The following is a 288,358-nucleotide window of genomic DNA, read 5'->3' on the forward strand; positions in this document are numbered from 1 at the left end:
AGAATTCTTTTCTTATACATACTGAATACAGTAACTTCCCTAAAAGCGAATGGATTAAAACCAAATTTGGTCAGTTCATTCAAATTACCAATACTGAATCTGATCCGTCATGCTGTTCCAAACTGGCGGACGTTTGAAAATTTTAAAACTTCATAACTCCCTTAATTTCGGGTGATATGACAAAATATAAAGTAATTTCTAGTTTTGGTTAAAAGGAACTTCAGTTATTTTAAAAACGTTATTGAGTATTTTACTTTGAGTTACATCATACTGTTTTGAATTTGATACATGGTTGAGGATATGTTCAGTATCAGCAAAAACTGTTAAAAGTAAGTTTTTTTTCATGGTAAGCATCAAAACAAAGACAAGAATCGCTTATCAGTTGAAAAAGACTTGATAATGGGTGTCACGAAGACTGAACCAGACATTGCAGCACTAGTGAAATCACACCATGCTCACTTATTTCATTAGCTTTCTATTTTATTTGTATTTCAATATGCAATTCTAATTAGTTTCATATCGTGCCTCTTTCATTAAAATTAATTTTTAAACAACTCTGAACCTGTTGAAAATGTCGAGTAAAAGAATAAAAGAAGTATTGAAAGAGAGTTTATAATATCTACGTTCCTTCCTCTGTTCATTCAAATATAACAATTTTCCTTTCATTATGACCTCAACTATTATAAAAAGCACATACTCACTATTATAAAAAGTACATATTCAATAACGTCTTGCAAAGTATTTTGCAATATCTGCGTTCCTTTCTCTGCTGAATCAAATGTTAACAGAACTTTCTTTCCACATAACTTTTTTGTTTTCATTATTCCGTCAACTACTGTCTGATCCAAATGACAGGTTAAAGGAGCAATGGAAAAATATTTCTGAAATAACATGTTTTATACTGCAGAGAAGCAATGACGAATTATGATCAGAAATGTCCACGCTGTTACATAACGGCACTACGCTTTCGAAAGCTTGAAATGTCCCTGATTAGTAGCAGAAATTCTGAAACTTATGTCATTTTTCTATAAACTTCCAATTCCCTAACTTCTCCAGGATATCCCGCTCATTGGCCACCATGTATTGCAAGTAATACAATACTCATCATAAGATAGAGTAACCAAAAGATTGCTCTATCTTTTTTTATTTTTAACGCTGATTCTTCTTTTTCTTGTTTCTTTTTGTTTCATCCTTCCTTAATTTTTTCCATTCCTGGTTTCTAGAGGGGTCCGGACCCCCTCCCTTGGCTGCGTGCCTGCCATACAGAAATCCCATTTTTAATATTTCCTACAGTTTTTTTTTAAATATTAGTATAATTAGTTGAAAATGTCATATAGTAATAATATTTATTCAATCTTTACAAGTTTTCTTTTATTCCTTTAGTTATTGGTGTTGTAATTTGAGTAGTTTATGCGTAGGCGTAGGGATACTAACGACCAATTTTTTTACCCATTGAAAGGCATATATTTAGGATTTTTCCTACATCATGTAATTTTTTATCATTTTAGTATTATAGTATTCTAAATATTCGAATTCTTTAACTGAGATAAAAAAATCAAAATTATTTAATCAGTAAATTCGATCTATATAAATTAAAATGCTAAGTTTATATGTTTGTGGTCAAGAAAAGTTTATATGTTTGTGGTCAATGCTTTTGACAATGTATCTCGGAATCCACAAGGTCTAGAAAAATGCCGTTTTCTCTGATCGATTGCAAATTTTGTGTAGATTGTTCAGTTCTAATTGAATATTTAAAAGATGACTGTTATTTCTCCATTATATTTTTATGGGTTTGCTAAAAATATTGACATTTTAAAAAGTAAATTGTCACATCCTACGAGTTCTACATTTGAACACCACACATCTGTATACGAGGTTAGTATATCTATCCGGGGTTTGTTTCATGGCCAAATGATAATGAGAAACGTATGATAACAATTTCTCCGTCTAAGGTGAATCTTTATTGTTTTTAGTGTTTTGCTCAATGAATACCATATATCACTGACATTATAATTAATTGTATGTGTAATGTATTTGCTTATAACATACTGCATGCTAGAAGTAAGAAAACACTGATCATACATGAATTAGAAACTCCAACCGGAAGTAGCCTCAAATCTTGCAAACGGTGCGAGATATTGAAAAACAAATCTCCCCTTTATGACACCCTTTGCCAATTTTTATCAAGACGTCCTTTACTTGTGTCTGTAAAGGGACATGTACAGATGTGAGGAATGACAAATACATTAATGCTCTTATGTGAATGATGCACTGTGTAGAGAGCGCAGGTTCAGCTAGTGATTATTATAAATATTATAACAATAGTCTTGTATGTGTTTACGCTTGTATATTGTTTAATGTAATCCTTCCCATGGAGACGTGTGAACTCCTGATTTGTGGAACGTTTTGGATTTAGGTTAGATAGTTGAGAGTGGTTACAAATTGAAGCCTGCTGTGCTTAATTTTTGTTCCAGTAGACCTTCAACGATTTTACTAATTTAATCAGAAATAAGATATATATTTGACAACTGAAGTGCAATTAATAAAGCTCAAAAAGATATATTGAAATATATTTACTGAAGAATACGTATTAATAAGAGAATTTGGAAAAAATTCTGAAGTGTTAAAAAGTACCTCTTATTTCATCAGTGACGTAACTTGTTTATTCTGCTCGTTGGTCGGTAAATCCTCACAAGGGACCATTCCTTTTTGGTGAATTAAATTGTTGGAAATGACTGGTAGCACTGGATACAGCACCAAAACAAACGAAGAAAAAGAGGGTGTTTAGTGGCAGACCGTATACGGGGTGGGAGATAAGTGAGAACAAAGTGCGAAAATAGAAAGTAGAAAATGTCTAAAAATGCTATGTTAATTTTGAAGCGAGTAGAGGGATTGAGATCAAATGTTGCATATGCGGAATACATTCAAAGTTTCACTGAATAGGCGTTATGTGAATCATGGAGGACATCTGAAAAACCGGCAAGTTGTAATTACAGCACGAAGAACATACGAGAAAGGGACCATGTGATATATGGCTCCTGGCGCACACCGCCTATTGAAATCAATAGTGGCCAATCGAGTTTGATACCTCTGTTAACAGGAGGTGTTCCACGCGAACGCAATGTAGCAATACTGTCGTAAAGGTGACTTGAATCACGAACAACCACAAACTTGAATGGGGCCACTTTTCAGCCTACAAACGTCCCGATCCACGCAATATTTGTTCAGATGCTGATAAAAGTGCAAATATGACCAAGGGTAATCTGAAAGATTTAACGACTGACGTTTTTTTGGCCTTCTATAGAGCAGATAAAAAAGCTGCTCCTCCTTGATTCATGGAGAAGCAATAAACATGAAGAGTTGATGTAGAAACCGGATAATATTGAACTTACCGACTCCTTATCCCTGATGGTTGCACGTCAATAATACAACCGTTGGATGTGTTCTTCCACCCGTATAAGAACTTCGTAAAATGTATAATAGATACCATTATTCTGTCATCTGACTGCAAAATATGACAACTGGGAAACTTAATTAACTTGCAATCATTCACTCACTTTCAGTTTACAGCACCAAAGTTCCAAGTTATGATTAAATATGCTTTCTACAAAACTGGATATTTGCAAACAGCACCTTGCGCATTCATGACACCTTTCGACTACTGCTTCAATTTCAATACCGGAGACAGCTGTGACGAGCCCAATTGCCACGAGCCAATACGAGCAAAATACTCACTGTTGTCTACATTTTTGTATCAACCACACAATCTTCTTAAGGTCCATAATAGTTGCAAATCAACAGAGGTGTCAAACCATATTGGTCACTATTAATTTCAATAGCCAGTGTGCGTCAAAGGCATATGTCACATGACCCCTTTCCCGTATATTCTTTGTGTGGTAATTACAATTTGGTGGATTTTCAGATGTCCCCCATGATTCACATTACGCCTATTCGGTGCAGCTCTGCATGCATTCCTCATATTCAACATCTGACCTCAATCCCTCCACTCGTTTCAAAATTAACCTAGCATTTCTAGACATTCTCTATGTTCTATCTTCGTACTTTGCTCTTACTCATCTCGCAGACTGTATGCGATCTACTACTAAACACTCTCTTTTCCTGTGTTTCTTTTGGTACTAAATCCAGTGCTAGCGATCATTTTCAGCAATTGAATTCACCAAATTGGAATGTTCTCTTGTGAGTTTCAACGTAAGCTGAATTCTTATTTTCTCTTAGAGGATTCTTCGACATTGAGTTAGAACTAAACATTATGTTTGATCAGTGGTAACATTATAGAGCAAACTACTTTTACTAGCAGAGGAAGTTGAAATTTTGAAAGTAGGAAAAGGAAACTAACATAATTGGTAGCTAGTTTCGTTTTACGTAGTTGCTCCTTCCACAGAGTAAAATGAGCATGTATTTCCGAGCACAGTACAATATTTTACTAGATATTTAAATTATTAATGTTTTACCTCAATGAAAGAATCTTAATGAACAAAAATGTGATTTGTTCTCTTCCAATTCAATTACCTCAAAATTACACTATTGATTTCTTCAAACCAGTTTTGTTTCGTAAATTGTTATGTATTATTGCACATATAGTCACAGCCCGAGAAAGCCCATGCTAATTTTACCCTTAAAAGGCCCAAGGGGTGCCTCTGAGGCTCCCTGCTGCATATGCAAGCTACCTGAACCCACCGCGACCATTTCTATTTTCCGTCATTAATAGGAAAGGCTAGTCACTACTTTGCTATAAAATCATTTGTCAATGGTAATAAAAACTGAACAGTATCAAATAATTAGAAAAGTACATACTTCAATAGGAGCCTCAGAGGCATCCCTTGGGTCTTTACGTTAGTATAAAATATAACCCTATTTTTCTGAGGTAAAGTAAAAAAAGAGAGCTTAGGAAATGCAGTCAGAGGATGTATTGCAAAGAGATAGAAGAGTTCTAGAGGGCAGGACACGGCATGAAACATCTATTAAGAATAATGGCATTAAAGGTTGACCAGGGTGCCTCCGAGGCACCCCTTGGGCTGTCTCGGATTAATGGAACAACTTCAGTTTAATATGAATGGCATGTAGTTTTTTTATTTATGTATGGACCACTATTAGTGTAACTTAGTGATGTATATTATAAAATGTGTAGAAACGATGCAAGACTATTATCATAATTTGGATTTGATAAGTATATTGATATTGCATGTATGGAAAATAACGATCTAGTATTTCATAAACTATACATCTTACCACATGATCACAAACTTGTAAAAAAAAATGTGAAATGTATTTTCTTTAACCCTACAATGCATAGTGACACAGATATGTGTCATAGTGGTAAATGATCTGTGCTTTCCTACATAACGGTATGTAGTTGTTAATGCATGTTGAACGAGAAGGGAAACGTTCGAAGCTAGTTGTAATTCCAGAGTTTCCATATAGATGGTCCTATTAAGCGTACCGGTTCTTCCGTTACTCATTTTTGCTTGCACTTGCAAAACTAATTTTTCACAGAAAATAAAAGAAAAATCATGCACTGTGGGGTTAAAATGTGAGAATTTCATATTTATTGAATATTGTTTAAAGCGACAGCTATTAACAAAATTGAGAGTTGAATCAGATCAGCTGTTACGAGGTGTTCATTACAGAACTTTTCTTTTCCTTTCTAAATATTCCTATACACTTTACTGTGAATATAGATTAACCTAATCAATACACAATTTTATTTCAGAATTTAGCTAGATAAATCTTTGAATTTTGAAAGTTATTTCTTAAGAATTTGTCAGTGTACTTCCAATTATGAGACGTTATTTTTATATTAGAAACAGAAATTCCGTTCTCAAACATTCAAAGAAGAACGTTGAGATCTATAATTTTGACAGAATTATGAAAAGTCTGATTTGCATCGCCAAAGAATAATAAATATTATTTTTTATTTTAACTAAAATTTCATATTTAGCGTCTGTAGGGATATAGGAGATGATAAAAGAACAACAGAAAGAAATGCAGAGGTCTTATTAAACGCTTGTAAAGATATGGGTTTAGAAATAAATGCAGAGAAAACTAAATACACAGAAATCTGTCGCGATCATAATACGGCAAATTATGGATGCGTCAAAATATCAAATAATACTTTTGACAAAGTGGACACTTTCAGATATCTAGCATCAGTATTAACAGACCAAAACTATATTTCTGAAGAAATTATATATCAACTAAAAGCAGGGAATTCGTGTTATTATTCAGTTTAAAATCTATTGTCGCCATGAATTCTGTCGAGGAATTTGAAGCTTAAAATATACAAAACGATAAACATGCCTGTTGTACTGTATGGTTACGAAACACGGTCGCTTACTCTGAAGGAAGAACGTAGACTGAAAGTATTTGAGAATAAGATCCTGAGATGAATACTCGGACCCAAGAGGAACGGGAATGGGGAATGGCGGAGACTTCATAACGAGGAACTACATAATTTATACCGCTTACCAAATATTGTTAGAATATTCAAGTCTAGGAGGCTCAGGTGGACAGATCATGTAACTAGGATGGAAGAAAGTAGAAACGCTTTCCAATTCTTAACTGAAGACCAATCGGAAAACTGCCATTAGGAAGACCTAGGCGCAGATGGGAAGACAATATTAAGATGGATCGCGCAGAAATAGAAACACAAAGTAGAAACTGGATCCAATTGGCTAAGGATAGAAGTCAGTGGAGAGCTTTCGTGAACGTGACATTGAACCTCCAGGTTCCATAGGCCATAGAGTTAGTTAGCTAGTTAGGGATACACCTGATAGTTGCTAAAATGGTAGAACAATTTATTACACTTCATTTTTATGATCAATAAACTGTAAAAAATGGAGGTGTTGAAACAACACAAATTGACTACCACTTGCAACGTACCCCGTCCCATATAATATGGAATAGCAGTGACGTTGGGTGGAAGTGAGCCGGAACAATGAAAACTGCCCTACAAAACTCACTACACTGAAATTACAATTAATTTAAATTGTTTTAGAATAATGATTATATGACTTAATAAAATATAACAAGCTACGAATCTAATTAACTCAATACCTATCGGGTTCATAGGTCAAATGAATATTTTAATTTTAATATTATTGCAAAGAAAAAGCTGTATATGATCGAAAATATTTATATGACAACTTGAATAGATAGATAGATATATATTACAAACGCTATTCATACAACAGAATTTAAACTATATGTATTATCAAAGCATATAATTGAGTCACTTACCAATGAGTAAAACTGCTTGTCCCTTTTACAATACATATATGGGTGTTTCAATATTCCTCTGTAAATATTATATTTTTACACTTCTTCATAGAATCAAATGTTCTTGCGAGAAATAGAGACAAAATTCTTTTCTGTACGTCGTGGAATTTCAATTCAACGAACAAATAAATAAGACAAACTGGCCAACCATTAATCACATCACTCGAAAAGAACCAATTTCTTCAATACGGAATGTAACTTCACCCACAAAATGTCTTATGACGAAACCTTGTAGGAGGAACATAACACAATAATATTTTAACGTAGATTATAATATAAATCACACTCAAAAGTAAGGTTTCTTTTCACGGTGTTAATCCACTTTACGTTAATGTCCCTTCGAACCATGCCTATACGTATTCTATTTAACAAGGCAAAGCTTCAAAATTCGATGTGTTTCACTTGATACTTTAAGTACCTATATTAACCCGAATCCGAATCCGCTACCAGCAGACAGCGTAGTTCCATTTTCTGGCACCACGGAGCTGCGAAACTGAAATAATATCATAAGTCTCGAGTTTTGCTCTTTCTTTTTTTCTTTCTATCTTATTCTCTCTTCCAAATATCGTTACACACTTTAGCGTGTTACTTGTGTGTCAATGCAGCACCAAGATATTTTTATCATGCAAAACCCGTAGAAGGGAACACCTTCTCTTGGGACTGAAGTTAATTATACAGGGAAACTAAGGATAAAGTGGAAGGACAAAGAGGTTTTATTTCATTTATTTGATATCTTTATTCTTCCATTATATGGGAATCTTTATTCATCAATTGATTAATAATCGTCATTCAACGTATGTTCATTAATTGTCATTGTATATAAGTGATGGGATGAAAGATGCAGTTCAAGTCAGACGCCACAACACAGTGATATTGGTTAGTTAGACAGATGAAGGGTTATCTTTTTGTGCCCGGGCAACTCGACACATAATGAGAGACAATATGAAGCCCTTGTTAGTGCGAATTAAGGTACAAACGATGGATAGAGTTGAGTGATAAATCTTGTTGTTGATATGCTAGTAGACAATCGTATATGTATTCGTCAGGATATGTAAGATCATACATTGTAATTAAGTGGTGAAGTGGCGTAGATTGTAGACGAGGTGGAACGTCTTGTTCAGCATCGATACCTATACTACTGCGAAGGATAAGATGGCCTTGCCTCCAACGAGTAGTGATGTACCTGGTACGCAGTTTTTCTAAATGAAGAAGGAGATGTGGAAATGGACTACGAACATAGAGTAGCCGGGTAGGACTAGGCAGTTTGATGCGATATGCCAGTCGTAATGCATGTCTTTCAATTATCTGGAGGCAGATGTAGAAATTGTTATTGGCATTAACCATGCGATGTGTCCATGAAGTATAGATAGTCGTAAGGAGACTTTGTACGTGTTTAACACCGTATCTTGATGAAGGCCCCATGAAGTGCCAAGTAAACTCTTCAGAAGGTTTAGTTTATTTTGCGCCAGAGTTATGAGATGCTTAAGGTGTTCACGCCATCGAAGATGGTCATCAAAGATAACACCCAAATATCTCGCTGTACGTCTGACAGAAATGTGTGTGCCAGCTATAATTAGATGTGAAAGAGACCTATTTCGTCGAACCCAACTGGTATGGCCAGATAGTATGATGACAAGTGCCTGTGTTTTAGTGGAGTTGATTCGGAGTCGCCAAGTATTACACCAGTCACAGAAATTATTTATTGCCTCTTGAAATATAGTATTGATATGCTGAATAGATTTCCTACAGGTAAGGTAAGCAATTTAGTGTAAGTTCGATTATTCCTTCTGGTCCATGGCCATAACGCATAAATGTATTCTCAATGGACACATCTGACCATATAGCATTCCAGATACCTGGTTTGTGGTATGTTCGCCTTTCATAAATCGTTCTAGTATTTCACTTGGAAGTCGATCCATTGACCGCAGATAAAGAAGACCATATCTAGCATAATTAACGTGACCAGCAGAAAAAAATATGGTAACATCAACCTTACAGCAACTAAATGTAACGAAAAATCACCTTCTCTCTCTGCACATACGTAAAGCATTATAATGAAAACAGGTTTAATGACAACATCCAACCAAAGTTTGCAGGTTCAGCTGGTCTTTGCTCTTTCTTCCAGAAATGCCATCATATCATCAAAAATATGTTTCAGAAATGACAATATAAACTTTTTTTGCAGCCGCCATATTGGGTGCCATATTGAATATCTCGATTTGTATCATTTTTATTACATTTTTGACATTATTATTGGAATCTCCAACCCCCAAAACATATAATTTGATACCAATCTTGATAAAATATGCAAAAATATTCCTATCACTTTTGAAGCCGCCATATTTAATTACTCAAAATGCTCAAGGTGTACATTTGTGCACCCGGCAGATTCAGATTCAGCACTCTCAAATGAGGTAAAAACCGTTGAAAAACATTTGACATAATGAAATTTTTGGTTTGGTCCAAAAGTAGCGTTTTTCCTTCAGACTTCATTCCCTTCATTTTTATACCTTCATTCTCAACGCCGTGATTAGTCCGACTTGGTAGAAAAGCGTGATTAAGTAAGCAAATTCATCACAATCAAGACCTCGAACACGTGTTTCAGACTTCCGAACCATTTTTGATTTTGAAAATGCTGGTGCGTACACAATAAGTGATTACCCGGCACATTGTATATCACATCACCAGAAACAAATCGTATATAAAAACTCTCTTTAAGTATTAAGTAAAACTTGTTGTAAGTCTTATTGGAACGTTTGGGTTCCGAGCGAAGAGAGCAAGAAAATTTTTATCAAATCTATTTCTTTGCAAACCGGCAACAATATTGATTTAAAAGGCCGTCAATATCTTGTCGGGGCGACATATCGTTAAATTTCCAACACTTTTTTCTTTTCTTCTTGCTCGTTCAGTGCTCTCTTCCTATCAAAGTCCGGGGCTACCGCCCTGCTTGCCCACCCTCCTAGCTACAGCTCTGTTCCATCAACACTAAGTTTAATGAACACTCTTGACTATCACAGTAAAAACACATTTATGTACAGAGTATTTGTATTGATTGCAGAAAACACAAAACTGAAAAAAAAAAATGAATTGAGATTACATTTAGACACCGAATGAATTACAGTACTGTATTCTATTATTGTTAAATGTATATTTATTAGTGTTGTAAATCAGAGAGAACGGGTGATTAGGAAAATTACAGTTCTTGGAAGAAGAGCTGTTAAAAACAGGTCAGTTTGTAACGTGTCCACTCTACTTGGAGGTTTAGCGCAATCAAATGTCTTGACAGTGTTGTAAATAGAGGCAAAGCGTAGGTTTTTCCAGTTAACCTGTTGGTACGATGAATATTTATTTACGTTAATTAAATTGCTGAGTATGGACATTAGGGTGGACCGAATTTCAACTTTTTTCGAAAATCGGTTCGGCGAAGCAGTTAAAGGATGTCCTTTAGTGAGCAAAGTGCACCAGAATATTTTCAGAATTTGTAGTCAACGCCTTCATGTGCAGCATCGAGGTTTTATGAAAAAGGTATGCAACACACACTACACGGTCTATATTTCAGATTTTTGGCAGTGTAAAATGCACATATTCTCGTGTTTTTATGGGTGCAATCTTAGGAAGAGCTTGAAATATACGCAATTCATCTTCCCAAAGCCAACTTATGTGAAGTTCTTTGCTTAAATGGACCAAATTTCAACGCTTAAGGCAAGAAGATTGCATTTTTATATGTATGTATAAAAATGGATTTATTTTTTAGCCTAAGAGTAGAGTTTATTTTAATTTAATTTAATTTATTTATTTATTTATTTTTGCTGTAATGCAAATCATTGTCAACATTGAGTTCATCAGAACTCACCACGAGGAGGTGACTGCACTTCGAGTTCTGCCCTATTTAATTTTCTGCCATGCCCTTGTTGTGTCCTATGTGACTTGCTTTACTTTTGTAGATGACAGAGTCTTTTTTCGATCCAGATGTTGGTATTTCCTGCGAGAATGCAAGGCACAGCGTATGAATCCGTCGTGATTTTCCTGCTTACACACGGATTCAGAAGCTTGCACCACCAAAAGCCCCATTTTCTCTACTACTGGGGTATGGCACGGAAACCCAGTTATTTTTTCTCCGGGCACTTGCACTAATTGCTAGTGCAGCACTTGAAGATGCAGAAGTCATTTCAACGTAGCGCAAAGACCTTGTTATTGGTAAAAATAAGGTCAGGAGGGAGGAGAGAAAATTCAGCGCAGCTGTTCAAGAAAATGTGTTAGAGGAAAATCTGTTAGAGGAGTCTTTTTTCATGGAAGGAAAAAAGATTACCTAACGCAAGGGAAAAAATGAAATCATTGGCATCAACGGCAAATCATAGAACACTTAACAATAGTGGAAGAATCAGGTTCAACATGCATTGTGTGCCGAAGTCTGGTAGTGGAGAGGACACCGCCGCTTCCGTGTACGAATTTCTGGATGAAAACGGAATTAATCTGTCAACGTTGGTAGTAGCTGGCTGTGATAGTACACTAATAAACACGGGAAGATTTAACGGGGCTCTGCCTTGTTTGAAAGAAAAATTAAATCGAGAATTTCAATGGATCGTTTCTCTTCCTCACCTAATAAGACATCTAGGCCGGAGAACATCGAGTTCAAAATCTTTCGGAACCCGTAGGACGGAAGATCGATAAGTGCAAGGAAGCGCCCTTGGTAAAATACCAAGTAATTGATCTTTACTGGTTGGATGAATTCGCAAAAATTGAACACCTCAGTGCTGACCTACAATATTTACTAGCAATGTGTAGAGAAATTCACTCAGTATACTGTTCTTCAAACGGGACGAACAAGAAATCCTGTCCAGTGGTCCAGTCACGTTGGCTCACCACGATATGTCGCATTCTTTGTTTTATACATTAGCACAGCGAGACCTTGCGAAGCATTGATGTGTCTTATACAATACATAGTCAAGGTGTACTCCCAGATCTGGTTTGCCATCAAACAAAAGCCATCGTGCTGTGTAGGACCGCGGCATTTATGGAATTTGGGACGACTAGCCCAATTTCTACCCATGGAACCTAAGCAGATGGTATTCTCTGTATTGCAGATGGATGTTTTCCTCCCTACCCGGAGATCTTGCTTCTTGCAATCATCACGGATGCTAGTCCGAGAACTCGTACACTTGGATGGAGGAAGATTAAGAAGGCCTGCCACATAATAAAGAAAAATCAATCCGAGAATTCACAGTCCATAAAATAAATTTTCACGTGGACGATTACTTCAACACGATGGAATGGGTGACCTTCTCCTCAACAGAACCTTCATTCACAAAGGTGCTCTCTGACTACGAGAAAATATTATGTCAGCTGCAATGCCCGGAGAAGAATTGACTTCGTTTCCGTGCTATACCCAAATAATAGAGAGAATGGTGCGTTTGGTGACGCAAGCTTCTCAATCCGTGTGTGGGCAGGATAGTCGCGGATTCATACGCTGTGCCTTACTTTTTCGTAAGGAAATAGCGCATTTGGATCGGAAAAAGACTATGTCATCTATAAAAGTGAAGGAGGTAAGTGAGGACTCAAGGCCATGGCAGAAAATTAAGCAGGGCGGGAGGGTGGAACTCGAAGTGCAGTCACCTTCTCGTGGTGTGTTTTGGGTTATTTTGGCCAAAGAATAAATGATCAAGAATGTTGATAATGAATGGCATTACAGCAAAAACTAAACTCTACTCTTAGGCTAAAGAAATAAATCTATTTTCAGCACATAAATTGATTTTGAGAAGATGAATTACGTATATTTCAAGCTGCCCCTAACATTGAATATATATATATATATATATATATATATATATATATATATATATAAGAATATATGCATTTTACGCAGCCAAAAACGTGGAACATGGAGCCGCGGAGTGCGTGTTGCATACCTTTTTCATAAAACCTCGATGTTGCACATGAAGGCGTTGACTAAAAATTCTGAAAAAAATCTGGTTCACTTTGCCCACTAAAAGACAACCCTTAACCGCTTCGCCAAACCGATTTTCGGAAAAAGTTGAAATTTGGCCCACCTTAGTGGATATATTTGTTATATTTAAAAATACAACGTCAGAGCTCATTACTCTAATACAGTAAACATGTTCAAATTATCTTATTTCGGGATACAAATGTTGGGTGTGGATACGTTCAAAAAGAACTTATAAACATGAACAAATGTACTGCAAAATCAATTATATATCTTGTTCTCAACTGAAGGCGTCCTTTGGGGTCAATTCAAACAACTACTTCAACCAGCCTCTTCTTAGCTAAATGCTCTTTTGATAATAATGGTGGAGTATGGTATTGAGTGAGTGTGAACACAAAGACGTAATAAGTTCCTTTATCATTTCAATCAACATTACGTAATTCAAATATAACAGACTCCAACTTGGTTTTCAATATTTAATATCAGAAAGTAGTAAGCAACTCATTCTCATGAGTGAGGAGACCCAAGTAGCAAGAAAGCTTTCGGGAAGTTGGCGAGTAGTTGGCTTTTGGCTTTCTAACCTTGCACTTGAAATGCATGCTTTCATACAAGCTGCCCTTTGTTGTATTTGCAAGCGATGCTTTAGTAACTTCGCAAACCGTCATAGTATCACTGGCCGTTCATTGGCTATTGACTTGACTTGACTTGTACAACGCTTGCGTGAAGCTTCAATAGAACACTGAATGCAAGATTGCAACTATGTAACTTCGTTACTGGAATCCAGCAAGCGGCATGCTTGCATGTTTTCCAACCGAGCTGAATGCAAGCTTAGCCGACTTGCAATTCAAGGTTACAGCAAACCATTTGCAAGTTGTCTCTGCTAGTAGGAGAGGTTCATTAGATACTAAACTACAAAATATTTTTCGGATAATATGCAGAACTCTAAACGAGGTTGACACAATAACAACACGCAAATGACGATAATATCATTGTATTTATATTTCGAATTAAAATTATTTCCCATACAATAAACTCAGACATATGATGGAAGATATGGAAGGTAATATCTATGCATTGCATTTTAAGGACAAACATGTTTCATGCCATGGTTGCTGGCATTGCTATAGTTTATGCTGACGTTTTTTGGTTCGGTATACATTAAAACCCACCAGTTAGTAGTACCCAGCTGATAAGAATGCTTTCTTATAGTTTATATCTAAAATCTATTATTGTTTCTATCCTGTTCGCCTGAAAAATCGAAGCCTGAAAAAGCTAGTGGACATGACATCATTTCTCCTTACATTTTGAAGGGTTTGTGTAAATGTTATATTTTACTCTATGCTTTATATATTTATTCTTTGTTATGGAAAATGAGTAAAGTGACGCTAATACCTAAGTCTGTTAATCCAGATCTAATTTTAAATCACCATCCCATATTTCTTATTTGTACTTTTGCAAAACATTTTAAAACAAATTTTACATAAATGAATCTTTTTACGTCAGACAGTTTTATCTTGTTATCAACATTGTCTTATTCCGTTTAGAACTACAGTTACGAACTTATTAACATTTTCACAAAGAATTGCCAATTTATTCAATGCCAAATACTCTGTTAATATTGTTTATATATATTTTAATGAGACATTTGATAAATTAGATCGTACTACTGTCATTAAAAACCATCATTTTTTTTATTATGTCATCTAATAACTTTGTTCAACTTATTTAAATAGTAGAAACTGTTTATTTTCAATAAGCAATCATCTTTGTATACTTTTACAGCTATTTCTGGTGTTCTTCAAGGTTCCAATTTGGAACCTCTTTTGTTTCTTGTGATTATAAATATTTATCTGAATGTGGTCATATATTCGAATTTCCTAATATTTGCTGATGCCCTGAAAGTTTCCAAACTTATTAAAAGTCTTCTGCAAACTCTATTGTTACCGGAAGACATATATAACTGTTATTTATGGACTGTATGAGAAACACTTCCGTTTAATCTTGATAAATGCTCGGTTGCTACTTTTTCAGTGTTGATTTGTCCATTTTCGTATCATTTACAATAAGTGAAAAAAGGCTTTCCAGATGAAATATTGATAAAGATCTAGGAGCGATATTTGACGAAAAGTTAAAATTTAAATTTCATATTGAGCCAAAAGTATTCAAACACAGAAGAATTTTGGATTTATTGTTAGAAATACAAATGAACTCTCATGTTACGATTCAATGACAACATTCTTTAATGATTGAAATAAAAGCTAGTTAGAATATACATATGTTACTTCATGACCTTATGTTCAATCAGAAATCCGTTTTATTGATAATATACTATGTAAGCTTTTCGATACATGTACTTTAAAAAGTTTTACAGTGTTTCAAGATATGTCTTAAGAAACTGTTACCAATTAAGATAAAATAAGTACCACGTTTCGTTTGTAAATTTATATACAGTAAGTAGGCTATCAATTTGTGTACATATTTTTTATAAATGTGTGTGTGTGTGTATTGTATATATAAGTCAATGTATTATTTTGTATAAGATCTACTTTTTCGTTCAGATGTGTGCATTTGTTTTAAATGTGATATGTCTGTGCATTATATATCAATAAACTTCTTTTCGCTTGTATCTATATTTTATAATTGAACTATTTAAATATATATATTTAAATGTATGTACTTAAAAATTATGTGGCATACAAAATAATCGGAGCTTCTTAGCTCTCATATTATGGGGAGAACGTTTGCTCGATATTCGATTACAAAACATTCCAAATAATGCACAGCTCTGAATAAAGTAGACACACTGAAAACACGCAATTGATTTGCTTTATAATGATATTACATTTTCAAATAAAGTCCGTTCATATGGTATAAACACATGCATATTATGAAAGATATCAATGTTATGGATTTATGGATCAATGTCTTTTAAGGTCAAATATGTCAAGGGCATTGATTTACATTCAGATATCTATCTATCTATATATATATATATATATATATATATATATATATATATATATATATAGGCTGTTCATTTGAAACGAAATGAAATCTTTGAGTTTTACGTCCCGTGGTTATGCCGGTTAGGCTAAAGGAGACGGTGATTATGAGAAATGAATGAAATGGTGGAATGAAGAAAGTGGGAGGAAATCGAAGTACCCCGAGAAAACCCACGCACACGGTGTTTGTCCGCTACAAAGTTCACTTGGCGGGGGCTGGGATCGAACCCGGGACCCCAAGTACCAGAGATGAACGCTCTACCACTGAGCCATCGCGGCCCCAGAATGTTCATTTGTTATGTAGCCCAAAGCACTGGTAAATTCCCCTCACCTAAACAAATAAGAAATAGCCCATATGGGGGCAATAACTTCCACGTTCAAAGCGCGAAAACCGCGTTGTTTTCGCAGTGCAGAAAACGTGAAAGTGTAACTTTAGGCTGCCTATCTCGAAAAATATATGCGGCAGTGGAAGAAATTTCACAGGAACCAGTACACTCTCCATCTAAATATCCATGTTTCAGAGATAGGTCGAACTAGCGCAACGAATTATGTAGAGGAAGCTGGGGTATCGGAACTCTGATTTAATCCTTTCGTGGGTGAATTTTTCTACAAGGTATGGGACGATACCTTCTCTATGCTCCTAAGCACACACTCAAAACAAACAAACAAAATCATTTCACGAGTGTAATTCCCATTTTCCATACTGAAAAACTTATGACTAATGGGAATATCTCTTCCCAGTGGAGCAAATAAAAGCATACCTAGGCCTCCTTTGGTGGGAAGTATGCTTCTCATTGCTCACAAAAGGGTTAAGCACGGATAGGAAAAAAATATGATATGTGTTGATGAAAAATGTTTACTTATCGGTTTATTAAGCTGTAGTGTCATGTGTATGGGTATTATCATTTGTAAATTTTACATTATAACTAATTTTAATATCTGCAATTATGCAAACACACACAGCACAGTTTAACATCAAACTAAAGTGGTTGATAACACTTGCAAACAAAGTTCTAACAGTTAATAACATTTGATAACGGTGATCTCAGCAAGATAAATGTCATATAAATGAAATATGATAAACAAATAATTGGAGATACACAGAAATCCGAAATGATGTGAGAACGAACATCAGGGCAAAGGACTCGAAAAACTATTTACCGAAGAGCAGGTGTAGCATTTCACCTTCACTAACATTTCACCTTTCCTATCGACAGCAGATACAGTAGATAGTGCGAGTAAATGAAGATGAAAGAAATGATAGAGTAAAAAGTTGGAAGAAACGTGAGATCTCGAGTAAACTCATTAACACGATGTCACCCATCACGAATTTATGTACTATGAGGTATTAATACAGTGTACATCTATTATGTTCTGTGTCCTTGCTGAACAAGAATTTAAATGACAATAATAACTATAACAGATGCTAGATGTGTCTTCCTTAGGCATCACCAGAATACTCTGCACGAGTTAACAGTGATTCATGTAAATGATTGAAAAGTATAGGCGTATTACGAATCATTGCAAATCTAACACGAAATCTTTGATCCGATTCGTGTATTTCGTTTATTTGTGTTTTGTACAATACTTTTGAGTTGTCCCCACATTTAAAAATATAGAGGATTTAGGTCAAGGGTGAAAGCAGGCCACTGTATGGGTCTTCCGCGCCCTATTCATCTGTTTTGAAAGTGTTGATGAAGAAATACACGAACGTGTCGCAGAAAATATTGTGGAGCACTATCGTGCTCACACCAAAGTTGAGGAGTTCTCGAGAAAGAACATTTTCCAACCATTCCGGAAGATTTTGTTGAAGGAATTGCAGATATGATGCACCTGTGAGATATTGTGATAAAATTTGTGGCCGTAGAAGGTCGTTCTCTAATATATTTGCCCACATTAATCTAGATTTGATGTTGGTGTCAGGTAGATACAATTGCGTTAGGGTTTTCATCTGCGCATTGGTACGTTCTGCTTAGAACGTATAATTAATACATGTGTGCATTTGTGTGTGTGTGTGAGACAGAGAGACAGAGAAAGAGAGACAGAGAGATTGAATGAGTGTGTGTGTGAGAGAGCTAACAATATTGGTCTGTCATTATTGGATAGTTGTAGTGGTCTCCCGAAAAGTTTTAGTTACAATATGATCCATAGTTCAAGTGTATTTTAATAACTATTTTAAAGTGAAGAAATAATTAACATTTTAAGTTGAAACAGTAATTATTCATATGCTGCGGAATGTCAGTTCAAGGTACATTAAAATTTCTAGTAGTCAATCAGTTGTCGCTGCATAGGGTTACAAGACAAAGTTGAGGGTATTAAAGGTACACAAAAACGTGAAAATGAAAACGTTAAGGACTACTCAGAAAATGTAGCCACGATTGGATAAATTTCTAATTATATTTTTATACTGACTTTTGACCACTGAATAAAATAGAACTATTTCTATACTTAGTCATCTATCATATCACAAGAAAAATTACCTGAAAGTTCGAGGCTTTGAAGTACCGGTTATATCCAAGCAGCACTATACGTAACATCTCAATATTTCTAACCTACTTTTGCTCATAACCTTTATAAAATCAACCTCCAAAAAAGGTTAAAATAATAAATAGTACGGTATATGACCATCTTTTGGGGTAACAACAATTTCATCGTACGAGGAATGAACTCAAAATGGACGTGAATCGTTATTAGTGAGATTGTGTCACATTCTTCCTGCGAAACAAGCTTCAGTTACTTCAGAGATGATGGAGAAGAAAAAGGGGATCGTGTATATTTTTCTAAATGAGAACACAATAGGTCAATAATTGTGAGATCCGGAAATTGTCCAATCCAGATAAAGTATGATGTTTCTGTTGAGAATCTTCTATGTATGAAGGGAAGTCAAATCCTTTTGATAAATTGTTTGAAGCCATAAGGAGGAAATGGTTGTCGAAAAATTTCTTGAAGATATTTGGTTTTGATGATATTCATCACATGTACACAAGCCCTGTGTCGAAAGTAAAATGAATGCCGATTTATCGAGCCTGATTGCATACTGTAGTCTATATTATGTAGCGTTGTACCACTGGACTTTTGGAAAAGCTCTGTGATATTACAAGGCCCTTGGGTATAGAATCTCTGCATTGAATATTCCATTATGGAATTCTGTGTGCAATTGTCTTGAAAATTGAGGCATCGTAGTGATGATTGAATTCTTCCGTAACTTTTTCTGACAGTCGTCAACTTATTTCTTGCCACAAGCCGTTTTAATGCCTTTCTGTTGCTACCTGAGAGTTCTGTTTTCCATTCAGTGTTATGTATCATAAACGATATTTTTCCTGTAATTCTGTGTGTCTGAATAAAACTACGCTCAATAATTTTCGATACCTTAACAACATTAGTGTCACTTTCGTCACAGATGCTCTCATTAACCGGGCACAACTATCTCCTCTTATTAAAAGTCTGTCAGGTCTCTAATATTTGATCATACCAGCGTCACATCACTACACTCATGGATGAAGTAAATACAAATTAGAACCGCAGAAGATTCACACGATACATGGGCAACAAATGGCCATCTTCAAACGCAACATGTGTTATAGATAATACTTAGAAACGGACATATTCTCAACTAGTGTTCATGCTATTCTCTTCACCATAAATATTATCCTATTATCATGACCCGGAGGGAAATTTTGACAGTTTATAAATTTTCACACATTGCTTCAATCATTCATTACTGTTTGATTAAAATAAGCGTTTTCGATGCAAGAGATTGGAGTTTCACTCTTTGTTATAGCTCATGTAGTTCATAAACCACGTTAGTCCGTTGTTTCACAACTCATATAAGTTCTACGATGAAAAGCAGGCTAAACTTCAATGCAAATATAATGGCTGCAAGGTGTAATGTAGTAGAAATGTCAAAACGAAATACCTAACATAATTATAATAAGACCACGAGGTTGCAAACAGTTTATAATAGAAAGGTGTTGGTTTCGTATTGTAGGTAGAATGGAAAAAGTGTTGAATCATCGAGTTTTTCTATTCCGATTGACAGCAAGGATGTACTTATAAGTTGTTTCACTCACAAATTCAAAACATGCATGTTATTTTAAAAATGAGTGCCGTAGTGGCTAAGTGGTAAAGCTTTCACCTTAAGTCTGTGAGGTCCTTAGCTTTGATCCTCGCTCGCACCTATTGGTCTTTGTGTTGGAAGTACACCGTCATGTGTGGGTTTTGCTTCGGTTTTTATATACAGCTTTCTTCATTCCACCATTTCATTCATTCTCAGCATCACGGCCTCCCTCAGCCTGTAAGGTATAAGTGTGTTATATAAAACTGAAAGATTTAAATATTTTTTACTGATATAAAGAAATGACGTTTTTGTTGTTTTTTTCTTTAATGTTCTATTACAACATTGAAGCTAATAAACAGGTGGTTACAGTTGAACGTAAAGTTTATAACACTGCTATTTACCAGAACCGCCGAAGGCTTGTACACTAACCGTATACCTGGAATGCACCGCAATTAAGAATCGCCTTCTGCAATAATTATATGCAAATTACATTTAGTTTTTTTAGCTAAACGTCATGAGGTACATATACTTAATTTTAATTTTTAGAAGTGAGATTGAAAAGAAATGAAATTTCTATTCAACGTTCTACGTATGTATATTTCCCAAGGATAATGGGGCGATGATGAACCTAATAAATGAAATGATGGGAAAATGATCATATCTGGCAGATTCATTTACTAAGTAGAAAATTAATAGTAACATAGTTTCCAGAAAACATTAAAAAATTGCAAATACAAATTAGAAGTGGTTCTCGTTCTCTTTAAACGAAAAGAAATTCCATGTCGTAGTAACTTATTCGCGAATACCTCTGCTATGAAAACAATGACAGTGGCAAAAAAAAGCAAAAGAAAAAAATGACTATGATTGTGTGTCAAACAAACCAAAAACAACCATACAAAATGCACTAAATAAGTCCAAAACACCAAATACTCGAAATCGATATTTTGTGTTCCTTCTTGGTGCGTTGACAGCAACTAAATATATAATAACTTGATGCCACTTTTGAATAAGACCAGCAGAGTTGCAAACTTTAATTATAGTTTCAAATACATCAATAAATGGAGATCTTCGAATGCGGTAAAAAAAAAAAAAAAAAAAAACATGTTAATAAGGAACAAACTCTAAAACTATATGAATCATTGAAATTCCGATAAAATCAGTAAATGAATCCGTTTCCATTATATATTCTGAAACAGCTTTATTCCAAAAGAAACCATAGTTCTTTGTTTTAATTACCCTTATTATACCCCTCTATCACAGAATATGCTTCTATATAGTTATCATATATTGCTGTGATAATCGGGTTTGAAGAAACTTTAAAATAATCAAAATTTCGAGGTAATTCACCAATCATAATTGCAGACTTCACCATTTGCTCCAAAGTGTCAATTTCAGTCAATCTCTATTTATATATTTTTCTTCAATGATTTGGCAGAGACTAAAATGCTAAGCAGGAACAATGGAAAACTCAAAGTCATCATTTTCATGAAGCAAAACATCCTGTAAAGAAATTAATAGTAATAAACATTATAGAATTCATAAGTAAGTAATAAAAGACTGCCTGATTTTCTGTTTAATACCTTAATTATTTAACATACAGTATTAAAACATTCCTAATACTACTTAAAGAGAAATGAAACTGATAGATTTTCTTAATGTGCTCAGTTTCCAAAGTCAATTTCTGTCATATCTTTCAGTAAATAGAGAGCTGTGCATAATCACTGGTTCCTTTCCCTCTGTCAGTGTAATTCAAACTATATATTGGAAACTTGTAATTGAAAAAATATAGTGACAATGTGTATTTACAACATACGACTAACCATTCCATGTGTGAAATATTCACTCATACAACCTAATTAGTAATTTATGAAAGAGATTCTGATACAGTGTAATAGTAACAAGGAGTTTCAATTAGAAATTGTTAGACATTGTTAGAGGTCACAATATAGTTACCTCTAATATTATACAATTGCTAATTTAAAAAAAAATCATTAATCTTTTATACAAAATCAACCTCAATTTGTTTTAATACATTCGGGGAAACAGTGAACCGATTGTTATTATTTTTTGATATGTTATCATCTACCGCAAACTAGGCTTTTATCATGTTGTTTTGACTAAAATGCGAATATAAAAGAGGAGCGAGAATTCGATTCAATTTTTGGTTTAGTGTCCCATTCAGCAGCGAAGCTATATAAGACGTGGACTGGTAGCTTAACATGAGATCCAAATCATATGAGATCCAATCGGGAATCGAAGCCGTGTCACCCACTTGAAAGATACGGACGCTAAACGCTTAATCACAAGCTGGATCAGGGAATCATAATTTATTTCAGCAATAATGTGTACGAAGTAAAGAAAAACGTTCTTACCATTCTAGAGTAGTGATAAACAAAGAACAAAACAGTAAACGATATGCACCTTTAGGTTTCGAACTAACGTTTATCGGCATCCAACGCCTTTCTCCAACTTTCGTGCAGCAGTACAATACTCTGGTGATTGAAATTCCATGGTCTTGAATGAAAAGAAGTTCGTGATTGCGTTCTTCACTTTCGAAGGATCTCCCACGGAAGTGAGAATGAAACAGATGGTATTCTGTTGGTGGAAGGTCAGGTGAATATGGTACATAGCACGGTACCTGTTGCTGATGGTTCTCCATGGTCCTCTTTGTCACAAGTGGATTGGCGTTGTCGTGCTGGAACAACACACCATTGCCCAATTGATGGCCCTATAAAATTCGTTGATACCCTTATACTGTATATATCACGAAAATTTTAAGTTCGATGATCTTAGCTTTCTAAAAATCGTTTTAGTGTTCTAGAAGTTTCTAAAGTTTCCTCGCTGCTGTTAATGACATTTTGTTGCAGTATCATTCGATTTTGGTAGGCAATGCAGTTTTCCCTGTTTTCACTTTTGCTGAAGTGCAAATTATATCCTTAATTTTAACCCAGTATCCTCAACACTAGTGAATTTCAAAAATTCTATAACCGATACATACATACATCTCTCTTACCTTAGAATTCTTTATTTTATTTAAACAATATATCTCTTATAATTAAATTCAGTAATCTATCTCTTATAATCTCTGCTACTAACACTTCCAAAATGTAACACTCCGACTTTAATAAAATTTGGCAGGTAGATACTACACATAAAATAAACGAAACGTGTTTTTAATTTTCTGCGGAAAAACGGTTTTAGGGGGCAAAAGCCCCCACCCGAAATTTTGAAAGTTGACGCCCGAAAGGCAAAAACAAGTGGACCGAAGTGAACGAAATTGTGCACAGATATTGTAGAGGTAAAATGAAGGAATACACGTTTCATATTTTCCTGGAAAAAACTATTAGGATACCTTCCAAACCTTTGATCATGAAATATCAAAAGTGCTAGTAACAGTATGTCAGAAGTGCCTAAAGGACATGTAGAATTGGAACGACACATTTTGTAGGAACAATACGCAAAAAATAAACGTTTCCGAATGTTTGTAGTACCATTTACATCTGCAATACAGTTTGTGTACTACTGTAGATGTTTCATTTGAAAACATTCTATATACAGATTGTCGTATTAACCCTTTTCTTCATTTTATCTAAACATCAATAGAGCTTTTAGTATAATGAAAGCATTAAAACTTTTGATGGTACCATTGATAAGTATTATCTCCTCGGTACTTATAAATAATTTCAGCAAAATAGATTAGAAAAGGAAATGGAGTAATTGTGAGAAGTTATTATTTGTCCTCGATTAGCGAGGTTGCGGTATTCTGTGTGGCATACTAAACGCACATAACAATTTATAATGACCTTCCTATTCTGAGTGATTAGTACCATACAAATAGTAATATGAATATATCATTCGGTGGAGAAAGGCTCACAATGACAACGTACTACTAAATTCAGAAAGTAATATATGTTCTTAGTAATTACTTTGCAACTGCAGTTACCAGTAGTCCAGTATCATCATCATCATCATCATAGGTGTTCTGCCTTTATTGGCAGGTCACTTGCTGCAACTGAGAAGCTTCCATGCTCCACAGTCTTCCGCCAACCTTTTCGTCTTCATGTAAAACTTTTCTGTTTCGATATCGTCCATTAATTGTAGTCTCCTCCGCCCTCTCCCTCTCTTTCCTGCCATCATAAAGTACATCCCACATGGTAGGATTCCTTCTTACCTAATGTCCCAACCAGTTTCTTTTCCTCTTCTCAATAATATATAAAAGTTTTCTTTTCTCCCGTACCATTTCTAACACCCTCTCATTCGTTTTCAGATCGGCCTAACTAATTCTCTTCGGACTTCTCCACACGCACAATTCGATAGCTTCCAGTCGTTTCTCATCACTTTTGCGTAATGACCATGTTTCTGATCCATACAGTACAATGCTCCACACGAAGCATTTTATGAGTCTTTTTCTCAGCTCTTTATTCAAGGTCCCGCAAAACAGTATTTTCTTCCTCCTAAAGGATTTTTTAGCCATTACTATCCTTTCTTTTATTTTACGTTCATATTTCATATCATGACTAATAATAGTATCCAGGTATCGAAAACTAGTCACCTGCTCTATTTTCTCTCCACCTATTTCTATATTTCACACCGACCCTTCGTTCCAATCATCATACTTTTTCTCTTTCTAACATTTATTTTCAACCCATATCCTTCACAGCGCTTCCATAAGTTTTCTAGCATCTTATTGGTTTTCTCATCAGATTCTGCAACAAGCATCATATCATCAGCAAACCGTATACACCTAATCATTGTACCTCCTAATAAAATATCGTGTTCATTTTGTAGGCTCGTTTTCCCTATCTCTTCTAAAGAGATATTAAATAATGTTTGCGAGTGACGGCATCCCTGTCAAACTCCACTTCCAATTGCATTCTCCTCTGGCATTTCCTTCTCTGTTCTAACACTTACTTGTTGGTTCATATATAAGTTTCTTATAAATCTTCGAACTTTCCATTCCAACCTAACCTCCTTTAGAACTTCCAACAAGTGGAGTATGTTTTCATAAACCGGAAAATTTTCCAGAAAATTTTCCGTTTCAAAGTTTCCGGAAAATTTTCATCACTGTTTAAAACACACTCATATATAATAATTTATTTGTTCATATTCACTTATTTATTTATTTATATAATAGAGGTGCTTCCTCGGGACACCAAAAACTTTGCAATGCCCAGGACTGTTTCAGGCATCCACATCGTATTCATTTATATATGCCACTATAAGTGAGTATTCACTATCCAAAGCTAATTCTCATAATATGTATTCGCCGACCCTACAAAGGATAGTCGAATAGAGATTATAAACTCAGGTAAAAAGTTGTCAAACACTAGCCACCGCAACGAAATATTCAATACTACTCGATATTTTCTCTTACTAACATTGACATTACAACATTTATACCTTGTCATATCATATGTACGAACAAAAGTTTAGCTTTTTGCAATTTGCTTACATTGATAAATAAAAGTTATTCCATAGGCAAAACTTCTGCATTGTCTCACGAACTGAAAATTCCTACTCTTAATGTTAATCAACACCGGTAGGTAACCTATCTTGCGAACATTTATTCATATTTGAACTTCTACTAAAACTAATGCAGTATTTACATGACTACAAGGAACAAATACATCTCGACACGGTAATCACATTATCATATATATTCCAAAGATTAAACAGTATCATATACGCATGCAATAGCTTGAGTTTACGAACCGTCAATAATTATTGATATTTAACTATTAAGATTACTTCCTAACAACTGATTCCTGTTAAGAGGTAAAGCGAAGTTTAATTTTTTAGTATTATTCAGTTACCTCGCGTCAAAACAGAATGAAATTTTTGATATATCTGCTTAAAAGTGTATTCTCAAGAATTAACATAGCTGTAGCAGTTGTCAAAATTGAAAGATATTAAAGAAAATGCAGTTTTGAACTTCACTGTAATCACTAACATGCAGGTAATAACAAATGACCTACAAAACGGAACCATAGTCTCGTGTTAGGTGTCGCTGTTGTGCGAGAATAAAACTTGTACTCTTCAAAACTAAACATAGACTAAATTTCACAATTATGACTTTATATTATTAACTAAACGTATTGGATATATTTTACTATATAAGAAAAACAAAGATACTGTACGAATTCGGGCACTAATTTGATCCTACACAGACATGAAATATTATTGTCACTAAATACATTGGCATCATATCAATAATAGAAATACATGTATTCGCACTCACACTCCACACTCAGTAACTAAACATCACATGCTCCCAACTACACATATATATATATTAGTACACAAGACAAAAACCTACGTATCTACACTAAAAATGTATTGAAAATCGGAAAATGTTTCATCACTTTTGCTGGCTCTGATGTGAGAGGAGAGAGTAGAAACTAATCAATTCTAGCTCTTAATTTTTTTTTTTAATTTTGGAAATAAATTTAAGTAGAAAAGGTGTTGGGGAAGGCGTTGGCTTGAAATAATAATGTATGCTTTATAACTGCACAAATGAGATGCCCATATGTAATGGCCCCGTTTGTATCCATTACAGTTTCTTTTTATGTTATATTTTGTAAGTCCATATTTCCTGTGTTTGCCTGTAATAATTCTATTATTATTTGTTTTATTATTTCACTAGTTCATCTGTTAACAATAACTTGCTGTTTAGTTAGAATGGGCACATTCTGAATCTTCGCCCCACAGTGTACGGGCGCTAATGGCTCGGAATTCACAGTCGGTTTTCTTCGTTTTCTTCGACACGCTATAATGTATATGACGATTTTAGATGAAGATAAAAAACGTGTTTCAATATGTAATATCTACAAATAAATAATATGAAAATTAATTATTATTATTATTCGATGTAAAAGTCAACATGTAACTTTAATATGTCATAATTTGGTGAAACATTAGAGGTATAAATATAGGGTGGCCCAAATGCACCTTATATCATTTCTTATTGTTATCCATCAGATAGACTTAGTTTCTTTATTATTTGATCTTAATGTATTTTTACTTACATCTTAAGCTCGGAACAGAAGAAGCAAATAAACCCGTAAATTAGAATTTTATACTTGATCAATGCAGAGGTGTATATCTACCCCTGGGCCACTCTTTTTTGGTTTTCTGTGTGGGAAATGTAATTGTAGGCATGGTGTACTAAATATTACATTCCAGGATCCAATCCAATTTTGCGACTGGATGTATATTCTTTCTACCATTAGATCCGTAATAAATACATCAGGATCAGATGGCTTAATATATTACGAACAGAAGCAATACCTTTTATAATTATTCTGCGCCTATAAGAAGTTAACTACATATTCTTGTAAAAATATTCTTGTAAAAACATGATAAGTACTTTGGATTATAATACGGTTTTAAATTGGTTAATTGTTGAAAAAAAATACGAAAATAAAGCTGTACTTGTAAATGTGTATCAGTCGAGGACGTAGCTACTGACAGTGTTGCAGGCACGTAGCCAGGATTTCGCGAAGGGGCGGTCGTGACATGAAATACTGTGGTCATCACAAGGGCTCGATCACTCTAAACTATTTTACTGGAACATATATTGGTTCGTTTAGCCAAGATTTCGTAACGGTGGGGCGGAGTGACATGAAATTCTGAAGACCCAGTACCTCGATCAATCTAAACTATTTTACTATCAACACATATTGGTTTGTTAAGACAATAAAATGAGGATATGTTGGCAAGTATTTTAATAAACTATGAAGAAATTTCGAGCAAAATAATAAAAAAAAGGAATGAAAAAGATTTTGCAATATTTACGTTCTTCTCCTGTTTATCCAAATATAACAATTTTCCTTTCGTTATGACCTCAATTATTATAAAAGTACATACTGAATACTGTCTTGTAAACTATCTTCTAATATAAATAAAATAAGGGTTTGTTTGTGTGTTTGTCTCTGTCTGTCTCTGTGCGGCCTGGGGACCAGACGAGTGGACCGAGAGTTACCAAATTTTGGTCAGGGGTACCTTGGCTCTGGCCCCAGATCAAGACGCAGCGAGTTTTTCAAATTTCGAAGCAGTGGGGTCTCAGGGGTCTTTTACCGATACCGGCTTGGGAACCAGACAAATTGACCGAGCGTTACCAAATTTTAATCACGAATACCTTGGTCAAGGCTCCAGACCAGAGTAAACGTTTTTGTCGAAATTCGAACCAGGGGGTCTCAGGGGGGCGTTTACCGGGACATGTAAAAGTAGTAGAAAATGACCGATATTTTACTATTTATTTATTTAACAATCAGCAGATACAGCTCAGAGGCCATTTTGCATTGAATATTCAACAACATTAACAACGGAAAGGATTCGGAAAAGTATCGCCCAGGGCCAGCTTAGTAGGTGCCATCCCTGCATTTGCCTTGTAGGACTGAGAGAAACCCTGGAAAACTTCAGTCTGGATAGTAGGCAGCGGGATTCGAAGCCACGACCTCCCGAATTCGAAGAAAACGCTCTACCACTTGAGCTATTAGTGTCGAATTCATATTTTCGCGGTCGCTGAAATCAGTGGTGACACTTCCATTAGCGATGACTTGCAAGTATGCGTGCCGGGAGTCAGCGGGGTGTGGATACCGAGGCATGTAAAAAATATCCCAAAATGACCGATATTAGTATCAAATCCATAGTTTTCGCGGTCGCTGAGATCAATGGTGATACTCCCACAGGCGTTGACTTCCAAATACAGCCCCTGTGCGAAGCATGTGTATATTCAACTAGTTTTACAATATATGCGTTCCTTTCTCTGTTGAATCAAATACCAACAGAACTTTCTTTCAACATATTTTTTTGTTTTTATTATTCCGTCAACTACTGTCGGTTCCAAATGACAGGTTAAAGGAGCAACAGAAAATTGTCCTTGAAGTGGCATATTTGATACTGCAAGGATGCGATGACGAAAAGTTATGATTAAAAATGTCCACGCTGTTACACAACGGCACTTACGTTTCTGAAAGCTTGAAATCTCCCTGACTAGTAGCAGGAATTCTGAGAATTCCTTAACTTTTCTTGAGTTTTCAAATTCTCTGACTCTTCCAGAATACCTCGCTTACCTCGCCACCATATTGCAAGTAATACAAATCTCCTCATAAGAAAGAGTAAGCAAAAGCTTCCTTTAATTTCCTCTTTAATTTTTAACTCTGATCCTTCTTTTTGTCATTTCATTTTGTTTTATCCTTCCTTATTTTTTTCATTTCTGGCCTCGAAGGGGGGTCCGGACCCCCCCCCCCTTGGCTACGTGCCTAAGTGTTGATTACAGATTTTCTCGTGGAAGAATTTAATTACACCATAGGTGAAAAGCAGTACTACAAAAATACATGTAATTCATATTGAGCACGATAGGAGACAATGTTCATTTCAGATTTTCCAGTGCGGGGGGGGGATTGAATAAACGATGAGTGAATATAGTACTGTGAAAATTCTAGTAACTCAGATTGAGCACGCTCCCTAGAGCCCCTAGAGGGAATTTCGAAGCTCTAGGCCCAAGAACCACCTCTGTAATCATCACTGACTGCCATTTCAATAATGTGTTTTATGGTCTTATGTCCGTGTTCCCATCCTTTCCCTCCACCTCCAACTGGATACTTGATACTTTTTCGATTCCAAAGTTTTGTGCTAGTTTTCTGCCGAAACCTTGAGTTTTGAACTCTCATCGGTTTCGAGTTAGTTAATTATTTAAGTTTAGGATTCGATTTCTGCATCGACATTTTATGAGACGTAGACTCAAAGATTATGATGAAACTCAAACACAGTAATCGTCCAAATTTTGTAAGAGACTCCCACTGGGAATCGAACGTGCAACTACGTACACGAAAGGCGCACGTGCTAGCTACTAGAACACCGGAAATGGCGTCACCATTTTTTAGTCTCTTCAAAATTAAGTTGTATTGACATCTTACAAGTTGTATGTACTTGCATTATAAGAAACAATCATAAATTAAAATTATAAGAAAATCTAAATAAAATCTTTATAAACGTTTAAGAATATGTTGAAAAGACCAGAAATTTCTCACTCTCTTTCCCTCCCATGTCGTGGTGCTACTTAAAAGTATACTTTAAAAATAATAATAAAAAAACTCTACAGTCGCACCTACAACATTGGATTGCAAATAGTCTAGTTTTTCTTAATGCCTAAGTTTACATTAATTAAATTCAAAAGTTGCATTCTAACTTCTTTTTAAATTGTATCAAAAGTACCACTATTCGTCTTAGCACTAATGAGAACTATGGATTCGCTTTTAATATCCGTCATTTTCGATTACTTTTAAAATGTCACTCTTCCCGATTCTTCAGGAATGAACTTGAACGGATTGGAAACAGTCATTGTCCATATCAGCGACTCACCCGAGAACTATGGATTCAACACGAATATCGATCATTACAATTATTTTAAAATGTCAGCTCTCCCATCTCCACTCCTTGGGATGCTAGGGGTTCCTTACCCTCCCGCGTATTTCTTTCCAGATTGTAAGATATACATGTATCAAGTTTAGTTGGAATTAAACCAAGTGTTACATAATTATGTAGGAAAAAATGTTTTAAAATTAATGGATGTGACTCTTGAACTGGAAGTGGCAGAAATCAACGACTTCCGGTTTAAGATTGATCACTGTAGAGCAAAAGACGTTAGTAGAAAACTAGGAGCTGTTTCTGAAAATCGATTAAGCGTCCTAAGAATGCATATTATCTCTGTTCTTAACCTACAAGTAAAACAGGAAGTGGTAGCGATTAACTATTTCCTGTTTTTAACGTTGATTGCTATGGAAGAAAAACTGTAATAGATAACAAAACGCTGTTTTCCATAATCGATTAACCATCCATTCTCATCTCCATCCTTAACCCTATACTAAAACCGGAGGTGGTAGACATCAACCCTTTCCGGTTTTAACGTTGATCACTGCAGAGCAGAAACCATAACCCGGTTTTCTACAATCGACTAAGAATACACTTCATCTTCATCCTTTACCCTCTACTAAAACTGGAACTGGTAGATATCAACCTCTATACGGAAGTAGGTAGCAAGACGCAGTTTTCTGCAATCAATTAAGCACCCCAAGAATATAATTGTGTCACCAATCCAATCCCTCTACTAACACCGGGAGTGGTATAAATCTACTATCACTTCCTATTTCATTATTAATTAAGAAAATATTGTGTGAGCCTCCTTAGTGTCTTCATCAGAGTTTATTTAATACAATCCTTCGTCTTGCTGAAGACTTTGTCCTCAGACTCGCAAATTTGTTCGGTCTAACGCTTTGCATCTCAAACCTGCAATCATCAGTGTTTGCTAGGCTTACGGCCTCGCACCTCACATACCTGCAAGTATACTGAATTTCAGTTGAAATACCTGGGGGCTTCGCTCTCAGGCCACTATGTTTGTCCGGCCTATGGTCTTGCACTTTATATATCAGGAAGCATACCAATTTCAGTTCAAATACCACGTTTCATGTCTTCTACTTTACGGGATCCCGGGATATAAACATCTTAGTATAATAACAATTGTAATATCCACCTCTATTCTCTTCCAAACCCTTTTCCTCCCTTCTAGATCAAATCAAAAACGCTGAAATATGTATCTAATTATTGGGATTACAGAGTAAGATTTATAATAATATTATACAGTTAGTACTTTGGTCCAACCCGTCCGTTACTCCGCACGAAACTCTTGGACAACACTGAATTTGACTTCTGTTTTCTGCAATTGATAGCTAAAGTAATTATCTCGAAAGAGTTCGTTAGTAGAGGATCATAAAGCAGGAGGTTGTGGATCAGAAACCAGGAGTGGTAGAAATCAACCATTTTTGCTTTTAACGTTGATCCTGTAAACCAAAAAGGGTAATAGATAGCAAGAAACGGTTTCCGGCAGTCGATTTAGCATCCCAAGAATACCTTCCACCTCCATCCTTAATACTGTATTGAAATAGAAATTGGCAGAAATAAACAAGTTCCCGATTTAACATTGAATGGGGAAAAACGGTAATATATAGCGAGAAGCAGTTTTGGGAAATCGACTAAAAGATTCCAAGAACACCTCTCATTTTTATCCTTAACACTTTGATAAAACTAGAAGCGGTAGAAATCAACAATTTTAGGTTTATTTTTCATTACTGTGGAGCAAAAGCTGTAATAGATAGCGAGAAGCTGTTTTCGACCATCCTCGGAGCATCCCAAGAATACATTTTGTCTTTCCATAACACTCTAATAAAATCAGAAATGACAGGTTGTCTACTAAAATTCCAAAATGAAATTTCATGACCTTTTCTTTAACAAACAATTACATTTAGTAACATTCTCAAAAGCGAATTTGAGTGTGACTTGGGCCAATTTTCACGCACGTGATAGAAGCTTGCTTTGCTTGTGATTTGGTAGCGTCTAAAACCATATGCGTTTTTGGTGGTGAAGTTTGACATTTTATATAACAACATTTACAAGTATGTACTTACATTTGTTCAGATAAAATGAATCGTGAACCAAAAGCAAAATTTCTTGACTTTCATTACCATTTTCTGATTTCGTGACTTTCTTTAATCCTTTTCGTGACCGATAGACACCCTGGTAATCAAGTATGACTTCCAGGTTCAATGTAATATACATAGAACATGACCTATAAGAGACAGCGAGAAGAGTTTTTTTTTCTTAAATGAGTTATCGTTCTTAAAATAGGTACCATCTCTTCTTTTGCCCTGTAATCAAACGTAATTATTAGAAATCAACCACTTCCGGTTTTAACTTTCATCGTTGTACAGTCTTGTTCAAGAAATCTTGACCACTCACCCTGCTATGAAAGATGATATTCTTGCAACCGCAAAAGGAAATTATAATGCTGTGGCTCTAAATAAACTTCTTAATCGACCAAACAAAATTCACATTTATTTGATTTAATTCTAACTATAGGTAAGACCACAGGCCTTTTCAAAGAGAGGTGAGTGGCAAAGTTTTCTTGAACAAGACTGTATATGACAAACGGCAATAGATACGCACGGTTTTTGTATTCGATTAAGCGTCCCTAGAATATATTCCATCTCCACTCTAATCACTAGTAAATAACACTAAGTGGTAGATATCTACTACAACTTCTGGTTTCAATTTTAATGGAAAAATATTGGGTGGTTCTGTTTACTGTCTTTGTTTACTTTCTTTAAGTGATTTTGTTTTAAATGAGAACTCCTAATGCCAAATTTCATGTTTCTAACTTTCAGACTTTCTGAGATACCGATATGCTATTATATCAGTAATATTTCCTATTCTCACCTTGTCCTTCTCCTTTATTACTAAGATATAAAAGAAATGGTGAAACATGTGTTAAATTATTTTAAAGTGGAAATCCAAATACCAAATTTTAAGTTCCCAGTTCTGTACGTTTCGGAGATGAGGGTATCTTATTAAAATAACTCTCACCCCAATTCCTCCTTTTTCGTAAATTTTTAAAAAAATTTCTTAGTGGTACCCCACGTCACAATGTAGGTGTAAATTCAAAGTTTCTAGGTAGTCCCTAGAGCAGTGGCTCCTAATCTAGGGGTGCGAGTCTCTGACAGAACTAAATTCAAAATTACAAATATTACGAATGTTGTAACAAACATTAAATTAAATATTTAAACACGAAATAACTATTCTGTAAGAACTGTGGTTTCATTGACAAAACTGGTAAAATATAATATTCCACTGCACTGCAATACTATGCAGGAATCTTGCTGGAAATAAATATAAATTTGTGAGAATGTGTCTATTATTATTTACTATTATTATATGCAAGCCCGTTCTTCGTACGGGTAGAATAGGTTTATGGGAAACATTTGAAAGTTATATTTGATCACTCTTTCCCCAATACGTAACTTATTTGAACAAAAGTGAAATAAAACTCCTAGCTCGAACATGTTCAAAAATGTGTTTCATAAAATGCAGTATTTATTCTTTGCAAGAAATCTAAATTCTCTTCTGCTTTTACGATTCTTTTATTTCGAAGTGAGTTGATAAAATAGAAATGTCCCACATGCTAAATATGTTTAAAAATTCATTTCAGACGTCTCAAACACTTTGCCACATTGTAACCTCTTTTGGAAGCAGAATTTTCGAAAACGCTGGGGCATGTCCACATGATGACCTCATTTAGTAAAAAGTTATACAGAAGGGCGATCCGCGTATATTAGCCCAATTTTACACCCGTACCCCTGACCACAGAAGCGACCGAACCAAGTGCTTAAACGCGTGTGCAATACCTGGAGGTCCATTCTATCGTCTGCCAAGCGAAACTGTGTATCGTGTGCATCATGGCTCCAAAGGTGAACCGTTTTTGGAAAGGTTACTTAATTAGACTTTTCCACGCCAAATATTCGGTTTCTAAAATTCAAAAGCAGTGCAAAGAAAATGGTTGTGCATTGGGTTCGACGACTATCAAGAACATAATCAAGCAGTATAAAAGAAGACATACCAGGTAAGTATTTACCCACTAAGGGGTCGAGGAAGCGAGCGTGTACCACAGTGACTCCACAAGTAGCTCAGAAGTTGCGGCGAATGGCCTTACAAGAAAATCCCCCTCCGCAACGTGTGATGGCAGCTCGACTCCACATACCACAGTCACCTGTTAACCACGCCCTGAGTGGGAAATTAAACCTCCGGAGGGTCTTTAAAAGTCATGGACATTACCTAAGTGCGGCCCATCGCCGTGAGAGAAAGACCAACAGCAGGCGCCTCTATGAACACCATCATTTTCTGGCGAAAAGTGGAAGTTTGTGGCCATACTAGGTGAAGCATGAGTGTATGTATCAGATTGTGTCAAACTTCACTCGATAACTTACACTTCGCGAGATGCAAAAAGCCTTCCTGCGTTCATCCGTCAGAGCAAAGCAACTTTCTCGAAAGGATTTATGGTTGTCGCCGGTTACTCTTATCAGGGCAAGTTAACAATTCGTGAGGTCCCTAAAAACTGTAAAATCAACTCTGCATTCTTTCAGCAACATATACTGACCCCAATTTATACAGAAGATTTGCCTCGTTTGTATGGGCATGCCATAAAGCAAACATATAGATATGCATAAGGCCTCCTCACATACATCTCGTTCTACCCAGAACTTTCTGAAGCAGATGGAGACAGACACCGGTATTCGTGCTATTCCATTTCATGATATACCAGTGAAATCACCAGATGCCGGTCCCATGGATTTCTGCGGGTTTGGTCTACTGAAAAGGACACTTTCTTCTCGTCCTGTCACTACTCTCGGAGGCCTGTGGAAAGCCTGCCGGGAGGAATGGGAGGAGATTCCACTTCCTGTACTTCGTCGTAGTCTTCTACAGTGGAAGTTATGATGCAGGGCTATTGCCAGAACACATGGCCATCACATTGAGGCCAATCGATGGTGGTCCCATGGATTTTCATAAGGTTAATGCTATTTCAAAATTGGACACATATACGCGGATCGGCCTTCTGTATACCTAGTTTCATCTCCTTGGCTTGGAAGATATTTAATTTTCGCGGTATATATTAACTCCTCCACCCTCTTAGGATACGAATTTTAATGAAACTGACATGGCTAAGAAACGGCTTCAGCCAAGTGCTAACTATGTTCTAAAATTCTCAATCATTTTTCATGAGATGAGACGGAAGTGGAATTTCCTAGAACGCTGGGTTGCGTGTCTACTTGGTTTTTTACATTAAATTTCATCTTCATACATGAGAGATTTGTAAGATACTGTATTTTTAACAAATATTTGAGACCTTGAACCCTCCCCTTAGGATACGCATTTCAGTGAAAGTGATATAATGAAACCATGCTCTAGAATAGTTCTAAATATGTTCAGTAGTTCTCCTCGAACAGTCTATGATGATGAGACAGCGAACGCCGATTTGAATGTCGAGAAATAAGTAAATTAATTCCTCCCTCCTTCTGCTTTAAAGGAGAATTTCGAAAACTCTTAAATACGTATTCCATTCTTTTTAGTTCAGAGTTGGTATACGAAATTTCACATTTCGAATTTAAGCGAATTTCACATTTCATGACATTTTCTGAATAAATAGTAGTAAATTTTAATATTATAGAAACCTCTCTTTTCTACATCTTTAAGAGGGGAATTTCCGGAAACATACGTTCAATTGTTTTTAGCTAAGAAATCAAACCTCAAACGTAAGCAAATGCAGAAATTTTAATAGGTAGACACTATCCTCCATTCTCATCTTAGGACAGAATTTTCGGAAAAGCTAAACATGTATTGGTTTGTTTCTAATTGAGTTTAATTTTGAAATTTCACGTCTCCAATATAAAGAATTCTTACATTTATCATTTTCTAAAAATAAATGAAATAAAATACAGTTGAAAAATTAATGTTATACGAATTACTCCTTTCTTTTTTAGGTGCGGAATTTTCAGAAACTGAGAAACATGTTCAGTTATTTTTAATGGTTAGTTTATATGCCTTGTTTCATCTTCCTTACCTCAGGGATTAGCAAGATACACTATCCTATTTACGCCCCTAAGGATACATATTTCCAAAAATCCTTCTTTATCCCTTGTTTTCGTCAAAAAGAGTATTTTTGCTAATTATAGCATTATGGCTTGGTCGATAATGAGTAACTCACTTATATTGTCTTATATACAGTATAGATTATTAATATTACTGCTATTATTTTTGTTGCTATTACCGATGATTTGAGAATACAATGCTGCAATTAAAATTGCAGAAACGGTCAAAGACATGCGCGAATGATGTAGACGTGAAGTATGTAAGGTTTAAGAATGTGGGCGCTTGTTAAAAATGTTGGAGCAATTGCCCTAGAGGATCCCAAAACTTTAATTTAGAAAACACAGCGTTTTGTATCATTTCCTACTTTATAACACTACAACGAATAATTTATAAGAACATTGTACGTCTGTTAAATCATCTCGCTCAACAGTACTAAATGATCACCGAAGGCTAACATGAAAAGGAGGATTCATACAACTAGATCCGCTTCTTCTTGAGTTAACTACACATTAAGTATAATACCGAAGTACCATCATAGATAGAGTGAGACTGTAGAAAAAATGAACCTTTCCTCTAACAGTTAAAGGAATAACAGAACATGGACGCGATAATAATAATAATAATAATAATAATAATAATAATAATAATAATAATAATAATAATAATAATAATAATAATAATAATAATAATAATAATAATAATAATAATTCGATTTCTTAAAAATAGTATTCAAAAATAGATAGAGGAAACTGCAGTCTGGTAATAATTATAAGGAACCAGATTAAAACGTATTAGCCACTTCTCAACCCACTGAGGAAGAGAAAAATTGAAAGTAAGAGATGAAAGGTAAGAAAGGAATAGTAAGAAGAAGAATGCAGTTGGTCGATGATTTGAAAAATGGAATCAAATATTGGGAATTAGAGGAGGAAGCTGAAGATCGAGAAAGGTGAAACAAGAATTTCCAGACCAGAACCTAAGAAAACACACAATCATACTCACATCTCCCATTAGTCGAGTACCTGCCAACAGGTAGAATACTTAATAATAATAATAATAATAATAATAATAATAATAATAATAATAATAATAATAATAATAATAATAAATATAATAATAATAATAATAATAATAATAATAATAATAGACCACGATAGCTACTGCAACTAAGTTACTGCGCACGATAGCTCTTGAAAGAAAGCAAATTTTTATTTTATTTTATTTATTTATTTATATATTTCTTTTTTTTTTTTTTTTTTTTTTTTTTTTTTTTTTTTTTTGCAAACTATGGGTAGAGTAATTATTTCGGAGGAGCTAGTTAATTGAAGTGATCCATAAACCGAAAGTGGTACAAATCAACCATTTCCAAGTTTTAACGTTGACCACTATAAAACAAAAACGGTTTTCGGCAATCGATTAAGCATTCCAAGAATACTTTTCATCTGCTTTCCTTGCCAACCGAAAGTGGTAGAAATAAACCATTTCCGGTTTTACGTTGAACACTATAAAGCAAAATCGATAAATAGGGACGAGCGGCTTTCTGTAATGGCAAATCCTTTAGATTGCATCTGGCAAGAGATTACCGAGAAATAAATTACCACACGCAAATCTAGCCCAAAACTTGGCCAAGCTTGGCCAGCAAATGTAGAGATCTTAACTAGGTTGAGAGCTGCCCACCACCGAATTTTGTTCCGATTCGGCCAATAGTTATCAAGAAAATGCTGCTGGCTAATTAAGTAGTTATCGAGAAATAATGTATTAAATGCAAGCCGCGTCCACCCTGTTCTTGGCCGAGTTTGACCACATAATATATCAGTACTTATTCCTTAGGGAATGGGCTAGTAGCTCACAAAATTTAGTAAACATCCGGCTAGTATTTAATTCCGGTAACTCTAGTAAAAACCGTAAAGAGGATGACGTAATATGTTCTCAATTAATACGGATACCGAAATTTGTATCATATTTCTTTCACTTCTGGTATTAATAGAGAGATTACTGTTGAGATGGAATACAATCTTGCGGTACTTAATGAATTACATAAAATAACTTCTAGCTCTCCAATTTATAACACTCAATTTATAACCGGAAGTGATTGATATATTTCACTTCTGCTTTTAGTATAAAGGTTAGAGTCGAGATAGAACATATTCTTGGGACACTAAATGATTATAGAAAACCGCTTCTCCTTATCTGTTTTCTTTTCTAATCTATTGCGATCAACACTAAAACCGGAAGTAGTTGGATTTTGCGACTTCCGGTTTGGAGTTTAAGAGAGATAATAACTTACCTGTTCCCACAACGTTAAATTGATTCCATAAAACTGCTTCCCCATATATCTTATACTTTATGCTCTATGTAAATTAAATTGAAACCGGAAGTTAGAGATGATTTCTACACTTCCTTTTTACTAGGGTGTTAAGCACGAAGATGAAAGTTACTCCTGGAACGCTTTATCGATTGCCGAAAACTGCTTCTTACTATCTATTATCGTTTTCGCTCTATAGTGATCAACGTTGAAACAGGAAATGGCTCAAATTAGTTACTTTCAGAATTTACTATCTTGTTAAATGTGAAGAAGGTTATCCTTGAAAAATTTAATTGATCACCAAAACATCTCGTTATTTATTATCGTTTTTGCTCTATAGTAATGAAAATTAAAACCGGAAATGACTCATTTCTACCATTTCCAGTTCTACTATAATGTTAAGAATAAGATGATAGATTCCCTTGAAACGTATAATCGATTGCCGACAAACGCTTTTCGCTATCTATTATCGTTTTTGTTTTATATTGATCAACGTTAAAACCTGAAATAACTTATTTCTACCCTTTTTTTTGTTTTTCGAATCACTTCTATTAATGAACTCTCTCGAGAAAATCACTCTATCTACTTATTGCAAAATAAATAAATAAATAAATAAAATAAAAATATTTAAAAAAATAGAAAATTTGCATCCTTTTAAATGTTATCGTTCGAAGTAACGGATGTATATATGTACGTACGTATTAACATTACGATATTACAAGTTCCACTAAGTGATCCTAATAATAATAAAATATTAAAGAGAATCATGTTATTTTTTGTGTAGTGGTTTGGGAATATTTATTTCACTTCCGATTTCAGTACAGGGATCACTGCCGAGATGGAAAATACTCTTGGAGCACTTAATGAATTACCTAAAAAAGCCTTCTCGCTATCCATTCTATAACGCTCAATGTTATAACGGTAGAAGCGATTGATTTCTACCACTTCGAGTTTTACTAGAAATATTAGAGTCGAGATAGAACATAGTCTTGGGACACTTAACAGATTTCAGAAAACCTCTTCTTGCTATTTAGTATCGTTTTAATCTGTTCTAATCAACACTAAAATGGAAAGTACTTGAGTTTTGCTACTTCCGACTTGATCAGAAGTTTAAGAGAGAAGACGATATTTATTCCCACGACGCTATATTAATTCCTAAAACAGCTTCATCCTATTCCACTATGTAGATTAATTTGAAGCCAGAAGTCGGATTAGGTTAATTTCTATCTCTTCCGGTTTTACCAGGATGTTAATGGTGAAGCTGAAAGTTATCCTTGCTACCCTTTATCGATTGCCGAAAATTGCTTCTTACTATTGATTACCATTTACGCTCTATACTGATCAACGTTAAAATCGGAAAAGACCCATTTCTACCACTTCCAGTTGGCGAATCACCTCCATTAAGGAACTCCCTCGAGAGGAATCACTCTACTTATTTATTGCAAAAAGCAGAATAAAAAAATTCGCATTCGTCCAAAGTTATCGTGTGAAGTAACGGCCGCACGTATATACGTACTAATATCGATAAATTCCACTACGCGATCCCAATTAATACTTCATATACCCCCACCACACACACACACACACACACACACACACACACACACACACACACACACACACACAGAGAGAGAGAGAGAGAGAGAGAGAGAGAGAGAAAATCTTGTTGTATTTTTATACTGAATGCACCATTACTCACAAAATCAATTAAAAAAGAAAAAAGAAAAAAGTTGTAAATGAAACTTTCAAAGATTGGTACCACTGCTGCGTGTAACACAGGAAATTGTTCCATAATGATTGATTCGTAATATGATGTATATGGGTTTCTTAATGGTAGTATAACTAAATGCCTTCAAATTGACTACAAAATAAAAAGGGAAATTTATTTCTCAAATTTTGAAAATCGAAGTCGGTGGGCATTATGGGAACAGTCTACTTTAACAATATATGCAAATAAATATTAATATACTTCACATTTTCCAGTGGGTACAAGAAAGCTTCGAATAGTGTTTGGTGTCATAATCATTAGCGTATATATATATATATATATATATATATATATATATATATATACACAACAGGTTCATGGACATACTTGACCTGAAAATGCATAGATCAATAAATTAGACATATTTCATAATATGCGTGAGCTCTTGCATAGCAACGAATTTTGTTTGAGACGGCAATTATATCATGAGACCAACCATTCGCGTGCAACTATTGCGACAATTCCTTCATAGCCCGTATATTATTTGGAAAAATTCTTTGTAGTCGAGTATTGCATAAAACATTCATTAGCAATTATTAGTTCCCTGCTGATATGAATATTCAACACTAGGAACGTAACTTCAATTGGAGTTACTCACACAAACACCATTTCCAACAACATGCTTCTTGATTAGTACTTTACGAACATTTAGTTGAAGAAAAGCAAGTTTGGAATTTGGTCTCCCTGTGGTCTCAAGGAATGTTTTAAGCAGAAAACAAGATGTCATATTAGTTCAATAATATTTTTAAAAAAATCTATTAGGACTCATCATTATTCAACGTTTGAGATTCGAACTGAGGTAAATTGTACCTTTTCAGTATATTTAATCTCTAGCAAATATATCCCTAATCTGTAATTAAACAAGGTGTTTAGGAATGATCCAAAAATGCATCAAAAAGTTGCGATCTTGGCCAATAATTTGTTTTTGGATCAGGGGCCACAAAATTTTTGAAATTCCTCTAAATGCACTTTTTTTTACGGAATAAGCACATCATATTGAGTTAAGTGATAGTTTGTGTTTGGCTACACTATATGTAGTTCTCCAAATACAACGCGTACAAGAAAATTTTTGGTTGAAATATGTTGGATCTTTTCATGCATTTTTGGATCAGGGCTGACAAAATTTTTGAACGATCCATAAATCGAGTTTTCGTTTTTTTTTTTTTTTTTTAACGAAATAAGCACATCATGCTGAGTTACGTGATAGTTTGGGTTTGGCTACACCATTTGTAGTTCTCCAGATATAAAGCCTACAAGAAAATTTTTGCCTGATATATATTGAATCTTTTGATTCAAAAAGCGTAAATTAATTACTCTTCTTGTCAATTGGCTAACTCGAGTAAAACCTATGGATTGTCACTATTTTCAACATTCTCTGGATACTTAAATGTGATCAGTGTTGCCACACTTGGTACAATTGTACCAGATTCAGCCCTTTTTGTCATTCACCGGCCCGTTGGTACCACGCTGGTATTTTCAGCCCCTTTTGTGAAAAAGTTGGTACAATTCTACGTAATTCAGCACCATTTAACAAATATTGTCACATTTTCAAAAGTTCACGTTACTCGTACTGTGTTGAACTCTTAAGAAATGCTGGTGAACATTCATTCTGTGACGTACCGCATAACGGTACAAACTTCGTGTGGAAAATTCGTAATTCGAACTATACCGGGAAACAAATGACGCCATATGGGCGTATCCGCGCCGCGCAGGAAGGAGACGAGAAATAAGCAGTGTGGTGGAAATTTTAGCTTGAAATCCCCCCCCCCTTTTTTTTTAAGTGTACATGTTGAATCAAGTGTTGCATATTCTGAAGATGACCAATGGGTGCTGAAGTAAATCTATAATTTATGTGTCGTTGAGAAGATTCTACATCAAAACAATAATAGCAACAGGGCCGTACATTTGAAAATCAGCGCCTGGGCGAGCATATACAACGATACCCCCGTACAAATGACTGAAGTCGATAGACTATGGTTTGCGTGAAGCGTAATAATTTTTTAAAAAAATAAATCCTGGTTTTCCTTGATTTTGAGCACTTTTCTTACTTTTCCTTCAATATATATATATATATATATATATATATATATATATATATATATATTCTTTTTCTTCCTTCCGAAGTTTGCGACCCCTTACTTCGGCGCCCGTGACAGTTCCCCCCAACAGCATGGTATAATACGAAAAAATACATTGACGTAGTAGCCGGCCTACCGGGCTAAGTTCTTTACTAGTGACGCCATATTGATAAATATAAAAATACCAAACATTTCTGCATTTTAGCGATCTATATCGACGCATTCTAACAAACTTTATGTATAGGCCTAAGTTAGATCAGGGATGATCATACGTGGGCAAAAATATTTTACTTTTTGACAAAAATGAATTCAGCCCTTTTTGTTTCAATTTGGTACTATTTTTCAGCCCACTCCAGAGCTAGGACTGTGGCAACACTGAATGTGACACAAGTTTACGATTTAGTTAGAATCATACTTCAAACTCGAGGTTATGTCTTACATATCAACAGTTCTGAAAAACAAAAGTTTTACTCCCATCAATGATTAAAGGCAGTGCTACTCAATACTCCCATTTATGATTAAAGGCAGAAGTACTCAATACTCTCTCCAATGATTAAAGCCAGAGGTACTCAATATTCCCATTAATGATTAAAGGCAGAGGTACTCTGGAATTAATTAAGTCCGTAAGTATAAAAAGTATGCAAATTTAATATTGGCAATTGAAATACCATTGCGAAAATTAAATTTTAACGTTTGTCGTTCGGAGTTTTGTGAGAGAACAGTGTTTCATGTATTGTTTAGCCCAGTAGAATATAATTGTACAAACATAAATTTGGGATAATTTTTCTAGCTACAAAATATACTTGGTTTCGATTATGATCATTTACTCACGGACTTTTTTTTAAATCTATGGACAGTTTATGTAGATATTGAAAAAGTTAGTAATATACTATAATTACAGTTTTCACGTTTATAATTTTGGTTGTTAATATAAAGCCGGAAATTCAAGAGAAGGAAGTATATCTTCTGCCTCTTATGATGTGAATTTATAACTTTTCACAATACTGTGTTTTGACTTCTTTTCGTTGCCGAAAATCGTCTTTTGCGCAAGGTTGATCAAAAATATACAATTTTATCTTTTTCCTCTTACAAAATTACAGCAAGATAGGTTAAAAGCGAGGAGACTCATCATTACACTGAGTATTTATTTGGAACGACTTCTGGAGTTATTTTGTTCAATATGCATTTCTAGGAATCTTATAGATGTTGGATTGCTATACACCTAGAATAATACTATTCGATTTGATTATTTAGGGATTTGTAAACTTCAGGATTTTATTGAATGACGTTAAATCTGTGGTCTAATTGTTTTTTTTTTTTTTTAACTAAGAGTATCATTGTGAATGTGGGTAACTTCCAATGTCCGTGAACCTGGCCCCATCCACATCAGCACTAATTTTAAAACATATGCCAAAAATTAGTGCTGACGATCTGTGGTGTTAAAAAATTATGCTATTACACAAATGTCCAAAAAAAATTCTAGGTGGGGCTAGGTTTACGCTAGTCCCACTCACTCAACCAATTGAGATTAAAACCATATATGAAGTTAGTGTTGAACTAGTTTTTCTAGTTTAGTGTTCTTTTCCTCAGCAAGGCTATATGAGATGTGGACCTACTTATTAAAGTGGAATCCAAACCACATGAGCTCCTACCGGGAATCGAACCCGAGTCTCTCACGCCAAAGTGTTGAATTAGTGCCGACAACGTCGTATAGAAAGAATATTATTGATATCTATCTTATCATAACAATGAGGGATCGATAGTTCTCTTTTATGATGCCGCCATTAAAGATTTTTGTCTATCTTTCGGCTTTCTGATAAGAGCACTAATTTTCTTTCTATGCTGTATGCACTAATTTTCTTTCGTCAGCACTAATTCAACGGATACATTGTGTGGGGGTTTCATCTCAATCGGTTCATGGGTGGGGCTGGATAGTACCTAGCCTCACCCAGAATATTTTCTGCTTTTTGACGTATGTGTAACAGAAATTTTTTAAGACAACAGGTCGTCAGCACTAATTGAGCACTATAGTGGCATATGTTTTAAAAGTATGCGGGCATGGGCGGAGCCAGGTTCACGGACATGAACTTCCATGTCTTGGGCTCCTAGCAGTTGTACCAAGTTATTGTTAAATAAGTATCGCTGTTCTGAGAACTCTCGAGACGTAACCACTTGAGAGAATGCAACCAAACCTGATAGGTGTACATTTGGGAACATGCAGAAGCGATGCTGAAAATAAAATTAGTTCCAATTTTCGCCACCAGAGGTAATAGTGGCGCTGTACAACACCAAAGAAGTGCAGCGTGCAACAAAAACGACAATGGTGATGCTAAATGATAAGAAAGAATGTAATTACCTCTCTTGTGGGTCTCGTGGTATTGATTACCAATACTATTAATACCCCGTGGTCAGTGGCGGATTTACGGAGAGTGACCTTTTGGGCTGAAGCGTTCCTTTAAAATTCTTGGATATCCTATTAAAAGGAAGTTAAATTTTGCCTTTCCTGTGCTCATAAAATGCAAGCTCCCTCCAAAATTCCAGGAAAAGATTAGTTTCAAATCTCGCCTGCAGAGATTATTGTGTTTCTGTTCAGTGCTAAGTACGATGAGTGTGGTATGGAAGACAAATGATATTATTGATATTCAATGAAAGAAAGGCCGTAATTATGCCCCCCGTCTGACATATAAACCTGTAGTGCAGTGATGTGTTATGGGCGATGGTAATGCTGTGGAGTTCTGCCCAAAGACAGATTTTTCACGTGAAGGTCCCTGAATAGTCAAAACGCATAGGGACTAGTACCGTATAAGATGATGATGAGATGACGTTCTAAGGACGGACGGGACCTACAGGTTAACATGGGATCCGACTCACGTGTGTCTTCACCGGAAATCGAACCCGGGCCCCCTTGAACACAAGGCAAAGAGTGTGCGAAGAGAAACAAACATCGGATCACCATCAATTCACTTCTGGCACATAGTGGCGCTCAAACCCCTATCACTAAAACACATGCAGACGTGAGTAAGCACCTGGAGAGGTAACTACAGCCTTATCATTTAGCACCACTAGTGTCGCTTTTCTTTCATACTGCATTTACATGACGTTGTACAGGGCCACAATTACCTCTGGTGGCGAAATTTGGAACTAATTTTGTTTTCTACACCAATCGCTTCTGCATGTTCCCAAATTTGCTCCTACCAAGTTTGGCTGCATTCTGCCGAGTGATTATGTCTTCAGAGTTCTCTGAACAGCGATACTTATATATGGTAACCTGATATGAAGGACGCTTCTGGTAACCAGAATTAACTTAACTACTAGTATAGTACTTGAATAAAAGAAAACTACTTTTCACATTTACAATGTATTGTCTTTTCTCTTGGTTATTTTAATGTTAATATCATTATGCAGTTCTATTCTTGTATTTATACATTAACTACAATGCAAATAAGTATAATAAAACTCTAGGTTGACGTCGGAGGTAACTACGATGACAAAATCATTTCAAACTTGTAGCTGTTCTCAGGATGACAAAAATTAATGCTTTGACACTAATCTCAGTAATTTAAATATTTTATTTTTCAACCCTTTTCACCAAAATGCCGATTGGTGCTAAAATTAGACTCAAACGGAGGCTACGATGACTCACTGGTTAAAGCGTTTATCTCTGGTGTGTTTATCCCTGATCTCAACTTGCATTTCGTGGCGAGTGAACACCATTTATACCCGTTTTCTTCATTCCACCATTTCATTCATTCTCACCACCATCGTCTCGATTATGCTACATAGCATAACCATAGGATGTAAAACTTAAAGAATTTATTACTTTTTCAGACTTAAATGACATCGTGAGTGTCACTGACCATCTCAATAACCCGAAAACTATAAATATTACACTAATATCCATCGTGTCAAATATCCTAAATGTTATCCCCATTAACTCCAACACTAGAAGAGCTAGGGATATTTTATTCTCACTAAAGCCTGAAGAGTTACTTAAACTATATCGAGAGTGTCACATTTAATTTTAGCAACAATAAAAACTAACAATTAGGCACTAATATCAGTTGTATATGATTAATTCACATGTAAATCCTTTCCAACCACTAAATGTTCTTACCCATAGTTTATATTTTCAGATTGAAAGTGGTACCTGTCCCAAGTTTTATTAGCATGCTCCAGGTGTTTCGCACTTACGTTGATAAATACCCTCATGTATACAATTTTATATGTATAGAGGTATGAACAACGCCTTATGTAATGCAAAATAAAGAACTCAACAGAGTATGTAATGACGTGCAATGACTTTGGCGTTTCCTCTGTCTTTCTCCAGGCCAGCTGACGTGGCCGTTCTTGCTTGAGCTTATATGTATCGGGACACTTGACAATCAGCTTAGCAATCCCAGAAATTGTGGATCCCACAACAACTTCGGTCAGTTGGGACATTATAATTCTCACTCTTCATTCCGATTGGAGACTGAACTTAAACTCATCGTTAGTGACATTGTTCACCTAAACAATCTCGAAAATTGTGGATTCCAAACTAAGTATAGGTAGTTTTCGATTATTTTTATATTACCCTCTCCGAAACCCCTTGTCTATTTAACCCCTGCAATACTTGTTTCTAGATTATAAATACTTCTACTCACACCCTCATGTATACCATTTTATATAGAGCTCGGTATGAGCAACGCCTTTCGCATTGTCCCTGTCACAAGATAAAGAATTAGACACAGTAAATAGCGACGTGTAATGACTTCTGCGATTCCTCTGTCATTGTCCAGGCCAGTTGAAGTGACCATTCCTTTTTCGGCTTATACGTCATTGGCGAATTCGACAATCAGCTTAGCGATCTCAGAAACAGTGGATCCCACACTAATCTCGGTCAGTTCAGACATTTTCATTCTCAAAATTCATGCCCATAGGAGACTGAACTTACACTCATGGTTGGTGACATTGTTCACTTAAACGACAAAGAAAACTATGGATTCGATACTAATGATCGGTAGTTTTCGATCATTTTTACATATCACCTTCTCCCAAAGCCTTGGCTATCAAACCCCTGCACTAATTGTCTCTAGATTGTAAAACATAGGTGTTCTAAGTTGGGAAATTGCTCGCTGCATTCCAGAGTTATGGGGAAACATATATAGAGACATTTACATATAATATAGATATAAAATTGTTATTTTGTTTCTACCCCTAGCGAAAATACACTGATAATATCAAACAAATATGCGGATCCAACTAAAGCAGTAGAAGAATTCTATAAACATTCTTTAAATTAATTTATGACATTCAAGAAGTGCCTTTCCATGAAAAAGGCGACGCCATAAGCTTCAATTGCTGGTTTACTAAAGGTATAATATAAAACATAAAACTTAAATAGCAAAATGCTATGAAGTAGTTTAAGGGGAAGGGAGAGACTAATCACCAATATTACTATAACGAGTACTGCAAACTACATAGCGAAATAAAGTGTGATACAGTAACAGCACATAATTTCTTTATCTCTAATGCTAAAAAAAATAATGTAACGGAAGACCCACAACACCTTTCAGCGTCATTAAAAACAATTGTGACATTTTTCTTCTCAGTCCATGATCTATGGCAGATAGAATCTGACTAAGAATGATGACACTGCTAAACTTTTTGCTCAATACTTCCAATCTATTTACAACGAATCTACCTCCTTAACAAATACATATATAGTATTAACTTACATGACGAAAAATACCTACATGGGGAGTATCAATCAAAACTGATTTCCTATCATGGAGATTAGTAAAATAGGCATTGAAAAAGCGTTACATAAACTGAAATAGAATAAAGCAATCGGGTCTGAAAATATACGAATCACATTACATCGTAAATGGTTGTAGTAATATTGTGAAACATTCGCTATATACCTTATTTAACCTTGTGTTAAGAAAAATGTGTTATTTAAATTTAATATTCTATTTTCAAATATTGGTATTTTTTTAATTTAATATTTTGCATTCACGTATTAGCATCATTATAATTGTAAAAAGATTCAAATATCATATAGTTACTGTAATTGGGCAGTAATATCTGTTGTGTCGATAAGTAAATAAATAAATATTTAAAGAAAAACAAAACAAAACACTGGATATGTATCCATTTATTTTAATAAACAGTTTATATTACGTGGCCATGTTATTCGACACTCCGATTGGATCACTGCGCTGATAGAGGGAAGGGCAGAAGAAAAACCAGAAAGTGGAAGACCAAAGATAGAAAATCTAGATGCAGTTACCAAGAAGAGGCCTTATCAAAATATAAAGCAGCTCTCCCAAGCGAGAGAAAAGTTTTAAAATTTCCATATTGCCCACTAACCTATGGTTGAGGTGAACAAGATTACCAAGGTTCATATTCCTAGTTTGAAGAGTTCGTTATACTCATTATTTCTTGAATAACTGTGTTTTCCTGATCTCCCTTTGTGCTTAACCAGTTAGCAACCGTGCCTTTAGAGTGGGAGAACCAGGTTCGATTCTCGGTGAGAGCTCATATGTTTCGATTTCTATGTTAAGCTGCAGTTCCACATCTCATGTAACTTCAGTGCTGAAAGGGACGCTAATCCCAAAATCGAATCAAATTCCTTCACCTCTTAGGACATACATATTAATGGAAACAACATGATATAAGCCTAGTTTGCTGTAAATGATGACATATCGAAAAATACGAAGTTCTGCACACTGAAAGATATTATGAAAGTAAATAATTTGTTGTACAAAAAAAATTACAGACCTTCAATATAATATTCATTCTTGGTTATGACAGCTTCTCAACGTTTTGGTAAATTTTGTATTCCGGATACGGCACCTTCATTGTTGAGCTGTCTGATCACTCGGGTCAACTCACTGGCATTTTTCCATTGTGACGACTGAGACTTCAATTCTGGTTCAAAATCTCGTAACAAGGTTTTGTCAATTACAACAAACTTTTGTAGAAACTGATCTCCTTCTGTACGGTAACGCTGAAGCAATTCTTCTACGATTCTCCTGCGACATGCTTTCTGTTCTTCACTCAGAAGATGCGGAACCCATTTGGCAGCGATTTTTCTCCTCTTTAACTTTTCAATAATGATTCTGTAAACTGAAGTGACATACATTCTTGCCTCATATGTAATTTCCTCACATGTTTCACGTCGATCCTATCTTAAAATGCCATTCACAACAACTTCAGAGGTGTAGTCTGCTGCAGTTGGTCTTCTACTTCTTGGGTTATTCGTAGTGCTTACACGACTTTCACGGAAAGGAGCTGAACATCGTGATAAAATTCTACGATCCACTATACTATTTTCACAAACCTTCCGCAAAGCATTGTAAATTTCAGTTGGATTCTTTGCCCGCAGAATTTTGATTTAGATATAGGAATGCTGGTTACTGTGTGTAATCTGACCTGAGTCAGGTTCGCCTTCCATTGAAACACTGAATTTCTCACGACACAGCTACACAACACAGACACACAGCCACACAGACCCTCGTAATATAAATCGATTTAAGTATTTTCCTGGAATCAATTACCAACAAGACGAGGTTGATTTTTTTCTGTAATGGATTAAAGATCTTCTAAATCGACACTTGTATTTTTAATATCTGTCTAACTTGTGACTTCTTGTTACTATTACATTGTATCAGAATATCTTTCATAAACTGTTAATTAGATTGTGTGAGTCAATATCTCTAGTTAATATTTTCACGCATGTAATGATTAATTATATATTTAAATATACATTTTCACTATATATTCTTAATTACGAGGTTTCAATATATAATTTGTATTACAACTGACAAAGAAAAGGAACCAGCAATTATACACCTATTTCTGTTAAAAGGGAGTTACGGTGGCCCCATATTTTATAACGTTTTGGATTCAAAAGGTAGACTTCGATGAGCTGTGGTCAATGGCATCACTTTTGATTTCTGTAACCGACCGCTTCAAGGTCAAATTAGGGATCAAAAATAAAATTAGAGGTCAGTGGGCAATGTGGCCCAGGAACCGACTAAGACAAAATGGGTATTATTCGAGTCGTATTCACACTCATATGACTAATTCATATGTCATTTCCCCGAAAATGTAATTTTGATCCGGAAAACTAACGAAAAGCCAAGATCCAAAATTCCAGATTTTCATTAATGTTTGGGTTCAAAATAGATTTTTCGGAAAAATGAAATATCAGTTATTCATGTATGTGTGAATACGAGTCAAATAACACCCTTTCGTTCCACTCAGTCAGTGGTCCGCACTGCGGAAAATCCCAGATTTTCGGGGTCAAAATAGAATTTACAGCAAAATGGCATATCGATAATTCATGTACGTCTGAGTACAAATCGAGTCACACCAATTTAGTCGCAGTCAGTCACTGATCCGCACTGCCCAGATGGTCCTTTTTTATTTTTGATACCTAATTTGACTTTAAAGCGGTTGGTTCCACAAATCAAAAGTGATGCCATTGGAGACAGCTCCTCGAAATCTACACTTTAAACCGAAAAAGTTGAACAATACTGGACCACGGTAACTCCCTATTAACCTCATTTTCCCTATATCTTCTTAACAACGAGGTTTCAATATACTGTTTTAGTTATAACACAAAGGGTAAGGAACCAGCAATTAGAATACACCTGTTTCATTACCATACTGACTTCCTCTATTTCCTGCAAGATAAGACAGTATTTGACTTTGGCTGCAAAGTTGATCAAAACATTCTATCAGTCACACGTTTTCTTCAGTAGTATTAAGAATGATGAAATACTATAGTAAACAAAAAATCAGACAGCTTTTTATTACTTATTTATGAGCTCTATAATGTTTATTATTATTAATTTCTTTGCAGGATGGTTTGCTTCAAGAAAATGATGATTTTGTGTTTTCAATGGTTCCTGTTTATCATTGTGGCCTCTCACAAATCATTGGAGAAAAATATACAAATAGAGATTGACGAAGTAGAGAAAATGAATGCTATCAATGGCTACGTGACACGAATTGTAAAAGACTATTTTTCTAGCGCTAGAATACTCATGACATCAGCGGATGAGATCATGCCAATTAGTGACTTATTTGTAAGCAAATATGGAGAACCTGTAATAAGTATTAAAGAGAATGCATCCCAAGAAATACGTGTAAAGTATTTTGGCCAATTAAAAAGTGAGAGAAATTCTATGAAGTACGTATTTCTATTGCGAGAAATATCTTCGTTCCTGCATTCACTGTAAAAACTGTATAGTTGGAATAACCCAGAATTCTGGGTTGAAAAAGTGACAACCACGCCGTATTGTCTTAGAAATCAGAAAATATGGTTATAATAACAATACGAGAAGTCAAAACTAGTAAAAAATAAAAATCTCTGGCATGACCTGGATTCGAACTGACACCGCGCGGTTGTTAAGCGCGTGCGTTATCCACCAGACCAACCGGAATCTTAGTTTAGGTTGTGTGATAACAAGAATTACAGCATACTTTGGAAGCAATTGTTTAGTCACTGAATTTAAAACAAGTCAATTAAAAAAACTAAACCAAACCAAACATCACCCGGAATATTGAATCAATGCCATTAAAAGCTAGTTTAGTACAGCAGCTATTTATCAATGTTAACGTATGTTTTCAGAGAAATTTTCTTCACTCTTGGCGAAGTGCACTGCAGTTCACTCAGTACACTTCGCCAAGAGTGAAGACAATTTCTCTGAAAACATACGTTAACATTGATAAATAGCTGCTGTACTAAACTAGCATTTAATGGCATTGATTCAATATTCCGGGTGATGTTTGGTTTGGTTTAGTTTTTTTAATTGACTTGTTTTAAATTCAGTGACTAAACAATTGCTTCCAAAGTATGCTGTAATTCTTGTTATCACACTGCCTAAACTAAGATTCCGGTTGGTCTGGTGGATAACGCACGCGCTTAACAGCCGCGCGGTGTGAGTTCGAATCCAGGTCATGCCAGAGATTTTTATTTTTTACTAGTTTTGACTTCTCGTATTGTTATTATAACCATATTTTCTGATTTCTAAGACAATACGGCGTGGTTGTCACTTTTTCAACTCAGAATTCTGGGTTATTCCAACTATACAGTTTTTACAGTGTTTAATTGAACGAGTTCAAACACTGTCGTTTTGGAATCCACGATCTCAATTTATTATTGTGTTGATGACTCAAAATTACAGTGAAAATGATATCGATAACATGTTCAAAATATCATATCAGAAAGATATATTAAATATTATTCTCATCGTTTATCACTCAGAAGTATCTAACCATACTCTTTCCACTTACACTTATTTTCCGTTTGTTGATACTTGTGGTCCTGAAGTGAAGAATACTCTTCTGTGTGTATCAGAGCCTAATATGAGCAATGTTACTGTCAACCTATTCCCAGAGAAAGTGAAGAACCTCCATGGATGTCCTTTGGCACTTGCAAGCGTGAATATGCCACCTCATCAGATCCTTGAGATAAATTCCAATGGAACACTTCACTTGAGAGGTATTGGTGGGAAAGTCATGCAGACATTCTCTGAGAAACTCAATTTCTCTTTACAGTTAAAACGTGCTAATAGTATAAAGGAGTTGTATCAACAGTTGCCTAATGGTACAGAAACAGGCACGTACATAGACATTATTAATGGAGTATATGAAGGAGATATATCGCTTGCATATTCTCCTGCAGCTTACTTTGATATATATGAACTATTATATGCTAGACGCTTCCTCTATGGATCATTCGTTGTCCCCGTTCAGGGTTTTTATCCTCAATGGTTGAACATTTATTTCCCATTTGAATCCGTTACTTGGGCAGCAACTTTGGTTTCATATGTAGCGTGTAGTCTTACCATATATATAACAAGAAGAGTTATTTTGCGTTGGAAAGGATCAGTTATCGAAACTTTCCTACACAATCTGAGTGTACTGTTGGGAATTTCAATTAGAGACCCAGAAAATATTCCAATAATACGCGCTGTATTTTTAGCATGGTTGTTCCCAGCTTTTGTTCTCTTTAATTGTTACCTGGCTGCCTTGTTTGGGTTCCTGACATTTCCTAAGAAATATCCTGAAATTGACACTTTGGAGCAAATGGTGAAGTCTGGAATTATGATTGGTGGAATACGTGGAGGTCGTGATTATTTTAAAGATTCTTCAAACCCGGTTATCAAGGCCATATATGATAACTATGTAGAGGCCAATTCTGTGATAGAAGGACATGAAAAAGTAATTAAAACAAAGAACTATGGTTTCTTTTGGGATAAAGCTGTTTCAGAATATATCATACAAACGGATTCATTTACTGATTATACCGGAAACTCATTGATCCATATAGTTTCAGAGCACGTTTCAGATTATCAAGCTTTCTACCGCATTCGAAGAGGATCTCCATTTGTTGATGTATTTGAACGCATTATTCAAGTTTGCGATTATTCTGGTCTTATGCAAAAGTGGCACCAAGACATTATATATTTAGTCGCTGTGAACACAGCCAGGAGAAAAATTAAATATCAATCTCGAGTGTTTGGTACTTCAGACTTATTAGGTGCATTTTGTATACTTGCTTTTGGTTTGTTTGTCACTGTCATTGTTTTTATAACAGAGTTACTCATGAATAAGTTACTAAAACATGGAAGTTCTTTTCGTTTAAAGAGAAGGAGAACCTGAAGTTTACTTCTAAGTTGTATTTGGAATTTCTCAATGTTTTCTCGGAAACTAAATTACTATTAGTTTTCTATTTAGTAGATGAATCTGCCAGATGTAATAATTTACCCCATCATTTCATTCGTTATAATCATCATTGCCCTCATTATCCTTGGGAAATTTACATACGTAAGATGCTGAATAGAAATACCATTTCTTTTCAATTTCGTTTCTAAAAATTAAAATAAAGAATATGCACCTCATGAAGTTTAGCTAGAAAAATTAAATTTAATATGTATATAATTATTGCAAAAGACGATTCTCTATTGCGGTCTATTCCAGCTAGGGCTGGATTAGTCCATCTGGAGACCAGTGGCTAGAAAAAGTATGTTGTCCCTGCTGACTTCACCTAATACATTTCTGCGAAACTTCAATAGGAGAGTTAAGGGAGTGTGTTATATATTTTTGGGCATGTTTTATTTTATGATGATTGTATCTTCATGATTCTTTTTAGAGAGCCAGTTGAGATTCTGATCCGAGTGGAGGTCCCTGTCCACCTGGAGCTTTATCCTCCCTAAGCCCCCTTTAATCCGACCCTGATTCCAGCTGTGTGGTTAGTGTACAAGCTTTCGATAGTTCTGGTAGGAGTCAGTGTTATGAACTTGGGTACATGTGTATTAGTTCCTATGCTGTAATGAAACATTAAAGACAAAATCAACAAAAACGTCATTTCTTTACATCTGCACCGAGGGGAAAAAACGTAAAGACGTAGGTTACATGTGTAAATCCTGTAGCTTTTGGACCTAACGTACAGCAAACCAATAACTGAAAAAACTACACGGTCTTATTTTGTACATGGTCTTATTAAAATTATATTAAGTATTTAGTTTTGAGATCTCTACTACATAACACCTTGCAACCATGATATTTGCATTGACATTTAACCTGATTTAATCTTAGAACTTATTTGTGACATGAAACAACGAACTTACGTGGTTTATGAGCCACATGAGCTACCACAAAGAGTGAAACTCCAATCTCTTACATCAGAAACAGTTACTTAAATCAAACAGTAATGAATGATTAAAGCAAACATTAATATGTGAGAATATTTATAAACTGACAAAATTTCCTTAAAGGATAATACAGAGTTCAAGTTAATAGACTCACGCTCGAAAAATGCAAAATTCGAGTCCTAATTTCAGAGTTCTAGAACATTTCAGTTAATGGTTAAACCACCAATATAGGATCCTTCATTTGTTTACTGTATAGTTGAAGTGGTGATGTCACAGTTGAACAGCAGATGGTATTAGTGAGGGAAGGAAATTCTGAAAGTGGTGTTTCAGTTGTAGATAGTTATTGTGGTTCCTATCAACAAGTTACAGTCTGAAGTGTTGTGGTTGCTGTCGTAAGAAGTTAAAGACATTCAAAGCATTCAACAGTTCGAATGGGCCAGTTTAAAATGATCGTGACGTGTTTCGTGTATCAATCTTTTATTCTGTGTAGTCCTGTAATTGCAGCATAATGGGAAAAGCAAAAGAGCTTTCCCCGCGTAAAATGGAAGTTAACAAAATACTTCTGGTGGAAATAAGATATACATGACGATACATTGCTAGTAGAGTTAGGATAGCACAAAAATCTGTGACTAGAATCTCTGTTGAAATGAACAAGAGCCAAACTAGGGTTGGGAAGTGTAGGCGAAATTCAAAGCTATCGCTAAGAGTTATCCGCTAAGTATGGCGCAGACATTTGGCTTAAAAGTATTCGAAGGATTCTTTGTGCCGAGGGAATAAAAGCACACGCTCAAGAAAGAAAACAAAAATTAGAGTCTACTCTAATCATGGCAAAAAGCGCCTCGAATGGGCACGAGACCTAGAATATTGGACTGCTGACGATTGGAGAATAGTGTGTTTTAGTGACGAAACATGTATCTTTGTGTCTGCTGAGTGTTCACAATATGTGCGACGTTGTCCTGGAAGGAATTCAAGTTGGAATGTCTTTAATAAACTGTAAAGCATCCTACTTCAGTTACGGTCTAGGGTGTGATCTCTGTCTTCGGGCCTGGAAGACTGTATATAGTAGAGAGGACAATGAAGCACGACCAATTCCCAGACTGCACTCTGGTTTGATGACGTACAATTCACCTTTATGCTTGATGGAGCCCCATGTCACCAGGCCAAAGCTGTGACAAAATTCTTCGAGGACAACGAAATTAGTGGGCTGGCACTAGTCCTGGTATGAACCCGATTGAAAACTTTTGGAGCTTCAAGTAAGAAAGGCTAGAGAAGAAGCACATTAGAACCAAACTTCAATTGATCAAGGAGATCTACAATTTGTGGTATCACGAGACTGAATTGAAGGTAAAATGTGCTAAACTTGTACATAGAGTGCCACAAATGATATAAAACTTAATAAAGAATAAGGGATTTCATAAGGAATATTAATCTTTCTGTGAGAGAATAGTTTTCTTGTAAGTATTCCATTTCATGTTTTGTTTCCAATTTTGATATACACATTTTATAGTAATTTATTTAAATGTTACGTACGCATTTGTTTTATTGATATTGAAGAGCATATGCCACACCCACTAGAAATTAGGACAGATTTACAAAGTAGTAATTTGAACTAAGTTCTAACGTATTTTCTCACGTAATATTGTACGAACAGTAAAATATTCAGAAACTGAATGTTGAGTCTAGTAATTTGAACACGTTTGTAGAATAATATTTAGGGTGAACAATATATCATTAAGAGTCGTTGATACTATGTACGTTTCTAAGTATTATCTATAACATGTGTTACAATTTAAGATCGTCTTTTGTTGCCCATGCATGGTGTGAAACTTCTGCAGTTCTTATTAATACTCACTTTATCCATGAGTGTAGTGATCTGACTATGATATGTTCAAATATTAGAGACCTGCACAGTCTTTTAATAAGAGTAGCTTGTTTTACCCTGTTAGAGAGAGCATGTGTGACAAAACTGACAAATATTGTAAATGTATTGACAATTATTGTGCCTAATTTTGTGCAAGCACCCAGAGTTACAGGGATATCTCCGTCTGTGAAACGCAACACTGATCAAAAATATAGAACCGCCAGACACCAAGAGAATTGCATAAAAAGGAATTATTGCACGGAACAAGTTTACAACTGCCAGAAAAATTTACTGAAAAATTCAATCATCAGTACGTTGCCTCGATTTTTTCAAGGAAACTGCAAGGAGAATTCCATAAAGGGATATTCAATGTAGGGATGCGCTAGCCAAGCACCTTATATGATCACAGAATTTTCCCAAACAATTTCAATGGTACTAATCTGCATAATGTAGACTACAGTGTCATAGAAGTTCGTAATGAGGTCCGATAAATCGATACTATTTTCTTTTAACACAAGACGTGTATACATGTGACGAATATAATAATAAAGAAACAATACAATTTGCGAATCGTGAAGTATTGTGGTATTCTGTGTCAGTGTGTGCGGTGATACAATGATTTTCTGCAGATGATATTGGCTGCTGTTCGTTTAGAGCAGTCGTTCTCAACCTAATACCTATCACGACCCCCATTTTATCTTATTCTTTTTCCATAGACCTCTTATAATTTCTGGTTTGTAATAAGCTTGTGTGGAATTTTTATTATACCCATTGTGATGATCTCACGATATCCATATATTTCTATAATAGCAGAATTATTTTCTTATGCATAGTGAATACAGTAACTTCCCTAAAAGCGAATGGATTAAAACCAAATTTGGACAGTTCATTCATATTACCAATATTGAATCGGGTCCGTCATGCTGTTTCAAAATGGAAGCCGTTTGAAAATTTTAAAACTTCATAACTCCCTTAATTTTGGGTGATATGATAAAATATAAAGTAATTTCTAATTTTGGTTAAAAAGAACTTCAGTTGTTTAAAAACGTTATTGAGTATTTTAATTTTTAAGGGGCCGCCACTTTGAATTACCTCATACTGTTGTTAATTTGATACATGGTTGTGGATGTGTTCATTATCATCAAAAACTGTTAAAAGCATCAAAAACTGCAAACTGTTAAAGGAAATGTTCAATATTACAGGAACAATACTATCCAATGGAATTATGCCTGTGCAAATACTTACACTAACATAGAAAATGAAACTAATCAGCATTTGCGTCATTGGGTTGTCAGTGGTGCCAACCTGGTACAAAGTGTTCTATTTTCAAACAGCACTAAAGGTCGACACGTTAGCATGTGAGTGCTGAGATCAAAAAGTTTCTAAACATAGGCAGATTCCGCTTCATTTTGGAAAGACAACGCATCCATGTGTGAAGTCAATTAACAGCTCCCAACGGTTCATAAATCACAACTACTGCATGTTTCCAAAGATAAATAATTGAGAAAGGTATTCGATGGATGATGCAGCGTTCATTTATGCCACACATAAACCTAGAAAGAAAATGCCCCATATTTAGGAAGGTTTTGATGTCAACAATCGTTTGCTAAAATGTAGACGTCTATTGCTATTTGAAAACATAACACTTTGTACCAGGTTGGCAGCATTGTTAACCCAATAAGGTCAAATGTTGATTAGTTTCATATTCTATGTTAGTGTCAATGTATTTGCACAGGCTCCCCCTTGCTGTAAACGTCGCCAACACTTAGTGGCCCACTTCCCGGTAAATGTCGATCGTTGCTATAGCGAAGCATCGAAGGACTCCTGCTAGTGTGCCACTGGCGGCAGAGTTTCGTCCAGTCGTAACAGATATCTAGAGTTGGAGTATTGACGTTACCACCGAGTAGCAGCGAGGATTTCATTTGGTCCGTGCTTCTTCGATTCATTCCGGAGAATCGCGAAGGGACCAACACGAACTATCGCCAGTCACGTGCATGCGGTTATTGTTATATATTATTTTTCCTGACGAATTGTTACTAAAGTGAGGTACGGGGACCAGGAGTAAATCCTGCCTCTACATCATGAAGTGAAAAATCTTGAGACGAGTGCGTATAATTGTATGAATTTTCATGACCACTGTAGCCGATCATTTGAAAGTGAATATGGGAGAACCATGAAATAAAGTAAATAGACGAGCGTCATTTTGTTATAAAATTACATGGATGACGGATTTTTATCTAATCAAAAACGGTTATCGTAGAATATACACGGTTACAGGAGCAAAATTAGCTAAATTAGAAATACCTCAACGATTTATGCCTCTACAAGCGACGTTTTCTCCATCTCCTCCATGGCCAAGTCGGAAAAGAACGCGCCTAGTATTCCAAAGGTTGCTGGTTCGCGCCTACCCTGTGGTATGTATTTTGTTTTTACTTTCTTGAAAAGTGTTTTCTAGACTCTCCTTAATGTAACAAACTTCGCATATAAGCGATTTAACATATTTGGTGGGAGGAATGTTGTACATTCGCGTTTCGTTGCGTCTCTACCGCTGGTGGTATAATTTTCAAAACGGAAATCGACGCGTCGCTGCGGGGCCGTTAATTTTTGGCGAAATATCACTAGTTGCCCATTGCGGTCCTCCGACGCCTACGGCATGGTAATAATTCCACTTGGTTGCATTATTCCTGTAATATTGAACATTTCCATTTACTTTCCCATAGTGAGCCATTCTAGGGACTCGACATGTGAACACTCTGTATCTCGGAAACGAAGCGGCATCAGACTCATGTTTATAGGAACATTTTTACTTATTTGGATGTCCTCAATCACCTCTTCACTTTTGGGCATGCATTTGTTACACACTATATATATATATATATATATATATATATATATATATATATATAGATAGATAGATAGATAGATAGATAGATAGATATAGATATATAATTCGTATATTCCAAATATATCTTTGTAGCAGAACGTAATCAGAATGTAACTGCTTCATATTTTATAAGATCATAGCCAGTAAAAATAAGTAAATAATATACATAAAGTGTGAGAGATGTAACACGGCAAAAAAGATACCTCAAATTGATATAGTTGCTTGTGGGCAACCTATCATATTTCATTTATTGTAAACAATAAATTCATTTTCACCCTAAATTTTGGATTTAGTACCTAAAATATGCAAATCACCCAAATTTGAATTTTTAACAAAACTCGTTCATGTTTTGCCAACTAAATGGATAATATACGAGCCGTATTTGGTTCAAAATAAAGGAGTTTTGTATTTTGTTCTTAGAAAATCTGTAATGTAGATAATTTAGTGAATACACTGACATAATGCCCTGCGAGTCCTCAATTACATATTCCTGTGTTTTGCCAATCAATTTGGCTCTAAACAAGCTACTTTTTTCAGCAAACAGAAAAGGTTCTTTATTTAGGCAAGCTAGACTATGTAACGCTTTAGGTGAATGGTTAGCGTTGTAGTTTTCTAAATTCCCGACCCGCATTCGATTCTCCCCCTCTCCCTTTACACTTTTTAAATGTTTCATTTACAAGGCTTAGCTCCAGTTGGATGCTGCTAAACAAAATAATCTCCGGTGGAGAAATTCAGTGATAATGTAATCCTGAAAATAAAGGAAGAAAAATGAATGGAGAAAACGAATTACAGAGTTAATTCTGCTAATGGTTCTACATTTGATATTATCCGTTAGTTTCGTGCATTTTTAAATTGTTGTTAATTGACACTATATTTTTCCCTTTTCTCCTTGTGACTCAATGTGTAAAATCAGGAACCTTCAGTTATATTTGAAACCTAAGGGGAAATACGCTTTGTACGGATAAGTTCTCCAATTCATTTGAGTGTTATCGAATTTTGCATTTTTAATATTTACAAATAAACTATTGCATACCAATATTTAGCATTTTCTAAAGTCACTTAACGAATAATGAAACCGGATAAGGTCTTCTTTCGAAGTAGTACTACGTATCAATCAGTGGCGCCTGAACCTAGGAGCTCAGACCCTGTTAGACCCCCAAAATTTTCATTGGAGGCTGGATTCTTCTCCCGAATGATTGATCGATATTATAATTGATTTGCAGGTAGGACTACTGTTAATACTTTCATAACTCAGCGCAAGGCTTTGTGTTTGCTTTAAAAAATAAGCTCATACATATACCGCATAATCTATCCTTATATTATTTGATACGCATATATGTATAGTCATTTGAAATAAGTTAACTTGTTTATAATCCCTCATTTGAGTTAATTATAAGATTATTTAAGTCCCCTGACTGTTATTTTCTCATCGGCGATTCTGGTATCCGTATATTTTTTCTGGTATAATGCTGTTTACTGTGAGTACAAATATCCAACGACTCCTTCTTGTCATTTCGTCAGCCAATATTCGGTCAACTTCCGTACAAAAACACTCTTTACAATTTGTGCTTTTAACAGTTGGGGTCAACTTCATGCTGCTGTGCCAGCTGCTACCAGGAATAATTAATCTTGGAACAGGCGTTAGTTGGGTTGCCTATCTCACGGATTTTGTACCTCAAGAATTTCTGTGGCTCACTGTACATATTATTTCATACAAACAGTACAGCCAATAGGAAGTACTAGGTTATTTTTAGACATAATCTCCATATTGGTTGATGCATTTATCGCATCGGAGATGAATTTGAAGATTCCCTCCTGATAAAATTCCTATACTTGCGTGTTCAGTCCCGTTGTCACGAAGCGGTTCAATTCCTTGTAAGAAGCGAAGTGATAGCCTCGTAGGTGCTTCTTTAAGTGCGGAAACATGTGAAAGTCGCTTGGAGCGAGTTCCGGGCTGTAGGAAGGGTGGTCGATGATGTACCAGCGATACTGCTTCAACAGAGGGTGGTCTTCTGGATTCCATGTGGGCGCGCGTTGTCGTGAAGGAAGATGACATTCTCAGTGAGAAGTCCGGGTCGTTTCTTCCTGATACATTAACTCAATCGAGTCAAGGTCTTACAGTGACGCTCGGTGCTCACGCTTTCTTTTCAAAAACTACAAGCATGACACCGGCGCTGTCCCGAAACACTGTGGCCATTTCCGTCAGATGTCGTCATATTAAACTTCTTTGTATTTGGAGGAGAGGGTATTTCCACTCCTTTATGACCGTTTACTGCTCGGGTTGTAATGGCGGATCCATGCTTTGCCACAAGTGACAATGAGGTGAAGAAAACAGTCCCCTTCTTGGACAACTGTTCCAAAAGTTCCAGACTTGTCCCATATTAAACAAAAGTGTGAAACCCATCGGGAACAAATTTTCCTGTACTGGAGAATATCGTGCACAATGTGTTGTCCCAATTCTGCCATCAGATACCGTAACATGATCCTCCTGTTCTTCTCCCAGCTCCTCCGCACTAGGTGTGTTCAAATATATTGATGCCATGCTGGATCGGCCACTGTATTCCTCGTCTGTGACGTTTTCTCTACCAGCAGTATTTCGACACCATTCTGCAACATGATGACGACATACTACAGTCTCTCCGTAAATCGTCGGTGAGTTTCAGCCACGGTTACATTTTTCGCCCGCAGAAATCATATAACTGAGCGGACTTCTTCGCGAAATCAGTTGCTCCAAACGAGTCGCCATTTGTGTTTACCTACAACTATCGCTGTAGGTGGAGGGAAGCTGGAACTCTGCACAGTTGCCAACCCCATGTATTAAAATTACTGCACACTCATCATTCCTCTATGACACACAAAACACCAGAAATATCGGCCATGTAGCCTTAGTTCCTGATCCTCTATCGCAGTGGTTCTCAAACTTTTCGATAACACGGACCCCCTGTTCATTCGGAAAGTAATCTGCGGACCCCCTTGCAATGTTATCTGAAATTTCATGTAGTATAAAAAATATACTAATTAGAATTATCACTGCCAGGAAAAAGATCATGAAAAATAATGAAATAAGTAATTTATTCTAAAGATAAGATTGTAATTGAAAATACAGGAACTTTCAAGACCGACTCAAAAATCAATGTCTTTTTTTTTTAAGTAAATCCACATGATAAACACTATTCTCAAATGTGGGTTCACTAATGTGAGAAATAAAATTATTTATATTCTTCCATACTTACACTGAAATCTGGAATAAGTTTTGTCATCACCAATCTTGGATCAGATTTCACATTAAGACGATTTCACTTTAAAGTTTTAACACTACAAAGAGCAGAAAAAGTCTGCTTACATAAGTAAGTGGTAGAGAAAGGCATCAATGTTGCAATGACTTTTTAGACACCTCTTCATGCAGGGCAGAAATTTAGTAAAGTAGGAAAATATTTAAATTTACAAACGTAGGTATAATTTCTAATTGTTTTATTTTTAGTAACTAAATAAATACTCCTTGCATCACAGCTGTGAGTTTCCATTTTATTACAGCACATTTCAACTCTCAGACCTCACGGACCCCCAGGGGTCCGTGGACCCCACTTTGAGAACTACTGCTCTATCGTATTAAAAAAAAGAGTTTAACAAACAGTATATTGATATTTAAAAAATCTCTTTTCACTAACCAATAAAAGTGCTTAACTTAACAATATAATTTTAGATATAATTATGAATAAAACATAAGGCATTCAGAACAAAGAAAACAATATCAAATTTGAACCTTAGAATACTGTACTTACTATGATTAATATTATGTGTTTGCTTTTCTTTCCCCGTTAATTAGCTCTGCATTGTTATCTGCGTAAAACACATACTTGTTTCTGTTTACTATGCGAAAAGTTGGTCCAAATTTTGCGATGTATTTCAATTCATTTTAAAATGTGTTAAAAAAAAAGGATTGTCTCGTAATTATGGGTAAACTCAATGTATCAAATTACTTACTCAAGAAAGAAAATGAACTGATTGCAACTCAGAATGTATGTTTATTTATTGTGTCTTACAAATAATCTTACAAATAAAATAAATACCTATTTTAAGAACAATAAGAAACTTTATTTGCTATATTTTGTCAATTCAGAGTTTCAAGACAGTTGTTCAAGATTTTAATATTAACTGAAACACGGTCTAAGTTTTGATATGACGTTATTGTCATTAAAGAAAAATAAATAATTTTAGCCTGAAAAGGAGGTAAATATCATTTATGAGGCACAAAAACACAATAAGAGTGAAAATGTTAACATCAATCATAGTGGACACATGAGGTTTAAATTTCATCTACATTTTCTTTACGATCGTATTTGAAATTAACAGTGTAATTTTCTCCCATTACAAACACGAAAGCACTCGGTAATTAAGAGATTTATTTTCAAACGAGAAAATTTTCACCCTGGTTTTCTACTTAATTGATTTTTCCTGTGGCATATTTACGATCTTGTTTCGGGAAGGATTTGCTAACTTTATACCTGGAAATGTAAAAATTCTTCAAGATATTGCATTTACTTTAAAATTGAAAATATAATTTCCGGGGGCATAAGCACGGAAGCTCCTCCTTAAATACAGCACTGACGGTTTCTAAAACTAGGGGATTAACTCTGTTCAAATAGAAATAATGTTTATGCAAACAGGGATTTTTCTAATAGAATTCACAACATAAAATTAATCGTGTCTATAAGGAAGAAATATAAGGATAACCAAGAAAGTTCTGTCACTTTTTGTGAAGACCTGTGTTCCATTGGCCCTCACACCGTGAGTTGAATGCGAATGGAGATAAGGCGAAGGCAGTTGTTGGTGAGGGTATATCCAACATACTGCCTGGTTTTTGCAGTTCAGTTACATCGTAAACTTGCGTGAGGACAGAATGAAGTTGGTACCTCCACACAGTGCCATAAGGGCGTGTATCTTGTACGAGTTCAAACTGGGATCAAATGCTGCTGCAGCGGGGCGAAAAATATGCCAGCTTTTGGTGAGGATGTCGTGACTACGCGGACAGTACACCGGTGATCTAACAAGTTTAAGGACGGTGACGAAACACTCGAAGACGCCCCACGTGCCGGACGGCCAACGTGTACAAAATGAAGATCTTCAGGCAACAATTGAGGCGAACAATGGCAAGATATGTGAAGTACAAGAAGTACAATTCCGTGTGAGTAGAGAAACCATTCGGTAGCACCTCCATCAACTTGGAAAGCACTACAAATTGGGTCTATGGGTCCCACATAATTTGACTCCGGGCCTGAAGGCAAAAAAAGAAGACTTTTTTTTTTTTTTTTTTTTTTTTTGCTCTCTCGTCTGAAGAAGGAGCCCTTTCTGGACAAGGTATTAACATGTGATGAGAAGTTGGTCCTGTACAAATCTGCACGGCGCCGTCATCATTGCTTAGCATCCCATGAACAAGTTCCAAAACAGAGGAAACTAACCAGAAGAAGGTCCTCATGTGTGTTTGTCAGGCTGCTCGCGGCATCGTACATCGTAACTGCTACTAGCTGGTCAGAGCATCAATGCAACTGCGTACTGTCAGTAGTTGAGCCGTGTTCAAAAAAAAAAAAAAAAAAAACTCAAACCTCTGGAGCCAGCACTTCTGAATCGCAAAGTGGTCCTCCTGTTACAAGACAACGCTAAGCTTCACATGGCTAGGATGATCCGGGACATCATTCTGCGGCTTGGATGGGAAACACTATTGCATCCGCTATACTTCCCGGACATTGCACTGACTATCCCCTGTTCCATTCCTTGGACAATCACCTTAGAGAATGATAGTTCAAATCCCTACTAGAGGTGCAAAATGCACTTGATACCTTCTTCGCTTCACGGCCCAAAATGTTCTACTGCGATGGAATCCATGGTCTTTCAGAACATTGGCAAAAGGTCATCGATGCTGATGGGGAGTATTTTTGATCTTCCAGGTACGTCTTAGGTGACGTATCGATGATAGAAAGTGGTGGGAGAAAAAGCGACAGAACTTTCTTGGTCACCTTTAAAGTTCAAATAATTTTTTTCGATATTATCGAGACAAGATGGAGACTTGACTCTCCAGAGAGAGACCGAAATCAAAACATTTGTTGATCGAGACGAGAATGTGGTGTGTAATATATTTGCCCTCTTATGGTGTTGTCACATTGCATAGCACACTATTGGTCGTCCTTAGTATCTTCATATTTATATCATTCCCTTGCAGACATCTATTTCTTAAGGGGCACAAGGTTTATTGTCAGTAATTTCGTAATACAACCTGAGATATCATGTAGGCTCGTATCTTTATATCACCTGGGTAAATTCCTTCAAGTTGGTGAAGTACAATAATAATAAGTTTCCTGCTAAATTGTCAGAGTTCTAACTGTTTGGGTGATGCGTAAACTACTCCCTGTAGTGGTAACCATCACGCACATGTAGGGTGCCGGTACACCAACACATATGTTATCCTGCTTAAATGCTATTCGTTTGTATGCTATACTCTGCAGCACAACTAGTGTGAGCTTTAGCTAGCGTTATTAGCGTTCTTACTGTTAGCTTTATGTATAATGACTCAAGTTCTGTGTTAAAGTGCTTGAATGGCATGACATATTTCAAAATTATGAAAGAAAATTAAGGTGTTTATGTGGGACAGTAGCTACGGCTTAAAATAGACTCGGCTGATACATCTATTAGGAATAGAGACCAAGCAGTGTACGAAAAGTATGTGTTTGCTAATTTGACCAAAAATAGAGTTATTAACATACAAAAAACATAGAAAGGGTTCTAAGTATTGCACCGAACGACCGACGTATGACCAAATCCAGATGAAGTCAGACTATTCCCCCTCACTTGAGACAGTTTGGGGGTTTTGCGGGGGCAGTTTTATGGGCAGATTTCTTTCTATCACGTCTACGTTTATTCAAAAATTCTATTTGAATTCAAAAACTTATTTCGACCTGCCTCTATGCTCATTTGACCCCATGTAACCAGTTTGAAACGCTCCTTCGTATTCCAAACCGAATTTGGACTGACATATGAGAACTAGATAATAAATCCCCTCTCCACTAGGAATGGAACGCGGTCCATCCTCTTCGTAGCTAAACTCATTATGGACTATACCGCTGGTGTTATAACTGCATAAAAGATACTCTCAGTTTTGAACAACAGAAATAGGCAATGTTGAAGAGAGAAAAAATAAAATTTACTATACCGTACAGTGAAAATAATACTTGTAACCTATTTTGTCGTGCGCTTTTAAAATGAACCATAGAAATGGAATGAAGACACTTCTTGACAATGTTGCCATCAATCATTGTATGATTTATTATCTTGTATAAGTATGTGCATTGTTCTACTCAAATGTTTACGTTGTGTGATTTTTCTTGTCGCTGGAGACCCGGGTTCGATTCCCGGCGGGAGCTCATGTGGTTCGGATTCCACATTATTCAGTAGGTCTCGTCTCATATAGCCTCGCTGCTGAAAAGGATGTTAAACTCAAAATCAACTCAACTCAACCGAATGTCATATGTAGAAGAAAATTATATGTGTTACCACTTCATCAAAAAGAAAACTAATTATTATGGGTTTTACACGCAGCACTACATTTCAGTATGACATTAAGAGTATATATGTTTTATACCTCATTATTCAAAAAATGTTTAATCTATTCTCTCCCTTTTAAGCAACACACTAGAGAAGTAACTTGTTCTGGAAGTGTTGTTAACATGTATGTTGCATTACAAAATAATTCTTTGTAATTTGGAGTAAAATACTGGCATCTGTAGTCGAGATGGCAGTCAAAACTAATAAAGAAGATACAAACAGACAAGGGCGCCGATCCTGGGAAGAGCCCAGGGGGTTCCGGGCCCGCCCACCCAAAGCACATGTGGGCCCGCATTGTATTTATGAACAATATTTGGCATAATTTGAATGCAATTTGTCTTAAAATTCTAATATATATGCCTTCTGTATCTGAATGGACTTCCTCAAATTTACAGAGAAATCGGCGCACTTGCAAACAGATAGACGATGAATGAATAGAGGAGAGGGTGCAAATGTGGAAACGGGAGGGTAATGTGGAAACGTAACGTATGTTGACTGCAGAGAGCTTTACCCTTGCGGCGATTGCCGTAAACAATCACCCTCGTCCCCATTCGTCACAACACAACGCTATGAAGCGGTCAGCCAGTTTAGTTAATGCTGGTGCGTCGATTATTGTTTACACATTTTCGTGAAGTTTTTGGAGGTAAGTGTGTAGTATTATTAAGTCTAACGTATCATAGATGTAGTGTAATATATCTACATATCAGAGTATTGTGAAAGGGAGTTATTGGGAAGGTCATTCAATCAATCACAAGCATACATGTTTTTAACTGAACTCATACAATCCAGTTTGACTACATTGCGGGTAACTTGGACACTTGTGGATGAGGGAAATGTGGAAACGTTTCCATATTTTCCTCACCCTAAAGTCCATTGTATTGTTTTATTATTAGTAAATAATTTATTGAAGGTAACACACATTTGAATCATACAAGTATATGTTAGATACTTTATATTCATAGCCTAAGTGAGGGGTAGGACATTTTTTTTTTTTTTTTTTTTTTTTTTTTAATCATTGCTCAGACGCGCCTCTTCGGTTTCGGCACCTGAAGATTTGAACCGAAACGGGCTATCATCATTGCAATATCATTCTTCAACCTTTATTTCATCATTCATATTTATTTGAGGAACGGGGACAAGGACAAGAACAAGGACAAGGGCAAGGTTAGATTTAACAAATCACAACTTTGAACAAGAAAACAAGAGAACAAACAAAACAAAACAAACAATAAAATTTGAAAAAAAAGAAAAAAAAAGAAAAAAAACGATCCTAACTACTAATTATTATCTAATAATGAGTAATCTTCCTTTATATAATCTAGCTAATCTACTTTGATTCTGACTCGAGTTAAACTTGACGTCAGTCCTATCATTTTCATCATTCATTGCTTGTTATCTATACTTAGCCTTTTCTGTACTATTTCCTCTTCTTTTTTCCGTTTTGTTCAAGTTTTTCCCTGTATGATTTGTTTTGGTTTCACCTGTATGTGTAATTTGACTCTCTCCTGTGCGAGAATTTACCACATTCTCCAATTATATCACTAATCACCCACATCGCTTAGCACTATTTAGCCCTATCCACACTGAATTTTTGTAGTTTGGACACTAGCACACTATCTCACTCCTGTGTGAGAAACACAACTTAACACTATTTCACTACACTCATTTCACTCACTACATTCCCCTGTCGTGTATTCTTCTCTAATGCCTTGTTTATCTTATGTTTGATGATTTTGTTTCTAATTTATGTTCCTCTGTTGTTTTGTACGTCCTCGATCCCTCAAGCAACGGCTTGGGGCCCAGGACCCACTCAGAGCACTTAGTGTGGGCCCTGGTCAGTGGTGTCCCACCGCCGTTGCACCGGAAACGGAAATGGCGCCTACGCAGCTTAGTCACGGTCACGTTATTTTTCGTATCGATTCGTATTGTTATATAGTTCCATGATATCTTATATATTTGTATATTGAAGAACACGACGTCCCGCCACCGAAACTCAAAATTCACTCCGGCCCGACGCATCCGGAGTTCCATTCCGGTTTGTGCCGGGGATGTGTCGAGCCCACATTCACTCACGCGTTTCCTTCCGGGGCACGCGGAATACCAGCGTTCCAGGAGATAATCTCCGGTCCGAAAAGAAAGACACAAACACACAATTCACACACTCCGTTTCTTTTTCTTTCAAATCTGTTGATTCCTTATTGGTTCCTATTTGCTAAATTCCTTTCCTCATATTGTTTTTTACTCCGTTGGGAAAAATCAGTAGTTATTTTATTTACTACTTGGAAGTCTCTTTCATCGGAGATAACATCTTCCATTCTTCTTGTTCTTATGATATTCCTGTCGTTTATTCGATCCTCAAGTAGAGGGCACCACAATATGTAATGTTCCGGTGTGCCAAATTCGCCACAATCACAGTTTCCGTCTTCTTTTAGTCCAAATCTTTGAAGGTATTGGCCATAGGGGCCATGTCCCGTGAGAAAGTGGACAAGGCCAGCAGATGGATCAAAGTGGTGCCATTTAAGTCTTTCCCTTATGTTTGGGATTAAGCTATATGTTCTTCTTGCCTTTTCTGAATTATTCCAATCTCTTTGCCACTTGTCTAATATTCCTTTTTCTATATCTTGTATGTTATCCACTTCTATCCCAATTAAGTCCTTTACTCTATTTTTATCCCCTTTTTTGAGCCAGTATATTGCCGCCCGTTGGATCATTAGTAAATGCATCGGTTTTAACCCCATCAGTACAGCTAACGCATTGTGAGGAGTGGTACCAAAAGCCCCGCTTAATCTGATCATTATATTTCTTTGAGGTCTTTCTACTTTCTGTTTTAACGTGTTATTTTCTAACAATCTGTGGGCCCACACGCTAGCAGCATAGTTCATGGTTGCCCCTAGAATTGAGTCATGATAAATTTTTATTACTTTACGTGGGAGCTTGTATTTGTTACTTGCAATATTTATAAGTTTGTTAGTAACCTTATGACCTTTATCAATAATATAGTTTATGTGTTGTCCAAAATTTAATTTATCATCAATTTGAATGCCAAGGTATTTGAATTCATTAACTTTTTCTATTTTTTCTTCTCCAATTTTGATAATTGGATCCCTTACCAATTTTGAGGGGTAGGACAGAGGGGTAAGGCTTAGGAGTAAAGCAAAGTGGAAACTGACAAAGAGGCGGAGAAAAGGCAAATAATTGTCTCCACCATTTTTATTACAGGGTCCCAGCGTACCAGGTACCTCTTCAGAGGATCCCAGCGTACCAATCATTTCTTCAGAGGATCCCAGCGCACCGAGCAACACTTCAAAAGATCCCAGCGTACCGAGCATCTCTTCAAAAGTTTGTGTGTCACCATATGAAATAATGAAATTACCCTTTTTGAAGAGGAAGACTCCGAATAGAGATCGTAAGCCGAGTTCTTGCGCTGTTTTGACATCGTCTCCGTACAAAAAACAGCTCGAAGAATCCTTATCTAACCGTAAAAGTACAACTAGACCTAAACAGAAGCCGCCTGCAGGCGGTAACAAAACTAGGAAAATGCCAAAAGTTCCTCCTGCAATTAAAAAATAGAAACTCTGCAGTCTCTTTTCCAGTTGGAGTAGAAGAGCCCACCGAAAAAGACACCTTGTGCATATTTTATGGGAATCCATTTTCGAAAGATATGCGTAGTGAACTATGAATTCAATGTCAATTATGTGAGGAATGGAGTCACTCTTAGTGTGTTGGTTTGGAAACAACCATTTCTGTATTTACACATTGATTTACTGTAATTTTAGGGTGTTTCCACATTACCCTCAGTTTTTTAAAAATTGAAATATGCTAGTACATGTGCCAAATATATATATTTTTTTTTATTTTTTACGTATATGGTTTTTGCACTTGTAAATTATGGTCCCATATTTCTAAAATTCTAAGGCATTTTGAGGCAATTTTCCAGGTTAAATTAACGATTCACTGCTTTTTTACAAATGAAATACAAACTAGATTTCCACATTTGCACCCTCTCCTCTAGTAACTCTCTCAAATGAACCCTTCTCCTCGTTGAGTGTCCGCAGTTTGAGAGCCAGACTATAATACTAACTAGCAATATGTATGGTTTTCATTCGTTCGAAGAATGAAAATGGCAAATATAATTCCCGAAAGCCAGGCCTGTAGCCAACCCAAAAATGTACGGGGGGCGGAGGAAGTTAGGGGGTCCGATCCAACTATACTTTAGTTCATCACCATATTATAGTTCAATTGCAAGCATACCGTGAAAATTTTAGGGGCGCAGAAAACTTTAGGCCGGCGGGCTCCACCTAGAACCCCCGTGGATATGGGATTACCGAAAGCTCAATAGTAATGCAAATTATTTAAAACTTTTATTACGAATTTTTTAAGCATCTCACACATAAAAGTTTCCTCTCCGAAAGCAAACATTTAAATGCTAAGTATACTGCTGAGTGGAAATACGATTAGAGACATAATCATATCGATCCCTCTGGTTCATATTGCGGTGCTATCATTTTGGTCTGAAGAACGTAATTGCCTTCGAACCTAGATTATTCTGTCAACAATTTTGACTGAAAACGATTTTCAATTTCTTGCTCCTTCTGGATAGACCAAATATTTCTCAGTCGTCCCTTTTACCAATAAATACTTTTACCTTAGCTTCAAACTCTCTTAATTTCTCGTTTGTTCTGTCGCCCAAAATAATTCTTAATCTTATATTTGAAATTGTAACTGTATATTTCTCCAAAATATAATTGTCCGTCTGAATTTTTAGCTCCCTTAAAATTATAGATTTGACAATAAAGCATTCGAAGTGATAGGGCGGGAATTCATAGAGAAAAATAATAATACAGCCTACAGTTCACTGTTTGGAAAAATCAGCTTGTCGTTTGTTACCTAATGTAATGATAGCTTTAGAACAAAGTAGTACCTTTGGAAATGCAGAAAACTTGATTGTGGGTAAAGCACACGCGCTTTTCCACCACAACATTTGTTAAACGCAGAGTTCTTAAGAATTTCATTATCCATCCATACACCTGCAGTAAATCTTCGTAGTTGTTTAAATAGCCATTCATGTTAATTTTTTTTTTTTTTTTTTTTTTTTTGCGAGGATTCAATACTTTTGAACCTAGTTTCAATCCCACTGAGTGATTTTATTTACTTTTAACTTGTAACTTTTCAGTAATTTTTGCCGTACATTTTTATACTATACTGTATATATTACATGTTGATGATTGGAAAGTTCCTGAGAGTTCAAGATTTCGGATGGGTTCCACGTTAAGCTGTAGGTCTACGTCTCATACAGCCTTGCTGCTGGAAGGGAAGCTAAATTTCAATTCAAATAACGGGAATTGAACTCAAAGCCTAGTTCACCGAGAATATGCGCATTAGCCCATTTCTTTATTGTTTCATTTTTCAGCAAACGCCTTTCACTAAATGTTCCAGTCTTTCCTTTTTTTGTCGCTTCATTTTGATATACTTTTAATATTTTCTTTTACTATATTGACTTTGTTCACTTTCGTTCTATTTTTTCATATTATGCAGACGACCGGGACATCACACAGAAACAGCAAGACAATAAAATATGCACATGCTTATCAGTGGAACTCGAACCCAGGAACGCTATAGGCCAGTCAACTATGAATACCAGCGACAAGACCAACCAATATTTTTCAAACTTTTGCTATTAAAAGTTGAATATTATCGATGGATTTGGAACTTTCTTGAATTTAAAGTTTTCTGGCATATTACATATCCCGATAATATTGTTTCGATCTACAAGTAATAATAATAAAACAAGCATTTATAATCAGTTTGTACTTACTGAACCTTCTTTCCCATAACTAATAAAACAACATAAAGAACAACACCACGTTACTATCTCATGTTGAATCTTAGGGTATTTTTTTTCTTTACAAGTATTTTAAAGATATCAAGTAACACCAACGTTTCATTTGCAAATGTAACTGACAAATTTGTAGTACTACAGTAACCTATAATATACAGGTAAATATTGTAAACTTCTCCCTGTATACGGTAGGTAGAGCTTGGTGGAGTAGAATTAAACGTCCGAAATCTTTTCCCACTACTTGTTTATTACAAAAATCCACTATAAATAATATTTTACAGATCTATTATAATGATGTTAATCCTCTAATGCAAAGAAATAGGTGTTCTTTTTTCTCGATCATTTACAGTCATTTTTGAAAGGAGAGGTGAAATTGTTATAACAATTAGAGAAATAGTAATAGTTAGTAGGGCGCAGCTCACGGTCTTGTGAAAGATTCTTCAGTAGAGAACTATGTGAGGAGGTGCAGGACACTCGCTGCTTCACGGCAAGCAGACCTACTCCTGAGGCACAAAAAGGCTCCATTGCAAACCAGGCCGGGTTGTGATTAGTGTTCGTTCGCTGCTCCAGTGCAAGCAGAATAGAGGTAAAGTCTCCCCCAAGGCTCCACGGCAAGCCAGAAGGAGAAGGAACCGTTAGCTCCACTGCAAGCTAAGGCTTTGAATTAGGGTAGGTACTTCCGAGACCCCACTGCAAGTCCAGAAAGTTGATTTCGTCAGTCGAATTTGATGGCTCTCCATGGGAATATCTTGCTTATATAGCGCTCCAGGTGAATCGGTGGCGCTTCTCTTCCCGTCGTCATGTGATCCATGCTGTCATTCTAGTCTCTGTCGTCTGCTATTTGTAGTACTCCGACGTAATGTGTAGTACTCCATGTGCAGGAGGTTGTGCTTCCTAAACAGGAGCACGTGTACAATGATTATAAACACAATAGCATGGTACATTACAATATAATATAGTGACCACCAGCCGAACTAATTAAGAATATAGGAGACAAGTGCAAGAAAGAATTGTTCCGACTCTGAAATAAATATATGAACAGCAGAGAAAACAAACAAGCATAAAACTGATGGCTAAGAAATCGAACCCACAGAGATGTGAGGATTATAGAACTATTAGTCTCATATTTCATGCAGCAAAAACATTGCTTAGAAACCAGAACATAAGTAGTATGGAAGAACAAATGAAAACGTTTAGGAGGAACAGTTCGGGTTCAGGAAAGATAAGGGCACAAGAGATGCAATTGGTTTATTAAGGGTAATCGGTGAAAGATTTATAGAAGAAATGAAAGAAGTGCGTTTTGTACTTTCTGTTCTAGAAAAGGCTTTCGGCCTCGTGAATTTGGAATTGTTGTTGGGAGTTCTGAAGAAAATTGGATTGGGATAGAAAGATAGAATAATCATAAGAAATGTATATGTGAACCAACAAGTAACTGTTGAAATAGGGTAAGAAATGGCAGAGGAGAGTGCAATATTGGAAGGGGAGTTCGACAGGAATGCTGACTCTGGCCAAAATTATCTAGATAAGATGGTGAAAAAGAGCTTACACAATGAAGACGACATCTCAGTAGCAGGTAGAATGATGAGATGTATATGGTTTGCGGATAATATAGCACTCGTTGCGCAAGCAGGAAATGAAATTAATAAGATATTGGAAAACTTGTGAAAGGGCTGTGAAGAATATGAGATGAAAATAAGTGTTACAAAGACAAAAAACTATGGTGATTGGAACGAAGCGGTCGCGTCGGTGCCAAATATAGAAGTAGGAGAGGCGAAAATAGAACAATGACTAGTTTTCGATACCTGCATAGTTTAAATAGTGATGATATGAAGTGCGAACGTGAAATAAAAAATGATAGGAATGGCAAAAGAAGCCTTTAGGAAGAAGAAAAGTCCATTTTGTTGGACCTTGAAAAAAAGAGTTGAGAAAAATACATAAAATGCTTCAAAACTTTTTGAAATGTTGGTGCAAAGACGGCAGTGGCGAAGGGTGGTAAGAGGCTCTGAGGCCCGGCCTACCCATTTAGTTTTAGAAATTATGATTTATAATTAATTCATTTTCCTTGCACAGATAATTTTCGAAGTTGAGAATATATTTTTTGTCCGATAAAGAAATTATAGTTAGCACCACTGCTTGGAGGCTCAGCGAGCAGTGTCTCAATCCAATGTCACGTGGACAGATGGCATTGCGCAAGCGACAGTAGAACGACTGCCAAGCTACTCAGAAAATCCCGCAACAGATCGTGTTGCTAAAGCTGCGAAAGAGACCGGCCTCAGCGCTTATCGACATTCGTTTCTACATAAAGCATTTCTCTCGAGACCTTCGATTTCGACTCGATATGTCAAACAAATAAAGAGCAAGAGAATGTGGGCCCCATTCCGTACCAACTTTGCTTAAGTTTGCGGACTCTAACGCAACGCAAAAGCTGTTACAAGCGATTGTAAAGATGCTACGCCTATTATCACAAACTAATTCTCCTTTATTCCGTTACGTTGACGCATACCCATATGATACCAAACTCGTTGTATTTATTAGAATTGACTAGAGAGTATGTGTTTCTGAGATGTTGTAAGTGACATACAAAATGACTTGATTGAATATTTGTCATGTGTTTTAAACAATATAATTAAAGACGAAATTTTACAAGCAGAGTACGTTTCAGTACAAGTATACGAAACAGCACATGTTTCTTGTGAAACTCAGGTAATGTGATAGTCCATCTTCCCCACTCGATCACACCAAATTGAGACAATTAAATTGCATTACGATCAGCTATGAGTCACATACGTGAATTTCACACGAAAATTGAGATCCGGATCGAATAGGTGCTGTCGATTGTCCACAATTATGTTAAATTCATGTGAATTTGTCTTGTATTTGTCTGTAGTAAAATATTTTCGCCTTATGCAGAGTCGTTTTGAAGTTTGATTAGCGTCATAATAAAGGCCTGACTACCGCAGGAAACATATGTTAGTCGAACTCTTTAATATGGTACTAATCACGCGTCAAAACGACTCTGCATAAGGCCCTTTATGTCTATCGATAATCTGTTTCATATATTGCAAAAGAAAATATACTTCCAGTATGTCACGCTTAGCTACAAAGGAGTGATGCAAACATTGAGTGCGTTCACAAGAAACTGTACATGATTTGGTAAAATATTAGTTCGTTGCAGTTCGGTGATAAGGAAAAGCAAAGCTTAAAAACTACTTTCCTACGAAATTTTGGATATACTTGAAGTTCGGGTGGATGTGATTTATTCTCTTTGGAATCTTCAGAACTACTTGACTGTGAACAGTTTCAGGATTACAATAGTGATTTTGCTAGGACGAAACTAGAGATCTTCTTAAACTATGTCCCACTTTCGACGGTAATCAGCTGCGGAATGAACTGACAGTCATCTTTTACGACGGAAAGCACTATCTTCGACCTGTTAACTTAGTTTAATACACCTCATCAAACGGCCTGCAAGAAGTGTACCTATAATGACTGTGTTACATGTGTACTCAAGCATTCCAGTTACTACAATACCATGTAAGACAAGCGCATAGGTGCCCCGAAGAAAATCAAAACATTCCAGAGGAATATAATGAGTAACAACAGACTTAGTGTGTTATCTTCAGCGCTACAGAAATGAACTCCGAAGGATATTAGTCAACGATACAGCTGATACAGCTTTCAAGAAGAAAGTAATTGATATAGCTATTTGATGAGAAGAAAACTGACTTTGGAATTAATTTACAAGATGATATAAGTAATGCAGATATTATTATTATTATTATTATTATTATTATTATTATTATTATTAATATTATTATTATTATTATTATTATTATTATTATTATTATTATTATTATTATAGTAATAGTTTGGTTTGGTTTGGTTTATTATTATTATTTGGAATAGTATAGGTATAACATTGGCAAACAAAATTGAGTGAATACAAAAATGTTTTATTAGGTCACTCTGCCATAAAATGAATAGAGATTACTACTCACGTAGTTATGAATACTGGTGTCAATTTTGAGGATTACAGGCATTGAGCGACAGGAGAAAACTTATTGAAAGAGATTTTATTAAGCAACTTGAAAGAGATTTTATTAAGCAACTACTAGACAATAGCTATCATAGTGAATATTGCTTGCATAATATAGGTATAAGGGTACCAATGTATAATACAAGAAATAGATCAACATTAGCTCCTTTGAATCCGAAATTTGTAATTTTATGAAGATTGACTAATTCTTTGAATTTAGTTTAATTTATTTTTTATCAGTATAAAAGCATGAATTTTAGAGGTTGACAAATTTTATTTTTAGTATTTATGACGACTATTTTGAGACTAAAAAAAAATTGGTGTTAATTTGACAAGGAATCATTAATCCCATATTATTTTACTTTATTTTATCATTATGTTTTATTGTTTTAGTATGTAGCTTACATTGTATGTAATATGTGTTTATCTTGTCTGATAAAGTGCTGTATTTTTGCGGTTAGGCTGTTCATTGCACAGAAATAAATATTATTATTATTATTATTATTATTATTATTATTATTATTATTATTATTATTATTATTATTATTATTACATTGGGCCTACCTTGTTGAAACTATCACCCTTCGCCACTGAAAGACGGGTGGAGATAATTAGCTGGACCGAGTGGAAAACGAGTCACAGAGTGTTAGAAATAGTGGGGGAGAAAATAAGTACTTCAGATATTATTGAAAAAAGGAAGAGAAACTGGTTGGGACATGGGCTTCGAAGGAACTGTATCATGGGTGACGTAATATAGGGTATTGTGATACAAAAGAAAGAGAAGGGACAAAGTAGACTATAATAGAGGGACCATATGATAACTCAAAAATTGTACGTGAAGTACAAAAAGTTAATTAAAGACTTCGGATCATATTAGAGGTGAAAAAAATAATAATAAGAGAAAGGAAGACATGAAATTTGTTAGCTCAACGCCCACGGTTAGGCTCTTTAGACTAAAAGAGATGGATTTCTAATGAAATTAACTTATTGTAAAATTATTTTTTTGTTTCTCCCACGGAGAATCGAACCAGGGGCCACGTGCACATTAGAGACAAAAGGGTTTGTGATTTGGTTTAATTTCCTATATTATGTAGCTGTAATGTAATTTTATAATTTTCTTGCATCCATACATGAAACATAAAACTTAAATGTTCGATGGAATAAAATCCAGACTATTTACTGTAAAAAGGAATTCTGTATGATTCGAACACATGCTTGATAAGGAAGCATGATTGAGTATTGTCATTGGTTCAATTTCTTAGTTAGACATAATGGTATAGATATATTGGATAAGGTCTTTTACACCGATGAGGCGTGGTTTCATTTGAGTGGTTACATACATAGCGTGTTACATGAAATTCTTCTTCATCATCAGAAGGACAGTGTGTGGTGTGTAATAACACGGCGACATATTGTAGGACCTCTTTTTCTCATTACAGCTTGCATGGCATTGTCTATCGAGATTTAATTATACTATTTATTTCTTTATTAAAAGATGATGAGTGAGACTGCTGGTTCCACCAAGACGGAGCAACGTGTCATACCTCTCAGGAAACTATAGAAATGTTACCAGACTTTCTTGGTGATTGCATAGTTTTCAAAAATGTATGGCCTGTCCACTCTCCAGATTTAACATCGCCTGGCTTTTTTCTGTGGGATTTCATAAACGTAATGAGGTACGAAAATAAAACCAGAAAATTGCCTAACATTTGTGGGGATGAGTTACACTGGCAGTAATATTTTTGCTGGAACATTATTACCACAATGCGCTATTTTTATTTAAAAAATGTGTTTTTTCTCTGAATACCTAAAACTTAATCTTTACAACTCTTAAAACAACATGGATTTTTTGTCCCATCCGATAAATATTGATCCATATTAAATATTTACATTAAGAATTACCACGATTAATTCTATTTTCTGTTCCCCGCAACTGCTTATAATCAATTTGATTTTTTTAATTACAGTTATGGTCATTTAAACAAATTACTAAAATTCAACGTTACAATTTGTGTCATTGGTTTTATTCTCAAAACATCTCTATAGATAACGCTGACTTTTGTCACAAAAATCATGTCTCCATCATTCTTACTTCAAAAAATATACTCGATCAACATTTGGGTTTTATTTTTTTTATGACACAATGTAGTATTGTAAATATTACATTAAAAAAACAATAGTAAGACTATTCATGGCTTTGGATTAATTGTTTTAACAAAAGAGACACTGACCAAAGCTTAAAACTTTACTTTATTTTAAATTATAATTTGTAACTGTTTCGGATATCTAGCATATCCTTCTTCAGACACGATCGAAATTAATGAAAATACAGACATATATATAAATGTTGTTATAACAGAGTTTAAATTCTTTAACCGTCATATATATATTCATTGTTATAAAAAAAATTAAATTCTTTTAACAGTCATATATAGAGTCATTGTTGTACTTTTTTATTTTTATTTATTTATTTATTTTTCTTATTTACCGAGGCCTTCAGCCCATCCTATAAGTCTTCGTGTTCACTTTCCAATTAATCACTTCCTTTATTTTTGGTTCTTATAAGGGCCTTTTATTTTTTTTTATTTATTTATTTATTTATTTATTTTTTCTCTATGTTATTCAAACTTCATTGCCATGATTCATTAATTGGTAAGCCCCCTGTCCAGTTCATCAGTTTATCTCTTCCTACCTTCTTTATCCAATCCGCTTCTTTGCACTTCCTTATTATCATTCTTTTCTCCATCTCCAGTACTTCCGTCTTATCCCAATTAATTGCGTGATTCGTCTCCTTAACATGTCTGTTATAACAACATTTATATATATGTCTGTATTTTCATTAATTTCGATCGTGTCTGAAGAAGGATATGCTAGATATCCAAAACAGTTACAAATTATAATTTAAAATAAAGTAGAGTTTCAAGCTTTGGTCAGTGTCTCTTTTGTTAAAAAAACAACTAGCAAGAATATCTAAGAATATCTACTAGATTTTTTCGAGTTTGAGTTGAGTTGAGTTTCTGTAGCGAGGATATATGAGACGTGCACCTACTTATTAACGTGGAATCCGAACCACATGAGCTTCTGTCCGGACCCGAATCTCGCACGCCATAATCGAACCCGACTCGCTAACCGATTAGCTACGAAGGAGCTCAGTAAGAATATCTAATTCTTGGATCATAAGATAAGGTTCAGCTGCAGTAATTATGACGTCATCAATAAAAAAATAATAAATGATGTTTAAATATCAATGAAAAGTTATGCGTATTTCACTTGTAACATAATTATCTATGTGTTACCTTTTAAGTTTATATATAAAGCAAACACTCTAAGGTTAAGAAATCGTTGTGACAAGATTTTGTACTGACGAGACTCTTCCCTAGGTGAGAGGAACTGGTCAGGCGAAATCTGACCCGTGAAATTTTAAACGGAGAGGTTTAGTCCAGGCGAAAGTTTTGCACCCAAGGCTTTGGGTGACAGGGTTTTGGCCAGATGAGATTTTGTTCCCAAAACTGGTCAAACGATTTTGTTTGTATTTCATAAATCAAAACAACGTTAACAGTGCAACGGTTGAGTAAACGTCTTGCTCAACAGCTCCGTGGAGGTCCCCTTCCCTTATGACGCTCTATGGAGGTCCCATCTTCACTCTGTTCTTACGCAAGTTCACAGTGTAACTGAACTGCCACAACCATTTAGTATGTTGGATATATCCACACCAATAATTGACCTTCGCCTTATCTCATTCGCATTCAACTCACGGTGTTAGAGCCAATGGAACACAGACCTCCACAGAAAGTGACAGAACTTTCTTGATTACCTTTGTAGTAATATTCCTAAAATTACTAAATTTGAACTTATGTACCATTCTAAAGTAAGAGTTCAGAGTTGACCAAAGTGTCCTCTTAACATTTTAGGTGGATCTACATACATTCCATTTATCCATAATTGATTAACTTTCAAATACACAAGAGTACACCACAAAACTTTATATAAGACGTTTGAAACACACAAGAACACCAATGAAGCTCATATTATACAAAGTTTGCTCCTACATTTTGTGTAGGAACTGATGAATATAAAAGAACTAGATTAAACTAAACTTGTTGTACCTCTCAATAGTAATTTACAAATTTTCATCTACGACAAATTTAACCATGAAAAGTGCCTATCTCACTTTTATACACCAAATTAGTTTCTGAAATCTTCAGATTGATAGAATGGACCACAAGACGTGAGTGACATAATTACATTCTTGAATTTATATCTTTTGATCACTGAAGATACAACGAACCATATTGTTTCAAGACAATGTTATTGTTTCTTTGTATGTACAGTATTATGAAAACATACTGGTAACGTATGATTACAGGTGCAAAAAGGTTGAGAAAATAATCTTTAGTTTGATCCATGGAAGTACCTTCGAAAAGGTAAGTCATGTAACTTAATCTGAAAGGATTTCAAAGGCATATTCAACATATTCGGTTTTGAACTTTTAGGAAGGGTACCTTCAACCAGATAAGACCTCTCTTTCATTATTAAATATCCAAGGACCTATACATAAAAGCCATTCCATTATAATGAACTATGATAAAGTCTCCAAACTAAATGATGAATCATCACGTTTTCAAAATATTATTTTGATTGTCTTGAAATCTTTGATTTTAATGATCCACGATTATGCCCTTTAGGTTAAGAAAGATTTTGACTGTTTTATAACTATCAACAGGTAAAAGGTGTTCAAACTCAAGCTCAAGTAGTCCTGTTCTTAATGTTTAGTATACTTAAAAGTAACATTTTACATAGGATTAAGTTGACTCTTTTTACAGTAATCAAAGATATAAAGTAACCAAGTGATGTGTATTTTTTATGATACACTCAAGTTTAATTGTAGACGTTGTTAGACTTCAGCACTTAACTATGCATGAAAGTCGTTTTGCAGTCAACAAATGTATAGGTGACTTTCAAGTGAACATTTTAACTGGTCTTCTTATCGTTTCCTTTTCAAACGAAAGGAAAGACGATTTTGTAGTAACGTATTCGTCAATCGCTCTGCTACTAAGACAATAGCACTTACCAACAAACCAAACATAAGTAAACAAAATGCCCCAAGTAGCTCTGAAATACCAAATACCCGAACTTCGTATCTGGAACCTTTCTTTGCTACACGGAGAGCAAGCAAATTCATAACGTCCTGGTGCCATTTTTGAATAAAACCAGCAGAATTGCAATATTCAATAATCCTCTCAAACACATCAACAAATGGAGAGCCTCTTCGCATACGATAGAAACCTGGTAAATAAAACAGGGGCTCTGGGATCATATGCATCATAGAACTTCCTTTAAAATCTGTAAATGGATCCGTTTGCATCATGTATTCTAAAATACCTTTTCCCTGAAAGAAACCATAGTTCTTCGTTTTAATTACTTTTTCAAGTCCTCTCAATATAGAATCAACTCCTACATAGTTATTATATATAGCCATCATGACCTGATTTGAAGGAAGTTTAAAGTAATGACGATTTCTAGGTAATCCACCAATCATAATGCCAGACGTCACCATTTGTTCCAAAGAATCAATTGGAGGGTACTTCTTAGGGAATGTCAAGAATCCAAACAAAGCACCCTGAAAACAATTGAAGAGAACAAAAGCTGGAAAAACCCAAACTAAAAACACTGATCGGATTATTGGAATATTTTCAGGGTCTTTCGTTGAAATTCCCAACAGAACGGATATATATTGTAGGAAAGTCTGTTGAATACATTGCTTTCTACGGGTCTAGGTCAAAACCCCCACAGCCAAAACCCCCACACTCAAGAAATGTCAAAACACCCACACAAACGGTCATAACCCCCACACAAATGGACAAATCTCCCAAACGCACGAACGGTCAAAACCCCCACAGCCAAAACCCCCACACTCAAGAAATGTCAAAACGCCCACACAATCGGTCATAACCCCCACACAAATGGACAAAACAACCACACATAGCAACGGGCATAATCCCCACATAAATGGACAAAACTCCCACACAAATGGTCAAAACTCCCACATGGAGAAATTGTCACAACTGCCACACAAATGGACAAAACCCCAAAAAATAGGACAAATCCACCACACTCTGAAATGATCGTCATTCCACGTCTTTGTTGCGGCTCTTTATGACGCCCAAGAAGAATAGTTGCAACATCAGTTTAATTGGAATAAAAAATGTTATTAAAAGTACAAGGGCAATACATGCAACCAGGATCATTTCAGAGTGTGGGAGATTTGTCCGATTGTGTGGGGGTTTTGTCCGTTTGTGTGGCAGTTGTGACTATTTCTGCATGTGGGAGTTTTGTCCATTTGTGTGGGGGTTTTGTCCATTTATGTGGGGATTGTGACCGTTGCTATGTGTGGCTGTTTTGTCCATTTGTGTGGGCGTTATGACCGTTGGAGGTTATGACCGACTACCAGTGTGGGGGTTTTGGCTGTGGGGGTTTTGGCTGTGGGGGTTATGACCGTTCGTGTATTTGGGAGATTTGTCCATTTGTGTGGGGGTTATGACCGATCGTGTGGGCGTTTTGACATTCCTTGAGTGTGGGGGTTTTGGCTGTGGGGGTTTTGACCGTTCGTGCGTTTGGGAGATTTGTCCATTTGTGTGGGGGTTATGACCGTTTGTGTGGGCGTTTTGACATTTCTTGAGTGTGGGGGTTTTGGCTGTGGGGGGTTTTGACCAGTTCCCCTTTCTACGCAAAGCAATTCGTCTTGTGAGGATCATGGCAACAGAACACACTACATAAGCAACTAAGGTTGCTGCCCAAGTCGCTGGTTGAAATGGGAAATAAATATTCAACCACTGAGGATATAAACCAGGTGCAGGAACAACGAATGATCCATAAATAAAACATCTAGCAAATATTAGTTCAAAGATTTCATGAAAGTCTGATGTCGTGAAAGTTATGTCTCCTTTATATACTCCATTGAAAACATCTATCACCGCACCACCTTCTGTACCATTCGGAAATGCATAATACCATTCCTTCACACTATTCACATATTTTAAATGTAAAGAAAAATTGAGTTTCTCAGACAATATTTCCACGAGTTTCCCACTCATACCTCTTAAGTGATATGAACCATCAGAACTTTCTTCAACGATCGTATAAGGTGGTATATTCACACTTGTAAGTTGTAAGGTACATCCATGGAGATTCTTTACTTTCTCTGGGAATAGGTTCACAGAAATGTTGTTTACATAGGGGTCAGATACATACATGAGAGTATTCTTTACGTTGAGACCACAAGTGTCAACAAACGGAAAATAAGTATAAATGCAGAGAGTGCAGTTGACTGATTTTGATCGAGTAGGAATAAGAATAACATTTAATATGTCTTCTTCATACGAGAGCTTGAAAACTTTATCGATATCGTTTTCACTGTAATTTTGTGTAATTAGCACAATAATAATTTGAGATCATGGATTCCAAAACTTCAGATTTTGAAAAGTTTCGATTATCTGTTGGAATGATAATATGTCATTTAACAAAAATAAGTAATTCGTAGATTTCCTTTCGTTCTGTAATTGGTCAAATAGCTTGATTTCTCCGCCTTGTATTGCATTTGTTTGCACACTTATTACACATTTTCCGTATTTCCTTACTAAGAAGTCAGTAATTTGCGTGTTCGCATCAGACAAGAGCATTAATATTCTGATATTAGCAAAATTGTCTCTTAAAATTTGTGTAACATAGTCACTGACAGCGTCCACTGTCTCTATATCATAAATATCTATTTCTATATTCTTCTTTAATGTTATTGTAGAGTTCACAATAATTAGCAGGAAAAGTAGGAAAAACAAAATCTTCATTTTCTTCAACTAAGACGTCCTGCAATTAAAAGAACATTGACATAAATTAGCAAAATAATAAAATTGCGTAATGTGAGAAAGTGTTATTTTCTTTCTTTACCCTGATAATTATTTTACTGACAGAAATTTTGATACAAATTAATCGGAACTGCTTTTGTGCCATTTTCCTTCCAATTGTACCATGAAAGTACATTCGAGTATGACACTTCAGATTTTGTTAGAGCATGAGACAACACTCTAAGATATTAATAGATTTATACAATTTTGATGGGTATATCTTTATAGAAACTAATTCTATGGTCTATGGCCAATAAATACCGCTATTACAAAAGCTCCCCATTGACTTTTGTCAATAGTCATCTGGATCCAGATTCCAGGTACTTTGTATTCCTATTTATGCGAGATCCATCTTAATATTGTCCTCTCATCTGCACCTAGGTCTTCAGAATGGTCGCTTCCCGATTGATCTTCCAGTTAAAACGTTGAAAGCGTCCCTACTTTCTTCCATTCTGTCTATATGGCCTGTCCACTTGAGCCTTCTAGACTTAATAACCCTAACAATGCTGTGTAAACGGTATAATTTATGCAGTTTCGTATTGTGAACTTTAAGCCATTACTCATTGTCGTCAGTAGTACGAATTGGCTTAGAGACAAATCGATGTGATTGACTGAAAAAGGCGGGGAATCGTAACGTGGTATCGATTATACACTGTGGTTACGTGGGATAATGTCATGACCTTCAGGTCATTGATTCAAGGTGCTTCGTATTACAGCACAAGATTTTGGGACTCCATAATTTTGGAGAGATCTATAAGTACTAAATATACAATTTATACGAGTTTCATTAAACATGGCAGGTTGTTCATGAAACGAAACAGCAACTAAATACAGTTTACATTACAAAAAAAAAAATCAAAACAAACAAATTAAATTGATAAATATGGTACACAATATATCTTAAACAAAACGCGTCTTTTGTTATACAATAATCATTCAAATAATTGCAGGTCCCTATATAATAACAAGATACGTAGAGTTACTTCGATTCCTGGTAAAACATAGAATATATAATGCGTACCTTGCTTTTTCGCTGCCTCTAATGCATATTTGAAACGTCAGTACTGGGAAAACAGTATTCATCGGTAGGGAGTCGCCGTTTCCCGATGCGGATAACAGGGAGCGCCACTGTGTGTAGCCAGTGAAACAAGCGCTGGTAGGGATATGGGAAGGCGACGCAAGGTGTGTATAACTTTGTTGTGCAAGAGTCGGTTGAAGTGAAAGCACTGTTGCGGAGACATATTTGGCATTTCTGTTCCGAAATGGATACAATCGAAGCAGTCGAAGAACGACAGAAACAGAAGGAACGCAAGAGAGAGTAAAATCGTGAACTCTGGCGAAGAAATGTTTGAAGTTTGACTTTGAGGGCTCTAAAACGGTGGGAAAACTGTGCGAAAAACACGTTTGTTTTCAGTTTTATTATCTTTTCTGACGATGTTGCCATCACTTTCGGGCCCCGCAAAAAAATGTATGTTGTACCTAAGGGTATTATTTTTTAACCAAGAAATTAGCGACATGCCCCTCTCCAATTTTTTCTACATTTTTTTTTTTAATTTTCGACACGCAAAACAAAGAATATACACATCGATGGTTTTGAAGAAAATTGCACACTTACACATAGTATCTATAACCTGTAAAACTTTCAAAATATCTCGACCACCCCCACCAAAATTTTAAAATATTCAATTTTGAGCATGTATGATACGATAATTCGGTAAGGGGAGAAGGTATGGAGTCAAAAACTTTTTAGAAGTAGTTTTAGGTGAAAGGTAACATTTTGGATCTGTAATGAACCAATTTGGATCAAAGTGCCGATTTTACTATCTTACTAGGAAAGGCCCTTTCCAATTTTATGCGTTTTTTTTAAGGTTTATGTGTTTTCTGTTCAAATAAGATTATAGACCAAAAATGACCATTTTACATCAATTGAAGGGATTGTACAATATTTGTACAATGGTGTAGAAAGTTCGGAATATTCGTCTTAAATATTTACCGATTTCCCCATTTACTAATTCATTGATTCAATCTTCAATAATCCTGAATTTGAACTAACTAAACGCCTCATTAAATTTCCAGTTTTTTTTTATTTAGTATCGCAGTGAAGTAAAATTTAAAGAAGTAATTTTGTATGAAGTTCGATTGAGACTATGGTCTCCCACATACTTCTCAATGATGAGTCTTAATGCTGAGTCAATGCTAGAAAACTGTATGCTCATTTGGAGCGTAGAAACAATATTTTAGGGGTAGCCATTACATGCAACACTACAGATTTAGAACATCTAGGAGGTTACAATTATTCATAACTTCAAATATGGCATATGCAAAAATTTACAAATACCCTTAGAATGTGAACTACCTTTCAAAATATACATTTCTATATGTGCATTATGTATTTTTGAGAAATTTTCTTGCCCCTAGCAATTACATATGTACAGAGTTAAGATAAATTATTTTAAAAAAAATGTATATTACAGCATTACAATTAGAGATCCGTGCTTTTGTTTTGCGTGTTCGGTGTTGTGCTGTCTGTAGAGGGTTGAGGAGTGTCTGAATTAAAGTATATAATAGATTCAAATAGAAGGTGGGACTCGAACGCTCCGGAAAGCAATGATTAGGAGTCTAATTCAACACTAATTCATTACGTTAATAAATAAACAATAAGATTACAAATCAAAATAATTACATTATTCTTAATCATTATTAAGGAATAGCTTCCAGTAGAACTATGCTTACGCACTTAAATACCTATGAAAAATAGTTTCTTTTTTAAAAAATAAATGGAACAAAGTCTCTACTGAAACAGCTTTCTGGTCTATAAGTACGGTATTATTTTATAACTGAAAACTCTTTTTCTCTATAGAAGTTCTCGTGTGCCCTTATCATTAAGGACAATATACATCAATGTTCAAAGCTATTTAATTTTGAATGAGCCTGCACATATTACTTTTCTTTTGTAATACAGATTATAATGTGCCTTATTGAAATACGAATACATACAAATTCATATTTTATAGTCTATCAGATAGCGTACTATGTAATTTTCTCGTGTCGAACTATGTCGAATTATGTCTATTATTGCTGCGTTTACATTGTTAGTGTGTATGTAGAATATCTCTCATAGTCGACGTTCTTTATACTGTGCATATTATATTGCCTATTACTTCTTTATTTAATGGCTTATACATATACAGTATATATTGATAGATAGATACAGATTTTAGAACTGTGTGTGTGTTTCCTGACTTGATCAGGGGGAACGCCGGGCGAAACCGTCGCCCCACTTCCAAAAGATATCTATGGCATCCCTTCACTTCCTAAAAGAAATTACAATTGGCAAAGATAGGCGATTCTCCTACCTTTTCAGATCCACCTTTACCCTTGGACTTAGATTAAACAACTACCTGAAATACAGGGTAATTAAAAATGATTGACCCGATTTCAATGTAGTTTTGTTATTAGACATATTGTCATGAAACTTAGCAGACGTATTGAAAAACTAAAAACAATTGATGGTGCAGGTTTGCTTCTGATTTTTGCCACGAGAACGCAGCAGTGACCATGTATTCAAGTAACCATTTATTCATTTATTCAAAACAGGCACAGAGAAAGCTTATCTTGTAATTGAGTTTGATTGACATCAGTCTCTCCTAATAGTGCAATGACACTTCCAAACAACGTTCAAAAAAGATCCACCAATTGCCAGGCCCGTATCCAGGGGGGTCGAAGGGGGGTCGCCCCCCCCCTAAATTTTTGCTGCCGTCCCTAAAATTTTAACGGTAGGCTTGCAAATGAACTATAATATGGTGATGAACTATGGTTGGATTGCCCCCCTCTACATTTTTGGGATGGTTACCCGCCTGCCAACTGCTAAGTCCATTCAGTAATTTAATACACAATTTGCAGCTTCAAAATGCGGCTGTATTTACTTACAAGCTCACTCTTTACAGAATTCTCAAATAAGTTTACGAATAATAATGGAATTATTGTGGAAGCTTTATATTAGGATACCATGATAAGAGCTAATGAATTATGACAAATGAAGCGTTGGGTGGCAAAATGGTGTAACTCATTTAAAAAAAAAAAAAAAAAAAAAAAAACGAGATTAAGTAATTTCTGTGAACTTGAAACCGTAACCTGTTGAATGGCAAAGTTGCGTATCTCGGAGTTAAAAGAAGTATGCCATAGCCACAAATAACGTCGTAAATTAGAATTGACGATGACCCTGCATGGCAAAGTGGCGTAAATCACACAACATTCGACAAGAACTACATTACAAAGGCGCCCGAGTGATCATCAAGCTAAAGAAGAAGGACATAATTGACTTGTTGCCATTTATACCTCATTTCCATCATCACTACTTGTCTTTAAACGACAGTAACCAGCATCAAGATGATGATGATGACGTGTTCTGTAACCGTAATGATGATGCATAATGTTCCTTCCTTATTCATCTTTCTGTTTACATTCATGTTGTCACTTTGTTTTTTAACTGCTGTGCATTCTTTTTGTCAACATATTGTTCTGTTACTCAAGTGGTTGGATGGCAAAGTGGCGTAAGTCAATATTAGGGATGGCAACAAAGTTCCGGTTCCGGCGGACCGGTTCTCGAAGATCCGTTTTTCAGAACCGGTTCCGGAACCGGTTCCAGACCTGAATCCGAAAACCCGGTTCCAGAACCGGATCTTACGATCGGTTCCAGACATGGGTCCGAAATCCCGGTTCCAGAACCGGATCTTAGGAACCGATTCCAGACCTGGATCCGAAAACCCGGTTCCGGGATCGGATCTTCTAGAACAGGATCCGTTCAGACCCGAAAACCGGTACCACCGGAAACCGGTTCTGGCCATCCCTAGTCAATATTACTCATCATTTTAGATACTGATGTGTTTATTAGAGTAAATACAGGTAATTCTACAAACTTATGAACTTATACCTACATAACGAGTCTTCACAGATAAACGCCTAGTTATATACGGATAAAAATCTGTAATACTTGTAGAATTTTCTGTATTTATTTTAATAGGTATGTCAATATCTAGAAATGACCAGCATCATTTTTTCTTTCAGCTCCTCAATTATGTGCTATTTCACTGAAGAACTCTGTGTATATATTCTGACACTCTGCACTTTCCGAGTTGGCAACATACCTTAGCAACATAAAAGATTCACAACAGAACTTTGTACATTTTGTCCGATTTTTCTATATCGATTCTAATAAAAGTCGCAATAGCTCAAAATCTCTCAAAAGGGAATTATGCTACTTTGCCATCCAATGCCTCAAATGTGATACAAAGTTAATCGAAAATATGTTAGAGTAATGATGTTATGATGATTATGTATGAAGCGATTCAATAATACATAAGATTCGAGACAGGAAGATCGTCCACTTGTTTATTGTGATAATTATAGCAATTATAACATAGTACAGAATGCAATAATTATATGCTTTTTTCGTTATAATCGGGAATGAAAGGTGAAGGATATTTGTTATTTGTTCATTAAAGTTGAAATGATAAAAAAAAGGGTCTTGTTATCTCTTCATTAAATTTGAAATGATAAAAAAGCGTATTGTTATCTCTTCATTAAAGTTGAAATGGTGAAAATGCGGATTGTTATCTCTTCATTCAAGTTGAAATGGTGAAAATGCGAATTGTTATCTCTTCATTAAAGTTGAAATGATGAAAAACGGTAATGCTATCTTTTCATTAAAGCTGAAATGGTAAGAAAGTTAAAAATTTTCTTATAATGTTAATTATTAATATTTAAATTAAAGTCCTAATTTCAAAAAGGTGTAGAAAAAGATCCATTGGTCATAATGACTTCAAATTTGAAGCGAATATACTTGAAAAAAAAAGAGAAAGGGTATGGCATTAGAAAATAGTTCCAAACTGTATCAATAGACTTTACCGTGGTGGATGTGCTTTCCGATAACAGTGTCACAAATGCTTAATGTCTTGCGAAGTCATTTTTTCCGTCAGAAAACCGAAACAATCATGCACATTGAACAGTAGACTGGGTTTAATGTGTAACTCATGCCAAAGTCGTCGTATTTCGATTCAAAATGTCTCTTGTAGCTGAATCTACTTCCATTATACCGTTTACACTGCCATCTATTGGTACACTTTGGAACTTTTTTCTTCTGTCATACCGTTTCTCCTTTCTCCAAGTATATTCAGTCAAAATTTGAAGTCATTCTGAAGAGAGTTTTTTTACACTATTTTCAAAGTGGGACTTTAATTATAATCACCCTATATATATCAGTTATAAGAAGTAATAACTTCCATTTATGAACTACAACACACGATTTCGTGAATTAGTAAGTCTGCTTGGGTATTTCTTAATGTTGAAGAGATTTCACAGCAAATGTTGTTATAAAGGTTGCGTGTGTAGAGAAGATAATTCGAGAAACAAGACTACCTGTGTACTTATTACATAAAAGTTGTAATATTTCATACAAGGCTTCTCACACTCAAAAATTAACCAGACTATTATGTGATCTCAGATATCGTGATAGGTACACTAGATCAATCAGTATTGGTTTTGACAATGCACTATATATATGTACAATACACAGTATATTGTCAAAACCAGTACTGGTTGATCTAGTGTAACTATCACGATATCTGATATCACATAATAGTCTGGTTAATTTTTAAGTGTGAGAAGTCTTGTATGAAATATTACAACTTTTATGTAATAAGTACACAGGTAATCTTCTTTTTCGAATTAGTATATATACAGTACAACCCCTCTTGCCCACCCTCGGCTGATTCACCACTCTGGTTGATCCGACCGTGCTAGAACCGGACTTGTCCCGACTTCTCGCTGACTCACGAAGCCCATTATCGTTTACTGCCGTCGCGGCATTGTTATTTACTTGCTGTTACCGTATATCCGCTTTAGTGCTCCGTCATCTCTTGTATAGTTTCTTTGATTGTGCATGCTTTCTGTAGTGTGTTGTGTAGTTTTTAGTGCTTACTGTACGTCTGCTTTCACTGTAGAGAACAATACAGTCATTTTTGTGTTTAGAGATTGTTTATTTTACTTTAAATCCGTACTTTTTTGTATTTTCTGATAATCCGATCATTTTTGCGTTCCCCCAGTCCCAAGGGTGACGGATTAAAGGGGTTCTACTGTAAATAATACGACTAAGTTTTACTAGGGAGTAATATTGCTAGGCCTTAATTACAATACAGGAAACGAGATAAATGATTTCAGTTGAAGCACAGTGCGAATGGATATGAGTACGTAGTACGGTAATGTGGTTAAAGTGGCGTATGGATACATATCATGTAACAGTGGCGAGGATCAGCATACTATATCAGCTTTTGAACATAAGTTTTGGTGAATTGTAAACATACCCAAATATTACTTTTACACTCTTTTTTGAAACTGTTCTATGTTATTGTTGTTATTGTTGTCTTGTTTTCTTTTTCTTTCTTTTGTTAACATTTTCCTGTGTAAAATGGCAAACTTATGCTGTATCTGGGAATTTGTTCAATAAATAAATAAATAAATGAATACTACCATAGACTAAAATATATTGTAATACATTCTTTAGGCTGTAGAACGCTGACCCCTCCCCTTATATAGGTTATATAGGCTATAGTAGTCAAGGTGGCTCTTTTATGTACCAAAGCTCAATACTCAATGCAAATAATAACGAGTGCAGTAATAACAAGTGAAGGTGTGTTAAAGCCCCGTAAAGCACATACTTTTCTATATTACAATAAAACAGGGAGGTATGTCAACGTTTTATACCCTTTGCCATTCGTTATAAGATGCAAAATAGCTTATGTATGGAAACAAAAGAACATATAAGTCATCTGTGTAGTTAGAAACAGCGTAAGAAAAGTTATTTATTATTATAGAATTGTAATGCAGAAGTACTTCGTACTCATCACCTAACATAGATTGGCGCCTCCTTTTTTCATCACCAGTAACCGTTTTAATGTTACACGTTTGCAGGTTATTTGTGGCACAGTACTCTACACATTTGTTCCTAATTTATCGTAGGTGCCGCGGTAGCTCAGTGGTAGAGTGTTCTCCCCTATTGCTTGAGGTCCTTGGTTGGATCCCAGCTCTCGGCAAGTGGGCTTTGTGGTGGATAAACACAGCGTGTTTAGGTTTTCTTTTGATTTTCCCGTTTCTTTCCATTTGTTCATTTCACCATTTCTCGTCATCATCGTCTCCTTTAGTCTCTCGGCAAGTGGGACGTAAAACTCAAAGATTTTATTTCATTTTTGTTTAATTTAACATCCCAAGATCGTGCTCGAAGGCTAAGGGAGACAGTGAAAGAGATGGATATTAATGGTGTAATGAAAATGTGGATGTATATTTCTTGACAGCTTTTGTGTTCTTGTTTCCAATCTGAATTGTCCTTAGCAGTGGAGTTTCAGCATATTTATGAAGGGCAGAAACTGTCGCATGCTCCTGCCGTAATGAGGAGGGTGGAAGGAGAGTGCGAGTCCTGTGTCTCCGGACCTTTCCCGAAATCGGTATTTTTATGTAAATTTGCTCTAATTTTAGGGGGAATTTTACAAATTTTAATACAACTTGTCCTCGTATTGAACTTTAACCCCTTCCGAAATAAATTCCTGTGTACGTCCCTTCTAGGAGGAAACTGGAGAATCCTGAAAAAGCCCCCCCAAACACTGTGTTTTCTCATGTAGGCAACTTGTTTACGGCAGACAAGTAAGCACATTGGACCGCGATGACTCAGTGGTAGAACCACCTCCAATGAAAGGGGTCCCTGGTTTGATTCCAGCTCCGCCAAGTGGGCTGTGTGAGTAAACACTGTACGTGTGTTTTCTCGGGATTCCCTCATTTTCTTCATTACACCATTATCGCTCATTACCGTCATAACGTCTCCCTAAGCTTCGTAACGTTACACTCCAGCAAAAATTGTTACCGTTAGGCTGAAGTAGACGGGTAATTCTTGAATCTGAATTATCAAGAAGTTGGTATAATGTTGGAGGAAACGGGAGAATCTTGAGTAAACCCACGTCGATGAAAAATAAAAGTCTTGAGAAAGTAGACAGTGATAAAAAGGAAATTGTTCAACTGTCTGATGCAGTAGGAATAAGTAACGCACTTAAAATACGACTTCATGGTCTTCGTGGAAATGAAGGTTTAAATGTGTTATATTTTACACAATATAACGGTACATGCATATTTAATATAAATTGTGTTTGTACTAATAGTTTGATTATTATTATTATTATTATTATTATTATTATTATTATTATTATTATTATTATTATTATTATTATTATTATTATTATTATTATTATTATTATTATTGCATGTTTATATTTTGTTTATGCCTTTGCCCTTCTCCTTCTCGTATTTGAGAACCCCGTTTCTATGCACCGTTTCTTCCTCGCTTTTGGGTGACATTTCTCTCTCTCCCTCTTTTTTTTTTTTTTATAAGAAATGTGGTCCTCAAAATTGGGGTTATATATTCTCATTTCCTCAAATATTACTTTCTCATTTTAAGAAAAAACACATTTTTTTCTCAAATTTGAGAAAGCATTTGCACCCTCAGAAATGAGACATAATGAGACACATTGAGAAAGCATTTGAGTAATTATTTCTCAAAATGATTTGAGAAAATCGAAATCTCACTTTTAAAAATGCTTTACTCGATGCACAGGTAAGAAACTGATGTTCTCAAATACGAGAACTTTTTTCTCGAATTTAAGAAACCATTTTTAACAGTGTAGCCCAATCGGCACATTCGTTGGGCGTAAAACTTGTGGGGTAATTATCATGTTCTCTGGATCCATCCACGAAGCCTCCTCTCGTGTTATATCTAACTTTGTAATATATTTTACTATTATCAAGACATTTTGAATAAATAATAACTTAGTATATTACGAATTGAACATGAATATGTTTCTACAGAGCTGATTACAATGAATTACTTTTAATATATAAATAATTATATTTATTAATATAATTACTTTTAATATCTCTATCAAATTCACTATATCACTGATGTTCCTTGTAGATTTCTCATATTCATTTGCATTAGAAGATTCTTAGAGACTTGAAGATAGTTTTTAGAAACAAATAAACATATTTTGAATTGACCTTCTTCAAGACTGGTTATGCCGTAATGTCCACTTTTTTTTGCTATTACACTGTTAAAAATGATTTATTCAAAAATGAATACATTTTACTACTCAAAAAAAATTGAGTAAATTAGTCTCAATTTTGAGGAGAAAATAACTCAAAAAATGAGAATGAGGAAATTTAGTTGCATATTTGAGTCAGAGACTGGTTCTCAAAAACGAGTAATAATGTAGTCTTAAAAAATATTGTTTTATGATATAGATATATCATGGAATATCGTGAGATATAAAAGACAATTTGCAAATGCAAGATTATGGAAAACAAGTACGAACAAGCTAACATAAGAGCACAAAAGTCCTTTATAATCCTGAACTATATGTTCTCATTCTGGCTGATGGAGGAACTACTTAGCGGATGGATAAAGAGAAAGTTAACATGGACGACTTGTTTGTTTCCAAATCATAGAGGATTTCGCAGGTAAGTACTGCTAGCAACATGAAGTTTTAAGTGTGAATGCAACATTGCTTGTGTGCGATCATTGTAATCGATTGACGGTTAATCACGACAATCCATTATTTTCCTTCGAAAATCATGAGTAATGCTTCTAGGTACTGGTTCCCAGATAGAATGCCCGGAAGCCTCACTCTATGCTTCTGGGCATTCTATATCTTTAGACAAAGTTGTTGTTTTAATGATATGCGACTTTCCAATATATTCAGTAAATGGTTTACTTCTTCTTTTTCTTTTTTTTTTTTTTTTTTTTTTTTTGTGGTGAATTGGGGCGTGCAGGTTTACTTTTGGCGCTGCACTCTAAATAACTGTTGTTAAAATACAATTCTTTTAATAATTTCCTTCTTATTGTCCCCTAAAAGATTTGTGGCGGGTGACATGAAAAAACTCCCTTGCGGGAAGGTTCTAGATTACTGGTCCCCCATGTAGGTTAGTAGCTGGGTTGGTTTCTTTCTCTACTAATGTTTATACATTTAATCTACACAGTATTGCCGAGCGAGCGTTAGCGAGTGAAGGCGGTTTAGAGCCCCGCAGGGCACGTTGTTTTCTGTCTTTATTATTGCTCAATGGGAAGGGGGACCAGTAATCTAGAACCTTGTCCTCACTTGCAGGCCCGTATCCACGCGGGGGTCTAGGGGGTCGGGCTCCTAAATTTTTACTGCCTGCCTAAAATGTTCACGGTAGGCTTGCAAATGAACTATAATAAGGTTGGATCCCCCCCCTACATTTTTGGGCTGGCTACCGGTCTGCTCACTTGCACAGATAAAGTTTCAAGGGACCACCAGAAGTATTAGTTGAAAAATTGCAATTCCTTTACGATTGCCATATAAATACGGATTCCGTATCTGTTGCATAAAAGCTACAATGTAAAAAAAAAAAAAAACACACACACACACAGGCATTACTCGAGCAGACTGTTTTATCAGTTTTGACACATTTCTTACATTCTCAGGTTGGGTTAAAGGTTTTTTTTTTTTTTTTTTAGCAGCACTAAATAACAAGCTCCAGTACTACATACAGATTAACTTCAGAAGGGCTCGATGTAAATACAGTGTGGACGTATGGCATAAACACGAACAAACTTGTGCTAGGTGACAATAAAAGCATGAATGCTATCTAACAGAGTCAGTGCAGGACGAACCTGGTGGCACTGTTCGTAGGTTTCTTTAAGAAAATTTCCCTCGAGTGACACAAACTTTTCACTTTATCAAATTTTCCGTTGTTTGTTGAGTGTCCAATACTTATGACAGAAGTTATGTAATAATTTTAATTTAGCTATATTAAGGGAACTACCACCAGTGGCGTGATTTAGGGGGCAGGGAGGGGTAATTGCACCCCCTGAGATTGAGATTTATATAGATTTTTTGAGTAGAATAGTAGTCAGTGAAAAACGCAAAATTTTCTTATATCAAGGGGTCTTGCCCTCCCACAAGCAAAATCTGAAATGACGCTTCTGGTACCAACCACATTTGTTTTATTCATTTACTTTTTCCTCTTTTTGCAAAAGTATACACACAGCCAACAAAATGAAATATAGTGAAATCTTTCAGTTTAACATCCCATGACTATGCCTTTAGGTTAAGGGAGACGATGATTAAAGCAAGTGAATGATGATGGAAGAATGAGAAAGTGGGAGGAAACGGGAGTACCTCGACAAAATTCACGAACACAATGTTGTTTATCACAAGCTTGCTTGGGTGAAAATCGTACCAAGGAAACCATGCACCTGAGGTAAGCGCTCCCCACTGAGCCACCGTGCACCCCACTAGCTAACAATGGGAGCAAATTATGCTACTTGCAGCACACACAAACTATTGCAATTGTATTGGTTTATTTCTGAATAACAAAGAACAATTTAAGTAGTGATGTTCGTTAACAAGAGTCTAATTACTACTTCACATTATTCATGTATGCGCATTTCTAACTTTGCAGTAAAACATTATGACAATGAACTACTTTGGAACTTCATGACTAGAAAAAGGTAAAATATATTATTTAATAGAATATATTTGTATAACAATTAAATCTTTATATTTCAGATGGATGCCGAATTTAAAAATTTGTTCGGCGCGACAGAGTCTGTTTTCAATGTCATCTGTTTGGCAGTGATAATTTTCTTTAAGGTTTCGCTAGAGAAAGTTCTTGGTGAGTAAGATCAAGTTTTCGTGTATATTTATCATATTTCAGGTTGCATGTATAAATATGTACACAAGAGTCTTATTTGTCATCAACACAACCCTACTTCTGGCAAAGCACCCATTTGTTTTTTTTCTTTCTTTCTTTACATTATCTTTTTATAGTGTCTATTCACAAACATTGTTATAATACAATCGCAGCAAATAGTAGCTTTTATATGCTTTACTTTGAAAAGTAAAAATAAGTCAGTATTTTGAAACACGTAATACCTTTTAAATAAACGTACATGAACTCAAAATTGCACATCTTTACAGAGTTAATACATTTACTTTCCAGGTTATACGTTTTGGAAATATCTTAATAGAAGGATGGTTTTATAAATAATTTGATTTGCATACTAATGGATGGTTCTAACGTCATCTGTATATGTAGCAGGGTTGGCAAAAACCATGGCTTTTATTGAAAAAACAAAAAAAACGGGTTTTTTGGTTTAAACCAGGTTTTTTTGGTTTAAACCAGGTTTATTTGGTTTAAATAATTTGCTCTATATATTCATATCATATATGGACAGAAATAAGTTTGTTTCGCCTTGATGTTATTATGCAACAGCCGGGTTATGCTGGAAGGGGTCACATAAGCTTAAAGCGGAATAAAAACTGCTTCTCGAGTTACATCCGAGAAAAATTGTCCTCCATTTGAACTCGGAACCAGGACTAATTGGCCACAAATGCGATACGTCTGCCGACTCACTCACGAAGGAATCCTGATAAAAATACGTTGTACTGATCTTTACATGCTTCTTAATATAGCTCTCAAGAGTCATTTCAGAAGGACAAAAAGATAAACAGTGCACAAGTGAAACCATTATACTGAATTACATATGGACAATTTCAAAGTACTACGGAGTACAGACGAACTAATTTAATTCAAGTTAGTTAACAACGACTTTTATTGGTCCAAATTAAAGAAATACAACGACTTAATTTCCATATAACAAAGATACGAATTATTTGAGTCCACTTTGGCTCAGACTCATTTATACATAAATAGATATCGAAGATACTTCTCATTTCACTAAATGCCTCTCGTAAGGTCTGTATGACCCTCCTTCCCCCCCCCCCCCACACACACACAAAGTACGGCATTTCGATGTATTTTATCAATAGTAAACAAAACAATTTTTAGAATGTTTCTTTGATTGCAATTACATAACAATAATAACTACAAAAAAAATAATCACAAAACAAACATTTATAAACTTACATAAAAAAAAAAGTTGCTTTTGTAGTATAATCTTTTTGAGTAATGAATGGGGAATTTAGGTCTGAATATAATACGAATAATATACGGGAGTGAAACGTGATAACCCACAAATGTGTGTTCATCAAGATTTTATTACACTTTTACGAACATTTTCGTTATTTGGTTTAAACCAGTTGGTTTTTTTGAAAAAAAAAAAAAACAGCTGCTTTAAACATTGGTTTGAACCAGCCAACCCTGATATGTAGTCATTAAGTTTCCTTTCTATGAATAAAGAATCTGTATTCTCAAGCAGTGGCGTAACTAACAGGCTCCCGGTATTTAAGTTTCGGAGTATAACTTTATAATGTTTGGATGTTAAAAGCACTATGCAGAGTTCCTCCGTGGCTAAGCGGTTAGCGTACGCGCTCTTGGCGCGGGAGACCCGGGTTCGATTCCCGGCGGGAGCTCATGTGGTTCGGATTCCACGTTAATCAGTAGGTCCACGTCTCACATAGCCTCGCTGCTGAAAGGGACGCTAAACTGAAGTTCAACTCCATTCAAAAGCACTTTGCAGGTTTCATATTACTGCAAGAGTACTCTACTTAGAGGAAAAAGAAATCACGGAACCAGCTATAATAGATTTAGTGAATTCTACTCGGAAAATGTATCGCCTTTTGTTGCAACAACTAACAAGTTTCCGATGAGTAGTGAAGAAACAATTTAGTGAAATTTTAACTTGGAATTAATTAGCCAATTATTTAGTCGTAGATAACTTCCCATGTTAGTAGTGTTCTGGATTTGTGTACTTCTTTGCAACTGTATCTCACTGTGCCTCTGACGAAGCCAATCCTGAGCGATCATTCAGTACATTAAAAGCCATCAAACTTTATATTCGTAGAACAAGGTCGAAGATGAAATTGAGCTCATCCCCGTAACTTGGGCTTTTTCTTGGAAGACCAAACATTAATTAGACCTCCTAAAATATGTCAAGTTGAGGCCCCCTAGAATAATGATGGCATTCGAAGTGAAATCCTTACTAAACGTGTTCGATATTTCTTGGGGCGCCAGTTGATGGTTTACTAAAGTAAGATCCAGATTACATATATGCTACATCTTAAAGGAATGTATTTCGTTCAGATAGTGGGGCAGCAGAAACATCTTAAACTATTTGCAATGCTTTTGAAAATAGTACGGTGCTTCACAAGTTAACTAAATGAGACAATATGTTGAAAGTCTTACTAAATATATATTTTGTCTGGGGCTCTAATAGGACACATTTTACTGAATGAGGCTCGGAACACATTTTCGTTTCATTTTTTTTCCCTGTTATGTGGTAAACCTATTCCAAGCTTTATTTATAAGTTCCTGTTCATATCACATCATACAAAGCAATAAAGTTTTAACTCAAATGAATCCTATCAAACAACTGGAAGCTTCATTGGGGGGGGGGGCAGTTTCCCCATTCCCCCGCAAAAGTTACGGCATTGGTTGAGCCCTTTGCCAATCCTGAGCACTGAAAGCGAAGAATGGCACCACGTTGATATTGAGAAAGTAGTCAGCGAATTACTCTCCGAAAAAAAAAAAATACGCCGGTTTAGAAATATGTGAGCAAGTTCCACAAGTTTTGACGAGTTTTCATATGTTAGTTGTAATGTGAACGTTAGGAAAAAAATTATTTCTGCTCTTGCCCTTGAGGTGAGCGATCCCAGGTTCGACTCCTGGTGGGGACGCTCGGCCGAAAGTGGCGTGGGAGACCCGGGTTCGATTCCCGGCGGGAGCTCATGTGGTTCGGATTCCACGTTAATCAGTAGGTCCACGTCTCATATAGCCTCGCTGCTAAACGGGACGCTAAACTAAAATCAACTCAACTCGGCCGAAAGAGTGTAATAGCTTTTTCAGACCTGCCATCTTGAGTGAAGTCTTTCTTGGGTTTCGTTCATTCATACCATTCAAATGCCGGGATGGAGGTACCTAATATAATGGTCCCAGGCTGCTTCCTTCCTTTCCCAATCCTTTCTTCCTTCCCTTTCATCATACAGTGGGCTCGTTGAGGGACGTCATCCTTTATACGGGATGGGCTAACGTGACCTTAGATGCCGACAGCCCAGAAATCTAATTCCTAATTCCTAGAAATTATTTCTTTTAAGAAACTTTTTAGTCCCATGGAATTGCTTAATAATAATAATAATAATAATAATAATAATAATAATAATAATAATAATAATAATAATAATAATAATAATAATAATAATAATGTGCAATTTTTGTATATTAGCAAGTAGTGTCTGACTAGATGGAAAAATAACTCTACTACTGTATAAATTGTACGTGTGCCATGAACGTAGAAACAGGAAGAGCCCTTTTGACATTTTCGCGGTTGGAGGGGGGCATGCATTCTTAGTTACGCTACTGTTCTCAAAGCATTCTAGTAATTTGTTTAACAATTGCTAAAAAAGTAGAAATCGAATAACGGTGAAATTTTATATAACTTAGAATTTGTGGTGTGATTCATTGTTTCTTTCTTTCTTTCTTTTTTTTTTTCGTCACACATAAGCAGAAATGACTAATTTTCAGGTTTATTGTTTCCTTGTCTTGCATAGATGAAACAGATCGAAATGTTTTTGGTTACCTTTCAATTTCCTTATTTTTATAATCTTATTTCAATTGATATTAATCCTTCCAGAACGTGACAACCCTACTATTATTATAAAGATCGCCATAGACGAGTCATTCATTTGATGTTTATTAGGATCACGCAAGGGGGATATATATAATATTGTAATGTTAGTACCATAGGTGTTCATTTTACTCCGACCTCACTCACCTTCATTCTCACAGTGAATTGGCCCTCGCCCTCACCTTCGAAGAGAGTTGACCTTCGCTCTCGCCTTCGTGTTGGGAATTTGTCCTCGCTCTAGCCCTGACAGTGACAGTTGGCCCTCGCCCTCGCTGTCCAAGCTTGTCATCGCCCTCGCGTCATTATGGTTGAGAGAGAATTTGAGGGTGAGGATGCCCTCGAGAGGGCCATCCTCGCAAGGGTAAACACCTCTGGCTTAGTACGTCCGTTACACCGCTCAATAACTCTTCAACAAAAGATAATTTTAAAATTGTTTTCTGCAATCAACAGCTAGATAATTATCTCGGAGGAGTTCGTTAATGGATGTGATCCACCTACTTGTAGTGCTAGAAATAAACCATTTCCGGTTAACGTTGATCACTATAGAGCATAGACAGTAATCTCACATTGTATATTTTTTAATCGATTAAGCGTCCCTAGAATATATTCCATTTCCACTCTAATCACTCTGCTAAAACACTAAATGGTAGATCTACTACAACTTCTGGTTTCAATATTAATTGAAGAAATATTGCGTAATTCTCTTTACTGTCTTTACCAGAGTCTATATTATCGTATTTCAATTGATACTAATTCAAATTAGAACGTAGCAACACTAATATTATTCGAGATATCGCCATACACGAATAAGATTTATAAGTATTTCATTTTATTTTTATTTCTATTGTCATTAATTACACAATCTCTTTGTTTCCAGGGAGATGAAGGCATAGACACATTTATAGCAAATGAAAAACTTCTGGGAGGATCTCGAACATAGCTGTTGTTTATCTTGTCCATTGGCAGTCGTCACAGACTATTTTCCAACGAATGCATACATCTATCATAGTACTTTGTAGGCATATTCAGAGGGTTCATGTATCCTCATTGTCTTATCTAAGTTGTTATAAAAATTGTGCTCATGTATAGACTTAGTTTATTATTTGACAAATAAAAAATACAATGTACAAACATATTTTCCTTTAATCAAAATGAAACTAATATATATACATTTAAGTTTGTGTGTGTGAATATATATATATATATATATATATATATATATATATATATATATATATATATATATGTGTGTGTGTGTGTGTGTGTGTGTGTGTGTGTGTGTGTGTGTGTGTGTGTAACGTCGCATGATTATGTTTCAAGGCTAAAGGAGAAGGCAATGATAATGAAGTGATGCAATGAAGAAAGTAGGAGGAAACGAGAATACATCCAGAAAACCAGTGCACATAAAATTTGTCCACCATATCAGGCTTACTTGTTTAAAACTACGCAAACCGACATCACGAACAGTTTAAGTTACAAGAAGCTTGTGTGTTGATTAAATTAAAATTCTCATCTATGCTATTTATGGAAACAACAGGTATCAGCATAAAAATGTAACCTTGCAGATTCAAAATTGAGTAAAAAAGTACTTTAACAATTAGATTATATTAGTATTCAAAAATAGGAAAGGGAGTATTTATTCTGCTGCCTTGTTGGCACAGGGAAACTTCCCCAAAATTACAAAGGTAGATGAATTTCACACTGCACTAAAAAAATTATAGTAAGTACGCCTTCTACACATTAATATTGATGTTAGACATTTTCATCTTCAAAGCTGGGAAATAGAAGTAATTTTTGAAGTACTCGTATTTTTTCAAAAACTGATTTCTATTTTCCAACTTTTAAGAGGAAAATGTTTTAACTTCAATATTAATGTGTAGAAGGCGTACTTACTATAAATTGCCCAGTGCAGTGTAAGAGTAATCTACCTTTCTAGTTCCAGGAAACTTTCCCTGTACCAGCAAAGCAGCAGAATAAGTACTTTTTTCTCATTTTTGAATACTAATAAAATCTCATTTTTGAGTACTTTTTTACTCATTTTTTAAAAAATACCCTTCTCATTTTTGAGTAGAGTTTTTCTTAAATTTGAGAGGAAATATTCTCAATTTTTGAGAACGTGTGTTTCTCATTTTTGCGGCTATCTGAGCATTTCGAATACTTTTCTACTCACTTTTGAGTATACATGTTCTCAATTGTGAGGAGAGCATTACTAGTTTTTGAACAAAGAGTTTCTCAATGTTGATTACATTCATCTCATTTTACGGTTAACTTTCTCATTTTTGAGAAAATATGTTCTCGTTATTTTTGAGAAATAGCAGTTTCTCATTTTATTTAAGAATATTTTATCTCGCTTTTAAGAGAATTTTTACTCAAAAGTGAGTAAAATTTACTCAAATTTGAGTACATATTGTTCTTATATTTTGAACACCCACACATTCTCACTTTTGAGAACAATGTATTCGGAGCTATTCTGAGAACACAATGTTCTCAAATTTGAGTCAATTTTACTCATTTTTAAGTAAGTATTTTTAACAGTGTAGCAGCGATAACTCTGATACATGTCACACATTTAAGGGATCTATCAAGTCCGTATCTCAGAATTTTCCTTCCGTTTTAAGAGATTGAAAACATTTCTTGTAAGCTGCGTAAGCGAACATGTTTTTTATCACTTGTACCTATAGATATGACTGAAATAGAAAATTTCAATGAAAAATATTTGAAATTAATGGTATGGACAGAAAAGCAAGAAAAACATGTTAGAGAAAAATAAATAACATATATGATTTTATTTGAAGCTCGTTCTTCAGGGTCTGATAAACTTTGTAAATCTTGTGGTTTTTTACAGAGTTAGATTTGCTATCTCATTTTAGAAGATTACGCTTTTCCCCTTTAGATTTTAGTATGTTGAAATTTTCATATTTGATTTCTCTACACGTCATTCTTTTTTTAAAAATAAATTTCTGTAGAAACAAAAATTTCCATTTATACAATTTACTGCACACAAGTAATACATTAAAATACATACTCACATATTACATAACACTGTTAAATTGATATCTCTTCAACATATTGAATTATATATATACATACATACATATATATATATATATATATATATATATATATATATATATATATATATATATATATATATATATATATATATATATATATATATATATATATATATATATATATATACAGTGGCGTATTTAGGGGGGTGGCTTCCGGGCTTAAGCCCCCCCCACGAAATCTTACTTACTATTGTAAAGTAAATGAAATATATTGAAGAATTTTCACATTTCCAGGCAAAGCCCCCCCGAAAGTTAGCAAAGCCCCTCCCAAAACAAAATCGTAAATACGCCACTGTATATATATATATATATATATATATATATATATATATATATATATATATATATATATATATATATATATATATATATATTCATTTGAAGGTCAACAGTTTTATTTACTCTATATTTACAGCATTCATTGTCTACAAATATTACATAGGTCTAAATAGTGGTTTTGTTTTACGTATCACAATATATCGGATCTCTTTCTTTCTGTTACATATGCCACTTTTATGATAAAACAATTGTAAAATACAGCACTAGAATGCTTGATTCATATTAACGAATTACAACCTTTACAATCCATGTTTTGTTAATGATATAACTGCCAAATGATGGGACAAGCCCTTCATACATTTGTTTAATTGAAAATAATCGTAAAGGAGATTTTCAAATACTCTTCTCTTTCTTCACAAAAATAACACTGTAATTGAATTAAGCGTTACTAAGTTTCTGTTGTTCAACTTAACATACATTAGTGTCTCTATGCATTTGCCCATTCAAAGACACCTATCGTAAAATGTGCACGTTTTTAATTATTGTGTCACCTTAAATTGAATGAAAAGGGGTTAAGAGGCTGACATACTAAAGAATAATACAAAATTTCCCATTTTCCTTTGCTTGTGTTTCATAAGTGAAAAGAGATAATGAAATGCAACTTACCACAATCATAGATAATGTTATTCTACAACAGAAAATATAAACCTGAAGAATTTTCAGTGTTGCCATCCATAGAAATTACAGTGTTGCCAGAATAACATTTCCCCTAAAATCTCGGAACTACTTTTAAAATAACACTATTATTTAATTTTAATAACTGTATGTTAAAACTATTTTGTTAATTACAAACTAAATACAACTATTATTTAAGAAGTAGTTCAGAGAATACCAAAATAACATGATATGTAATCAAATGCAGTTCAGTTCGTTCCTCTGGTCGCAGTCTTGACTTAGATTTTGGTGGAAATGTTATTCTGGGAACACTGTGATTTCTATGGATGGCAACACTGAAAATTCTTCAGATTTATATTTTCTGTTGTTGAATAACATAATCTATGATTGTGGTAAGTTGCATTTCATTATCTCCTTTCACTTATGAAAAATAAGCAACATAAAAATAGTAAATTTAGTTTTATTTTTAGTATATCAGGCTCTTAAGTAAAAAGACTAACATTTAGCACGTGAAATCTAAAAGGCCAAAAGGCGAACACAATCAAACTGAAATCGAAAAAAAATGATTTACTTCTCCAGGCTATGCCGTTTACACTAAAAGAGATTAATTAGCAATCAAAGTAAATGGTTATGATCTGATTATTAAAGTGAAAATGAAGGGAGAAAAGGAAAAATCCCAAGAATACCCACAAACACGGCGTTGCCCATTACAAAATTCAGTTTGCTGATATCAAACTAGAGACCTACCACCGAGCCACCATGCACCCACGTCAAATTGGAAGTTTTCACAAATATTTTCCACTATAAGTTTGGCAAAAGTTGTACAGTTTTGATGCAATATAAGGTACATTGACTTTTAGAACCTTCTCAATATTCTCCATTACTTGTAATCAAACTCCGGCAAAGAAAAAAGGAACAAATTCACTTCCGGAAAGCTTTTGGTTTTGATTCAACACAGAGCAATTCTTATCACGGGAATATTCTCAATTCTTATTTATTAGAACCTAATGTTCTGAGACCATGCATCTTTCTCTAATGCGTGGCCTCAAAATCAGCTATTGCTTCCCATCTCTTCAGCCTGTAATGTCATGGCCTGGTATTATCTGTTGTAAAATTTCCAGGGTCAAATCGTAAACAGAATTTGTTTAATACAGCATGGAAACTTGTACAGATCCCGACAAAAATTGTCCATATACTCTATACAGATAAAATTCTATATTCTGTGTTAAACGTAATTAAATATCACAATTTTAAAACATATTTCCCTAGGATTGCCGCATATTCTGCTGTAATTTCTTTACCAAAGCTCTCCAGCATTGGTGGTTCCCTGCAATACAGGATATCCTTCAAGATCCCCGAACAATAAAAGTGCAGAGGTGTTAAACCTAGTGAAACCTGAAATATCGCTTTCCAGTGAATTTTCGTTCTTCAAATTTCAATAATACACTGACCATTCTGTTTGGCTATTATACCTCATACGTTACATGTGACTGTAATGACAGTAGAGACACCCATTGAGGAAACATCGTGCTACAGTGGGACAGTTCTTTTTTTTACCACTGGTCCGAAACCATTCAAGATATGAATATGAAATTTCCACACAAACTCTACCCAAAGACTGTACATCGGAATAATATATAACAATTTTTTATCATTAAATTTGTTTTAACAAAAGAGACACTGACCAACGCTTAAAACCCACTTTATTTTAAATTATAATTTGTAACTAAGGTGGGTTTTAAGCTTTGGTCAGTGTCTCTTTTGTTAAAACAATCAATCCAAAGCCATGAATAGTCTTACTATTAAATGTGTCTTTATACTTAAGTCTAATTAAGTTAATGAAAATCGAATTCAGTTTCAAAAACAACATATACATTGATTCCATCTATTAAATTGTCTATACATTTGCTTGTCGAACTGTGTACATATTAGCGATGGACAAAATCGGTTGTAATAAAAACTGAAAGCGGTTTCTAGCAAAATGGAAAAACCAACAGTTTAATTTCTTTAAAAACTAGTTCGGTTTTCACCAAAATCATTTTATCCCCAAAATTTTTTTTTTATTTCTACTGAAACCAGCGTAGCTTTCGTTGAAGCTATATTTAGTCTTAGTCTTGTAGTACTCATTCCCAAATAAGTTAACAAATAACCAAAAAGCTTATGATAGAAAGCTGAACTCGTATTAAAATCAAAACCTGTTTGATAGAGAACTGAAACTGTGTGACAGAAACCGAATCGATTTTTTGATAAAAAAACAGAACCCGTTTTACAATCAGAACCTGTTCGATACATAACTGAAACTATATGATAAAAACCGAATTGATTTTTGACAGAAAACTGAACAGGTTTTAAAATCAAAACCTGTTCGATAGAAAACTGAAACTATATAGTAAAAACCGAATTGATTTTTGACAGAAAACCGAACCCGTTTTAAAATCAAAACCTGTTCGATAGAAAACTGAAACTATATGATAAAAACCCAATTGATTTTTGACAGAAAACTGAACCCGTTTTAAAATCAAAACCTGTTCGATAGAAAACTGAAACTATATGATAAAAAACCGAATTGATTTTTGATAGAAAACAAACCAGTTATAAAGCCTAAACCAGTTTACGATAGAAAACGGATTTGTTTTCGCAAACTATTGTGCTAAATTTTGAAAAACAGATTACAATTTTCTAGAAACCGAATAACCTGTATCTATGCCCACCACTAATAAATATAATAATGATACAAGCAAGGCAAAGTACCATGACAAAAAAAAATAAACAAATTTATCTCCACGAGAGTTTGAACTGTATTACTGTATTGTTTTTATCATAACCCAACATTCTGGTTTTCGCCTTAGTGTAATTTGTTACACAAAGTATTACAACATTATGATGCGAACAGTTTAATTACAAATACATTCATACATACAGTATGTACATACATAATTTTAACAGTTCTTTCACACAAATGTACACCACGCACATACGTATATATGTACAATAAAAATATACACAGAAATCGGATGGAATTTCTTCGTTTAACTGTTTCTACACCCGTTCTTCCTCAAACGTTCATTTTTGACTACAGACACATGCACACGCAAACACATTATTCCTTTTCACTTAAATACACTGATATATACTTCTTGGAAGTTCTAATAGCAGTCTTAGTAATTACAATAAAAATTCTTTAATTTTTCACTATTCCATGATTGATAACTTTCTTAATTTTACACAGTCCCAAGAGTGCCCATCAGGGGGTGCAAGGTGGGGCGCTTGCCTCCCCTAGAGGAAATTGTACTTCAGAATATCGAAAATGCAATAGAATTTTTACATTAGTTACTGAAAAATTTGAAACTATTTTTGAAATGTCGCTTATACTTGCCCCCCTTGGAAACCACAACATGGGCGCCCTTGCATAGTCCCCTTCTTATGTCTGATTGGGTACGGTGCTTGCAGTTTAAGTCAAGACCATACATGTTGTTAAGCTTCTTTACTGTAACAACATGCTCCATTAGCTTTGTAAATCTTGGTTTTTGAGAAGATTTATAACTTTCTAATACTAATCAATAATTGTTGAGAATAAAGAAAACCTCATAATACGATTGTAGATAAGAAGAGAACGCTTTTCAAAAGAACAGATCTACGTATGATGTGTAATAATAATATCGGTCGAATGAGTATCGCATTCCTGCTGACATGATTCTACTCTTCAGCGAGAATTTAGGGGAGACGGTAGCTTACTGGCAGAGTGCTTATCCCCTGTGTGTGGGATCTGTGGTTCTATCCCCGTTCAAGTAAGTTTGTGGTGGACAACATCGTGTCAATGAGTATCCTCAGATTACTCTCGTTTCCTACCACATTCGCATTCCACTAATTCTCCCACCATTATTCACTTCCCTTAATCATCGTCTTCCTTGGCCTAAAGGGTCTAATTGTGGGATGTTAAACTAAAAGAGTTTGAGTTACGATTGTCTTATTCTAGGAGCACGATTCTATTAAGCGTTTTGGACAGTGTCTTCTTGTTACTATAGTAATGAAAAGTTTAATTATCTTATTAATAGGTGGTTTGACAATCTTACAGCTTCAATTCTTAGGTTTTTAAAAAAATTGAATTGAATATGGGTTTAGCGTCTCTTTCAGCAGCGATGCTATATAAGACCTGTACCTCCTAATTAATTTTGAATCTAAAATTTATGAGCTCCCACTGGGAATCGAACCTGGGTCTCCCACACTAAAGTCTAACCACTTAGCTACGCACGAACTCTTAGGTTTAGAAATAAATTTGCTTTGATCATTTTTTCTCGGAAACTACACATGAGGCTTTTCACTAATCCCAATAATTTTATTTAGCTGAAACAGATCTAAAGTATGATGTTTTTCATCTTCGGAGTTTTTACGTTAAGCGATCATATTATCTTAGAATTTCCTGAACCGAAATATCTACAGAAAAAAAGACCGGAAAAAATTGATTACAAATTTGTATTTTTGAAACATTCCCCGAATACCAACTGTTCTAAGAGTTTGTGAAATTTCCGTTGGCGCTCTATGCTGGCCAGTTTGAGTTAAACTTGTGCTACCATCTACCGGTGTAGCCAGTTACTAATACAATGTGATTTCAAAACAACATAGTTTTAGGCATGTAATAAGAAAGATCTACTGCTATTGCAAAAATTAAGAAGAATTGGAAATGCACTAATATGTATTCAGGGAGTTTTGTTCCGTAGAATTAATGTATATATTCAGTGGCGGCTTTAGCGGGTAGGCCAGGTAGGCATGGGCCTACCCAAAAATTTTGAAAAATATAGAAACGTTGAAAGATACAATAGAGAGTAAATATATTTTCCAATATTTACATTAATGGTAGATAATTATTTAACAAATAGCATCAACCACTACTGTAAATGTAATATCTTACTGTCATTAACCAATCAAATGTATATATGTATCCATAAGCGAGGAAGCGGGCCAACCCAATATTAAAATCCTAAAGCCGCCCTTGTATATATTAGTAATTCATTACTTCGTTTAATGTTGTTTTAATTATTATTATTATTTAATATCACAAGTACAGCATACATTGTACAGCATAAAGATCATGACCGAAATCTTGTATGAGCAATCAGAGCGTCTCTACTACATGTGCAACACGTGCATTTGCACAGAGGGGCAAAATCTGTCATAAGTATATTATTTAAAATAAATATTTCTTGTTTTAAACATATTTCATGATCATGGCAGTTAAATTTACTAAGCTGACCTTCCTATTTGAATAGTACATTCATAAATCATGTTTAGGTTGCATTCAGTTTAAGATCACAAGAACAGTGCTAAAGCAAACGGTCAAATCCCAGCATGAATTGCTTGATTGTTGTCAAATACAATAACTCAATTCTCGAACAGCAGCGAACACCTGTTCCATTTAGATAGTTATCACAGTTTTGCTATGAAAACTAGTCTTGTCTTTGTTTACAAACAAGTTTCTTAACATTGAAGGTGGAAACAAGTTTTCTTTTAAACTTTTTTAACAGATGTAGAAGGAAAATTAAGAAATAAAGATAAAAGAGCTAGTTGCACTGGAATTACAAACTGATGATATATTGAATTGAAACTCGATATTGATTTTTATATATAAAAAAGGATTACCATCTTTCCTTTGCAGGTGTGTTTATTTTATCTTTCACTAACATAATAGATTATTATTTGAATTAAAAACAGACAGAACGAGATTGTATTTGTAGTGTTAGGCCCTTGTGAGTGCGACTGCTCTTTCCCTCTCCTTCCTTTTTTATAATAGGGTAGCATACTTAAAATCATGGCTTTTAAGATTTATTCTTTCTAAAGAAAGGGGTGACAAATGGTGCTATTGTACGGGGCGGCAAATTGCCTAGGACAGCCCTAACAGCAATATGAAATATCTTCCTGTATTGACTTTCGACTCCTAAGTTATTCGCGATGAAATTTAGCGTTTCGCCTTAGTCAAAATTGTGCAAAACAAATCCCTAATTAGAGCAAGAATTAGAGGAAAATATAAGGGAGAAACTTCTTAAATTTGCATTTGGACTTGAGTACTATTAATATGTTTAACGCTCAGTACGCCTAAATGTATTTATAAGAAAACATTGCTAAATTGAATGGAGAAGAGTTTTCTCTCCTAAATTGGTAAATCCATTACTGCTTTAATTATTTTTTCTTTTTCTTTTTCTTTTTTCTTTTTTTTTCTTTTTTTTGTTTTCTTTTCAATATGCTGTTTGACTTGCTTAATAACATTATTTTTGTGATTATAGGTTGCCTTTACAAATAACTGTAAATTGCAGTGATTTGTAGATTTGAAAGAAGGAAAACAAATCTCTCAGTTTACGTCCAACTTCTATGCTCTAAACAAAACAGGTGCCATATTGAGTGAAAGAGAATAATTATAGAACAAGTGGTGCAAGGCGTATAGTATGACACTCTGACCAATGGCGGATCTAGAAGGTATAAACTGGGGGCATCCAGAACCAAGACAATGATAGGAATATCATATGTTTATAATTTTTCATGGATCCTGAAGAAGCTTCAACTTAACTCTCTCCTGATGGATAATATAGCTAAATTGGGCGTTGGCATGATCGAGCTCAAGTATTGTTTTACACGTTGTATTACAGAAGAACTGGAATTGAAACTATTATGTAATGTTTTAAAAAAAATTCCAATGAAGATTAAAAGACAATGCTTTCTATAAACTTTCAAAAATATATAAATAATAGTTTAAATTATTTTTGTCGCTAAAAACTGGAAGAGGGGGGTCTAGACACCCCGGCCGCGGGCTATATCCGCCACTGACTCTTGAGAGTGCAATAAGATTTCAATACAGTAAAAATTTAACATTTTAAACAACTCTCCTGTGATTGCATATAATTAAAAATTTATCAACGATATAATTAAACCTGTCGCTAACCATCCTTAGTTTGCAACACTGAGTAATAAATGTGGTATTTTATTTTTTCTTTCACATGTTGATTTGAAATACGTAATAATCGGGCGTAGTGTCATTTGTAAACATTCAACTTTATATTGGGTTGACAGCACTGTTCATCCGGTAATGTTACAGAATACCTAGAGCATTGTCCTCCCTCCCTATAATTTCTTGGTGCAAAATTTTGCATCTTTGCCATTTACGATTTTAGAGATATTTACTACTATCATCATAAATGGACCACCCTGTATATAGTGAAACATATGTTTCTATTTAAACGATATTCGTTAACTTGATATTCGTTAACTGTTGCAAAAAAAAAAAAAAAAAGTATTCTTCATACTTTATTTTTAAGTTGTAAGTTTGTATTCCACTTAACAATATAAATTATATATATATTCCACCTAAAGAGTAGTTACATATCAACGTTTTGTGTTTAGATTACACTCTGTTTTACCTAAATAAGCACGATTTTCCCCCCAAATTTTACCAATCTTTGACACAAATGTGATTTGAAATTTTGTATTATCACTAATATGTTCAATTTTCATTTTATTGATACAACGTTAACAAATGCACAAATATATTCACAATATTTTTTTCTTTTGTTATGTACTTATAAACAAAATTACAATAAGTACCAAGAAAAGAATATTTTATTGACAGACACTTCAGGAACAAAAAATTGTGCCAATGCTTATATTTTCTGTGCGAATATTTCCCTCGGATACAAAACAATTAATATTTCTGACTCATTTTTACGTATGATACACTGAGTCACATAGAATCGATACTGAAAGCAGACATTATATTTCAATAAATTCATAATTTTCCTGTTTCTGAATGTAATTGTGCAAGTAATTTGGTTACAGTAAAATTTTTAAGTATATTTAGTAACATTTGAAACTCAGCATATACAATTTTCACACATACGAAAAATATTAAGTTTCCAAATTAATTTTATTTCATATTTTTTTGTAGTATATTATGTTTTTCAAGAATAGACATATATTTTGAAAATAATGTTATGCAAAAATACAGAAAAAAACACACATTGGCAAGACAATGCACAACTCCTATCAAACTTATTAAAGTTACTTATAGTAAAAGGAATAGAAAGAATTACCTCAGTTTTTGCTTTTGGGAAGGAGCCAAAATTTGCACTGATATGGGTTTGAGTATCACAGTTTTCACTAGTACCTTACTATGTTATTGGTATATGTATCATCCCTTTAAATTACATTCGTGCGTCATATACTTAAGTTTTTTTATAAGGTGTGTACTGCCTCGTCAAATTGTATTTCATTCGTATTTCCATAGGTCAATCATACATCGCTGTTAAGCAGATGATAATTTAAAAGTAGATAATACAAAAGTAGAAGTTACGTGTGAATACTGTAATAAACTTATTATGGAAAACCAATGTGATGTGAAAGGTAAACTCTCCAAGGATCACTTGGTAACACTGAAGATCTCAAAAGTTTCGAAATTGCCCGCTAGGGGAAATGAAATGAAATCTTTGAGTTTTACGTCCCACGGTTATGCCGGTTAGGCTAAAGGAGACGGTGATGATGAGTAATGAATGAAATGGTGGAATGAAAAAAGTGGGAGGAAACGGGAGAACCCCGAGAAAACCCACGCACATGGTGTTTGTCCACCACAAAGTTCACTTGGCGGGGGCTGGGATCGAACCCGGGACCCCAAGCACCAGAGGTGAACGCTCTACCACTGAGCCACCGCGGCCCCCCTGCCCGCTAGGGGAGTTGGTATGCAAAACCGACATCGTCGATACAGTCGACTTACTCAGTAGCGTTCTTTCAGATGTTACCAGGGGTAAAAATTTGTACAGTTAGCGACAAAAGTTTCTTCCGTTTGTTAAAATTTATTTTGGGAATAACGGTGGAACATAATTACACAGTTTCATCGAGTTTCAAGGTTGGAACGTACAGACATTCTATTTTTTTTAATTTACTGAAAACTGTGCCCAAATATTGTCCTTCCATTCTGAAACTATTTACAAAACTAATTTAATCAAACTGAAAGATTTTTTGTCGATGATTGTACACTAACATATAAGTTTCATGTTGTTCTTTACTTAAAAGCATGCGTTTCTTCAAATTTGAGAGAGAGAAATTGCCATTGTGCCGTCCCCAAATGACGCTCCTCATTTTACTGTATCCTCGAATATACTAGAACAGGTTTCTCCAATCTATTTCATATCATGACCCCCATTTTATCACATTTTCTTACCACTGACCGCTATAAGTAATTTTATGTTTGTAATGAGCTTTATAATTATACTACTGCTCATCAGGCACAATTGCATGTGTGCATAGCCTTTATTTTGAACTGCATTTTAATGTACAATTGTTCACCATTTTCATTTGTATTTTATTCCAATAACGTTTAATTAATTATTTAATAGTTTGAATTTCGTTAAATACTTTTGCTATATTTGACAATGGGCGCAAAAATATGTCAACGTATATAAAAAAAATTAAGATAAGAAAAAATGAAGAAAATATCAGAAATTAAAAATAATGTTTACAGATATATTTTTCCCACTACCAGATCCAAATTATTTAAAATTTTCACCGCCGTTTGCGACCCTCATTAATTTTGGGGGGACTCCCCATGAGTTGCAACCCCATGTTGAGAACCCTGTATGAGCACTTCATCGGTGACTGTTGATAATGGTTATTTCTATATACAATTTGGTAAACAAAATTATGGCAATTGACAAGAGACCCAAAAGAATATTTGATTGACATTCATGCCAGAAACAAAGGGATTGTCCATGATTTCATTCCCGCATTGACACTTCATTTTAAGTCGGATAAAACAAATGAAATATTACAGTGTTACGTCCCACGGTTGTTCCGGCTAGGCTAAAGGAGACGGTGACGATGAGAAGCGAATGAAATGGTGGAATGAAGAAAGTGGGAGAAAACGAGAGAACCCCGAGGAAACCCACGAACACGGTGTTTGTCCACCTTAAAAATCACTTGTTGCGAGCTACGATCGAACAAGAACCCCATGTACCAGAGGTGAACACTCTACTACGAGCCACTGCGGCCCCCTAGGATGAAACAATTCAAGGAGATAGACTGCTCGTGAAAGGAAAAGTGCTATGCTATTGCGGGTGTTACAAGTACATGATTATCCTTTAGAAATCTGCTGTGTTAAAAAGGGGCCCATACTGTACATCTGTGCTTGATCTAAAATGTCCGAAAAAACAAATTGTATAACGTTCTTTTCTTGGTACATCAGTATGTACATACACTCATAACCACAGTAAACAGTTATTTTTTTTATTCTGTACCTTTTATTTTGAATTGCCTCGGTGTGAATATACAGTATACTTCAGCTACGCCAATTATTCACTTTTCAGATTTGATTCTGAACAGAAATTAGAAATGACGACGGAACCGTTTTTCCACTGAAAGTTTTGCAGTAATAAACGTTTTTGTATTCAAATAATTTAGAGTTATTCAAATTACAAAGCGCAAAAAAGGACATTACAGTTTAGCAGCTCTAATAGTATAGATCATTCACACGACGTGGCATACATAATCGAACAGATTGACATAATACAAACTTGTTCAGAATATTTTAAAACACCTTGTTTCTATGAACTATCTTGCCATTTAGATATGAAAAATAAACAGTTTATATCAATTGTTTACTATTAAATCACATAGTTCCCTTAAATCGGTGTTATATTTAATTGTTCGAGAAAAAACATCTCATAGTTGCAAAATTGTGCTTGAGTATTCAGTATATTGAACTAAAAACACTGTTCTATTTTGAAACAAGTACAAAAATAACCTCTTTCACTTCACTCTTCGATGCACCAAAGTAACTTTGTATCTGGATCACACTTCACAATAGAGTTTTATTTATTAAAATTTCACTACATATATATTTGTCTTAACGACTATTATAACTCGTCGAAACACTAATAACAAAAAAAATAAACATTCCACACTTATAGTTTCAAGTTACTAATGATCCACACCAGACGATATAAATTGGCTGTAGTCAATTTTGCACTCTTGTTCCCAACTAGCTGTCTAAACTTAGCAGTTTCTTCTACTTCTCTTTTCTTTACGTATTTAGGTAGTAACAATTAATTGTATAACTCTAATTCTCGTCTCCTCATTTCGTTAATTGGAGTCTAGTATTCGTGAGTTATAATGTTTTTCAATTCCAGAGCTGGACTATCAGAATTTGCATCTTGATCAGTTTTAGGATTTAACGGCCATTTTTGTTCTGGGCTGATGCAGAATGTGCTAGCATCCGAAAGCTGTTAGAAAGAACAAAAATTACATTTTGAAATTAGGTTTATTATTGTTATGTTAAATATATAAAGTACTTTTATTTATGATATATACCCCAATAAATTTTCTTTTGTATTTGCACTTAATTAAATCTTTAATAAAACGTAATGAAAAAATCCTAGCTCAGCCATTTTTTCATACTTGTGTTATGTTACAGCTGGCAATACGTACAAATTTCTTTGCTGATTGTTGATACCCGGTGGGCCCACTTGGTCGAAAAAGTGTAAAAATCATTTTCAGGCTAGCCATCTTAAATGAGGTTTTCCTGGGTTTATCTCATTCACACTAGGCAAATGATGGTGGTACCTAACTTATAGGTCCCAAGCCGCTTCCTTCCTTTCACAATCCTTTCTTCCTTCCCTTTCTTCGGATAATGTGCTCGCCGAGCGACGTCATCTCTCATACGTAACAGGTTAAATGGTCATAGATGCCGAAAGCCCAGAATCTAAATCCGGATTGTCGATAACATCTGGAACCAATGAGGAATCTTATGATTTACAAAAAAGTTTGAAACTGGTTTGATAGTAGGTAGGACCTATCTCGAACGTACGTTTTAGAACGGCCACCTTGATCACCTAACTTTTATCCAATTGACTTGATCATGTAGAAAAAACTTAAAGTCCGAGATTAAGCTAAAAGTATCCCTGATTTTTATATTCCTCATGCTAGCCTACTCATAATTTTGACATGTCATGAAGAATATAAGAATATATATTCAGATGAATATATATGTAGAGGGATGCTTGTGGACATGTACAAAAAATTCCGTTAAACATTTTGAACTCTTATTACATTTAGTTTTATTATTATTATTATTTCTTCTCGCATTGGTTTCAAATCATCTTGTAACAAAAGGATATAGCAGAGTAGTCAATCAGCCCAAGGTTAAGGCTGTCTTCGATCTAAAAGTTGTTGTGAACGTAATGTCTCGTTTAGGAAAGTAAGTTTATCTTGTTCTCTTGGAAGGACTGTGTCTCCTTTCGTTTCATGATTAACCTCTGACGTAAAGATCAATGGCAAAAGATTTGCAGCATTTTTGGTAAATAATGAATATAAATAAGCACACTCGAAAACTTACCAACATCTCAACCTAGTGGATTACATTATACCCTATTACCATTGATTCTATTTCTATTTGAAACTCAAGGCTGCACCTAAGCTTTTCCAGAATGTCACTACTAAATTAAATTCATTGTATGCAATCCTGAAGTTCTATTAGTGCTACTGTACATGTATATCAGTCCCTTAGACAGAACACTGAGACAGGGGGTCGAGATAATTTTGGGGGGAACTAACTTGAGTTCACTTACGTATATACATACATAACAAACAATTAATAGATTATGAGAGGTTGGCAATAGTTCCATAGGGGCTGAGCCAACACCTACTGTATTACGTTACTGTAGCTTCTGTTTGGCCCTACTAGAATGTATTATCTTGGATAAATCTCAAGATCTTTAAGTTTTGCTTACATAAAACCAACATTGTTTCACAAAAACTGATACATTCCAAGGAATTACATTTAATATATGCAATTTCAAGAAAATATATTATAAGCGCAAGGACTATTTCTAATTTGTTACGCAAATCAAATAATTTTCAATAATCTAAAAAGGTCCTGAATGTATTTTGTTGACGCATCATCGTTTTTCAAAAATAATATTTTTGTGACAAGTAAGAGTATTATTCATGTAAGAATATTTACTAGACTTATATGGATGATAATATTATTCTGATATGGATATTATTCTAAATTTCTTGGCATTAGTCTCTTTGGTCCAAGAGATCAACTCATTCGTTACAACTATTTCATGAAACATTTAGTCTCATTCGCTAGATTCCTACACAGTCACGGTGCTAGTAAGGTTTTAGAGATTGCTTGACTTGTATTTCCGTCCTCTGTCAGCAGCATGGCTACATAGGATGCAATCACCCAACCACTTTAGTTAGTTCAATTATCTCTCAGTGGGAAGGAAATCTGGGATACCCTTGGGCTTAAGGCACGCCTGCTAGACATTACAGCAGTAAGAAGGGTTGAGTGCTAGATTGGGGCACATTGTACAATCAAATTGTATTGTTACAAATCCAAAAGGATTATATCCGGCAAGTGAGCTTAAATAGTCAATACAATCAATTTCCATCGATGATTATCTGGATCTTCACGATTCATCAGTTCCTGACGCTATGAATGTATAGTCAGGCAGAAAAGTGGCGACGCTGACAGGATCCTCTGGACCCTTATGTGTACTAATAACTTTCGAAACATTCGTCTTAAAATGTAGTTTATCTCCTGAGTCACCGAGATAAAATAATGTGATATATTTAAAATTGTACCCTACTTCTTCAGTGTAGTTCATTCTGACTGCGAATGAACAGTGGCAACAGAGGAAGCCTAGAATTACTGAAATGAACCATATTGTTTATGTTACACTAGATTTTTGCGTAACGCTTTGTTTCGAAAAAATGGCAAAACGTAAGCGGATGAGAATTGACCCTTCGTACCATGTACTACTACAGATAAATAAACTAATGTATACTGGTATCTGACAACTCGTTATTAAGGCAGTACCTCTCGAAGATGTTTGAAATAGTCATTCTCAAAGACAGTGTTGAACACGCTTCAGTAAAGCTTATTTGAATCCCCACAATGCAACGTCAACTATAGGTAGATATGGTAACATTTGTATAACAGATGACGAGGTCCATAGGAATTATAGGTTCACCTACAGTAATATAAGGCCTTTCATCTGTGAACACCTTTGATACAGTCAATAAGTATTACGTACCGTGAACTAGGTTCCTAATTCACAGTTACGAGCACTTCAATCTATTATTAACGTAAAGGTGTCGAAGGATGTCTTGTGGCGTTCGAGTTGGTACACTATCGAATTGTACCATAATTTATCGGAATCCAAAGAAAGTCCCTCTAGTATAAGTGAAGGAATATTTGGGCTCAACAAATGCACTGCACAACAGAGAAGTATTTCCTCCAATAACAACATCAATAACATCTACATTATTCCTTAACTATGATTAGGTTTTGCATGTGCCCAGAATCTAACATTTAACATGAGATCTAGAAGCTGGACATGCATTCTCATCTATCACGTTTTGCCATTTTTACGAAACAAAACGTTTCGTACAGGTCTATATTTTTTCCATACATCAGTTACATTTCTGACGCATTATTCTGATATTATTACATTGAAAAAATATATCTGATCCTAGATTAAATAAACAACACTTGTCAGTAATTAGCACATATTCAATAATATCTAAATACGATGTCGAGAAGAAGAAATATATTAATTAAAATTGTGATTTGTAGTTTTTCGTTTCCCAAAGATTAGGATACTGACGAAATATACATTAATATGGAAACAATGAGAGCTAGCATACTAGTATTCACAATAAAAGAAACCACGTTTTGAATTATCTTTTCGCGTTAATGATTTATATCAATAACATCGTATACGATCGACAATAATATTACGTTGTTCTTTATATAAATTGTTATATTAACAACTTCACAATAAACAGACTGAATTAAGAATTTTGTATATACCAAACTCAATTTTCAGCAAGAGATAGTAAACTTTGATTGATAAACACAGTTTTTGTAAGAAAGAACATAACTTTACTGTCGACTAGACAATGGACTTACATTTGAGCAGTAACTGAGTTGTGTATTATCCGTTACACTTGCGTACTGTGAAGAGAAAGGTGAAGAGAGCTTCTTTTTATACATACTTCCGTCCCTGTCACCCTGAAAGGTAACACGACGTATATCATTCAGTCCTGAGTTCATTGTCCGGCTGCCTCCTTGACTTACATCACCATCAATCTTATCAGTTACAGTGCAGTGCGTGGATTGGTAATAGGACGTTGAGCCTGCTCGGTCTTTACGAAAGTAGTATTTGGAGTTGGTGAGACAATTACTCGATTCCCAGCCACAGTTATTACATGCTTGGTTCAAATGTGACCAGTGTCGCACGTGGCACCATGTCTTACCAAGTTCAGCTCTGACCTCTCCGTTCAAGAAACAGTAGAGAACAGCAACGAAGAAACCCTGCAATAAAAGAAAAAATATAGTTGTTAAAGGCTGAAAAGTAAGAGGTATTTAATGGAAAAATTGTAAATCGAAGACCTGAGTTAAGATGTAGGGAAAGATAACCATGTTGTGGTATATTAAATTCATTTATATTCATTTGTTTACGTTTTTATAATTTTTAAGGATTGCAAATTCATAAGACAATTTGGTACAGTCTTGTTCAAAAATCTTGGCCAACCACCTTGTTTAGAAGACCATAATCTGACAACGATATTTAGGGAATTCTAATGCTTGGATCCTAAATAAAAGTCTTGGTTGTTCAAAGAAAAACCCAGAATGTTTGAATTCAAACTATAGGAAATAGTCCAAGATTTTTCAAAGTGAGATGAGTGACCAGGATTTGTTAAGATAGGATGGTACATAACGTCACTGGAACTTTAAAAATATTATTCGAGGAGTGATCAGAAAGTAAGGTTACATAGCCTGTAGTGAAACGTATATATACTTATTTCATAAAACCAATTAGAGATGCAAGGGCTCGGAAAAAAACGGCTTTTTTGGAAAAAATCGGTTTTTTCTGCTTCGCTTTTTTGCTTGGGAAATTTTGGGCTTTTTTGAAAATTCTGCTTTAAATTGATAAACCAGATTTTGTTTCGCTTCTCTACAATACAAAAAGTCATTTAATTAGTGGTTGATGCCGATAATAATATAAAACCTCGAAAATAAACCATGAATTTCGAAAATATATTTCAAACAGTTTTACTTCTCAACATATTTACATTATGATTTCCAAAGGATTAACCAATGTATATAATAAGTTTTTTTTAACCTCCTACATATAAAAGTAAGCAGGGTTGGCAAGAGCCATGGTTGTTTTTGAAAATGCCAAAAAACCGTTTTTTGGGGGGAGTTTAAACTAGGCTTTTTTGGTTTAAACCAGGTTTTTTTGGGTTTAGATATTTTGCTTTATGTATTTATATTACATATTGACAGAAATAAGTTTGTTTCCCCTTGGTGTTATTATGCAACAACGGTGTTATGCTGGAAGAGGTCACATAAGCTTAAAGAAGTCCGGTCAGTAAATTTCTTAAATTGAGAAACTCCCGCCCTATCTATCGGGAAAATCCCGTCACTACTCTAAATGTAGAACAATAACGGAAAAAATCCTGTTATTGCTTTGCATTTAAAATTTAAAGGTCAACGTATCATAATCAGTACGCTAAAACTGAGGTATTAAATTACAAATTTAGTGCGTACAATATCATTGAAAATACAATCCAAGTTAATGTTGGAAGCTACGTAGGCAATCGATAAATTTTGTCAATTTATATCAGTATATTTAAGCAACCTTGGCTTCTTTATAAAACAACAGGCATTCAGGCATGCAGAAATATACAATTTAGTTTCGTTTCGCATGTTCAGGCTTAACATCCTTACGTAATACCGAGGTTATCAAGGAGAAGACTTTCGCTTAAAGTGACATCGAATCCGCTACTTTGTTTACGCATGAAAGAAGGGTTGTGGTTCGACCGAGAATTAAACATGGGACACCTTGATTAAAAGGTGAAAAGGAAATAAAACTAATGCAGATGGTTTGATGTATGGAAACGTCACCATGAAGCTCACACGATTCGCATTTTTCGTACCTTTTATTATTTTTTTTCGGTTTAAACCAGTTGTTTATTTTAAAAAAAGAAGAAAACAGCTGGTGTAAACCAGCCAACCCTAAAAGTAAATACTTCTTTTAAAAAAATACTCAAATAAGTAGCAAAATTCTATGTAGTATTTTTACTTCAAAATATTCCATACCCTCTTTTTGGAACAAAATAAAATTAAAATAAAACATAAGAAAAATACTTAGATTTATATGATACACTTAAAGGCTGCACACCTAGAGCTTTTGGTTTTGTATATTCTTGAAATTCTACAGTTTTATATAAGCACCATCACGGTTTATTCAGTCCTCAAGTTTTCTGTATTTTTAACAAGAGGGGTTGAACTTGAAGGGTGTGAGATAAGAACATGGTAACCCATAATTTTACTATTTTAAGAAATTAGAAATTTTCTGCTGCACAATCCATTTTGAAAGTCGGAAAGCTGATTTTTCACATAAGTCTATACATGAGGGATTAAAGGAAGCGGTATGCGTTGCTGCCTATCTGATGCTGCGTAACTCAGCAATTGAAAATTTGTTAGTTACCATGTTCTTGGCTCACACCCTTCATATCATTATGGAAATCTCCCCACCCCACCAACACACACAAAAAAAGGACTACGGAATATATTTAAGTTAAGATAAATACAACTGCACAACAAACATGATTGACTGGAGCTTTTACGCTTCTATCGAGAAGTCCGGAATTCAACTCAGCATTCGACCATTCTGACAAAACTTTTCTTCATTCCATCTATGAAGTAGAAATAGTGCGTTTTACTGTGAGTTGGCTGACTTCATTTCTTATTGTTTTTAAATTGTTATTATTACTAATTACCAGCAGTGAGGGTTTTGCGAGGGTTGGGGGGGCGGTCGTTCGGACTGAAGCCTGTTCCCCAAAATTACGGAATGTCTAAAACAAACGAAATATCTATTAGTTATGCCTTTACTCATTAACTTTAAGCTGCCGTCAAATAAAAATTCCGAATGTTTAGAAAAACTAAACATTAGTAAGAAAAAAACCCTCCCAAAATACTTTTCTAAATCCGCCACTGATTCTCAGTATAAAATGATCTTCAAGGTTGTATCCGGAAGATTATCGCTAAATATATAAACGAAACGAAATACAGTATTAGTTATGCCTGTACTCATAAACTTCAAGCTCCTCCCAAATAAAATTAGGAGATTTTAGAAAATGAAACAATCAGAGAAACCCGTCCCAAAGTACGTTTCTAAATCCGCTACTGATTATTTGTATAAATTAGTATTCAAGGTTGTATCCGGAAAATTATTGCTAAATCGTTGCACAGCTACAGTATAACAGAAATGTGGAAGTACGGTTAGACGGATACATTGAAAAACGTACGCTTTGACGGATATATAGAAAAACGTAAGTTTAACTTCTGCGTTAGAAGCTAGAGTACTAAGCTCTTAGAAATGAAACAGACGACAAACTGAAATGATGTCGAGAAGAAAAAATATCGATAACTCAAAAGTTAAAATAAAGTTAAATAGCCTCTAAAATTGCCCTCAAATACTACATTCTTCATGTTAGCTTTAATTCGTAAAACATGTGCTCCATCCATCTTGATGGTGAATTTTAGAGCGAAATATGGCATTTAGGTCATGGAATTCTTATCTAACTATAGAATGTACTATAAGAAAGCTATTTAGATAGAAAATTCATGAAAATGAAAAAAGCCAAAATTTCCAAAATTCTCGTTTTTTTTTTCAAAAAGCCGGCATTTTATGTAAAAAAAAAACATTGATTCAAAAAAGCCGGCTTTTTTGCATCTCTACAACCAATACAGTCAACAGATTGTATATATATTAAATTATTTTTCGACATAGTCTCCATATCGGTTCAGACATTTGTCGCATTGTGGGAGCAGTTAGAAAATTCCCTCCTGGCGTGTTCAGCCACGTTTTCACAAAGTGTCTCACCTCTTCGTCTGAAGCAAAGCGACGGCCTCCTAGGTGCTCCTTCAAGTGCCGGAACAGGTTAAAGGCGCTTGGAGCGAGGTTAGGGATTACAGAAGGTGGTCAATGATGAATCGGTGAAACTGCTTCGATAACGTGGTCTTCTGGGCTGCATGTGGGCGCGCCTTTTCTCTACCAAATGCAAAGAAACAGTTTTCCAAGTACATCGCTCAGAGAACTTGAACAAGTGAGCAGACTTCTTCGCGAGACCAATTTTCCAAACGAGTCGCCATTTTTGTTTACCTACAACTAGCGTCGTATGTGGCAGGTGGTTGAAACTCTGCACAGTTGCCAACTCCATGTAATGCAATTACCGCATATTCCTTATTCCTTTATAACAGACGAAACTCCAAAAATATCAGCCGTGTAACCGAGTTTCTGATCCTTCCTCGTTCATATATGACACCTTTCTTCTTAAACTTTATGAAGTGTGAAATACATTCACTGTTAACAAATGGTATGACATCTTAAACATTCTGTCGTATCCCATTCTTCCTTCGTAATTTCTGCTCATAGAGCGGACATGGCCTACTCACATGACTCTAGCAATTTCCTAACTTCTACTCTGTCAAAATAAAATACATCAACAATAAATAGTGATCAGTAACGAAATGTGCTCTTTCAAGTTGCGCAACTAGAGTTCAAAATATTTTATTAAATATGGATAGTCCATGTGTTGTAAGACCTACAGATAAGACCACTAACTAAATTGAAGGTAAGACCTCTAGACTATACTAGAAACACTAACTAATAGACTAGTGCTGAGACCACTTACTAGACTTGGGCACATACATGAGGAGATATAGTCTACACAATGCTCTACCACCATTACCAAGTTTTCCTCAGATACTCATTTAGTAGAAATTTCTAGGATTACTTGAGCTACGTTGAAACAAGTACACGAAAATACAACGAAAACCTTATTCATACTTCACTTGGCATTGAGCCCGAATCGCCATGTTGATATAGTATGAAATACGAATAGACACCTTACAGACATTGATACAGCGCCTATAAATATTTTAAGAGAACTTAAAAATCTGTAGACGGAGATAATTTCTTTCATGGATCATTGTGTCAATTATGTAATTCTTCAAGTTATTTTCTAAGAAGGATATCCGCCTTTTAGTCAAGTTTTAATTAGAGTCATCATATGTACATTCCCGTTCAATGAGTGTACTTAATATTTACTAATTCTGTATTTATGATGTGTATAGTGTCTAAATACGAATTTGGAAAAGTTTTGCTTTTAAACTTTCTCGATAGTAGTAAAAATTATTTTATGAAAGAGAGAAACGTAAGAAATTTGTGTTAATACTTTTACCGTGTGATACAGATGTTGGGCGTCCATTGCTGGGCAGAATTCGTGATGCGAATTCTAGAGACTACACCGTAAAACAAAATGCACTGGAAAGGAGAATCTTTTTGTGTGTAAAATAAAGAAATGGGTTTTCTTCAAAATGTTGAGTATAAAGATTTTATGGATCCCTCCCAAAATAAACTCCTGCATACGGGTCTAACCGGGTCAATATTACATATGTAGATGTACTTTCTTGTAGTGCTGGAGGCTTCTCAACAAAAGTATCTTGGTGTCCCGCAAGTTGGCACCGTCTCCCTTACCGTTGGAATATAATCATGGGATATTAAATTAAAACAAAAATTAACACAAACGTTCGGCCATCCAATTTACTACTAAAAACACTAAATGTTAATTATCCTTAGGTAAAAAATGTTATCAGTTTAGACTTTCTTGCAAGATATACGAGGTATGTTCATAAATGTATTTAATGCCCTTCGTTGGCAAAAATACTTTTATTGACTTGCAAATACGAAATACTAATTCTCTTTAAAATTGTCTCCTTGGTAATGCACACACTTCTCCCAGCGCTTCCGCCATTGCTGGAAATATTCCTGGAGCGCTGTTTTTGGAAAGGTGAGCAACCGTGCTGTCTCGTTCCCCATGATGTCTTCAGTTGACACAAATCGAGTCCCTTTCAGTGGCACTTTCACCTTCGGAAATAACCAAAAGTCAGACATTGCCATGCGGGTGCGTAGGGAGCCCGACGACACACAGGAATGTTGTGTTTGGCAATGAAAGCCTAAATCCAATTTCGCGGACACTCTTCCTCAAGAACAAATTCTCGTTCAAAATTGAATATACCGATTTGATTGAATGGTTTACGCTTGGGTATTGCCAAGCTTTCGCCAAAATTTGATACAATATCGCTGCTCATGTTTTTCTGTCATTAAAAAATGAAAACTGAATTCACTCATTGGCCGACTGCCAGCGACTGACGTTTCTGCGGCCATAAAAAATTCGTAACTGTGCATGAGTGTCCCCTCTACATCTACACTGAAGAAAGTCCCCGCGCTTGATTGGTTTACGCGGGAAAAAATAAGGTGCAATACTTTTTGAAAACACCTCGTATACTTGATGTTATTCTTCCAAGTTGTGACAATTTAAATATTTAAACGTGCAGCAGCTAAAAGCTCCCAGCTCCCATTAGGAGAAACAGAGACAATAATTTAAAATATCAGTAAATGTTTTCCATTTACGCATATTTTACAACCTTTAAATAACCAGTAACGCACACAAAGTAATGAATACTAGAGTGAAAACTGCTTTTGACGAATGAAGCTAAAGTTTGTGTTGGACCATTTGGTTTCACATAACTACGAAATGACGGTAATTACAAACAACACCATGTTCTACTCTGATGTTATCACGAATGAAGAAAGAAAAAAAGTCGAAAGTCAAAGTTGGTTGGTAATTTTCAACTATTCTCTACTGTACTACATAGTTCCCGGTTATTTTTCCTCTTTTTGTTTGTTGATACAAAACAAAGCAAACAACTATCTATAATATCTCTAACGTGTGTTACTAAATTAAAAAGCATGTATATATGCAATAAAAGACGAAATGTTGGTGGAAAGAGGAGGGCAATGATACCGAAAAACAGCAGTTTAATATTCGTAACATCATATGCAGACATCCGTATGTTTCGCAAAAGCTTACATAATATGGAAGCAAAATTCACTTTGATGTTCAGTCATGTAGAATTTAGTTATTAATTTCTGTTGCTATCTGCCAAGTGTTTCCATTTCAACTTTCTGGGGTGTATCTAACAAATGGATTAAACATTTTTAAAAAAGGAGTTTGTAACTGTTATATGCTGTAAACATCTTACAATTGTCAGAATGATATTACGGGAAAATGTAATAAACTACATAATCATACATTACACTTATGCTCTGCTCCATAGGCTAGTTGCTACAACGTGCGAATTTGCTGCACTAGTCCCTAGGTTTAATTTCCAGTGAGCTCTACAGTCAGGGGCGAATCCAAAGGGAGTTACCGCGTCAGGACCCCTTCCGAAACAAACTTCCTAACTCAACATGTATTGTGGTGCCTTTCTCAATAAAACTATACTTGATTAACAGGGAAATGATTGATGTAGCATGAAAATTGATCTTACACTGCATCTGTACTGTTTTTGTTATAAATATACTCTAATTCTATTATATTTTCCTACAATATAGGTGGAAGAGTTTTATAATTACTTTCCGGGTGGAGAATACGAGATCACCCCAAATACCCGTTCAATACAACACAGACATACTGGCTTCTTGTATTGGACCCTCTCCAAGATTGGACTTCTCCCAACAAAAATTTCTGGATGCGCGTTTGACTACAGTGCGGATCACACTTTAAATTTTAGATCTTGTTATGTTGACTACAGTGCGGATCACACTTTAAATTTTAGATCTTGTTATGTTGACTACAGTGCGGATCACACTTTAAATTTTAGATCTTGTCTGTTGAGAAAGAATACAGTGTGTCTCAAATTAATGTATAGGTCTATACTCTGTAATATACAATATCTTACTAAATAAAGTAAATAAGTGTATAATATTTATGGTTTTGTGTACCTAAAGGAAGTATATGTTGAAATTGAGCGCCTTTCGCTGCAATACATCGTTGACAATAACGTAGAAAAAAGCGCCATGCCGATTGTATTATTTCTAAGCCCATGACACTATATTTGGGATTTCTCGTCTCAAAAAGGTGTAGTAAAAGTGCTTCCTTGTCTCGTGAAGTGTTCTTTGTTATTACGTAAGTATTAGAACAGTTCTGTCTCGTCTCCTACCATAAATCGAGAAGAAAATTCATCTTGTAATCTCGTCTCGTGGGAAACACACATACCATGATAGGCCTGCTCCATTTGCTGTCTCTGATCTTCCAGTACTTGTGTTTTATTTTGTTTTATTTTCGTTTTACTTACAATATATTCTTTATAGTTCTCCGAAGAAAGAAGTCTAGATGGTTCAATTCGTAGATCGAGATGAGTGCTGTACACGGCACTTCCTCTTCGTCCTATCAACTTTTCAGTGAATGTGCGCAGGAAAATCTCTCTCATTGAGATAACAGTGAGGTGACGCTTCATCATGTTGAAAGTATTACCAATTTTCATTTTTTAAAAAAAGAAGAGGAAAACTACATCCTGAATATACGTAAAATCAGAAAATATATATATATACCTATCTGCATATTACTAGAAGTCTCTGGGCCCTCGATATGACACAAACGCTTAAATAAAAACTTCTAGTTTTTGTACAAATACCTACTGAAGAAACGGTGAAACTTAGTTCTCCGCTGCAATCAGAGAGAGTTTAGAGTTCCGCAGAGTTCCACAGGAAGTTAAGCAGGAAAAAGAGAACCACGAAACGCCACTGCAGGCTGTGTGGTTTACTGGTAAGGAGTCCTCTAAAGCTCCGTTGCAAGCTGAGAGAGAGGTTGAAGTTCCCATGAGAGCTCTGTTGCAAGCTGAGAGTGAGGTTAAATTTCCGATGAATGCTCCGTTGCAAGCTGAGAGAGAGGTTAAAGTTCCGATGAGAGCTCCGTTGCAAGCTGAGAGAGAGGTTAAAGTTCCGATGAGAGCTCCGTTCCAAGCTGAGAGAGAGGTTAAAGTTCCGATGAGAGCTCCGTTGCAAATTAAGTGAGAAAGGAAGGTCTTAGAACTCCACTGCAAGCTAAAGGGTTTGGGATGGGCTTAACCAGCCGAAGACTGACAACAGATGCGGTGGTCCTCTTGGACTTATAGCTGCTCGTGTGTAGCGGTGCCTGGTGTTCCTCCTCCAGCGCGTGATGAGTTCTGGCGCTTATTGTCTATCGTCTGTATTCGTAGTAGCTTGTGGTAGGAACGCACGTGGTGTTGTTTAAAAATAGGAGCAAGTGTTGATCGTAAATAGAACATGTGTGGGATATTACAGTCCATTAGATACAACTTGTCCTTTCTGACAGTTACTTTCCTCTGTTTCAGTGTTGCCAACAAGTTGATACAAAAAATCGCTGAATGGGAGATGAAATGACTCCAATTTTGGGTGAAAAGTTGCTAAAAAATTATTCGTTGAATTCTGTCCTTCTTTCTCTCTCATCAGGTATGTTATCATATATATCAGATATGTGATTAATTCAAGGTATAATATATCTACGATTGAAAAACGTATACATAAAAACGTAAATCAATCATATGTAACAAGCAATAATTGCATTTTTAGTACAATATATATTTTTTTTTACTCTATGGTCAATTTCACTTCAACGAAATCAAAACTGAGTTAAGAAAAATGAACAAAAGTAAAAGTCTACACAGAAAAAAATGTCTATCTCCTTTTACTCAAATGTCTACAGATAATCAGCTTGCTATCGGTAATGTATTATTTGTGCCTCTAAACGGAACTTTTGCAAACTAATGGATATTAAAGGTTAGAGTTGGTCCCCGTTAGAGGGCAAGAGATACCAGCAATCAAAGCGGGGATAAGGAGATAAATGCTACGTACTTTGCCAGCTCGTCAACACTTTGGCTGATTCAAATAGGCTAAAGGAAAATAAACATATATGTGAGCTATTCGAGCTAATAGTAATTCGACTACAGTACTAGTTGTTGGCAGAACAAAAATAGCTAAAATTGTAACTAAGTCGGCAACTTCTCATTGAAAAATCACTAAAAAAATTCGCTAATCTGAAAAAATATTTTTTGTCGCCATCCTGGAAGTCGAATCCCCTAGATTTAAAGACTTTTCCCCCAAATTGGCAACAATGCTCTGTTTTTTTTTTTCACTTGGTCATAACAATCAGGCAAGAAGAACTGTTTCTATGGCAACAGCAGGTTCAGCCAATTATAGTGAATCATTTCTCTCGCTCTGCAATGGTAAACATTCCACCCTTTACGCACGTTGCCAATTTGAATATAAACAAATGGACATTGTTTTAGTCGATTGTCGACTTCAGTAGTAGAACAGCTGGTTATTGAAAGAATTCTTTTTAGTTCTCTTTTGTGCCATTTAATTTTATAAAACAGATTTACTTGAAGTGAATAATTTCGTTTTTCAATATCCGACGCAAAAGCTGGCAACACAGCATTGAGCACCACGAGCGCACAGGGAGCTGTCAGAAGGGACAAGTAGTATCAATTACAGTATACAATATAATCAAAATTATTTCTACGAAGGATATATCCACCATATTCATTAAATAATAATAATAATAATAATAATAATAATAATAATAATAATAATAATAATAATAATAATAATAATAATAATAATAATAATAATAAATCGTTAAAATTTAACCATATTTGGCTGCAGATAAATAAAACAGGTTTGTAAGGTCCATTTCTTTTTAAAAATGAAAGTTCTTACAACACAAAACTATTGTGTTTTATTTTCTATTTTTACAAAGGATTATGCCCACTCTGCTGATTTAGGTATCCTATCTAATCTCTAATATCTATGTATTATTGACTTCTAAGTATCTAATTGTGAATATATAATATAATGATAAACTTAATACGTAATATGTATATCACTGATAGGAAAATATGTGTTACTGTTAGCAGAAATCAGACAACAATAAATACATGTACTACGCAATGGAAAAAACAATCTATCAACTGAATCAGATTCGATACGAATGATGTCTTCTTTAAGTGTCACACAATAATACTTTCGACAAAGTGGATACTTCCAAATATCTAGGATCAATATTAACAGATCAAGACTACATCCGCAAAGAAACTAAATGTCGACTGAAAGCAGGAAATTCGTGTTATTATTCAGTTATTCAGTTCAAAAGCTTTCGTCGTCGCGAATTCTGTCGAGGAATTTGAAGCTTAAAATATATGGAACGATAATCATGTCTATTGTACTCTGTGGTTGAGAAACATGATCGCTTACTCTGAGGGAAGAACGTAAACTGAAAGTATTAGAGAACAAGATCCTGAGACTGATGTTCTGACCCAAGAGAAACGGGAATGGGGAATGATGGAACTTCATAACGAGGAAATACATAATTTTTATCGTTTACTAAACATTAAGGTCACCAAATCTAGGAGGCTCAGGTGGGGAAGTCATGTAGCTAGAATGGAAAAAAGTAGGAACGCTTTAAAAGTTTTAACTGGAAGTTAAATCGGGAAACGACCATTAGCAAGAAAAAGGCGCAAATGGGAGGATAATATTAAGATGATCTCGCAGAAATAGGAGTAGAAAGTAGAAACTGGATCCAAGTGCCTAAAGACAGAATCCAGTAGAGAGCTTTCCTGAATGCGGCATTGAACTTAAAGGTTCCAGAGGCCATAAAGTTAATTAGTTTAGTTTTCCTTCGATTTCCTTCCAACTTATACAACACAATTTGCTTTGAAGTCTTGTCATTTCTTCTTCTCGGTATGCTGCATTCATTGCTTTATGATTTATCTTCCGACAATATTAGAGATAAAACAATCTATAGTTTAAGAGTTAACCATCGTTTCAGTCGGTATCTCATTAATCATACTCTCTTCTGTTGTTTTCCACAATGTCATATTTATACGTACAAGAAACATTATTCGTGTTGTAACTTATCGTTACAGTGATTTTTTTTTAAATCTTTTCATACCCTTTCCCATTTCCATGTATATTTTTTCAGTGCTTGTGTACTTAAGGATTCCAATTTTATATAAAATCGAAATTTTAAAAGTCCATAATCCTAAATAATATATTTAATTACGATTAAATACGTTATGAACCGGAAATAAAGTGTTTTAAACGTTCCATTAAATTTTATTTTATTTAATCGTCCGCACTTTGCCGAGAAACGGAATTCTCAGTTAACAAATAAACGTAAAAGGGCTGTAGCATTAAATTTTCTTTCTTTAGGATTATAATAGTAAAGTTTATCATTTACAGTATCTTTATATTTATCAAGTTGAAATAATTGATAGAAAATAATAGCAGTGATTTTCCCCCTTAATCGTCACATCTGTCACAGGTGGATAGAAGAGATGACATGAGAGAGGGGTTAGAGTGTATACTTCAGGGTCAGTATGATTTCGTTAGGTCGCAAACTTATTGTATAGCAAAGTATTTCTGGTTTATAATAAAAATAGTCTTTTTACAATTTTCTCAAAAACGGTGCATGAGGATTTACATCCATCCATATAATTTTGTTTAGATTAATGTGATTTATTGATTGTATCTTTGGGCATCTTTTCTCATCAACTGTTATTAATATAGTAGGATTAATATAGTAACTGCGTTTCTGCTGTATCACCGGACCACACGAAAATCGAGGAATCAAAAGCACCAAAATGTACTAACTTAGGTTAGGTTAGGTTGAGTTAGAGGTCATCACACACGACACTCATTATATTTGTATAATTCGATAGAACTCAAGCACGCTATGTCACATAACCTTGATATATACGCGCCATTTCCACACTGCCTTTCCCGCCACTATACCATAACAAGTGTACCTCTCCGCCAAATAGTCCCTTCCGCACACTGTTGCCAGATCAATCAGTTGGAAAAGTAGGAGATTCGAAGATAAAAAAAACAGGAGAAAGCAGTAGACACATACAGTGGTGGCGTTTGAATGTAAATCCGGGGGGGCAATAAAATTTGCCATTATTAAGGGGGAAGTAGTCAAAACAAGCAGTCCAGAATTCATTTCCGATGAACTACGTTGAGCAAATGAAAGGGAAAAGTCCCGATCTATATTGATATTATTTGCTACACACGTGTGTGAAGTAAAACGTAGTGAAAGAGCAAAATGGAATGGGAAAGTATTTTCATGCACGTAGTGAGAATGTAGCTATGTTTTAGTCACACGTGATCGTGGCGTAAGACGATTTCTTGCTGACGATCGTGGAGAAATGATCTAAGCCACTCTTCACACCCAAGTCCCAATCTAAACAACGCTTACTTGTAAATCTTACAGAAAGTCAGAATATAGACGAATCTTATAGAAGATGACGTACAGTTGTATTCTTTGCATTCATATTATATACATTAAAGCTCTATAACTATATGCTCTACAGAGCTTTGTGTGTTATAACAGAGAAATGTTTAACCCCCACCCTTTCTCTCAGCCTCGTGGCAGTCAGCACGGCGTCGTGGCAGTCAGCACCTTCATATTTGCAATCAGCGACAGTCGTGGCAGTCAGCACCAATAATTGGCTGTGGCAGTCAGCACCCGCGGCAATCAGCACCTATCCTTTTAGATAGCCAGTTGAGATTTTTCATCAGAGTGGAGGCCCCTCTCCACCTGAAGGCCCTGGGCTACAACCACTTAAGCCCCCAACAATCCGACCCTGCCTACCAAGGTAAGTCTCTAAGTCTCTCTGGAATGAGCGTCTGATATGTGGCGTTGAATGTTGCGAGAACGGTGGCTGTACAGATGATGTAAGAGTCTTGGTATTGTTGTGGAACGGTAGATCGGAACGGGAGTCGGAGTCCATGGCGTCAATGAATAAGCAAGAATAAGACATCACGTTCCAGGACTTGTATCTTGTCACAAAACTTTTGTGAAGCTGATAACCAGGTAACATATCGATGCGTAAGACCAGGACGAACAAATACTTTATATGTATAAAGAATGGGTTTGGTGTTAAGACCCCAATTAGTGTCTTTCAAACTGCGTAACAGGTTAATCCGATGACGAATATTAGCTTCTAAATAGGAAAGGGGGGCGTTCCAAGAGAATTGTTTGCCGAAAGTAACACCAAGGTATTTCACATTATTCTGTAACGATATTGACAAGCCTAATAATGTAAGATGTAAATGTTCCGGATTTCGTGTTAGGCAATACTTGTTGCGTTCAATCTCATATTTAAGTGTCCTATTATATGGCAATGTTGCTTTGAAAAAAATCCTGTTTTTGTAATTTAAGTACAAAAATACTTTGCAAATTACGAAATTATGATCAGGGAGGCAGACATAGTTCTACCATAAAACCCAACTAAATATTTTAATGGTAATGCTATCAATGCTTGCCAATTAAAGGATTAAAAATGCAGTACAATAAATGTTTATTACTTGACACTCTGTCAAGTAATAAATTTATAAGACAGTAGAAGGAAAATTTCTACACAAGACTAGAAAAATAATGTAATAATTGATCTTTAAATCATCGAGACGAGATAAGAGTTTGCAAAATTTACTAAGCAATATAAAAAACAATTATTTCTTTCCTCACGTGGAACGTCACATACCAGATGTGGACTGGTTTGCTGGGCAACTGGATAAATATAAGCTGCGCCCTCTCCTCTGCGTTAATTCAAGAAAGCTAAATTCAATAACGAAACTAAAATGAATAATATATTCTTGAAATATCTACGTTATTTTTTGGGGGGAATAATACTCAAAATGATTCGTTAACATGAAACTAATCTGGTTAACCTATATTGTAGGTCCACCGCGGCTCTTTTGTAATCAAACATAAAACTCAAACGGCACTTTCCTTTGTGGTGGACAAACACCGTGTGCACGGCTTTTCTCGGGGTTCTCCCACTTTCTTCATTCCACCGTTTCATTCATTTCTCATCATCACCGTCTCCTCTAGCCTAAACGACATAACCTTGGGACATAAAACTCAAAGAAAGATATCAAACGGCACGTTCGTACCTTTATATTATGCTTATGCAATACTATAAACCATATTTTGTTAAACAGGGTGTTTCAAAACAACACCGACAATGTTTGGGAGGTGATTCCTAACACCAAGATACGATGGAAAGCATAGACCAACCCAGGGGCGGATCCAGGGAGGCGATCGGGGCAATTGACCCCCCCCCCTTAGAAGAGGAAACTTTCTTATTTTACGTATAAATAAACCCATCCATAAAAAGTTTGAAGCTCTTAAAAGTAGCTCTAAGTAGCAGTATTACTACCGACCGCCCCCCAGAAGTCCGTTCTGGATCCGCCCCTGAACCAACTTGGATACACAAATGCTTCCTTTCAAAGTTACAGGCTACCGAAAACATGGAAAAATGAAGTTTAAAGGTCCATAGCTACAAAACTATAGGATCTATCGTAGTCGGGTCAAGACTTCATTTAGGAACAAATACGTGCGCTACCCAAAAATACATGTTTCAGAATCCTAAGGTACCGGTACTCACGCAACAATTTTTATAGAGGAAGTTTGGCTACGGGCATGTAATTTGAAGTACTCACCAACTACCTCTTTAAAAATTGTTGCATAAGTACCGCAGGATTCTGAAACATGAATATTTGGATAGGACACATAGCACTTCTCACATACAGTCTTGAGCCGACTACGTTACGTCCCATAGTATTGGAGCTATGGACCTTTAAAGTTAAGTTTTTCATATTTTCGGCAGCCTATAATTCCGAAAGGAAGCATTTGTGCACCCAAGTTTGGTCTATGCTTTTTGTTTTATCTTGGTGTCAGGAATCACCTCCCCAACGTTGTCGGTGTTGTTTTAAAACACACTGTATACAAAATATGAGATGACTATTGCAACAGACATCTATAAATGATCTCACCATAAACACCCTCTTCTGCGATAAATTAGTACATTGCTAAACTCTTTTCCTAACATTCACTGAAATGTGTATCATCGCCCTTCTTATGGTACCATTTCACCCTTGCTACGTACCAATACACACAGATAAATAGTTTCGCTCCCTTTTCAGGAACGTAACGCAGCGAGTTGACCTCAACGACGCATTGATCTTATCCTGATAGATGATGACTGCAGGAAGAAAAGACGTAACAATAACATTTAACCAGTACTTCTCTGACCAGAGACTACGCTACATCACGATTTGGAAGCTAACTCATTACTATGTACGCTTCATTGTTTTGGGAGAAGTAAACTGTGACAAACCTCAAACAACAGAAAGTATGCGGTAACTGTATGATGTGGTTTAAGAAATTAACGAGTGACTCAACAATAGCGGTAATAGATAACAAGACCAAACTGTGGTGCCTAGCGTTATGAAATTAAAAAAAAAAAAAAAATGTGACATTGTTTCATCACAATGGCGCACCTCCGCATTATTCTGGTATGGCGCCGACATTCTCGAGATATGTAGTTCTAAAATATTATCTGGTGTGGTTTCATCATGACAATCTACTTCTGCATTATCCTGATATGGTGCGGACACATTCCAGGTACGTGGTTATTTATTTATTTTTTTAAAGTGACTTGGTTCCTACACGATGGCTCTCTCCACATTATGCTGATACAGTGTCAACATACTCGAGGTACGTGATTCTAAAAATTAAAAAAAAAAATTATCTGGGGTGGTTCCATCACGATTGTCTACCTCTGCATTACACTGGTATGGAGCTAATATACTCAAAGTACGTAGTTTGTTGACAAATGGGTTGGTTGTCGTGGAACAATTAAGTAATCCCTTTACACATCGTATTTCATTCCTGGGAGTGGGAAACTCGGATTCCATTGTCAGTGTAACTGCATCGGATTCCACGTTAAGCTGTAAGTCTATGCACTTTATCTCTCTTAAACAAATAACATCTCAAATCTCTCTTAAACGGTGAAAGGGAAGTTAATCTTCAAAGTTAACGAAGCAGTCCCACTCACTTTTCTTTTACCTGTGCAGACATTTAAGGATTCACATGTATCGTGAAGAGAGATAAAATCCGTACGCAATTTCAAGTTGAAAAAAAATGAAATGAAATCTTTAAGTTTTACGTCCAACTTTTATGCCAGTTAGGCTAAAGGAGACGGTGATTATGAGAAATGAATGAAATGGTGGAATGAAGAAAGTGGGAGGAAACGGGAGAACCCCGAGAAAATCCACAAGCACTGTGTTTGTTCACCCCAAAGTCCACACGGCATAAGCTGAGATCGAACCAGGGACCCCAAGCACCGGAGGTGAACGCTCTACCACTGAGCCACCGCGCAATTTCAATCTGAGGAACAGGAGGTATATCAACGGGTCATCCTGAAAATATTAACACACATGCAGCGCCGGATTTAGGGGGGATGCAAAGGTGCACGTGCACCCCCCTTCCTTCGTTGTAAATATACACTACCTAAAGTGAGAAGCTAGAGTGAGTTTTGCAAAATCAATAGTTTAAGTCAATTTTCTGAAGGTTGAAAGAAAAGAATTCATCGAGAGCAGACACTTAGCATTTCCAAAGGAATTCCTCTTTCACATCACAGATGTCTAAAGGCATTTAAAAAACTCAAATTGAATTCAAATGTACTGGTAGTTATTGGTGCACCCACCCCCTCCTCAGGGAATCCTGGATCTGGCTCTGCATATATGCACCAGGGGTAAGTAATACTGAACGTATTATTATTCAAGTCTAGAGATGCAAAATAGCTGGCTTTTTTGAATCGATGGTTTTTTTCACATAAAAAGCCTGCTTTTTTGAAAAAAAAACGAGAATTTTGGAAATTTTGGCTTTTTTCATTTTCATGATTTTTCTATCTAAATAGCTTTCTTACAGTATATTATATAATTAGATAAGAATTCCATGACCTAAATGCCATATTTCGCTCTGAAATTCACCATCGAGATGGATGGAGCACATGTTTTACAAATTAAAGCTAACATGAAGAATGTAGTATTTGAGGGTAATTTTAGAGGCTATTTAACTTTATTTTAACTTTTGAGTTATCGACATCTTTTTTCTTCTCTAGTTTGTCATCCGTGTTTCATTTCTAAGAGGTTAGTACTCTAGCTTCTAGTGCAAAAGTTAAACTTACGTTTTTCTATTTATCCGTCAAAGCGTACGTTTTTCAATATATCCGTCAAACCGTACTTCCACATTTCTGTTATACTGTAGCTGTGAAGTGATTTAGCATTAATTTTCCGGACACAACCTTGAATACCAATTTATACACATAATCAGTAGCGGATTTAGAAAAGTACTTTAGGAGGGGTTTTTCTGATTGTTTCGTTTCCTAATAAGTCCTAATTTTATTTGGGAGGTGCTTGAAGTTTATGAGTACAGGCATAACTAATATTTCGTTTCGTTTATATATTTAGCAATAATCTTCCTTAATAATCATTTTATACTGAGAATCAGTGGCGGATTTAGAAAAGTATTTTAGGAAGGGTTTTTCTTACTAATGTTTAGTTTTTCTAAACATTCGTAATTTTTATTTGACGGGAGCTTAAAGTTTATGAGTAAAGGCATAACTAATAGATATTTCGTTTGTTGCAGACATTCCGTAACTTTGGGGAACAGGCTTCAGTCCGAAAGACCGCCCCCTAACCTTCGCTAAACCGTCACTGCTGGTAATTAGTAATAATAACGATTTAAAAACAATAAGAAAGGAAGTCGGCCAACTCACAGTACACACACAATTTCTATAGTAACAGATGGAATGAAGAAAAGCTTTGTCAGAATGCTCGAATGCTGGTTTAATCCCGGACTTACCGATAGAAGCGCAAAAGCTAATCACTTAAGTCATGTTTGTTGTGCAGTTGTATTTAGCTTAACTTAAATATATTCCGTAGTCCTTTTTTTTTGGGGGGGGGGAGGAGGAGTTCCGTAATGATATGTTGAATCCCTCTTGTTAAAAATTCAGAAAACTTGAGGACTCGGTAAACCGTGATGGTGGTTATATAAAACTTAACTGTAGAATTTCAAGAATATACAGAACCAAAAGCTCTAGATGTGCAGCCTTTAAGTGTATCATATAAATCTAACTATTTCCCTTATGTTTTATTTTAATTTTATTTTGTTTCAAAAAGAGGGTATGGAATATTTTGAAATAAAAACACTACATACTATTTTGCTAGTTATTTGTGTATTTTTTTAAAAGAAGTGTTTACTTTTAGGGTTGGCTGGTTTACACCAACGTTTTTTTTAATAACTGGTTTAAACCAAATAATAATAATAATAATAATAATAATAATAATAATAATAATAATAATAATAATAATAATAATAATAATAATAATAATAAAGAATGAAAAATGCGAATCGTGTGAACTTCATGGTGACGTTTCCAGATATCAAACCACCTGCAATAGTTTTATTTCCCTTTCACCTTTTAATCAAGGTGTCCCATGTTCAATTCTCGGTCGAACCACAACCCTTCTTTCATGCGTAAACCAAGTAGCGGTTCGGATGTCAGTTTAAGCGAAAGTTTTCTCCTTGATAACCTCGGTATTTCGTAAGGATGTTAAGCCTAAACATGAAAAAAATGAAATGAAATCTTTGAGTTTTACGTCCCACGGATATGCCGGTTAGGCTAAAGGAGACGGTGATGATGAGTAATGAATGAAATGGTGGAATGAAGAAAGTGGGAGGAAACGAGAAAACCCCGAGGAAACCCACGCACACGGTGTTTGTCCACCACAAAGTTCACTTGGCGGGAGCTGGGATCGAACCCCGGACCCCAAGCACCAGAGGCGAACACTCTACCACTGAGCCACCGCAGCCCCAAGCCTAATCATGCGAAACGAAACCAAATTGTATATATCTGCATGCCTAAATGTCTGTTGTTTTATAAAGAATCCAAGATTGCTTAAATATATTGATAGAAATTATCAAAATTTATCGATTGTCTACGTAGCTTCCAACATTAGCTTGGATTGGGCTTTCAATGATATCTACGTACTAAATTTGTAATTTAATACCTCAGTTTTAGCGTACTGATTATGATACGTTGACCTTTAAATTTTACATGCAAAGCAGATTTTCCCGTTATTGTCTTACATTTCATGTAATGACGGGATTTTCCCTATGGCTAGGGCGGGAGATTCTCAATTTAAGAAATTTACTGACCGGACTTCTTTAAGCTTATGGGAGTTCTTCCGGCATAACGCCGCTGTTGCATAATAACACCAAGGCGAAACAAACTTATTTCTCTGAATATGTAATATAAATACATAAAGCAAAAAATCTAAATCAAAAAAGGCTGGATTAAAATAAAAAAGCCTGGTTTAAACATCCCCCAAAAACGGGTTTTTGCCATTTTCAAAAACAACCACGGTTCTTGCCAACTCTGCTTACTTTTGTATAAAAAATTATTATTATATACATTGGTTAATCCTGTGGAATTCATAATGTAAATATGTTGAAGAAAAATTGTTTGAAATATCTTTTCGAAATTCATAGTTTATTTTCGAGGTTTTATATTATTATCAGCTTCAACCACTAATTAAATGACCTTTTGTGTTATAGAGAAGCGAAACAAAGTCTGATTTATGAATTAAAAGCAGAATTTTGAAAAAAACCCAAAATTTCCCAAGCAAAAAAGCGAAGCAGAAAAAACCGAGTTTTTTTTTTCCAAAAGAGCCGTTTTTTTTTCGAGCCCTTGCATCTCTATTCAAGTCTAAAAGAAAAAGCGTAACACGTTTCATTACACTTTTTTCTTAATCCAAAGTTACTTTGTTAACGAGAAGTGAATAATCCATTAACTTTCTTCTAATTAATTTCAAAAAATTTGGGGAAATTAATCTTTCAAAAAAAATCTTTCTTGAAAATTGGAAAATATTTAAGAAACGTGTCATGAAACTCTTTCTGAAATGAAATATTCACCTTTTCTTTGTTCTCCAACTTCAACCTGAGGTAATATCCACGTTTGGGAAGGTGTAAAGAAAGTGTACGGCTTATTCTATCAAAGACGATTATATTTGTTTAGAATTGAGTTGATTTTGAGTTTAACGTCCCGTTCAGCAGCGAGGCTATATGAGACGGGACCTACTGATTAACGTGGAATCCAAACCACATGAGCTTCTGCCGGGAATCGAACCCAGGTCTCCCCATGCCAAAGGCGCGTACTCTAACCGTTTAGCCACAAAGAAGCTCTTTACTTGTTTAGAGTCCTTATTGTGAAGTATGATTTTACTTTTATGATACACTATAGTTCATATATGGACAAATTGGGGTCGACTGCATTCCTTTCTACAATTTATTCCTTTGGGATTTCAACCCCCAAGGATTATTGATAAGCCAGAAGTGCCAATTAAACTCTAGCCGGAAGTTATCATAGAGCAGACTAATAGACCGAGAGGTACACAAAATCACATTGAGTAGAACACCAGAAGCTCACTTACATCCGCACCACTTATTCTAAATTCTGATTGTCAACTTTTTATTTGGTTTGGCAACACTTAAATTTAGATTGCTCTTAGTTTTAATAATCCTAAAAATCGTTGTCAATGTCCACATCCAATGAACACATATGGGTTTATTATTTTTATTATTATTGACATATGCATGCCTTTCATCGCTTTAATTGCTAGGTTCAGTCATGAAACAAATTAATCTACTGGTCTCTCCTAATTACCATTCAGCTAACCAAACTATTATCAATATCAATCGTTCTCTCACGCTTGTTACAAAATATGAATTAATTATTTTAGAAATGTGCATTTAATTTATTGACGCTTGGTAAGCCGGGAGAAATATAGTGAAACAACATTTGTAATTAAGCGACTACCCCGACAGCATTTATTTTACTGTCCGAAATAATACCACTATACACTCATGAGGTCACAATGGATTAGTGACAGATTATTCAGTTATGTTGCGAAGGGTTTGTAGTTCGTTTCCTACCAAGCGAGATTTTGGTTGAGGACAGAGGCGAACCCACGGGGTGGCCCACTGGGTTCAGAACCCCCAAAACTTCCTAATTCAATATACATTTGTACACTTTCTGAATAAAACTATAGTTGTTTAAGAGGAAAAAAAATGTTCTAACATATAAATTTGATCTTATTTTTCATCTGTACTCTTTTTCTTATAAAATAACAATCTAGTTCTATAATCTTTTTTTCGAAAATATAGGTGGAATTATTTTACAATTACTTAGCGTCTTTCCGGGTACAGAATAATACCCGTAGTTTGGACTTCCCCAAGTTTGGTCCCCTCCCAACAAAAAAATCTAGGACGCGCCTGGTTAAGGATAAATACTATAACAACCAAGGACCTTATAAAATACAGGATCTGCCCTTACAACAAAATCTTGAAGCCATACGTCACAGTTTCGCCACCCCTACTCTGCCCACTCCGCCCAATAGGATCGCAATATTTTGAGCCAACAATCATGGCGGAAACGAAAGTAGCCAATCAGACGATGGCAGAAACGAGAGTAGCCAATCAGACGTGCCGATGCTCGGTTGTTTTTTGGCTTCATTGATTTAATAGGATGAAGATACATATGGACAGATCCTCTATTTATAACATCCTTGATAAGAACAGTGACAACGGGAGAACAGCCTTTTATCCTTTTATACAATTTGTAGAAAGTTAATTTCTTTTACAATATTTTATTTAGTTCCATACCATTATAAGTCAGACCAAATTTGGCGTATTTGTGTCAATAATCCCAGTCAAAGTTACTCTCAACGTTTCTGCCTCTAAAAATGCATTTGCTTATCTTGAGCTTTGACGTAGCTCAAGCCATCTCAAAACAGTTTGATTAGAAAAGAAGGATAATAAGCACTGAATTATCTATTAACACTGGCTACATATTGTACAGTTTCTCGGTCAAGATTTCTGAAGTATATAATCGATTGTAACAATCTTGCCTTGAAGTTATGCTCAACCTCGGACACTTTTGCAGAAATCACGTTATGAAAAAACAGATGGAAATAAAAGAATTATATTTGTAAAGTATCACTCAACAAATTCAGCAGTTTGTGTATCAAGATGCATACAAACTTTAAATACCTGTCCTTATGAACCACATACTCCACTCATTGCAGGTGCCAAGTGTAGCGTAATCGCTAACGCTCTCGTCTTTGTTGCGAGCGGTCCCGGGTTCGATGCCCCGTAGGGACACTCGATCGAAAAAGTGAAGAACTTTTTTCATGTCAGTCATTCTGAGTGAGGTTTTCCTGAGTTTTCCTCATTCTCAGAGCAAATGCTGGGATGGTACCTAACATATAGGTCCCAGGCCTCTTCTTTTTCCTCGGACAGTATGATCGCCGAGGGACGTTGTTCTCATACGTGACGGACTAACATAGCCAGAGATGCCGAAAGCCCAGAAATCTAATTCCAATCCTATCCCACCCACAGCAATATTTCCTATGCTGCAGTATGGGCTCTCAAGTCCCTGTGCATCATTACCTATTATAACTCTGGAATGAATTTTACAATGCAGTTGTGTTCTACTGTACTTCCAGCGACAAACATTTTCCCCCATATTCTCCCCATATCATTCCCCGTATGGATTTCCTTGGCATAAAGATATTTTGCTTACACAAAACGTATTGCTGACTTCTGCTTCTCTAATGCACACTGATCCACTCTATGGTAACCATTTTCACACTGCCCTACCTCGTCCTCAACACTCTGAGTTGGAACTCCAAGCCCCAATAAAAAATAAAATGGTGCCGAGAAATTCTAAAAGTGAAGGCTTTTGTATCGCGTTTCCCATAGTAGATTATAACCTATTTAATCGTATCGTATTGTATTAAAGTCAATTTATTCCAACGCTAGGGATGGAAAACAGCGTCTAGCCCTCTAACTATTTGTCCAGCGTTTCTTCACAAATGGAAATTGTATTGTGTTTGATAAGAAGTCCCAATTAATACGGACGTTCTTGTACTTCTTGTGCTCTTAAATAAACTCTCATCATGTTTGAACCTGGAAGTTGCATCATGATTGGATGAGTTAGACAACAAGCATCTTCTGTGAAATTTTGGCTCTGCTTAAAGCCGATGTCTATGTTTCTTATGAATTTTGTGGTGTATTTCTGGAGCATGCAGTATCGCCATGTTTTGGAAATTACTTACAGAAAACATATGCCATGCTTATTCTAGGTTACTTCCTCGTACAGCTTTGGGGAAAGTGACAGAGATATTTCCTGTGCTGGAAGTAAGAACATTGAGCTTGATATTGTGAATGTTTCTTGCAATGGATTTGGAAATTTCTTGCTTGAACAAGTGAACGTTAGGCAGGTTTCTTGTCAAAACTTGAATAAACCAAGTGACGTACTTCTTTGTTATTGTATCAAGAACTGTCTTAATAGCATCATCTATGTTTGTATGTATCTCTTCCTAGTCTGGAGATCTAGGTGTTGCTGATGTGGCAGTAGTTTGGCTTCGTGTGTGTACACCAATCCACTGGGATTGTTCTTGAAAATTCCAGGTGGTCCGGAAAAGAGCCACAATTGGATTTCTCAATATCATCTGATGTGATATAGCGATGTTATTCTTCGAATGCCTGAAGAGAAGAAATGAAGAGGACACCGGCTAGGCTCTGTTCGGTAATCAAGTTTCTTGCATGTAACACAAAAATTCTTCTTGAGAGGGAGATTACAGTAGATTTTTAAGCCATGCACTTTTCCGCAGTGGTAACAGACAGATGACTGAACGCTCTCCTGTGCAAAATGCCCATATTAACAACAGTTCCAATATAGGATGAGCTAGTGGTCGTATGTGAATTATATATATTCCATTTTATACATCTTTTCCTGCATATTTCCCTGCTAGTAGGACATATTTCAATGAGAAATGCTAGTGCGCTGAGATTTGTTGAGCACAGTCAGACCAGGTGTGTAGAGATATCTCTTGTTAAAGTTTCGTGAGATTTGTAATCGAAACTTTATGACTTGTAGACAGGGCCGGATTTAGGGGGGTCCACCGGTGCACCTGCACCCTCCCATCCCCTTCGTTGTAAATATACACTATCTAAAATATGTCGAAGCTAGCTGAAAATAGCAACACTTTCCGAAATTTTTCTGCCGTCATGTTTCCGTTTGGGGCTTAAAAGAAAGAGGGGTTTGGCAAAAGCAATAGTTTAAGTCGATTTTCTGAAGGTTGAAGGAAAAGGATTCACCAGGCAAAGCAATATAACATTTCTCAACTAGGGAAGGAAACAGAAGGCAGGAAGAGAGAGTAATTTTTCCTTCATATCACTTGCGATCGTCTTTAAAACAGACCCCTTCTGCGTTCTATGTATCAGGTGTAAATAATATTGTCACATGTCACTTTGAAGAGTTTCAATGAGACTGGTTATTTTGGTAGTTATGGTGCACCCCCCCCCCCTCAGAAAATCTTGGATCCGGCCCTGCTTGTAGATATTCACCAATTAGTTGTAGTGAGTCGTCTTTTGATACGTCCAATGTTACATATATGTATATTGGTCTTGATCTAGCCCCGGCATTAAAGTGCCTTAGTAGAATCAATGTTCTTGATTATGGGTGAAGCAGATGTTTTCTGGATGAAATATCTTGAGTTCTTTTTATTACAAGATTCGATGCCTGCATTCTTGTGCTATTTGGCTGGTGGAGTAGATGGATTTTCTGGGCAAGTGTTCTTCTTTGATTGCTTGGGAGAGAGAATTAGGAAAAGAAATCTCCTGCTGCTTTTGTTATGATGCCCTTGAGGTTGCTTTTGTAATTGAGGGTTCTCCTGACCTTCTGAGTGAGACGATTTTTTATCTAAGCTGAATCAAAACATTGACTCTTCATCTTTAATACCCCATTTTGAGGTGGATCTCTTGGTGCGTTTGCTTTCATGCTCATCTTCACCAATTAGTACAAACTTCTTTAATGTTGCTCTTCAACCGTATACCTCAAGCCGACCCATATTTAATAAATTTCCTCCTTTAAAAAATACTTATGGCTTCGGCATTTCAGACAGTCAAGGTGGCGTGCCGGACAGATAATGATACGTGGTCAGCACCACATCAATTTTTGTTGATCATTTCCAAATCTAACCGTAACCAAATATACGTAAAAGAACTATTTTACTAAACTTCGTTCAAAAATTCTCGAAACATCCCCTTTTAATATAACAATTTATGTTTTTACCAGAACTACCTTCTTAGTTTTAAAAATTCTCAAGGGTGTATATACAGGGTGTTACAATTTTTTTTTTAGCTTTACGTCCCATGGTTATGCCGGTTAGGCTAAAGGAGACGGCGATGATGAGAGATGAATGAAATGGTGGAATGAAGAAAGTGGGAGGAAACGGGAGAACCCCGAGAAAATGTGTCATAATATTTTGGAAACAGATTCTTCACGCCAAAATAATATAAAAAGTACTGTTGCATATTGTCGAACTCCGCGTCATGTAAGAGTGACAGGGTTGCCAACTTGGAATCGAAAATCGAATCGTCACAATTGGAACGAACAAAAAGATGTGCACATACTTCGTGAGGTGATTCATCACTTTAAAAGAAGACAAAAATTCCTTTTGCTTGTTGCCGAATTCCGTGTCCTGTATGAGCGACAGGAGTGCCAACTTGGAATCGAAACTCGAATCGTCACAATTGGAACGGAATAAAAAGATGTGCACATTGATGCACCATGCAAGAGGACTTTATGTCTTCTTTCGATGTGACGAATCACCTCCCGAAATATGTGCATCTTTCTGTTCTGTTCCGTTCCAACTGTCACGATTCGAGTTTCGATTCCAAGTTGGCAATCATGTCACTCTTACACAAAGGGGAATTCGACAATACTCACGAGGACTTTTTGTCTTATTTTGATGTGAGCAATGTGTTCTCAAATATGGTGACACATTTTCGTAACACCCTGTATAAATGAATCACATAACTAATGCAAACACACAACTTAAATTCTTCAAAAATGATTACAATATTAAGCTCAATTTCTTCGAAAAAGATAACGACTGAATTTATTCTTGCAACTACAAAAGTATGCCCTATAATTCAATTTATCTTCTCAACAGTTTCCAATACTAATATTACTAGCTTGTTAGACTAGGCCCACAGTTTGTTACCTCGTAATTACAAGAAAGCTGAAATCTATAGATTACGTTTACGATTATGACCAGTGTTCGAAATGGGAAAAAAAAGCAGAGGCGGTAGTTTTATAACGATTCTGATTCAACATACCGGCTATCTAAATGTTGAAATACAGTGAGGGTATGCTGCCTAAAGATTGCATTTCTATTTACATGCAGACTGGCAACTATTGAAGAGGGTCTCTTTAGTTATGGGGGGAGAGAGCATGAGAGATTTTGATTACCCACCTACAACTTTCTGAAAAAAGTATCCCCTTATAGCAGTGGCGTATTTACGATTTTGTTTCGGGGGGCTATGCTAACTTTAGTCCTGGATATGTGAAAATTCTGCAAGATGTTTCATTTAATTTAATATAGTAAATGAAATTCGGGGGAGGGGGTTAAGCCCGGAAGAGACGCCACTGCTTTATGACGTATTATAGAAAATTATACACGAAAATGCTCAAAAACTGAGTTTTTATATTAGCATTCTCCTGCGGGAAAATTCCTGGACCCCCTCACTCGACTGAGGGGTATTCCAACTCCCCCAAAAGATCCGTCCCCTACAGCAAACAACACCTAAATCTACCCATGCTCAAAACACGACCTTTATATGCATTAAGGCAAGAAGACACGCACACATATAAAAAAGAAACAATTCAATATGGAACAGCAAAATGCAAACTAAATGAACAACTTTGAAGACACCTCATCCGAAAAACAAAAGGCAGGGAAAAATAACAAAAGTGTCGGGGTTGTCAACTTAGAAATTATTTCTACACAAACAATAAAATATTTTTGTGTGCAAAGCTATTTGTGAATTACTGTGTATAAAAATGGCTTTATTAAAGCATCCACTCTCCAGTAATGGTAGGTGTATGTCTCGATCACTGAAAAACCAGAGACGGTATGCATTTATCACTGAAAAACCAGAGGCGGTATGGTATACCATCGCATACCGTCTCACTTCGACCACTGATTATGACCTCCAGATTAAAAAAAAAACGAAAAGAATGATTAATTTATGAGAATGCTTATTTTAGAATTGGGAATAACAATATGGCAGGAAACGGAAGAACAAGTTAGCTTCTCAATCCCCTGACGACAAGGGCGCCCATGTTGTGGTTTCCAAGGGGGAGGGGCAAGTATAAGCGACGTTTCAAAAATTGTTTCAAATTCTGCTGTAACTAATGTAAAAATTCTATTGAATTTTCGATATTCTGAAGTACAATTTCCTCTAGGGGGGCGAGCGCCCCACCTTGCCCCCCCTGATGGGCGCCCTTGCCTGATGATGTTCGGTCCAACCAATACAAACAGTAAATAGAACCTTAGAATACACAATAACCTTTTGGAAACATGAAATGTATTTATTATTATTATTTCACATACCTGAAAGGACGCAAACATTTGATCTCCGAAAAGCCATACTACTTCCATAACTTCATCTTCCGGATACTGGAAAACCAGAAATATGGAATAATGAACACCAAACAGTGGTACCAGAACAAGCGTTGACTTTGCCCATCGCCTGAAAAGAAGCCAAGAAACACACTAATGACATCTAGTATCAAAATATAGATATTTGCTATGTTCAGTAACCTTAATTTCTTAAATAAATCTATTTTCTTCTAGGCAACTATTAATAAGAATACTAACACCGAAAATAGTAGGTTTATACATTACGATTTGCAGGGTACTACAGGAAGGGCACATACTTTCTAACGACTAGTGTTTGTACTAAATTTTGCACCTTTTACAAACGCAAAGATTTCGAAATGTACTGGGGAAAGGTGGACAACTAAATTATTTGTTACAGGCTTTATATAGCTTGGAAGCAGGTTGGAATTGTATTGTTTTTGACTACTTCAGGAACAGTATATCTGTGTGGGTTTTGCACCATCGTATTTTAGAGGTATGTGAACCCTTTGTCAAGGGCGCCGATTTCTCTCTAAATTTGCAGAAGGTATATATATATATATATATATATATATATATATATATATATATATATATATATATATATATATATATATATGATGATTTTAATACAAATTGCACTCAAATTATGCCAAATATTTATATTCAAATATATAATAGGAGGCCCACATGAGCTTTGGGGGCGGGCCCCGTCAGCCCCCCAGGATCGACGCCTTTGTTTAAATGTGGAAGTATGGAACAACGTTTCTATAGATCGAATTTACGAGAAAGGTTATCACAAAATATCATTTTAAGATTAGATGTTATAATTGTTAACATATGACATTTTTGAGAGTAAACAACTTTGATTCAATTTGATTGATTAGGAATTTGCTGAGGCGTTGGTAGTAAGGATATTTACCCCCTAATATAAATAGTTTTGAGTTTAATCTTTTCAAATAAATCTTAATAAATATTTTAAATCGATAAACAAGTATTTGGCCAGCGACTCAAATATGCTAGTTGTCGCCCGGGACAAGAAGTCGCCTTAGAGCCTCCCTGACCAACCAAACCAAAACGTTCCCGCAAATATTTGCCCAATTTTGCGTCTTCCCAATCCGGTGCCCGAGGCACAAGCCTCGTTTGCTCCCCCCCCCCCTTCCTATTTATGTCACTACATTTGACACATATGCACATATTTGTTAGCAGTATTTTCACCCATTAAAAGTAGCATGATGTCACAGTTAGGTCCCTACTATGACACGATTAAGTGGTTCGGATTCCACGTTAATCAGCAGGCCCACGTCACATACAGCCTCACTGCTAAACGGGACGTTCAACTCAACAACAACGATTAAGATATACGTCACAGTAGGTCATTGTTAGGAGTATATGTGGTAATGTTAAGCCTAGGTGTCGATGTTAACAGTAGCTGTGTCAGCATTAGAAGTAAACGAACAAAAATAAATAAATCTACTTTTTGATAGTGTACATTTTATGGATACTGTACTTAATAAACTATCTTTTCTCCCAAAATATAAAGTATCAATGGATAGATAACGCATGAATTATTTCCGCCAGCATTTCTGGCAGTATTTGTTTTCAATGAATTCCAAATACATGAACAATATCATTATTAACTATTTTGCCTGTTGTCAAGTAATGGGACTAATGATTTTGTTTGTTTGGACCTAAATGTGTCCGCCCTCCCTCCAAGGACGCCGATCCTGGGGAGAACCAAGGGAGCCCGGGCACCCCCAAAGCTCGTGTGTGCCCCCATATATTTTTATGAATATATATTTTTATATGCATTTTTTATTGTTATATGTATTGTTATATAATTATATTTTTTTATGAATGCCCCCCAAGGTTATAGAGAAATCAGTGCCCTTGGCTCCCTCCTGCACTAGTCGCTAGAGTGCGTGCCTTTGGTGTAAACGATCGCAAGTTCCATTCCCGGGAATGGAGATTTAAAATTTGAACACAATGTGATGGTTCTGATTTCACCTTCAACTGTAGGTCCGCATCTCATATAGCCTCGCTATTCAAAAGGGACGTTAAATCTGAACCAAAAAGATCAAGATCTCTAGCCTAATATGTTATCATAGACCTTTTAATAATCACACCTTCGAAATCTTCATTCCATACAGGTTATATCAACGGAATATTCAACTGTAATTAAACTGTTAATTTTTAATGTTCTTTCTAGCTCGCATAATTTTAGCAGGTCTTTTTAAAGGTAATCTTACATATAAAACAACAATTCATGTGTTTTATTTGTAAAAAAAAATAATATTAAAACCGCTAAGAGGGTATTCACATTTAAAAAGAAATGACATATTTTCACACTTGAAAGGGATTTCTCTGTATGACTCGCCTGGTTCGTAAAAATGAAAAATTCTATAGAATGAAAGACAGTCAGGGCACTTTTTTTTTTTATACTTCGCTCACAGCAACAATGCCTCCGCTTCATCACTGTTGGAATTTTTTCTACCTTCCTCTCTCTCTCTCTCTCTCTCTCTCTCTGTCTCTGTCTCTTTCTCCTCTTCTGTGTGTCTGTATGTGTGTGTGTGTCTCATAGAAAAAAAAAAACAGGTTGTTAATCTTCCTTTCAACCCTGTTCACCCAACGTTAGAGTCTTCGTATTTCTTACTTTTATTTACACGCATTTATTGAACTGGTGTGTTTTGTCCGTTTCAGGCTCGGATTCAGTGTGGCAGAGGCATTTCTTCATTTTCTTTCAATGGGGCTTCATAAGTTATATTTCATTCCGTCATTTCCTCATAATTTCTTCTCTTTCTTTTCTTGCCTTTTTTTTTATTATTTCTTCTGTTTTCGACTTTTCTATTTGCTGCTAACAGCACACAAATGATAAAGAATGTATTATCTACATTTTTTTTTTTTCGTTTTCTACTTTCACTCGTTTTCCCGTTGTGAACTTTTTTGCCAGTAGTTTCAGGAATAACCACGAAAACTTTCCTCCAATTGGCAATCTAGATGGGATCAACTTACAGAACTTCTTAGATTTTTCTCTTTCTTGCTTTCTCTCTTTCTTTCTCTCAGTCTTTCTTCGCTTCTTGTTCTTCGCTTTGTTCTATTCTCAGTGAGAGCGAAGTGAAATTAAACTTTCAAGAAGAAAAAGATTTGAAAAAAAAAATGAAAGTAGTTTTCGCGTTGGAGTATCCTAGATTTTTCCGATATATTAAAGAGAAAACGAAAGGGTGCGTATTAACGTTATCTACTATTAACCCTTGTACGATCCATGGTACGTTTTCGTACCATAATGCAGTATTGTATTTTACCGCTGATTAAGTTCCTATATCAGGCATTTAAGCCGTTTTTGTTAATTATTGGTCAAGTCAGACATGAACCAAACAACACTTCAGATGCACTTTGGAAACAGATGGTCAACTTGATGGCGCCACATGTGGGCGGGGACGTGATATCACATTTTTTCTGGAGGCAATTTTCAATTTTTTTTCCGCTTTCGAGATATCATACTGAAATTTTGCATACGCATTGTGTACACCTTCTAACAATTTATCAAAGTTTATCAGACCTCTAAGTCAGCCCGGGCCTTGACCCGAAGCGCTCAAAGGTTTCAAAAAGAGGAATTTTTTCCGGAAAATTTCCTGGATTTTTTATACTTTCTTGTTTCTGGTGTATGATATGAGCATGTGAGTGGTATCCTTCGAAAGGTTGCTTTATTCTGAAGGGAATGAAGTGTGAACTATAATCAAAGGACAAGTTGTCTTGCTTTAGGAAAATTTTATATCACGTCGTATAAAGTTATATTGAAATTTTTAAAAAAAAAATCCCGCCCTTAGTTTTCAAGATTTCAGATTGAAATTTTGCACACGTATTGTGTACGTAATTACGTATTTTTTCTTGTGATCTGAGATCTCTACGTGATCCCATACCCGGGCCAGAGGGCCTCAAAGTTTTGCAAAAAGGGATTTTTCAGAAAATTTCCCGGATTTTCCCTAATTTCCCGTTTCTAGTGTATGATACGGACAGGCGAGAGGTACCGTTGGAAAGGTTGTTGTATTGCAAACAAATGAGGTATGAAGCATGAACCTACGATAAATAGCAATGAAGCAGTACTCGCTTTAATGAAAGTGTAAAATTTACCATAAAATGCGAGAATCGTAGGTAGATATAAGGATTAATTTTTTTTGAAAATTTTGATTATTTTGTAAGAAAGTAGATGGTACTAGAAGAGCCTGAAAAGATTACCCAACGTCGTGGGAACAGGCAAGGAACAACTTGAATGAAACAATTAGAGCGGGCCATGGCCAAGAAAACCAGGAACAGAATTTGAAATATGTTGACAATAGAAACTAGATCTTAAAATCGACGGGGTCCATTGAATAGAGCTCTTCAGGACATTATATCAGAAAAATTTGGTTTTAATGGCGGATTCATGCATCACTATTAATCTTTCATCAATTCGAAAATGTGAGATTATAAAGTTATGCAAAACTTTTGTTCCTACGGTAAACTATAAAATGTCACCGAATTCAAGAAGAAAGCTAAGACGATCGAAGCAATTGATCGCCACCTTCCAATTGATACCAGTATTGAAGACATCACAATAGCACTCAAGAAGGAGGATTCCGCAATATTTCTTGTTTCACAAATGCGAACTCAGAATTATGATAGCGAGAAAGGGAAAGTCCCCATCCCACTATTCTTCATTGCATTTTTGAAGACGCTACAAGTTACCAGAATCTTCAAAGATTTATTGCTACACATGAAAGTTCGCATAGAACCACTACAAAAGAAACATCACTTTCAATGCTTCAAATGCCAAAGATTTGGGCATTCGCAAGCAACATGTCGCGCTCTGCACTACGTGAGAAGCTGTAGAACGATAGTGTGAACTTAGAGCAGACGGTGACAGAGTGAACTGGGCGACCTCTATAATTTTCAAAGCGGGCAAATTGTTTTGTTGTTGGCGTTTCCTTAGGCGGTGCCAGCGCGAGGAAACTGGAAAGTGTATTGGATGTATCGTGAAGAAGAGTATCCGAAGCGATAAAACGGCCAACGAAACGCACTGCAAATGCACACTCAGCGCACCGGATTAGCGATCTAATTCTTCTCATGACGCTGGGCGAAGGACTCACTGTGACGTCATCATCATCCCACCAGCGTGAAAATAATATAGTAAAATGTCTAAGAATACCGAAGTGTCTGTAGTTAAGAGATTATAATTTTAATATTTTAATCTTAGCTGCCATTACTTTAAGAAAAACAGAAAGGGTTAGATGTAACCATTTCCAGTTTAAATATGGGATCCCCATGTGGAACAAAACAAGTAAGATATAACAAGAAATAGTTTATATATATATATATATACCCCTGCATTGATCAAGTATAATATTCTAGTTTATAGGTTTATTTGCTTCGGCTCTTCCGAGCTTAAGATGTAAGTAAAAACACAATAAGAACGAATAATAACGAAACTAAGTCTACGTAATGGATAACAATAAGAAATGATATAAAATGCAGTACGGTACTGTATACCTAATTTTGGGCCACCCTATATATATATATATATATATATATATATATATATATATATATATATATATATATATATATATATATATATATATATATATATATGAATTCAGTATCACAAGAATGGATTGCATTTATGTAGTATCCTAACTAGGCCTACATATGAAACTACAGGAACTGACATAAAATAACGGGTACTTCCGGTTGACGTGAAAAGTTAGAATTTGCAATGATTGTAGCTTTCCGGGACTCACAGGAAAATTGACAAAGGTGAATATTTTTAATTTTTAGAGGATCTAAAGGGTGGGGGGTGAAAAAGTTTCCAATGTTATTTAAGTGGGTGTTTTTTTTTTTTTTTTTTTTACTTATAATCTCATGTTTTATAGGTACATTGAATTGGAATAAAAACTCGAAATTCGGAATTCGTGTTCGTTTTTCGTCAGCGTTATCTAAGTAAATCACCAAATGTAAAATTTTCAAAGTTAGTGGGGTTTTATGAGCAATTGAAAAATCTTCCCATGTTATTTACGTGGGACACCTTCTACAACCGTAATGTTTCAGCATTTCCAGCAAGATTAGAATGATGAAATTTGGCATGCTTGTAGCTTTCCGAAATTAACCCACAGCAAAATAACCAAAAATGATTTTTTTTAGTTTCTTAGGCCTAAAAGGAGTATGAAAATTTTCCCATGTTAGTTAAATGGGAACTTTGTTGAGATAGAAAATCTTTTTCTATAGGTAGTTGAAATAGGAAAGAAAACTTGAAATTCGGTAGAAATGTGGTTTAAGAGGTGCGAGGCCGTAGGTCGAGCAAACGTGGGAGTCTGGGGACTAGCCAAATGCTAGTCCGTATATTAAAACCGTAATTGGTAGATTAAATCACTTCCGGTTCGTATCTTGAATCTCAAAAGAACAAGCGCTGTAAGACGCAAGAAGAAATTGTATTTTGGTATGTATTCACAGTCTTAAGAATATGTTCTTAATCTCAGTTTTCCTTTATGAAGCTTGAAAAATGAAAGAAAAGGTAAATGATTTTTATTTTAATTTAATGTCCTACACTTATGCCCTTTACGGTAAAGGAGACGGATCATTAATGGAGTGAATACCTGTATAATTAGATTTTTGTGCTCTCCTCCGGGAATCGAAGCCAGAACCACGTGCACCAAAGACAGGAGGTAGCGAACAGCGCTTGACTAGAGAAGAGTGCTTTATTCAAACTACCCACTGTGTATTACTTCAGACTACAATATTAGTGATAGATCAATATGCACCTCGCAGTCGCAAGTACGATATATTCTGGAGATTCAATTTCTTTTTCGCGTCCAAATGCAGTTTCTTTAATATTTCTGCGTTTCCCAAATACGCCGAAAGGATTTTCGTCTTACTAATAAAAATATAAATATTTTGCTCCGTGGAACATAAGACGGACATACTTTCTCCGTAAAGCTTCTTATCTTAATTTTTTTTCTGTGGTAGTTAGATAGAACAAAATCCAAAGAAAATGAATTAGAAGTATAAAGAAAGCGAAATAAAATATAAATACGTCAGCAAAAACTGCAAAGACAGCTTTCTGGAAAATATAGTCTTTAAGAAGAAAGGTTTGGCCTTATGATGAGAAAACTTACCGGAGAGAGGCTGTTTGGTGAATGTTTCCAACGGATGAGATTATGCCGTTTTTAACCTTCCTTCTAAGAGGCGACTTATTTTGTTAATCATTTGATCGGACTACGGTGGTTCAGTGTTTGATCGTTCACCTCTGGTGCATGGGGTATTTGGTTCTATCCCAGCCCACGCCAGGTCAACTTTATGGTGGACAAAGACCGTGTGCATGGCTTTTCTCAGTGTTTCCTTGTTTACTTTCTTTATTTCACCATTTCCTTTATTTCTCGTCAATCACCGTCCCCTTTAACCTACCCGAAATGATCATGGGGTGTAAAACTTAAGATGGGTTGCCACGTTAGAAGAACTTGTAGATGTCATTAAAAAAGTCTTGAACCCTATCATATTTCATCATGTACACATAGTCTTGAAAGAGTCATAAAACATTTTTTCTATCTTCCAAGGAATTAACAGTGTGCAACCTTCTGGGACGTCTTGCTTGCTACCTGCTATCGCCCTCCCGCTGATATAAAGGAAAAACCAGTTTCGCTACTTCGAAAACAACGGATTCTTTTGGACAGGGAGGGGGAAGTGCGCCAAAATACACGTTTTTAATGAGGAGGTTCACTGTTTGTGTACTAGACTGCAGTGCTGCATGGGTGGTGATACTTTTCTTGCTTACAAAAAGTTGTAAAATCTAAACAGTAGATAGAAAGATCGGGTAGCAAGGTCTTTTTTTATGACAGCTACAAGATTCATGTAAAATGGAAACGTACCATTAACTAATCAGCATATACAGATAGTGATCAAAACAATTAACATATCCTCAACACTAAATCTTTCTGAGTTATTAGGGAGCACAGTGGTTCAATGATAGACGCTTACTTCTAGTGCGAGAAGTTTCTGGTTCAATCCCAGTGCATCTGAGTTTATGGTATACAAGACCTTGTTTGTGGGTTTTCGAGAAGTTCTCACAATTTCTCCCACATTCTCATCCCAGAATTTGAAATTATTCATTTTCATTAGCCATCTATCTTATTTAGAATACAGGACATAATCGTGGGGACGTTAAACTAAAAGATTTGTGGCGCAATGTTTCTTTCAGACTCGTTCTTTGAGGGGCACTGGCCCTGGGAACTCTGAGAGTGCATCCCGGAGAAGGCCAAAATAATACGTCTATTATATAATAGCATAGTACCGTATGAAAATATGCGTCCCTCCGAATATTGTGTGTCTCTCAGAGCTCCCGGAGCCGCCACGGAACATTTTTTTTTCTGAAAGAAACAATATTTGTGGGTTAATAACACTGAACATTCATATACTGCTACCGTTTTGTATTGGAGTACAGGGGGAAGTTACAAGCACAAAATACTTAATCAATCTTATTCGAGTACTCCCCATGTCCAACACTCCCATATTATCATCCCACCAATCATTTAATCATCATTAATTTTCATTAATCATCAGTTTCCCTTAGCCTACAGAGCATAAACGTGGGATGCAAAATTCAAAGATTTCATTATATTTCGTGATAACTATGGTGATCCTTTATTAACGTGATTCTCTTGATACGTCATTTCTGTCACACTCTAGGTCATAATATATTTCCATGGCCCAGTCAGTTGTGCCCTCCACATATATTTATACAAACCACTTGACGTTTAAGGCACGCCCTCTTTTTTGCAATACTCAATTAAAGTTGCGCAAGAGATATATTACTTACACTCAAAATTGTCTTTGTTCATCAGGCCCGTATTCAGGTGGTCTAGGGGGGCCGGGCCCCCCTAAATTTTTATTGGCCCCTCCTAAAATTTTCACGGTAGGCTTACAAGTGAACTATAATATGGTGATGAACTATGATGTGGTTGGATCGGCCAACTCAAACTTCGATCGCCCCCCCTAAATTTTGGGGCTGGCTACGGCCCTGTTATTCATAGAATGTTAGTTTCCGTTTAGAAAAAAAAAGTCTCTAAATAATTAGGGGAGAAAATCACGATTCTACAGTGATTCATTATTTTATTTTAAAATTATTTCTTCATATAAAAGTGAATGTAAATCAGTGTTTATTCTTTCACCTTCTCGGTGTGAAGCCTTTACTTCATTCTGGTATCTGTGTTTCACGGAAGAAACGTTTCACGTTATACTTGTACAAGAAAGGAAATGAAATCTGACAACGTCGCTCTTACGCGCCATTGGCTTTCACCAAACGTCAAGAGATTAGAGCCGGGCAAACCTACTTATAGTGTTCGGTTTAATACGTGATAATACATTAAATATATTGTTTTAATTCTTTCATACGCAGCATCTTTTGTTTATTTATAGACTTTTAGTTTATTTATTCATCACTAGAGAGAGAGAAAAGTATGTAATGTCATATTTTAAACCGTGTCTCGCAGGGCAATGGAAACAAGAATCTTTCTTTCGTGATATGTAGAATCGAAATAGCGTGTTTTGAATTTTCATATCTCAAACCTCATGTTACATGTATTTTGGCCAACATTTCATATTTAGTAAAATCTTCATACTTCTTCATATTTTGTTTCATATTTTATACTATCTTCATGTTTTGTATGTCTTAACTGAATTTGTAACTTTTCATGAATTGTCCTTAGATCAATTTCAAAGATAAGTGCACTTTTATTCTCCACGTATACTGAGAAAAAAAATCTTATGTGGCGCACATAAAAACGGTACATCCCGTAGTTTTTGGACTTAACGTACAGCAAATGTATAACTGAGAAAGTACATTTTATACGTACTTTTCGTATAAGTGTTCCGAATAAACGCACTTTCCTTACAAACGAAAGAATCGTCTACAGTCGTATAACTCAGAGATAACACCTTTATAAAGCTAGGTTGCCCTGCTGCAAGAGTCATATTAGCTATCATTACAAAATCTTGCAACTCTTATCTTTCTATTTACTGTTTACATATTACAATTTTCTGAAAGCAAGAACGATATCTCCACCCATGCAGCACTGCACCCTAGTGGACAAACAGTGAACCTCCTCATTACAAACGTATATTTTGGCGCGCTTCCCCCTTCCCGTCCAAAAGAATCTGTCGTTTCGAAAGCAGGGAAACTGTTTTCTTTTTTCTTTCTTTATGTCAGTGTTAGGGTGACAGCAGGTAGCAAGCAAAACGACTCAGAAAGTTTCACATGATGTGACTCCTTGCAAGATGAAAAAAAAAGGTTGCATATCACTTTCAAGATTATCTTTACATAGAGAAATAAGGTAAGGTTTGAAGATTTTATTATCACAGCTACAAGATTCTTGCAGGATGGAAACCTAGCTTTAGTAACCGATTGTTTGCGATTCATTTTTAAGTATGAAATAAAAACAAAGATATAATAAAATAATTACTTTTAGTAAAATTAATAAATGCTACAGTATGACATCGCAGTCAGCTAAGTCAAACATTTCTTCTTTTTTTTAAAAAAAACTGTTAGCTTTTTATTTGGTAATACGAAGATGTGATGTGTTTAACTTCGAATTACTCTGTAATTATTACAAAAAAAATTACGAACAAGGTCCCATATGCGGTTGGAATTCAAATACTTAAATAACAAACTCTCTTTCTGATGCAAGAATGGACGATGAATCCCTTATACTTTACTATGGATGAGCTAATGCTGCCTTTATAAAATACTGTAAAAACTGTTCGGTGAACTTTCATAAGCTATAATAAATACAACTCACAATAACAAGATTTCGTTTGTTTGGTAGTCATTTTCAGGAAAGACTATTTTTTACGCTTTGGTAAACACAAAGTAAACATTGAAAAACGAAACATAAAACTATATACATATAAAACTTCCCTTTTTGTACTTTGTCTTTCGTGTTGTTGGTTTTGTTCAAAATATGTGACGCAGAAAAATGTCATTCAAATATAAAAGAAAGACATAGCGTGTTTATTTGTGTGGTGAAAAGCTGCAAAAAAGGAAAATGTCAAACTAAAACGATACAGTGAGGTTAGGGGATGAAATAAGTTTGTCACAGAGACAAAACAACAACGTCATTATTTTTTTAACCTGTGACATTTAGAACGCTAAGAAAAAGCCAATTAGCATTTGACTTATAATAGTTACGAAATAATGTTTTATATGTATTATTGTTTTTTGTGAAAATGTAAACAAAACACGCATAATATATATATATATATATATATATATATATATATATATATATATATATATATATATATATATATATATATATATATATATATTAAGTAGTAAAACAAAACTATTTTTATCTTTGAACAACAAAGGACTGTTATCATCAAAAAAAAGTGAGAAAACACTTTGTAAGTGTGTCCTTATTAGGAACCTGTTACAACGATATCGTAAGGAGTAAAGGAAAGTATAGAATCCTCAAAACTATTCAAGAAGCACGCTCCTATTCCCTTATGTCAATGCTTGTGAGAATAAGGATCTTTTTTTCAATTATTTTTATACCAACAAAAAATAATGAGACTGAAAAGAAAGAGAAAAAGAAAGCAAAGAACACAAAAAAAATGTCTCCTTCAAAGAGAATGGAAAGAAAATACGTTCTTTAAGATGTGTCAACAGAAAGTTAATTAACAGAGGCGTGATGTTCATTTGTTAGTTCATATTATGTCATTAGGTTTCTGCTGAAGAAGAATATGCGTATACAGTAAAGTTTATTTCAATGGGTCATTGCTTGTTCCACCAGAAAGCTGCCCAAGTGTTTCAAGAGACCAACCTTACACGATAATAGAATCATGTGTTCATATCTTCATTGTTCTTGATACGAGGTGTGATCAAAAAGTACGGTGAATGTAATTGCACAGTGCCATCTATCAATGTTGTACCCATTTCAACTTTTAAGCCCGGCAGCCTAAACTTTTTGGTACAGTTAGTATCGAGTTTGAATGAGTTGTGACATGTTAGCCTACGGTCACAGTGCATCCGATTTTTCACTCTGGCGATTAAACGGCCGACCGCGTCTGCCGACTGCTTGGTCACACTGCAACCGATCTGTCGTCAGTTTGTATTCTTGTGGAATACAGTATGGACGAGGAATTCCTGCTATTAGAAAATCCTGTGTTAAAAATATTACTTTTAGAGGAAGATAGGAGCGAATATATAAATACTATTATTCAAGAAAGAGAGAAATATGGCGAGTTTCACACACTATTTCTAAAGTTGGTGGAGCAGCAACAGAAGTTTTTTTCAGTACTTCAGAATGGAACAGGATACATTTTCGCACACCTTTCAGAAGATCCGAGGACGCACAGAGAAACAAAGTAATTTTCGAAAATGTATATCAGCAGAAGAACGGCTTGCTGTAGCATGTAAATGGGAGTCTCAATACTTGCGATGAGTTGTAAACCATCCGCTAGTCTGGCGTAGTCTGACGACAAAGATAAAATAATTTGTTACTGATTGGTGGTCGATAGAAGTCGGCCGTAGTCGCCAGACCATGTTGGCGCCAGTCTGACCACGTACACTTCTCTCAATGCATTTGTTTATTTCACCGATGTCGTCAGAGTATGTCAGATTAAAAAATCGGTGAAAGTCGGATCCACTGTGACCATAGGTTTAGTTGGTTTCCACAGGCAGAATAGTGAGGACGTGTTAAGAGTGTCCGTCACGCGCCAACAAGCTACTAAGCTGAAAAAAAAGTGCCAAAGAGGCTCACAAAATCTCAAAATCAGTGTATGGCGAATCGGTGGTATTTAAGACTGCTTACAAGCTCTATGAGCGATTCAAAAGTGGCAAAGAGTCGGTTCGAAATTAGAAACGATCGAGACGTCCTTCGACGTCAAAAACGTGAAAAAAACAACGGTTTTTCGTTTAATTTTATATATTATTCTTTTATTTGTATTTAGAAACAAATTACAAAATAAAGTGAAAATAGTATCAAATGCCCTGGATATAATTTAATTGAGCCGTTCAGATGTCAAACCGAATAACTCCATCCAACGAGACTTTTCAGTAGTGAGCATTTTAGTAACTTAGATACAGTGTATTTAAATGAGAGGGGTCAGAATGTTTACGTATTCTAGTGGCAAATTGTTAAACTACGGAATTCATCGATTTTGTCTCTGAAAAGAATGTACCTTTTCCAAGTCAAAAATGGTGTTTTATAAACAACAAAAAATGGAGTTAATCAGTTTAGCTTCTGAACGCGTCAATTGACCTATCTCAAAGTTTCATCTAATGTATTTGTTTCTTTTATTGACGTCAACATTTCACAGAAACTATTTTAAACAGAAGTATATATCACGTGATTCATATTAAATAACAATGATTTAATAAACCCGAAAGTTCATCAACCCACAAAGGAACTTCTCGCTTGGATTCTACAAAGAAGCAATCCATCCTATCACCATTATGGAGATTTTCACTGAGGTGTTATTTTATCTTAGTATCCCATCTTCTTCTTTTTCCTGGGACAAACAAAAGTATCTTTCTTCTATGCTTCTTAAGGCGGCAGACTACTAAATATTTTTGAAAAACTAATAATTTTTCTTTTGCCCGTTTTTCGTAAGTGGAAAGAGTAGAATGTAACTTACCACAATAATAGATAATGTTATTCTATACCCGAAAATACGAATCGGAAGAATTTTCAGTGTTGCCATCCATAGAAATTACAGTGTGACCAGAATTTGAATTACTCAAAAATCTAGGTAAAGGCAGCGACTAGAAAAATGAACTCAACGGTAATTGGTGACTTATCATGCTGTCTAGGTTTCTTGTTTACTACTTTTTAAATAATATTTCTATTTATTTTATAAAACTTACATAAATTATTACAAAATAAATAGAAACATTATTTAAAAAGTAGTAAACAAGAAACCTAGACAGCATGATAAGTCACCAATTACCGTTGAGTTCATTTTTCTAGTCGCTGCCTTTACCAAAATTTTTGAGTAACTCAAATTCTGGTCACACTGTAATTTCTATGGATGGCAACACTGAAAATTCTTCTGATTCGTATTTTCGGGTATAGAATAACATTATCTATTATTGTGGTAAGTTACATTTTATTACCTCTTTCCACTTACGAAAAACGGGCAAAAGAAAAATTATTAGCTTTTCAAAAATATTTAGTAGTCTGCCGCCTTAACTAGGCATACTACGTATTAGTATGCAAGCAATATGCCGCTCTATTTTCTCTTAGACATTTGAATTTAATTATCCGTACAACATTCATTGATATGTATCTATTTTAAATTTAGCGTTCAGCAAGCTTTAAAAATTTGCACTTTGTTCATTTTTTTGCTTTAAAAAAAGTTGTTCTCAAGTAACTCCCGCACTTAATCTTTTTTTTCTGTACGTCAGAGACCAACGTTCGCATCCACACATCACAACGGTCAAAAATATATTTATTATAAATTTTAATATTGATTTGTTCCATATTACTGGGACGATTATTGATTTTGTATGGAGCAGAGAAACGTACTTTTTCTCAAATTAATGTATCAAATCTACTTTTGAGATATTTTATATTTCCTGTATTATTTTCATAGTTATGGATTGGACCAAAATTAAGTGTTTGAATCTATATGTCGCGAAGGGCTTTGGTTGAAGAGATTACTCTCCTTAACACATTCAGTTTCAAAACATATACAGTGGTCCATAACTGCCTTCACAAGAGTTGTTATTTAGTTCTTTGTTGACTAGAGTATCAGTAGGTGATTGGGAATATAGTGTGGTTCGTGAACAATAGTGATTTGCGATCTCATAAAAAAAACGTTATTTTTATATAGAATTTAAACCTTATTACATTTGTAATTAAGTACATTTACAACAAATACGAGGGTAAATCAAATATTATCCGCAATGCAGCTATAACTTTTTTTTTTACAAAATTCATACTGACTTCTGTCCTCGTTTATTTTATTGTTATGCTGTTGTGGTCATGCTATGAAAGTTTAATCCTAATTATTCCATTTATCTTCCTTTTGTTACAGATAAATCATGGCCGGTCCACTAGAAATTTACACCAAAGAGGAACAACGAGCCGCGGTCCGGTTTTTGTGGTCAGAAGGTGTATCAGGGGCCAGACGATGTGCGTCAGTCGTCTGTCTAACTGAAGCGTGTAACGTGCACGCTCAATGCTGTCATCATTTGTGGCTGTAGATAGTCATCCGGTTTCTTCCTCGTGCGTAATACTTATGCGATCGTCTTTGAATTTTTTTCAATCCATGCGTAGACACTCTGTTGTGGCAAGACATTGTTCCCGTATTGTACCGAAAGTTTTTGATGGATTTGGCCCCTGGCATATCTTCCGACCACAAAAACAGGATCACTGCTCTCTGTTCCTCTTTGGTGCAAACTTCTAATAAAGCGGCCATAATCTATCTACAACAAAAAGAAGACAAATGAAGAAATTAATGTCAAACTTTCAAAACATGACCACAACAGCATAACAATAAAATAAACGAGGACAGATGTGAGTATAAACGTTGTAACAAAATTTAAAGATACATTGCGAATAAATTTTGACTTACACTCGTAGAAAATTTATTAAAGAATAAACGTGTGTTCGCAGTTCAAAAATGGTAGTTGCATGATCATGTTTACCGAAATGTAATTGACTTACTTCTGGACCTATTTCCGAATAATATATTTCCATCTCCACAAGCAGTTCATAACTTGAACAAAAAGTTTTAAGGGACCAGTTCTGGAGCGAATCTTTTTTGACTACGTACGCCTAAATGTATGACTATAGAGGAAGTTCTTACAGCGTAATATCTTGTAGAATATCAGACCAAACCAAACTCGTAAAGCATCCAGTGAATATACAGGGTAACCCATAATTAGGTATATAATGTTTCAGTGATTGTAATGTTTGTATTTCCGAACAAAAAGTTTCGATATGGCAACACTGTGTGGCCTCAGAGTGTGGATAACGGTCACTGAACTTAGAACCGTTAGTGTGTGCCAGACAGGATAGCGGAGTGGTTGTCTCTGGAACAGCATGTGTGTTGCATGCTGGATCGGTCGACGTGGCTCTTTGGAGTGGTCAGCTTGATCTCCCGATTTAATTCCATCTGACTTTCTTCTATGAGGTGTTTTAAAGAACAAAGTGTATCAATATCACATACACAATTTGGCCAAGCTACGGAAAGCTATTAAAGAAATGTCTCACAGAATACTAGCACGGGTCCGTCAAGCAATTTGTGACAATGTTGCTCTTCGTTTCTAGGCACGTATCAATTTAGATCGTGAAGCATGCCATGGAGAACAGAGATTAAAAATTGTCGTATGGAGAGGTATGAGCGTAATGTGTTTATGTTCAAGTTATGTTGCTAGTTTCTTTACCGCAGTCTGTGAAACATCACATACATAATTATTGGCCACCCTGTATGTGTTGACATATTTGTAACACTTTCATAGTTTCATGGCTAATAAATAGTTTTTTTTCAAATGCATCTTTTGTTTAATAATATGGCTCGCCCTGTATAATCAGCGTATTAAACCCCAACGCTCTCATTTCTAGATTTCTAGGGTAAAGTTCTTTCCCATTTAATCCTATACAATCTCCGTATTAACATTAAAAATGTTTTACGCCACCGGGAACTAAATCCAAAACCACGCGTCACACACTTGTTTCCTTAACTAGAACACTCTACACTGCATGAAAATGTTTTTAAACATTTCCTTAAACACGAGAAAACAAACAAGAACATATATTTAACCTTATTTACCTTTTCAGCTTAGATGTTTGAAAGCTGTAATCCTACCTTCGTATCGGTTATACATACTAATTGCATTTGCTAATTACTTTATTAGCAGGGTTAATGCAATACGTGTCAGACAGGAAAAGAAACAAGTGTTGAAAGCAAGGGAAACCAAGGGGAAGGTTGGTGTTGTGATGTGTGTGTGTGTGTAAGGGTTCAGGGGGGGTCGGAGGGGGAGTGTTAGTATCCTACCTGTACCTGTATCGCCTGGCTTCTTCCGTGATCGATGAACGGAGTTTTAGTAATAGAACTCTCACGATGTTCACAAACATAACAAAGCTCAACTGGAAAGAAAGAAAACAAAATAAGATAAGTTCTCTATCAAACATATATATCTAAATATATATTTTAAATACATTATCTTAAGAGTCTTCATCATGGTGAAATTAAAATACCGCTAATTTTACAGTGATTATGTGATATCTTTAAATAGATAAAAGATAATTGAAATATGAAACAAGAGCGCCCTAGACAATATTATTTTGCGTGAGGTACCGTTATCACAAGCCACCTAGTGGCTTTCCGTTTTCAGCTGTTTAGAAACGCGAAAATAAATGCCGATTTTCAAAATGGCTCGAAATCGAAAGCAGATAAGTGAGTCGTGATAACGGTTTCTTATGTAAAATAATATTGTCTAGGGCGCTCTTGTTCCACATTTCGATTATCTTTTATCTATTTGAAGATATCACATAATTACTGTAAAATTAGCTGTATTTTAATTTCGCCGGGATGAAGACTCTTAACACAGAATTCTTAGCTATACACAACACAGAAACAAAGTATTCATAACATGTTCCGCTTCATAAATGTATATACAATGAACAAACTAAGGCTCCTCACTGGAAAATGTCAGATTTTACATTGAGAAAAATTCGTTATTCGGACAGCGGTATATTATACAAATATACTGGGCGTGGGAGACCCGGGTTCGATCCCCGGCGACAGGTCATGTGGTTCGGATTCCACGTTAATCAGTAAGTTCACGTCCCATATAGTCTTGCTGCTGAACGGGACGTAAACTAAAATCAACTCAACTCAACAAATATACTGGATTCATATGTATACTATGGAAATCTGTACGGAGCATATGTTTTGTCTTACATACTGTCTTTTAACCGCTTAGATGTTATATCATGACACTTCTGTATATTACATATGTAGACATATGTTACTTATGTCGGTTACATGTTATACCATATACATCCATCTGTATATGTGATTGTGACAGCCTAAATACAATTCTTTCTTTCGTACGGAAAGGATAATTATTCGGAATACTTATACAGAAAGTACGTATAAAACGTACGTTTTCAGTAGTAGGTTTGCTGAAGGATCTTACATTGAGCTGTACATTAAGAGCCTGCCTTACTAAAATAATACGAAATTTACAATTTTTCTTTTGCTTGTTTATTCATCAGTGAAAGGAGATATTGAAATGCAAGTCATCACAATCATAGATAATACTATTCTACAACAGAAAATATGAACCTGAAGAATGTTCAGTGTTGCCATTCATAGAAATTAAAGTGTTGCCAGAAAAAAAAAACAATTTCCCTAAAATCTAAGTTAAAGCAGTGAGTAGAGGAACAAACTCAACGGCAATTTATTACGTATCATATTGTTTTGGTTTATTGTAAATTACTTTTTAAATAATAGTTGTATTTAGTTTGTAATAAACAAAATAGTTTTAACATATACTTATTAAAACTAAGTAATAATGTTAATTAAAAAGTAGTTCACAAGCAACCAAAACAACATGATACGTTATCTAATGCAGTTAAGTTCATTCCTCTACTCGCTGTATTAACTTAGATTTTAGGGAAATTGTTTTTCTGCCAACAGTGTTATTTCTATGGATGGCAACACTAAACATTCTTCAGGTTCATACTTTCTGTTGTAGAATAGCATTATCTATGATTGAGGTAACTTGCATTTCATTATCTTCTTTCACTGATGAATAATTAAGCAAAAGAAAATAGTAAATTTCGTATCATGTTTAGTAAGGCAGGTTCTTAAGTCCAAAAACTACAGGATTTGCGCATGTAGCCTATGTTTCTACGTAGGGCATATAATTGTTTCTTTGTGTAGGGACAAGGGGAGAGAAATTGGCGACTAGGATCTCGCACATGAGTCTAAATGTAGAGCACACAGCATAATTTAAGAAAATCTAGTATCAACAAGAATGAATACTGACAGTATAAAATAGTATATAATACAATAACTGTTATATATACTGTACACACAACATATCAGTGAATGTAACGATAGCTGTCAGCGAACTTCTCCTAGACTGCTTGATGTTTATTTATTTTACTGTACTATATTGTACAATTTGATTGCGAAAAAAGAGCAAATGCTAAGCTCGCCCGTGATGAAATTTGAGTTATTTATCGTCAAGATACGTAATCAAAAGTAAAAGTCATACGATGATCTAGTGGTATTTGTTCTGGAAATTTCGATGCCCAATATGGTCCTCGGACTAGAAATAAGGATATTTCTGGCAAAAGACGACCAAGACCAGGATGTAAGCAGTCACGGTATCGCCAAATGCCAGAACGTCAATCAACAAACTGTGTTACACCATTTGGAGAAATACGGTTATAAAAAGAAGTTCTACATTTGGGTACCACATGATCTCACTTAAAAATAAAAATACTCGACTGAATTTTCACCTCCAAGCCTCTACTGAAACGTATCGAACTCGAATCATTTCTGAACTGATTGATCGCGAGTGATAGAAACTGGATAAACAAACCAACAATGTGCTAAGAAGATCGCGTTCGAAGCGAGGAGTATCTCCAGAGTATTTGGCCAAGCCTACACTGACACCCAGAAAGATTATGCTTTGGATTTGATGGGGTTGGAAGTACATCGGGCACTATGAGTTGCTGCCCCCGAGCAGAACGATACACTCGGACTTGTATTGTAATAATTAGCGGACACCTAACAAGTAAATTAAAACGGCCGGAAAGAGTCATCAGTAAGGGTATGGTATACGACACTTACGATGCCAGACCGTATACATCATTAACGAATCATAAAAATCAATAAAACTTAGCTGGGAGGTTATAGTGCATTCTCTATATAGCCCGGACTTAGGGCCGTCAGTCTATTATTTATTTTGGTATCTGCAGAAATCAGTGAATGATGTTAAGTTAGTTTCGAAAGATGTCTGGGAAAACCACTTGTCAATTCTTTTGATCACTAAAGTTCTGTACCGAAGGAATTGTGGTTGCCAGAAAAATAGTAGGTCCTCGAAGTATATATACAATCAAGATGAGATAAAACAAGTATAGACCAAAGTGTAAGCACAAGCGCTTCCTTTCGCAGTTACAGGCTCTTAAAAAACGTGAATAAATGAACTTTTAAGGACGTCCAAAGCTATGGGACCTATCGTAGTCGAGTCAAGACTTCACTTGGGAACTAGTATATCCTATCAGCAATATGATCTAAATAATAATATACTCAGAAGGACCGAGCAACTGAATAAGGGTCAGACCAACTAAGTAAGTTTAAAATAATTGTAAATGTTTGGTGATGATACAAGCATAGATGGTTGCCAAGATTTAGAGAACTTGGGTAAGGTTGAAAGAATATGAAATAAAAAGAAATCTTTTAATTTAACATCCCACGATTATACCTATTAGGCTAAGGAAAACTAATGTTTAAGTCAAGTGAATAATGTAGGAACAGTTGCCTTAATGAGAACATGGAAGGAAATGGAAGTACCCCGAGAAAACTCGATGACGTCCGCCATAAACTTACTTGGCCGCAGGTTGAACCAGGGGCCCGACGTATGAAAGGTAGCCGCTCTACCACTGAGCTACCTTTTCCCCCTAATATTAAAAGAAGTTTCCCCTAAGCTTAAAAGAAGTTTCCCCTAAGGTTAAAAGAAGTTTCTCCTAAGGTTAAAAGAAGTTTCCCCTAAGGTTAAAAGAAGTTTCCCCTGAGATTAAAAGAAGTTTCCTCTAAGGTTTAAAGAAGTTTTCCCTAAGGTTAATGAAGTTTCTCCTGAGGTTAAAAGAAGTTTCCCCTGAGGTTAAAAGAAGTTTCCTCTAAGGTTTAAAGAAGTTTTCCCTAAGGTTAAAAGAAGTTTCCCCTAAGGTTAAAAGAAGTTTCTCCTAAGGTTAAAAGAAGTTTCCCCTAAGGTTAAAAGAAGTTTCCCCTGAGGTTAAAAGAAGTTTACCTAAGGTTTAAAGAAGTTTTCCCTAAGGTTAAAAGAAGTTTTCCCTGAGGTTAAAAGAAATTTACCCTAAGGTTAAAAGAAGTTTCTCCTGAGGTTAAAAGAAGTTTTCTCTAAGGTTTAAAGAAGTTTTCCCTAAGGTTAAAAGAAGTTTCCCCTGAGGTTAAAAGAATTTACCCTAAGGTTAAAAGAAGTTTCCCCTAAGGTTGAAAGAAGTTTCTCCTAAGGTTAAAAGAAGTTTCCCCTAAAGTTAAAAGAAGTTTCTCCTAAGGTTAAAAAAGTTTCTCCTAAGGTTAAAAGAAGTTTCCTCTAAGGTTAAAAGAAGTTTCCCTTGAGGTTAAAAGAAGTTTCCGCTAAGGTTAAAAGAAGTTTCCTCTAAGGTTAAAAGAAGTTTCCTCTAAGGTTAAAAGAAGTTTCCCCTAAGGTTGAAAGAAGTTTCTCCTAAGGTTAAAAGAAGTTTCCCCTAAGGTTAAAAGAAGTTTCCCCTAAGGTTGAAAGAAGTTTCTCCTAAGGTTAAAAGAAGTTTCCCCTAAGGTTAAAAGAAGTTTCTCCTAAGGTTAAAAGAAGTTTCTCCTAAGGTTAAAAGAAGTTTCCTCTAAGGTTAAAAGAAGTTTCCCTTGAGGTTAAAAGAAGTTTTCCCTAAGGTTAAAAGAAGTTTCTCCTAAGGTTAAAAGAAGTTTCTCCTAAGGTTAAAAGAAGTTTCCTCTAAGGTTGAAAGAAGTTTCTCCTAAGCTTAAAAGAAGTTTCCCCTAAAGTTAAAAGAAGTTTCCCTTGAGGTTAAAAGAAGTTTCCCCTAAGGGTAAAAGAAGTTTCCCCTAAGGTTAAAAGAAGGTTCTCCTAAGGTTAAAAGAAGTTTCTCCTAAGGTTAAAAGAAGTTTCCCCTAAGGTTGAAAGAAGTTTCTCCTAAGGTTAAAAGAAGTTTCCCCTAAGGTTAAAAGAAGTTTCCCCTGAGGTTAAAAGAAGTTTCCTCTATGGTTTAAAGAAGTTTTCCCTAAGGTTAAAAGAAGTTTCCCCTGAGGTTAAAAGAAATTTACCCTAAAGTTAAAAGAAGTTTCTCCTGAGGTTAAAAGAAGTTTCCTCTAAGGTTTAAAGAAGTTTTCTCTAAGGTTAATGAAGTTTCTCCTGAGGTTAAAAGAAGTTTCCCCTGAGGTTAAAAGTAGTTTCTTCTAAAGTTTAAAGAAGTTTTCCCTAAGGTTAAAAGAAGTTTCCTCTATGGTTTAAAGAAGTTTTCCCTAAGGTTAAAAGAAGTTTCCCCTGAGGTTAAAAGAAATTTACCCTAAAGTTAAAAGAAATTTCTCCTAAGGTTAAAAGAAGTTTTCCCTAAGGTTAAAAGAAGTTTCCCCTAAGGTTAAAAGAAGTTTCTCCTAAGGTTAAAAGAAGTTTCCCCTAAGGTTAAAAGAAGTTTCCCCTGAGGTTAAAAGAAGTTTACCCTAAGGTTTAAAGAAGTTTTCCCTAAGGTTAAAAGAAGTTTCCTCTGAGGTTAAAAGAAATTTACCCTAAGGTTAAAAGAAGTTTCTCCTGAGGTTAAAAGAAGTTTCCTCTAAGGTTTAAAGAAGTTTTCCCTAAGGTTAATGAAGTTTCTCCTGAGGTTAAAAGAAGTTTCCCCTGAGGTTAAAAGAAGTTTCCTCTAAGGTTTAAAGAAGTTTTCCCTAAGGTTAAAAGAAGTTTCCCCTGAGGTTAAAAGAAGTTTCCTCTAAGGTTTAAAGAAGTTTTCCCTAAGGTTAAAAGAAGTTTCCCCTGAGGTTAAAAGAAGTTTTCCCTAAGGTTAAAAGAAGTTTCTCCTAAGGTTAAAAGAAGTTTCCTCTAAGGTTTAAAGAAGTTTTCCCTAATGTTAAGAGAAGTTTCTCCTAAGGTTAAAAGAAGTTTCCTCTAAGGTTTAAAGAAGTTTCCCCTAAGGTTAAAAGAAGTTTCCCCTAAGGTTAAAAGAAGTTTCCCCTAAGGTTAAAGGAAGTTGCCCTAAGGTTAAAAGAAGTTTTCCCTAAGGCTAAAAGAAGTTTAATCTTTTGGTAAGGGCACAAACACACAAGTGATGAGCAGGGGCCAAAGAAATTGAGGGTTTACAAGAAGCATAACTATTCTGGTGAAGACGCGAACACTAGTGGCGGACAATGATCAGAGGACCTGAGAAAGTTTAAGAGAAGTTTAACTTTTTAGTGAAGACACGAACGCAAGTGGTGGGCATATCTAGGTCAGACTTCCATTTCTCATTACCTTGCCTTTTACATCAACGTCCCGTTGTTTTAATACAAAACTTCAAATCATTTATTATACTGCTGTTAATGTTAATAAAAGCTTTTGCACTAAAATTGATAATACATGAGCCTTTTTTTCTCTCATTACAGAAAAATTCAATTACCCATCCTTATTTCCGTTACATTGAAACAACGCAACAAGTTTCACCCTTTTCAGCACAGGATAAACTTCTTTCTTGTTGAAGGAAAAATGTCGTTGCTGAAGAGAATATATTGACTTTCCAACAGCATACCGCCGTCGTTTATTTGTTATTAAAGATATAGGATATATATTTCTTTCGACCCCGTTCCTTTATGATTTTTTTCTTGCCTTTTGTGAAGAGCTTACTTCTTTTCCTCTGGTGAAAAATTCCTTCGCGTACGACCTCCGGGTCATTGGTTGTTGTGCTTCAAAAGAGAAATGATATCAAAAGATCGTTGACTCAAAAGGAAGGCACAAAAATGTCAGCATATGTCTCTAAAAAAAATCACATAAATTCGAAAACAAAATAATAATCAATTGATTTTAGTAGTAATTCTAATAATTTTTGTTTCTTTATTCAAAATATATTGAAATAATAAGATAAATCTCGGTGCTGGGTATGCCCAGCCGGATAATTTTTAGTTTAGTAATAACCGGGAAACGTAAAGAAAATATCTCAAAATCCACATTGCCAAGATATACAGAGTGTTTCAAAACAACACCGATAACTTTTGGGAGGTAATTCCCGACACCAAGAATACACGAAAAGTATAGACCAACCTGAGTATACAAATACTTCCTTTCGCAGTTATAGGCTGCCGAAAACATGAAAAATGTACTTTAAAGGTCCATAGCTCCAAATCTATGGGACCTACCGTAGTCGTGTCAAAACTTCACTTAGGAACTAATATGTGGACTATCCAAAAATACATGTTTCAGAATCCTAAGGTACTCACATAACTATCTTTTATAGAGAGAGTTTGGCTACGGGCATATAATTTGAATTACTCATTAACTACCTCTTTAAAAATTGTTACAAAAGTATGGCAGCATTCGGAAACTTAGATACTTGGATAGCGCACATACTGGTTCCTAAGTGACGCCTTGACCCGACTACAGTATGTTCCATAGTATTTCAACTATGAACCCTTAAAGTTCAGTTTTTCATGTTTTCGGCACTCTGCAACTCCGAAAGGATGCATTTGTGCACCCAGGTTGGCCTATACTTTTCGTGTTATCTTGGTGTCAGGAACCACCTCCCAAATGTTCTCGGTGTTGTTTCGAAACACCTTGTGTAACGTTATTGAGGTGATCGTACATTTGAAAATCAAAGTTTCTGTTTGAAACTGAGCTCCTTCGTGGCTAAACGGTTAGCGTACGCGCTTTATACGTGGGAGACCCGGGTTCGATTCCGGGCGGGAGTTCATGCAGTTCGGATTCCACGTTAATCAGTAGATTCTGTCTCATATAGCCTCTCTTTTGAAAGGGATGTTAAACTCAAAATCAACTGAACCGAATTTGAAACTCCCGTTAAGAAAACACTCCAGTCCGAACTTTCAGGAGAATAGAGCAAAGAGGCAAAAGAAACTCCTATTCTGAGCCATACTAATACATGTACTTATGCATTTAAACTAACGTTTTTTGACGTAAAATTGCATCAATAAATACAATTTTAAATATTTTTTTATCTATGTAGATATACCTTCAGCTATCAGTTCACATTAAACTCGTAATAATGCCCATCAGCTATTTTGATCGACATTTTTTTTTTACTTTCTCAAGTTATTGCAGAAATAAAAAAGTAGTAGAAAAATTACAATACATGATTTCATAGTACGCAAGATCAGTACTCGGTTAATGTATGTAAAGTAGTCTTTGTTCTTTCCCAATTCATTGCCTAAGCCTGTGACATGAAATACATTTCAAATAATATTCTTTGAGAATGGAGAATACAAACTATTTCAATCAAATTGCATTCACTAAGTTGGGATAACTACGCATTTTTTAATGGAATGAAATGAGATCGTTAAGTTTTACGTTCCACAACTAAAGGAGACGGTGATAATGAGAAATGACTGCAATAATGGAATGAATAAAGTGGGAGGAAATGGGAGAACTCCGAGAAAACCCACGAACATGGTGCTTGTCCACCACAAAGTTCACTTGGCGTGAGCTGTGGTCGAACCAAGAACTTAATACACCTGAGGTAAACGCTCTACCACTGAGCTACCATGGACCTAATTTCTAAAAATAATTCTCTTTTGTTTTTTAATATATTATTATAAAATGTAAAAAAATGTACAAAGAAACAATATTTCTGAAGATAGCAGATCATAATTAATATTTAAAAGCCCTCTCCTAATGTTTGGAGGCAGAATTGAGGGAAAACTCTGGAAAAAGCCTACCAACACGTGGGGTTCGAACTTAAAACCTCCCGACTAGAAAGTAAGAAAGTTAACCGTTCACTCATGCTTACTTCAATATCTTTAATTTCTTTATGAGAAGCACGTGCTAGCATGCATATTTTTCTATTTCCTTTTCGAGCAATTACAGGTCATTATAGTTCTCTCCTAAGGTTAGCACTATCATTAGCTGGAACTTCTCTCTCTCTTTTTTTTTTTTTTAAATTAATTCCTTTCGTACGTCATACAGGTCATTCCTTTCTTACGTCATACAGGTCATTGTCCATCTATATCAGAAATCATTCTAATTAGTTTATATTATTGTGATGGTGATGCCATCCGCATTCAGACACAGCATAATGAATAAATTGACGTCAACAGGGCACTTCACTCCATCGCTGTGGTATGACATAAAAGGGAAATATATTTTCCTCTTTTATGTTAAAGGAGAACTTCTCGTCTACGAGAAACGCCGTCTCCTTATGCAACCACATTAACTCCTCTGATTTGCGGGTGGCCTAAGGTACAGTAACGAACGTTTATTTTAAAAATATGCTTCACATTTTTTTCATATATATTAGATGTTATTAAGAACGTTGTCTTGTTAGGCAATTACACTCAGTTTTTATATTTCGGGTGGCCTAAAATACAGAAACCAACATTATGTTTCTAAAAAATGCTTCACAAGCTAATTTCTTGAATAAAGTGTTATTTCCGATTTCCTCTCATCTACAGCAGAGTTTCTCAAAGTGTGTTCCGCGGAACCCAGGGGTTCTGTGAAGTGTTCCTAGGGGTTCCATATCAACAGACCTCGAGGAAGCGAATAAAAAATTTGGAAATTTCTATCTTATCTAAAAGTTGGTTTGAATTTTGGGTTCTTCGGAGTTTGTTTCAGGAACAATGACTGATTTAATTTTATGTTGTTGTAAATTTGGGAACGATGTGCGAATGTTTCATTTTCCTTCTTCTTGAGGGGAACAAATATATACATATTTCTTTCAGTTTTTACTGTCCTTTCAATTAAGCTTGAATTTCATTGTATTCAGTTCTGAGTTTAATCTCAATCAAGATGGATCGGTGGCTGAAAAGAGGGTCGTTAAAGTTTTCAGTTAATTGTAACAAACCTGGCCGTCTTCTAATATGGCCGAAGCAAAAAAACTGTACCCAAAGAAAAGGAAATGAGGACTTAAGAACCTAATGTACAACAGAATCACTGAACATTTCTAAATGTGGTGAGTTTAACTTCCAAAACAATGTATGTAAGTAAAAAAAAAAAAAACGTAAATATGATTAGCGTTATTTAGTCATGGGTTTCATGGATGCTTAAAGTGTCTTCATTGTGCAATATGTGGTACAGTTTTACCTAACAGTTTCATGGTCTTTACAAAATTACAACGTCATTTCAAAACTAATCATCGTGAGTTTCAAAACAAAAATATTAATTTCTTTGAGAGAAAACATCGTGAGTTACTAAATTCACAAAAGAGCTTAGCTAAGACATCATTTAGTATAAATGAAAACGCAACAGAAGCATCTTTCATTGTAAGTTATAGTTAGCATGGACAAGCGAGACCCACACTATAGCAGACAAATTGATAAAACCCTGCACGATTTACACAGTTAATTGCACGATAAATGATAAATCGGGTAAAGAAATCTCTTTACTGTCACTCTCGAATGACATAGTCGCTCGTCATGTTGAAGATATGCCATGTTACATAAAAGAGTTGAACCGTTGGCTCAAGTCATCTCCCATTACACTATAAATAGATGAATCAAACGATGTAGTGTTTTAAAATAATGGCTCTTGTCTGATGAATCGGGAGTACGAGTATAAGCAGCCTTTCTCCCTAGTGTTTTGAATAGTCTAGCAAGAAACGCTGTTAGTAATGGAATCAATAATATATTACTATTGGTGTTGTGCGGTATTGAAAAATTTCAGGTATTGACCTATCGAATCCCAATCGCGATTTTAACAAATATCAGTAACTCTTTACCTTCCAAAAAACATACTTCAAGGTGAGATACAACAATTATTTATCATTTCTAAGGAAATTTGTTCACGTGGCTACTTACAATCACTAACGCATCTGCTCCTTATGAAGGTACACACGCGCACCCACTTCCTTTGAACAGTTCTGAACAGGTATAAAAACAGAGTTCTTCCTCGTAGTAGCCACTTAGAATGCGATTACTCATGATTTTCAGATCTGTGGTTCTCAACCTAATTTCTATCCCGACCCCCATTTTATCACATCCTCTTGAGAGCGACCCCTTCATAATTTCTGGTCTGTAATAAGCTTATGTGGGATTTTTAATATATCTATTGCGGAGATATCACGATATCTATCTGTTTCCATAATAGTAGAATCCATTTCTTGTATATAGTGGATACAGTAACTTCCCTAAAAGCGAATGAATTAAAACTAAATTTGGTCAGTTCATTCATACGACAAATATCGAACCCGGTTTGTCATACTGTTTCAAAATGGAGGCCGTTTGAGAATTGTAAAGCTTCATAACTCCCTTAATTTTGGGTCTTATTGTTAAAAAAATAAAGTGATTTCTTATTTTGGTTAAACAACTTGGGCAGTTGTTAAAAACGTTAATGGGTATTTTAATTTTCGAGAAGACACCACTTTGAGCTACCTCATATTGTTGTAAATTTGGTAGTTTCTTGCGTATGTATTCAGTATCACCAAAAACTGTTAATAGCAACCGTTGGCTCAAGTCATCTCCCATTACACTATAAATAGATGAATCAAACGATGTAGTGGGCCTGGCTGTTCTGCTTGTGCTTGTGCGTTACCATTATGAAAAAAACTGTGAAAGAATGCAATGCGAATGCAATGTTAGTGGCGAAGAATTGCAAAAGTAGTCATTGTAAATTGCACCGTAAAGCACTGGCCATAAAAAATGCCACAACCTCTGAAAAACATAGTTGATGAACAGTCATAATCATAAACTTTACCAAGTCAAGAGCACTAAATGCAAGGCTCTTCAAAATTCTTTGCGACGACGAGGAAAGGCTTCATCAATCTCCCCTTCTCCATACAGAAGTCAGATGGCTTTCTCGCGGAAAAGCTCTAAGCAGATTCTCTGAAATAAGAGACGAGGTAAGTATTTTCTTCATTTATCATGATTTCGAGCTGGAAGAACATTTGAATGATCAACAGTGGCTATTTAGGTTTGTGTATCTAACTGACATATTCGTGAAAATGAAAGAGATCAATCTGTCCTTTCAAGGAAAAAGCGAAAATGTATTTATAGCAGAGGACAAAATCACAGCTCTTAAGAGGAAATTAGTTCTGAAGCAGAAACATCACTCAGTGTATATGACGTGTCCCCTGCATTGAAATATTTCCTTGAGGAGAACGGAGAATTCGATGACATAATAAAGAATTTATTGACCATTTGGAGAATTTGCAGCACACTGTAAATCAGTATTTTCCAGAAAAATAAAGTGAATATCAACATCAGTGGGTCAAAAATCCACATGACTTCCAAGGAAATCCTCCTCGCCTCACCATCGACGAATACGAGACGTTAATAGACTTGATGTCCGAGTCATCCCTTTAACTTCAGTTCAAAAAGCTGCCGTTGATAGACTTCTGGTGCCAGTTGAGAAAACAATACTTAGAGTTATTGAAGAAAGCTACTAATGTGCTACTTCCTTTTGTAAGTACCTATTTATGTGAAACTGCATTTTCTGTGTATATGTCCACCACCGAAAGCATATATCGAAACAGACTAGATGCGGAACCAGATAAGAGACTGCAATTTTATGCCATAAAACCTGATATTAAAGAATTCTGCAGGCGCAAGAAACAAGCCCACTCCTCCCATTGAAGTCTCAGTACATGTGGATGTTTTGTATGAAAAATTATTGTCATGTTACATTAGGTTTCATGTCACATTACAGAAATTAGGTTTTCGTAAACACTTCTATTAAATTACTGTAAATCTGATCATTTTTACAGTAATTTAATATTTTGAATTGTTTATGAAACCTAGATCCTCGTGCGCATATAAAACAGTTTAAAAGTGATCATATTTACAGCAATTCAATATTTTGAAGTGTTTTATGAAAACGTAATTTCTCGTGTGCATATTAAAATTTCATATTTACATTATTTATTATTTTTGAACTGTTTATGAAAACCCAGATTTTCATGAACATATAAAACAGTTTGTAATCATATTTACAGTAACCTAAATTTATTGCATTTTAAAATAATAGTGTGATGGTAACTCACATAATAATACATGGTCTAACAAAAGTGCTTTTCCGTTCAATGATAGTGCATAATAAATGAAATTACTATCATAAATTGTCGAATAATTTAATACTATTTTCGTGGGTTGAGCCGTTTTATTTGGGACGTGAAAGGGTTCAATGAATGAAAAAGTTTGAGAAACGCTGATCTACAGGAATGGCGTGAAAATCTGAACATCACTTTTCAGTCCAAACATTGCGATAGAAAGAAAGAAATCAAAAGTACACTCATGTCCAAAATTATTGTCGCATATCTATAACTGTCTTCTTGTAATAATATAATATGGTAATGATTTTGCAGGGTACTTTTAATACTGATGCTATGTGTATAATGGGGAAATGTATATCTCTGGTCAATTCCAAAGGAAAAGAATTACAAATACGAAAATTAGAATGAGTAAAACAAAATGTTGCTAAACGGACAATAAACTTTTATTTTCATATTATTGTTCTTATTTACTGCTCTTTTGACATGCAATTTGTCACATACATGTCTTTGCCAATTATACACATACTAAAATTATAAGAAATAAAGGGCGAATTCGTTATCAAATTATATTGGTACAACAACATATTTAAAGACTTGCGACAATACTTTTGGACATGAGTGTACATAAAACTAAACGAACAACATTTTTTATCTAATACAATGTCATAAAAGAAGGGTTGATTGATTTAAATCAAGATTTAAATTACCTGATTTGTTTTAAATAAAAATCGTTGTTTTAAATCAAATTCCGAAATAAATTAATTTTAAGTGAAAATAAGTGAAATCCCGTCTATGCGCTGTTACTTCGATGAGGAAGATAATAATCATAAGAAGCAAAAAATATAATTGCAAAACAGCCAGAGTGATTGTATAACCAAATTTTAACATCACGGCGTAGGGAGTAATAGCGGGTGAGAAGTCTCCAGTATAATCTGGTTGGAGCTACAGGATGCCTAAATCCACCACTGTTTCTACCATTTGCAAGTGAACGATCACCACATTGGCAACTACATTTCCCGAAACACAAAAAGTTTCTCTATTGACAGCTAAATGTTACAAGTATTCTGTTATCAGTCTATCAAACTATTACTACATAAATTATTTTCTCTCTGCAGTATAACAATCTATGACTAAAATTTGTGTTAAAATAATGGAGCTGGTCTGATGAATCGGGAGTATAATCAGTCTTTCTCCTTAGTGCTTGATATAGTCTAGCAAGAAACGCTGTTAGTAATGGAATCAATAATATATTACTATTGGTGTTGGGTGTTATTGAAAAATTCCAGGTATTGACCTATCAAATCCCAATCGCGATTTTAACCAATATCAGTAATTCTTTACCTTCCAAAAAAAAAAAAAAAAAAAAAAAACATACTTGAAGGTGAGATACAAGAATTATTTATCATTTGTAAGGAGATTTCAGTTTACGTTGCTACTTACAATCGCTCACGCCTCTGCTCCTTATGAAGGTACACACGCGCACCCACTTCCTTTAAGCAATTCTGAACAGGTATAAAAACAGAGTTCTTCCTCGTAGTAGCCACTTAGAATGCGATTACGCATGATTTTTAGACCTCTGGTTCTCAACCTAATTTCTATCCCGACCCCCATTTTATCACATCCTCTTGAGAGCGACCCCTTCATAATTTCTGGTCTGTAATAAGCTTATGTGGGATTTTTAATATATATATATATTGCGGAGATCTCATGATATCCATCTATTTCTATAATAGTTGAATCAATTTCTTGTATATAGTAGACACTAACTTCCCTAAAAGCGTATGGATTAAAACTAAATTTGGTCAGTTCATTCATACTACAAATATCGAATCCGACCCGTCATATTGTTTCAAAGTGGAGGCCGTTTGGAAAATTGTAAAGCTTCATAACTGCCTTAATTTTGGGTCTTATTGTTAAAAAATAAAGTGATTTCTAATTTTGATTTTTTTAAAAACTTGGGCAGTTGTTAAAAACGTTATTGGGTATTTTAATTTTTGAGAAGACATCATTTTGAACTACCTCATATTGTTGTAAATTTGGTAGTTTGTTGTGTATGTATTCAGTATCACCAAAATCTGTTAAAACAACTTGTTTACACTTAAAATGTAAAATACAAATAAAAACCCCACATCAAAAAATCTACCTTCACTGTGGCCAGCTTGCTGAAAAAGAAAGACTATTCGCTTACACATATACGTGTACAATTCTGTTAAGAACAACAAAGGATCCTAAACAAAAGCAATCCCTTTTATTGCCGACAGAATAATTTGTCCATTGTTGATTTATCATCAAACGCAATACAGCTGTTGTGGATTGGTGTTTTCAATTTGAATTGTATTTCAATATGCAACTTTTGTTGCATTTTGTATTTTTCTGGTATTTGAATATGCAGTTCTCATTAGTTTCATATCGTACCTCTTTCATTTAAATTAATTTTTAAACAACTCTGCATCTGTTGAAAATGTTTAGTAGACTCAACAGTATGTACAAAAATAAAAATATGCCTATCAGAACCAAATTTAAAATAATATTTAAAAATATTTTCCTGTATTAGATTCTAATTATATTTAACTCTTCTGTTTATCTTTGTGACCCCCTAGGGGTCGCGACTCTCAGGTTGAGAAACAAGTGCTGTAAACGATACTGAGGACATAGGAGTTTTATATTTGTCCAAACAATTTTCAAATAATATTTAGGCTAAGCGTTAATCTAAAAAGAAGCAATGGTATCATTGTGCTTTTAAAAATCCAAATAAGTCAAAAAAATGTTTTTATTGAAAGAAAGCTTCACAGAGAAATTGTTTTATTTAATTTTTACAGCACCATCTTTTTATAATATCTTACATATCGGATATAGGCAAATGTTAAGTATCCGTGTTTTGCAAACGAAAGCCGATAGGTTCAAATTCTGTTTCTATCATATTAAAGATTTTCCTCAGTTCAACCTGATGAATGGCATAATTATATTCCTAAGATATAGCTCGACTTTCTTTCCCATTGTTGTTTTGATTCTTAATGTTATTAATATTGTTATTGATATCAGTGAATAACTAGCCTCAAAGGCTATATCTGTAGGCATTATTACTACTACAAGAATTAAAATCAGAGTACTTACTACAACTGACAACCCTGTAGGAATTCTGATCATTAAGAAGTAATAGGGATTTTCATTTGTCGTCCAGCAAAGAGTATCTTCTAACACCGCTCGGACTATAGCCCATGGAAGGACAAACAATACAGGAAGACCTAATGATACAAAAGAAAAAATGTTTAAACCTTTCATTGGAAACTGAACATACAAAATGAAAAAAAAAAAAAAAAAACCAGAGAGAGAGTCTTTTACAAACGCTTAAACAGAAGCAATTGTTTTTTGAATCTCCCACAATAACAAGAAAGATTTAAAATTAAATGTAGGCTGAGGAAATATAAACCATATTATATTAACAGTGGCGTGTTTAGGATTTTGTTTGTGGGGGCTAAGTGCACCACGGGGGAAGGAGGAGGGCAATTGCCCATCTGAGTTTGAGAATTAAATATATATATTAATTTATGCATAAATTGAAGTTTTAATGGCAAGAATTGCAGACTGGTGAATCTTATGTGATATATACACACAAAACTTTAACAGTGAATCTAACCTTTTATTCTATTCATAGAAGAAAAAGGAAGCATCCTATTGGCCTACATAATTTCCCGGGCTACTTATTCCCCCCTCTTGATTTTCTTTAATTCAAACATTTACCTTTCTTTATAACTAAACGATGTAAATATTCCTTTGCTATAACAACTAAAGTCCAGTTATGTTAATATCCGTGCAAATTGGTGTGAAAGAACAGTTTTGCTTATCAGCTCCTCTTAAGTTTAGGCGTAACTGACGACGCGACGGCCAACTTGAATCACACCTAACAACGGTCGAAAGTATGATAGGAGAAACGAAAGAAAGTAACAACTAAGAAAAAATAAATTGAAGGGCAATGGCGGATCCAGGGGGGCGATCGGGGCAATCGCCCCCAAAAAGAGTTTTTTTTTTATTTTGTATATAAATAAAACCCATCCCAGAGTTTGGAGCTCTAAAAAGTAGCTCTAAGTAGCAATATTACAACTCACCGCTCCCCCCAGAAATCCGTACTGGATCCGCCCCTGCAGAAGGATAGAATAGAAGAAGAAGAAACAAAGAGCGCAGTTCTCACACGGAATGAAATTTGACAAATACAGTATTATTTCTGAACAATGAGCAAAAGAAAATGGAAAGTCAATGAAATTCTTAGAAATGGTAAAAAGGATTATTGTTGTACGTGGAATGCGAAAAATTAACAAATTTATTCCGTGAGTGGGCTTGAGCTCGATAGCCCCCTAAATACGCCACTGGTTATTAATATGTGAACGCTATTTATTACTAGTACGAAGCAGTAATATTAGTGCTAGAAGACGAAGAAGAAAATACTCTATTTGCAATATGATACAGAATGCAATTTGTAGGCATTATATTTCCCAATGTAAGAAATGTCAGAAAAAAATACAAGTAATACAATACATCACATTAAAGCTCACTCGTGGCTATGTGGAAGCATACGTACTTTTGAGGTGGGAGACCCCGTTTGGGTCCCCGGCTGGAGCTCATGTGGTTCAGATCCCACGTTAGCCTGTAGGTCCACGTCTCATCCCTATTAGCAGAGACAACTTGCAAATTGCTTGCTGTAAGCTTTTATTGGAAGTCTGTAAGTTTGCAATTGGCTTGATTGGAAAGCGTAGTGCAAGCATGCCGCAAGTTGAATTCCAGTAACGAAGTTACTTGGGTACAAGCTTGAATTCAGACGCAAGCGTTCTGCTGGCGGCAAGTCAAGAGCCAATGAACGGCCAGTGATGCTATGACACTGTGCAAAAGCCAGGCATGTGCCAACTGGCCGAAAGCTTTCTTGCTACTTGGGATATAGCTTTGCTGTTGAAAGGAAAGCTAAATTCAGGTCAAACCAAAAATAAAACAAGCTAAATTATGTTTAGCTTGTACTGAAGAACTATTGGCAACAATTTTAACACTCCTGGCCAGTGTCGGATATAGCAGATAAAAACTGGGGGGGCAGACATAATCCAGACTACGATAGCTATATCATGCGTTTATGTAAATCATTTTAATCTGAAATCTGCTTACACACTTCGTTAATAGGAACTAGGAATATCTAATGTTTCAAATAATTTTCCAATAAAGAACAAAAGGCAACGTTTACTATAAACATTCAAAAATATATAGATAATAAGTCAATTATTTTTGTCACTGAAAAATCTCGGGTGGGGCGTAGCTCCCCCTGCCTCGGGTCAGATCCGTCACTACTCCCGATGGATTTCAATCAACCATCGTTTTGATTACATAAGTAATGTTGGCCATTTAAGGAACATATTTTAAACATCCGTTTACTTTAAAGCGCTTTATGAACCGTAAATCATGAAACGATTTGGGAATATTGATGTGGAATTGTTCACAACAATGTGAATTGGCATTAGACCATACAACGAACCAGGAGCAGATCCGAGGGGGGAGGCAATCTGGGCGATTGCCCCCCAGAAGAGGAAACTTTCTTATTTTATATATAAATAAAACCCATACGAGAGTTTGGAGTTCTTAAAAGTAGCTCTAAGTAGCTGTATTATAACCAACCGCGTACCACAGATGTCCGTCCAGGATCCGCCCCTGCAACTAACGTGAATATTTGTTAACTCTCGTTTGTATATTGTAAAATGGTTTCTGTAATTTATAGATGGCTCATTTATAGCTAAAAAGGAAGTAAATGGTGAATAGAAACTGAATGGACGTTACTTCATCTTTTTTTTTATGATTTCAACTACTTACTTGTTGATATTTCAATGACAAAAATAAACATTATTGAGAATACATACTGAAAATATAGCAGTAAAGACGATAGTTTTAAAGTTCCTCAAGAATGGAAACGGGAATAGGCCTACAATACATTTTGTTTTCCCTAGGAGAGATGAATTAGTGAAAAAATACTGTATAACGATGGTTCTTTCGGAAATAAAAGATACTAGAGGTAAAATAGTCCCTCGTTAGGATTTTCAGATGAGAATTACTCCCGGAAGAATTATCAGAGAAGTAGGGATGCACACAACACAAGATTTGTGGCTGTCTCGACTCGAAAATGTGCTGTAAAAATGATGTCTCGACTCGAAAAATGTATATTTTTATTCTATTGGAAGAGAAGTGTCTCGACTCAAATTTTGTCAGAAAAACCCTGTCTCGACTCGTCTCGTGTGCTTCCCTACAGAGAAGAAAATAATAACTTTCATTTCAGCGTAGGAAGCTGGAACGTAAGACTCGTACAACGTTCAGGATGAAAATTTAAAGTGAATTGGAGTGAACTAAGATTATGAGGAAAAGGTAAGATAGTATCAGGAAACGGTAAGATAGTATCAGGAAAAGGTAGGATAGGAAAAGGTGAGGAAAAGGTAAGATAGTATCAGGAAATTAAACAATATTCTATTCGGGTGGCATTATTTGTCATGGAAATTATTTTTTCTTTCGAACAGAGTATAACAGGACACATCGAAGATTCACGTGAGAAAGCTTATGGCAAAGGGTCGTCGAATCGTCTTACCACAAGCAGACTGGGAGCAAGAGATCCGCTTGGGGAACAAACCAAACCAGGCAACCAGATAAAATAGGTTTATAATCCTATGAGCAGTGGTAAAAGTAAGGGGGAACGCGGGGGATGCCATCCCCGCGCCTCCAAAAATTATATACGGCTTCTCCCCAGTTCCTAAAACAATACAATGGGCAAAGATAGGCAGGGGGATGGCGTGACGTCGTGCCGCTACCTACCGTCCCCCTACCTTTTCAGATTTCTTTTACCCCTGCTTAGGAGCAACGGTTCTACAAAACTACTTACTCAGGCTTTACAGTAGTACATAGTACACGACTCACAAGTTACGCTGTATGTTTAGCAACCTTCGAAGTAGTCTCCAAGTTCATCGACGGTCTGTTGCCAGCGATGAAGAAGGTATTGAATGCCATCTGCTTTATGTGAAGCGATAATGTGAGCCACCTTGCGTCGATGTGCTGTCACAAAGTCTGGTTTGTTAGCAAAACGTTCCCCAAGCAATTGTTGTTTCACGCGTACCTACTGATTTCCATCACTCTGTGAGGCATTCCCGTGCATTCCTGCCACGGAGAAATGCTACTTTTATATACGTTGTGACTACATTCCAGACCACTGTCGCTCACCTACTGAACTTCAGGGCGCGCTTGGGCCCTGGTGGCTCCGTGGTAGAGCGTTCACCTCTGGTGCTTGGGGTCCCTGGTTCGATCCCAGCCCCCGCCAACTGAACTTTGTGGTGGACAAACACCGTGTGCGTGGGTTTCTTCGGCGTTCTCCCACTTTCTTCATTCCACCATTTCATTCATTACCAATCATCACCGTCTCCTTTAGTCTAACCGGCATATCTGTGGGACGTAAAACTCAAAGATTTCATTTTTCAGGGCATGCTCCAGAGTTGCCAACCTCAGAGAACACAATTATCGATTTTCGTCTTTAAAATTATTGTATATTCGTTACGCACTTGATAATTGTAGAAATAATAATACTGCCATTAATAGCAGTAATATATAATAAACATATCTAGTAATCTTCAGTTTCTACCTCAAAGTTGGTGTCACTGTCTTCACATTTTTAAATATCCTTCCTAACACTAGGTACTCTGAACAAAATTTCCACTTCATTGTAAACGTAATTATATTTAAAGAATGGATTCAGAGTTGCCATTTACCAATTCTGAAAGTGTTATTGATTTATTTTAGCGGGAATGGCTATAAAAATCTCATTGTGTGTGTTTTCTAAATATTTAATGCAAATCTACAATTTTTATTTGCACATTCACAAACTGCAAAAAAAAAAAAAAAAAAAAAAGTGCATTCTAAAATTATCGTGGGAGCGCGGTGGATCGGTGGTAAAGCGTTCACCTTCAGTGCTCGGGGTAACTGGTTCGATCCCAGCTTGCGGCATGTGGGCCTTGTGGTGAACAAAACACTGTGCTTGTGGGTTTTCTCAGGGCTCTCCCGTTTCCTCCCATTTTTATTCCATCATTTCAATAATTTCTCATCATCGCCGTCTCCTTTAAAGGGCATAATCGTAGGACGTAAAACTGACAAATTTCACTCCATTTCTAAAATTATGGAATATTCGCATGGTTGGCAAATCTGGCGAGCTCAGACGTGCAGCTCTACTCACATACGCCATCTCGTGGGACCACGTGACGTTACATGCCATAAGCTTTCCAATAAAAATAGTTGTCATGATTTAACCAGTGGCGGATCTAGGCCAGGCCCGGTAGGGCCTCGACCCCCCAGTTTTTCAGTGAAAAAACAATTTAAGCTATTATTTATATATTTTTTAAAGTTTATGTACAGTACCGGTATACCTATCATAGTCTGGGTACTGGCTGCCCCCCCCAGTTTTTATCTTCTATACCCGCCTCTGGATTTAACCCTTGTATTTTACAATATTCACCAATAAATTAACAATTAAATTCAAATGTTCGTTTATTACAGGAATTTAATAATGTACTTACCCCATCCGAGGATCACATACAGCGTAATGGCACTACTATCTGTAAACAATGCTAGAAATATTAAGTTGTGAAGATACAATCCCTCCATTAGAATCCACGCGTAATTAGCCAGAATGAAATACTGCCACAATGTTGTTATTACTTTACACTCCCAGTTCTGGAAAAGGATGACAAAAAGTAAATTATACATGTAAATAATTAAATAAAATTATTCAAATGGAAGGTAATTCAAGGTTAGTAAATCATTGCTAATACTGTACAATAAATAGTAATCGTAGCCAAAAGGGCAAGGGTGCCGATCCTGGGGGGCGCGAGGGGGCCCGGGCCCACCAAAACTCATGTGGTTCCCCCTATTTTATTTATGAAGATACAATACTTGGCATAATTTGAGTGCAATTTGTCTTAAAATCTTCATACATACATACATACATATATATACCTTCTGCATCTGAATGCCCCCCCAAATTTACAGAGAAATCGGCGCCCTTGCAAAAGGGTACCTGTTTAAATAGAGTCTCTGATTGCAAGACCTGAAATAAATTAGCAGAGAACTTTAACTTTCGAATATTCTCCTTCAGGATTCAAACCTCCATCATACGCATCAAGACAATTTCCTCATCACGAAATTGTTACTATTAGGACCATTCACGTGGAAAAGGCTCTAGTTCGAACTCTGCTGAAAGTTTACGAGTTTGGATTCTATATTTAGCCGTAGGTCCAAATATCACATAGTCTCGATGCTGGAATGACATAAATTCAAATTATACCAGATACCAAAAGGACGCGCAATATTCATTTGGCTACAATGTAAGAGCTTAAATAGTCAAAAATTGTCAAAGGGCCGCGGTGGCTCAGAGTAGTAGTGGTCGACGTTCGCCCGAATGACTCATCCTCACTCTCTTTTATGACCAGGATTTTTGTGACGTCATAGGTCAAAGGTCAATGACCTTGGCCCGGGGTCAATGACCTAGGGGTACCTAGGACCATCCCCTCTAAATTTTGGCAGGGGTACCATGGCCCACCCCCCTAAATTTTGGCAGGGGTGCCTAGGACCACCCTGCTTAAATTTTGGAAATTGCCAAATTTAAAAATTGGGTATGGTAGCCTAGGACCATAGTATGTACCTCTATCAGTATTGGGGGTCTATGTCGTTCCCTTTCATGGGTAAAAAATTGCCAAAAAGTCAAATTTCGGGGTTTTTTGACCTAATTTATCCCCTTGGATGAGGTGTTATTACCTTATATAGTTATATGGGCGTATACAGGGGTTCATTCCCTTTCATAAGACATGGGTACATTAATGCACCCCTTGAAAAATTTGGGAGGGGTACCTTGGCCCACCCCTTAAATTTTGGAAATTGCCCAATTTAAACATTGGGTATTTTAGTACTGGACCCTAATATGTATCATGATAAATTTGGGTGGTCCACCTCGTTCCCTTCTAGGGGTACAAAATTGCCAAAATATAAACGTAAGCAATACGTAGTACCACGTGTTTGGTTTTTGGTCGATTTTATCCCCTTTGATGACGTGTTATTATCCTATATAGTTATATGGTCATGTATAGGGGTCCATTACCTTTCATAAGATATGGGTATATTTGTGCACTCCTTTAAAAATTTGGGAGGGGTACTTTGGCCCACCCCTTACATTTTGGAAATTGCTCATTTTATATATTTGGTATTATAGTACTGGACCCTAACATGTATTATAATAAATTTGGGTGGTCCACTTCGTTCCCTTTTAGGGGTACAAAATTGCCAAAATATAAACGTAAGCAATACGTTGTACCACGTGTTTGGTTTCGACCCAAGTTATCCCCTTGGATGAGGTCCTATTACCTTATATGGTTATATGGTCATGTATAGGGGTCCATTCCCTTTCATAACATATGGGTATATTGGTGCACCCCTTTAAAAATTTGGGAGGGGTACATTGGCCCACCCCTTAAATTTTAGAAATTGACCATTTTACATATTTGGTATAATAGTATAGGACCCTAATATATATATATTACTATAAATTTGGGTGGTCCACCTCGTTCCCTTTCATGGGTACGAAATTGCCAAATTGTTAGTACAACCACGTGTTTCGTTTTTGACCTAATTTATTCCCTTGGATGAGGTCCTATTACCTTATATGGTTATATGGTCATGTATAGGGGTCTATTACCTATCATAAGACATAGGTACATTTGTGCACCCCTTTAAATTTTTGGGAGGGGTACCTTGGCCCACCCCTTTAATTTTGGAAATTACCCATTTAATATATTTGGTATTATAGTATAGGACCCTAATAGAGATTACTATAAATTTGGTTGGTCCACCTCGTTCCCTTCTAGGGGTACAAAATTGCCAAAATATAAACGTAAGCAATACGTTATACCACGTGTTTGGTTTTTGGTTGATTTTATTCTCTTTGATGAGGTGTTATTACCTTATATGTTCACATGAGCGTATACAGGAGTCTATTACCTTTCATAAGACATGGGTATATTGATGCACCCCTTTAAATTTTTGGGAGGGGTACCTTGGCCCACCCCTTTAATTTTGGAAATTACCCATTTAATATATTTGGTATTATAGTATAGGACCCTAATAGAGATTACTATAAATTTGGTTGGTCCACCTCGTTCCCTTCTAGGGGTACAAAATTGCCAAAATATAAACGTAAGCAATACGTTATACCACGTGTTTGGTTTTTGGTTGATTTTATTCTCTTTGATGAGGTGTTATTACCTTATATGTTCACATGAGCGTATACAGGAGTCTATTACCTTTCATAAGACATGGGTATATTGATGCACCCCTTTAAATTTTTGGGAGGGGTATCTTGGCCCAACCCTTTAATTTTGGAAATTGCTTAATTTCATCATGTGGTGTCATAGTACTGGATCCTAATATGTATCATGATAAATTTGGATGGTCCACCTCGTTCCCTTTTAGGGGTACAAAATTGTCAAAATATAAACGTAAGCAATACGTTATACCACGTGTTTGATTTTTGACCTAATTTATCTCCTTGATGAGGTCCTATTACATCATATAGTTATATGGTCATGTATAGGGGTCCATTCCCTATCATAAGACATAGGTACATTTGTGCACCCCCGGGAGGGGTACAATGGCCCACCTCTTTAATTTGGAAATTGCTCAATTAAACATTTGGTATTACAGTATAGGACCCTAATATGGATCACTATAAATTTGGGTGGTCCACCTCGTTCCCTTTTAGGTGTACAAAATTGACAAAATATAAACGTAAGCATTACGTTGTACCACGTGTTTGGTTTTGACCTAATTTATTTCTTTGGATGAGGTCCTATTACCTTATATGGTTATATGGTAATGTATAGGTGTTCATTCCCTATCATAAGACATAGGTACATTGATGCACCCCGGGAGGGGATTCGGTATCATAGTACAGGCCTCAACATGTATCATGATAAATTTGGGTGGTCCATCTTGTTCCCTTTCATGGGTAAAAATTGCTAAAATATAAACATAAGCAATATGTTGTACCATGTGTTTGGTTTTTGGCCCAATTTCTTCCCTTTGATGAGGTTCTATTACCTTATATGGTTATATGGTCATGTATATAGGTTCATTTCCTATCATAAGATATGGGTACGTTGATGCATCCTTTAAAAATTTGGGAGGGGTATCTTGGCACATCCACTCGGTTTTAGAAATTATTTAATATAAGCATTTGGTATCATAGTACAGGTCTTCAATATGTACCACTATAAATTTGGATGGTCCACATCGTTCCCTTTTCATAGGTAAAGAACTACCAAAAATCAAATTTCGGAGGTTATTGACCCCTATTTAGCACGTTATATGGTTTATTACCTTTATATGTTTATGTTCCCTTTTAAATTTGGGAATTATCGAATAACAAAATTCGGTAAACGTTTTCTAGGACCCGTTGGTATTCCTCTTATGGCCAAATATTCAAAATTTAAAGGTTATTGACCGGCTTTATTATTGAATAAGTACAGGATTTATTACTTTTTTCATAAGACACAGGTGTATTTGTGTACCAATCTTAAATTTTGGGAGGGGGTACATTTCTTATTGTCATATCAATAATTGGTAAATGTTCTTTGGGTAAATCATTGTGATCACGTGATCAGTTATTGACCTATGATGGGATTAGGAGTCCAGGACATTGGTACATTGAAACTTTGTAGGATAATTTGAGAATGCGTCATTGGTATTGATTATTACAGCCAAATATAAACGTAAGCAAGACGTTGTACCACGTGATTGACCTTGATGAGGTAGTGTACAGGGATACATAGCTAACCTTATTGAAACTTATGACTCATAGTCTTAAGGGAATACATGCTACAACACTGGCAAAGTTATTGTTGATGCAATTTGATTGGCTGATCACTATCTTTCGTGCAATCTGATTGGTTGATCACTATCTTTCGTGCAATCTGATTGGTTGATGATTTCCAAATCTTTGCTGTATTCAGTTTTTAAGTTTTGTTTTACATTTAAAAATCTTGTTTTTGTTCAACATTTTGCACTCAATGATAAATATGATCAAAACCGTTTATTTGTTAATCGAATAGTTAAAAACCGGATAAAGTTTGACGGTTAACCGTGAAACGTAAAAATTTTTTAGTTTGAAATTTTTTTTGCTTGAAACATTTTGTTTGAAAATTCTTGCTTTCAAATTTTTTGTTTGAATTTTTTGTTTGAGAATTTTGTTTGAAATTTTTTTTGACAACTTTTGTTTCAAAATTTTTTGTTTAAAATTTTTTTGTTTGAAATTTTTTTTCGTTTCAAAATTTTGTTTAAAATTTTTGTTTGAAATTTTTTCGTTTCCAAATTTTTTGTTTGAAAAAATTTTTGTTTGAAATTTTTTTGTTTCAAAATTTTGTTTGAAATTTTTGTTTGAAATTTTTCGTTTCCAAATTTTTTGTTTGAAATTTTTTGTTTGAAATTTTTTTTCGTTTCAAAATTTTGTTTGAATTTTTTTCGTTTGAAATTTTTTTGTTTGAATTTCTTTCGTTTCCAAGTTTTTTCGTTTCAAAAAATTTTTTTCAAACTTTTGTTTCAAAGATTTTTGTTCGAAATTTTTGTTTGAAATTTTTGTTTCAAAGTTTGGTTTGACATTTTTAAAAGTTTGTGCACCCATTAGTAAAGAACCGGAACTGTTTAGAACTAAAACCTCTGGCAACATTGTGTTGCAATAATACACGTCAGAACATGATAATGCAACGTCATCAGTTTTACATCATCGTTCGAGTTAGTATTCATAATATCGTCATCATGGCTACTTGTCTGCGGTTTCTAAACACACGTGATGTGATGAAATCATTTACCAAGATTACTAATTTACAACAGAATGTACCTTATAGAATCTTAGCTAGCCAAATGATCCCTACAAAGTTTGGATTAAGAATCGTAGTGAAGCTTGAAAATGATAAGAATATAATTTTACCAGCAAGATATTTACCCATGGAAGCATCGAAACAAGAAGAACTGCTACGTTTCTTAAATACTGGATCTGTATCTTTATGTTACAAAGGATTCTTGGGTCGAAGTCATCAATTTGAATTTAGTACACAGCCGGATTCGTCAGCCATTGTGATGAAATCATGAATCAGCACATTTCTTTCCAATGACGTCAGCCGTAGTTGTATGAATTTGGTTGGTCGGCATGACGTCAGCAACTGTGATGAAATCATGAATTCAAATGTCAGCACATTTCTTACCAATGACGTCAGCAATAACTATAAACCAACAAATACAGTGTCATCCCATGAAATCATTTGAGCAAGTGCTTTTCAGGAGGAAAGATGTGTACTTCTAACGATAAAGAGTTCATCTTCGCAAGCTATTATCCAATAAATATATTTCAAACAAAACATGTGATGATTGGTATCAGTGCTAGAACATTTGAACCTGTGATTCGATTGGGCAAAGCAGAACAATTTGGTGTACAACTGACCTGTGAAGAATGTCACGAATCGACCAAATGAACGATTATTTTCATGATGAGCTAAATGTGACCATAGTCAAATCATTAGGCTCAAATCATGAAGTGGTGCTGCGTACAGTCCTCGAAGAGAAGATGGTGCTGTTACGTAAAAAGAGTACATTTCATGTCCCTCGCAACATGGTGTATCTAACACAAACGGAATGGAACAAATTCATCAGCGTATTTCAGTGTGTGAAACATGCAGTGGAAGTGTGCAACAAAACAAGTATATTCCTGAAAAAGTACTATTTTGAGAAATGTGTTATGCATATTGTACAACATGTATCTAGATATTGTGATGGTTGTCAACATCGTTCGTGGGTGCATACCTGTATTGATAAACAGTTTATTTGTGATCAAATGGACATTGAGTTTCCACCAATTGATATTGCAATAGACCTTAAAAGACTTCAACTGGAATTAAAATTATATGCTAAAGACAAACTAGTGCAAGAAGTTCAAAATACATTGTATCGACAATATCCAGAACCACTATCTGGTATGGATGTATGTGGAGTGTAATAAAATGATCCATTTCAATGAATTGTGTTTTTTTCATTTCAAGTACAACCCCAGGTTCTGACGTGTACTATTGCACCACAATGTTGTCAAAGGTTTTTGCTCTAAACAGTTCCGGTTCTTTACTAATGGGTGCACAAACTTTTAAAAATGTCAAACCAAACTTTGAAACAAAAATTTCAAACAAAAATTTCGAACAAAAATCTTTGAAACAAAAGTTTGAAAAAAAATTTTTGAAACGAAAAAACTTGGAAACGAAAGAAATTCAAACAAAAAATTTCAAACGAAAAAAATTCAAACAAAATTTTGAAACGAAAAAAATTTCAAACAAAAAATTTCAAACAAAAAATTTGGAAACGAAAAATTTCAAACAAAAATTTCAAACAAAATTTTGAAACAAAAAAATTTCAAACAAAAATTTTTTCAAACAAAAAATTTGGAAACGAAAAAATTTCAAACAAAAATTTTAAACAAAATTTTGAAACGAAAAAAAATTTCAAACAAAAAAATTTTAAACAAAAAATTTTGAAACAAAAGTTGTCAAAAAAATTTCAAACAAAATTCTCAAACAAAAAATTCAAACAAAAAATTTGAAAGCAAGAATTTTCAAACAAAATGTTTCAAGCAAAAAAAAATTTCAAACTAAAAAATTTTTACGTTTCACGGTTAACCGTCAAACTTTATCCGGTTTTTAACTATTCGATTAACAAATAAACGGTTTTGATCATATTTATCATTGAGTGCAAAATGTTGAACAAAAACAAGATTTTTAAATGTAAAACAAAACTTAAAAACTGAATACAGCAAAGATTTGGAAATCATCAACCAATCAGATTGCACGAAAGATAGTGATCAACCAATCAGATTGCACGAAAGATAGTGATCAGCCAATCAAATTGCATCAACAATAACTTTGCCAGTGTTGTAGCATGTATTCCCTTAAGACTATGAGTCATAAGTTTCAATAAGGTTAGCTATGTATCCCTGTACACTACCTCATCAAGGTCAATCACGTGGTACAACGTCTTGCTTACGTTTATATTTGGCTGTAATAATCAATACCAATGACGCATTCTCAAATTATCCTACAAAGTTTCAATGTACCAATGTCCTGGACTCCTAATCCCATCATAGGTCAATAACTGATCACGTGATCACAATGATTTACCCAAAGAACATTTACCAATTATTGATATGACAATAAGAAATGTACCCCCTCCCAAAATTTAAGATTGGTACACAAATACACCTGTGTCTTATGAAAAAAGTAATAAATCCTGTACTTATTCAATAATAAAGCCGGTCAATAACCTTTAAATTTTGAATATTTGGCCATAAGAGGAATACCAACGGGTCCTAGAAAACGTTTACCGAATTTTGTTATTCGATAATTCCCAAATTTAAAAGGGAACATAAACATATAAAGGTAATAAACCATATAACGTGCTAAATAGGGGTCAATAACCTCCGAAATTTGATTTTTGGTAGTTCTTTACCTATGAAAAGGGAACGATGTGGACCATCCAAATTTATAGTGGTACATATTGAAGACCTGTACTATGATACCAAATGCTTATATTAAATAATTTCTAAAACCGAGTGGATGTGCCAAGATACCCCTCCCAAATTTTTAAAGGATGCATCAACGTACCCATATCTTATGATAGGAAATGAACCTATATACATGACCATATAACCATATAAGGTAATAGAACCTCATCAAAGGGAAGAAATTGGGCCAAAAACCAAACACATGGTACAACATATTGCTTATGTTTATATTTTAGCAATTTTTACCCATGAAAGGGAACAAGATGGACCACCCAAATTTATCATGATACATGTTGAGGCCTGTACTATGATACCGAATCCCCTCCCGGGGTGCATCAATGTACCTATGTCTTATGATAGGGAATGAACACCTATACATTACCATATAACCATATAAGGTAATAGGACCTCATCCAAAGAAATAAATTAGGTCAAAACCAAACACGTGGTACAACGTAATGCTTACGTTTATATTTTGTCAATTTTGTACACCTAAAAGGGAACGAGGTGGACCACCCAAATTTATAGTGATCCATATTAGGGTCCTATACTGTAATACCAAATGTTTAATTGAGCAATTTCCAAATTAAAGAGGTGGGCCATTGTACCCCTCCCGGGGGTGCACAAATGTACCTATGTCTTATGATAGGGAATGGACCCCTATACATGACCATATAACTATATGATGTAATAGGACCTCATCAAGGAGATAAATTAGGTCAAAAATCAAACACGTGGTATAACGTATTGCTTACGTTTATATTTTGACAATTTTGTACCCCTAAAAGGGAACGAGGTGGACCATCCAAATTTATCATGATACATATTAGGATCCAGTACTATGACACCACATGATGAAATTAAGCAATTTCCAAAATTAAAGGGTTGGGCCAAGGTACCCCTCCCAAAAATTTAAAGGGGTGCATCAATATACCCATGTCTTATGAAAGGTAATAGACTCCTGTATACGCTCATGTGAACATATAAGGTAATAACACCTCATCAAAGAGAATAAAATCAACCAAAAACCAAACACGTGGTATAACGTATTGCTTACGTTTATATTTTGGCAATTTTGTACCCCTAGAAGGGAACGAGGTGGACCAACCAAATTTATAGTAATCTCTATTAGGGTCCTATACTATAATACCAAATATATTAAATGGGTAATTTCCAAAATTAAAGGGGTGGGCCAAGGTACCCCTCCCAAAAATTTAAAGGGGTGCACAAATGTACCTATGTCTTATGATAGGTAATAGACCCCTATACATGACCATATAACCATATAAGGTAATAGGACCTCATCCAAGGGAATAAATTAGGTCAAAAACGAAACACGTGGTTGTACTAACAATTTGGCAATTTCGTACCCATGAAAGGGAACGAGGTGGACCACCCAAATTTATAGTAATATATATATATTAGGGTCCTATACTATTATACCAAATATGTAAAATGGTCAATTTCTAAAATTTAAGGGGTGGGCCAATGTACCCCTCCCAAATTTTTAAAGGGGTGCACCAATATACCCATATGTTATGAAAGGGAATGGACCCCTATACATGACCATATAACCATATAAGGTAATAGGACCTCATCCAAGGGGATAACTTGGGTCGAAACCAAACACGTGGTACAACGTATTGCTTACGTTTATATTTTGGCAATTTTGTACCCCTAAAAGGGAACGAAGTGGACCACCCAAATTTATTATAATACATGTTAGGGTCCAGTACTATAATACCAAATATATAAAATGAGCAATTTCCAAAATGTAAGGGGTGGGCCAAAGTACCCCTCCCAAATTTTTAAAGGAGTGCACAAATATACCCATATCTTATGAAAGGTAATGGACCCCTATACATGACCATATAACTATATAGGATAATAACACGTCATCAAAGGGGATAAAATCGACCAAAAACCAAACACGTGGTACTACGTATTGCTTACGTTTATATTTTGGCAATTTTGTACCCCTAGAAGGGAACGAGGTGGACCACCCAAATTTATCATGATACATATTAGGGTCCAGTACTAAAATACCCAATGTTTAAATTGGGCAATTTCCAAAATTTAAGGGGTGGGCCAAGGTACCCCTCCCAAATTTTTCAAGGGGTGCATTAATGTACCCATGTCTTATGAAAGGGAATGAACCCCTGTATACGCCCATATAACTATATAAGGTAATAACACCTCATCCAAGGGGATAAATTAGGTCAAAAAACCCCGAAATTTGACTTTTTGGCAATTTTTTACCCATGAAAGGGAACGACATAGACCCCCAATACTGATAGAGGTACATACTATGGTCCTAGGCTACCATACCCAATTTTTAAATTTGGCAATTTCCAAAATTTAAGCAGGGTGGTCCTAGGCACCCCTGCCAAAATTTAGGGGGGTGGGCCATGGTACCCCTGCCAAAATTTAGAGGGGATGGTCCTAGGTACCCCTAGGTCATTGACCCCGGGCCAAGGTCATTGACCTTTGACCTATGACGTCACAAAAATCCTGGTCATAAAAGAGAGTGAGGATGAGTCATTCGGGCGAACGTCGACCACTACTACTCTCAGTGGTAGAGCGTTCAGCTCTGGTGCTTGGAGTCCCGGGGTCGATCCCAGCCTCCGCCAAGTGAACTTTGTGGTGGACAAACGCCGTGTGCGTGGATTTTTTCGGGGTTCTCCCGTTTCCTCCCACTTTCTTCATTCCACAATTTCATTCATTATTCATCATCACCGTCTTCTTCAGCCTAACTGGCATAAGCGTAGGACGTAAAACTCAAAGATTTCATTTCATTTTCAAAAATTGTCAAAATTGTAATTTGGATGACTAGCTGTAAATAATAAAAGAACAATTCTGGTTTGTACAATAAAAAAACGCGAACTGATGTCATAAACACTATATTTTACAAAACTAGAGCACCTCAATCATATCCCCTTGAAAATACTCCCCATTTGCAGCAACACACTTATCTCGCCTCCGTGTCCTATTGTTGGAAACATACCTGGAAGTCTTCAGAAGTCATCACCTTCAGGTACCTTGTCGTTTCATGTTTTATCGTCTCCATGTTGCCCCAGTACCACCCCTAAATGATTATTTTACATTTCTACAGTAGCTGCTACAGCCTTACTATTTCAGGTGTGCCCTTAGAAAATATGCGAAACATACTTCGGCACCATCCACACCATCCTCTGACGTAGGAAACTACAGCGAAGTCCATGAAATAATTCATTGTGGCAACGCTTCCGCATCCAACAATTGAAAGATCTTGGTCGCAGCAACTTGTCCCTTCTTTTTCGAGGAAAGTACAGTAAAATACACATCGACAGCAGCGCCAGAAGGGGCACAGTTGAAATAGAAAAGCTTTAGTAAAAAGAGGGCAGGCATGCAAAATACAATGTTTTCTTTTCTAAATATTTTAAACTAGCAGCGTTCACCCCGCTTCGCTGCGGTCACCCCGGAACGCAATAAACTTTGTTACTTAGATAATTTTTACTTTTTCGCTTTCAAGTGATATGATAAAAACCATTATAACGCCTGTCATTTATGTTAACCCGCCGAGTGACACGGTCATGCGGGTTGCATATACATACGTTTATTTTTATACCTATGATGAACTAATAAAGGATTTGTACGTAATGGACACCTGAATGGTCAATTATCTCAAGACACTGGTAATTGAAAATTAAAGTGATATGATAAAAACCATCTAGGGTCCAAATCCTAATAACCCCCCAAAAATAAAAGAAATTGGTTCAGCCGTATTAGCGTGATGAGCGGACAAAGGATTTGTACGTTCTCTTTTATATATATAGATTGAATACAATATTTGTTGGTGTTGCTGGATGGAATCACCACAATATTACCAACCTAGACTTGAGCTTTGTCAATTTACATAAATAAATTACCTCGAGATCTGGTCGGTCTAAAAATCGAAAGCTTTAAAATTATGAACTTTTTATTCCTTATGAAAGAAAATTGATAGAAAAAAAATCCAGTGTGAATACCTCGTCAGTCTCACTAAGAATTGTCCCAAGGTCAATTTGTACAATATCCGACGGAAGTCCCACTCCTTGGACGAACAGAGAATCCTTCAACATCGCCATGAAAGCTCGCATAATGAACGAGACGAAGAGATGCATGTGAAGCATATTTCGGGGACATCGAAGTTTCCTGCAAGCATAACACATCAAGAATATTGCTTTAGTCATGGTTTAATGTATATGGTACACTCATGTTCAAAATGACTGCCGAATATCTACAACTATTTTCTTGTAAGAATATAATTTGATAATGATTTTGCAGGGCACTTTTAATACTGATACTATGTGTATAATCGGGAAATGTATATTTCTGGTAAATTTCATACGAAAAGAATTATAAATACGAAAATTAGAATGAGTAAAACAAAATGTTGCTACATGGACAAGAAAGTTTTATTTTTGTTTTATTGTTCTTATTTACTGTTCTTTTGACATGAAATGTACCACATACATGTCTTTGCCGATTATACATATACTAACATTATAAGAAATACCGGGCGAATTCGATATCAAATTATATCCCTACAACAACATATTTATAGACATGCGACAATAATTTTGGACATGAGTGTACATAATAGATATTGTGATATTTAAGTTATTTGTTTCACTTAAAATTTTCTTAAAGTTTAAAGAAATATCACCTTCGTTTGACTTCAGAATAGATATATGAATGTTTAAAACCTTTATGAATAGTTTGTTACATGCTAAACGTATTTCGCTACTAGAAGGTGCACTTTGCATGCTGCTAGCTTATCCTTTTCCAGAGGTGTTTGTAAAACGTATTTTCGGAAAATCAAATGGTGCAAAAATTTAGGTCTTTGGTTACATTTCGTTTTCCAAGCTTTTTCCAGAACAAAGTAAAAACACAAATAGATTCAAAGATAAAATTTTTTTTATCTATTTTTGTCTGTAATGTTTGAAGTATAAAAATAGTTCCAACGGCACTAATTTGAATGTTCTTCAATAGCTATTTCAGTTTCGGTTGAGAAATAGATTGGGATTACTCTTACAACTTCATTTTACTCTAATATATCTAATGTGTTGGCTGCTTGGAACGCCACTGAACTATAAGATATATATTGTGCTTTTTCTTGGAAGACCTGTTTCGAGCTAAGTAAATTGGGATAAGAAAAACTACCAAATGTACTCAACAACTTCCTTATTGTTATGAAAGTATTCCAACAAGATCTTGAAACGACATATGTATTTGATACCATATATAAACATCAATTAAAGTAGCAAGGAAAATTAGGCTTGAGTAAGAAACACATGCACAGTAATAGTTTCATCATTCTAGGAGTGAGTGACCCTAGGTGTTGTATAAATGGGTCTAGCGTTGTATAAATCGCTGTTGCGAAAAGACAAATTTAAGGACGCATTACAGTGAAATGAGTTGGTATGTCTTTATGAGTCGAAAGACATATACTGCACCAAGACAAATAGAGAATATCATTTCAGAAGTGTTGAAAGTTCCTTTAGACGGGTAACTTCTCTAATATCATCCTCCCAAGAGACTAGAAACTTCTCTTTTCTAACTATTAATAGCTCAGAGGCATTAATTTCTACAACACACACACACACAGAGAAAGATAAAACCAACCTCTTCCACGAACTAAGTGTCTTTCCATACGGGTAGAACAATCTAAGCGATGCGCGTATCTTTTACGCAGATTAAAAAGGCAACGAAGCATTAACGCAACAACATGGTCGCATTCTCAGGAGATGGTTTCCGGCGGTGTGAAGCCAGAAGGAATGGAGAACTTCTGATCAATATTCACTGCAATTTTCTATAGATTCTTGTCAGCTGTTCCATAGCACGTTTCTCATTCAAATAGACCTCGTACAGTCCACAACAAAAATACTTACTTCATTCATGTTCTCTGCTCAAATACTTCGAAATAATTAGAGAGATCATGTTTGATCAATTACAGAAAATTGGTAATGTAGAAGCCATTTTTTCAACTTGTGAATTGAGAATTATCCTGCAATTCATAAGAAATATACAGGGTGTTTCAGAACAACACCGACATCATTTGGAAGGTGATTCCTAACACCAAGATAAGACAAAAAGTATAGACCAACCTGGGTGCACATGCTTCATTTCGGAGTTATAGGTTGCCGAAAACATGAAAAGATGAACTTTAAAGGTCCATAGCCCCAAAACTAAGTAACCTACCGTAGTCGGGTCAAGACTTCTTAGAAACTAATATGTACCCTATCCAAAAATACATGTTTGAAAATCCGAAGGTACTCACACAACAATTTTTATAGAGAGAGTTTGGCTACAGCCATATAATTTGAAGCACTCACCAACTACCTCTATAAAAATTGATGCGGAATTACAACCGGATTCTGAAACATGGGTATTTGCATAGGACACATACTAGTTACTAAGTGAAGTCTTTATCCGGTTACGGTAGGTCCCATAGTTTTGGAGCTATGGACCTTTCAAGTTCATTTTTTCATGTTTCCGGCAGCCTATAACTTCGAAAGAAAGCATATGTGCACCCAGGTTGGTCTATACTTTTCGTCTTGTTTTGCTGTCAGAAATCACCTCCCAAATTATGTAAGTGTTGTTTTGAATCACCCTGTATATTCAACAATTCAGTTTGAAAGTATACATCTATAATATAACTTATAATAGATTAAAATTGATTCATTTGCCAACTATCAGGTCGTACTACTCTACGTAAAAATGTTAAATGTAGAGTACTCCTTCACTCTAAAAACGAGTAGGGTTATGCACTTCTTCCAAAAGATAAAACACCGTAGGATGAAACATAGATAAATTGTATGTCTGAGATACTATATCAACACAAAGCCTGCACACCTGTTCAGGAGAATTTCTTCATCCCCTCTTTAGACCCCCCTAAAAATTAAAAATATTCACTTTTGGCAATTTTCCTGTTGGTTAGTTCAAGAAAGCTACAATCATGCTATATTTAATCATTGTAGCCCTACAGGAAGTGCTTAATAATTTATGTCAGCTCATGTAGTTTTATATATAGTTAGGATTAGGATATATATGTTTATCAAAAGCAAACAGCACAACAAGGGTTAATTATAATAAAGCCAGTAACACTGTTCTATAATTTAACTCATACACTGGCGAAATATTGTGATGAGAAACGGCATTCACTATAAATCTGAGCTTGCACAATGGTCTGTGCACTTATCAACTGTACCAGATTCAAGAATCGGTAGTCGTTTGGATGCCGCTTTAGTGCTAAATCATATTCCTTCATAACCTAGGTGTTGCACAAGGTTGCAAAAGAGAAAGTTTTATTTGCCAACGTTTTTTTTCTACTTTTACGATTCTAAATAGTACACCATGAAAGTGATATCAAACTTCAAGAATCATAATTAACTTTTAGTACAAGGAAGAATTCTTGTTTTCTTTGAAACTTAAATATTTGCACTATCCACAGCCTTTTGCATCATATTTTTTGTATTGTCTAAATGAATAGATAACGAATGGTACTTACTTAATTGACGCAAGGATACAAAAAGCAATCAATAACGATACAAGGGAAACGCCATATCCTATTTGAGATATCTTCTTAATCACAGGTAAGTATTTCTGAAAAAAAAGAAATAAGCAATTAGAAACAATAATATTTTATTATGCTTTGATATAAACAAGAATATAGAAACAATGCTTTAAAAAGTTGTATAACATGTGACTTTTAGAAACTAAAAGTGAAAGAATACTGATATCTTATTCATAACTTCAAGACAAGATGACGTCAAGATTCGACAAAGTGCATCGGAACACCTATTTCATGCAAATACGTATTTTATTTAATACAAGTTTCTATTTCGGACTTACTTTATTTGGTAAACAGTTCTAATAATGTGTGGATATACCTGGCATCAATGAATTTATTATCTACAATTTATTTGCTTTGTAACAATTTATTATTTAGTGCAAGCGAATTTTGGCTTATGTCTGCGCCATTTTGAACGTGACTTGTGTCATGACAAAATAATAATTAGTGCCACATAATTTAATACAATTATTCAACTTTGTGACAAAATAGTGTAAAAGTCGATTTGGCTAGTGTGCTGAGACTATAATATTAAATTGTTGTTAATGAGGGAAGTGAATCTTATACATAAAATTGTAATCAGAATTTATAGCCTTCTAGTTGGAAACACTGAGAATTACTACCAGGTATTCGAATTTAAGATTACGAAGCGGTAACACTATTGTGCTGCCAAAATGTCTTGAACCATGGCAAAAAATGCGAACTAAAGCTCACACCCACGCTTTGAGCCAATAAGGGTTCAGCTGTTGCTAAGCGAGAGAAAGCGAGTGGAATTCTTTCAGTCAATAGCAGCGCGTCAATGTGGTATATCTATAGTTGTTTGCATAGGAAATTTACACAACATTGTTGTAACATATTTAACTCGTTACAAATTAACGTATCACCATTTACAGTTATATTAACTTTATGGAGAAATAACGCAATATCTTAGGAAGGTCAAGTGAGAAAGGAAATACAGTAAGTAAAATGGAAGGTAGAGATATTAGATTGCTGTGAATGAGATATTCGCCCAAAATATATTATTTTAGAAGGACAAAACAATGAAAACTACAACTGGTTAATTAAAATATTCGACGTCTGCAACCACGTATTTTTGCCATCGCTTAGCCTACAACTGGATTCTGTATTGGAAGAAGTGTGAAATCTCCGATGGAAAGAAGTCTTCAACAGTACGTTATACCGCCTGATAATCAGGGAAACTGTTCCCTCCGAAGAAGTGATCAAGGTGTTCGAAGAGGTGTTAGACATTGGAGAAGATATCGAGGAATAGGGGTGTTGCGAGTGAGGACAAGTCTTATACTGCAATACATTGAAACCCCACAATGGCCTCTGTGCATCATACGAGCGAGTCATGTCGTTTAACATGAGGACATTAAGTCTGCTGAAAATTGCCGGATGCTTGTTGACAAGTTTAAGGTGCATTTCATAGACTTCAGAACCATTACGATTTGTATTGATGATTTCACCTCGTCTAAGAAATACAAGATCGCTATAGATCATCATTCCAGCATGAGCACCTTCTGTGGGTAGAAAGATGGTTTAGGAAACCATTCTGGACGCTAATCACAATCTAACCATTATCATCAATTCTGGATGTTTATGATTGTCACAGCAGATATATCTTTTATCTGTATATCTTTTATCTGGAGTAAACGTCCGATGCAGCATTTTCTATAGTGACAACCGATGCAGCATTACCTAGAGTGACAATTAGATGCAGCTTTATCTGGAGTGACAACCGATGCAGCTTTATCTGGAGTGACAACCGATATAGCATTATCTGGAATGACAATTCCATGCAGCATTATCTGGAGTGGAAATCCAATGTAGAATTTTTTTCTGGCTATTTCATACACTCATAGAACTGCACACCTCTAGATGGCGATTGTTGTTTGCCGGTTCAATTCATTTGACACCCATGAACCACTGTTTTCATCTTACCGATTTTTCTCAGAACCGCCGATGGTAGTCGTATGGTGTATGCCTAGCTCGCCTACAATGGGAGAAACATTTTTCCTACTATCAGCTTCCACTTTGCTCTTGAGAAAGCTCGTCCGAATATGATGTTAGTCGGTAGGCACGGGATACATTTAGCAATGCTTTGCCACCAGAAATAAAATCGATAAACCAACGGCAAATTATGCATTGATTCACCATTCCTACCCGAAATGCAGTGTTAATGTTTCATTTAATCAATAATATAAAGGAGAAATATGTGGAATTCAACTTATATTGGATGTCTACTCCTCTCACTCAAAGCTAACCTTAAAATGATAATACTGTGTGGAGTTACTGCTTATGAATCGCAGAGACGTTCTGCTTCAGGATAACGTTGAGTCTCATATTATTAAGTCTCATATTAGCTGTGACATTATATCCGACTTTCCTAATAATTTATCAAACACTTCATGCACATTTGCACTATGAGATTCCACTCATTAGACAGTCATCTGTAGCGTAGTTGAGTGAAAGCAGAAAATAGTGCACAGAGTTAGACCGCTGAAACCTCAGAGATAGGGGCTATTTTAAGTCAGTGGCACATAAAATACCCTTGGGAAATGCATGCAAGATGTTGGAGTGCTTCTGCGTTTTATTACTGGGAATTACGAGCACATGGCAATTACGCTCACAATATTATGTTCCTTGCACCTTATTACCAGGAAGATAATAGCTCGTATACAGCGAATAAACATCTAATATTTTTATAGACCAGCATATACTATTACTGACCTTAAATTTACGAACGAACATCGCATACAGTCCGTATAGGGTGCTCACCTACTAAAACTTTTAGCATTACACCACTGCTTAATAACGTAGTTAACTTTTTTTTTTTTTGCGTGTATGAGTTTCTTCCCCAGTGCGTATTTAGGATCTTGTTTCGGAGGGGGCTTGAGAACCAGTAAGAAAACATTTCTGTTGTACATAGGCTATAACACGGAAAAAAAATGAAATTATTTCGGGGGGGAGCTTGATAGAAACCCTCCTAAATACGCCACTACTCTTCCCCTTCACGCTTGTCCAGCAGCTAGTGTGCACGCTTTTGTCCATGTAGTCAAGGATTGGCAGTGGCGTATTTAGGGAGGGCTTCCGTGCTTAATTTCCCCCCCCCCGAAATCTTACTTACTATGGTAAAGTATATGAAATATCTTGCAGAATTTTCACATTTTCAGGCAAAGACACCCCCCGAAAGTTAGCAAAGCCCCTCTCGAAACAAAATCGTAAATACGCCACTGAGGATTGCATTCCCGATAGGACAGCATTTAAAGCATTACAATAGCTCATTACACTGTAAGTTTACTGCTAAGACGGATGTTAAACTTCATAAAACAAATAGACTATTATTTTGTGTGAACGCAATTTTTCTATTGAGTAATCTTATTTTTGCACAAAATTACGTACAAAACAAAACCAATTTTAACTCATAATAAAACTAATTATTACACAAATCTGTCCATAATTGATGGTGTTATATCTGCAAAAAACCAGCAAGGAATAAATAAGTTACAGTAAAATGTATACTTACCACTATTAATGTGACATTTCTGACGTTATTAAGTTCTACGATGATAGTGACCTCTGGTTGCGAGAAACATTTAGAGTAATTCGTCCACACGGATTTTGTATCCTCATTAAAAAACCAGGTGCCATTATGTGTGCAGAATTTGCTAGCAAATTCCTGAAATTCAAAATTTAAATATTTTAGATAATTAAATACAGAAGTATGAGTTCTTAAATCATGAGTGACTAGTATATTCCTTTCATTTTAGATATAATACAGATTTTTGAGTTTAAAACATGCGTAATATTTTCTTCTATGGTTGATTCATATGGTTTTATGTATAAGTACTTACCACTAACAAATACAAAATGTAATAATTAATAAAGACACAAGTAGATGTATGGTACGAAAACAGTATTTTAAAAACAGAAAAAAATGAATATATGAAATGCATATGCAAATCAGAACTGTAGCTAAGGGGGGGCAGCGGGGTGCCCGCCCCGGGCGCTGATAGCAAAGGGGCACCGAACGAGCAAGGAGAAAGAAAAAGTGGCGTTGGACATGAGTAAAAGATGAGTCGCCCCAGAACGTATTGGTGCCCTATTAGATCAATATTGCTGTCGGTTATCAATGAAATACGTAGATTTCTTAAAAATTTTCTTGCTCGCTTCGCTCGCAATCGAAGAGTTTAAATAAGTCACGACAAGTTTTTACTTATTACTTAAAAAGTTGTTATAGATAATTTCTTAATGACGTGTAGTATACAAGGTGCCGAGTAATGACTTATAGTGTACGCAGAAATATTTTCAAAATCCGAAACGAGCAAAGTCGTGTTTGGCGTTTTGACAGTGTTGAGTTTGCTCAGTTCGAAACGTTTTTCTACCCAATCGGATTAATCACGACGCAGAGTCGGGCTAAAGCACTGAATTCTTGGCACAAATAAGAATTCGCAATATGAACCAGAAAATTGAAAGAAAACGAATTAGTTCGGTGTGTGCAGTGGCTACAATAATGTTATTTCGACATTATTTCATCAAAAACATAGGTTTACATCATAAAAGGAAATATTCCTTATATTCGAGCCTAAATTATATAATAGATAATATGATTGGCATAAACAAACGCGTGGGCAATATGCTTTGATTTATCAATTTACGATTGGCTTACATTCTTACGCATGAAAGGAAAAAGTGTACTTATTCATTTTACAACTAAAGAGTAATGAAATTGAAGAAAAGTTCTTGCTTCTCAAAATTGTTTCAAAGTTGTGGAGGATTCGTTATGACAATGAAGATGCAAAGACGCTTAAATATAAAAATTATCTCATCACAAGTTCTCGATATGAGTATATTATCAGATATATTAAACCAGGGGCGCCCGAAGAAAATTTTCTAGAGAGAGGCCCATCTCCATGGTTTCTATATTACGTCTGGTATTTAATATACGTGGTTTGCTATATTACGTATACATTTTCATGAGCCAGAGGGGGGCCCGGGCTCCACCCTGCCCTCCTCTTCGGGCGCCCATGTATTAAACATATTATGGTTTACAAGCATCAGTAACCTGTTCAGGTTGTTTCATATATTGCATCGTGCATTACGTGAGCTCATTTCAGGGCTTGATTGGAACCCTCTGAGCTGGAGCGAGCGGAGGCTCATTACAGTTGATTCCATTGTCACTTCTGTGCACGCGTCACAAAAAACACAATACTGAATTGATCAACACCATTTTTAATATAGTTCTACCTTATGGTCCATAGATTGTTTAGCAAACATTGGCGTTTCAAACTGTCGCCACCATTAATCAAATATGTTTGACTAGAGTTTAGTTCTGTTGGTGAATGCCAGAGAAGTATGACTAGATGTTGGAAACAAGATGGGTCCTGGAGACAAAACCCCCAACGAGGCCTGGGGGCAAACGACCTATATTCAACGTTGTCACTGCGTGGATGAGGATCACACGTCTAATAACCTAACACTTGCTCTCACATTCATCCCAGCTCAATTCAAAAGCAGCATTGCATCCAGAATGCGGTTTTCTTCAAACATTTTCATGCGCTATATTTCCCAACAGTGCAAATATGTGCATGTTTTCTCTTTGCATACAGTAAGAACAATATTTCCGCTACGACATATTAAAAAATCACAGACATATTATGCCATATTTTCTATTAAAATGCCATTCTATCGTTTGATCATAGTTTATATGCTTTCAGTACCACAGCATTTTCCAAATATGATATTAAGTAGGGGATTATCATAGGGATATTATTGACTACACATCACATCAACATTCTAAATATACAAAACGATACATACATACCGGTATCGGTCGTGTCACCTTGTTTACCAGCCACTGAATATCTACATGCAATGTAGGAATAGTCGCATTCGAAGTCAATTTCCTATCTTCTGTCATTAAGCAGTTCCTCTCCGATTTCGGCGGATAACCAAATTTACACGTCCCATGAGTTCATTGTAAGCTGCTATCACTTCTTTTCCTGCACACTATCTTATGTGTACACTATTAAGGTTTCATTATAAGAAATTATATCGAGTCATTCTTTTACTTCATTTTTCGAGTTTTTGTTAAGAATTGCCTGGTTTGTCGGGGGGTTGGGGTTTGTTTACCACTTTTAATTTTTTACCTCCCTCTTAGAATATCTGTCCATATTCATATGTTCAGATATTCGTGGCTTCTTGTAATAAAATTTGTTATTTGAAATCTGAAATTGGTTTTGTTATTTTTGATATTATTGTTGTTTAACACTGTCCCAGAGTAAAATACTGGATAATCACAGTCTAGTCACTGGCTAATCGAGTGATCTTGAGCCGCGCTGATTCACCTACCGTAGTCCATTCTTCGGTGGGATTTGGGGTTGGTTTAGAGCTTTTATTATTATTATTATTATTATTATTATTATTATTATTATTATTATTATTATTATTATTATTATTACTATTATTATGGTTGAATCAACCTCTGACTTCTGGGGGAATGGGGCGTCACATTGACAAAACAGCACGTCCAATTTAATTTTTATTTTGTTTATTTTTGTGGTTACGTCACACCTAGATTTTTTTTGCCTGTTATTTATATTTACTGTGGTTCAAAAATAAGAGATATCTGTACCCTCCACCTCCGGTTAACTAATTGATGATTTTGTTTTGAATTTTTATAATAACACTATTGGAAAATTAGTACAGTGTTGATCATTGTTTATATTTGAATAAATTTGTAGAATTTAATCTTGAAATTTCGATTGGATTAGTAATTCTTGTATGGGTTGTTTCGATTTGATCACTGGTAGCTTGTAGATTTTGGTGGTAATTTGGTTGTATGTTAATTATAAGTAAAATCATTTTGTTTATTTTTGTATCGGTATTATCTTATTAGCATTGTATGTCAAGGATGGATACCAGAAATTATAAAAGAGAATACGTTATTATTGATATGCTTAGTGACACCTCAGGATTTGTAACCATGAATAGGACTAGCCAAGTAGATTTAGATCAGCATTCGAGCTTTGGTTATGCTAATATGTCATTGACACCTCCGACATAACGAAGCTTTTATATTCGTCATATGCCTTCGCGTGTTCAGAATAATGAGGGAATGTCTGGAATAAATTATTCGACTTTTGGATTTAGTAGGCAAGCGAATCCCAGTTTAAGAAATGATGGACGGGATTGTCGGCAGGTGACTTTTAACGAAAGTCTGAATGCACCACATTTAGGAAATCATATAGGGTGTCCAGAAAGTTATATCGAAAGTCGGAATCCTGAATATAGTAATAGGTATTTGAATTTGGGTTAATACTATCAGAGAGTTCCTAGGATCAGGAATTCTACCACTAGGGTAGTGAATACTAGGAATGAGCAACAACCTTATGTCAACTATGCTAATGTGAATTACCCAGAATGTTATTGTCGTGATTCAGGAAGTGCATTAGTAAATTTTGTTTCTCAGGTAGAGAATAAGCTCATGATTAAACATACCTTCAGTAAAACCTCTGAATATTTAGAAAATAAATTTAGAAATTTTAAGAAATTAGATGGAAATGATAGTATTCAGATGTTTGAGGTTATGGTTAGCATCGAAGAAATTTTATTAGATACTAGATATTCTTTAGGAATGATACTGACAGCATTGATTTCACGATGTGAAGGTACAGTCTTGAAAAAACTTTTGTTTGCCCTACATGATAATATTCGTTGGGAAGAGTTAGGATATTCTCTGTTGACAAAGTTTGTGACGCCAGTGTGTATTCATACATTAATGTCTGAACGTGTTTATAGAAGGCAGAAATTGAGTGAATTAAGTAATAATTATGTTCGATGAGTCATGGTTGCTATGAATGTGTTAGGAATGAGGGCGCCTGAGATTGAATTAGTAAATATAATCCTGAGCGGAATGAATCCGAATCAGACACATAGAATGTTAAATGCGTATATTCCTGGAGATTGAAGAGAACTTTTAGAAATAGCTGATCAGTTCGTCCTGACTAATAAGAATCAAATAGATTATAATAAACAATTGGGTTATAACAAAAACAAATCAAATGTAGTTCTTTCTAGTAGTAATACTAGGACCAGTCGGTTATATGGTAATGGGAAAAATAATTCTATGGGACACCCTAATAAAGCCCACCATTAATATGCACCCACATAAATTTTGGAAAGTCGGCGCTGTTGCTCGAGTTCCATTCACATCAGTCTGCCTAGCAGTGCAACGACACTTCTGAACAAAGTTTAACAAAACTCCACTAACGTCAAGTCCATTTGGTGATGGTATGCACAGTTTACAGCTACAGGATGCCTCTGTAAGGGAAAATAAACTGAAACGGTAGAGCGCGTGCCATCGAGTTTTGCACAAAACCCACAGAAGTCGACAAACAGATCAACCAGAGAGGTGAGCATTCCACAGTCTACCATTTGAAAGATCTTATCCAAACGATTCAAGCAGAAGTCTTACCGCTTGCAACTGCTACAAGCCCTGACACCTAATGGCGAAGTCAGACGCTTTAAATATTCCGCACAGTTGCAACAGCTTACGAAAGATGTGTTTTGAGAGAAACTTATCTTCAGTGATGAAGAAACATATTTTGTGAATGTCACTAAAAAAATTTATTTGAGTTTTTCAACACATCTGCAAAGTTTTGTGATATTTCCAATAATAAATCCACAGCGAATTTATAAAATTAGGTCAATCATTTTTGATAACCTTGTACCATAAAAATCTTGACTGCTAGGAACCGCTAAGGATTGTGGTTGATGATGCTTCACGTTTTTCCAAGTATAAAGTTCAGTGTTCGAGATGGAGATTGGTTAAAATAAAATAATAATCAGACAGTGTATTGTCAGAGTTCTTTCATGGAGCCAGCAGTATAGTAAGAATGCAATCCTCGCAATGGTTTAAAATTTTGACCGGCCGATACTAGAGAGCAAATACATGAAATACATGAGCCCTGTACAACCATTCTACAAGACAGAAAAATAGATTTAAAATACAGGACAATTCTCTATATACAGAACGTCAAGATGCATAGGAAAATTTTCTTTTTCGACATACGTCACAGCGTAGGTACGGTCAAAATTTAAAAATCCAAATCTACATTTTGCTTGGTCATTTTTTTCACACAGTTTTAATGATATGAAAGTAGTAAACAATAATAATACGTGAATACAAGTAGAAAGGTAGTATAAATACATACCTGATGATTCAAACCTGCTACAAAGGAGGGGCACGGTAACACTTGTAACGTGTCTGGATATGTTTTTGGCCAGCAAAGTAGACCATCCCATACGGTAGGGCAATGAGGCTCTTCTGAAATGAATAAAACAATAATTCAGTACAGAAAGAAATGAACAGTAACTCTTTCTTTATTATTCACAACAGATTTAAAATTTTACTACCTTATTTTGCTAAAATTTTACTACCTTATTTTAGTGTCTAAGGTGTGCTCTTGCTCCCGTATACAGGGTGTATTAAAAGACCGGGAACATAGACCAACTCCGTAATGAGTTATGCAATATTGTTGGTAATCGCATTCGAGGTGTCCTAGATTTCATCGCAAAACAACTTACACGTTCATTTCATGTACTGTTCGAATAGCCTACTGAACTGCAAGATTGCCTTTTCATGTAACATAGGCGCCTTACCGTACGGAGCCAAAAAGTCTAGTGCAATTTAAAAAAATAATTCATCATTTTAGATTGAAAACTGCCTATTTCCAACCACCTTTCTTCTTTATTTTTGTATCTTTCCTCATAAGGAAGTTGCCCTTGAGCCGCGAATTTTTTATACACCGGTTGTAATGTATCCCCAAGTTTTTCTTCCTGTTGCCTCTACAAACTTCCTAAATATTTTCTTCCTGTTGCCTCTACAAACTTCCTGAACATTTTCTTCCTGTCGCCTCTACAAACTTCCTGAACATTTTCTTCCTGTTTTCTCCACAAACTTCCTGAACATTTTCTTCTTGTTGACTCTACAAACTTCCTGAACATTTTCCTCCTGTTGGCTCCACAAACTTCCTGAACATTTTCTTCCTATTGCCTCTATAAACTTCCTGAATATTTTCTTCCTGTTGGCTCCACAATCTTCCTGAACATTTTCTTCCTGTTTTCTCCACAAACTTCCTGAATATTTTCTTCCTGTTGGCTCCATAAACTTCCAGAACATTTTCTTCTTGTTGCCTCTATAAACTTCCTGAACATTTTCTTCCTGTTGGCTCCACAAACTTCCTGAACATTTTCTTCCTGTTGGCTCCACAAACTTCCTGAACATTTTTTTCCTGTTGCCTCTATAAACTTCCTGAACATTTTCTTCCTGTTTTTTCCACAAACATCCTGAACATTTTCTTCCTGTTGGCTCTATAAACTTCCTGAAGATTTTCCTCGTGTTGCCTCTACAAAATGTGGTAAGGTAAAAAGTACTTCAGAAGAAGGAACGTTATTGATTGTGCGGACATTCGCGTTTGTAACCGTAATCGTGCGTATCTGATCTCGTTTCGCGATGAAAGTATTATATGGGCGAAGACAAAATAATATTGAAGGTGCAAGTGATATGGTATATTAAAACATCTATGAAATAATATAAATTATGTTGTAAAAATTCACGTAAGTATAAAAGGAACAATAAAAGAAATGTCTCCATGACAGCCCGGGAAATATATGCACTAAACAAAAAATAGTGTTGTTTAAATACAAAATTTCTCTTCTCTTCATGATTAATTAGTTGTAAGTTATATGTATATCAACGTTGTAGTGTTTGTGCTTTATTGTTAGTGTCTGAACGAAAAATCAAACTGATATTTCATACAGTTACTCTCATGATCATTCCTTGCATGTTCGCTCTATTGAGGAAACTGTTCACGAAATGATTTGTGGTCTTGGTTTGAATCGCGATATGGTAATACCAAATAAATTTCTGAATACTGCATGAGACGTAATCTGGAATCGAACGCGGGTACTATGATTACTGATCATTAGGAACTGAAACCTAATCACCGATTCCGAACCAACAATTCCATATGTGAAACTAATAATACCGATTATTATGCAAATCTGGTTGCTCGGACATGGAATCGAACCCCACCTGCCAAGAAAGCCCATTGGGAGGGGGTCAAGGTGGGGCGCTTGCCCCCTTGAAGAAATTGTACTTCAGAATATCGAAAACTCAATTGAATTTTTAGAATAGTTACTTCAAAATTTGAAACTATATTTGAAATGTCGCTTATAGTTGCCCCGCCCCCCTTGGAAACCACAACATGGGCACCCTTGCCACCCGCTACAAAAAGGTCTTTCCGAATAGGGGCATACATTGCAAAATCTATCCTGTTACAAAAATATCGTCCGAGCATGAGACAGAACCCAGGAAGTAACATGAAATCCAACCTTTCACGTTACAATGTCTGTAGGATTTTTCAAAGAGGATGGACGTGAAGGAAATGATCAACATAGAAAGAGTATAGCGAATCCAAACACATACACTTTGATGCAGATGTGTGCATAACACTTTATACAATACAGTTATTTACGCACATTGCATAACTTTCATTAACTATAATAAATAACAGTAGCGTAACTAGAATTTTTCTCAGGAGGGGCCAATGAAGGGCCCAAGAAAATTTTGAGGGGCCATCTCCAATGAATGATTTCTTCATATATATATATATATATATATATATTAGGGTGGTCCTTAATTACATGGCGAAATTTTTTTTTCCGAATTTCTTTGCTCCGAACCCCTAAATTGGTTCCATGTCGGACCCAATTTATCAATGAAAAAATGGGCTCAATCAAAGAATATTTAACCGACCCCCAAGCGACCTAAAGTTTGAATGCATATCCAATATGTTAATATATAGGAAAAGTCTGGAATAAACCCTTCTTACTTTAAAGCTGCTTTAATCCACATCTGACCCTGAGAAATAGCATGATGGCGGCCATTTTGAAGTCCGCAATTTTGTATTCGGACCCAAATTTTAAATGGAAATGATGTTTTGTGACATCCCTTTTGGGTAACCTTTTATTATAAAAACATATCTTCCTATATTTTCAACTTATCTCTGGTCATTTAATTCTTTTTAGCTTTGAAATAATAGTTTATTATCTTTCAATATTGTTTTTTTTCTTTATAGGTTACAGAAATATTAATAAATTATTACATACATGTAACAAGGAAATAATTATATATGTTGTTATATAATTACATCCCGTTGAAATACACACCAGCCTATATTGAAATTATTTATATGAAATGAAATTACATAAATAATATAATGAATGTTTAAAACGATAAAAGAAAGCTGTAGGCTGTGGATAACTAGCCAAATTTCACTGCATCATTAAGCCAATTTTTGTAGCATCTGGATACTTTTTTCTGTGTTCACTGACTACCTGCAATATGTATTGTTTCTCTTTTTCGTTCTTTGTTAAAATGATCCCGTATTCTTGTACCAGTTTCACACCTCTCTCTGCAACATCATTCACCACCACAATGTTTTTCAATATATTCAACCCACGTTGAAAGTTCACATCTTTCCAAGTAGATGGGCATGTTTGCAAAAAATGTGTATTTATCGAAAATCTTGAGAAACGTCTTCGAATCTGCAGAAACAAAGTCTGAGAATTCTTTTTCTCTGAAGCTGTTGACTTCTGTACTATTTATAGAGTATCGTTTATTTGGTTTTGTGCATCACATTCTTCTGTACTCCCTTTTATATTAAGAACCATTTTTCCTTTCACATGTTGTGGCACTTCATCATTAAAGAATGCAAATGCCGCAGTTTCTGGTTTAAAATTTTGTGCCCAAATCCAAGATGGTGGACGTAAAGATATGCCTCATCTCGTTCACTACTCAGTATCAGGTATGGATCTACTTCTACAACCTCTATCCAAGATATGGTTCCTTTCCCTCAGCCATTTTTAAGTTACAAGAGTTTATTACAAACTTTTGCCATATACTATACATTGTAAATGCATTCAGATGTTTAGGTCGCTTGGGGGTCGGTTAAATATTCTTCAATTGAGCCCATTTTTTTCACAGATTAATTTGGTCCGACATGGAACCAATTTAGGGGTTGGGAGGAAAGAAGTTCGGAAATCGAAAATTAAGGACCACCCTAATATATATATATTTATAAGTGAATAATATATATAATGTGTGTGTGTTTTCAAGGTGAATGTTTTCATCTTTGTTGTTCATGATTTTACTCTTTTACGGTGAAAATGTATGAATTTACTACTTCAAACAACTAGAACACATTAATACAATTGATTTCCAATATAAGTAAGTAGTAATTTAATCGCTGCACTTAAAATATGTGTGGCTGGTAGATTTAAGTGGAAGCAGAGAAATACACTTTTACAGGTAAAGAAAATAACTTAGAGGTTCATGCCTCTACTTAAAAGAGGATCTTTCTATTCTTGAGGGCAGCACCAAACTTATCAACAACTTCTTCAAGATCTAACGATTTAGCAATTTTCTTCAATATAAAGTAATCCTAAGTTTTTCATCCTATCATCAGTCATTGAATTGCCTATATATCTTTAATTTATTCAAACATGAGAATGGCCTTTCACATGTAGCATTAGAAACTGATATAGTCGCAGAGATCTAGTTGGTTTCTAGGAATGTGTTTTTGTAGACACAAAAGAGATCAACGAAATTCACCAAGGAATCAACTTTGGTTTTCTCTCGTCTTCATACAGCTTAATTGTGTTTGGGAGGATTTTAAGTTTTCATTTAAATATTTCCAGATCACTTTCATAATACTGGGCCATATGCTCCACAATGTTGTAATTTAGAAAGTTTTAACCTTTTCGATGTAGAGTGGTGATTGATCTAATGATTTTGCTACATGATCCAAAGCGTTTTTCCGTCTCAGTGATTGCTTTATCAATAGTACGCAGAAAAATGTCTCTTAATATATTATCTTTAGAAAATTCGTTTTCTGCATCCAATGAAGGAAGAGATTAATCCAAAATGAATTTGTAATATTTCGATGGGGAATATATAAATCGTTTCCACGAGGAACCCCTATAGCCTATCTGTTTCCGGCTCTGGAATTTCAGGACCATTTTGTATGTATATCCACAAATATTCTTGATAAATTTGTTCGAATGTTGTTCGTTGAGAGTCATATTCTCCAGACCACATTTTCGACAGCGTTTGAATTAGTAAATCTACAAGAATCAAACCTTCCGACATGTCTGCATCTACTTAAAATAAGGCAAAGCTCAAAGTTACAGCATGGCAGCAGTAATATTAAATTTTACCCGAAAACATTCCATCTCGTATAGATGACATTTATTTCCCGGATGGAATGATGGAAGTAAATAAATATCACAAGTTCCAGATTTGGTTTAATACCGCATAATAATATAAATATTTTTTCTAGTTGTTTGGTAGATAAACTGTATTAATAATAATAATAATAATAATAATAATAATAATAATAATAATAATAATAATAATAATAATAAAGTAAAATGTGATGTACGAGGACAAAAGTGCTTACGAGACAAACGTCGCATAGAAACAGGAACTCAACTCAGTGATTTGCCGTTCCACCGCACTTTAAATTATAAGCCTTGCTCTTGAAGCTTAAGTTTCACTCTAAAGTAAATTGCCAATAATTATCATGTATTCTTAATATTTCAGGAAAATGTCAAAATTTCACGCTCTAAAAATGGTAGCCTAATCAGTGACGAAACTAGACATTTGGTGCCCAGGGCAAATTTTGCAATTAGTACCCCTTTCATCTACATCCACACCAATAAACATACATATTAGTTTGCTGGCGCCCGGGCAACTGCCCCGGTTCCAGGATCTTGTTTTGATCTGGCCGTAGTTCAATTACTTTTGGTTACTTTTACCCTTGAGCTCTAAAACTGAGTAATGAATGTGCCCTTACGTTATTAAAATGATGAAGTGAGCACTCTTTGAAGCAAAAAGAGGAAATATGTTTTTCTTTCGCTAATATCAAACAGTGTTAGAACAGACATTTAAATCGGGACTCCTTACAGCAAAAGAAGTATACGTGGTCCTTTTTTTTTTTCGTTTGTTTACCTTCACTACTTTTTAGAATTTGACGTGAATTCAAATACACAAACACTTCACACCCACACCGAATGTTAAAAGCTCAGCGGTAGAACATCAGCTTAAGATTCGGAAGATGGTGTGATTGATCCCTCGTGGATAAACATTTCAACTGAGGAGATTACCAAGATTCTTCCTCGATGGCTATTGACTAATTTCCCTTATTTCTATCCTCTGAGTCTCAGATGTTTCATAGCCTTAAAATAAATTCAAATGTAGTTGAAATAACGCTACTATCCTGTAATCGATGCTTAATTAATATTGTAAGTTTTGAGATTAGATTTGAAGGAGGGGCATTAATTAGTATATCCTGTTGAAAATCCATGTCACCACTGATTTACTGTTCTGCATAATTCCTACAATGTAATTTTCTCAGAAATGCTTAATGCTTAATTTTCTCAGAAATGCACATTTTGACGCTAAATTAATATAAATCTGTGATAAAAATTGGTATTCACTGACTGAACTTACTGAATAGAATATCTGTGGACCAGTTCCGCAAACTCCTAAGACCTATATATCTCTGATTACTAATCATCAGATAACAGAATGAAACCTGGTCATGGGAGTAACTACCACTTTTACACAAAGTAGCAAAACTGCCGCGACCAAGTTGTATCATCTCGATATCTTACCAGATGATTAGTAATCAGGAGATTATAGCGCCGACTCTGTGATAAATTTCGGAATTTCTCTAGTAGTAGCAGTTTTGGGATTAAGCTACAGTTAAAATAGTTTAAAAGAAAATACTTCTGAAAGATTTATTTATAAAGAATCACCGATTTTTGTTAGCCTCATTTCCCCAGGCTTTAGTAGGTCCACCAAACGCTGACTCCGTTTTCCTTGAAGATCGCTAGTATCGCTTATTAACATCGCAGCAGAAGGTTTCTACTTAGTTGCCACGGCCAAGAGCGTTAGGAAATTAGACGTACTAGAGACAAGAGCAGAAGGTAGACGAGGAGAACCAGTACCAGTAGCAAATAGTAGGTGTTGATAGTATTCAGTATCTTAATTTTCTCGAACTATTGGGGTACGAACAGCAGAGAGAATGACAGAAATAATAAAAACTTCTGCTCTCTTCTTTTACTGTATATTAAACAAGACCTCTCGATATTATCTGATAATAATAATAATAATAATAATAATAATAATAATAATAATAATAATAATAATAATAATAATAATAATAATAATAATAATAATAATAATACCAAATTATTTAATGGATGCTATGCATTTGTTCTATGTCGCCATAAACGATGGAAATTAATTACTTAGTGTACGAAGACTTCTTTCGTCCAACACGAGTGTAAAGTTTTACTACTGCTATTTGTAAGTAAGCATCTCTTATTTTAGTATGACTTTCAACATTGAAGCAAATCAGAATGCAGACTGATTTTTTTCTTTCTTTTTTGTTCTTTGTCGAAAACAAAGAAGACAACCAGATATGGGACAGAGGTTAAAAGGAACGTTTAGATGCTGAGGTCAATGCATGCACCTTACACATTTAGATAAATTAGATCTTGCTGTACTACAAACAAAAAGGAGCCTACAAAGGCGCAAATCTGTCTTCAACATTGGGGGGGACGGGTAAGACGTTCCCATATATATATATATATATATATATATATATATATATATATATATATATATATATATATATATAAGCGATGTTCAAAATATTTATGAAGTTGAAAAACAATGCTGTGAAGGATCAGGGGAGCAGAATTGTCTTCAGTGACGTATTTAGGAGACTATCGGGCTCATTCTCCCCTCGAAATAATTTGTTAGTTTTACGCATTCCACGTACAACAATAATCCTTCTTACCATTTCTAAGAATGTCATTGACTTTCCATTTTCTTATGCTTTTTGTTCAGAAATAATACTGTATTTGTCAAATTTCATTCCATGTAAGAACTGCGTCCTTAATTGTTCTTTCTGTCATCCTTTCTATTTTTCTGTTTCTTTTTCTTGACGTTACTACTTTCATTTCTCCTATCATACTTTATCGACCGTTGTCAGTTGTGATTCAAGTTGGCCGTCATCAGTAACACCAAAACTAAGAGGAGCTGATAAGCGAAACTAGTGCGCGGATTTCCACACCAACATGCGCGGATATCAACATGACAGGACTTTAGTTATTATAACAAAGAAACAATTATATCGTTTAGTTATTTTTAAAAGAAGGAAATGTTTGAATTAAAGAAAATCAAAACGGGGGAATAATTAGCCCGGGAAATTAGGACGGCCAAGAGGATGCTTTCTTTTTCTTGTATGAATAGAATAAAGGGTTAGATTCACTTCTAAATTTTTGTATCATATCACATAGGATTTATCGATCTGTAATTCTTGCCATTATAACTTCAATTTATGCATAAATTAAAATATATTTAATTCTCAAACTCAGGTGGGCAATTGCCCACTTCCTTCCATGTGTTGGGCATAGAAAGAAAATCCTAAATACGCCATTGGTTGTCTTCAACATTGGAAGGTGGGCAGATTTGAGGCTTATTCTAGATAAGGGAGATGAAACTCATATTACGGTAGATGAATCTGATCAACTGTTGCAGAGTATATTAGGTGATGTAGATGAAGTAGTAGTACATATCAGTATTACAAATCACTGCCGTGAAAACATTCTGAAATCTGAATACATGCATATTTATAATTGGTATGTTTCTAATTAGGCATCCACAAAGATCCACGTTAAAATTGTTTTATAGTAATATAATAATATAAATGACGACTTCCCCAAAACTATGAAGAAAGAATATCAATTATGTATGACGCAACAATACTCTTTGAGCAAAATTATTATAATCGTAATAACATTACAGGAATCGTTTCAGAAATCTGACGCATAACATACTTTTTACTTAACAGATGTAACCTTAAGATTATAGAGAAAAATATTCCAGCAATTGAATTCTTTTCTTTGCTTACGAAACATCCTCTCTCAAAAGAAAAAATGGGACACGCGGAAATACGTAGGAACAAACCATGGTTCGAACTAGCAGAGAAGAGAAAACAGGCAAAATTACGTTGGCTACAAAATCCGAATGAAATAACTACACAAAATTTCGTAGACATCAGACGAGGAACTTCCAAAACTTTTAGAACGAAGAAACGCGATATTTTGAAAGCTAAAATTTAGGAACTTGAAGATAATAGTAAAAATAAAAACATTCGGGACATGTATAAAGGGATCAACGAATTTAAGAAAGGCTATCAACCTCGTTCTTATATATGAAAGAAAGCTGATGGAACAGTTCTCACTGATACAGATAGCATTTTAAATAGATAGAAAGATTTCTTTGACGATTTGCTTAACACGCAACCAAAAACTAATGTGCGTGGAGAAAGGAAGATACACACCGCAGAACCATATATTCCAGAACCCAATCGAATAGAAGTAAAAATCGCTATAAAGAAATTAAAGAAACACAAATCTCGGGTGTAAACGAAATTCCAGCTGAGTTAGTTTTAGCTGGAGGCAAAAAATTGTGGAACAAGATACACAAACTCATTCTCCTTATCTACAACAAGGAAGAATTGCCACAAGAGTGGGAAGAATCAATCATTGTTCCAATCCACAAGAAAGGCGACAAAACTGACTGTAATAATTATCGAAGCATCTCTCTTCTGTTAACATCCTATAAAATCCTTTCAAACATTCTATTAGCAAGATTGACCCCATACGCAGATGAAATTTTTGGAGATTATCAGTGTGGATTTAGACGAAATCGATCAACTATCGACCAAATATTTACCATTCACCAAATACTCGAAAACAAGCGGAAATACAGTAGTCCGGCACATCAACTATTTATTGATTTTAGAAAGGCTTATAACTCGGTTAGGAGAGAAACATTGTACAACGTTCTTACAGAATTTGGAATACCGAAAAAGCTAATTAGATCAATTAAGGCATGTTTAAATGAATCCCAAAGTAAAGTCCGGGCAGGAAAATTTTTGGCCACGAGCTTTCACGTTAAGAATGGCCTGAAACAAGAAGATGCGTTGTCGCCATTATTATTCAAATTTGTCCTGGAATACGCTATAAGGAAAATCAAAGATAGCAACCAGGGCCTAGAGCTGAACGGTGTTTACCAGGTTATGCGTACGCTGATTATGTAAATTTAGTAGGGGATGATAGGAGAAAACTAGAGAGAAATGCAGAGGTCTTATTAGATGCGCTTGCATGGACATGGGTTTAGAAGTAAATGCAGAGAAAACTAAATACATGGAAATGCGTCGGGACCGTAATACGGCAAATTATGTATGTGTTAAAATATTAAATAATACTTTTGATAAAGTGGATACTTTCAAATATCTAGGATCAATATTAACAGACGAAAATCATATTCACGAAGAAATTAAATGTCGACTAAAAACAGGGAATTCGTGTTATTATTCAGTTCAAAACCTCTTGTCGTCGCGAATTCTGTCGAGGGATTTGAAGCTTAAAATGTATAAAACGATAATCATACCTGTTGTTCTGTATGGTTTAGAAGCATGGTCGCTTACTGAGTGCAGAGCATAGACTGAAAGTATTTGAGAACAAGATCCCGAGATAAATATTCGGACCAAGAGGAACGGGAATGGAGAATGGTGGAAACTTCATAACGACGAACTACGTAAATTATACGGCTTACCAAACATTGTTAAGGTCATCAAGTCTAGGAGGCTTAGGTGGGCAGGACATGTAGCCAGGATGGAAGAAAGTAGGAACGCTTTCAAAGTGTTAGGGGTAAGACCAATCGGAAAACGACTATTAAGAAGACTTAGGCGCAGATGAGAAGACAATATTAAGATGGATCTCGCAGAAATAGGAATACAAAGTAGAAACTGGATCCAGTTGGCCAAGAATAGAAGTCAGTAGAGAGCTTTTGTGAACGCAGCATTGAACCTCCGGGTTCCATAGGCTATAGAGTTAGTTAGCTTACGAAGCATGAGTAGATGCCTAGGCTGATACTACAAATAGATTAAATGCGCATTTACTGAAAAGATGGGTTCTATTGACATTGGATATTCTATATACTCTTCGTGTGCTAGGGCCTAGGGGAGAGGAGGAGATAAGATTTCATATCAGGTTACGTCACGCACAGTCGCACGCCTTCATTTTCATTAAAAATGGAAAAGCCAAGAGAAACAAATTTCATCTCACTTTCCTATGTGGCAGTCGGACACAACTCATCACAGTTATCTGCAAAAAGCACTTTTCAAGCACTATTGGGAGAGCCTCCAGTTCCAATGTTGGGGGGACATGTCTCCCCTTTTCCCCGGAATTCGTGCCCGTACCTACAGCTGAGACAACTTTCCAGCATGAGGAGAGGGGCATATCTTCCTCTGGCATTTATTACAATTTGTGCCCAAATAGCGGAAGTGGAATTAATACATATTGATGAGACTACTAAACTCACTACAGCACGAAGTTCAGTTTGAAATACTACAGAATACGATTCTTTTTTAAAAAAAATGGAGAAGCCAAGAGAAATCAATTTCATGTTACATTCCTTTCGGGCAGTCGGACACAAATCATGACACTTATCCGAAAAAGCACTTTTTAAATCAGATTATTGGGGGGAAAGTCCCCCCCATGTCCAAGATTGGGGGGGACATGTCCCCCTCGTCCCCCCGGGATTTGCGCCAGTGGAGCCTGAAGATTTTTGCTCGGAACGCAGACTATTGCAACATACGATATTGTGCAGTTGGTAACTTTGTTGTCGAGATATGTTTCGGTAGAAGTTTAACTTGCGGCCACTATTAACTCACCGTTTGTCGACCTATAGCAGTATCACTCTGTGTGGAGTGGCCAAGATTTTGAGCAAGGGGACCTGGCCCCCCAGGCCCACCCTTGGCTCCGCCACTGATAAATAAGGATCTATATTACAGCGTTAAATATTTAATAGTGTGTGAGATTGTGAGTAAGCAAATCTAATATGTTTTGACATATATTTCGAAGAACTGGGACCCATATGAAAACCAATTGCCTTCTCTTACCACTTTGCGGGCCGACATTCTTAACATATTCAATAACTTTTAGCTTAAAGTTTTCTGTAGACAAAAATCGTTTCGACAATTTTTCTCTTTTCAGAAATATTTGTCAAGTATCAGCTATTTGTAATTCCCTCTAAAATTACGCACTGTTCACACAGTGTTATTTAACTAAATCAGCGCCATCTATAATAATTACAGTCCTTAATTTCTGGTTAGGAACACGTCGTTATTCGTTTCTTTATACTTTAACCGACAAAAATTGCTTTAGTTGCAATTGTAAGTTCAACAAATTCGTTTGTATGATATTGTATGATGTTACTAGTAATTTACCGGTATATGGCAGTCGTTATTATTTTAGGAATAAAACTTCTAAAGTGTGAACACATAACATTGGGATTTAGCAATACTTATGAACTACCTCCATCCGGAAAGTTTGGTGAATGACGTCATACTGCTCACGATCGTAAGAGTGCGCCACCATGGCATCCCGAGCCGGAAAGGTCAAGACATGTCTGAACACGTTCCGATCGGTAGTGCTGTGAGTGTGCTTATGGTGTGTAAAAACCACATTTTAGAGTGAAAGTGAAGTGTGGAATAATTTTAGGCGTGTCAATTCGTTTTAACCATAACGTTAGATCCCATGTTGGTTAACGCTTCGTAAAAAGAAAAAAAGTGAATTTATCCAGCTTATCTTGAACTTCATGGTATAAGAAGGCCCGTAGCCAGCGCAAACATTTAGAGGGGCCGGTCGAAGTTTGGGGGGGGAGGCGATCCAACCACATTAAAGTTCAACGCCATATTATATTTCGCTTTTCAGCCTACCGTGAAAATTTTAGGAGGAGCCAGTAAATATCTAGGGGGGCGACCCCCTAGACCCCCTTGGATACGGGCCTGGGTATAAGTAAAACAAAGTAAAACGTTCTTCCTGTTGCTTTTATTATCATTTGCTAAGTTGTATTTATTTTTTGTTTCATTCCGAAGTTCAGATAACATATATTACGTGAATTTTATTTTTGTAATATCATGGTCCTTTAGAGACACATGTATGAGGGTTGCCCCATTTCTTTTTAAAAACGTTAACCGTTCCAGCAGATACCTTCACAATTGTAAGTGCTACTTTCAATGTGGCAAAAAAAATGCCAATCAAAGAATTTTAGTACATAAATTAGCTACAAGCACATTTGTAAGTGTCTAAATGACAAGTTTTCAGGTATTGAATTGCCACCTGTTGAGTATATTGAATATCACAACGTTTATGAGTAATGTGTTCTACGGGATTGAAAAAAACTCTCGAGAACCATAGTTTTGAAAGTCTGTTATTACTCATTGCCTGAAGTGTATGTGGTAAGTATATATGCCTTTTATTGTGAACTAAGATGTATTTCTTCATTAGGGCAATTTGTTATGTCTCCAAGATAATTATCAAATTGGTGGGAACGTCCTAAATTTTGACCATCACAATTGTGAGGGTAGCCAATAAGGGCAAACTTTTTTTTTCAGAAAGCCAAAAAATTCTTTTTTCTTTGCTTATGAGAAAGCAGATTTTGGTGTCTTTTAAAACAACAGAATCAATATTGTTTTTATTCTTTGGAGGAGTTTTTTTTTTTTAATTATGCTACTAGTATACAAATTCAGTAATTTCGTGTAAAATCTTGTTTTGGACAGTCAGACAAAAGGTAATACAAATAATGTTTCTCGTTGGTCTTAGCACTGTGTATTGAAATGTATTGTTATTTCTTCTCCGAAATAGTAGTATTCGAGATGATCTCACCTAGATGCTTTTGATTGGTATATAGTAAATATTTCGTCATTTACACGAGTATTGCAAGTTGAAATTGTAACCACCGAAATAATAACAGTTAACAATAGCGTGCTTCTTCATCTGGAGTGATCTGAAGTATTTACCACATATAACAACTCCAGATACAACTTTACAACGTGTGAGCAAATTCTAGTTGTCTATAAACAGTTTTCCACTCAAGAGCCATGCTAACAGAGGAAATTGGTACATGTGCACATTTGTATTGCAATCATATATGTTATATATCTTTGAGGCAGGGGTAAAAGTGGATCTGAAAAGGTAGGGGACGCTTGGTATCACGCCGTCTCCCGCGCCTATCTTTGTCTATTTTATTTTTTACAAAGTGAGGGGGTAGATTATTTTAGAAGTGGGGGAACGACATTCGTTCATCCTCACTTTTACTCCTGCTTTGAAGTAGAAAATAGTTCAAACATCGATTATTATGAAACAATTTTTGAATAAAGTATACTAATGTAAGCCAAAACTACAGAAATAAATTCACAACTCAAAATACTACTACAAATACACAACTCAAAAGAGTCTATCAAAGAAAAAAAAAGCAATGAAATGTATTTTCTTAGACGTTTGTGCATCTTAAGTGGCTACCCTCATAAATGTGAGGGTATGGTTTCTTACGCAAAATGTAAATTTTTGAGGATTTTTTTTCACAATTATATTAATATCACTAACAAACAATCCAGAAACAACAATAAATATTTTTTTTTGTTCCGAAAACAGATTTAGCAGTGAAAGGGTTAAATGTAATCTAGCAAAACAATTTTACAATTCGAGTATTTGATTGAAAATATATGTATCAAAAGTGTCTTTTAAAACTTCGTAGTAAATTGTATACACTAAAGAGTTTTATATATATGATATATATATATATATATATATATATATATATATATATATATATATATATATATATATATATATATATATATATATATATATATATATATATATATATATAGTGGCCCAAAAGTAGGTATGCAAGGTATGCAGACCTACGTATATAGAACATGCTTGTCCTGAAAGGATACGAGATTGAGTACTTCAATCTCTCCCCTGATGAAACTCTGCGAACGCCACTGACTACAATTTAAGATTTTAAATTTTTAAAAAAATCAACCGTGTGTGCCGCGATGACGTAGGTGTACAGTAAAGTGTGACATTAGTCAAAAAAGATTCGAAACTACTGCAATAGTGAATGAAAGACAAAACTTACCGTCGAATGACGCTGTATCATTGAGTATTCGTTCCTGGCATTCCATCATTTTCTCATACCGCTTTTGCGCTTGTATTTCCTCACTCCACACCTGCTGCTGCTGAGAAAAGGAAATCTTATTAAATTAAATAATAGATATCTAAGTATTAGGTCTATTATTACTGCTAAAATAATAGTCATCGCGAAACATAACAACAAAACAATAAATAGTAGCATGGATGAATATTATTATAGATATGTTATATATATATATATATATATATATATATATATATATATATATATATATATATATATATATATATGTTCCACTGGCGGCTTTTCAGGAAAGTCACTTCAGAAAAAAATCAAATTTCTATCATCTCAGGGGAAGGAAACAAAACCCAACCAATGTTTTAAAGAACAGTATTGTAAATTCATGTAAATTTACGTATGAAATTTCAGATATAATAAAATGTACCGACGGTACTAACGCTGTAGTAAGAAGTAGTACCAGTATCAAATTACAAAGCCACACATTCACACAAAAATAAAAGTTCTGTATACACGATCCAAGGATATGGATTCAATGTACTTTGTTACAGAAAATCCCAATTCCAAAACCCCAGAAATTCCAAAATTCCAAAACACACACACACACACACACACAGAGAGAGAGAGAGAGAGAGAGAGAGAGAGATTTAGGATTTAGATTTCTGGGCTTTCGGCATCTAAGGCCATTTAGCCCGTCACGATTTGAGGGATGACGTCCCTCGGCGAACACACTATCCGGAGAAAGGGAAGAAAGAAAGGATTGGGGAAGGAAGGAAGCGGCCTGGGACCTATAAGTTAGGTACCACCCCGCATTTGCCTGGTGTGGATGAGAAAAACCCAGGAAAACCTCATTCAAGTTGGCTGGCCCGAAAAAGCGTGTTACACTTTTTCGACCGAGTGACCCCACCGGGAATCGAACCCGGGACCGCTCGCACCGAAGGCGAGAGACAGACAGACAGACAGACACACACACACACACACAGAGAGAGAGAGAGAGAGAGAGAGAGAAATAATAGTTCTGTATACTCGATTCCAGGACGATGTATTTTGTTACAGAGAATCCAAATTCCGAAACCTCAGGAAGATTTTTTGTTATGGGCGAAAAACTTGAGGGGTTTTGGATAGAGAGAATACACGTAACACAACAATACAAAAAGAAAGTTCTATACAGTGAACCCCAGGGAATGGATTCGATGGATTCTGTTACATAGAATCCAAATTTCGAAATTCTTGGACGACTGACCGCGTCAAGTTTGTTTTATGAGCGAAAAATGTGTGCCCTCCCCTATCCAAATTCTCTCAAATTTTTCGCCCATAAAAAAATTGACAGGGTCAATTGTCCTGAGGTTTCGAAATTTGGATTTTGTGTAACAAAATACATCGAATCCATACCCTGTGATCCACTACACAGAACTTTATTTTTGTATTGTTGTGTTACGTGTATTCTCTCTATCCAAAATCTCTCAAGTTTTTCGCCCATAGCAAAAAATCTTCCTGAGGTTTCGGAATTTAGATTCTCTGTAACATAATACAACGTCCTGGAATCGGGTATACAGAACTGTTATTTCCCTCTCTGTGTGTGTCTGTCTGTCTCTCGCCTTCAGTGCGAGCGGTCCCGGGTTCGATTCCCGGTGGGGTTACTCGGTCGAAAAAGTGTAACACGCTTTTTCCGGCCAGCCATCTTGAATTGTGTTTTCCTGGGTTTTCCTCATTCACACCAGGGAAATGTCGGGGTGGTACCTAACTTATAGGTCCCAGGCCGCTTCCTTCCTTCCCCAATTCTTTCTTCCTTCCCTTTCCCCGGATTGTGTGCTAGCCGAGGGACGTCATACCTCAAATCGTGACGTGGCTAAATGGCCATAGATGCTGAAAGCTCAGAAATCTAAATCCTAAATCCCTCCTCTCTCTCTCTCTCTCTCTCTCTCTGTGTGTGTGTGTGTGTGTGTGTGTGTTATTTCTTAGTTCTTTACCCTACTTATAAATCATATTATATTAATACAATTAAGTTTCTACATTGCAATATTGCTTTTTTTTCGTTATTTATTCAAATTTCGGTTACGGGAAAAAAAATTGAGTTAAGTAAATTTCGACTTACGTTCAGAGCCCTAGAACGATCTAACTGCTGTGACGACGTGTAGGATTTAATAATAAAACACGCCGAAGGTGCCGGGTTAGAAATCCACGCAAAATAATTTAAAAGTTTTATAAAGAGCGTTACACACTAAAGAGGAGAGCAAGTGCGATAATCGACGAAAACCATTATAGAGTTCTGCCAATCATATAAATAAAATTCAATTTTTAATAATTGAGATATAATATTTTAATGATCACTTTAGTGCTTAAATTTCAAACATTACACAGTCTTTCACAATAGCACTGAAAGCAAAACATGCTTTCGAAAGATTCAATTCATATTAGAACTATTAGACAACATTCGCATTCTACCATTCCCGATTTAACTTCTGAATGTTCATTTTCTTTTTTTCAGAATTAAATAGAACAAAATATGATACATATGTACAGCTTACCAGTAGTTCATATGTCCATACCATAACTGGAACTTATAATAAAAGAATAGCAGGCGCCATAACTTTGAAATCTTCCAGAAAATACGACACAGTTGTGTTAAATAGACAATTCTTATATCCACGCATAACTTCTTAGTTTGCTATAATTTTTTTCAATATAAATCACCACTATACAATTTATAACTTGCCAACACTTTAAACACGTAGAAATTCTTAGTAAAATTCAGAAAACGATCACTAAAGAATATACCTTTCTTATCGGAGGCCACTTAAACAAGTATTATTATAAATGCACCTATTTTGACTTCTATACAGGCGCATGTTACCTGAGTCTCCATCAGAATACTAATGGCTTCCCTGCCACCTGCCTCCACCCACGAAGCGTTCATAGTTATCTATGTCTCCGCTTAACTTTCGGGGTGCTGGCAGTAACTTATTATTATTATTATTATTATTTTTACGTAATATGACTTTCCTACAATATATTACACTGCGTAAATTGAGGACTGTCTGTGCTAGAATTACGAGTTGACGAGGCTCCAGCTCGTAGCGATACAATTCCAATATGATTCCCTCAAAGAGTCGTTCTTGGTCAGATAAAACATCACATTCCAAGGAAAAGCTCAGTCCATACATAATTCATCCGTTTTAAGCATTAGTTTCTAAGAAGACAAACAAACCGATTGCTGAGTAGCTCTGGAATTAACACTCGGCTGAGTGTTCAGAGCATAAATAGATAGATAATCAATTAGATTGACTATGCACTGGAGGAAATGTGATAATGCTGCTAAAATCAGGGTTTACAACGTAAATTTAGAATTGAGTTGATTTTGAGTTTAACTTCTCTTTCAGCAAAGAGGGTATATGAGACGGGACCTACTGATTAATGTTGGATCTGAACCACACGAGCTTCCGCCGGGAATCGAACCCGGGTGTCCTACGCCAAAGCGCGTACGCTAGCAGCACAGCCACGAAGGAATTTTCCCTAAATTTGGAGTGAAAAACATATTTCAGGGAAACATTCGGTGTCTATGGGCAATATTATGTTATCTTTTCATATATATATATATATATATATATATATACATGCACCCATAAAGAAATCGAACCTTTTCTTAAAAGAAAACAAGTATCTACTTTCAAATGAATTTATATCCTTCAACTTAACCATCGAGGAGGCAATATGCCTTGTCCAGCACTGGTACAGCTGTTCGAAATACTGTTGATAGTCATTGACAGTAACTGTTGTCAAAATGTGTCTAACAGTGGACTTATTACTTGTAATGTTTGCAAACCTCTGTTCTCTCATGTCTATCTTGAGCTTAGGAGAAAACGAAGAAAGTCAGTATTCGATAAGTCTATAGAATATGGTTAGTTAGCACTGTCTCTAAATGCTTAGCAAGGTAATGATGTACAGACAATGCTCTGGTGGTTTGTTTGTGAGTCATATTGCAAACACCAGGTTTTTCATCTCCTGTCACGATGGACTGTTTAGAAGTTTTTTTGTATCATACTGAAGTAGCCACCAAATCCTAACAGCAGTCCTTCCTATTGGCTTTTTCTTGTTTCTGTAAAAATGGAAGCAGTACTCCGAGTCGAAGTGTAAAACTAGCACACATCTTCCTCATTCGATAGAAGTCTTTGGATAAAGTTAACCTACAACTTTCTTTCACTATCTGAAGCATGCTGACAGTTGCTGCTTGGCTATGGCTACCGTCTGTCAGTTCTCATCAATGGACGAAGTTTTTCCACATTTCCCCATTCCTTGACGCTCAGAACCGTTCTGACCAAAAATCATTCTCAACAATTTTTTGCGACCACATTTAAAACGATTGTAGCATTGATAGCTTGGTTCTTGATAATATTGCATTACCGTACACTGTTCGTATTAACTGTAACATTTCAGATAAGTTTCATCCAATTTGTAACAAAACTTTAAATGTTAGAATGTTGTTTCATTTTAATGCATGTGTTTTGTAAGACGAATTCACACTACCTGCATCTGTCACAGCCTTATCCAGATACGAGCTGCATGAAACTGGTTTAAACAGGTACTGATAGCAAGCTTAGAGGTGCTTCGGTAATATCGGTGATAATTTAAATTTAAACCTTACAATGTAAGGAAAGAAATCTTCGTATCGCTTTAGAAATTTGTATACAGGGAATAATTCGTTAGGTAATTTTTCTTCCTTTCTACTTTTAAGTGGATACTTTGAAATATCTCCAATGCAAAAAAAAAAAAAAAAAAAAAAAAAAAAAAACAGAAACTACTTTTAGAAACAGCAGGACATTATGGACACTCTTTGAACACCTCCAGATGACACATATTTACCCCTTGTAGATACTGTATTGTCCATGTATGTTCCAGATGTATGTACAAAATGAGGAAAATGTATGTCATCACTTTGTTTTCGAACTGTTTGCCGAGAAGAAGTGTTTTAAATCTGTTATACTAGATACTATTTTTAGAGAGGTAACGCTTTTGGACACGCAAAGCACACTTTATGAACACTATTTTATCAATTTTCCCCCTCAATACCTGTACTTAAAGTGTTTAAATAGTGTTTCTCTTTTTAACAGTATAGGATCAATATTACCATACGAAGTATTCGGTTCAAAATCTTGTGTCGTCGCGAATTCTGTCGAGGAATTTGAAGCTTAAAATATAATAACACGATAATCATGCCTGTTGTTCTGTATGGTTGCAAAACATGGTTGCTTTCTCTGAGGGAAGAACGTAGACTGAAAGTATTTGAGAATAAGATCATGAGAAGAATATTCGGACCCAAGAGAAACGGGAATGTGGAATGGTGGAAACTTCATAACGAGGAACTACATAATTTATACGGTTTACCAGACATTATTAGGTTAATCAAGTCTAGGAAGCTCAGGTGGGCAGGTCATATGGCCAGAATGGAAGAAAGTAGGAACGCTTTCAAAATTTTAATTGGTAATCCAGTCAGAAAACGACCATTAGGAAGACCTAGCCGCAGATGGGAGGATAATATTAAGATGAATCTCGCAGAAATAGAAACACAAAATAGAAACTGGATCCAGCTGGCTGAGAACAGGAGTGAATGGAGAGCTATTGTGAACGTGGCATTGAATATCGGGGTTGCATAGCCCATAGAGTTAGTTTGTTAGTTAGCTTGAAGTTAAACTTGAAACGTTCTCCAAAAGCTGCCATTACGAGAAACAAACGCGCAATGAAATTTCTCTATGAATGTCGCGAAATAATGATGCGATAAAGATTTCCAGTGTAAACCAAAGATTAATAATTTTCAATTATTTATACCTTTTGGTACACATTTTACCCTATGAAATTTAGATATTGTCCATTCTATTGTGCTTCAGTAAGTATAAAAGATTTTTACTAAAGATACAATTCACAATTTAGCCCATAGAATCATTCAATGGACATTTCCTTTGTGACCATAACTTTTAATTTAATATTTCCGTTGCTTTGCACTACTTACTTTTAGTACTTCTGTAACATGTAGCTACTAAAAGGTTCAGACTAATCTATCTTAGTTAAGGAGATATAAAGAGTGAAACATTGCAAAATACACTGTCCAAGTCAGAGCAAGAAAAATAACATGCGATTGGCTTGACGTCACAGATTATTTCCCCCTTTGCATTTCCGTATGAACAATAGCTTCAGTGATTGCCTTTATAGTACAGTTATCTTCTGTAAATATGGAATAAATCTAGTGGATTTGTGAAGGAAAAGTAGCGAAATAAATTGAAGTACTATATATAAAAATAACGCGTTAATAAAACTAATTATCGTACCAACATCATGGTTTTATCGTTGTACTAAATCAGAAATATTAGGGCTTCGACTATTATATCAAGATTTAAACTAATAAGTGCGCAGACTAAAAATATCCAGATCACCGCATTATAGCTACATACATATATAACTTTACTTCTTACTAAAACAAGAAAGAAAACAGATTCCCAGAGCCTTGAAAACTCGTATTCGATTATTAGCTTCCACCTATAGACTTTTCTCACAATTTTTCGTATACAACGAAAATAGGTCGACATAATTGTATAGTATCATTATAAATAGATTAAATCTTCTTTCGTCAATATACTATGGCTGAACATAGAGTATTTTCTGCACATAGATTTCAATACCTTAAAATGTCGTTTTGTACTAGAACCTTTACCCTTTGCATAATTTATTGTACTGTACCAGAGGCGTATTTAAGGGAAGGGCTTCCAAGCTTAAGCCTCCCCCCGAAACTTTATTAACTATTTTAAAGTAAATGAAATATCTTGCAGAATTTTCATATTTCCAGGAGTTAGCAAAGCTCCTTCCCCGTCTCCGAAACAAAATGGTAAATAAGCTACTGTACTGTGCCATTAAAATTTGTCAGCATACACCATTGTTACATATATATAGATATATATTTGAGAGGCCAATGAGACACACTATTTTCGGTATACATTTTAAGTCAGCCTTTTTTCCTTACAGTACACAATTTATTAAAACTAACCGTATCAAAACCCGGTTCGAGATAGATACTAATGTTGTTTAAAAAATTCCAAAAATTGTCCGGAGATTCATTATTCGAATATATTTCCTTCTGTGTTTCTAATATTCAAAGAATCCATTACTCGAATATTCTAGTAATAAATTGTTTGAATTTTAAGTCCACAATAGGTACTAACTATGTTCAAAAATTCATTTCAATAGTTCACCCGTCTTCTCTTGGTGCGATCACAAAAAATATATCCCTTCCATTTTTGTTTATAACCTAGCTTTTGGCTACTGAGTGCTTCGCCCCTAGACCACAGCGTTTCCTCGGCCTACGTCATCGCATGTAAAACATTAATTGTCATAATTATAACATATGACAACAATAACAGTACAGATTAATAATATGGTAACGAGGCAAAATAACTGTAACAAACAGGTTCCAGTATACCCATTTTACCTCCACATACGACCTAGAACCTCTAAAACCCAAAATTGTACCGAATTTTGTTTCTTTTCCTATTTCAACCACCTAAAAGCTAAGACTTTGCATCTCCCCCCACCAAAACAACATTCATTGAAATAACATGGAAAATTCAATTTCCCCTTTAGACCCTAAAAACTGAAAATATTCAGTTTCGGCAATTTTCCTGTGGGTTAGTCCCGGAAAGCAACAATCATGCCAAATTTAGTCATTCTAATCCTGCTGGAAGTGTCTAAACTTTGTGGGGTGTAGAAGGTGTCCCATATAAGTAACATGGGAAAGATTTTTCAGTTCCCTATAAAACAACTCTAAAATTGAAAATTTTTATTTTTAAAGATTTTGTTAAATAAACATATAGGAATCTTACAAGCATTCCAAATTTCAAGTTTTTATTCCAAATCTAAGTGTCTAAAACATGATATTATAGGTTAGGGTTGCTATTCGTCCCGACAATCCGGGACCGTCACGGAATCTAGATCTGCGTCCCGGCTTAAATGTCCCGGATTTCGGTGAAAAAAGAAAGGAAGGCAATATTATAGTTTGATTTTTTCACAATACATAATTATTTTCTGCTTATGGGTAAATCTTCTACTTACGTTTGTTTAACTAAGGAGGAGATGATCTACTAAAATGACTAAAACATGTGATTACGTAATACTTGAACAACTCTATCTAATGGAAGCAAGTAAATTAGTATATTACACTTTCTTTTTATTTTAAGCATTTCAAAGATTCTCCTAATTTATTGGTGTCCCAGATTTTCATTTTTGAAATATGGCAACCCTTTTATAGGTCCAACAAACATGGGGAATTTCCATAACATTTACATCACTTGGGGAATTTCTTCTTGCCCCCGTTTAGATTCCCTAAAAATTAAAAATATTCACTTTTGGCAATTTTCTTGTACGTTAGTCGCGAAAAGCTATAATACAATCATGCCAAATTTCAACTAACCACGTCGACCGGAAGTACCCGTTATTTTATGTCAGTGAATGAGTGAGTTCATGTTGTTTTGCCCAAAATATTAACTCGTTCAAGTGGACACTTTAACATTTTCCCACGCAACAAGTTTCACCACACGAGGCCATCATTTGGGGAAGACAGGGGCAATTACCCTCCCTGCTTGAATTTGAGAAACACAGACCTTTACAATAAATTATGTACTAATAGAAAACGTGAAACTTGATATCCAGTGGCAAAATCTGAAATGATACTTCTGAGCCACAGAATTAGCACACACGAAAATCTTCATTATAACTCGTAGGCGTGATGATAACAACAATCATGTTTCTGGTGAATTCAGTACGTTATGGGGAATCCAGTACGTATTATACGGGGAATCCAGTAGGTTATAAAATAAATTACTATCTACCAAACTAAAACATATCTACGATTATTTGAGAATATCAGAAAAGAGTCATAAATTAGCTCCAAGTTCTTATTAGCTTAAAGTAGAGTAGCTGACTACAGAAATGTCTTTTTCTCATATCTTGCAATGGGACTAAATGCAATGGCGGATCCATTCTGGAACGGAGGGATAGATCTTCCCAATTTTTTGAGTAAAAAAATAATTGAAGCTATTATTTATATATTTTGAAAATTTATAGTAAGTGCTGCCTTTTATACTTTATTGGAATTTTTTTGAAACATTTTATTGGCCTATAGTTTCAGTTGCAGTTTTTCCGTTATGCAATGTGCAAAAACACACTTGAGGTCTACAATGTCAACGTCCAACCTAGCCATAATATCCATTGGGAGAGATAATTTGTAAACTTCTGCAGGACCAATGAAAAATTGTAAACTCATGATATACATATCACACTCTGGGTTCTGGCAACTCCTCCTCCTTTCTAGTTCCGCCACTGATTAAATGTAATATTAGATGTAAACGGTAAACGTAGTGATAAGTTTGCAAAACAGAAAATGAAAATTTATCTTCAGAAAAAAACACACTTAGGAGGCCCCATCATTGCGAAATTAAAATACCACTACTTATACTAATACCACTAATTAAAATACCACTAATTATGTGATATCTTCAAATAGATAAAAGATGATCGAAAAGGAACAAGAGCTCGCTAGACAATATTATTTTACGTGAGATACCGTTATCACGACTCACTTATCAGCTTTCGATTTCCAGCCATTTAGAAAATCGGCATTTAATTTCGCATTTCTAAATAGCTGCAAACAGAAAGCTACTAGGTGACTCGTGATAACAGTAACTCGTGCAAAATAATATTGTCTAGGGCGCTCTTGTTCCACATTTCTATTATCTTTTATCTATTTGAAGAAATCACATAATTTACTGTAAAATTAGCGGTATTTTAATTTCGCAGTGATTAGGCCTCTTAATGCTTTTGAGTTTCTTTCACTTATATACCTTACGTTTTGTTTCTACCATGTCATGCATAATAATATAAGTACATTTTCAACTTCAATCAATCATCATATATCCGAAGAGAAAGAAATCCATCACAGCTTTTTCTTTAAAAAAAAAAAAAAACTATATTAAAAGAAATGAAATATAGAGGATTCCTCATTGTCGTGGCTGGATGCCAAGGATTGAAGCAACATCAGCCAAATGGAAATAGCTTGGAAGTTTTGAAAAGAAGCAATAGGTAGAAATTCTTGCTTAATGTATCCCAGGATGGTTATTTTACACCCAAACCGTCTGGAGTTTAGTGAGTTGGCAGGCTGCCATATTACAAAATATATTCCTTATATCATAAAACATCATACGAACATCATCATTTTGTTTTAACTGCCAAAACGACCCATTTTCACTTCTAATAATTCGTTTCTGTTCCTCAATGCTTATGATATGCCATATTTTCCAAATCATGAAAATATACGAGTGCAGGAACGTGCTCATGGAATGCAATTATTGGAATGTTCTATTAACATTTAGGTGCTCAGTAACAGTGTTACTAACTGTAGGAACATGTCCCTACAAATAGTGATATTTACATTTTTGCTAACTGTCGAGAGGTATCTCGTAAACTGATAGGAAACGTAGGAATTTTAAGAAAGAAAGTTAATAAGTGAAAATAATTTGCAGTTCATTATCATACTGTTAGTTAATCTTTCAACGTTCTCAGAGACGTAACTAGAGATTTCGGCGTCCGGGGCGAAATAGAATTCCTATACTTATCTTACCAAGTTATTTTTTAACATATAAGAGAAGCAACTTTTGTTGTTGTGCTACGCTAAAAGTGATCATTATATATCCTTTTACAAATAAAAACTGTTTCCAAGAGGCTTATTTTGGACTTTTTGTTAAACTTGACAAAACTATGTTTGATTCGTATACAAATCCACGTGGAGAACAGTTATGGAAATTTACAGTACCATTACACACAACGTTTCATACTATCAATAAGAAATCAAATTTCAATACATAACTATGTGCTTTTAAAATGTTCGAAATGGGTGACATTTTTAATTTCCAGTAATAATTGCAAACTTTTGAAATTTTATTCTATGTGAAAACACAAGTTGCATTTTGATTTCGATTCTTTTGCAGTAAAAAAAAAAATTGTGAAATTTAACGGAAATTCAGAGGAAAACTGCGAATTTCTCAGTATTGATCGATATGGCTAAAGAATATGTATTATGTTTGTATTTAAAACCCAAAATAGTGTTTGGCTATTATATACTTGTATCTTCGAAATTACAGTAATTACTTAATTTCTTAATGAATGAAAGTTCTGAATTTAAGTTTACTTATTATCAATTAGCATATTAAAAATACATTAACACACGTACAGACAAATACATATAATGTGTGTATATGTTTTATATGTATGTAGATAGATAAAAATATCACTCAATTAGATACGAATACACACAAAATTTATATCCTGGCAATACAAGTAGTTGATGGAGAAATGATCCCAATAAATTACTTGAGATGAGAAGCTACGGTTGTAACGATATCTTTGTATTTTCAGTGTAATTCTAAATATATTTTATTATACTTCTGGGCAATGAGTAATTTTAAAATATGCACTAACTAGTTAGAAGAATATGAAAGTACGAAAAAGAGAAAGAATAAAAAAAAAATGATTCTAATATGTTAATTTGATGAGTTTTTGTCTGTAAGTTGCTATGACGACGAATAATAATCAATAAATTATTCCAGAACCATCTTACGGAAGGGATTATGCTTTGAGGTGTACTTATTTTTAGTGATTATGTGCCATAAATAAAAGATAATGTTCAAAAGCAATGAACAAAAAATATTTTATGTGATTTATCGTTATAAAAATTTGGTGGGCCTTCTTCGGAGGATCATTTATCGTTATACGATTCTGAATGTCATCGTACTTTACGCTATCCTGATAAATTGTAATTGTGCCTGAGGTACCAACCTTAGTATCGATCGATTCGGACTATAACTTCCGAAACAAAAAAGAAAATACCGAAGAATCTGAGTTGACTGTTTTGAATTTTCCCGATATTGAGTGACACTAAAACGAAGGTGGGAAGCAAAATTGAGGCCAGAGCTTCTTAATGCAATTTAGTTACAAATTTTTCTTTGAAGACACAAGAAAGAGACTGTAAAACTTCTGACATAATAATCAGATTAGCACATATCTTTCCATAACCAAAGTATTGAAAACATTCATTTGTCATTTAAGAGATTCGAAACCAGTAATACTGGAAAAAGAGCTATATGAAAAAAAAAACATTGGAGGGTTACATCAGCATGCATAAAACATTTTTGATTATTAAAAATATATGACGGTAGATTGGCTGACTAGGAAGGAAGCAACTATTTTATGTTTGTAAACATTACCTTGGTAGCCACTGTGGAAAATTTCACTTCTTTATTGTTTCAAGTAAGGAGTTAATAAGGCGCTAAATCGGCGGAAGTGACATCGAGCATCGAGCTCTCATTAAGTACCCGCATAAAAAGAGTTTAACACCAAAAGAAATTCATATAGGCGTGGTAAATAAAGCCACTAGGAGAGTCCTCACTCTCATGGTGAAAAGTTGGGTAGGTGAAATTAAGCGTGTCAGAAACAGCATTGAAGAAGACACGCGCAATGGCAGGCCTTCAACGTCGACTACTACAAAAATTATCAATAAAATTTGTGACCTGATTTTGAATGAAGGCAGAACCAAAATAGCTGACATTGTGGGTATTTCCTATGAACGAGCACAAAAGACTATCGTGAAAGAATTAGGGTTTTCTAAGGAAACGGGAGGATGGGTATCCAAGTTCCTTTCAGTTAAACACAACGCAATGGACTCACTATTTCCCGTGATTATTTGGAACTCTTTTAAAGTGATGCGGAGTAGTTGATTGGCAGATTTGTGACTATGGAGAAAACATGGGTACACCATCATACACCGGAGCAATGGAAACAATCTGGATCTCCTGCCCTAAAGAAAGCCAAACAAGTTTTGTTAGCAAACAAGGTTATGGCATCAAGCTTTTGGGATAATAGGGGCATTAACCTGATTGATTTCTTGGAAAAGGAAAAGACTGTCAATTGTGAATACTACTGCACCCTTCTGCGACATTTGCATGAGGAAATGAGATTTAAAAGGCCAGGAACACCAAAGAAAGGTGTTATTTCACCAGAACAATGCGCGCGTTCACTCATCGTTTGCATTTATGGCAGAAATTCACTACTGTGAGTTCGAACTGTTGCCACACACTTTCTATTCACATGATATGCCCCCTCAAACTTTCACTTGTTTAGAAACCTGAGAAAGTTTTTGGGTGGTCAGCGATTTTCTTCGAATGCAGAGGTGAAGAATGTTGTACTAGCATATTTTGCACGGCTCGAGGAATCATTACAAGCAGTGGTATACAAGCGTTACCGGAGAGGTAGTGTAAATGTTACCGGACAGGGATTCCATACAAAAATAAAACATAACTTATCCAAATATTTTCTAATTTTGTAGGTTAGATCACGAACTTTCCAATTCACCCTCGTATATTACATAATTTTACATAGCGGTGTTAGGTATAATGGCATTTGAAACACATGATCATAATCTTAATATTAATATTTAAGTTAAAGTTTTCCAGAATTTAAATTATTTAAATTAGAACTCACTTCCAAGAACAAACTACCCCATTAGAATTTTTCACCGAAAAGTGACCACAGTACAGATTTTTTTTTACAAGATTTTAAGAAGTTTTCAAGAAAACCGCAAATTTTTATTTTCCATTAACTTATTTTCGGGTGGAAGAAAGACATTTCGATCATCTCTTTTGGGGAATCTTATTAAAGCCTTACAGAGGAAACTTCTGAACTGTAAACAATATCTGAACTTAAATATGCTGCAGCTCAAGGGATAACTGAGAAACAGAATTTTTTTAGTTTCTCGAGGATGAACTGAAATATTTAGTTTGTTACTGACAGTAACATATAAAGTTAAATAAGATATTCATAGAAATGCATAATGTAATGTAGAGGAAGTTTAACTGTGTTTATTATATGCAGGTTCCTTGGATTTGCACAACAATCTCTTGAATCTTTCTCTAAATTAACTAATAACTTAAAATAAGTTATTAGTTATTATTATTAGTTAGATATTCGTAAGAAACCATTGATTACTTTTCCAATTAATCAACAATTTATTCAGTGATCATTTGTTGGATTTTCGTAAGAAATTCTTAAATCATTTCTTCCAATTATTCAACAACTTATTTTGTAATCATTTATTGGATATACAAGAGAAGCTGATTGATTTCTTCTACGTAATCAACAACTTATTACCTGATCATCTGTTGGATTTCCTTAACAAACTTTTCAATCATTTCTTCCAATTAATCAACAACTTGTGTGATGATCTGTTGGCTTTTCATGAAAAAGCTCTTGAAAATAGTTCGTACATTAACCAGTAAATTATTATTATATGATTATTTGTGAATTTTCGTAAGAAATTGAAGCTGTGACTTCAATAACCACACAAGTCCAGCTAAAGAGATATTGACAAACTCAATAAAAAACTGAATATTTCTTGTAAATGTGAACTACGAAATCAGTATTTTTTCATACTTAGTGACATTTGTTATTCAGCAAAGTGTAAGTATGAAAAAAAATCTGATTTCCCAATTCACATTTTTAACAAATATACAGTTGTTATTAAGTTTCTCAATATCTCTTCAGCTGGGCTTGTGTAGTTATGAAAGTCACGGCCTCAATCCTTGAATGATTAAAAAAAAATAATAATCAACAAATTGGTAGGAAATCGCTTCTTGGATTCCTTTAACAAACTCTTGGATGCTTTAGTCTTCTTAATCACCAATTTATTTTATGATAATTTATATTAAAGTCCAAAAATTCGTCAAATGATCTATAGAAGCATTTGTGCTGGCAAAGCCAAGATTTTGTTTAATTGTCTATTTGTGGAACAAGAATCGGCTTTTGACCCCTGAATCCCTCGTGCTCTTTTTGCTTCCCTCTGGTTTACATCATTTCTTGTTTATTTGGTGCAATTTCCTTTCACACAATGCAATTAACAGGCTGTTGTTGAACTTCGGGTTGTTTTGGGGGAGGAAAGCTGTGACGCAAAACGCATGTTTGTTCACAACCCCCTTCATCACTATTACGCAACGTCTGATCTCGTAATGAACGAACGCAGCAGCTGAAATAATTCTCTCCTAACTGTACGTAAATGAATACACGCTATAGTATTATCCCTCTCTGCTCCAAAACATTTACATCCCCTGAGACGACGAAGCAAATTTTCATACTAATGAATTAGCGAGTTTATTTACATTAGATAAAGCGCTACTCTTCATTCCGTTACGGTTTTACTTAGATATTTATGTAAAGAACTCTCGAATCGCTAGTTGCCGGAACCTTTATATTTAAAAAGCAAACTGAAAGAAAGATTACTTCTAGACGGAACACTGCTGTTAATTGAGGAAACGGAACACGTTGTTATTTAATATGAGAAAATGTAGTTAGACAAATTTTCGAGGGAGAGAGACTTATTTTGTTAATAAACACTGTGATTTCTCTGAGGGAATCTTAAATAGAAAATTGAGGTTTCCTACATTTCATTCTTGACTGATGACAAAATAAGAAATAAATATTCTTGTCGTTACAAAAGAGGGGGAAGAATCTGTGATTAAATTTCTACTACTAGAATTAATGAAAATTTTGTTTCAATGTCGAATGTCTTAAAGTATTTTGACAATTGTAGAAACTCTGAAAAATCAATTACTTCTTTCCAGAAAATGACAGTATAGGTTTGAAAAGGTCATTAGAGTTTCAGACAGTGCATAGAAACATCGCCGGATATTGCTTTGTTCATAGGAATCGCATTTCTTGCAATTGCATGCTCGTGAACATCTTGCTAACATCCATATATTAGCGTCTAGTCATAGGACTATTATCAGATATCCAAATAGTGTCCCATTATAAGTACATTCCAATGAAATCAACGAAAATTTCGTAGATATTTCTGTAACAAGCAAATCTCTTTGAAATCCAAGAGAAGTCCATTGGATATTTCCATTATCATCAATGTGTCTAATGTGACAGACAAATCTCATTGAAATCAAAGGGAAGTCCATTGGATATTTCCATTATCATCAATGTGTCTAATGTGACAGACAAATCTCATTGAAATCCAAGGGAAATCTGTTGGATACTTCCCGTATCATCAATGTGTCTACTGTGACAGGCAAATCTCATTGAAATCCAAGAGAAGTCCATTGGATATTTCCGTTATTCTCAAAGTTTCTATTGTGACAGGCATTGAGCTCTAAGGAAAATCCAATGGATTTATCCATTATCCTGAAAGCTTCTATTCTGACAAGCAAATTTCGTTGAAATCTAACGAAATTCTCTGGATTCTCCTTAAAATTTCTATTGTGACAGACACATTCCATGGAAACCAAGGGAAATCCTTAGATATTTCCATTATTTTTAAAGTTTTTAACGTGACAAGACACACCCCACTAAAATTCAAGAGAAATCCATTAGGTATATCCATTATCCTCCAAGTTTCTATTGTGACAAGCAAATCTCATTGAAACCGAAGGGAAATTCCATGGGTATTAACAATATCTGCAAAGTTCTACTCCAAGCGTAAATGTCTCTAGAATTCTTGGGACGCCCCCCAAAAATTCTATTTATTAACATGTTGTGTCACGTTGATAACGTCTCTTACCAGCATCCTTACTATAAGACAACAATTCTGCCTAGAACGAGATCCGATCCAATAGTCGGGTTTTTATCGCAGTGTTTAGTAAAGTGACCAGTATCAAATCAGAGACCAGACGTACGGAAAGAACGTAAGAAAGTCTATTGGTTTACTTGTAATGGTCATTGCATGATTTACTTAAAAGCGAAACTAAGTGAATGTAATATTTATTGATTATTTTTGGTAACTTTTGACCAATTGTATGACTATAATTTAATGGGAATGCTAACGGAGATTAGGATGAAGTGCAAAAACAGAAACCTATAAGTAAGAGCATATGAAAAGAAATAACAGTATAAAATTCGAGAGAGGTCTCTTTCCGTAACGCTATTCTACACTGCTGTGCAAAACTTACGGACGAAAGTAAATTTCGCATGCTCCGTCACTCCCAAGTAGCATAGGTCAATGAAACTTGAACAATACATAAAAGTAGTGCAACACTATAATACAGGAAACCGCAGGAGGAAACACTTGATTAGAAGAACAAAAATGGGAACAATTAGCATGTCGATATACCCATGCAAAATCATTCGTTCCCACATAAGAAGACCTAACCACCAAAATGACAATCATCGACAATGTTCCTGGATCTATTGTTTGTTCCCACTTCTCGTCAAATGAGCGTACGTTCAGAATCATTACTGAGACCGAATCTACTCTGACATAAAATTAAAACGCGACAACGCTTCTCCTCGCTCCAGTCTTAATTTTCTTGACACTACTCCGAACAATGTCACCAATATGTGGTGTTAACAGAGGGCAGCGTAATAGCCGTCGGAAAAAGAAACCACTCCCATTCAATACACGTGCCAGAGTCAAGCGTGAGATTGGATGACTTGCAATTCTGTTAAATGTGTTTGCAAGTGCAGCCGCTGTTTGATATCGAACCCTTCTTGCCTACTGTATCCTCGTCGCCAAAAGTGCCTTTACATCGCCGTGACGGGTATGTGACAGCGCAGTACATTAAAGAAGGGATGGTTGCATAAGAATTTGTGATTAATTTTGAAGAGTTTTTATTTTGACTAGGAAAATAAAGTAGGTATAGGGAGTAAAGATACAGATTTGAAGCATCAGTGCACTGTCATCTCTGAAAAGATTCGTATTATTGCCTTATATGTTAAGTTAAACACCACAACATCTGTCACTGATAGCGTAGATCATCTTACTTTTTAAAATTGCCTCTGTAGCCTATTTGTCCATACATTAATCTCCAGACATGATGTATAGAGAGGAGAAAGAAAGAGATACAACATCTGTAAGATTTATGTAATTCACTAAGGGACTATAGGAAACGACTAAGCTAATTACAGCTACTAGCGCTTTTTAATCTTCAGGGATTTACTACATGTTCGCAAAACATTATTCTAAGTCCTAAATCTGTGCATGAATTATTTCATTCGCCTCACTGTAATTATTTTAGAATGGAAACTGATTACGCTGAACGTGAAAATGTTTCTCGTAAAGCAAGGGCCGTAATAAATGTAAATAAGGTTCTCATTATTATATAAAACACATAAGTATTTATTCCGTGTATAGAACAATATAATACAGTAACTAAGCAACATCATAATCACTAACGCCCGCAGGATTTTTTTCAACGGGTGGAGGGGAAGTCCGATATAGAATGTTTCGTTTTATTCCCTATATATATTAACAGTCATAACATTTATCATTGATAGCGTATATCGTCTTTCGCCACTGTAGCTTATTAGTCAGAACATTCATCTCCAGACATGATGTCGAGAGAATAGAAAGAAATAGATATGAACAGTGGTGTAACTAATTTTACTGCGCCCTGGATCGATCGATCATCGATTTACTCATACTCCCCCAGGCCCTCTGCCACAGGTATTTCAGCTGCTGCGTTATATATATGGTTCCATGTCAGAAGGGCCAAACAAAAGGGCAAAGACAGAAAGACCCGAGTCAAAAGGCCCCTGCGTCAAATGGGCCCGGGTCGAGATGGCCCCCTCGCTACAAAAGGGCCCGAGTCAAAAGATCTCCGCAACAACAGGGCACGAGTCAAAAGACCCTGCGTCAAACGGGCTCGGATCAAAAGGGCCCGAATCAAAACGACCCTCATAAAAAGGACCCGGGTCGAAAGGTCTCCGCAACAAAAGGGCCCGAGTCAAAAGGCCCCGAATCAAAACGACCCTCATAAAAAATTCCGAATCAAAAGGGAATCCGCTACAAAAGAGCCAGAGTCAAACGACCCTGCGTCAAAAGGGACCGAGTCAAAAGTGGCCGAATCAAAACGCCCCTCATAAAAAGAGCCATAGTCAAAAGGAGCCCACGAGAAAAGGATCCGAGTCAAAGGCCCTGCGTCAAATGAGCCCGGGTCAAAAGGGGCTCTGCCACAAAAGGGTCCGTGTGAAAACGACCCCACACAAAAAGGGCCCGGGTCAACAGGTCTCCACAACATAAGTCCCGAGTCAAAAGGGCCCGAATCAAAACGCCCGTCATAAAAAGGAGCAGAGTCAAAAGGGGCCCCGCTACGAAAGGGCCCGAGTCAAACGGCCGTAAGTCAAAAGGTCGCGGATTAAAAAGGCCCTAGTCAAAAGGGGCCAAATCAAAATGCACCTCATAAAAAGAGCCCGGGTCAAAAGGGTTCCACGACAAAGTTACCTGAGTCAAAAGACCCTGCGTCAAACTGACCCGGGTCAAATAAAGCCGGAGTCAAACGGCCCCGCGTCTAAAGGGCCTGGGTCGAAAGGTCTCCTCAACAAAAGGGCCCGAGCCAGAAGGCCCGAATCAAAAGGGCCATAGTCAAAAGAGTCTCACGACAAAAGACCCGAGTCAAAAGGACCTGCATTAAACGCGCCTGCGTCGAAATGGGCCCCGCTACAAAAGGGCCCGAGTGAAATCGGCCCCACATCAAAAGGGACCTGTTCAAAAGGTCTCCACAACAAAAGGGCCCGAATCATAATGCCCCTCATAAAAAGGAGCCGAGTCCAAAGGGGTCCCCTACTAAAGTGCTCGAGTCAAACGGCCGTGCGTCAAAAGGGTGCTGGTTTAAAGGGCTGGAGTCAAAAGGGGCCGACTCAAAACGCCCCTCATAAAAAGAACCCAAGTCAAAAGTGTTCCACGACAAAGGGACCCGAGTCAAAAGGCCCTGCGTCAAATGGACCCGGGTCAAATAAAGCCGGAGTCAAACGGGCCCGCGTCGAAAGGGCCCGGGTCGAAATATTTCCTCAACAAACGGGCCCGAGACAGAAGGCCCGAATCAAAACGCCCCTCATCAAAAGGGCCCGGGTCGGAATGTCTCCGCAACAAAAGGGCCTGAGAATCGTTTGTTAACACAACGCAAAAATTTGAGATTTAGATAGCGATAATAAACATAACAATTATAATGATATCTGCAGAATTTTGGTGTATACTGGTACGGAATGACAACCAACGTCAGTAACAGAGGCGACTCTTGAGGGAAGTGACATTGGTAAAAATTAACATTTTACGAACGCAATCCACAAGAAGTTAACTGCACAAATGTATGATGGAATTTCATTTACAGTGGAAAACATTAACGGTCTCAAAACAAAAGATCAAACAAAACTAGTGATGAGCGCAAGAGTCTTGGTCTTGCAGTTTTTGCAAGAGTCTTGCATGCAAGACCAAGACCAGGAATCCCGATGCAAGACCAAGACCAAGACCAAGGGGTGCAAGACCAAGACCAAGACCACACCTGCAAGACAAAGACCAAGACCAAGACTCTTGCGCAAGAGTCTTGCACAAGTACCGTTTCGGTGGTAGAGCAGTCACATGTGGTTATACGGGTCCCTGGTTGGATTCTAGCATGCGCCATGGAAACTTTTTAGTGGGCAAACACCGTGTGCGTGGGTTTTCTCGGTAGAGACCTGCATGGGCCGGGCCTTGCCCGAGAACCGAAGCCCGGTTATTTCTTTGAGTCGGGCCGGGCTTGGCGGTCCGACACTGATTTCTTTTCAGGTCGGGCCGGGCTGGGGCCGATTAATTGCAATTCTTTAACCCTCGAGAAGTCGCGCTGAAAAAGTAACGCGAGTAGTCGCGCGCGGTCAAATGGACCAAACGAACATAATGTGTTGCAAAAATCGTTTTAAACAGTTTTCTTGTATTAGAAACGTAATTTTGTATATTTTCTGATTAAGAGGGAATAACATTTTTATTATTATAAGTTTTACAGTAATAATTATTAGAGAAACCTACAACTAGACATGTTATTTTTTTATTTCTCATTTGGAATAAAATGTTTTTGTCGTTACATATTTCTTTAGATAGATAGCTACGCACTGGTTTTATTGAAAATTCTAAACCTGATGATGATCTTTTGTTTTTGTCAACTTTGGTTCGTCTAAAATTAGAAATGCAATAGTAAATTAGTTAAAAATATACTATATAAACATAACAATAAAACAAAGCTTCACAGCGCATTTTACATTGAATAAGAGCTCAGTCGTAGCTAAGCGGTTAGCATACACGCCTTTGGCGTGGGACTGCCGGCTCGATTCTCGGTGGGACCTCATGTGGTTCGGATCCTTCGTTAAGCAGTAGGTCCACGTCTTACATAGCCTTGATGCTGAAAAGGGCGCTAAATTGAAATCAAATCAAATTTACATTGAATTATTTTAAGGTCCTGTTATTTTGAAACTTCACCTATACAGCACTACATTGAATTATTTTAGGTTATCTTCAAATTTACACTGTTCTACACTTCGTCGTCGCTTATTTCGTCCCCTCTTGCTCTGACTACATTCGGGGAATCGCTGGTCATTTCTGGGTTTAAGGTCTTCAGATTCGCTCGCAGACTCCTCACTTGACCTTTCGTGTTCACTCATACATATATAAATATTTGTTATGATCTTCCTCAGACAAAGCTTCCACGAGATCATGTCGGCTGATTTATCCAAATAGTCAATCCCTAACATTTCCCTCCGTTGTTTTAAGCTGTTCAGTTCTAATTTTCTCTTTTTTCATACTTGGTATCAGTTTGTTAACTCTGTCGACCTCTCTTCCGTCCATTAAAATAATATTTATGTTTATAAAGCTTAAAACATCTCCAAAGCAAAGGTCACGTGCAGAGCGAAACACTGAGAGAAAACATTACACGGTTAGTCGCGCGCGGTGGAAAGCACCGCAGAATCACTAAACAATCACTAGTACTTAAACTAAACAACGGATAACGGAGTGATTGAGCAGGAATGTTTGGGAAGGTAAGGGGCAAGATTAGCTAGACGGAGAAGTCTGTCGGACAAACAGAATGGACACACGATCGAAAATAATTTCCCTGTGGTGCTTTTGACCGCGGCGCGACTACTCGAGGGTTAATAATTATTGACATTCGTTAAACGATAATTAGAATAAAGGCAAACGTTGAAGAAGTGTGCCCGTGAAAAATGTTATAAAATGAAACTTCGAAAATTTATCGGGCCCGGGCCGGGCTTGCGCCAAGAATTTTAAAAACTTATAGGGCCGGGCCGGGCTTGGACCCAAAATCTCCAAAACGTTTCGGGTCCGGGCTGGGCCGCGCCTACGTACATTCGGGCTGGATTGGGCTCGGGCCGAAAACTTCGGCCCGTGCAGGTCTCTATTTCTCGGTGTTTTGATGTTCCCTCCTACTTTCTTCAATCCACTATTTCATTCATTTCTCATGAATACCGTCTCCCTTAGCCCCGATGCATAATCGTGGGACGTTAAACTAGATATTTCGTTTCGTTTTAAAACATATTAGTGGTGTTTTTCTTCCAAAACTAAAGTGAAATGTAGTATTGAACATTGGTGATACCGTACACCATAGGTGTCGACTACATGGGTATGGCCTTGGCTCCCAGACTCAAGCATCCGTTGGGAATTTTTAATGTGTGCTCATAAAATTAATATCGAAATAACATTTTCATGACATTGAAAAAACTTAATACATGTAACCGCAAGTCTGATTTCATGGGCGGATGCTTATACGTTGAATAATTGTTTATCAATATAACTTTTAGCATCCTTAGGTATACGACACATCGAGCGTTGAGCGATATAACATTATCCTACAACAATAAATCTATGTCATAAAATTGAAAGTGACTATTTTTGTGACTCCTAATCTCTTGAACCACCCAACCGATCTCGATCAAATTTTCAACACAGATGGAGTTTGAGCCTGGGAGTGTTTTTATCATTTCACTTTGACGGTAAGCTTAGGAGAGGGGAGAAGGGGGAGTTATATAATAATAAATAAAACTTAACAACTTCAACCAAACGAGTAATCTCGATCAAATTTTTAACATAGATGAGGTTCAAGCCTGGAATGTTATATGTCAGTTCACTTTGGTGGTAGAACCTAGGGGGGGAAGAGCGAAAGGGTATATATATATATATATATATATATATATATATATATAACTTAATAACTCTTGAACCACCTTACCGAACTCGATCTTATTTTAAGATAGATGAGGATCGGGCCTGAGATGGTTTCTATCATATCACTTTGATCTTGAAGTTTAGGGGAGAGGGAGAGGAAAGATATTTAAAAATGATGGAAAATGACCGACATTGAAATGGATCTATAGTTTTGGGGACCGCTAAGGTAAACAATGATACTTCCGGTGCTGTTTAAATCAAAATTCAGCCCCGTAGCTTGGCGGAGGGAAGGGGAGATATATAAGAATGATCGAAAATGGCGAATATTAGTGTCGAATCCATAGTTTTCGAGGTCGCTGAGTTGAATACTGAGACTTCCTATACCATTTACGACCAAATTCAGCCTCGTAGTTTGGAGAAGAGGGAGATGCATAATAATAATAATAATAATAATAATAATAATAATAATAATAATAATAATAATAATAATAATAATAATAATAATAATAATAATAATAATATATTATTATTATTATTATTATTATTATTATTATTATTATTATTATTATTATTATTATTATTATTATTTTAGTTTAACCCAACAAAGTAGATACTTGATGCTAGTAATCCATATTCACAAATGAGACTTCAAATAACTTGGAGTTTGATGTCCTTATTTTGTATTTCTAATACAGGTCAACAGTATTTATATAAATTGAGTCTACACAAAAGACATAGACAGTTGAGTCGTTTTCAGTTTTCCCTCAAATTATTCTAAAATATTAAGAGGTTTGATTATAATAATTATTATTTTAATTTTCTTTCCCTTTTTTTTGTCAATATTGCTAAACATATCATCATCATAATAGCTATTCTGCTATTATTGGCAGGTTATTTGCTTCAACAGACAAGGTTTGACGTTCGGTGGTCCTCAGCTGGTCTCTTCGTCTTGACGTGGCAATTTTCTGTTTCAATACCTTCCTTCAACTAATCTGCTTCGCTCCCTCCCTCTTTTTCCTTCCACAATACTCTCTAGCACGTCCCTTGTAATACAGTTCCTCGTCAATATCCTAAACAGTTCCCTTTCCCCCTCTTAACAATATCTAAAATTCTTCTTTTTTTCTCCTACTGCTAATATTTCTAACACATTCGTTTTCGTTCAACACGGCTAATTCTCTCCTTTTTTCTCCATGCCCATGTTTCGAAAGTCTGCAATTTTTTCATCGCTTTTGCGTAATGTGAATGTCTCGGCCCCATAGAGTACATATTGGAATCAGTAAAATAAAAATTCAATATTTAATTGGAAGTTTGTTTAATACAAGAATTAGCTAATCGTGGTTGGAAAGAAAAATCTGACGCCTTTAGAGTGTAAAAATAATTTTGCAATTCATGGTATTTCAATAATCTGTGCCGTCTGATTTTCTTTCATGCGAAACAGGGGTAGCCTCCTCAGTTTGGGAACCAGTGGAATGTTGGATCTGTTAAAAAATATATATATAAACAGATTACGAAACCCTGTGATTTAGGCATATCTTATAAGTAGTGAAGCATGGGCACCCATTAAAAAAAATAAAGGTCATAACCTATGTTGTACGCTATCATACTTACACGACGTTAAATTATATTACATTTAGAAACATACATTGTATTTCCGTTACTACTGGTGCTTTGTAGAGTTTATTATCCCTTATATCCATAGTAAAATTTACCTATGAAAAGCTTGAGATTTCTTAAATGCAAGACTTGCAAGACTCTTGCATGCAAGACCAAGACCAAGACCAAGGGTTCCAGTGCAAGACCAAGACCAAGACTCGATTTGATTTGATTTGATTTTGAGTTTAACGTCCCGTTCAGCAGCGAGGCTATATGAGACGTGGACCTACTGATTAACGTGGAATCCGAACCACATGAGCTCCCGCCGGGAATCGAACCCGGGTCTCCCACGCCAAAGGCGCGTACGCTAACCGCTTAGCCACGGAGGAGCTCAGACCAAGACCTTGCCTTTGCTCATCACTAAACAAAACACATCAATCACTTTTTGTTCATTGTTATGCATATTGTGATTATTATTATTATTATTATATTACTTTTATTATTATTAGCATTTTTATTAATAATAATATGCAAGGTCAGTGGTAGCCCATGCCTTCAAACCAGTATACACCACTGTTTGAAACTATGAACTCTACATTAACATAGGTCGTCTTTCGATCATTTTATGTTCGAAGGTGTGCAAGGGTGTCTTACCCCTTCCCCCAAAGCATGAAAAGCAAACACAGCCAAGGGCAGAGAGAGAGAGACACACAGAACACACAGCTCCTGTGTAGCTGCAAGAGACCTATGGGTAACTATAGTTGCCCTCTTGTTACAAGGTGTTGAGTCAGGTAGTATCAAGGTCAGTTCCTGCAGTTGAACACGAAGTTGACTGTTAGAAAACAGAAGCATATAACTAGTCTCATCTGTTTACTTTTCACGAATATTTTTCACCTTCATGTGTACAGATCACGTCTGGCGTACATTTAAAAGGCATGCTGTGTCAAGTATATATTCCCAAAAAGATATGAGTACTCAAAAGGCAAAAACCTGTAGCTACTTTTGCTTTCCTTTTTCTATTAGCCAGTGGAAGCGTTGTTCCTTCTTGTAGCTTGCTTAGCACTTTCACTTCCTCTTTTTAGTTGAGCTTTCGGCTATGAATACTAGGGATGGCCACATTTTTTCGAAAAATGAATTTTTCAAAAACGAAAATTTTTTCGAAAATACGAAATTTTTTTCGAGAAACGATTTTTTTTCGAAAAAACGAAAACGAAATTTTTCCGAAAACCGGAAAACGAAAACTACCGAGAAACGGAAAACGGATAATTTTTGTAAAACAAACTGAGTTTATTTCATTTGTTAGTACTTCCAAACTATAGTATACTATGCATACGTATAGGAAGTCTTATATAAGGGCTATGTTCATCTGTCTGCCTATCCATCCGTTCGTCTGTCAGCTGGTATCAGAGCAAGAGCGGCAAGAAATAGCGAGAAGCATACATGTAAGTTTGCAACACGAATAGATTCATCTAATGCATTTGACTTTTATTTAATAATCCAGAAGTAGTAGAGATCTATCGCTTTCTGCTACATTGTTGATCAACACAGAACACAAACGGTAACATATAGAAAGACGCGATTTTCCAGAACCAATTCAGTGTACCAAGAATATATTCAATGTTCGCCCTTATTACACTTGCAGCTTAAGCTATGCATAAGTGTCGAAAGTCTTGAGAATGGCTTTGTCCGTCTGTCTGTCGAGAGGTGTCAGAGCAAAACAGTAACAAATATTGAGAAGTCGTTTCTTGCGGTCGATTTAGAGCCCCTAAAATAGGTTCGATCTCCTAAATTAACCCTCCATTTAAAACCGTAAGTGGTTCTAATACCATTTTTGGTTTCAATTTGTATCGCTATAGAACGAAAATCGTAATAGATAGCGAGAAGCGATTTGTTGCAAACAATTTAGCGTCTTAGACAACATACAAATATCCACAACATTTAATCAAAACCAGAAATTGTTTATATTTACTATTATTTCCGGTTTTAATACTGAATTACGAGATATCGAGATGTAGATTTTGGCAATCGATTCAACTACCTAGAAATAGCTGTATCTTTTCCATTAATCCTCTATTCAGATCGGAAGTTGTTTAAAATAATCATTTTCGGTTCTACCTTCTCCCTTGATCTCTATTCACACCAGAAGTGGTTCAAATTAACGATTACAAGTTTCAACATTAATCGCCACAGAACAAAATTGGTAATAGATAGCGACAAGTAGTTCATCTACAATCGATTCAGGTTCTCAAGAGGAAATACAATTACAATCCACAACACTCCACAAAGGCAGAAATGGTTGAAGGTTATTACTATTTTTGATTTTATAGGTAATACTAATTTCCATAGAGCAAAATCGGTCAGAGATATCGAGATGCATTTTTTAAAATTAATCCAGCATCCCAAGAATAGATTCCACCTTCTTCATTAACACTTTATTTGAACCGAAAGTGTTCAAATTAACCATTTCCGGTGTTAACACTTGTCGCGATAAATAGATTCCGTCTCCTCCCTTAACCCTCTATTCAAGCCGGAAGTGGTTCAAATTAGCCATTCCTGCTTTCAATCTTTATCGCCATAGAACAAAAACCATAAGTGATAGCTAATAATGGCTTTTTGATATGGATTCAGTATCCGAGGAACAGATTCTATCTTTGATTTTATTAACCTATTCCAACCAAGAGTTTTAGTTGTGCTACTTGTTGTACTGAAGTTTTGAATATTCAATTCGCATGGATTGCAAGTCTGCCTCAGTTTTACACTGTGAAACGAAACTCATTTGTTTCTCTACAAAAACAGGAAAAAATGTATCACAATCAGGGGGGATCCAGGGGTCGATCGCCCCCCAGAAGAGAACACTCCTATTTTATATATAAATAAAACCCATCCCAGAGTTGGAGCTCGTAAAAATAGCTCTAAGTAGCAGTATTACAACCCCCCCCCTCAGAAGTCCGTCCTGGATCCGCCCTGATCACAACTCCCGGTTTCAGTATTGATCACCATAGAGCAAGCGAGAAGCATGAATTCAGTACCTTCGCAATAGACTATGTCCAAGTTTTATCCTGTGGTAGAAATTTACTACCACTTCTAATTTCAATTGGTAATAGATAGCGACAAGTGGTTCATCTACAATCGATCACCATAGAGCAAAACTAATAAGAGATAATGAGATATGTTTATATATATGAATCCAGGATTCGAAGATTGTCATATCGATCGCTATCCCTCTATGTAAACCGAAAATAGTGAGAAACTACCATTTCCGATTTCATAGTAAAGAAAAGGCGATAACCGGAAGCAGTTTTTGATATGGATTCTGTGCCACAATGGTAGTTTCCATCTCTAAAAGTGATAAATACTTACTATATCTCTGGTTACAATCTTTCTTTCTCATAGAACGAGAGAAGTACTAGGAAGCGACAAACGTTTCTTTTCAATATATAATTTTATAATTCCAAGAAAAGATTTCAAGCCCTGTAACTGGTCTAGTGGCTAGCGCGTATTCCTTTGATGCACAGGGTCCCGAGTGGGAAAACATTGAACATGTTATGGTGGTTCGGATTCCACTTTATAATGTAGGTCCACGTCTTGTATAGTCTTGCTCGATTCTGAAAAGGGACGCTGAACTTCAACAAACAACCAAATAAAAAATATTTCATCTTAGTAGTATTCTTCTACTGAAGTTAGTAGCAGTAAAAACTAATACGAAAACGAAGACCCACCTATTTAAAATTTGAATTCTCGTTTGATGAGATTATTATAGTCAGATACTTAGTTCTTTGTCTTACCGTATATAAAACATCTTTAGAACAAATAAACCATTCAATAGTATTTTGTTAGTATTAAATTGCCTATTTTTGAAAGCAATCAAATTGTTTTTGATACTGACTTAATTAGTTATAGAAAATAAGATAAATGAATGGGGGATCTTAGTGAGAAGTCTTTAGTATCAGTACATATAATCACTTCATGTTTCATATTTTGTTAAAATCAATTGTTAAAAGTCAATGTATTACAGAGTTGCCTGATACTATCACGCAGTTTATACAGCATCCCTCTATTTGGTAATTTATTAGTCTTTTTTTACATTATAAAATATAATGTCGGGCTAATTGCTGTATCGCCGGACTAATTTTAGGAAATTTACCGGGTCAATTGGAGAATTTATTTAAGTTTATGAGGAAGAGTGATTGAAAGTCAGGTAAGGGGAATAGTAAAAGCTCAGATAGTGATTGTATTTGATGGTTGTTTTTGATGTTGTAAGCGGCACTGTATGTGGAGACGGATGGACTATTTCGCGGAGAGGTACACTTGTTTTACTATACGGATCCATAGATTGTAAAATGTATAGATAAATTTGAGCAAATCTTTAATTTGCCCATTTCATGTCGAGAACAGAAACCAACAAACCCCTGTGGGGCTTCTAATCCGTTCCTACTACTATCACTACCCCTACTCCTACTCCTCCTCCTACTACTACTGTTACTCGTACTTATACTATGGATCCGTATAGTAAAACTGCACACCTAATAACATAATCTAACGTAACTTAATGTAATCCAACCAAATATAACCGAATGCAGTATATTTGTTTCCAGTTTTTCGATTTTCAAATTGATCCGGCGATTCAGCAGTAATGCCATATTGTCGATAACACATTAATAATCACTAGTAAATAATTATTTTTTAATATTCTGTAAAATATAAATTTTAGACTGTTTACCTTTGTGAATTATTATTTCTAATTTATATCCCTCAAGAACCGAGAACCAAGGGTCTGTGGATCACAATATTTCATGCTGAGCTCGCACACGTACTAGACTTGTTCAAGTCTATGACCATATCAACTTTGGCCAATATGATGAGATTAACGCGTTTTAATGAAATTTATTCATTTAACTAAGTTCAAGTCCAAATTTTCTGAACAGTATTTTGAGAAAAAATACTGCTCCAGGCTAGTCAGAGCATCAATGCAACTCTGTACTGTCAGCAGTTGAGCCGTGTTCAAAAAAAAAAAAAAAAAAAAAAAAAAACTCAAGACTCTGGAGCCAGCACTTCTGAATCGCAAAGGGGTCCTCCTCTTACAGGACAAAGCTAAGCCCCACGTGGCTAGGATAACCCGGGACACCATTCTACACTTTGGATGGGAAACACTATTGCATCCGCCATACTCCCCGGACATTGCACCGTCCGATTACCACCTGTTCCATTCCTTGGACAATCAGCTTAGAGGACACCAGTTGAAATCCCTAGTAGAGGTGCAAAATGCACTTGATACCTTTTTCGATTCACGGCCCACCAAGTTCTACCGCGATGGAATACATGGCCTTCCAAAACGTTGGCAGAAGGAGACTATTTTTGATCTTCCAGGTATGTCTTAGGTTAAATATCGATGTTTGAAGGTGTTGGGTGAAAAAGCGACAGATCTTTCTTGGTTACCTTTATAGTTACTAAGCTCGTCAAGATCTACCACCTTACCAAGTTTCGTAAAAATTGTATGAGTTCCATCTTTCGCGCTTTAATGAAATTTCTTGATTTCATTGATTCCAAACCTAACATTGATAGCTAATAACTCAGGAACAAAAAGTCTGCACATCATAATATTTTATATGAGCTTCCATGCATACCAAGCTTGTCAATATTTACGATCCTACCAACTTTAGTCAAGATCATTTGAGTTTAATCAAATGCGACTTACGAGGAAGGTCCATAAACCGTGAGAGTTGAATTTTGATGAAAATTAGTGACAAGATTCAGTTCGAGTTGCTAAGTAACGTAGTAATAGTCACTCGATGCGCAAATGCTTCGTTGAGCTGCTACACCGACGCCATCTTGAAATCCTGTAGGCAATGTCCAAGAATACCCTTTTAGCACAAAAATGAAAACGCTTTTGATATATCTGACTTCAGTATTGTAAACCAAGGTAGATCTTCTATATGTGAGAGTACTTCCAGTGCATGACCGCCATCTTGAAAGGCGCCATATTAAATCGTCGTCAAATATGATAAATGGCAAGGGGATCATGTGGGGTATCAAATAGCACTGGAATTTACTCCTGAATTCATTTCCGTAACAAAAATTTAGATATATGTTTTCACTTCAGAGTTAAGAGCTCCCTCGCTCACAGGAACATACAAAAACTGAGCAAGTGAAATTTGTGATATGAAATGCGGTCGTGCAAACACTTGTATGATTTTAACTAATGCAATAGTAGTTATTTGATCTACAATAGCCACTATATAAATCAGATCTTGAGACTAGTGAGAGATATCGTTAATTAAATTGAAATGCCTGTAGTGAAAAATGGAATAGCAGCACTGTAACAAATTATACCTATTTCAAAATCGCTATATATATGCGTCTCTGTGTGTTGCGATTATGCATACCATTTAAATGCTGTAATATAAGTTAGGTGCAACGGCACATATGACTTTACAAAAATATGTCTTGAAATTATTAGAAAATTGATAGAAAAATAACTGAAAAATTATTAGAAAAATAATATAAACTGGTGCACATAAGCAAATAATAACCTACTAAGCTTTTGACCTTCAGTTGTGATAACGGAGATTCAAAACGAAGTGATTAGCACACAGCATTATGGAGCAGTGCAAACACTTAACAAATGCACTTTCGTCACAATCTTCATGATCACAGACACTATTTTCTACTAGTCTTCAGAACATTTGTAAATGAACCAACTATTGCTCCTGTTACGTACTCACATTTCTGCCATGCATATGCAAGCATGTCCTTTAGGACTGACGTACAAAATTGATGATACACAACAGAATACATTTTCTTTATGAAAATTCTGCCATATAACTTGTACATCGAACAAGTGAACACCTGCTACAATCAGTTATTTATCACAGTTTTGATATGAAAACTAATCTTGCCCTTATTATAAGCAAGTGTTTTATCGTTAAAGGTGGAAAGATGCAGATATTTAATTATTTTATATTGAAGGGAAAAGGAAGAAAGAGGCTTGCAAGTTGGAATTGAATCTTGTAATAATCTTTACTGCCACATATTCTTAGCAGGTGTGCGTGCATTCTCTTATCACTAATAGCAGAACAGACACAAGAAAAGTGAATTCTAAGTTTCCAGGTGTATCTTCTAAGAATTGGCTGTGAACTAAAAATTTAAATCTCCTTCATTGTTCAATGTGGCAGCAATAAATCGATTGTATTTAGAGAAACTGTCAATAAATACATTAAAGTATTTTAACTTCGTAATATGCACGGTAAATTATAGGTCGTCAAATATGAGTATTGGAAAGGAACGCAATATTCTGCAACAATGATGGTCTTTGCGTAAGGTTTCTAGATTGGAGAATGAAACTTAACACACTATAATGGACCACGTAAAATTGCCTAAAAGAGATTTTTGGTTTGATACAATTCAACGTCCCACACGCCTGCTACGCTAAAGGAGACGTGGACCTACTAATTATAGTGGAATCCGAACCATTTTGGTCGTTCAACTAATATGCACCAGTTTATATAATTTTTCTAATATATATCCGAACAATCCCTTTGGTATTCTCTGCTTGTCAGTACTATTAGGCATGTGTTTCATCGACCAACAGTCTATTCCATCGCACTTTGAAATAGGTATAACTTGTAGCAGGCTGATATTCCATTTTTCACTATAGAAATTTCAATTTAATTAAGGATTTATCTTACTAGTCTCAAGATCTGATTGGTATAGTGGCTATTCTACTGCATTAATTACTGCATTAGTTAAAACTATGCAAGTGCTCGCACGACCGTGTTTCATGACTCGCACAGTTTTTATATGTTCCTGTGGGTAAGAGACCTCTTAACTCTCAAGTGAAAACAGATACGTAAACTTTGGTTACGGAAATGGATTCAGGAGTAAATTCCAGTGCTATTTGATACCCCACATGACCACCTTGCCATTTATCATATTTGACGGCGATTTAATATGGCGCCTTTTAAGATGGCGGTCATGCACTGGAAGTACTCTCGCATATAGATGATCTACCTTGGTTTACAATACTGAAGTCAGATATATCAAAAGCGTTTTCATTTTTGTGCTAAAAGGGTATTCTTGGACATTGCCTACAGGATTTCAAGATGGCGTCGGTGTAGCAGCTCAACGAAGCATTTGCGCATCGAGTGACTATTACTACGTTACTTAGCAACTCGAACTGAATCTTGTCACAAATTTTCATCGAAATTCAACTCTCACGGTTTATGGACCTTCCTCGTTAGTGAAATTTCTTGATATCACTAACTTAAAACACAAATTTGATTAGCAATAACTCTGGAACCAAAGTCCCAAACACCATAATATTTAACATGTGTACTAAATACATTGCAGTCCATAACCATACTAATTTTGGTCGTGATTGGATGAGTTTCGTCAATAGTAGCACTACACACTATCCTTTCATTAGATCGAGCTCCTCCGTGGCTTAGCGGTTAGCGTACGCGCCTTTGGCGTGTTAGACCCGCGTTCGATTCCCGGCGAGAGCTCATGTGGTTCGGATTCCACGTTAATCAATGAAATGAAATGAAATCTTTGAGTTTTACGTCCCACGGTTATGCCGGTTAGGCTAAAGGAGACGGTGATGATGAGAGATGAATGAAAATGGTGGAATGAAGAAAGTGGGAGAAAACGGGAGAACCCCGAGAAAACCCACGAGCACGGTGTTTGTCCACCACAAAGTTCACTTGGCGGGGGCTGGGATCGAACCCGGGACCCCAAGCACCAGAGGTGAACGTCCACGTTAATCAGTAGGTCCACGTCTCATATAGCCTCGCTGCTGAACGGGACGTTAAACTCAAAATCAATTCAACCTTTCATTAGATCCAAATCCAAGGAGCACGGTACCTCAGTGTTAGAACGCTTACCTCTTGTGCATTTGATCCCAGACCAAGTAAGTTCGTGGCAGACAACATCCTGTCCGTGTATTTTCCCGGGGTACTCCCATTTCCTCCCACATTATCATTCCACGAATTCCGAAAACTTTTCGAGAAACGAAAAATCATCAAAAAAGGGAAAACGAATTTTTCGAAAAAAGATCTTTTCGAAAAAACGAAAAACTATTTTTTTCGAAAAACGAAAAATCTTTCGAAAAAACGAAAAACAATTTTTTTTGAAAAATGAAAGACGAAAAAATTTCCGAAAAACGAAAAACTTTTTTTTTTCGAAAAACGAACGAAAAAACGAGAAATGAAATTTCCGAAAATCGAAAAACAGATTTTTTAAAAAGGCCATCCCTAATGAATACCACCGCGACAAGTCGTGGTTCTTATGATAGTGGCGTATTTTCGTCCGGAGAAATTATGGAAATAATAAAGAATGTAGACTCCGATGCTTTTGAAACGGACGATGAATGTAGTTTGTACGAAGATTCTAGCATCAATTTATGTGACACACATACCTCTTTTCATATAACATCGCTGTTGAACGGGATGTTAAACTCTAAATCAAAACTCAACACATACCTCTTTCTATTTAAAAATATTGTGTGGTATACAATATTCGGAATTCAAGATGGCTGCCATGATGTGCACTAAATCATTTATGTCGTTATTATTGTTCTGTCCCAATACTTTTCAGTAACCCTGTATACAGATCCACATGTCTTCTCACAGCAAAATTAAACTAATGTTTTTCACAGAATATTTTTCATACTAATATATATTTTTATACTTTGATCCAGAAGTAGAAATGGAATTCTAGAAGTAAGGGAAAAGTCAGCAATAGATAAAGTTTGATTGAGCTATGTCACGAGAATACAAACTCAGAAAGACGGTAGTTAGGGGCGGACTGGCCAGGGCCCTTAGGTCGCAATTGCGGCCTAGGCCCTCTAAGAAAACAATGATGAAAGAATAAAGAAAGAAAGAGAAAGAAAAGCTAAAACAAAAGAGAGCTAAATAATTCGGTAGCTCAGTGTTATTATGCTACCAACACACACTCCTCTTCCACCCTTCCATCAATCAGTAAGTTATCTTTTTAATAGGGTCCTTTCGTTACTAGATTTGTGGCTAGGTCCATCTTTCACTATGGTCTTTTATTATCAGAAATTGTGATTTAGTTTGTACCTGAGGCCTTGGGCCCTTCTTTCAATATATTGGACAGTTGGGTCCTTCTTTCATTACATTGAGAAGCTGGGGCCCTGGGCCCTTTATTCATTATATTGGGCAGCTGGGGCCCTTCTTTCATTTCATTGAGCAGTTGCGGTCCTAGGCATGTTTTTCATCATGTTGAGCTGTTGGGACCTGGGACCTTTTTTCATAATGTAGGGTAGTTGCATCCCTTTCAAGGTTGAAGACTGGTGCCTGGTTTGTAGCTGGGTTCATATTTAACCACAGGCTGATTGGTTCTTTATGGATGTTAATACACCTTGTAGGTCTATATTTGATAATTCAAAAATGGGAAAACAACGCATTTTTAAAAATGTATTTTCTATCAAAAAGTTTACAAAATAACAGGAGAAAACAGTGGAAGACGCCAAGAAAGCGGGCATTTCAACATAATGGTTGATTCTATCCAAGATGTTTCAGGGCTTAATCAGCTGGCTATAGTAATTCTCTGCGTTATAAACGGTCAAGTATTTGAGCGGCTGTTAGTAGTTGTCGTAAACAGCTTGGACGTCTCTGGCGGGGGGACGATGGGGACGCGTCCCTCCAATATTTTGAAGTACAAAATATTCAATATTTTGTTCTAATTTAATTTATTTACTAACGGCAGAATAACATATAAATGATAATAATTATATTTATTTGTCATATAATATTCAGGCTGTGTAACAGAGTTCTTGATATGCCTCACGGGGTCCGTGAAGGTAAGCAGAAATGTAACAAATGGAATTAAAGATAATAAATAGGTTGGGCTAGATAGTACCATTTAAATAACTTTCTTTGATGTCCTCCCCAATTGTATATGCCAGAGACGCCAGTGGTAAACAATGACACTACAAGACAAGTAACTTATAATGAAATCAAAAGAGTACTTTGTGACAAAAATGTTTTGATGCTTGTGATGATATTGTAAGTTGCTTTTTGGATGGAGCTGCTAACTTCAGTGGATGCTATTAAGGAGTTAAAGCATTACTTGAGAAGGATAATCCTGAAAACATTTACACCCAATGCATGGCTTATGCTCTTAATTTCGTTATGACAAATTTGACTGAGTAGATACCTGAAGCTGCAAATTTATTTGAAACCAGTGCCATGTTCTGTCTGAATACTACAAAAGAAAGGATGTTTGTAAGAAAATGATTGATGCAAGCCACGAGGGACATGACAGACTACGAAAAGTTCAACAAGTTGGTACAACACGATGATGGAGCAGAAACAAGGCACTGAATGCAGTAGTGGACACTAATAAGTTTCGCTACGAAACATGAAACCAAGACGAGGATGACTGTCTATCATCAAGATTTCTTCCTTTTTTATTGTTCCTCAGTGATGATGTACAGAACAGGGGTTTTAATGCGAAATGAAAATTTTAAGCTAAACTTTGCTGAATAAATGGACAGAATTTAACACTGTAATGAGGACTTCTATGTTTCAGGACTTATTTACGGAAACGGAGCTTGTTTCAAAATACCTGCAGTCTCACGGGTTGGACTATCTTACTACCTGGAGATTTCTAGACAATTTGCAGCAGCAGCTTCAGAAGAAAATAGAGGCAAAAGATGTCTGTTTAATGCTTTACGAAAACACAAAAATATTTTGTGTGAAAATAAATCAACAGCTTGCGCAATCTGGTGTAGAGATAGCAATGGAAAAAAACTTTTTGCACAGAAGAATCTTAAAGAAAAAGAAAATGCCAGGAGAGCAGATGAACTGGAAAAGAACTTAAATATAAGTGAAAATGATTTATTCAGAATAAAAAAAACTTCAACGAAAATTCTGAATACAGCTGTTACATGTGTCAGTGATAGATTTCAGCAGCCGAAAGAACTCCAAATACTGGAACCTAAGGACTTTTCAGAAATCAAGAAGAATGGTGTATCTGCAAGAGCTTTCAGAGTTCTTCCGAAAAAAAAAAACTAAATATAAAACAGGAGAAAATATACAACGAGCTCCAGCAGTTCTCTGTCGTGTATTTCACTGTCACAAAACGTTCTCGTTTTTGATGGTTCTGAAGAGAATGATGCCCCTGAATCCGTAGAAGATGATGATGATTATGCATCTGAGCATGCTATGGAAGATGGAACATCTTTGGACGGGATTCACGGTAAGAGTGATAATGATGCTGCAAACACCTTGTATAAAAATTGTTTGTCATGTGCAGGGAAAATTTTGCACCAATTTCCGTCAGTCTAGTTGTTTTAATAATTTATGCATTGTATACAAACATGCGTTGTTTCTACCATGCACACAAGTGACATGTGGAAGGTGCTTTTCAAAGTTAAAGTTAGAGTAAACAAATCTCAGAGCTAGTTTGTGTGAAGACATTTGGACACATTTTTGCTAATGAATATGGAAAGAGACATGTTAAATTTAGTGTCTGTGAACGAAGTTATTCAGAAACTCCGCGATTTATAAGCTAAACTGCAAAGAATCTTAACTTTTTAAAATTATTAGTTGTTTCGTGGTTCAGCAGTGTTTATCATTTTCAGTAAAACTGTCGTGTTCATTCCACAGTCAAAAGTTATTATTAGTTGTTTAGTGTTACAATTTTTAGTAAGCTGCCCTGTTCATTCCATAGTAAAAGTTATTCGCTATTATTTTTTTAGTGTTTCAGCTACTATACAGAGTGTCTCAAAAGTCCCGTGACATACGGTAACTCTCTTATTATCAGAGTTACAACAAAATATAGGCAGGGAAACGGTCTCCAAATATGATGTTTTCAATCTAAAGTGAAAAAATTTTTCAAATCGGACAAGCCGTTTGGGCTGTACACTCTATATGCGCCCAATGTTACATGAAAATGCAACGTTACCATTTACCCGGACCCGCAACATAAATGAATGAAGTTAATGTCTATTAAAAACATTATATTTGTAGGTGGTTTCCCCTCTTACATTTTGTTGTAACTCTGATAACAACAGAGTTATCCACGTCAGGTGACTTTTTAGACACCTCGTGTGGCAATGCAATAATAATTATAAAATATTCTCTTGAAAGTTTGTTTCTGGAAATTCTGTGCTTGCTGTGTCATCAAATTTTCAACGACCAATGATAAATTATAGCTTGCAAAAACTATCAAGTAACAACGAATTTACAACTGCACAAAGCGATGGCTCGTCACAGATGTTCATTGTACGCAGTGGCGCAACCAGGATTTTATTTCGGGAGGGGCCAAGAATATCCAGTACAGTAGTCTGCAAACGACGTGCTGCACCATTTGATGTGGACAAAATTGAAATTTTGAATTCTCCTCATTACAAGCAATTTAGTTATCCTTATTATTAACATGCTAAAAAACCTTAAAATGAAAATTCCAATTCACAAATTCCGTATTATTAACGGTTACAAGTTTTAAAATTTGCGCTATAATAAATATTTTGAACATCTTTATTTTTGCATAAAATGACGCACTCTTTACTAACATTTATTACTCTAAGAAATTAATGTAGGGGTTTTCACTGGGTATTTCTCCTTTCGTACAGTGCTTTGACTTAATTCAATATTCATTTATGCTTTGATCTATTTTGAAATTTCACCAAAATTTGTCTGCAACGCTGCTGTATAAAATAGATCAGGTTTGCTTCGGAGAGGGCATGGGCCCCCGAGTTCATAGTTCGTTGCGCCACTGATTGTACGTTATTTTAGAAATTGCTTTTATAGTCTGAGCTCCCTCCATAGTAACCGCGGCCTAGGCCCTAATACACCCAGTCCGCCTATGACGGGAGTGCAAGCAAACTTTCATGGAGAACGACTTAAGCGATAGCGATTGTTCCAAGACAATCAACAAGCAAACAAAACTAATATTATCATTCAAATTTCCTATTTGTTATTAATAACCACAGATATATTTCCTTCATTTGCATAAACACTTCAACTTACTAAGGGGACACAATCCTCTTTTGCATGATTGATCTCCACTCTTGCTTTTATCTCAAGCTTTTTACACGTGGAACCGTATTTACCGGGCCCTTTGGACGCGGGGTCTTTCTGACTTGTGCCTTTTTGACGCAGGGCCCTTTTGACTCGCACCCAGTTGACGCCTTCCCGTTTTGACCCGTGCCCTATTGTAATGGTGTTCCTTTTCATCAGGGCCCGTTTGACGAAGTTTCTTGTTGACTCTGGCCCTTTTGTCGCAGAACCCTTTGGACCCGGACCCTTTTGACGCAGCGTCCTTATAACTCGGCTCCTTTTGTTGCAGATCCTTTCTCACCCGGGCCCTTTTAACGCAGAGCCATTTTGTCGCGGAGACCTTTTTACTTAGGCCCTTTCGACGCGGTGCTGTTTTGACTCGGGCATTTTGTAGCGTTCCCCCTTTTGACTCGGATCCGTTTGACGCAGGGCCCTTTTGACTTGGATCCTTTTGTCGTGGTACTCTTTTGACCCAGGCCCTTTTCATGAGGAGCGTTTTGATTCGGCCCCTTTTGACTCGGGTCCTTTTGTTGCGTAGACCTTTTGACCCAGGCCCTTTTGATAGGGGGCCATTTGACTCGGGTCCTTTTGTAGCGGGGCTTTTTTTCACTCGGGCCCGTTCGACGCAGAGCCCTTGCGACTCGAACCCCTTTGTACTGGGAACCTTTGACTCGGGCCCTATTGATGAGGGGTGTTTTGATTTGGGTCCGTTTGACGCGGGGCATTCGGACTCGTGTCATTTTGTCGTGGGACTCTTTTGACACGGGCTCTTTAAATGAAGGGCGTTTTGATTCGGGTCTTTTTGACTCAAACCCTTTTATTGCGGAGAGGTTTTGACCCGGGCAATTTTGAGTAGGGCCATTTTGACTCCTACTCTTTTCTTGCGGAGAAGTTTGACCCAAGCCCTTTTTTCGCGGGTCCCTTTTGACTCGTGTCCTTTGTAGAGGGGCCACTTTTGACTTCTGCTCTTTTCTTGTGGAGATCTTTTGACCCGGGCCCATTTGACGTGGGAAAGTTTTGACTAGGGCTCTTTTGTAGCGGGACTCTTTTGATCCTGGCCATTTTCATGAGGGGCGTTTCGTTTCGGCCCTTTTTGACTCGGGCCCTTTTGTTGCGGAGACCTTTTGAACCGGGTCCGTTTGACGCAGGTCGCTTGGGACTCAAGCCCTTTTGTCGTGGGACCCTTTTGACTCGGGTCCTTTTAATGAAAGGCGTTTTGACTCGTGCCCATTTTTGCGGAGACCTTTTGAACCGGGCCCTTTTGACGCCGAGCCGTTTGATTCGGGCCATTTTGCAGCGATGCCCCTTTTTGACCCGGGGCCTTTTGACTCGGGTTATTTTGTCGTGGGTCTCTCTTGACCCGGGCTCTTTTTATGAGGGCCGTTTTGATTTGGCCCCTTTTGACTCGGGCCCTTTTGTTGCGGAGGCCTTTTATCCCGGGCCGTTTGACTCGGGTTCTTTTGTAGCAGGGCTCTTTTTGAGCCAGCTCGTTTGAAGCAAGTCCCTTTTTACTCGGGCCTTTTTGTCATGGACCCTTTTGATGAGAGTCGTTTTGATTCGGGCAATTTTGACTCCTGCTCTTTTGTTGCGGAAACCTTTTGACTCGAGCACTTTTGTTGCGGGGTCATTGTGGTCTGGCTCTTTTGTAACATGGTCCATTTTGACTCGGGCCCTTTTGACTTGGGCCCTTTTGTTGCGGAGACGTTTCGACCTGGGTCCTTTTCACATGGGCCATTTTGACTCGGGCCCCTTTGTAGCGGGGCCTCTTTCAACCCGGGTCCGTTTGAAGCAGGGCCGTTTTGACTCGGGTCCTTTTGTTGCGGGCCATATTGACTCTGGCCTTTCGGTGTTTTCCCTTTTGTCAGGCCCTTTTGACATGGAACCGTATATATAACGCAGCAGCTGAAATACCTGGGGCAGGGGGTCTGGGGGAGTATGAGTATATCGAAGGTAGATCGATCCAGGGCGCAGTAAAATTAATCACATCACTGTTCATATCAATTTATTTTTTTTCGACATATCTGGAGATCAGTGTTCTGACTAATAGCCTACAGCGGCGAAAGACGATATACGTTATCAGTGTTATGACTGTTAACGTAATATATATAGGGAATAAAACGAAAAACTCTATATCGGTCCCCCCCCCCGTTAGAAAAAATCCTGCGGGCGTTAGTGATTATGATGTTGCTTAGTTACTGTATTATATTATTCTATACACGGAATAAATACTGATTTGTTTTATATAATAATAAGAACCTGATCTACATTTATTACGGCCCTTGCTTTACGACAACGAAACATATTCATGTTCAGCGTAATCAGTTTCCATTCACAAATAATTACAGTGAGGCGAATGAAATAATTCAAGCCTGAACATGTCGTAGTAAATTCCTGAAGAGTGAAAAGCGCTAGTAGCAGTTGTTAGCAGTTTTTAACTTAACATATAAGACAATAATTTGAAAAACTGAGAATACAAATCTTTTCAGAGATGACAGTGCACTGATGCTTTAAATCTATGCCCTTACTCCCTATACCTACGTTATTTCCCTAGTCAAAATAAAAACTCTTCAAAATTAATCAAAATTTCTTATGCAACCATCCCTTCCTTAGAGTACTGCGGTGTCACATACCAGTCACGGCGATGTAAAGGCACTTTTGGCGACGAGGATACAATGTAGTGGTTGTCCGCTGCTCCAGTTAAACATGTTTGACCACCAAATGTCCTTCGCACAATATTGTCTCTGGTTCAGAACGCTCCGCATACACACGAACAATGCTATGGCAATATCAAGCTCCTGGGCTATATTCGATACACTTCGTCCTTCATCCGGCTTTTGATGATTCTTCTCTGTGGAAGGTCACCCAAATGCTGTCTTCGTGCCCTGTTATTAAGAATAACATCACCACAATTCACTTTAATAACCTCTCTGACTAACACACAATGTCTCGTTCGTTTCATTCAAGAGATTCGTGTAGGGGAAGCAGACATATTAGGCGCTATGGCCACACTCACGTCACGCAATGCATTATCTTGCTTCATCAATATATTATGCAGGACATCTTCGGCAATATACTGCTGAGTTTTCATTGATTTCCATCAACTACGCGATATTTTGTTACTTGTTCTTAAGTATCGCCCACCAGTGTATGTTTATTTACTTGATTATTTACTAAAAATACAGTAGTTAAGAAGGATCTTCAAAATAAAGACAGTAGTAGAGGGGCTAAGTACATTCGGTCTACTTTGATGCCGTAATATTATGTTAATAAGGAGATATTACCTGGGAACCGTATTGCCTGACAGCGTCTCGATTTGTGTGAAGCGATCTTCCAATCACAACGCAATACATATTGGAGGCCACGATGGTTCAGTGGTAGAGTGCTTACCTTTTGTGCGTGGGGTCCCTGGTTCGATCCCCGGTTTAAAAAGTCTGTGGTGGACAACATCATGTCCGTGAGTTTTCTCGGAGTACTCCCGTTCCTTCCCGCATTCCCATTTCACCCATTTTCCGTCATTTTTACTTGCCTTAACCATCGTCTTCCTTAGCCTAAAGGGAAAAACTGTGAGACGTTAAAATGGAAGATTTCATTTTAGGTTTGCAATATATATTAAGATGCTGTTGAGTGAACACAGGATTCTTGAATGCCCGACTATAGGTACAGTCATGCTCAAATATCTTGGCCATCCACTTTTATTTAAAAGACATATTCTGGCAATTTAATATACAAAATTGCAATACTTTGTAGTAATTAAAAATCTTTTGCAAAAGAAAATCATTTCTTTGATTTAATTTCGAGTCTAAAGGCACAGGACTATATGGCTATATGGCCGTATTCGAGTCTAAAAAAGCTATATGGCCGAACTCATTTGAATAAGACTGTACTTCGTAAATGCCAGAGATTATCCGAAATACAATTGAACAAATCGCAACATTGAATATCAAACTTAAGTGTTTTTGAATCATTTCTCAGGACATACTTTTATTTATTTGCATGTACATTTCATCTATCCTCTGATGTATATACTAAATCGATAGACAAACAAATAGCGGTGTCACGTGTACACTACTCGAAGAAATTTGGTTTCTATGACGATGTTTTGTCAATTATATTGAAACCTGAAGTAGTAATTTATTTATTTATTTAACAATCACCATATACAGCTCTTAGGCCATTTTGTACTGGATATCTAACAAGAACGATGGAAAGGTATCGGCCAGGGTCTGTAGGTACCATCCCGGCATTTGCCTGGTAAGACTGAGGAAAACCCTGGAGAACCCCAGTCAGGATAGCCAGCAGCGGAAATCGAACCCACGACCAACCGAATGCGAAGCCAACGCCCTACCACTTGAGCTACTTCGCTCGGTAAGTATTTTGTGCAAATTCTGATTTTAGTAGAAATATTAGAAGAGAGATGGAACATATTCTTCTGAGGGTTAATTCTAAACAGGTAGCCGCTTCTCGCTATTTATTATGTTTTTTTATTCTATAGCTATTATCGTTCAACCGGAAGTGGTGAAGTTCTTCCACTTCTGGCTTGCATAGAGAGTAAGAAGTAAAATGGTACCCATTCTTAGAACGCTAAATCGATTGCAAGAAGCCGTTTTTCGCTATCTTTTATCGTTTTCTTCTACGTAGAGACATATTGAAAACAGAAAGTTTAAGGGCACTTTTATTCTGGTTACACTATAATTTCTATGGATGACAACACTGAACATTCTTCAGGTTCATATTTTCTGTTGTAAAATAACGTTATCTATGATTCTGGTAAGTTGCATTCTATTATCTCCTTTCACTTATGAAAAACAAGCTAAAGAAAATGGTAAATTTTATATTATTTTCAGTATGGCAGGCTCTTACGCAAACTTTTTAAAATGAACATTACAATTTTCTCAATTGATGAGTTTTTTTTTCATATTCAATGAACAGTGAATGGCAAATACGTTCTTTCCTTCTCTCTGAGATTCTAAAAAAAATCATTGATTAATCATTATGTAATATTTATATGCTTATAACTAATAATTTAAATGAAAGAATCACACAGATTTGAATTAGTTTCTCTCCAATCAAAATTTAATAAGAACAGTAGGTAAGATGAAAGATGGTTCTTAATTCAACCTAATTCTTCCTCCAGTTTGATTGTTTTAACTTACTTTCTTCAATATTTGAAAGTGAGTGTAAAGGCATTCAAGCGGGTAACATTTTGGCTTGTCCTATGAATGGTTGGAAATTCTTGGAGACGTTCCAACTTGTGACACTTGCTCTCACTGAAAGCGGTCAAAACTTCTCTCAATTGAACATAAATTTTATCTAGAAATGCGAGAAGTGATACAATAGCCCACACAGAGCAAAAGGAACAGTCTTATCCAGAATGAATATATGAGAATATCAAGCAATGCCCACAGAGAATGCAAAGTAAGTCAACCATGAAACAAACAGACCTTTATCGTGGCTTCACAAATGTAGATAAGTAACTTGTACGAGACTTATAGCACCTCGTAACACTGTTTCACCTTACCTCTAAACCGCGAAAATGAAAGCCACCTGTAACTAAAGTACTCTGATTTGTTGCTGGCCTTCTCAGCAATTGTACTTCTTGCCAAAATAATCCACCGCTTTTAATTATTATTTTTACGAGGGAAGTTCGGAAAGTAACCTCCGATCGGTTGAAAAAGAAAGACCAAAGTAAATAAGAAAAATTTATTATATTGTAATGTTCCACGTGATGTAGTGTATAAACAATTCCACACGCCAGTGTTATAACATCACCATGTGGTTTGGCAAGATTTCACACCAGATGGATCTACAATCACTTGCAGACGACAGCTTCTAGACCCTCCCACGGAGCAGAAGACGACATCGGAGCAGTAGCGCCACCGTCACCCAAGGAACGCTATAAATTGGATGGACTACGGCAATTCTGTACCGATTTTCTGGTGACCCTCCTATTGTTTGCTTCGGAACATTAGGAGTAACCTAACCCCAAGGCCTCTAGTCTGCTTCGGAACTACGCCTGTCCTTCCTCCTGGCTTAGTCTGCTTAGGGGCTCTGACTGGGAATGACTTAGAGGCTCTGACCACAGCCGCTAAGCCTGCTTCGGGGCTCTGTTGGTCATTTAACCTTCCTTTTCCTTGCATCGGAGCATAGGGTCCCTAATTCCACTCAGCTTAGCCTGTTTCGGGGCTCTGTTGGCCATTTAACCTTCCCTCTGCTTGCATCGGAGCATAGGGTCCCTAATTCTACTTTGCTTAGCCTGTTTCGGGGCTCTGTAGAGATCCTGTCTGCGACCTTACGGTCAAAGACTACCTACAACTTACCTTGTAAATTTGAATAGATTTTTTGTATAGTATTTTGTAAAAATACTTTTCTAATGAGAAAATTTTATGATAAAAGTCGGTAATGGGAGTCGATTCCGCACACTCTTTTTATTAACGCTCTACCTATACCTATATGGGACAAAGTTTTACAATACACATCTGAAAACTAGTTCTTTGCTCTATTTTGCAACATAGTTTCCATAAACATTGAAGCACTTACCACATCTCTGCACTAGTTTGGAAATTCCATCAGCATAAAAACGTCCCGCTTGTGATTTGAATCAGCCTGTGACAGCATGTTTCAGCTCTTCATCATCACAAAAGCGCTGAGATCCTGGAAATGCGTGGAAATTCATCGGAAAACGTCGATTTTCACGAACTTTTCCAACAATTTTCTAAACGAGCTCATCGGTAACCACTGATAGCCTGCCACTCCTCTCTTCGTCATGAATGTTTGTTCGTACACTTTTAAATGAACGAACCCATTCATGAACAACTCCTTCACTCATCACACTTGGTCCACACACAGCAAAAAGTTCCTGATCAATAGCTGCTGGCGAATATTGTTTTGCCATAAAAAAAGTCTAACACTCCACTTGACGGGGTTTTCTATTGCAGCACACATTTTGAGACACTACAAAAGTGGAATTAGTGATCAGACAACCTTCACTCTACCACGGCTGGATGCAGAGTGATCTACCCTGCACGTCTATGCAAAGAGGAAGCACTGCCCCCACTACTTTATGCACAGTGACGGATGTTACTTTCCGAACGCGGCTCGTATTAAGAAACAACAGTTAAGTAGCAAATTCAACATGTAAAACGACTTAAGTGACTTAGTTCATAAGTACGACATGATTTAATGTAAGAAATGAAAGCAAGAAAGTTTACTGCACCAAACAAAAACAGCAATTTTGGTTGAAGTATCTCTATTTCAAAATTATAGTTTTGTAATGGTTAAATCCAGTGTTTCTTCCAGACCTGTTTTTTGGGGGGATATTACCCCCCGGAGCCCTAAGAGTGCCCCCCTCGGAGACCAAAAAATGCGTCTATAATAATAAATAGAATAGTATCAGCAGTTCCCCCCCCGGAATACCAAGTGTGCTCCCCGGAACATTGTTTCTGAAAGAAACACTGGTTAAAACCATATAAAGTTACAGATACACCCATGGAATGTCCATAAATGAAGTAATACTCTACTCTTCGTTACATTGGTATGGGTCCTCCGGATAATAGTACCTCCGCCCGTTTTATAGCGTCCACCTAATATTTGTACCACTGCATTTTTCATGGAACCAGTCCATCTTTGATAGTTGACTGTATCTTCTATTAGGTATGGCCTTGTTTCGGCACACCAGGTGTACAGACAAAGCAACAAACATTTACCACCTGAATGTTTTATGGCTCTTATCATGTGTGGCAGATTTTATTCATTTACTTGAAACCAAAATAATTTTATCAAGTTTAGTTTAAAACTCTATCGCATACTGCCTTTCAGTGTATAATGCGAAATGTTACTCTTTTCAGCAACTTGAGGTAAAACAAACAATATTTCAAAATCTCTTTTCAACGTTTAAAGTGAAGAGGTATTGATTAGCAAAGCTCATTAAAAGTTACTTTTTAATCAGATTTCTTGTTATTTCAAAGATTAGCTTGATGCCATAAAATGTATCTCCAAGGAGACTAAAGTAGCAAAGAGAATATAATACTCCTGTGAAAGGACAGAGTTAGGATCTATTTGTAAGGAACTGACATCTATGCAATCGAAAGCTTACTACATAAATCAAAATATTTCACAATAATTGTATACTGTGTAGGGTTAAGAATTACTGGGAAAATGTTTACTATTTAAAATAAATTTACTACATCATGCGACTGTATCGTTTTAATAATTCTTAATTAGATTTAAGCTAGAAAGGATGGGTCTTTATTATACTTTGTAGTACAAAGGAACATCTAATTAAAAGTTATCTTATTTCAGTACTTTGCTAGAGGAAAAACTATTTCCGCCTAATTTATTCATTTGTCTTTATTTTCCTTTTTGTTTCTTTTTTTATTTCTAGAGTTTTAAGATTTCTTAAAAAGATCTTTCAAGAGATTTCATGAAATTCTTTCATTAATTTGATGTTTATTTAGCCCGGAAACGCTTAGACTGGCGAAATTCTTGCAATGAGCTGCGCAATGAAACCAATGCCACTAAATTCTGGCACCTGTTTAAACGGCTCACTTATCAACGCCGGGGTTCCCAATATCCTATTCTGAGCGATGGCAATGTTCCTACTACCGATTCCGAAAAAGCGGCCGCCTTTGCTACTTACCTTGAGGATGTCTTCACACCACATAATGCTCCATTATTTTACCATCCATCTCACCGCCGTATTACCACTTTGGGCAATCCTGAGCGAGTGTTATTTACACCAGCAATAGACCATAAACTTGATCACACTAATCCTTTGACAGCTCCGATTACTAGTGCTGAAATCGTCACTGTGCTTCGTCGACGCCGCAATACAGCTCCTGGTGCCGACACTATTACATACAACCAACTTCGGCAAGCCGGAGAGGCATTCCACCATGTTCTCGCCCAGTTGTATACAACTATTCTAACAACTGGCTATTTTCCTCCTCTCTGGAAGCTCGCCAAAATTGTGGTTTTTCTGAAACCTCAAAAAGATCCTACCAATATCGGCTCCTATCGCCCAATCAGTCTCACCAACGTCTTCAGTAAGACCATGGAGCGCATTTTGGTCACCCGCCTTCATCCTTTTTTAGAAACTCATCATCATCTGCCTACAACGCAAGCCGGCTTCCGACCATCTTTCAGCACCACGGATCAGCTGCTTAAGCTCTCGAGCCTCTTGACTAACCACTTCAACAAACGACTACCTTCTGTCCTAATCTCATTTGACATTGAGCGAGCATTTGATACGGTATGGCATCAAGGCCTTCTTTTTAAACTGCTACATCTTCTTCCTATACCGTACGTCCGCCTCATAGCCAATTTCCTTCATCAACGCCCAGCTTTTGTACAAGGCTCAGTCTCACCATTTTGTTCTTCGTGCTGGGGTGCCACAAGGTTCCGTGCTCTCCCCCTTACTCTATATCTTATATGTTGCAGATATGCCACAACCTCGGCCACCCATCCATGCACTACAATTTGCTGACGACACAGCCTATCTCGCCTTGTGTTCTTCTGTGGATCGTATTAACACTACTCTCCAACCAGCAATCGATCAGTTGGTCACCTGGTGTCTGAAGTGGAAACTTAAACTAAACCCCGCCAAAACCCAAATGGCCTTATTTGCCCGCAACCGCAACAACTTTTGTCTAACACGAAATCCTGAGCGTCTCCATCTTACGCTTCTCGTTTCACCGTTGACCTTATCGAACAGTGTGAAATATCTAGGCGTCATTTTCGATAAACATCTCACCTGGAGAGCCCACCTTTCTCAGTTACAAACTAAAATTCGGCGCCGCATAAATTTGTTGCGAAGCCTCTGCGGTACCAACTGGGGTCTCAACACCAGGCTTCTTCTTCATACGTATAAGGTATTTGTCCGCCCAGCTCTTACCCATGGTCATGTTGCTTGGTTGTCTGCTCCTCAGCACTTCTACACCAAATTACAAGTCCTGGAACGTCATGCTCTGCGCGCCGCTTATTTCTTACCGGCCAATACTCCTACTAGGGAGGTCTATCGGCACACCACCATACCCACGCTTTTAAAACATCTCTATCGTCTCCGCACTCGCTATATACAGAGCCGTATCGCTGAGGCCCATCCAATTCTTGGTGCCCTGCTCGATCAGACTCCTGTACGACCACTACATGCCTATCCACCAGTTGACCATCTACTTGCACTGCATAAGCTTGACCAGGCCACGCCAACCTATAACCCACGTCGTCGCATCTATCAAACCCATCAGCATATCTATCGTCCATAATCTTACAACGGTATGTTGTATTATTATTTACCTGTACCGATCTTAGAATGGTGATCAGAGGTGCGACAACGGAGCATATTTTGTAAAGAAGAAGAAAAATTGTATTAAAAAGATTTTTAGTGCTCCTTAGTTACCAAAAGATAGAATAATATAAATAAGTGAGATTGTTGATTATTAGATTGCGGGGTTATCAGGAGAATTGATATTTAAGAAGTTAATCGCTTGTAATAAGTATATTAAACGAAGGTATAAAATAAAATGATATTTACGCTTCAAAGTTCTGTTTTTGATATTGTGGCTCAAGAATTATTTAATTAAGAACCAGTGGTGTTACATAATTAAATGGTGCCTTCATACCGGGAGTTAGTGTATCGTTCTGAAGTACAGTAACAACGAACACAATTGAGCCCAATATTTATGTTACTATATTAAGAAGCGGTAAACGAATAAATCGAGGTATGTCGGAAACAGAAGGTATACAAGACCGACCTATGCAAAGTGGTAGTCAGGCTCCTGATACCGTGACCGACCTTTTAAAACAGATATCATGCCAAATGAACCAACTCCAGCAAAATATGGTTACGCAACAACAATTTGAGGAATTCCAGAATGTAACCCATCAACAATTGGAGGACTCCCTAAAGCAATTACAACTTAAAATTGAGGAACGACTGGAGGATAAAATGGATCAATTACATCGTAAAATAGAAGGTCAATTGGAGGAACAGATTTCCACGAGATGTAAGCAGTATGACCAAAAGATGGAACGAATATCCCAAAATTACACTGAGATGCAGGATGTAGTCAAAGCCATGGAATCGGTAATTAACGAACACACCTTTCACATCCGAGAACTCCGGGAGGATATGAATTGTTTGCAAGAGTGGTACCATACTACTAAGGAAGAGCACGACGGTGGACATAGACATCAGTCTCACAGTGGACATAGAAATCAGGCTATGTATAATGGATTAGAACCAGTAATCTCTCATGATGGTGGTTATAGAAATCAGTCTCCTTTTAAGGAACCAGAACCAGCAACAGCTCATCGAGTTTTGGAGGATAGTGAGTCTTCGGGATACAGTGAAGGAAGTACCGAAGTTGGAAGAAGAAAGAAATATTCATCCCGTAGGAATTCAAAATGTTACGGTAAATATTCAAAATCTCATAATAATGACAAACCTTTGCGATTTAGCGAGGTAAAGTCATTGACCAAATTTAGCGGTGGACCTGATGATATTCCTGCACGGGTATTTATCGAGAAGTTCGAGGACGAATGCGACTTGATAGGAATCAAAGAATCAAAATTCCTGAAGATACTTCCACACGTCTTACAACCTCCATGCTTAACGTGGTTCAAAGCCATTCGAGAAAATCTCCACGCTTATTCAGATTTTAAAGCGGCCCTACTATCCAATTATGAAAACGACTTTATGCTTGCTAACAGGGATGCTTTATTACGTACCAAAGTTTTCGATCCCCGAAGTCACAAAAATGTTACGGAATTTGTAGTATCGACATACAACGAATTAAAAGCACTAAATCCTAATCATCCGGAATCACGTATAATTGCTTCAATTCGCATACTATTGCCGTTTAGATTACAACAAATGTTAATGTCTGCACAATGTGTCAATTTCAGTCATATGGTCATGTTAGTGCAGAACTTCGAGAGTCAATATTTGATGCAGAAAAATAATAAAAATCCCAATAGAGGTCAGGGTAATGTTAGCCGTAATCCTATTAATTATGCTCATATTCGCAATATAAGTGTACAGAATGGAAATAGCTCTAACACACAAGGAAATGGCAATCGTCGTTTTAATGAACGAGCGTGTAATCCAAATAATACCGGTAACGCAACTCAACCTAATGGAAGAAATAATAATAGGAATTTCAGAAATAATCACCGAACTTATAATCGAAGTAACAACAATTATCGTAATTATGCACAAAGTCGGTTCATAGGTGGTAGCAATTATAATAACAGAAATCCAAATTCTGTGTATGTATACAATCCATCCGATTCTACTCAAGAATGCGGAATACAATGTTCCTTAATTGCGCCCTTTGAACGAATAACTTGAACCATTAAAAAGGCGTCCGACAGATTTGTTTTAGATCGACTTTGCTTATGTCTATGGTTAATGTGTTCTTTATTCAGTTTATTATTTTGGCAACCTACCGAAAATACTAGAAAGATATGAATGGACTTAGTTAAAAATGTAGTTCCTCCTGAGATCATAAGTAAAATTAATATAAATTATGTATAATAGAGGGAACTTAATCTCAAAACGAGATAAACGTCGTATTTCATAATTATATAACTTATTTATTGTATTTTTCTTCATGTTATTTTATCTTCAACTATTTTTCTAGTGTAACAATTATTTTCTTCAATGTTAAAGTATGCTATATTGTTTTATTGTGTTCACAACACTATAATTACTCACTAAGCCCTTTATGTGTTCTATATGTATATTCACGTAGAATGTTTATTCCGTGTTTACATCGGGATCACTTCTATTAGAGAACATATTTATATTTAATTCAGTGCAATTATATTTAACTTCATGAATTAAACTGTGCACATTATAGTAAATATAGTCCAATGAATCAAAAAAATTGTGGACCGTATTATTATTGTTATTTTTCTGTTGATGTACCTTGATATTTATATTACAATGTAAGGCCAAAGAATATGCTTAATTATGTGATTGATTTTATGATACAGATGTAAAATATAATTTTATGTATATACAAGGGCTGATCAAAATGTGTATACTTGTACGGTCCAGGATTCTTTTCATTTATTGTTAATAAATAAATGAAATCCATGTTCGTGGCGCCAGATACAACGGTATGTTGTATTATTATTTACCTGTACCGATCTTAGAATGGTGATCAGAGGTGCGACAACGGAGCATATTTTGTAAAGAAGAAGAAAAATTGTATTAAAAAGATTTTTAGTGCTCCTTAGTTACCAAAAGATAGAATAATATAAATAAGTGAGATTGTTGATTATTAGATTGCGGGGTTATCAGGAGAATTGATATTTAAGAAGTTAATCGCTTGTAATAAGTATATTAAACGAAGGTATAAAATAAAATGATATTTACGCTTCAAAGTTCTGTTTTTGATATTGTGGCTCAAGAATTATTTAATTAAGAACCAGTGGTGTTACAATCTCTTCTACCCTGCACTTCTTGTACTGCATCTAAAGATATAATAATGATCATACATCACCACCATCAATAACTTCCTGTATCCCATCTATAAACAGGCACCTCTAACACTTCAGTTTTTCTCTGGCCCCGGAGAAGGCGTTACCTTCTGTGGCCCGCCCAGTTTCGACTGGGAATGAAATTGCAGTTAAAAAAAAAGCTATGTATATGCAACAAATTAGTACTTTTGTTCCAAATAAATGATTTGTAGTTTTTTTGTTTTTTTTTTTTTTTTTACATTTCTCTCTTTCTCTCTCTCTCTCTACTGAAACATGAAGTGAGGACAAGAGAAGTAAAAAAAAAAAAAAACGCCTTCAAGATAAATTGGAATCCCAAACGGCCATTTGCGTAGAATTTTATTTCAGAACGGCGCAGCGAAGACAAATTCAATACGAGGACAAATTATATTGAAATTTGTAAAATCACCTCAGGACCTACCACCTTACGTATGTCCCTGCTCTCAATAACCCTTATAAAATAAAACATTCACACTGTTCTACTTGTTACACATTGTTGCAAAGTGGTAAAAAGGCTCATCGTACTACTTTTTCCTTCTAGCAAAGAGCCTCACAATAAACTTTGCAATGTAAAGTTTGTCGGTTGTTTTATTCAGTGTACACACCCTATGAACAATTCCACAAAATTTCCAAATAAACTATTTTTTTTTCTCGTTGTAATGAGGTTCTCAATACGTATGCCAAGATTGTCGGTTCTTTTATTCAGTGTAGTCACCCTACGACTAAATCAACTACCTATCTTAAATTGGCTCCATTTCAGTAATTAGGTATTTTCGACCCCAAAAAAATGTGCAGGTACACTTCTTTCTTGTTTTGATGTTCTAAACACGTAAGCGAAGTCCGTCAGTTTATTCCCGGAACACCCGCGTAAATTCTTTGATATGAGTTGCAGTAATAAATGGTTTCGTAAAAAAGTAGTCATATGCAGTTTCTATCATAATCTACTTTTAATCTGCTCCTTAATTTCTTTCTTCGTTATACATAAATTCCATAGTGAGAACATGGGCGTCGACTCGGCTTCAGAACGGGTAGTAGCTCTTCTTCTTCTTCTTCTTCTTTTTTAATGTTCTGGAGACCCATCTTAAGATGAAAGCTGAACAAGGTAGACGATATACGTTAAAAGTAGATAACAAGGTACGTGTTATAGAATTCCAAGACTTATCCACCAACCATTTGCGAATATTTGCATCATATAAGAAAAGTGAAAATAAAAATCAACAATAATTGGGTGTCGGAGGAATTACAGAAACGACAGAAATACAACAACAAACGAATGACAGTTGAAAGCACACATGGAAGTAGCTGGGCGTTCATAAAATACTTCAAACTCTCCTCCTCCCCCCCCCCCTTCCCAAAAAAAAAGAAAGAAAGCCTTGTTCTTAATCAGTAGACAATGCTGAACTAAAATTGACAAAATGTAGTGTCAGTTGTGTGAAAAGTAGCTGTCTTTACTGATTGGAACAGGTTCTCTTGTCCTTACAAAGAAACACTACGCACACGTGGCAAGAAAAAAAGAAAAATAAAGAAACAAATCATGAAACACAAGTTGAGTAACCTGAAATATAAAGTACATTCTCAATTCCCATATTCTCATGATTTCGTGCCAAGATACTAACTATTACGTGTTTATGCGTCTAACCAACATCGTGAAAACGTACAGAGATCAAACATAGCGATGGTGTCAAGAGTGCGTCACGGAAGCCATGCTTTTTTCAGGGACGGAATTGAATCATTATCACAAAGTTTCGCTCAAAGCTGATGTTGTTTTCAATTAACTGGGTACATTTTGATCATCGCAATATTCAGTAGGACATACTGATATGCAAGGTGAAGACGGTTATTTATTTAGAGCAAGTAAGGGTGTAATTTCCAAGAATTAAGGATTGCTCTATACACTCCGTCAGGCGGTGCGTTAATGTATCCATGTCCTAAACCCCTATACTTATTCATTACATGATATATTCCCATCAAAGGGGATATGTTAGGCCAAAAACTTTTACGTTTTGAAATTTTTGATAATTTTATATCCATAAAAGAAAACAAAATGTACCTCCAAACTTCTAGAGGTCCATATCCGAGTTCTACACAACCTCTCCCGGGTAAGCCAACGTGTCCGTTGCTTAGGGGAGTGGTCATGTAATCCCCTGGGCAATGGCCTCTTACCAAATTTTAAAAGGGATGGCTCTATGCACCTTTTGACCGTGGTATCTGCGCCAGAGACCAGGTGCACAAAAGTACGGCCAAGTGACGCTATTAGTAGGCCTACTAATGTACTCTGCTCAAGGATCAATTGAAATCATATGGACATCTCCGAGAGGAATATGACCCCTTTCCTTGAAGTATGCTTGGCAGAAACACTATATAGAACAAGCTAGTTTGATCCAGCATCACATAAATTCAGTAATAAGCTGCTATTTGAATATGAGTTAGCAAACACCAAGGGCTCTGATCCTGGGGGGGCGCCCCCCCCAAAGCTCACGCGGACCCCTATTGTATTTATAAATATACAATATTTGGCATAATTTGAATGCAATTTGTCTTAAAATTCTCAAATATATATCTTCTGCATCTGAATGGGCTTCCCCAAATTTAAAGAGAAATCGGCGCCCTTGCTAAACACTGCTGCACAACACCAAATATAAGGGTAAACTGATGTGCCATCCACATTTCAGCTAATAAACCAAATATTTCTGTGGGATGTTGAATCATAGATTTCCTAGGACAACATAACACATAGATTAAAGCAGTGGTTCGATGCATCGCGACACACTGGTGTATCTCGTCCCTAAGGTGTGTCGTGAAATTTTAGAATTAAAAATCTTGAAGAATTTAAAATGATTAGTTAAAATCGAGATAGAGTGTACCAGTCACCCCCTCCAGTGTTAGCAATAATATTCAATCCTATATAGAGTCATTATAGAAACTAATCGGTTTCACTTTATTATTATTATTATTATTATTATTATTATTATTATTATTATTATTATTATTATTATTATTATTATTATTATTATTATTATTATTATTATTGAGTAAAGTGTGTTGTCAGTCGAAAAGGTTGAGAAACACTGGACTAGAGGACACCGCCGAAACTTGGAAATTTTCCGCGGATGGGGCGGGGGGATGGATGATATATTGAACCTTTTCCATGCTTCATTAGTTAAATTAAGGAGACAATGCTTGACAGAATTTAAAGCGTAAAGAAATACATATTACTTCTGAGGCTCTAATAGTAATTTTACTGAAATGGGTCTATTTCACATTTCTTTCCTGAGATTTTTTTTGGGGGAAGGAAGTAATGTGATGAACTCAGGGCCGGCCCTAGGCAATTTTCCGTCCTGTGTAATGTCGTCATTAGCCTTCCCCCTTCTCCACAAAGAACAAATCTTAAATGCCACGATTTTAAGTACGCTACCTCATCATGAACAGCAAAGGGGTGGGAAAAAGGACTCGCAATCAGAAAGGCCTAAACATTACAAATACAATCTCGTTGTGTCTGTTTTTTAAAATAGAATTCAGTACGGAACTTCGATCCTTCGATCAGTTTTCAATTCCAAGGCAACCAGCTCTTTTATATATCTTTATTTCTTAATTTTCCTTCTACATCTGTTAAAAAAATAAAAAAAAACTGTTGCCACCTTGCATGATAAGGAACTTGTTTGTGACAAAGGCAAGACTAGTTTTCATATCGAAAACTGTGATAACTAACTAAATGGAACAGGTGTTCGGTACTGTTCGAGAACTTAATTCCTGTATTTGGCAACTATCAAGCAGTTTATGCTGGGCTTTATTTGACCATTTGCTTTATCACTGTCCATGTGACCTTTAACTAATGTGACCTAAACATGCTTTATGAATGTAGTATTCAAATAGAAGGTCAAGTCTAATAAATTTAACTACCATCATCATGAAATCTGTTTCCAACGACAAATGTTTATTTTAAATAATATAGTTATGACAAATTTTGCAGTTCCTCGAAATTTTCGCCCCGTGCAAATGCGCATTTTGCACATATGGTGGAGTCGACTCTGGATGAATCTATCCCATGCTTCGTTTCTATTAATATTTGCATCGTAGCTACTATAACGTTTTATCTCAAAGTTCGCCCCTGGAACGGCAGGGAGTTAATAGGCAGGGCGCTTCCCCCTCTTACCCCACCAAAAGTTGTGATAAAGCTGCAGAATAAAGTAATAAATTTAAACCTGTAATTTGTGTACAACCGAAGTTAGTTTTAGTTATCACGTTACTTTGGATTTATTTAGCTATTGAATCACGGAAGTCGTATACTGAATAGCATGCTTTTAAAATATCGTCACTCGAAATCCTTTGAATAATATGAAACACGTGGTTAAGTTTTTATCAATAAAACAACGCTTTTACTATCTTCATTTATTTCCATCCAAAAACAAAAGTTTACGTTATTCAACTTGCATGTATTACGCAATACAGCAACCTCTTCTAAAGGTAAAAAATGATTGATCACCGGAAGTTACGTTCTTATTCGCTTTGTGTTCATATCAGTCACACGCAAAAAGTGTTATCTCTTGATCTTTATATATTCCAAACATGCCACTACTTATTTGTGGCTGGTTTCCTTCTAACACACTTTTCAATTTCTTTTATTTTGATAAGAAACTGGTTATGCTCTAACTCAAGGGTTGTCAACCTTTTATAGCGGCGTACCATCATGTTTAATAGAAAGGAGTCAAATTTATTCCGTAAAAGACAGGTTAGTAATCAGCAGACCCATATCCAGGGGGTCTAGGGGGACCAGGTCCCCCCTAAATTTTTGCTGTCTCCCATAAATTTTCACAGTAGGCTTGCAAATGAACTATATGGTAATGAACTATAATATGGTTGGATCCCCCCTCCTAACTTCAGCCGCCGCCCCCTAAATTTTGGGGTTGGCTATCGGCCTGGTAATCAGTACGACATCTTAGAGAGGGTGGAAATTAGTTTTGAAACGGCAGTGACAGACATCATAAGACATCACACAACTGTTTAATTACAGGAAATGTAACAGAGTTTTAGATGCTTTTTAACTTACATTTTTGACTGTTTATTTTTTAAACATACATTTATTTAAAGAAATAGGGCCTAAGAGAAAGTTTCAGGAAGGCTGAAGGAGAATGTAGTAAGAGCTAAATTCTCTGGACATTCCTATAGATAGTTCATCGGCGACAATTAACATAATAGAAAACCACATATGTATTGTTGAGCATTGATATTATTGTTGTTGTTTAAGTGATATTATGTTGAGATGTTGTACGTGTGTGTATTTATTACCTTACTCACATATATTAGGACAAACATAACTATTAAGTTTGTATCATTACTTCTTCATCATCATAGGTAATCTAGGTAGGTATCTCACATATACCTCTTTCCCTTTTTCTATAAACCTTTTACCCTTAATAACCTAATTGCATCCCTTGTGCCCTTTCCTCTCCTGAACCCGAAGTATTCCTCCTCAACTTTTTCATTTGTTCCTCTATACAACTTTCTGTTCAGAATTCGGTACATTTCTTTTTCTACTTGAGACTAATAGTTCTATAAACCTTATATCTCTCTCTGGGTTCGATTTCTTAGCCATCATTATCACGATCGTCTTCAGAAAATATTTTATCCACTCTCTTGTTTCATGTATTTCATTGCAGAGTCGGAACATTATTATTTCTTGGCCTTGTCTCCCGTGTTCTTAATGAACTCGACTGATATAGTGTCTATTCCGGTCACCTTTCCATTCCTAATCTCGGATATAGCTTTATCAAACTCATTTCGAAGAATATTAATCCCTTTATCATTCTCGCCTACTTCATTTTCTACTTCAACATTTACGCCATCCGGTGTATCCTTACTCTCGTATAAGTCCCCAACATATTCTTTCCATCTTCCCAAGGCTTCACTTCTCTCGTTGCCATCGTAATACCCTTGTTTCCTCCGAAAAATTGCGAAATTAGTCCGTTTAGCTTTTGTCTGGCATAAAAGTTGAAGATACTGACATTACATAACTACAACAGGCGTAGAAGTGCTGATTATTGGAGGTTCGTTTAATATGTTGTCATAGAATTTTATCGAAAAATAATCTGGGATTATGTGTGTGCCTTTTACGGATCAGAGACGTGGACATTGAGGAAAGCTGAAATGTCCACGCTGGAAGTACTTGAAGTGAGATCTTAGCACAGAACACCACGCATATCATGGACCGAAAGTAAAAGAAATGGAGACATACTAAAGGAAGCTAATGAAGGACGACAGATCATGAAGATAATAGAGAAAAGAAGAAACAGCATGCTTAAAACAGAAAAAGGGGAGAAGGAAAAAGAAAGAAAGCTCTGTAACAAATGAGATGCATGGAATAAGTCGTGAGTGGGAACCCTTCACCCCTGGTGGGGATATTCATGAAGCTATCAACTTATGTCTAATTATATTGGAATATATTATCCATTTCCTAATTTCGAACATACTAGGTTCGATCGAAATGAGAGAACTTTTTTATCAGACTTCTGAAGAAAATAAAATAAAATAAATACATGACCGTGTTTATTACATACAGAATTCCCAGTGTCGACCCCCTTTTCAGTTTTATTAAAAATAGAAGAAGAAGAAGATGAAGAAAGGAAAAGGAAGATAGAAGAGAAAAGAGGTAAAGTAAGAAGGTGATAAAGAGGAAACTGTTACTGGATATTTTGAGAAATATGGTAAAGGAAAGTGAATAATTATCGAATTGGGATCATTTCCAATAGCTATTGGGTGAATGTTTGGTATTAAGGTGATCAAAGGTAGACACATGTTAACCCATACATCCCAGACCTAGATCCATTTAACCCCAACTACCGAATTATCCCAATCTAGCTCTGAGATAGATAAGAAAGTTTAATTTAACCGTTTATTCAATATTTTCAGAAGTTCTAGACTAATATCCAATATTTGAAAAAACAAACGACGAAGTTGATGGCATGTTAGAATCGACCACAGGAAAAAAAAATCAGAGTAACCCATCTATTTGTTGAAGATTTTGACTTTCACAGTTCTCCCATGATGATCATTCGTTCAGGCTACTTCGGCCCTTTTTACTTCCTTCATAGAGCCAACTTAAATTAAGTTAGTATTGACATTCAATGACTTTAATTGCCAACTACCATTAATTATAATAAGTCACACATATATGTCAAAATAATTGGTGCACTTAATACTAAACCTACATTTCACTCACACTCACATTCATACAGGACAGTGTATACTTCAGGTTACATTTAATTGAATTAAACTAACCTAACTACATTTCTATATACATTTATTACATTTCAATAAAAGAAAACTTAGTTTGACATAACAGGAAAAATTTGATACATGAAAAAAGAATGGTTTCATAAGCATGCACAGAAATCTGCTACTTTCAACAATATCAAATAACACATTTCTCTTTCTAGAGATATTAAAAGTTGGATTACATTAAAAAAAATATTCGACAAAAGACGAAAGACAAAAAATAAAGGAAAAAAAGAAAATTCAAAGGTCAACATATTTAAGATTCAGTGCAATGAATACATATCATTGTGAAAAAAGAAAGAAAAAATATAATTGGTTAATCATTCTTTTAAAAAAAGCACTTTAGTAGCCTTTTATTGAGTCTCTGTCCCAAGAGGAGGAATTTCGACAATTTTATGAGTCTTTGTTCTCACGTCGATAATAACTCCTTTTTCAACTCTCTTTATTCACTATAATTGGTGTCCATGAGAGTATTTAATCGTTTGTCTTAACTACAGACAAATAAATTAGTTTCTTCATATTATATATATATATATAAATTTCTCATTTCGTCTCTTGACGCACTTGATATAAACTTTCAAAGTTAATTCAGATTAAAGAAAAATTATTGAATCCAGTCACAGACATTGGGAACATATTTCCATAATACTATATGTCTCAATGGAGCTAGGTCTCTGGACCTATCTAGGTCCTGTATTCACATTCCTAAATTATTACCAAAATCAGTTCATCGATTTTTTTTCTGGTCTAGATCGTGTAGTCAAAAGATTCTAGTCACTGAACTGACGAACGACAAATAGTTAGGTTTCCAGTCGTAGGGGAGGATTTGTTTCATAGATTACTGATAGAAGGATTCGTTGGTGGGGCACACTGTTTCGTAGCTTACTGATTTCACTATGATCTCGCAAAATAAATTAGGATAAGGATTAGGGTTT

At 35.8% G+C, this 288,358-nt stretch overlaps 3 protein-coding genes across 5 annotated transcripts; 1 reads left to right on the forward strand and 2 right to left on the reverse strand.

The window, feature by feature from the left end:
* The first annotated feature begins 53,117 nt into the window (after positions 1-53,117).
* On the forward strand, positions 53,118-54,578 carry LOC145667961 (glutamate receptor ionotropic, delta-2-like). Its single transcript, XM_081735386.1, has one exon. The coding sequence runs from the start codon at positions 53,118-53,120 to the stop codon at positions 54,576-54,578; it is 1,461 nt and encodes a 486-aa protein (XP_081591512.1).
* A 20,009-nt stretch (positions 54,579-74,587) lies between these two features.
* Positions 74,588-90,118, reverse strand: LOC145667963 (uncharacterized). The gene is made up of 3 exons (XM_081735387.1): positions 90,026-90,118; positions 82,858-83,406; positions 74,588-74,644 (listed from the first exon to the last, which is right to left on the reverse strand). The coding sequence occupies exons 1-3, from the start codon at positions 90,116-90,118 to the stop codon at positions 74,588-74,590; spliced, it is 699 nt and encodes a 232-aa protein (XP_081591513.1).
* A 16,633-nt stretch (positions 90,119-106,751) lies between these two features.
* LOC145668979 (parathyroid hormone 2 receptor-like) lies at positions 106,752-228,106 on the reverse strand. 3 transcript variants are annotated; one of them, XM_081737286.1, is made up of 11 exons: positions 227,997-228,106; positions 213,073-213,185; positions 207,384-207,536; positions 203,795-203,889; positions 200,271-200,436; positions 188,198-188,354; positions 182,736-182,866; positions 166,756-166,841; positions 149,692-149,830; positions 121,311-121,715; positions 106,752-117,612 (listed from the first exon to the last, which is right to left on the reverse strand). In XM_081737286.1, the coding sequence occupies exons 1-11, from the start codon at positions 228,043-228,045 to the stop codon at positions 117,484-117,486; spliced, it is 1,623 nt and encodes a 540-aa protein (XP_081593412.1). In that variant the 5' UTR covers positions 228,046-228,106; the 3' UTR covers positions 106,752-117,483. The 3 variants fall into 3 exon arrangements, with proteins under 3 accessions (XP_081593412.1, XP_081593413.1, XP_081593411.1); XM_081737287.1 differs by having other exon boundaries at positions 121,658-121,715; positions 166,750-166,841; XM_081737285.1 differs by having other exon boundaries at positions 166,750-166,841.
* Positions 228,107-288,358: the final 60,252 nt, after the last annotated feature.

This window comes from Thermobia domestica, chromosome 13 (assembly GCF_964235325.1).
Source record: "Thermobia domestica chromosome 13, izTheDome1.hap1.1, whole genome shotgun sequence".
Lineage (NCBI taxonomy): Eukaryota > Metazoa > Arthropoda > Insecta > Zygentoma > Lepismatidae > Thermobia > Thermobia domestica.

Excerpts from the sequence above, each read along its gene's own strand:
- LOC145667963 (XM_081735387.1), bottom strand. The coding sequence starts at position 90,118 with ATGCATCATCATTACGGTTACAGAACACGTCATCATCATCATCTTGAT. Across the intron at positions 83,407-90,025 it reads GTAGTGATGATGGAAATGAG|GGTGCTTTGTTTGGATTCTT; the intron begins GTATAAATGGCA and ends AATTGTTTTCAG. Across the intron at positions 74,645-82,857 it reads TACTTATGTTTGGTTTGTTG|GAAGCACAACCTCCTGCACA; the intron begins GTAAGTGCTATT and ends GCTCCTGTTTAG.
- LOC145667961 (XM_081735386.1), top strand. The coding sequence starts at position 53,118 with ATGTTCAAAATATCATATCAGAAAGATATATTAAATATTATTCTCATC.
- LOC145668979 (XM_081737285.1), bottom strand. The coding sequence starts at position 228,045 with ATGATGGAATGCCAGGAACGAATACTCAATGATACAGCGTCATTCGAC. Across the intron at positions 188,355-200,270 it reads TTCTTAGTGAGACTGACGAG|AACTGGGAGTGTAAAGTAAT; the intron begins GTATTCACACTG and ends ATCCTTTTCCAG. Across the intron at positions 121,716-149,691 it reads AAATGTTTGCGTCCTTTCAG|GGTTTCTTCGTTGCTGTTCT; the intron begins GTATGTGAAATA and ends CTTTTATTGCAG.